The sequence below is a fragment of the Leuciscus leuciscus genome (assembly GCF_965113295.1).
Source record: "Leuciscus leuciscus genome assembly, chromosome: 8".
Classification (NCBI taxonomy): domain Eukaryota; kingdom Metazoa; phylum Chordata; class Actinopteri; order Cypriniformes; family Leuciscidae; genus Leuciscus; species Leuciscus leuciscus.
The window spans coordinates 23,769,216-24,057,573 of NC_138732.1; the positions used below are offsets into that span (position 1 = coordinate 23,769,216).

Here is a 288,358-nt window from a genome sequence, read left to right on the forward strand (position 1 = left end):
TAATTTTCTGTTTCGATATTTTGTTCACAATTTTCAAAAGCACTGAGGTGACTTTATCTACCACAAAGCAGAGTTGCATGCTATTAGAGCAATATGAAACCTGTAAGGTGTGTATTTACTTTTGAACAGGACTATTTTAACTTTGTGTAAAATTTAGAGCTCTACCTCACCCAAAACCTAAAACAAACAGACTGATATACAGAGAGAGAGAGAGAGAGAGAGAGAGAGAGAGGGAGGGAGGGTAAAAACGCCCCCAATCTGTGTGCCCGGCTGATGGTTGACGGGTGTTGGGCTGAGTTTAGGGAGAGGGGGAGGGTTTTTAGAGGGAGGGACAATGTCATCAGGATTGGGGAGGAGAAGATCAACCTGATTCCTCAGGGAGTAAGGTGTCTCAACTACTCTCATGAACAGTAAATTAGCTGGAACCGTCAACACTAGCTTTTCTGGCAGAGTCTTAGTGTTCATTATGGATGAAAAGCGATTCGTTTTATTTCCGCATTGGAATACAAAGGTGTGAGGACTTTGGGAAAAGTTTTATGTATAGCGGCAGTCGAGGACCTCAGGTGAGTTTCTGAGATGTCAGACATGCGGAGACAGTTTGCTAAACTTCTTTGCCTCATTTCTGTCAGTTGATTTTAGCACACAATCTACATATGTGAATATCCAAAAGTGTGTTAATGATGCTTTGTGGGATTTTATACATCTTGTTATTTTGCTGTGGTAAGCATTTCTTTGGGCTACAGTCAAGCTGTTAGAAGTGTTACAGTGCTGCAGATGTAACTACTTGTTACTCTATTTTTTCTATTTCTAAATACAGATATAAATATTTGTTATAGTTCCTGGTATCAAGAAAGCTGGTGCTACTAATTACTAATGTGAAGAAGACTGTGCATGTGTACTTCACAGGTCTCTGTATGTTTTTAATGACAATAGTAAGACAATTGGCAGTTTTTTAGTTGACACGAACCAATATTCTGATAACTATAATATTAATAATATAAATTATTATTATTAATTCAAATCTTTGACTTGTCAATTACAACATGACCTCTCTTCCGAACACTTTATTGCTGGGGCCTATATGTAATCTCATTCAAAATTAAATTATTTTTCTTTCTAAATACCTAGTAATTTCCCATCTCATCCATCAAGGGCTTGTAACACGGTGTGGTCATTACAGATTATATATAAAAGAAGAAAAAAATAAATAAAATATATATATATATATATATATATATATATATATATATATATATATATATATATAAATATATATATATATATATAAGAAGCTGGTGATGCATGAAGGTGGACATCTTGACGATCACAAGAAGGTGGTCACCTTAAAGGTTTAGTTTAGTTTAAATGAAAATTCTGTCATCATTTACTCACCCTCATGTCGTTCCAAACCTGTAAGACTTTCATTCATCTTCAGACACAAATTAAGATCTTTTTGATGAAATCTGAGAGCTTTCTGTTCCTCCATAGACAGCTATGCAACTACCACTTCAAACTACACTTCAAAAAGTTCATAAAAAGATCGTAAAACTAATCCATAATGAATTGAGCGATTTAGTCCAAATTTACTGAAGAGACTCGATCACTTTATATGATGAACAGATTGAATTTAGGCTTTTATTCACATATAAACACTGATCAGCGAACATAAACAGAAGCTCAACCGCACTTGCTTTAATGCACAAGAATGAACCTCATTGGTTCTTGCTGAAGCTCAAACGTGCTGCGTAACATGAAAATTAACCTAATTGGTTCTTACAGATGCTCAAAATTGCTGTGTAACATGAGAATGAACATTATTGGTTCTTGCTGAAGCTATTGTGCTCCATAACACACGAGAATGAACCTCATTGGTTCTTACTGAAGCTCAAACGTGCTACTTAACACGAGAATGAACCTCATTGGTTCTTGCAGAAGCTCAAACGTGCTGCGTAACACGAGAATGAACCTCATTGGTTCTTGCAGAAGCTCAAACGTGCTGCGTAACATGAGAAACATGAGAATGAACCTCACTGGGTCTCGCACATCAAGCGAACATGCTTGAGCTTCCATTTACCACAACTGATGTGTGAGTTGACGAATGTTTATATGTGAATAAAAGCCTAAATTAAATATGTTCATTGTATAAAGTGATCTTGATGAACTTCTTGAAGCGTCAAAGTGGTAGTTGTGTGGACTGTCAATGGAGGGACAGAAATCTCTCTGATTTAAAAAAAATTATATTTTCATTTGTGCATGTTCCCAAGATATTACGGGTTTTGAAAGACATGAGGGTGAATAAATGATGACAGAATTTGTATTTTTGGGTGAACTAACACTGTAAGTGTCCAGGGCCAAGTAAACTAGGATTAAGCCATTTGTCTAAACTATCCATTCTCTGAAGCCCCTCCAGTAATTTAGATAATAGCCTCCCTGTGGCACTAGGTGTGGACAATGGAGGGAATTTATGTGAGGTCCTCATGTCCATTTACATAGATGAGATCTACTGACACACAAAATGTTGTGCATGATGTTATAATTTAATATTTAATGTCCTATACAGTAGAAAATATACAGGTATGCACTGAATGCTTCACTTTAAACAACTGCATTTCATAATCTTATTAGCAGGCAGTTCTTGTTCAAAAATATTTTGTGAAGACGTTATATTCAACGTCATCCGTAATGCTTCAGCGCAGTTGAAATAGCAGCTCTGTTTAAAATTACGCATCCATGGGCATGTTGATGCTTGGCTCTGGCCACAACTTTTGCAAACAATAAACCTACAGCAAGAGCCAATGTAATCCTTTAGTAACCCATGCACCACAAAGCATTAAACATGTGCAGGTGAAAGTAAATCCTGTAGAGTTTTTTTTTAAAGAAAGTGAAAAATTGCAGTATGCACAATAGATGAAGAGTGCAGTTTGTTGGCTTACTAGGGGTTTACAGTAGTACGTTTTAAACATAGGTTATGCACACTTACACTTAAATCTGACTTGTTACTACACAGAAATAATACAAGAGTGATAGCATGTTAAACTGTTCAGAGTATCCTTAAATGTCATTACATCTAAAAAAACTGGCAAAGTGAGGACTGATAGTGAAATATGATCCGAGTGTGTGCTGCCCGTCTGAGCGTGTGGCGGCAGGTAGCTGTGAGAGTGTAGGCTGGAGGGCAGAACACGGCACATCCTACTGCTAACAGACTCAGCCTGAGGGATTTCACAACTTAAATTTTTAGGAGATTTCAAAAGAGTTAAATGTATTGTTCCTGAAACGTACCCACGCAGAGACACTAGGTTTCCTTATCAGTTTTAGGTTTAACCAGTATGGCACAGATTATTATTTGTTACTGCCTCTACCTCACAGTGCATTCCAGGAAATATTGCTCCATATCCTCCCCCCCCACCCCCATATTGAGAGATTTATGGCAGTTAAAACTGTTTTCATACATTTACATAATTGTCATGCAGACTGGCAGAGAGAGTAATACTTTAAATAAGCTCTACTTGCCTTTTTTTTTTATTTTATTTTTTACAAACTTCTTTACAGTTTCCTTTTTAAAAAAAATTTGTTGCCAAACACAAGTGCAGTTGTAGTTAAATCAGGGACATTTTGGGGAGTTAGTAGTGAAAGAATATTTGGCCCCTCTGAAAGTATACTTTAAATCAGTGTGATTATTTAACTAAATGAAAATATTTGTGTTATTTGAAATAAAAGTAAAATCTAATTTAACTGTAAAAAGCTGAAAATAAACAAAAATACTAAAAACTAAACTGAAGTTGAAATGACTCCAAAACTAAACTAAAATAATCATGGCAACAAATTAACTTTGCTTTTAGTTTTTAATAAAGAATATATTGTAAAGGTGAAGAATTTATTTTTTAAACTGGGCTGGGGGGTATGATTAATATTTAGTTGAATGAGAGGGTAAGGAGGGGGAGATCAGTGTCAGATGCCCCCCAAATATATTATTTTAGTGCCTGCTTTCAATAGCGTTCCAGTGTACTTCATAGCTTACATGTCCCATTTCCATATGCATATTATAGTTGACTTGGTTAAAAAAGACTGGCCTACCATGTGAAAATGTATCACCTAGTTTAAAGAGTTCTAGTGCTCTTCTCACGGTTAAACAATGTAATGTAGCTTGTCAAGACATGTCAAAACAGGAGAAAAAAAATTGCTGACTATGGTTTTTTACTAGGTGAATGGACAATGAGATGAGCGGGTGTGTGTATGTGTGCCTGTTTTGTGCTTTCAGGTTATAGTATGTGTTTATATAATGGTCATTGCAATATTACTTTGTCATATCAGCTCATTGTAAGAGCATATATTGACACAGCATGGTCTACTTGTCAGAAAAAATGTGTAAATTGTTTTGCCTTCTCTTCAGGTCTGCGGGTCCATGTTGAGACGGTGAGAATGGCTTTCACAGACACGGCCATAATTCTCACTGTCATAGCAGTCCTAGGAATGTTAACCAGATGTCAGGGGAGCCTGGTTAAAGACAACACTCTGCTGAGGTTCACCAATCATTTGTATAATGCGAGCATTTATGAGAACTCTGCCCCCAGGACCTATGTGGAGAGCCCGGTCCGAATGGGCATCATACTATCTGATACCTTCTGGGACATCAAGTACAAGGTTGTCTCTGGTGATGATGATGGCCTTTTCAAAGCCGAGGAGGAAACCGTTGGAGATTTCTGCTTTCTGAGAATCAAAACCAGAAGCAGTAACTCAGCTGTGCTGAACAGAGAGGTGCGAGACGTTTACACTCTCACCGTTGAGGCTACAGAAAGTACCTATGAGAACCGAGCTAGAACAAAGGTATTGATCCAGGTGCTTGACACAAATGATCTGAAACCACTCTTTTACCCTGCCTCTTATCATGTGCTAATCAAAGAGGACACACCGATCAAGTCAAGCCTGGTGAGAGTGACTGCAACAGATGCTGATATTGGCAGCAATGCAGACTTTTATTACTCATTCACCACTAGATCACACCCATTTGCCGTTGATCCTTTCACGGGGACCGTTACACTTGTCAAGAGACTTGACGCCAGTCAGAGAGACCGGTATGAACTTACAGTGCTGGCAGAGGACAGGACAAAGAAAATTTCTGGTGTGCAGAAGTTTGGAAATGTAGCAACGGTTGTTGTGACCATACAAAAGGTGACAGAAAACTTTACCCTCATTGCACCCACTAGTGCAGTTAGTCCGCAAACGGATGACGACATAATAAGTGTGAACATCAAGATGGAACCCAAGGAGAAAGAGAAAGTGGCGTCTTTAAGTATAGTTGAAGGGGATCCACTAAAGTGCTTTCAGATTATTCCATCAACTTTGCATGATGGTGGCTTTCAGCTTGTCTCAACAAAATGGATTGACTGGTCACAAAACCCATTAGGACTAAACATCTCCCTGCAGGCCAAAGACAGAAGTAACCGAAGTGTTGTATTGCAAACACCAATACAAACTGTGCATTTCCCTCCTCCTACTCATGTTAAACCCTTGACATTTGAACAAGAACTCTACTATGTCACCCTCAGTGAATTTTCCCCACCGAAAAGTCATGTAGTTAGAGTATCTGTAGGTTTGAGTTTCAAAAATACAACCTTCAGCATCAAAGAAAACCCAGACAGCTATAAATTCAAAATCAGTGCCAAAACTGGTGTAATTGTAACTTCGCAGTCACTTGATTTTGAAAAGCACTCTCATTATGAGTTTGATGTTACAGCAAATGATGGAGAAGCGGTTACCCGTATCGTTGTGGATATAATTGATGAAAACGATAATGCCCCTAGGTTCACATTGCCTTCATACCAGGCTTCTCTACCTGAAAATGTACCAATCGGAACAAGCATCTTAGCTGTCTCTGCTATTGATGTGGACAAAGATAACAATGGTTTTGTGACCTACGCTATAGCAAACACAGGTCCCGTTCCTTTCAGTATAGACCCACTGACTGGTGTGATTTCGACCTCTCAGGAGTTCGATTATGAGCTCATGAAGAGATGGTACCACTTGAGAATATGGGCCTCTGATAGCGGCAGCCCTTTTAACAGAGTGAGCGAATGCTCTGCAACCATCACCATGACCAACATCAACGACAACGCTCCAGTGTTTGAGCGGGTGGCGTGCAATGCCTCCATCCCCCGACACTTTGCTGTAGGGCAGAGTATTACAGAGATGTCAGCACTCGATCTGGATGAGCTGCAGCAGATCAAATACAGGATAGAATCTGGGAATGACGATGGACTGTTTGCAATTGACCCTGTTTCTGGCACCATTAAACTTTCTAGGGCAATTCCCTCAAATTATGAAGACACAGATATTAATTTATATATACTTAAAATAACAGCAACAGATGGCAAATATAGTGCCGATCCCAACACCGTGACCATACATATCACAGACAAGGGTGAAGGTGCCACCACATATTGCGAGGAGACCGGAATTACTAGGCAGTTGACAGAGAAGCTTATTGAGTCATTTAAGCCATCTCTCACGGTCAAAGAAGACGAGTCTATCTCAGATGTTCATATAATTAACCAGCACTCTCCAAAGTTTATCATGGGCACACCGAGCTCGTTTGACATCAGGGAAGACTTTGCTCTCAATAGATCTGTGTTGCAGTTTAATGCCACTGATAATGACTCTGGCTTTAACGGAAAGCTTGTCTATGCAATTTCCAGTGGAAATGAGGATGGATGTTTTAGTATCGACATGAACACAGGAGACCTCAAGGTTATCAGTGCTTTGGACAGAGAGCAAAAAGAGTTTTACATACTCAACATAACTGTGTATGACCTGGGATCTCCACAAATCTCTACGTGGAAGTTTCTTGCTGTTAATGTTCTTGATGCAAATGATAATCCTCCATTATTTTCTCAGCCAAGATATGTTGTGAACATCCCAGAAAACACAGAGGTTGACAAAAGCATCTTCAAAGTCAATGCAGTCGATTTTGACTTGGATGACAATGGAGCATTTAAATTTTCATTGTTAACCTTTACCGATTTGTTCAAAATTGATGAAGTTACAGGGGTGGTGAAGGTAACTGGGCCTTTAGACAGAGAGACCTTTAGTAGATATGACCTGACAATTGAAGCCAGAGATCAAGCCAAACTGGACACACAACTATTCTCATTTGTAGATCTGGTGGTTGTACTGGAGGACATCAATGACAATCCTCCAAAGTTTGTACCCACAATCTACAGGATCAAAGTTCCCGAGGACGTTCCTCCAGGCACAGTGCTGTTGTGGGTTGAAAGCTTTGATTTTGATCTGGAGAGCGGAGGTCTCATAAGCTACAACTTAAAAAACAGTGAATCAGGGACGTTTTTCCTGGATACATCCACAGGCTGCTTGACTCTGGAGAGTGAACTGGACTTTGAAAGGCAGCAGTCTTATAATCTAACTGTTCGAGCTGTAGACCATGGAAAGCCACGGTCTTTATCGTCTTCATGTTTCATTGAGGTTGAAGTGTTAGATGTCAACGAAAACCTGAACCGGCCTCTCTTCACTCTTTTTGTGCATAACGCAGCCGTTATGGAGGATGCTAAAATAGGAACTTCAGTCTTGACGCTAACGGCTGTAGATAACGACCTAGGACGAGATGGAGTAGTCAGATACTACATCCATGATGGTTCAGGGCTTGGCGTCTTCACGATTGATGAAGAAACAGGTATGTTTGTGATTACAATATTTCAAGTTTGTCTCACATGATTTACCTAGATAGGAAAATACCTCATGGACATGACTGACCTTCTCTTGTACAGTACATGCCTTCAGCATTTTGGGTCAATACTGCATGTTCAAACATTTACAGATCAGTCAGTAGGCATACCAAACATATGTAAAGACAATGTGATACATGGCTTTCTCCTGCATATGTTGAAATATTTTAATAATTTCAAAAGCCTCTGCCTTAACATCTGTTACATTACATGCACCTATTTTTCTTTGAATACATAATTATTGGGTTGAGATTAGCAATACTTGTGCACACTGGCTTATGAAGTGATTTCAGAATTTAAAATGAGAAAACTAATTCAAAAAATTTTGTTACTTGTTATGTATGTTCATTGTATGTTAAATGCTGCAGTGCAGTATATTGTTGTAATCGCTTGGTGATTCTGGATCATTTAATTTTGCAGGTGTTATTCGGACGGCAGGCCTTATGGATCGTGAGGCTGTGCCACACTATTGGCTGACAGTTTATGTAAAAGATCTGGGCACTGTACCACTGGTATCCTGGACTGAGGTCTACATTGAAGTTTTGGATATTAATGACAATCCCCCTGAGCTGTCCCAGCCTGTCTACTTTGGCTCAATACAAGAGAATTTGTCAAAGGACAAATCTGTGCTGAAAGTATCTGCCACAGACATGGACAAGTCCTCTGAGGGGAAGCTTGTTTTCCAGATCCTTGATTCTCAACGCATATATTTCACCATAGACACAAAAACAGGTAAACTTTATGCTTCAAATGGCCTGTCAGAAAGTACTTGTTCATCAGTTTTGACGTTGGTGATTCATGTCATGCGATAATGCAACCATTGATGGATCGATTAAACATGTCTAGGCACACGTTTTACATAAGGGTGGTATGCCTTGTGAAGGGCACAATGAATAGGACCTCTAATTACTGTGAATACTGTGATCAGTGTGTCATTTTGTGTCAAGGGTGAGGATAGTAGTTTAGCAGGCCCAAAGAGTCACACAATCACAAACCACAACACATCTGACCCTTTTGCAGCAGCTTAATCTAGCCTTTGAACAGTAACTATGAAAATTAGAACCGCATTAACCAGCGTTGCAAGCTTGCACTTGTCTTGACTAAGTCTAGTCTTTTTGTTGTTTCATCTGCCGCACCCTGAGCTAATAGACAAGGATTACAAAGAAGACAGGGGGTTGGGTTGTATTATATGAAGGATCTATCACACTGAAATACTTACTTGTAGATGTTTTATACCAGTCAATTTTTTTTTTAGATGAGCGCTCATTTCCATTGTTAAAGCGCTAATGGATTTGGCTGGAAGTTTGAGGCGAAAACTTCTGTTAGTATGAACCATTACTCTTAAAAGAGACAGTACTGTATAGTGCAGGAGGATAAAGGAGAATGCTAAATGAATATAAAAGTGTAATATAATCTAAGCTACATCTCAAGACAGCAACAAATACCACTTCAGTGCGGGTTTGCCTCTTTCTCCCAGAGCTAAAGGGACTAGTTCTCTAGAGTTTTTGTCAGGACAGGACAGCTGGAGATGACTAATCACTAGAATGAATACTGACTAAGCTAACCGCCTCAACGGCTTAACACCACAAAACCATAGAATTTATTAGATATGAACCATTTCTAATGTCAGTAAGACAAATAATTTCTGGGTGGGTTGGGAACAGAGTTTACATGATCAAATGCTCTAGGGGAGATTAAGACACAAGAATAGAGACAAAAAGGGTTGTTTTGTAATATTTGGAATGCTAACAGCACTAAAGACATTTTTAAATCCATGCATTTTTTGTCCATTGTCCCATGCACGATAGGGCAGACTTTCCACAGGTGGGCATTAATGCCAAAACCACACTTTCAGGATCACCTGCCTAAATACAGGCTGTCATAAAAGCCCAGCAGGGTTTGTTTTGAGTGCTGCACAGGTTGATAGATGCTGTGGGTCCCTGCCAGGCCTCTTCCACTGAAATGACACTCTCAAGTGTTTATTGCAGTGGTGGTAAACCACTGTCACTAGTGCATTTTGTCCACCCTTAGCCTGAATTTAGCTGTTGAGTCATGAAGCACACTTAAACAAGCCCCTATAACACTCAGTTGTAAAGAGTGTTGTGTCTGAGAACCTCTTGTACTAATTCACAACACTGCTTTTTGCACTTCTCAACTGCTTTGGTTCTTAAGCCGTGGCTCATTTTCTGTCAGTTTCTTGGCAACTGGAAAATTGGTCTTTTAATATATATCGGTGATGGCTAAATCCTCATTGACGTGGATGTGAAAAATTACCGTTGTTCCCACGGCTTGCACAGGTTGACCTAATATAAACTGTGGAACAAAACAAATAAAGCTTGAAAAACAAACCTGTGAGAAGAAGGGAGAGTAAAATGGGCAGCCTGGGGTGAACGAACAGGTGTGCCATCCATCTGAGGCTGGTGGCATTGATCAGCATGTCGTTTCTTCCTCTGTATGTTTGTTTAGGTGTGATCAGCACCCTTGCTGCTCTGGACCGGGAACAAAAAGCAGAGCATATCATTGAGGTTGGTTCACTTGCTCCTTTCTGTTTACTAGGTCACGAACCTCAGGCCTGAGCCGTTCTCTGACTGATTGCTGAGAACATGTTGCTGGTTGTATTTCCAGTGTGTGCATTAGTCTTTTTTTTTTTTCTGTTTTTTTTTTTTTTGAAAAACCTTCAAGTACGTCTTTGCCATATAACAATTCATTGTGTCCCTGAGCTAAAAAACAAAACAAAACAAAAAAACACTAAATGTGATTGACTTATTTCAAGTCTTCTGAAACCATGCAAAAGCTTTGAGTATTTGTAAAATGATTCACTCATAATGATCTCCCCTAAAGTGCTGTTAACTTGAGATCCAATGTGACCAAATCACTGAGTCGTTGTTGTATCAGTGATCCAGATCCATCCCATTTTAAAAGGAATCAGTTCTTTCGACAAACTGGTTGATCTGGTTCACAAATCAAACATGAATGATTTGAATCATGATTCATTTGATATGGCACTGTTGTAATATGGAAAAGACATTCATGAAGATTGTTCAGAGTTTGTCCTATAAAAAATAACAGTATTCAATTTTGGATGAAGTACATGATGCATATAGGCAGACAGTACAATATTTAATAATTTGAGGGGTGACTTTGAATAAACAAATAACTTTTTCTTACACTACATTCTGTGGTCATTCTAAACCTTTTTCTGCCATGGAGGTTACAAATGTTTGCTCTGGAGATCTTCCCTCAGAAAACATTCTTAGACCGATAAAAAATTCACAACACTGAGGGAAAGTAAAATGGATATGAATGCTGGTGCTGTGGATGCAATGAATGCTGCCACTATATTCTCTATATTTTAAAATACAGAATATTGCAGTTATAATATTTATATTTAGACTTTTGTATTGTGCATTATTAAATATCTTTGTTTTTAGTATTTACTTAATGTTTAGGTAAAACTGAATTAAGCTTACCTAAGAGCCAGTTTTGTGTTTGATTAATTCCTTTGTCATACACTGTTAGGGCACAGCTGATTGGTTCCTGCTGTATCAGTAGCCAATGAGCTCGCTGCTTAACCTTCAAATACTTGAAGCTTATACTTATAGCATTTGCAGCGCACTTTAAGAAACCCTCTATCTTCCCCAGCTCCACCTGTATAGATATGCTATTTGTGCAGCAGTAGTATGTCTTACTTGTTCATAGCAGAGTGTTGTGTATGTACTGACAAGTCTCAGTACTTGCTCTGCAGCAGCAGCAATAGCAGATCTATTCCACCAAGACCAATAATATCTACACTGTCATATCCATAACCATGCCTAACAGTTGACAGAGATGTGGTTTTGATTTGTGCACATGATATTAAAGATGTTTTCCACACCTGCCGTTGTTTAGGTCATGGTATCAGATGAAGGAGATCCTCCATTAAGCTCCACTGCCACCGTAGTCATCGAAGTCTTGGATGAGAATGATAATAGCCCTCAGTTCAGTGAAAAGCTTTTCCAGATAAAACTACCTGAACAGCAGAGCACGGAGGAGCCTCAGGACATCTACAGGATGGTGGCCCGTGATGACGATGTGGGGCCCAATGGCATGATCACGTACAGCCTGGAAGACCGCAGTGACGATCGGTTTGATATCCATCCTGAGACCGGGGTGGTGACAGCTAGTGGAAAGTTTGTTCGGGGCAACTACAGTATTCTGACGGTAAGGATGCAATCTAGGGCTGTGAACTTTTAGGTTGACAGTGAATCAGAGTGATTCACAATATTTTGTTTCAATTCAGAAGTGACTTTTGCAAATTCAGAGCAATTTGTGGTAACACTTTATTTTAAAGTGACATAGATACATGTTACTACATGTAATTATTATAGTAATAACAGTAAACTATGCATAATTACAAGTAACTAACCCTAAATTAAACCCTAACCCTAATCGTAACTCTATAGTAAGTACATGTAGTTAATGAATTTGACTTAGTACTTATTTGAGTAAGTACAATTTAATTTGGTATAACCCTAGTAAAACATTCTACAAACATAAACTAGTTGCCCAACAAATATTACATGATATATTCCAGTAAATCTAGTTATAAATTACAGTAAAAGGGGGGGGGGAAATTCACTTTTTCACTTTTTTTTGTCTCCTTCACTATCATAGATACAAGCAGCAGACCAAGGCAACCCTCCAAGAATGTCTAAGGCCCGACTGCATGTTCAATGGCTGCCCCAACCTGAGTCCAGCTCTGAGGTACTGGCTTTTGATGAGCCGCCCTTCAACTATGTGGTGATGGAGACAGATCCCGTCTCTGACATGGTGGGAATCATCCGAACAGAGATCTCGAAGAGCCTGCACTTTTTTGACATAACCGGTAAGCAAGGCTCTATCATTTACCACACCATTGCTCTTTACAGTAAATGAACATAAACAAGATTCACGGTCAATACGGTAAGCATAAATCTAACTACTTTTAGTGCTGTTTGTTTAAAACAAAGAGTGGAAAATGTTGCTTTAACAGTGGAGTAGGCCTATATGCAAAAGCTATGAAAAAAAAAAAAAAAGAAAAACAGCTGTCATGGGCACATGGTACAGTACAGCATGTAGGGGGTGCTATAGCTTCCCTCTCTGTGATAAGATCTGTGCCAGGAGGTAGATCTTAGCAGTGACACATTTCTTCAGATGACAAGCCAGAGCGCCAGAGGAGCTGCCATCAGTCTCTCTGTGCCTGTGCTAGCAGCACACATTCGCCTGCAGTTAAGGGCTGAACCTGACCTTCTCTCTACTCCCCACATTCTTACCTTCAGCCCTGCAGACTCACTCCGAGAGAAATGAGCTTCAGTGGAAATAAATCAGAAGCATTTGTAGTAGGGAGGGAAAATGAATCAAGGAAGAAAGTTCACCTGTGGATTCAGAACTTGTTTTATCTCAGCATGGTTCTACTGAACATGATATAATGACAGCGAGGCCTGCATTCATTAAAATGCGTTATCTTACTCTTAGATATGAACACATTATATTTTAACCAGAAAACTATGGTCAATTTGAAGAAAAAGACTTACTGTACATTTCAGATCCCTTATATGTTGCTCTGAATTTGTCATGCATAATGCTGTGATGATTATTAATGTTAGGTCATATACATGGTTTAATGTCATTCACTTTGTGCTTTGAATGATGAGTTTTAATGTAATTCTGTACCCTTGGGGATTTCTAAATTAAGTCAGACAGTTAGAAGAGATGTGATTAAATAAATGTATAAAAGTCTAGTCTGTGAACCCTACGCCTATTTAATTTGCTTGAAAACCAACGTAAAAAAACAAACAAATATTGTAACAAGTTATTGATTATTAGATTTCTGAATTAACAGTGTATAGTTGATTTTTTTACGGAAACATTAAATATTCCATCATTTAAATAAAATCAATGAATTACATAAACAGCATAATATTCACATTTGATTTGAATGTAAGATTAAAAATATGTGCAGTGAACCAGTCCAGTGTTGGAAGTTAAATAATTACATAAAACCATCTCTAGTCTGCTTAACTTTACCCCCAACTTTTTATCATTTAGTTTGAAGGCATTGTTTCACTGTAGCAGATTTTTCAGCCCTTGAGAAGCCAATTAAGTACTGATAAAAAAAAAATTAAAAAAAGCAACATCTTGCTTTTTTCCCCCCCAGAATTATCTCAAAGTCTCCATCAAGGGCAAAATTAGAGATGGTTGGCCTTCAGCAAAGAGAACGATAAAACCATTTGAAGACTGCTTTGTAAAGTTTGGAAATAAACATAGTGAAGAGCCATCTAAAATGAATGCTGTATTAAAATGGGGCCAGATAGCCTTCAATAGGTGGAATGCTTAATAAACACCATCTGTTAAAGCAGGCACGAATTTGCCCCCACTGAGTAAGACGTCTGGTCTTTTTTATACGTGTGCCAAATGTTTTCCCTTAAACAATAGTGCTGATGTCATGAAGAGTGTCTCAGGAGTGGTCTCCTGATGTGGCCTTGTTTTCTGTCATTATTGTACCTGGATGGGCATAACAAACAAAGACTCATGTGGGTGTTAGAGTACCCATACTCTCAAATGTGAAATCTACAGTATGCTTGTGCTTTTCATGAAGGCTTTATTGTTGTTGTTGTTGTTGCTAATTGTAGAGGATTGTTGTGGATTACACTTCACCTGAATCTTACTGTCATAACACTTCATGTTACTCACTGAAGTAACACATACAGGTTCACCCACAAAGGTTCACTCAGAGGTGTCGACGGTAAACCATCAGATGTGTGAAACAGTTTGTTATTCTGGCCCAGTGTTTTTTCTAACACAGCAGATTTTATATTGGACACTGAGTGGTGACCCAAAATAGAAGCAAAATAGTAAAGTAGTATTGTAAAGTAAACAACATTTCTCTTAAAAACAAACATTAAAATGCATTAAACTTAATATTATTATAATATTGAATTGATATTGATTTTAGCAGTCAGTAATGTACACTATGGCTCAAACCATATTTGTAAACATAAAGGCAACCAGAAGCGACATGTTTACAGAAATTCATAATTTAATGCACTGAATACACCCAAAACATATTTAATTTGGAGGCAAAGCAATGAAAAGACCCACAAGCAAAGATTGTAAGTCATTATTGTCATGGGTTATTTTAATTATGGAATAATGAAATGCATACATTTAAATAATATTGATATAACATTAAATTCAAACACATAAACTATTTAATCGACCAGTTAGTGAAGTAACAGATGATTACACACCGAAATATCATATAGATTGATTGGATGTAAGCCCTTTGAAGAATAAATTACATGGGAAGGGTTTTTTAAACCTTCTTTTTAAAATTCATAAGGCTTTTATTTTGCTATCCTATAGATGTAAATTTGTGTGGTTGGTTGATAACAAACCTCTGACCCATGTTGAGAACCACTGATCTAACCACTAGCTAATATTTTGTTTTAGGTGGTGACGAAGAGCAGGACTTCTACATTGAGAAGAACACAGGGAGCATTGTGAAAGCTAGACGTCTGGATGCTGGCAGAAAATCTCATTACAACTTAACAGTCAGAGTCACAGATGGATTTCAGGCTATAACCACTCAAGTATGAGCACACATGCCAAATCTATAACACATTGAGCGCAGAGTCAATAAATTCATAGCATGCACCTCTGCATATAGAATGTGAGATTAAAGATTTACCATTGTTATTAGGTCTGCATTTTAATGTGTCTCACTTTAAGCCAATGGACAACTGAGAGTTTGGTGGTTTGTCTTTGTTCTCTTAGGCCTACATTCAAGTAGTGGATATAAATGAGCATCGGCCCATGTTCTTGAAGAGCCTCTATGAAGTAAGAGTGCCAGAGGACACATCTCCATGGAAGGAGATCCTTCACATTAGTGCTCATGATGCAGATGCCAACAGTGGACTCTTTTACACCATCCACAGCAGCCTCAACACAGACAGCCTCAAGTACTTTCACTTGGACCAAAGGAGTGGTGTGCTTGTCATTAAAGAGGAGCTAGACTATGAGACCATCTCCACTCATACTCTGATTGTGATGGTAAAGTGACGCTTGACTTGATTCAACTAGACTCTCATCTCAAGGTCTTATGTAAATAGTATTAATGGCCAGAGCAATCTGTTACAATTAGAGACAAGCCAGACAAAAATTATACTTTGATTAAATGGACATGAGATCATTTTGTTATTTGTCCAGTTAAATCATCTTGAATAATTATCTTGAGTCCCTGGCATAATGAGATAGAAAGGGTCAGAGCACAGGGGAAAACCATAAATCCACATTCCTGAAAAATTCCTGACCTCATAAATGTGCCTAAAAGGGTCATCAGTGGTCAAAAGTGATCTTCCTAACTCTTGCACCCCACACACATTGACCCATGTACTTTATCTTTCCAGGTACGAGATGACAAGATACCAATAAAAAAGAACTTTGCGAAGGTTGTTGTGCATGTAGAAGACTGTAATGACCACATCCCATCTTTTCTGAATACTCATTATGAGGGCACCATAAGTAATCTGGCACTCACTGGCACTGAAGTGCTAAGAGTCAAAGCCCTGGATAAGGATACAGGGAGCAATGCAGAGATTGTTTATTCCTTTCACTCTGGTAAGACATTAGCCTGGGGCACTATATTGCCTTTGCTTTTTAACTAACTTTTCTTTAGCATTCATGCAAGCACATTTATGAATGAATGAAATCTTGCCTTAATACTCAATTTTAAGGTTGCACTTATAAATTATCTTGGGTGGCAATTAAAAATGATAATCACATTTAATGTTTTTGACATTTAACAACATTTTCTTAAAGTAAATAATCTCCTTTTTTTTATCCAGGTGGGAATGTGGATGGTGCCTTTGAAATCGACAAGGAGACGGGAAGCATTCGTGTATTTGATGCATTAGACAGAGTTCTGCATGAGAAGTATCACCTCACAATAAAAGCCACAGATCAGGGCTTTCCCCAGCGCAGTACCCTCTGCCCCGTTACCATCACTGTAAAGCTGTCTGAATTCACACCACCGAGGTTCTCCTCCGAAGAATACATCACTGAGATAAGTGAAGCCATACCTCCTGGATCCCCTGTGGTATCTGTCTCTGCCAGCTGTCCGTCCTCAGTGCTGTACAGGATCAATCAAGGCGACCCCAATGGGACATTCCACATCAACATCAACTCTGGACTGCTATCTGTCCAAAATGCACTTGATTTTGAGCAGCACCCCTCCTACCGTCTGCAAATAAGAGCTACAAATTCAGCGGGAATCTCATCTGATGCTGTAATTTACATTTATGTGATAGATGAAAATGACAATGCCCCTGTTTTCCACCAGGACACGTATTATGGGCAGATTAGTGAGTCTGCGCCCATAAACAGCATAGTGACTGGTGAGAACAACACGCCGTTAGTGATCAAGGCGTCAGATGTGGACAAAGACACAAATGCTCTTCTGGTCTTCCAAATCCTTGAGCCTGCAGCACAGAAAGTGTTTAAAATCGATCCGAGTATGGGTACCATCTTCTTAAAGACTACAGTTGACTTTGAGACATCACCTGAATTTTTCTTCAGCGTTCAGGTGTGGGATTCCGGCGAGCCATCGCTAAGTTCTTCCAAGCCATGCAGAGTAAATATTCGGGTCCTGGACTTTAATGACTGTCCCCCAAAATTTGCTTTACCTGTCTATGAAACTGCTGTCACCTTACCAGTTTTTGAAGACATGAAAGTGATCCAGGTGACAGCTCATGATGCAGATTCAGCAGTCACCTACATGATTTCGGAGAGTAGTAATAAAAATGCATTTAAAATAGACCAGTCCACTGGAATAATCTCAGTGAATGATTCATCTGAACTACAGTCCCATAATGAGTTAAAGATCACTGCCTCTGATGGGTTATATAAAGACACTACCCTAGTGAAATGCAATATCACCAATTCAACAAAGACTAGTCTGAATTTCGAGGAGAGGATACATGTAGCTAGTGTACCGGAGAACTCTGCATCTGTGAAAATTTTAGCCATTCTGAGAGCAAAAGGTAGCTACCTGAACGAGCCCTTGCAGTACACCGTTTTGAACCCACATGGGAAATTTGCAGTGGTTCCATCATCTGGAGTCCTGCAGACCACCGGAGTTCCATTTGACAGGGAGGAACAGGATGAGTACGATGTTTCCGTGGAGGTCCGAGACATGAGGCATCCCCCACGTGTGGATGTAACTCGTGTTAAGGTCTATATAGATGATATCAATGACAATGCTCCGAAAATATCAAATTTGCCTCATTCGTTGACAATATCGGAGGAAACTGAACCAGGGGATGTTCTCTTCCAAGTGCTAGCAACCGACGATGACTTCGGTGAGAATGGATCTATAATATTTTTACTGGAGGATGATTTCAATCTCTTCAGAATTGACTCTTATCTTGGGGATGTGTCATTACAGAAACCTTTAGACTTTGAGTCTATGAATAATTATGTGCTCACTGTACTGGTATCAGATGATGGTGAGCCGAGTCTTTCAGCCGCTGGGACACTCTACGTCCAAGTGCAAAATCGTTCTCATCCAATATTTCAAAGCCTGTACTACCCTTTGAAATTACCTGAGAATATTACTCCTTTAACAACGATCCTGCATGTGCAAGCAAGAAACCCAGAAGGATACGGCCTTATCTACAATCTAGAGGAAGACAATGCCTCCAGGTTTTTCAACATCGATTTCAAAACAGGGGTCTTAAGTGTCACTGATTTCCTAGACTTTGAGACTCAAACAAAGCATATTTTGACTGTTCGTGCCACAGATTTGGTGACTGGTACCTTTAGCGAAGCAAAAGTAGAGATTGATCTGGAAGATATAAACGATAATGCACCTGTCTTTCAGAATCTGCCTTATATTACAGATGTGTCTGAGGGCCTTCCAATAGGCACATCTGTTTTACAGGTCTCAGCTGTTGACAGAGATTCAGACAGAAATTCAGAGGTAACATACCAATTGATTGACAAAAGTGATTTTTTTGATATTGACCCACTAACTGGGATTTTGGTTACATTGCAAGTATTGGACTACGAAACCATGCAGCAGTTCACGCTGAAAGTTAAAGCCACAGATAAAGGTTCACCACCACTCAGTGGTGAGGCTCACATCATTGTGAACGTCATAGATGTCAATGACAACCCTCCAGATTTTAATGAGCCATCTTATCGGGCCTCTCTTGATGAAATGTCCACTTGTGGCAACATTGTTATCAAAGTTCAGGCTTCAGACCCTGATAGTAAGGATGACCTCCAATATAAGATCCTGTCTGGCAACGAGGGGAGATATTTCTCTATTAATGAATCATCTGGACTTATCTCATTCTCTAATTTGTGCAAGAGAAACCTGGATCCATTTTATAACCTCACCATTGCAGTTTCCGATGGTGTGTTTCAGAAGACTGCCCCTGTTAACATTGACATGACAAACGGCAACAAGCACAGCCCCTATTTCAACCAGAACATTTACGAGGCAGATCTGGCAGAGAACGCAGAAGTGGGAACTCGTGTGATCCGTCTGGCTGCTATTGACCCGGATGATGGGCCATACGGCAGTGTAGACTACACCATAATTAACAAGCTTGCCGATGAGAAGTTCTCCATCGATGAAGGTGGACAAATTGTGACTTCTCAGTCATTGGACAGAGAAAATCCATCGCAAAGAGTGATTGCGATTAAGGTCATGGCTAAGGATGGTGGAGGAAGAGTGGGATTTTGCACTGTAAAGATCATTCTAACAGATGAGAATGATAACGTTCCTCAATTTAAAGCCTCCGAGTATCAGGTTTCTATTCAATCAACAGTAAACAAAGGCTCACCAGTGATACAGATAATGGCTTATGATGCAGATGAAGGTAAAAATGCTGATGTCACTTACACAGTAGAAGAAGCGGAGGAAGTTACTGAAGATATTATTGAGGTCAACCCTTTTACCGGAGTGGTCAGCGTCAAAGAGAGTCTGGTTGGTTTGGAGAATAAGATTTTCACCTTCAAAGTTAAGGCTCGAGATGGAGGCATTCCTTTTTACAACTCCTCTGTGCCAGTACAGGTCAAGGTGGTCCCACCGGAGGTCATTCTGCCCCGGTTTACCGAGCCATTGTACTCTTTCTCAGCATCTGAGGACCTCCCTATCGGATATGAGATAGGCACAGTCAAGGCGGATGCTGATATGCCACTGATATACAGCTTGGTGGATGGTAACACTATAGACAGCAACAAAGAACATGCTTTTGCTGTCGACAAAGATAGCGGTACAGTTGTAGTGCAGAAGAACATTGACCATGAAAAAACCAAGATATACAAGATTGATGTGATCGCTCAAGGAAATCACAATGGTACCGATGTAGCATCTCTTGTGTCTGTTCAAATAAAGGTTCAAGATGTTAATGACAATCAGCCTATGTTTGAGGCTGACCCCTATAAGGCCTTCCTGACTGAGAATTTGCCCCCCGGCACCACGGTCATTCAAGTGACAGCTAATGATGCCGACACAAACGTCAACGGAGAAGTCTCATATACAATCGAGTCGGAGTCAGATGATATTGGCGACATGTTTACAATTGATTCGCAAACTGGCTGGATAACTGCCTTAAAGGAGGCCGATTCCGAGACCAAACAGCTTCATAGATTCTATGTGGTGGCCACTGATCATGGCGACACTGTCAAACTGACCTCTTCAGTTCTAGTTGAGGTGACTATCACCGATGAAAATGATAACCCACCTCAGTTTACAGAGGAACTGTACCAAGGGTCCATCCTAGAGAACAGCAGGCCTGGAGAAACCATTGTGACTCTGACAACTGCTGATAAAGATGTGTCTGCAGATAATAGACAGATTGTGTGTTATATAACAGGTACGCAAAGTCACTGGTTTAGTTAAATTATTATTGTCTATTAATATAATGTTAATATAACACTATTAATATAATGAAACTGAGTTATAATAGTTATTCTGTGCTGTCTGTCTTTACAATTCAGCTTTGACATTTTACTTCAACTTTAACTGTTGTATAAACATTTTTGCATGGGCAAAATGATGTATGTTGGTTTTAAACACATACTGTTGCTGTTTTCATCTCTGAAGAGGGAGACCCATTGGGCCAGTTCTCAGTCACAGTAGCAGGGGTGGAGTGGACAGTGATTTCCAAAAGTCCGCTTGACAGAGAAGACAAAGACAAATACACCCTTAAGATAACAGCCACAGATGGAAGGTTTCAAACCTCTGCCAATGTTGAGGTCCATGTTCTTGACCTCAATGACAACAGTCCTTTGTGTGAGCAAGTAAGTCAGGCGTTCTCCAGAAGATATCAATTTGTTTCTGCATGTTTATGTGTGTTTCTTCAACTATGGGCAGTTTTGTCCCTGTGGATATATAGAAAATAAAAGATAGACGGACAGACAGATAGATATATAGATGAAGACATGGTAAAATGTTTTCAAAGACTGCTTTAATGTGATATTCATTTATATATATAATAATAATAAATGTATTCCGACATGGGATATAAAAGGGCCTGTAGAAAGGCCTACATACTAGAACCTAAATTGAAGAAATTCTGAAATTTGATGTTGGTTGATGGCAACCTATTTTATTGGAAAATGTCCCACTTTTCCCAGTTACTTTATACAGAGGCAGTCGTGGAGAATTCCAAATCTGGCTTGTTCATCCTGAAGATCTCTGCTTCTGATCCCGACATTGGAACAAATGGCCAGGTGTCATTCACTCTTCATGGACCTAATGCAGACAAGTTCCATCTTGACTCCAAAACTGGTAATTTTGATCTCTCAATCCTTCTCCAGATTTCTAGTAGCATTCACTGCAGTTTGAGATTGCTTTTGCTTACTGTTCGAGGAAATCAAACCAACAAAGATGATAAGAGGCAACTTTCCCAGGACATTTGGAATTTTTGGAATTCCTTGTAAACAATGAGCGTATTTGATTTATGATACGTTTACGTGACTTAATCTCTTCCAGGACAACCTATCTAAATGTAACATCTTTTAAGACGGTTATTTTGGGTTAACAAGATACAAGATGCAGGAAATGCTTCAGGCAATGTTAGAAACAAAGGACTGTGTCCGGCTGTGTAGTGTAAAGTTCTTGAAACAACAACTTTCTTTGTTTTTGCAGCTATGGTAAAGAAATGAAACCACTAACTTCAAGTAAATAATCTGTTACACACATCTATCAAATAAATAACTAGTCAAGGCTTGTCTTAAATACCCAACAAGTTACAACACAGTGTTTAACCGTTCCCTGTTATTGTCTTTTTTTTTTTTTTATAAGGCCTAGTTTCAAGCATATGCTTTTTCTTTTTTTTTTAAGGTGAGCTATACACCCTTGCTGTCTTGGACCGGGAGCGGGAATCAGAGTATGATCTTGTTGTCAAAGCGACTGATGGTGGTGGCCGCTCTTGTCAGGCAGATGTCACACTCATGGTAAAAGACATGAACGACAACCCGCCACAATTCTCCACGAGCCATTATGACATCACTGTGTTTGACAACACCACGATTAGGACACCTATTGCTGTCATCTATGCCAAAGACCCAGACACAGGTATGGCACTGTTTCTCTTGTCACAAATGGCTGCTTTAAAGCAAAACACACAGACTATTTTCGACTTATCCACTCAGAAAGTATTAAAAGCCCCTCAGCTTTTTTCTTTGACCCTTCACATGCAGGTTGAAAAGCTAAAGGTATGCAGTGTTTGATGTAGGATTGAAGGCTCTGACAGAGAAACATGATTAGGGAGGAACAGACCACACCTGGAGATGTGTGTGAACTTGTAGAGTACCGTCACAGGGATTCATGTGAATTGGAACTACTTTGCTCTTATATAATACGTCTTTAACAAGTGATTTAATGACATTATCCTTTCTAAGCATACTGCACAAATGTGCAAAGTCATTGTGAACACTATCTTGCAATGTGAACATAAATCAAGGTTTCAGCCGGTTCAGGTCTTTTGTATGTGCTTCGTTAAGCATAGAGCTGTTTTACTCAAGATACATTCAAAGGTGCGAACAAACATGAGCATAACCAATGTCCATCACATATGCAGATTGATATCTAAAAGTTTTTTTTATTTTTCTTCTTCTCACGAACACTTTAAATCTAATGAAACGGCAACAATAAAAAAAGATTTAGCTAGGTTAGTTGATTGCCTTAATTCCATAGACATTACTCATAGACACTTTCTTCGACAAGCGGATGCAATGAGACATGTTGTTCATGTGAAGTCTTTTGAGAGCTTAAATTCTTGCTTTTAGTTATCTGTTGATCTGCTATTCCTGCACTATAATACTGAGAATATTATGTTATATAACTCTTCCAGGTATAAACTCAGAGGTGAGGTACTCTCTTCAAGGCGCCGACAGTGGCTTCTTCTCCCTAGATGAAATCTCAGGCATCTTGAGACTGGAGAGATCTCTAGCCGACGAGACCAAGTTCACCTATGAGATGAAAGTAAAAGCCACCGACCGAGGCCTCCCTCGCCTTTTCTCCTTTGCCACAATTACAGTACACGTGGTCATCCTGAGTGATTACCAGCCATTGTTCCTCAGCTCGGAGTACTTTGCACAGATCCCAGAATCGTTCCGGATCGGATCGGAGGTGATCAGCGTGTCCGCCCTCCCCAAAGATGGCACTGATAACGAGCCTGTACGATATACTATCCTCTCCGGCAATGAAGATGGCCGATTCCAGATAAACTCCATGACAGGTAAGGGCATTTTAAATGAGATTTCTTTATTAGTAAATGTTTAATATGTTTTGTAATGATGAATCATGGAATATATGGCAAGGCTTTGAACATGCCAGTATTTTTACACTTCAAAATGTTTTAATTTTAGAGGCAGTTTTGTTTTTTTGTTTTTGGTAGTTTGACATAATCATTATTATAGACCTAACATTATCATGATGTAATCAAAGTTGAAACAACAGGAAACATTACAAAAAACTGTTGGATTGTTAAATATCAACCGTAATGAATGATATAAAAGCGTAATGATATTTATGAATTAATGTTAATAATATTTCTAAATATCTAAATAAATGTAAACACTTTGTTAAATAAATACACTCACATGTATTTAAGGTGTAAGGAAACGAAGTAAAGTAAAAAATGACTTTTTACTTGACGGTTACATTACTTTTTTAAGTGATTAAATGTAATATTTTCTTATAAACGGTATGAAAATTCTAATATAGTTTTCATGAAAGTTCTTATACCTCTAACACTTTTATTTTCCATTATCCATTTCATTAAATTTACAAAAAAAATCTAGGTAACACTTTAGTTTAGGGTGCAATTCTAACTATTAACTATTTGTTTTTTAGCATGCATATTAAAGGATATTGGCTGTTTATTAGTACTTATAAAGCACATAATGCCTTATTCTGCACGACCATATTCTACGTCCCTTAATCCTACCCAGTACCTAAACTTAACAACCTAACTAATTATTAATAAGCAGTAATTAGGAGTTTCTTGAGGGAAAAGTCGTTGGTAGTTATAGTGAGAATTGGACCCTAATCTAAAGTGTGACCAAATTCTGAACTGAAAAGACTTTAACTGTAGCCTTCATAACTTGAAGTCAGTGTAAAAAAAAATTACAATGAGTTTGAGCCTGAATATGTTTGTGATCCATGTGCATTCATAGAAAGTAGATATATTAACATGCCGCCATTGATCCTCTGTGGCTTTATTGCTGTTGAGCAAAGCTGGAATGTTCTTCAGCATGAGTAAATGTTAAATTAAACAACCTGTGCTGACATGTTTTGAATCCACACAGGCACTTGTCAGCTTGTTTATTCCCATCTGTTCAGTCCTAGTCTTCCCTCTCTTTCTTGCTCTTGTCCTCTTATCTCAAATCCTCTGAGCCTTCATGCTGCAGGACTTTTATCGAGGATTGAGCCAAACTCTTTATTAGTTGTCAAACAATACAAAACTGTCAGTTCTGCCTGATAGCAAGCATTCTGCATAAATCAATTGGCTATTTAGAGGTAATTCTCTTCCAAACGCTGTAAGTCCACTGTGTAGTTTTGCATACTTTCATAGCAAATAGTCAAGCTCAGATCTGCTGAGTATGTATTATATTTGGGACTTTGCCTAGAGTTCAGTGATTCATTTAAAGATGTGTAATCTAGAAAAACCTTTATATGGTATAAGAAAGTGAATAAAATAGATTAGATGATTCATAGTTCAAAAGCAATTCTTCAGTGTTGAATCAGCAATATTTCCGTTCAGGTACAGTGAACTCTTTTGGTGAAGTTTGCATGATTTGACCGTATCCACTGCATTTCAATAGAAATCTCCCCTTCTTTGAAGAAGACCTGAGGCTTTTTAATAATAGTTGTCAAACTTTTCATCTTCGATTGTTCTTGTGTCCCCCTGTCTTACCTTTGTGTGTGTGTGTGTGTGTGTGTGTGTGTGTGTGTGTGTGTGTTTAGCATGAAGAAATTGAGCCATTTTACAACTGCACTGGCATTCTCATTTATTTATTTATTTTTTTGTGAAAATGAAACTCATCAATCATACATTAAACCACTTGCACTGTATTACACTTTCCTTTTTCTCATTTCATGCAAGGTCAAACTGAATAATTGTAGGATTAAAAATAAATAAATAAAATGTACTGTTGCCAGTTACACCTAATTAAACATAATAACCAGTAACACTGATGGAATCATGAGTAAGATGATTTTCATGATATATATTAGTATCATTGATCACCATATTAGACAATTACCTGGCCAACTTTGGTAAAAAATCATAATTTGATTAACAACTCAATACCTGTTTGGGAGGTATACAGTTACCTACCAGTTATGTTTGTCTCATTGCAAATAGCCTTAGGAAAGATTCCTTAAGTATTTAAAAAAATCTGTTTGCCTCAGCAATTTTAAAATGACTCACTATTAAAAAGAATAACTATAAAAATAAGAATATCACTGCATAACTTAAACCTGATGGGTGAACATTTGCATGTTCAAAAAGTTTAATAGATTGCTAGTGACTCATTTAGCAGGATACTGTAGGCAAATTAACTACAAAAGTACCTTAGTCAAGGTAGATGGATCGAGGTAGCATATTTATTTATTTATTTGTTTGTTTGTTTATTTTTCTGTGAATGACAATGAAGTACAGTCTGTTCAGTAGGTTGATCTGGGTGTTGATCATCAGTCAAGACATTTATTATTGCACCAATTCTGAAAATAGGTGAAGGTATTCAACACGATATTTGTCACTGACAGCTGAAAGGAAGTAATCCTTTATCAATAAAACATTCATATGTGTGACATCAACATCAGAGGATAAGAAAAGCTGTATTATAGTTTCAACACTATTTTTAGACATTATGAAGCACGCGGTTTTGTCATTCCAGGAACTCATGAATCATATAAACCTTCATGAAATAAAAATGTTCTCCCAGTTTTTGCATCTTCCAGTAGATGTCACAGTTTTACATCTTATTACCCACGGTTCAGTGTCACATTGCCTCTCTCATGACAAGATCAGTGGCCTGTGTCTTTCGAACCAAATAAAAAATTTAAATTAAGACCAGGCGTAAGCTAATGTCTGACATTGATGGTTACTGCAGTGCAGTCCATATGGACTGTTATTTTTGTGAAGGCTGAGCCATTTGTTCCCATAACAGCCTGCATCACGCTCTAATTAAATGATCTACAAATACACATTTAGCCCTAGTCAGCCATTCATGGCTAAAGGCAGAAAACATTGATGCATCTTCATCACACTTGACATTGAAAAGTGCTCCTTTTGCTTAGACGAGGATTACTATGGCTGTCCACTCTTGTATGGAACAAAAGCTCTATGTTCAACACAAGCACAAACACACCTATATTGACAGAACTTGTGCCAAGGACAAACACTGCGCTGTTTATAATATGGTGGTGGATCTCTAAGAAAGCCATTAAGTGACACAACATAGCCCTTAAATCAATGAAAAGAAACATTACACAGAGCAATTTTGCACTGAAAGCTCGATTCTTGAGCTTTAAGCAAGAATGCCTATGCTTTTGATGTTCTGCTCCATCTTGTTTTACTCTGATAATGTGAGCAGACAGATCAGCAAGAGGTCCAGTAAGTCCAATAGCAGTGTCTACCCATAATGCACAGAGCAAATCCCACCGGATTTTCAAATACTTTAGATGAATCAGCCTCTTGAAGAAATCAAGCGCTTTGCAAAAACAGAAATGCAAAATTGAATAAAAGATGTCATGCATTCAGTCCAACTCCACTGGGAAGTACATGAGAGTTATTAGTCAAGATTGAATGCAAGTGGTCAGCTTATACAGCGATAAAAGAAAATCAGCCAGTATTATATACAGTATATTGAAATGCTATAACTCCCATTCTATCCAAACTTTTCATTCAGTATATACTGAACATGGATATTAGGCACACGGTAGCAGAAATCGACACTGAACAATAAATCACATTTCACATTAGTTTACATGAGAATTGTAAATAAGCTCTTCATCAAATCCCAAGATCAGGTGTGCTTCTATCACTGGGAAACTGCACACAAACTCATCAAGATATTTTGTATTTTGCCAATATTGTTCACACCTTTATGAAGCAATGTCAAGCCTTTTTTGAATATGAAGCATTTTTAGTAAATGGTGCTAGATCTTTTTTTTTTTTTGTGATTTTTTTTTTTTTTTTTGTGATTTTTTTTCACTTTTAACCAACTGATCAGCATATCTAACTAACTAACTAACTAACTTAACTTAACTTATCTGTGCAAACTGATAAAGAGATAGATGTATGCTGGATGTTTTCTGAGAAAAGCTGAGAATGCCAGCCAGGACTGACTGGATATTTGTTGCTCTGTGCCACAGGTTTGCTGTCGCTGAAGGCTGCGCTGGATTTTGAGCTGTGCCGCGAGTATTACCTGTCAGTGGAAGGGGCGAGGGGCAAACCACTGCTCACTGACATTGCCACGGTTATCATCAATATCACAGACGTCAACGACAACCCGCCTGTCTTTAACAGCAGTAGCTACAGAACCGTGATTGCAGAGGACATTTCACCTGAGGACATGATTCTGCAGGTATCACACTTTTATTTTACAAACAGCTGGTTAAATAAATAAATAATCTAGTGTTATTTTAGTATTATTTATATACTATAATAGTATTTATCTTTTTTTTTTATAATTAAGTTTAATAATTTAATTATGAGCTTTTGTCCTTATTATATATATTTTTAAAATAGTTCTATTCAGCTCTATTTTTTTTATTTAAAAGTTTTCGTTTTAGTAATTTTAGTACTTAAAAAAACTGAAAACTGAAAAAAGGTTTAATTAGTTAACATTAGTTAACTACTTGAGTTAACGTGAACTAAGAATTAACAAGACTTCTACAGCATTTATTAATCTTAGTTAATAAACTCTCAACATTTACTAATAGATTAATAAAATCAAAAGTTGTATTTGTTAATATTAGATAATGCACTGTGAACTAACATGAACAAAAATGAACAGATGGATTTTTATTAACTAACATTAAGAAAGATTTATAAATACTGTAACTAATGTATTGCTCATTGTTAGTTCATGTTATTTAATGTATTAACTAATGTTAATAAATGAGACTATTGTAAAGTGTTACCATTTTTAAGTTTAATGTTTTCATTTAAATATTTATATTCTATTTTATTTCACCCTTTTTTAACACTGAATGTGTCTAGTTTTAAGGATGCTTTTTTTAACAGAAAACGAGAAAAGAGTATGAAAATGATTATTTATTTATTTATTTATTTGGGCTGTTATCCTGTTACAGTAGGCCTACCTTTGATTTCACAAATAATGTGTCTCAGACTTTCTCCACAATGCTTTCAATGAAGCAAAGTGAAGACAGCTGTTGTCAGTCTGGTGACGGGATTGAAACAAGCTATTGTGGCAGCTGTTGAGCGAATGATTTACTGCATATGTCATTTAAGCAATCAGAAAAACATTTTGAATGCAGCAGTCAGCTAATGGTGATTGTTTATGAGCACTCACAGCCTTTTCAGATATTCATTGGGACATTAGGCGTGTCTGATGCAGACCGCTGGATTAGAAGAATCGGCAGTAATCCAGAGCTTTAAAGCTTTGCTTAAAACCACTCAGGTGTGCTCATCTTCCTTTCATTCACTGTGCATTTTTCTCAGGTAAGTGCCATCGACCTTGATGGGCCTCCGAATAACTTCATCATATACTCCATTGTGAACGGTGATCCAAAGCAGCAGTTCAGCATCAACCCTCGCACCGGACACATAACGGTCCGCTCCATGCTGGATAGGGAAGAGGTGAGTTCCTGAATCGCAACCCAGAACACGTACTTGCTAGTTTTATCAGGGATTTAGTTATATCCTCTGATCACAGATAAACATTTTAATCACTACTGTGGATATTTGACTGTTCATATCTTCAAAATTCCACTGACACAGACCCTCGCCTTTCAGATAACACACTACTCATTAACTGTGCAAGCTGCCGATGAAGGCGATCCCCCTTTATCCTCTGCCGTCCAGGTGACAGTGACCGTGTCTGACGTCAATGACAACCCACCGACGTTCTCCCAGATCAATCACAGCCTCATTCTTCAGGTAAAAACACACACGTCCTCTAAAACCAACCTTTTTGCCTCCCTGGAAAGCTAGTCAAGGACTTGACTTTCTTCAAATAGACAGTTTTAAGTCTTCCAAGACACCGTAATATCACGGCAAACAATTTAGAACAAATTCAAATGCGCATCAGAGACAACCAAACAAATATTTAATGATTACAATGGCTATCACACATAGGACGCTATTTTAACAATCTAAGCGCATGGTCTAAAGCGCACAGCGCAAGTCCACTTTTGATAGTTTAACGACGGAAAAATTGTCTAAAAGGGTTGTCCCTATTCTCTTAATGAGTAATGGGTGTGTTTTGGGCGTAACATGCAATAAACCAATCAGAGTCTCATCTCTCATTCCCTTTAAAATCCAGTTTCGCGCCATAGCGGATTACTATTTACATGGCGGAATTTGCAAGCAGAAAGACTAAACGTGTTTCCAGAGAGGAAACGGATCCGCTTGTGCGCGAGGTTAAAGCGCGCAAGTAGACCATCTACGGGAAAAGCCGGATTCCACCAAATCTTTATGTACACAATAATAATCTTTTACTTTGTAATCCTTTTATTTTTAATATTTGGCATGTTTGTGTGCTGCTGTCTGTGTGTGTAATAAGCAGAGTGGACGCGCTTTGTGCACCCAATGGCAACAATGCGCCTGAACACACCTCATTTTCAGACCAGCACGCCCATGGGCGCACAAATGGGCGCAAATGCATTTGCTCCTTAAACAATGTGACGCAGGAGGTGAAAATGATAACTGCGTCAGGCTGAAACTAGCAAAAAACACTTGCGCCGGGTGTATGACAGGGCACATAGTGCTGTGGGACATCAAAGGTGCCAAAACCAACCAGATGCCTTCATATACTGCTTTGTTTTCAAGTTTCGGACACAGTTGTCATCTCATTTCTGCTCTAATCTGCACATGGGCATAGGGGAAGGCAAGAGTTCAGGCTAAAGAGCCAATCAGCCATGCATAATATAGCATTTTTTTCTGTGCCAGCATTCGGACCGTTTGTTTACCCCTTCAGAGTCAGCCGGATCCATTGCTTCTAATTATAGGGCCAGCTCTGCTGACTTGGAAATATTTCTCACACCCCATTTACCTCACCTAAGGTGTCTGTGTCTTTAGAGTGCAGCGGCTATTTGGCACCATGTAGGAGGTCAGTAACAATTAGGCTCAGCTCTGCCAGCCAAGCATTCTGTTTCAATTACCTGTTCCAGTTGTGCCAGCTTGAACGGAGACGAGGAGCACATGTCAATCCAATCGGTAGCACTTTGTTGACAAATGCAGACAGAGTGATAAAAATCACCATCTGTTCTGGCGGTTCTTTCATTTCGACAGAATGTCTTTTTTTGTTGGCATTAAAAATGAGTCATATGACAGAAATACGCTATTGATTTTGAAAAACAGAAAGAAACATACAAACATCGGAGCAGATTGATCATGGTTATTCTTTTCCAACAATTTTGATTTGTCTCTGGTCTCCAAGACTCATTCTGTTTCCAAAGCAAAAGAATACAATAAAACTCACTTCAGAGCAAGAATCATCCTGATCAAAATAATGTATTTATGTTATTTGTTCAAGAAAGGACAAGAAAACCACAACTTTCCTAAAAGTCAGATGTTATTTTTCCAAGCATGTGCGGCTTGATTAATGGTGTTTTTCTGGATACAGGAAGGGGCTTCTGTTGGAAGTGGGATTCTGCAGCTGCTGGTAACAGACAGGGATACGCCTCAGAACGGCCCTCCCTTCTCCTTCCATATTGTCTCGGGAAATGAGGACAAGAGTTTTCTCATTGACCAAGGAGGACTGCTGTCCGTATACTCCCCGCTGAGGAGGAGAGGCAAGCCTCAGCATCTGCTAAAAATTCAGGTGAAAGATTTCATTCATTAACTTCAGTTACGAGTACAACACATGTTTACAACACATGCTTGTTATAAGTTTAAAGGAATAGTTCAACCAAAAAATGAAAGACTGTCATAATTTACCCATCCTTATGTTGTTCTAACGGTGCAGTAACATTAGCAATATGTCAGCAAAATGTTGTGGACAAAAAAAGGTCTGTTGTCTTTTGTCAATAGCATAGCAATATATAAAGCACAGCTAAATTAAGCAGTTTTCTGTTTATCAGCATGGTGAATTCAAGTGGAACTTTATTTTACAGTGTCCTTGTAACAAATGTTACATGTACTTACCATAGTAATAACAGTAAATTATGCGTAATTACCAAGCGGCAACCTCCCCGTCTCTCTCTTGAAACCAACACGGAAGTGAGTTAAACTGCAATTCATTGACTGGCCGCTTGGGCTGGCTGCAGAAGTGAGTCAAATCTGTATCTCCCCCATGTTAAAATTACCAACTTTACAGCAGAAAAAAACATGTTTACAGCCTGGATCACTATGTGGCTTTGGTCTATACAGCTAATTTTGCCCTTCATAACAACTGTGAGGGGGGTGAATTTTTTTATAACTCATCCGTTTAGTTGATTAATATTTAAAGTTCGGCATAATTAAGGGTGTGGCCACTTGAGTGACAGATGGATTCCCGCTGATGTCATTGCTAGCCATTTGTCTGCTGTTACTAGCCGTCACTTCACCTCAGCATATGTTAGCTGCTGAACTTGCCATCTCTGCAGTGTTTTGTGCTTTTTTCCGGGATTATTTCATACAATTTAATACACCCATTACTTCGCCCACGGCTTAGGATTCCGTCGTTGTCGTCGAGTATCGTTCGAGAGAACAACCAGCGCAGTATTTCAGTTGTTTTCCTCTGTGAACATGCACTAATGGATGTCTGACAATTTCGTTGCTTTTTGGAGTTTTCAGATTTAAAAACGTCAATAAAGGCTCGTTCGTTCTGCTCTCACGGAACAGATAGATTATAATATCATATGCTTATGTACCGTCAGATGAAATCCTGCAGATGTCGGCGCTTTCTCCGTCCATGCAATAAATGCACATCCATGAATGAGCGTGGATTTTCTAGCGCATTTACTTGAACTTCATAGGCAATATATCTATGGTTTAACCCATTTGAGAGGCGGCAAAAATCAGAATTTAAAACGGACTGAATAAGCTCTCTACGAACTTGAGCGATGCCGCGCTGACGCACCATAGACTATAAAAAGAGAGTGACTGACATGTAACGTTAAGCACATAAATCACTGTCACACACACACTCTCAGAGTAATATTAAGTTACTGCATAATACATTTTTAACTAGCAGAATAGTACAGAATCATAGCAAGGCTCCTCAGCTCCACTCCCGCCCCGCCTCTTTGCCTATTTTCTGTTATCCGGGAGTGACGCAAGGCCAAGATGGCGACGGCCGGCTCCGCCTACTTTAGGCTTCAAAAATGCTCTTCAGAAACCTACGGGTGACGTCACAGACACTACGTCCATATTTTTTTACAGTCTATGGTAATTACATGCAACCAAATCCTAATCCTATAGTAAGTACATGTAGTTGCTTAATATTGCTCAGTACTTAAATATATATTTACACTGTAACAATGACACCTTAACATAAAGTGTAGCCTTTTAGGGCTATATGCATGTAATTTTGCACAAATTATATAATAATTACTATAGTGGCTACATGTAACGTGTGTGACAAGGGCACTGTAAAATAAAGTGTTACCTATATTTTTTATTCAAATTTGAATTGGAATCCCGAATCCTTTTTTGCTACCTCAATTCAAATTCAAGAATAACGTTGGAAGTTCAAAAGCATTCTTAATCAAATTCTACATGGTGCTCAACCCAGGTCCCCATTCACTGTTATTATACAGAAAAGAGTAGCATGAAAATTTTTCAAAACTTCTCCTTCCTGTCTTCCACAGAATAAAAAACAAAACAAAAGTCATATGGCTTGTAACAACATAAGAGCGAATAAACGATGAAAGAATCTTAAATTTTTTCGGTGAACCATCCCTTTAAATGAAATATGACTTATATGGTGTAGCACAAGCTGACCTATGGTTGTAAACTTGATTGTTATCTGTGGGCCAGGGTTTTTACCACACCATCTTAAATTATTTAAAGCGACTCCTCAAAGGTCAGTGTATTGTTCACACATCGCAATGTTTTTTTCACACTTCACATAAATATCATCTCCACAGGTCACTGACAGCGGCCACCCTCCGCTGTCCTCTATATGCGTGGTGAAGATCAACATCACAGAGCAGAGTCGATATCCACCCACTGTGTCTCCACTAGAGGTTTTCATCACCACCGCTGGGGGGACGTTCTCCAAACGTGTCATCGGCAAGCTGCACGCTACGGACCAAGATCCCCAAGACATCCTGTCATACAAACTAGTCTCTGATGCCCCGGACCGAGGCCTGTTCTCTGTGGACACAGTGGATGGAAAGATTGTGGTGGAAAAGGACCTGGAGCCAGGCCTGTACCACTTGAACGTGAGCGTGTCCGATGGAACGTTTAGCATTTGGGCTGGAGTGAAGGTCCACGTTTGGGCTGGCACTCAACATGCTCTGGATCAGGGCTTTACGTTGCAGTTGGCTGGACTTTCGGCTGAAGAGTTTGTGTCTGATCACTGGAGAGGCCTCCAGCGCAGCCTGGGCTTTGAGTTAAACATACCCAGACAAGAGCTCCACATCGCCAGCTTGCAACAACAGCCAAACTCCGTCAACATGGAGGTACTGCTGGTCCGTCGAGCTCAGGATGGCTCCGTCCAGCCAGTGCCTGTTCAACGCCTGACTGGGGTCCTTTCAAATGTAGAAGATACGCTGGGTTTGAATGTCTTGAGACTGAAGCATGATGGTTGTGTGGGCGCTGGTTGCCCACCTCGGGGTTGCAGGAACGCAGTAGTGATGAGGCAGGGGAGAATGAGTAACTACGCCACAGCACGGGCGAACTTCATCACCCCGCAGCACAGCTGGGAGAGCGTGTGCTCCTGCAATGGTAGGTAGACCACCAGCCTCGTATTCTGCATTCCACTGAGGATAAACCCTGAGGCCCTGAATATGATCAAGTTTCTCACTTAGTTGCACCTTTGTTTTGACTGCTCTGGGCTTACCTTAAAGGGACAGTTAACCTTAAATGAAATGCCCTTTCATGTCATTCCAAAATCATAGGATTTTCATTGTCCAGGAAACACAAAAGAAAACATTTAGCAGATATTTCAAGATTTCACCCTTTCATACAACAAAAACATATTGTGACCAGGGGCTTTCAAGCTCCAATAAGGATAAAAAGCAATATCAGTGGTTCTCAATCAGAGGGCCAGGGCCCACAAGGGAACTTCAAGATTACTTTTAAATGATTTAAAATGAGTCAAAACAAGCTTTAAATTGAAATCAAAATACTTCTTAAAATTGCCCCCTCATTAAGTTTTTGTCTTTGAAAAACTAGGATCCCTGTGTATTGGAAACATGAATGATGAAGCCTCATTTTGATTTCTAGTCCTATAAAAGACATGTAAATTATAAAATTACCCATGACATTAAGATTTTATTAATGTATTTACTTTTTTTCCAGTTATGCCAAGGTCTAAAATATTTTATCTGGTAGAAATTGTAAGAATATATATATTTTTTTATCTTTATCCTTAATCCTTATCCAGTAAATGATGAATGACTGGAAAAGTCATGGGGCATTTGAATATTTGTGTGGACAATGGGATGCCTTGGAGTCAAAGGGGTTGAGAACCAATAGGTCTATATGACTTTATTATCATTATACTTCAAGGTGTCTGAAGCTATATGACAACTTTGCACAAGCTCATTGTGTGTGACATGAGACATACAAGAACCAATTGATGTCAAGTGTTGACCACAAGAGTTGTGGCACATTATATTTAAATGTTTGAGAACTTTAATAAGATTTATTGATTACACAAACACCACGAGCAAACACATTACATTTACAGTACTTTTGTATTTACATTGATACTTTTATTTTAGATTTATTCTTTTAGATCTTGGCAGCTCCTGGGCACTATGTGCTTTCATTGATTTGTTTTTCATGTACACTACCGTTCAAAGGTTTGGTGTAAGTAAGATTTTTTTTTTATAGATTTTCTTATGCTGACATTTATTTTGATCAAAACTACAGTGAAACAGCAATATTGTGAAATACTATTACAATTTCAAATAAAATTTAGAAAATTTTGATAAAGTTTTCTATTCTGATATATTTTAAAATGTGATTTATTCCTGTGATGACAAAGCTGAATTTCAGCATCATTTCTCCGGTCTTCAGTGTCACATGATCCTTCAGAAATCATTGTAATATGCACAATTTATGCTTAAGAAACCTGCATTTTTTTAGTACAATCAACTTGGATGTTTAAGTCATTTCAACTTAAATTACATTAAACTGACTTAAATTAGTTGAATCTTGTATAACTTATTAAAAAAAAGTAGAAAATTGCTAAACTTGTTTTGATGAGTTAAAGCAATGTAAAAACATATTGTCAGAACTTATTGCTGAATACAAGTATTAATATCCTTAAAAAAAAATCTTAACCCAAACTTTTGAATGGTAGTGTCTGTAAACAGAACTTGTTTTTTTTTTTTTTTTTTGTGTAATATTAATATAAAGTGGAAATAAAAAAGATGCTTTACATTAATTTATTTAGTGAGATACTGGTAGGCCTGTTTAACTTGATGCCAGTTATTAATTTCGAGAGGAAGTGGACCTTAATATTTATGCTTTCTTCTTCATTGCAGAATCGGCTGTGAGGTTTGACGGCAAGGGTTATCTGAAATACCTCTATCAAATAGAAGAGGGCAACAATAACTTCCATCTGTCTCTTCGACTCAAAACATCTGCTGCAGAAGGCACAGTGATGTCCACCAACGCCTCTGACTGGGGAACATTAGAGGTACAACATTTCTCAAATACTCTGACAAAAGAATCTTTAACTTATTCTTTTGTCTACCACATTCTTGCACAAAAGGCTTATTTTGAATGCCCTGGTGTATGTTAAAGCCAGGTGTAAATCTAAAATGCAAAGAAAACCCAGCCATCCAGATAACAATGGAACGATCACAGGAAACTTCACTCCACCCCATGACAAATACAACATCCAAATGTGTGCAACAGAAGCTTGTTTGTTCTCACGAACTTGCGCATTAAACGCGTTAATATTCAAGAGTGCATTCTATAAGGGAAGCAAAGAACTTGTGATGTGAATTTCATCCCGCCCTTTGAGCACATCAGTGATGAATCAACCTGTGTTTCTGAAATGAGTGTTATGATGAATTCATGGCTGACTGCTCTCAGAGGCACAGTGAGGGATCTTTGAGTAATTGTTTATTTAAACCTCTTAATGCAGCTTTGAAGCTTCAGCTACAGGAAGGGACTACACAAATGAAAACCTATATATTGTGAGAAATGTAAAGAATGTGGAAAACATGACTTAAAACAGCAGCCTCTGTTCCAAAATCACATGACATAACTCTCGGAGGTCGCCTCATTTATACGCCATAATTGAATATTCAATTTAAGTGGCTTGCAACATCACAAGTGCACTCTCCTTTTTTTACAAAGCTTTACCTCTGGGTTTTGGAACTTGGCAAGATGGACTATTTCATTGTTGCAGAGGGGCTTCAAAAGGAATTGTTAAACACGGTCATCCAAGAAATCTTTAGGGCATACATCTTCACATGCTGCATAGCCATGCATGACATAATTGATGTGTCTCTCTGGAGAATTAACATTCCGGTGCATATCAGCAAATTCCTATCACTTCACGTCTTATCAATCGTTTCATTTGAGAGGAGCGACAGCTCATGCTTTTGAAACTTGCAAAATTCAAATTCAAATCTACTCCTCAGCTAACATTTTTTAAGCTTTCTTACCTTTTAGTAATTACTTTCAAATGGAAATTGAGCCTATTTGAGCAAAGCCACCTCTGACAAGAGAAAGGGAATAAAAGGTGACTTGTCAGTTAAGCAGCTGTAGCATTTATGAATACCGACAGCTCTGATCTAACATTATTAAGAGAAACAAGATCTGTTGCGGGATAGATATGGTGGAACTGATACCCTTTAATGCTGTGAGGAGTCCGAGCATGGGGGAATTGATCGCAATAATTAGGTTTTTCTTCCAACTGGACTCGCATCAGGAGGTCTGTTACGAAACCTACCTAGACAGCATTGAAAGGCATCACAGGCACGCTCCCGATGCCAAGACTCTTCCAAACAGTAGGGAGAAAAATTATGCTTCTAAGATCTGTAATGTTGGCCAGATTCTAAAGCAGCATTTTATCAAAGATGAGAGATAGAGTCAAGAGACATTTAGATTTATTTATAAATGTATACACTGATGAGCCAAAACATCATGACCAGACACAGCGGTGAAGCGGATATCATTGATCATCCCCTAACAAGGCCACATATTAAGATCCGATTAGATTAGGTGATAAGCAAACAATCAGTTCTTGTTATCAGAAGAGCTTGAGACTTTGACAAGGGCCAAATTGTTATGGCAAGGTGACTAGGTCAGAGTATCTCTGAAATGGCAAGGCTTGTGGGTTGCTCTCGGTCACCAGTGGCGAGAATGTGCCAACAGTTGTTCAAGGAAGGACAAACCACAACCCGATGCCCGAAACTCATTGATGCACAAGGGCATTGAAGGCTATCCCATCTGGTCTGAACCAACAAAAGGTTGGCACAAGTAGGACAATTTTTATTCTGGTTATAGGAGAAATGTGACAGTGCGTCAAAACAGTAAACAATCTTACTGACCCCAAACTAGTGTATATACTTTTATATAAAAGCAATTCAGTCATTCACTACTAAGGGCCAAATTTACTAACAGCTTGCGCCAGCGCAAACCCTCTTTTGCCGTTAAAAAAAGAAGTATCAGGATCTACTGAAGACACTCAGTGAAAAATAGCGCTGAAAAGACGTGGACGGTTATTTTTGCGGCTGACCTTATTGCGGATGCATTGGTAGGAGTTTTCCTTTAAGCCACAATTTATGGGAGGACAGTATTTAAATTAAAAAGGTGATTTACGTCTTAAACCAGACGTTCTTTAATTTGCACGTCGTCAGTAGATCACAGGCAGAACTTTCCACTCCCATATGATCTTTTTCAGAATTACACTAATTTGCCCTGTTTAGGAATATTCCATAGAATTGTACCATTTAATATTGTGTAATATAATATTGTGTAAAATAGTTAGTTGAACTATATCAGCAGAATTTCATGATCTTCTCCAGGTGGGAAAAGAATATCACTTCCTTTTAAGGATACTTTACACCGCTTGCTTGACCATAAATGTTTAGTTATCTGTTGTTTTGTAGCCGATTTACAAGCACAGCGAGATCATGTGCTATGAACCAAAACTCAGATCGAACATTCACCCTTGATGAGTCCTCCTGGGAAAAGTTCCTCTTCCTTTTTGGTGCTCATCTCACCACCATCATCACTGCACACTCAGCTCAACCCAGTACAGCAAAATCAAACAGCAGCTCCGTACAATGAAAGCAAATGAGCAAAACCCATGGGCTGACTGGTATCAGATCAGAGCAAAAGGCTCTGTGCTCACTTCTTACATCACAAAACTCTCTGAAGATTCTGCCGCAGCAATTAAGAGGCTGGCGTGAAGGAGATGATGCTTAATAATGCATACTTTTAGCATCAGTGTAATGCTTTCAAATGTATAGTGCACACACAAGCTATGTTTTTTTTTTATTTTTTTTTTTACACACAGCAGGAAAGTAATACATGCATATGTAAGTTATTATTTATGGTAGGAATGCTGAGGAGGCATAATGTTAGTGTGCTTTCGAATGTTCCTGATAGGACTGTTGCTTTGTATCACAAAGTCGTTGATGCGGTTTAACAAGAACTAACTGTGTTCTCCATCGAGCTCTGTCTTTCACAATTCCCTTCAATGCTCAAAGGGCTTCTTATCTCCCACAGAGCGAGCGCTGAGAGCACACGCTTCCAACTGAGCAAAAACACAAGCTATGTAACCTACCTCAGCAAGAGCATTAACACAGCCCATAAATATGTAACTTTATTTAAGCCACAGTGTAGACATCAGGCTAAAGCTAATAAGTGTGAATTGTATACTTTTTAGGTGTTGAAATATTTTCTTTCATGCCAGAATGAAAGGTATTTGGGGGTCAATGACGTGACATTGACATTTTTCTTTAATTAAAAATACCTATTCAAAATGACATTCAAAATGCAATTCATACTTACAGTGACTTGTATGTATGTATTTATGTATGTGAAAAGCTTCAAACTTCAAACAGCTTCCGATAGTCCACTTAAGAAGACATTCTACTTACTATAAATAACTTTGCAACTTCATACATGTCAACTAACTCTCTTTAACCCTTAACTACATGTCAACTAACTCTCATTAGAGTATTAGTAGATTATTGAGTTAGGGGTTCGGGTCAGTAGAATAGGTTGACATGTACTTGCAAAGTTGCTTAGTTGCTTAGAGTGTTTGTTGGAGGAGCATCACAATAAAGTTAGCATTAAGCAGACAGCCATACTCTAATGACTGCTAGTTCACATGTAGTTGCAAATTTACTTATAGTTAGTAGAATGTCTAAGGGAGACTCTAGAAATAAAGTGTTACAGAAAAGTGCTACACTCACTCTCCAAACACAGACTTGACTTTATTGCTGACTTAATCATACAAAGTCAACTCTATTTTTGTAGAATAATTGTTGAACTTCAACTAACTAACCAACCATTCAACCAACATGCAGAAACATTGCCAAAACTTGCCATAATTATGTTTGTTTGTTTTTATTCCCCCCCTGCTCTTTATCATGAACATTGTTATTTGTCATTGACTCTTTTGTGTTTGTGTTTCTAGCTGGTGGACAAGGAGCTGAGGTTCAGATATGGATGTGGTAACATGCATCCTGCCAGTATACAGGTGGCCAACCACACTGTGGCTGATGGCCACTGGCATCATGTCTCTCTGGAGGTCAATGGCACAACTCTTAGACTCACCATTGATGCCAGCCACTCCAAGTCTGTTGTTCTGCCACAACCCTGCAAGCTCACTCAGTCCGGTGGGGCGCTGGTGCTGGCCGGCTCTAATCCCAGCACAGATGCAGAGCGACTGGGCTTCACGGGCTGTTTGGAGAGCTTACGCTTCAATGGAGAAGCGGTTAGAGGAAAGGAGGGGGTGACAGGAACTGGCCCGCAGACCGTCACACTCTTTGGGATCTACCAATGCTGCTCTGATGTGAAGATCTGTGCCAGTAATCCTTGTGAGAACGGAGGCACTTGTGTCGAAGACTTCAGTGAAGGTGGGAAAGCAATGATGCTCTACTCACACACTGTCTATATTGTTTTACCTACTTCTTTATAAAATAAGATATGCAAATTGGATCACCAAATCTGTATGCCATTTTCACAATATGAAAAGGCCATTTTCCCATTTTGCTTGTCTACACCACAATTTTTGATAAACGGATGATTATAATGCTACATCATTTAATCGGCATTTGATGAATTCCTGCTGCCATGATCACTAGAAAATGTCCATAAACATCTCTGTAAAATGAAATGCATTTTATTGCCAAAATAGTAGTATAGAAATAATAAAAATGGAAAAGGTTTGAGATGATAAATCAATTCATTGGTAACACTTTAAAATAATGTTTAAATCATTAACATTAGTTAATGCATTCAGTCTCATCAACTAATGATGGACATTACTTTTTTATTATCATTAATCCACGTTAATGTTAATATAAAATACTAATTAAAAATAATAAATTTTTAACATTTCAAGTTGTATAAATTAACTAATGTATTATTAATAAACATGAATTAACAGTGAACAATAGTCTATTATTAAATTAACATATGATATTATCTCTGTAAAATTAAATGCATTTTTTTTTTACCAAAATAATAGTACAGATAAGGTTTAATAAAATACAGATTGGACTGCAATTGATTAAAATGTATTAATTGGTAACACTTTACAATAAAGTTGAATCGTTTATATTACTTAATTAACAGGAACATTAACCTAGATTCATAAATGCTGTAAAAAATTATAGTTAGTTTCTAATGCATGAACTAAACGTTATTGAAAATTGTCGCTAATTAATTTGAATACACCTGCCATAGTGCTAAACTAGCACATATGCCAGAACCTGGTCAGGTTGGATAGTTAGTGAAAGTGTGCTAAAGTGATGCAAATGTATTCACTCCTCAACATATTTCAAATTTTTTTGTTTCATGTAATAAAATTGTGAAGTAGGGAATTCATTTAAGATGTCCCTTGACTGTTAAGGGACACCAAACCAAAATGCTTGAATTGTCTTTGGAGGATCTAAGCAACACTACACAGATATGGAAATAAAGCTAGGGAGATGATCTCCATTGTATCTGCATCCAAATGTCTCTCAATACTCCAGTGTCAGTCTACTTTGATCTCAGAACAGTGAAGTTCATGACTTTGTTATCTTGGCCATTAAAAGATGCATTTTTTTTTTCCACGTCTGTCCTCCAGGTTTTCGCTGTAGCTGTCCATTGCTATACAATGGCTCTCGCTGTGAGAACAGCAAGCTGCCGGACAATCCTTGTGCATCCCAGCCATGTGCCAGTGGATTGTGTATGCCAAATAATCAAGGCTACATATGCAACTGCTCCACACAAATTGCTGGAAACAGGTGAGACTCATACAGCGGAGCTCTTGAAATCCCACATGCATATTATGTCCTTGGTGAAGGCATTGAGAAGTCTGACTAATCTGCATGAAAATTAATACTTGTGTATTCTGCCTCTTTATCTCTTTCATAAACCCGTGCCCACACAGGTTACATGTGATATGTGCATTTGGCATTCAGCCGTAACTCGCCTTGAGTTAACCATTTAAAACATTATTGATTGTCCTCATTCTTATATTACTCCAAAGCTTGAGCAAATTAGTCATGGATTGAATTTCAATCAATAGATGTCCTTCTGTGTGTCTGTCTCTGTGTGCATCAAATCATAATTACAGTTTATGTATAGCCCAAGACGGGAAACTTTACATACACTGTTTAGTTATCAAATAATGAATTTTTTTTTTTTCTGTTTGGGGGAACTATGCAATTATGTCCAGTACACTGCACATGATATCTGATATTATTGTAATGTATAGTTATTATGTAAAATGTATTATTTTCATTAGTGTTGCAAGACATAACATTATAGTAAGTAGTGAGAAATGTTGATTAAAATGTTTAATATTCATTTAACCATTTATTTTTATTTAATATTATTTATTATGCATTTTTCCTGGAGCGCTAATGCAAAATGCCATCTAAAATCCATCAAATTTTCACTCAAAATTGTTATATGAAAAAAATAAAATAAAATCTTTTTCGACTTGTCTTAACTCAAATCTCTTGCAATGTGTTACTCTCAAAACTGGTTATGTAATCAGATTACTTTAAGTAACTAGTAAAGTAATGCATTACTTTTAAATTTACAACAATATATCCGAGTTACTTTTTCATAAGTTTTTCATAATGCATTCCCATTTATTCATTGAGTTGTGCAAAACACCTATATAGCTTGATAGCATTTAAAAAGAAATGTATCTGGTACACTGGATGTTTAGAATGTGGAAGATATTAACTTCTGATAATCCATAAATGACATACAGGATGGTATGTACCATTTCCATTGATTAGTAATTCAGCTGTGGTATCTGAGTTTGAATGTATCTAGATCAGGGGTGCATTTCCCGTACAACGATGTAACTCGTTACTTAACTACCATAGTACGATGCATCGTTGAATAAATGAACTTGCTAGTCACGACTGTTTCCCGAAGCCGTATTGTCGCAAAGTGGTTGTTCAACCACGCTGGTTTATGACGTAACACACGTGGTGGAGTAATAACTTCTTTTAATGAATCTGTTTGAGATCCAATTAACGCTAGATGTTTTGCTATAAATGACAGACATGGCACCTGAGGACTATTTCTCATTTTTCTCAGTTATTTTGCTCTATTTCCAGATTCAGTCATAGGCTCGTTAAAGCACGTTCGCACATGCACACTCATCAAAAATGGTGCTTTAAATCTCTGAACAAACTAAAAGACGTAAATGACATTTGTATGTATTCTAAATAAAAGATATAGATTGTATTGAATGTCAGCTTGCTTATTTTGCTCAAGATAAGAATTTATTAAGTCCACATGTCATGCAAACTAGAAACTCTGCTTCTAACCACAGATCGAGAGCTGTCACACACTCCTACATTCAGTCAATTGTTTCTTTTCTTTGCAGATGTCAGATTGCGTGCTCTCCAAATCCCTGTCTGGATGGTTTCGCCTGTTCAATGGCGGGGAACTCCATCCACTGTGAGCGCACCTCCTCCCCTCCTTATGTGGAAATTGCAGAGATCTGCGCAGGCATATTGGGGCTTGTCATCCTCGTCGTGGCCTTTGTGTTTTTACGAAAACGCTACGTCAGCAAAACGAAGCACAGGTCCGGCTGCGTGCAAGATTCCAACGGTTACTTCCCAACTTTACCCAAAAGCATGATGAAAGAAACTGAGATCAGCTCTCCCATGGAGATCAGCACTCTGATTGGCTCTGTATGTGATCCGGACAACAGTCCTTTCCGTTCACTCAAACCTCGTGAACAGCGGGAGCTCGTCCCTCAGGTGGGACCCCGGTCTCAGAGGCCTCAGGGTCCTGTGATTTGCAGCGTGGCCCCCAATCTACCTCCTCCACCCTCCACCAGCTCAGACAACGACTCTATTAGGAAAAACAATTGGGAGCATGACTACGAAGGTGAGAACTACAGTTTTATTGATTATTTTCCCGGCTTCTACAGGCTCTTCACTTAATTTGGAATTTAGTCACATCATGAAAGATGAGAGAGGCGGAGGACAAATAGCTGCGTGTGCTTTTGCAGGTCAATGGAAAAGCATGTGCGGGTCATATTCAATTATATCTTCTGTTTTCTGCAGCACTGAGAGTTTCTCCTCGTGATGCTTTCCTTAAAAGCTATGGCTTAAAAACTGTCAATAGCACATCAAAAATTGTGATGTGCTGATATCTCAAGGACAGTTTTGCAACACTCAAACATTTCAAAAACAGTGGAGAATTAAAGTACATATGAATAGTTGTGCAAGCCCAACTTTTAATTATACACTCACCTAAAGGATTATTAGGAACACCTATTCAATTTCTCATTAATGCAATTATCTAATCAACCAATCACATGGCAGTTGCTTCAATGCATTTAGGGGTGTGGTCCTGGTCAAGACAATCTCCTGAACTCCAAACTGAATGTCAGAATGGGAAAGGGTGATTTAAGCAATTTTGAGCGTGGCATGGTTGTTGGTGCCAGACGGGCCGGTCTGAGTATTTTACAATCTGCTCAGTTACTGGGATTTTCACGCACAACCATTTCTAGGGTTTACAAAGAATGGTGTGAAAAGGGAAAAACATCCAGTATGCGGCAGTCCTGTGGGCGAAAATGCCTTGTTGATGCTAGAGGTCAGAGGAGAATGGGCCGACTGATTCAAGCTGATAGAAGAGCAACTTTGACTGAAATAACCACTCGTTACAACCGAGGTATGCAGCAAAGCATTTGTGAAGCCACAACACGCACAACCTTGAGGCGGATGGGCTACAACAGCAGAAGACCCCACCGGGTACCACTCATCTCCACTACAAATAGGAAAAAGAGGCTACAATTTGCACGAGCTCACCAGAATTGGACAGTTGAAGACTGGAAAAATGTTGCCTGGTCTGATGAGTCTCGATTTCTGTTGAGACATTCAGATGGTAGAGTCAGAATTTGGCGTAAACAGAATGAGAACATGGATCCATCATGCCTTGTTACCACTGTGCAGGCTGGTGGTGGTGGTGTAATGGTGTGGGGGATGTTTTCTTGGCACACTTTAGGCCCCTTAGTGCCAATTGGGCATCGTTTACATGCCACGGCCTACCTGAGCATTGTTTCTGACCATGTCCATCCCTTTATGACCACCATGTACCCACCCTCTGATGGCTACTTCCAGCAGGATAATGCACCATGTCACAAAGCTCGAATCATTTCAAATTGGTTTCTTGAACATGACAATGAGTTCACTGTACTAAAATGGCCCCCACAGTCACCAGATCTCAACCCAATAGAGCATCTTTGGGATGTGGTGGAACGGGAGCTTCATGCCCTGGATGTGCATCCCACAAATCTCCATCAACTGCAAGATGCTATCCTATCAATATGGGCCAACATTTCTAAAGAATGCTTTCAGCACCTTGTTGAATCAATGCCACGTAGAATTAAGGCAGTTCTGAAGGCGAAAGGGGGTCAAACACAGTATTAGTATGGTGTTCCTAATAATCCTTTAGGTGAGTGTATATATATATATATATATATATATATATATATATACTGTACAATGTGTCTCTGCAGTTTCTGCCACATCCACTACTGCGTTGATGGACAGTGTGTGAATTTAACACCGTAGATTGTCATAACTGTTATAAGCAGTGCAAAAAACTGTCACATCCCACTCGCATATAGTGGAAGACTCTGGTTTCAAATATACAGTCAAATGAATGCCACACAGAGAGGAATTTTCTGCTCTTGCCATTATAGATGCACAATATATTGGTGTATCAGCTGATAGTGGAGATTTCTTAATGTGGTCAATATTGGATTAATATTGGCTCATATTTTGTATGTTTAATTGTGCATGCTTATTTACCCTGTTTATACATTTAGATTACCATTGCCATCATCGAAATCTCACTTAAAGTGAATCTTTGAAAACATAAATAATTTAGTAACTTAACTGTAAATTGCTAACATAATCATTAGCAGATCTCATACTGTACAGTATAATGTTGTGATGCCTAAATTCACTTGTAGCATTTAATATTACTGATTTTATTTATAAGTTTTACAAAGTTACAAGTTTTATTAAACCTACCCCAAACTTTCAGACAAGGCCATTTATTGTCCATCGACCAAATCATGAAAATAATGTTTGAGACATAATTTGTATTACTAGTACACAAGTGCACCCTGCAACAGTCATGTGGTCCGACTAGTCGACATAGACCCAACTCATCTACTACTTGTAGAACTAATCATCAAATCTGTGCAAACCATAACAAAAAGAACAAATAAACAATTTATAAAAATTCTCATTCACAGTGTATCCAGCTGATCCAGACTACTACGGCCGACCCTCCGTTCAAGCGTTCCCACAGTTTGACATTGTGGAAAGCACCTACTCATCTACTTCCACCGAGTCGCGCAGGAACTCTCGTTTCGGAGGCTTCCCTTTCCCGCTGGACCGGGCCGACCGCCGTGCTCCGTTGCCCCCTTGTTACAGCAACCAGAACTTAGATGACTTCTTGGGGCCGGACGGGCAGCCTCTGCCCAGCTCTCAGTGCCCTAATGAGTACACGGCCATAAGCTACTACCCTACCCAGCACACTCGCAGCCTGGACAACGTCTCCAGCAGCCATAAGAGGCTCAGTGTGCGTTTGAGCGTGGCACAGCCTTCCTATGCGGACAGCGGCGGATCAACTAGAAGGACCGCTCGTAGTTATACAGGCTCAGACACGGTGGAGAGTGACTACGGCAGCTGTGAGGAGGTTATGTTCTAGACTACAAAAAGAGGAGTCTGCGATGGATCAAAGGTCCCGTATGATTATAGAGGGGAAGGTTGTCTCGTGCATATAGTACATGAAGCTCACTGGCTAAAAGCCACAGAAGCACTATCAGTATTAATAGTCACTTTCAGGGAAAACAAATACATCTGTGTGAAATGCGACTTTTCTCATTGTTTTCCCCTTTACGAATCTGTAGAATTAATGCATGACCTTAAAAAGTCTACAGTGTGTTATACTGTAAATGATGTCAGTAGTGTCTAGAGATAATGCGCCCTTATTTGTTTTTGCGAGTTCGATCGCACCCCGTCCGGTTTGGAAAACTATATTGGTATTAGCACATTTGTTAAATGATTGCATGTCATCATCAGATTGGAGGCCAGCTGTGGGACAGATGATTACACCTGTAAACTTACCTGAGGTGTTCTTTGAGGAAAAAAAACCAGTGTGCTATGAAATTGGAATCTTTTTTAAGCGTGCCATATGGTGTAAACGTGTTTAGTGATGCAGGGTATATAGAAGCACATTTCACTACAACAGATTGGTGGTTACATTGATTTGTACAGTCGACTGAAGCAGAGGCTGGTTCCCTGCTGGATCAAAAATGTAGTACACAATGTGAAATATTACATGTATGTTCATGAAATATCAAATATAGTTCCCCCGCAAGTTGATGTGTCACTGGTTGTTAGGAAATTTGGCTGTTCTGTTAAGATGTGTATGAATTGCTGTGTTTGGTGAATAGTAATTGTACATGTGAACTATGCGCTGGCTTAAGCTTCTCGTACTGCAGATGTTTTCAGTTTTAAGAGTTCCCAGTGATCCAAAGTATTCAAACAAGGCCATAAGAAATCCCTATGTTGCTTTGTATGGCTCAATTATGCTTCTTGACTGTCATAATGCTTACTAATCATTAAAAAGATCAAAAATACTGCCAAAGTATGAAAGAAATTGGATTGATTGAAGAAATGTGTATGTGTGTGTACATCACAAACAACAGCTGCATTTTATATTCTAAAGCGCTTCTGTCTATGATCTGTGTTCATAACAGTGATGTCATCCTTAGTGTACAATTATTATTTTTTGAGAAGTTATGAATAGGGATTCCCACCACAGCACATCTTATTGGATGCAAAGATGACCTGAATGTGAAAGGCTTTGGAGATTCGTTTATCAGACGGGTGCATGTGTCATCAAATTGTATTGCATGTGCTCAATGAAACTGCTTCCTTCCCTCACTGACTGTAGTGTTTAGTCTGTAGTGTTTCAAATGACATAGTGCAGTGTTGATGTACATATTAATGGCAGCTGTTGCAAGTATTTGTTATTCTGATCTGCCGGATGTTTGTGCAGTGGGTGTGGTATGTATGAATGGATTTTTTCTGTTTCTTTTTTTATATTTTGAAAATTCAATGTGGGGTGAAACCCATGTTTAAAATGAGTTCCTCTGTGAGAGAATCTGTGTTGTCTTTGCCATTTCCCATCTCTGTAGAAAATACTATGAACTATATTAAATAAAAATTATGTTTAATATACAGAATGCACTGTTGTATTTTAATTTACTATATGTGACCCTGGATCACAAAACCAGTCACAAGTTGCACGGGTATATTTGTGGCAATAGCCAACAATAAGGGTCAAAATTGATTTTTCTTTTATGCCAAAAATTAACTAGGATATTATGTAAAGATCATGTTCCATGAAGATATTTTGTAAGTTTCCTACCATAAATATATAAAAAAATTATTTTTGTGAGTGAATGCAGCACAATTGCAAACATAAATTGACAACTTTTTTAATGTTTCGATTTTTAAATTTAAAAAAATAAAATGTACCCTCAGATTCCAGATTTTCAAATAGTTGTATCTTGGCCAAATATTGTTCTATCCTAATAAACCATTCATTAAATGGAAAGCTATTCAGATTTCAGATGATGTATACATCACAATTTAAAAAATTTGACCCATGTGACTGGTTTTGTGGTCCCAGGGTCACATATTATTACTTAAGGATTAAAAAATTCCAAAAGTTTGGAGTCAGTTTGATTATATATATATTTTTTAACTAATATTCAGCAAGAATGCCCCGTGATTGATCAATTGATCAAAAGTAACAGTTAAGACATTTATAATGTTATAAAACATTTCTGTTGTAATTCTTTTCAACTTTCTATTTAATCACAGAATCCTGAATAAAATGTTTGACCGTTTCTACAAAACAATATTAAGCAGCACAACTATTTTGTCTATAATAATAAATGTTTCTTGACAGTTAAATCATCAAATCAGAATGATTTCTGAAGGATCATGTGACACTGAAGACTGGAGTGGATGAAAATTCAGCTTTGCCTTCACAAGAATAAATTACATTTCAAAATATCTTTAAACAGAAATCAGACTGTTCAAATTGTAATAATATTTCACATAATTACAGTTTTTACTATTTGGATCAAATAAATGCAGCCTTGGTAAGTATAAGAGACTAATTTCACAAACATTAAGGAATCTTACCAACCTCAAACCTTGGAATGGTATAGCATAAAAATTAGCTTTATTTGGTAACACCTAAATTTTAAAACTAATTAAACTGCTGTGTTTTTATAGATATTTTAGTTTTATTATACTTTTAGTGAAAGGGCATCACACTGTTGTTGTCATTCCAGACATCTCAAAATGAATTTAGCGATGGTTGAGGGAGACTCAGCTTTCACACATAGAATAAATGTGTTTAGTACAGGGGAACTGTGTTTAGTACAGTTTTGAAACACTACAGACTAAACAGACCTTTTAAAGGTCAAAGACCTTTCGCAGAGGGCCCCTGTTACTCTGTTCCACTATTACCCCCTGTCCGACGCCCCTGGTTTAGGAAGAACATATGCGATCAACACTCAGAGGAGCTGCGACTCAGCTCGCCGGGCTGTTGTGGGCTTCACAACAACTACTGTAACTCAAAAATTTCACAAGATTTATGTACGAGTGAAAGTGGAGCAGTCCCATTATGTATACTTCTGTCTTCTTGAGGCAGAGGAATCTCCTCATGGCTAAAGACCCTTTAGGGTTTCGGAAATAAGTGTCAACTAATAAAAATACTGAGTAGCCTACCATAACTCATCTTGAATGTGTTATTCAGGTGAAATGACTTCTAAAAAGACTACAAAAAAGTCTTTTTTTTCTCTGTTTCTTTATCTTGTCCCTGGGGAATTGATTGGATGGTTTTGGTTTGTTATTGGTCGATCTTATGTGAGTGACAGGTTGTCCCGCCCTCGCGCCAGTAAACACAAGAGATTGCAAGAGGGAGGGGAAGTTATTTTAATAGACTATGACAGCACATGAATTAAAAAAAGATGTGCAAGGACAAATACAGCAACATTCCATAAAATATAAGAATTGTCTAATTGGATTTCATGGTGACTTTAATGTCCACAATTAGACGCTGTGAAAAGATTATCAACAACTGTGCAGCTGTTCGCACCGTCCCCTTAATATTCAGTACAAAACTGATCAAGAGACTGCGATTCACAGCAGAAGCTCATCCAGGATGATCATTCGCATTAAAGGGTCGCCTCATACAAACCTTTTGTGAACTCGGCTGTGGCCCAAATGTCTGTAATCAGCCCTGCCATTGAGCATTATTCAGATGCCAGTCAAGATCCATAAAAAAAAACACCATTTCACTCACACACACATACTGGTACGAAGCATCAGCGAGTCATACTTTTAAAGGGATACCCTGTGTGTGCCCTGCACACTCACATAGCATGATAAACAGTCTTATGGGTAATATTCGCTGTTAAATACAGTGCCAGAGTATGAAGGTGCCAGAGACAGACCATATGTTAGGGAATTCATACTTATCTCAGATTTGGAAACTGATAGATGATGTTCAATCTGTTGTACATGGCATCATGGTGGAGCATGAAATATTGGACATATCAGTTGCCACATTAATCATGAAATTTATTTGTTGTACTTACAGTAGTTTCATAAAAAAAAAAAAAAACGTTTTATTCTGAAAAATAAAAATAAAATTTTTATCTTCAACACAGAATCATAATATGAAGTAAGTGAGAGTGTACACTCCTACATGCCTTGACACTATATGCTGTCATAAACTTATCAATAAACCAACCAAGAATGACAACCTAAAGGATAAAATATTTATGGACCGGCAGACTGACAGATGATGAAGCGGTGGAATATATCAGAAAATGTACCATTACTGACAGCTTATTATGAGCCATAAAGCCCTCTCCGAAGGTTTTTTTGTTTGTGTTTTTTTTTTACCAAAACAATACAAACAGATACACCAAAGCAAATATAGGACTGGAGAATACAAATACCAGACAAATAAGTAACACAGTAACACTTTATTTCGAATGTCCACTTTAGACACTAATAACTATTAGTAACTTTGCAACTACATGTCAACTAACTCTTATTCGAGTATTAGTAGACTGTCTGCTTAATATCTACTAACTCTTTATTATGATGCTCCTCCAACAGACACTCTACTGACTATAAGCAACTTTATGTCAACTTATTCTACTGACCCGAACCCCTAACCTAAAAGCCTGTACACACCAGGACGAATATCGGCGCGCGTTATTCGCCAGCGTTTTTCAACGCGTTTTTTGTGTTCACACCCAAGCGTTTTTCGCTGACGATGAGCCGAGTGAACATGCAAATTCATTCCCTGACATTAGATGGCGCTTAATGTAAAACAGAAATACAATACCACTCCATAAACAGTCTATACTCTGCAATACCACTCCATAACAGTCTATACTCTGCAATACCACTCCATAAGTGTTCTCTTTTAACAAGATTTTTGTCGCGTTTGTCATATAGTTCTTTATTCCGACACCAACGAGACCAGCAGCTCTACATTCATCTTGCCTTGCATCTTCCTCGTCATTTCTTCCCGGCAGTGTCTGTCTATGGGCAGTGACGCTACTTGGCGTATATCTTCTTCGCTGTTACGTATGTGTGCTCGGCAAGACCGTTTTGTGTTTGAGCGCCCCCAAGTTGTGTTTTACTGTAACTTCAGCAGCTCCAGACACGTGAGCAAAAGCGGCAATCTCATTGGTCGGATAGTTTTTGACGCGGCGCGTCAAACCAAAAAACGAACCCTAGGCGTTTAAAAAAAAAGTTACGCTTTTACGCGTTGCGTTGTGTGCAATCATTCTGCGCAATTGTTGAAAAAGAAAAACGTCACGTCGCAACATTTGAAATATTTGCGTTTTAAACTATGAAGGCGAGCACGTTCAGCGAGAGTTATGTCGGTGAAGAAGTAATCAAATCCCATTCAATTATTCACTATAGAAAGTGAAAGTAAAAACTGACCGATGAGAGCTGAATCTACTCAACATGTTCTGATAATGTATATAGGCCTAACCTTAATTTATTTTCTTAATATTTCTCTTGTGGCCCATGGTGAAAAAAATGAGAATTATTTCATATTAAACACGTTGTTTTTTAAATGAGGACTAATATAACATCTTCATCGCTGTGCGTCGGTTATGCAGTGATGCGCTATGAGATTATCACGGGGCTAATTAATTGTAATATTGATTTGATAATAAAAGTAGCCTCATAATAATAATTGTAACAGACCTTATGTTTGATTGTGTTATGATGCATTAATTCTGGATCATGGATGTGCTGGCGCTCGTTCTATGTGTGTGTGCAATGCATTTTTCCCTCTGGGCTTGCGTAGATCGGCAATTAAGGTCATGCATTGCGTACTTGGGATGTCACGGTCTTCGGGTTTTCCTCTCACAAGTGTGAGACGTTTAATAGCCTAAAGTAAAGAACAGTTCAGACAGTTCTCGTTTATTGTTATCTTATTCATAAAGTGTTTAGGCGAACCCTGCACGAACGCTCAGTCACATAATCATCATTCAGATCACCGCAAGGGGGGCTTGAGATCATCTTAGGGGGGGCTAAGCCCCCCCAAGACGCCGGGCCTGAAGTAAAGCCCTATTCGCACGGGATTAGTATTACCCCTGGACCTCTGTAATTAAGAAATTACCCCCTGACGTCTGTGTTTTTGGTGGCTCATTCACACGGGCAAATAAATGTTCGTAATTCCCTCGAGTTTACGGACTTCACAGCGTGCGCCCACCCATTCACACTTCACTAGCTGAAACGAAGATCGCGCTGCAGTATTGCAGGTGTTTTATGCCCCCAATGGCGCCTTCCAGGCAGCTAGGGGATGGGTAGGTTTAAGGTTGAGGGTAGGGTTAGCTGCCTCTAAGGAGCCATTGGGGGCTTAAAACACCATCGAGCAGTATTGCAATTCAAAAAAAGAACTTATTTAAAAACTATTTATTAGAGAAATATATTATATATATTATAGAATATGATATTATTGTATAAATATATAATATATCTTCTTTTTATTATATTCTTTGTCCATATTTACAAGCCTGCCTGAAGAAGGTATTATAAATACCGAAACGTCGCGATAGGCTTGTTTTTCTATTCATTTTATTTGGTTTATTTCATTATATATCATTTTTACTCTTTCACACTTTGATTTCTTGAGATACTTACAGGATGGACGCAGTGGTGTAGTCTAGTTTTTTGTAGTGAGTATACTCTAATAAAAAAATTTTTTTTAAAACATTATAGGCACAAATACAAATTTACTTTTAGAAATGGTATTTTTGAAAAAAAATAAGTGTTATTTTAAAATACATTTTACTGTGCAATTTCTTTCTAATTTCTTCAAGTTACACCGAACTTTTATTTTGACAGGTTGTCGTAAAGACATAACAGTTTCTGTGTGTATATGAAACGAATGAATGACGATAGTTTTATCAAATGAAATGGTGAAATTCTCGTCAAGTGACTCATAGCAGCTCTGCGATGAAATGCACATGTGTAGCTGTAGCCTACATCATTCATGTCTCAATACAGTGAAACGCTGAAAACACCACGAGCGTGAGTCACCCGTGCTTGTGTGTGTGTGTGTAGTGGAGCACACATTGAGCGCTCATTCCCAGAGACGCTTAGAACAATTGCAGTCTCTTTTAGCTTTAATATTCATAGACACTAGTCCATATCGAGATTTGATTCATTGTACAGCCCTACTTTTGATTTATTCATTCAAAAATAGCCAAAATCCGTGATGTTCTGCCCTATAGCAAGTTCCATTTGTGACTGGATTCCGCTATTCGATCCGTGTCGCTTCGCAAACACAGACGGGGTGAATTTATGAATGAAAGTTCTGACACAAAACGAAGTTGTTACGTATCCTCACGCTTTTTTAAGTGGGTATACGCAAATCCTTGGCCTTTTCTAGTGGGTATACGGCGTATACCTGCGTATCACGTAGACTACACCACTGGATGAACGTCTTTAGAGGCCGTGTGAGACAAAGAAATGCTCCACGATACAGACTACTAAATTACACTACCACAAAAAGCGTCCAAACTTTCCAAAAGAGCTTCCATGTTGCGCCAAAATACTTAATTTGACGTTTCCATGACAACGGTCCGAGTTGAGCTTCCGGATCACGTCTTTACTGTAGTTTGTTTTCTCTTTTGCAGCACTTCATAGTTTTTATTGGAGAAAAACTATAATCGGATTGGAGTAGAGCATATCGAGAGATTAGGAAACGATAGGCTCACAGAAAAACATCCCAAATCACAGACATGGGGATTCGCACGGGACTGGTATTATCAGAGGACCCCTGTGTTGGCTGAAATACGGTAGGTAATTTTCGGGGGAATTTTTACAGACATTTTTACAGACATGGCAGATTCGCACGGGATAAAAATCACAGACGACCTCTGCGATTATTACAAATTACCGGAGGTCCCTAGGTAATACTAATCCCGTGCGAATAGGGCTTAAGACGGAAGCAACAGCAAGTAAAATTAAAGCTGCAAGCAGCATTTAGCGGGGTTCAAGCAGTTAAGGCCATTAAGCACATAAGCATCAAAAGACATTAAGCTTTATTTAGCAAGCTTTTAACCACTGACATCATAGATGGAAAAGTCCATTAAAAGCCAATACAGGCAATTTACCATAGGAAATAAATGGTTTTCAAAGCTTTTTGACTGTAATACTGCCACCTATGTTCTGATCTTCATCAAATGTTGCATGCTTTTTTACTATGTTATATTACATATGCCCACTCATTTTTGCTTAGGATTTTCTATACATTTCTGCACTGGTTTGGTTCCGATCGGGCGAAAAACCTAGGACTAGTTAGTAAAAGTAGGTTGTTGACAAAATTCAATATGGTGGAAAATTTATCATGGCGGAAATTAACATTCTTCTCTAATTTTTAGCATTGATATTGAAAGAGCATAGATTGATGACAATCACGTAGGAGCAGTATTGTTAGATTTTAGCTCATCTTTTGATGTACTGGATTATAAATTGTTGCTGAATAAACAGAAATTTTACTTCTCATACTCTACTTTGGTTTAAAAGTTAACTGTCTCATGGGACAATGTGCATTTATAATGGAAGTTATTCAGATGTGAAAGAGTTGCAATGTGGTGTGCCTCAAGGAAGTAGTTTAAGACCAATGATCTTCCTCTTGTTTTAAAGTGCGTGGACAGTCATGTATGCAGATGATAAAACATATTTAACTGCAATATCAATTAAAGGTTGTATCAGCGATTTCACGTCCAAACATAAATGATTACATTAATCTAATCTTTTCTAACGATCCGCTTGCTGCCCGCCCCATAAGCAAGCCATCAAAAAAAAACGTGTCACTGTAGGCAGCCTAGGCTCTGAGATCTGCACACAAAAACAACTGCGCTCACCAACACTCAAGACCAAAATAAATAGTGTTCCAACCAATCACCGACAGGGGCGGGTGTTGAGAGGTTTTGCGCTCGTGCACGGCTGCCCATGACGGCTGCACGCGAAAACCTCACAACACTCACCCCTGTCGGTGATTGGTTTTACCACATGTTTTACCACAACACTATGTAGCATGTAGTGCGCAACTTGACTTGATGTGCTACACCCAGTTATAGTATTCGGTAGGGTCTAATTAAATCAGAAGCAAGTAACATCTACTGGAGGGAGGAAATGGTGCAACAGGAGAGCAAATAGTTGACAATTTTGTTCTGATTCAAAGAGAAAACTATATTGATCAATTAAAAAGTTCTCTTCGTAGTTTGTTTCAGAAAGATAAGTGACAAAGAACAATAGATAGTTAGTAAATGAAAACAGACATCACCGACTCGTTTCTTTTGAATGATTCAACAGCCTAAAAGCTTCGATTAAATTAGGTGAAGTTCTGCAGTTTTCATACAATGTGCAGAAAAAAAAAGTCAAAACCAATACTACGTCTGTTTCTTTCACCTTGATCCAAATAACTTACAATAATAAAACAAAATACATTCTATTAGGGCTGTCACGATAACCGCAGAGAGAGAGAGAGAGATCGACTGAGTGTGTGCGATAACCTGCGTCTGTCTTTGAGGTCAAGTCATATATATGTTTAAAAGGTTGTTGTGTCCAAGGAAAGTGAAATATTGTATCACCCTTTTAATGTTTAAGGGTATTTACCATAAATGGCATTTCACAGTGCGAGGAAGCAGCTGGAAAATAAATCGGCGAGTCATGCATTGAATCAATGCCATTGGTCTCTATTAAGCTATGAAGCTTCAGCGTTACCCATGCGACACATTGCTGGTCAGCTGAGCCTTAAAGTGGAGCTTAAAGTTAAAAATAATTAACACCTAGTTTCATTACATCCATCTTTTGAACGTGTTTGTACATTACGGTTTAATGACTCAAAGACAATCCGTTGCTGTAACAATGTGACTGCGCACTGAGTGACAGCCTTTCAATGCGCAGAGACGCCGTTTAGTTCTGGTTACATTCGTTACAGAAAATGTCCTTGATTTTTGTGCATGCTATACACATCGTAACATTTATTTATATAGCAACACATAAATATAAATAAACGACAAATATATATATGGTGATAATACTGCATGTCGCGCTATTGAGCCACTCAAAATTACCGCATGGGAAATTCCTTCACGAGACAGCCCTACATTCTATAACCCAAATGTACAAAAAGAAATGTAATCAGTAGTGTTGTTTTTGGCAGCCTGTTTTATTTTTAGTGTAGTCGTTGTGTCAAGCAGTCATTTTAGTTATTAGTTTTAGTCACGTTCATACTGTTTTAAGTCGTCAAGTTTCAGTCGACTAAAAGTCTGAGCATTTTAGTCTTAAGTCAGAATTATCCATGACTATTTTCGTCTAGTTTTAGTTGATGAAAACTGATGACATTTAGTCTAGATTTAGTCAATGAAAATTGTATTTTAGTCTAATTTTAGTAATGCAATTCTGTTTAACCCAGTTAATATAGTGAACCACCACTGTGGAAAAATAGCAAAAATAGTGAACAGAAAGGAAGAAGAAAAGGAGAAGAAAAAACAAGTTCTTTGTGACATCCAAGATTTATTGTATTAAATTTTAAATGCAAAAGAAAAGGCATGAGAGTTGGCTGTTTTTGTCAATTTTAAGTTTTAATTTAAAATGTTTGCGATTTTAATATAATTACACGGCTAAATATTTTACCACTTGCTTATAAATCTATATAGAAGTAGTGCATTGAATAATACGTTGTTTAAATTGTGCTAAAAGTGAATTACGTCTATTAAAGAGTATGTGTGTACAAAGAGAATCGCGATGCTGAAACAAAAACAAACAAAAAAAAAAGTAGCTGATAACTTCTGGATTTGAAATAAAAATAGAGAAACACTAGTATTGGTTTTGACTCAAAACACAATGTGATTCATAATTCCTTCCAAAAAAACACCTTATCTTTCTATAGTAAAAATAGAATGTTCAACAATATGAATTGGAAATGCTGGAGAGATGAATTGATTAAGTTGAACAAAATTCATGAATCAAACAACTCAGCTGATCAGAGTTTGTGAATAAAATGATTCAGAGTTGTTCAAACTTCTCTCGATCAGTTCAAGTACAAAAAAACCAGTCTCTCCATTTCAGGTACAAAAAAACAGTCTCTCCATTTCAGAAGTCCTTTGAGTCCAAAAACACAAAAGAAAATTGTAATTATCCTACCAGTTGATGGTTTCAAATTACAGTTCAAAGGGGAAACAGGTCCAAGGGCACTGGTCAGCATTTGTGCATGTAATAATTGCATCCACTAGGCAGACGATTCACCTTCACAGGATTATTTATGGCACAAAACAGGATACACTTGCCGATCACGTTCACATAGGAAAAAAACTGAGAACAAGAAAACGCAGCCTTGGAAAACACAAGGCAAACGTACAATAATTAATTACTGACTCAACATTTCAATAACAAATGACATGCGCAGCTCAAATGACACATTAATCCAGTTATTTACGACAGTTATTTAACACATCGACACTTATAAAACACTCATTGTCCCAACTCATGATACAAAGCTCATTGTTACACGCGGTAGCTTTAGCCCAAGGCTAACTAATTCAGCTCGCGCTGTGACTGCGGCCTAACGTTACACAACTCAGCTCATATCAAATAATTTCTGAAAATTAATGGACATATCTGTCATGAGATAACATATATGCTAAAAAAATAATAAAAAAAAGTCACTCACCAAAACGAGATTGCATCACATATTCAATTAAAGAAGATTATTCAATAAAGATTATCACACTGGGATCCACTAAGTTAAATCTTTACTCCGATTTCCACTTCACCTTTCTCTGATGACAACACTGTAAGTTGATGCATCCAAAGTTTCCAAGTGCACACAATCACAGTTCCCGATAGATTATGATGATCATTTAGTACAAGGAGTTTCTGGAGAAATGTTCCGTGCTGCTGTCTCATCTGATCTGTCTCATCATGCTGACAGCGGCAGCGCCAGCGCGAACAATGGGCGGGCCTTAAGAATATGCCGCTACTGTTGGCTCTCAGGCAGGGTGTCAGTCACTGCAGCACAATCAATCAGTGATTGGATGAATCGCGTGTTATTGCCCAATGGTGTGGCAACCAGTGCATCAAGTAAAGAAAAAAAAAAAATGTAATTGAAAAATTAAATTTGTCCAGAACAGAGCGACCAGGCGCGGATTTATGGGTGGGCCTGGGTGGGCACGTGCCCACCCAGATTGACCGGTGGCCCGCCCAATCAGATTAATAAAAACAATTTTAATTTTTAATTTTAATAATAATAATAATAATGAATTAATAAATAATGTCATTGTAATAGTTTCCTGAGGACATTTATGTACAATAGCTACGAAAAATAGCTACAAAAGAAAAATATTATGTCGGCATATCATGTGTCAGTCCAGTGATGCTATCACGCAACACCGCTCTCTGTGCGCGCACTGACTTAACGTTGTGATAGTCTACATGCGAGTCGCATAACAGACAGATGAACTTCAGGTTTAAAGCAGCCGGGAGGGCTGACTGACATGAGTACAAGGTAGTTAAATTCACTACCTAAGTACTGATCTGCTATAGTTGACATATTTATCAGGCGTGTTACATAGTCGTAATTTGCGGGTGGGGCGAGGGACATGTCCCCACCACTTTTTTAAACATCTCGCGGCACTAATGTACCAATTCTACAAATACATTAAACATCTCCAGTTAACCAGCAGAGCATTCATTTCGTTCGTTTGTTAAATAAGAGACGATCTAGCGCTGAACTGTGTTTTTTAAATCAAGTGATGAAAGTGCTCGTTGCCGCTGCGATCAGTGGCGCTGATACAGTGTTCTCTCGTGTGGCTCGTGCTTCAATCCGGACGCGCGCTTCAATCCGTTGCGGATACTCTATTCGTTCTGGTGAAATCACACATCATAATGCACACATGTCCCTCCTTGATATACAACCACTGATGAACATAATCAGTTTTGATGAGAAAAAAAACTAAACTGGTGCGGATTAGATCCCACAACCTCTGACACTGCTGGCGAAAGTTCTACCACTGGACCATTTAGGTGTACGTTGTTTGAATAGGCGAATCTATGTATTTTAGTCACACAAAAATTGTCAGCACTGACAAAATATATAAGGCTACATCTCATTAAACGACAAATTAAACACCATGTAGCCTACTATTTAAATCGATTGCTGGACATCGTAATGTTATTGTACAATGTACATATATCTAATTTAGCAAAGTTACGCCACTGGGCGTGTATATAAGCTTAAAAATCCGAGGCCCCCCCGTATATTCACCAGGCCCACCTATTAATGACATTCTGTATCCGCCACTGAGAGCGACAGGACTGAATTTAAACTGTTATAGAAGAGCTAATATACTAAGAATGAACTGGTGAAGGATTGTCTCTCTGCTTTATTTTATAAGAAATATTTCTGTGTCTAGAGTTCCTAATGCGCTGTACTCTCAACTTTTGTATAATAGTACCAGTCATAATTTTTACACCAGGCATGAATAAAAGGAATGTTTTTTATTTCCTGTTTCGAAAACCATTGGAAAACAACGGACTGTATGTATAGGGGAATGAAAATATAGTAGCCTATCATTTACCATTAATATCACACATTTTTACAAGAAAAATTGTTTAAAAAAAATATTTAAAGGAACATTTAATGGCAAAATATATATTAAATTGTTGATTTTGATATTTGGAATGGATGGTGGGTTAGTATGTTTCATTGACTTGACTTTTTATTGTTGTTGATTAAATGTAGTTTTGCATGATTTACTTGTTGGGACCACAGGAAGAGTAGCCACTGCCTAGGTAGTGGCTAATGGGGATCCAAATAAACAAATAAACTTAGATCATTGATGGAAAATACCATTTACAGCCAATACAAGCAATTTACTGAGGAAAGTTTTTTTTTTTTACAGTTATAGCATCACATCTTGCCTGATCTCCACCACTTTTATTAAGTGTCTTCAAAGTGTGCCCATGCATGTCTGTCAAATTTGTTGTAAATATCTCATTTTGTTTTGAAGTTTAGACACTTCTGTTTATGAGAGAATAAAAATGATCCATGGGTGACAATGATTTAAATTTTTTATTTGTTTATTTATTTTTGTCAGTTCCTATCATAATTGTGACATTTGGGCGTTATTGTTTAGCTATTGATTCAAATTTCACGAAATTTGGACTAACGGTTTCGAAGATAATTGCACGTTTTTTAAGTGCTAAATGACAATGATACACAAACTATAAGGAGAAACCTGGCATATTTGGTATTGTTGGACCCGGGAAGGATTCAGGATTTCAAAGGACTAACGGTTGGGTGCGTTTATAGCCATTTTCATGACTTTTTTCCATGTTGTAGCGCCACCAATTGGCCAATCGTCGCGATTTTTTTCAAGTAACCTCAGATTGAGCTCATGAACACGTTTCCCGAGTTTAGCGAAAATATCTCTTTCCGTTCACAAGTTATAATGGTTTTAGTAAAAGTGGCCCTGGTGCCATCAAACATTTTGGTTTCCCTTAGCGCCCGTGAATTTAAATTAAGAACTTTTTTGATGATTATTGATAGTCACTGTCCAGAGAATATTTCTGCATTGGTTTGGTTCCGATCAGGCGAAAAATCTAGGAGAAGTCCGCAAAAGTAGGTTTTTGGAAAAAACTCAATTTACTCAAAATTGGAGCCTGAAGGGCGAGCAAATCCGACGCATGCATCTTGTCCGCCTCGAGCCAAGGATTCCAGCGATATAAGACACTTGAGCCTACGCCTCACGGTTGATGAGTTATGAGCCGTTTCGTACTTAGCGCCCCCGTCAGGCCGAACGGGGCGGGCCTTGGTGGCGCTATAACTTGGTGGCGTAACTGATCGGGGTAGGTGGTGTGAGTAGGCTACTATCAGCCCCCAAAGTTTCAAGTCTCTACGACTTACGGTTTGGTCTGCCCGATCAGTTTTATGTCTGAATGTTGCATCATGGGAAAATTAACAATAACAATAGGGTTTCAGCACTTCGTGCTTGAACCCCTAATGATGATTTATTGAACAGCAGTTCACACAGGAAAACTCAGAACAGGCAGGTGATCGCTTGATGATGAAAGTCAGACCAGGAACACAGACAGCAGGAGAACGGTGACGCAGGGACTGAGACGGGCGATCCAGGGGTGAGTGAAGCAGAGAAGATAATCCAGAGGTGAGAACGGGAGTGAAGCAGCCAGTGAGACGGGAAACAGGCACGAACACAGGAAGCTTCAACAACGATCTGACAAACACAAGACGAAAGACAGGGCATAGTATAGATTGGCTGGATGGTTTGCAGCTGCTGCTGATGATGATAATCAGCGGTCACGCCCACACGAAACAATCAGTGCAAACGAGACACACACATAAACACAAACACACAAGACGAGAATGAGACAGCGGATCTACCAACCGTGACACATAGAGGAAAGACAAAGAAAAAAAAAAGAGACAATATATATATATATATATATATATATATATATATATATATATATATATATATATATATATATATTCAAAATGACACTTGTGTAATGGAACAATCGCTGGATGATTTTTGCGTTTCTGAAATGTCAAAAGTCAGTGAAATAAAGCAAGGAATGGTACTGCTTTTGCTAAAGTTGTGTCCTGTTTTGTGTCCATGCTTTGGTAAATCCTAATTATGACAGTTGAAATTATGACATAAAAAGTCAAATGACATGCTAAGGCAAAATTATGGCATAAAAAGTCAAAATTATGACCAATTATGGCATAATGTCAAAAATATGAAGTCATAGTTATGACATAAATATTCAAAATGATGGCATAATTATGATCAATTTTTCCCCATTGAAAATAATTCACTTTTTTAGATTTGTTAAAATAGAGACAAGGCCAAACATTTTTGAAGGCAGATTAGTGTCATCTGGTTGGAGTAAAAAAAAGAGGAAAAACTTATATAATGCAATGGTGCACACTAGATTAATATAATATATCTCTATAAAAAGAGGTTTGTCTATAGTTGTTTTTTGACATAAAAACTAACTTTTATTAGGTTGTGGATTTGGATATGGAAATTCTACTTCTTAATTCTTGACTACTTTTTGTCAAGGTTTAGATATTTGTTGTTTGAAATGTTGATTTGGAGTGTTAGTTTTTCCACAAATTTTACTACAGTCAAACCTGAACACAGATAAAGACATTTTGTTAAATAAAAAATAAAAAATTCAATAAAATTTTAACAAATTGAAAAGGAATTCTTTATCAGAGCTTAATCAATCTGATGTCAACCGCTTACTTGAGTCTTCTGGCTCTATTTTTCTATATTGTTACAGCCAAACCAGTTAATTTATGTGTGTATAACAGTGTGTTGTGTGTGTGTTTAAGTGAGTATGTTTTGTACTCTTGATGTTTTAGAGTGTAACCCATTCTTTGTTGTCCGTTGTTTTTCTGCATTGTGGCTGAATTATTGATTTTATTTCACACATGTGCAAAACCTTACTTTGTGTTTCAGTCACACCCGTTCATGTATGTTTGGGGGTGGGTCGAGTGTGTCTATTTTGCACTCTTGATATTTTACAGTGTCACCCTGTTAAAAGAAGGTTGCAGCAGGGATGAAACAGGATCTAAGTGCAGCAGCTTTATTCAAAGACAAACTCAAAACAGGATCTTAGATCTCACTCAGGTACAGGCACAGGAACAGAAAAACCAACTAAATGCAACATATAACTGACAAAGAACTGAAAGAAACAATAGGCTTAAATAGACAGAAAACAGAGGAACTAATGAGACTAATTAACGAGACAGTTGAACTGAAACTCAAATCAAATCAGAAACCATATAAACAAACAGACAGGGGGCAGAGAAAGACAGAAATTAACTAATTAACAGATTAACCAAACACAGACAAGAACAGAAATCAAAACAAACAGACAGACCACTTCTCTGTGATCTTTTTTCTGCATTGCATTTCCCTATAGCGGTCGTTTCTGACTGCGAACAACACAAATGTGACTTCTTCTTTTTTTCCGACCATTTAGCTTTTTCGAATCAAGCCGATTTTTTGACAGTGACTGCATGACACAGAGTTTTCAACATTTTCTGTTTTGTCTAAAATGACTGAACGACACTAGAGGGTTAAGATTTATATTTCTTATGTGGCTGAAATGGGCTTCCAAGACCCCCAACATACCTCTCGTTTCAGGGCTAGCGCAAAATGCAGCATCGGCATCTCCAGCAGTCACTTCCGGCGGCATCTCCAGCAGCCAGGGCAGGGACTTTTTCAGCCAGCTGCCACTGTTTATAACTCCTGCCGCTGACCAGTTACGTACATAATTCAGCATAATATTTTTACTGTAAAAACTACATTTGAAAAAAGAAATAGCATTATATCTAGGATCTATAGCCTATTTATATGTATGTAGCAGCCTATGCACAATTAATCATTAACAGATTGGATCGTGACAAGGACACAACCTTATTCCTAAATGATTCCGCTGTCTATTAAACCTTTTAATCATGATCACATCCGAATATTTAAACATCCTTTCGCGCGATGCCAAAGAAAACAGCGCTCATGTATATGCAAAAATGATGTGATCATCGCAGCTGGCCCACCTTTACAGGTACTCTGCCCTGCTCCATCTGTGAGCCAGTAGCATCGCTCTCTCCTCTCCTTCTCTCCTCCTTTCAAGTACCGTCCTTCTCCCTGGGCTAGCTCAAGGCTTGGCTACATCTCTCAACAATACAAGAGTTTGGTGGCTACAGCCGGTCATCAGATGGGCACCCCCCTTCCTTGGTGTTTCGTCGATTTAAGCCCATACACCTGTAACACCTCAGGAGGGCTCGACAGCAGATCCAGCGTCCTGGATCTACCCCTGCTGACCACCACCCAACTCGATGCCGTTTTTAGTCCTTCAACAGGTTTGCTCTGCCACCGCACCACCCGCTGTATCCAAATCCAATTTGATGCTGTTTCCGCCTGTTCAGTGACATTGCCTATCAGCCGTTTCCTGGCCATCCCTTCAATCCCCAACAATCCAAGGGTTCTCCAAAGCGACTGTCCAGCAAAACCTCTGCAGCCGACCTCTACTGGTAGATATCAGGCCTTCCATCCTTTTTGCTGGCTCTCGAGGATAAGGCCTTGATATTTTTAGAGCTTGCGCTCATGTGCCTCCTCCATCCTCTCTTCCCAGGGTACTGTTAACTCTATGAGCACCACCTGCTTGGTACCTCTAGACCAGCGGACAATATCTGGTCTGAAGCTAGTGAGTGCTATCTCCTCTGGGAATTTGAGTAATTTGCTGAGGCCAGGACCCCTCTGTTCCCCCGTCCTGCTGCAGTGCTCTCTCCTGTCCTGACGAAATGGATAAATTGGTGCCTGTTGGAAAGTTGTTTACCCTTCTTCCTTGCCTGTTCCACACCATCTGCCAACCGAGACAGGATCTTATCGCGATGCCACCGAATTTCCCGTCTACCAAACTTGACTGGCATGCTGAAAGGACGTGCTCAAGATTGGCTGTCTTTCCACACAGTGTGCAGCTGGGGCTCTATACCATCCTCCAAATATAGAGGTTTGATGGAGTAGGCAAGACATCGTAGACAGAACACATCAAGAACTTTATCCGACTTCCTTCCATGGTCCAGATGTCCTGCCACGTCAGGGCCCTTTCATCGTACGCCCTCCCACCTTGTCCAGCTGCCCTGTTTTTTTCATGGCAACAACCTTGACATGCCGGGTTTCCTCCTCTGCTTTACGGACCTCCCTCTGCACCATGCCGTGACATTCTTTTGGGTCAGCTTTTTTCCAGCTCGTTCTGGTGGAGCAACCCAGTCCCAGCCTGCCCAGAGCTACTGTCCTAACCATGTCAGCATGATGCAGTCGATCCTCAGCCACCGTCAGTGCTCTGCTGGCTGACCATTTATGACCTGTCCTGACCACAATACCTGCTTGGCGTACTCTTTCGTCCTTGCTGTCTCGCAGCATCATGGCCTTGCTGCCTGTGCTATACAAGCCAATGGAGCAGAAGCTTCTTGGGACGCCCAGCCACCTCCTCAAGTAGGTGTTAATCTTCCTCTCCAATCCCTCATAGAGACAGGTATCTCATAAACAAGCAGAGGCCAGAGCAGCCTAGGGAGTATCCTGTGTTGGTAACCCCAGGCCTTATACTTGCCGGGTAGGCCACTCTTCCCTAGGGATGTCATCTAGGTATCTACTTGGATAATTATCTCCCTCACACTCTGCTTATCATTGAGGTCTACCCTGTACCATTTCCTCAAGCTCTTCACCGGTCTCTCTTGGACCACTGGGATGATGGTATATTTGATCCTGAAGCGGAACCGGTCCTGAATGCGCCCCTTCCTCAATACCAGGCTTCTGGACTTTTCTGGTTTAAACTCCATCCTTGCCCAATCGGTGAGCTCAACCAGATCCTCCAAGATCCATCTCCCTTCAGGTACTGATTTTGCTGTGATGGTGAGGTCGTCCATAAATGCTCTTATAGGTACCTGCTGGATGCCACTTGCCAACACTGTGCATCAACGCAACTTCTCTGCTGATTTAACGAGAAGGTTCATCGCTGCCGAAATCAAAATCACTGAGATTGTGCAGCCAGTGACAATGCCCACCTCTAGCCTCTGCCATTCGGTGGTAAAGTTTCCACAGGTGAAGCGCATGTTGAAGTTGTCATAGTAACGCTGCAAGAGCTTCTGGAAACGCTCTGGGACATGGTAGGTCTTCAACGTCAAATCCACCAGCTTGTGGGGTATCGTCCCAAACGCATTTGTTAAATCCAGCCACAGAACTGCCAGGTCCCCACGGTTCTTCTTCGCATCTTCGATAATCTTGGTGATTATGCTGGTGTGCTCAAGACAGCCTGCTACCCCTGGAACTCCCCCCTTTTGGACGGACTTGTCCATGTATCCGTTGTCAATCATAAAGGTGGTCAGTCTCTTCGCCTGAATCACAAGAAAAATCTTGCCTTCGACATTAAGGATTGAGATGGTACGGAATTGCTTAATCCCTATAGAGTTGTCTTCCTTAGGGATGAAGCATCCCTCAGCGACCAGCAAACTATGAGCAAGGAAGTCCTTCTTCCATGCCACTCTCAGTAGCTTCCAAAGTCGCCTCTTGAGCCTTTCGCAATACTTGTACACCTTATATGGAATGCCATTCGGCCCTGGGGCTGATTTTGCTCTGGCCTTCCTGAGAAAGGTGTTCACCTCCTGCCAGCTCGGTTCCTCAGCTCTGAAGGGGGTAGCTGGTTTTGTTGGTTTTATGAGTTTCTCCATCTCCTCCAGGCTGTCCTCCCTTCTGGGGTCACTATGGACCTGACGAAGGTGCTCCTTCACCTCCTCCTTTGTTGCTTTCAACTCCCCTGATCTTACATCACCCAGAAGTTTCAATAGATATTTGAAGGGATTCTTGTTGAAATCTGTCCTCTCCTTCATTTATCGCTTCCTGTCCCTGCGGTGACATTCAGCTCTTTGCAAGATCTTAATACTCTCCCTCAAGTTGTCACGGATTTCCTTGAGTGCTGGTCTCTCATCCACTCTTGCTTCATGAAATGCTTTCCTCAGCCTCCTCAGATCCCCTCTAAGGATTGCTATTTCCTTCACACGGCTGCTTTCCTTTGGCTGGGTGTTTGTTTTGGCCTTCAGCTCTTTCTTTCCGAAGCAATCACAGCTCCAAATAATGGAAGCCATAGCCTTGAGCTTCATACCCACATCTCCTGCCAAGGCTGTTTCCAGCACCTCATCCACATCATGATCAAACCTCTCCCACTCCTTACTTGCCACTGCAGCGGGCCAGTTTACTGATTCATTTCGGGCCACTCCTACAAATATGTCCTGTCCAGGTCGTCTAATGTCCTGTGTACCCTCCATCTCTGTCATGTAAACTATAATCACAAACAGCTTCACAAACAGTGTTTTCAACCTCAATTTATTGCAATTTCTGAGTTGCAAACATCAAATAATAACAAAAGTACTGGGGTAAAAAGTTTATATGTAGCTGGATATGAACACTGATATTGCGGCATCCGCGATCAAAATGAGTAAATGACGCTTCAAATAAAGATTGTCTATTACATTGTTACACCAGTAGGTGGCGTTCAGTGAGTGTTCAAATGTATTTGATATAGGCCTATTATTGAATCATTCAGACTCAATAAGAGATTCGTTAAAAAATTCGTTAAAAAAAAAGAAAGTCTTTATTTATTCATTTCAGACGATTTTTTTACATGGGCTAATGAATTCATTTATCATTTATAACCTTTTAGACATTTATAAATAGACCAATTTATAATAAAAAAAAAATCAAGATTATCCAGATTCATGAATTAAGCTTAAAAGAGTGGCCTGTATAATATATCTGCCAGCACTGTTTCTAATATTAAAATATTCAATCTTAGCAAGGATTATATATATATATATATATATATATATATATATATATATATATATATATATATATAACACAGACAATTATGCCAAAATGCCAGTTATGTTGAGTATCAGTATCAGTGATACTGGCCTTCATTCATTAAAAAAAAAAAAAAAAAATTTTAATCACGATTAATTACACACAAAAAGTGTGATTAATTAGTAGGAAAATGTAATCGATTGACAGCACTAATATATGTGTGTGTGTGTATATATATATATATATATATATATATATAGAGAGAGAGAGAGAGAGAGAGAGAGTTATTACATTAATAATGTAATGCTTATTAGTTAATTTTTGTAGTTTCAATATTATGAGTTGCTACAATAGGCTACAGTAAGCATTAATGTAGATCCCCTATAATGATAATGCGTTAAACACTGAGAATAGCATTTCAAATCTACTATTTAATACACTGCATTTAAAAAAAAAAAAAAAAAAAAAAAATCTGGCTACATAGAATACGTGCTTTATTACTTTAATCTGCACTGAAACATAACTGTGATAATGATTCAGAAGTTGTCATCATCACACGTCACTTGATTGACTGGCAGCTGAAGATGCCTCGATCTGTACCGGCAGGTGCCAGTCCCTGGCTGCTGGAGATGCCATCAGAAGTGCCGCTGAGAGATGCCGCGATTTAGACTTTCTATCATGTCGTGGAGCATATTGATTGCGGATGCCGCATTATCAGTGCTCATTTCCAGACTATACACTTTTACCCCAGTAGGCCTACTTTTGTTATTATTTGATGTTTGCAACTCAGAAATTGCAATACATTGGTTGAAAACACTGTTTGTGAAGTTGTTTCAGATATAGTTTCCATGAGCGCTGTTTTCTTTGGCAGCTCGCGGATATGAAAATATTCGGATGTGATCGTGATTCCAGATGCCGCGGTACCGGCAGGTGCCAACAAAAGTTTTGCGCTTTCTCAACATTTTTAGGGCAGCTTTAAGGGTCAGACCGACCCCCTCCCCACATAAATCGCATTGTGGTTATAGTGTTCTCTCGTGTACACCTGCTAATTGGGACACGACAGAGCTTTAACTGCGCTCTCCAGGCTGGTGTCACCAGCTGCCCTCACATGATCAGCACGAGCATCCTCAGCAGCATCCAGCTTCACACGAAGGCAACACAAGTCAGAGCACATGCGGATATAAACGAGACAGGTCTCTGGATCTCCAACTGCGTCTGACGATGCGATAACTTTTGAAGTGTGGGAGGTATTTTTATTTATTAGCCTATTTATTTCTTGGCGGATTTCTTGGAGGCAGCATTGTGAATGAGGGACGCACGGTTAAGAAGTGAATTAATGAACACGACTTATTTCATGTGCACATGAATCAGATTTATGAATGGGCATCTTGACAAGCACAGCGTGCTTCATAAGTTCTCACGACCGAAGAGACGCTGGATTACAAATGTCCCTCCGCTTGTCAATGGGGATTGTCTAAAAACGAATCTGAATCACCGCATGTTTATTTGACACGGTACTATTTTTCTTTGATTCACGAATTTATAACTGCTTTCCATTTGATCAACTCGAAATCCTTTTATGGCAGCTGTAAGAGCGCACAACTGAACTGGAGCACTATACCCGCAGCAGCTCGGTGTCTGGATGCGCCCGTTGCGCGGAAGGTACCCGTGGCACGGAGGACTGGACCCCTCACCGCTGCCCGGTAATGATGAATTGAGGATGGTGGAGGGAACGGACGCCCCTTTGAGAAACATTTCTACAGGAAATCGGGACAGCAAGTACCTCTCTTTCCCCTGGGTGGTGACTTTACTCTCCAGTGTTCTGATCACTACGATTATAGTAGATGTTCTGGGCAACCTGTTGGTCATTGTATCAGTCTTCAGAAACAGAAAGCTCAGGAAGGCAGGTAAATGTCTTCATCTCTATAATTCATCATGCTGACAGTTTATTTTTTTGTGTTTTATTAATAAGCTTCTGAAGTAACATTAGATCGACTGATATCTCTGATTGATCAAGAACAGAACAGAATTTTAAAAATGGTTTTATTTCTGATAGAGTTGCAAATAAATAATCATTAGTCTACAAACAACAACAACAACAACAACAACATTATGAATATTTATTATTATCACCTATGCTGGTCTTTTAACCTGACCAACTAATAAAAGTGCCTAAAATCCCTCTAAAACAATACAACAGAGCAGTCTGACCAGTAAGACTAGCAAACCAAATGGCTGTTTTTTCACCCTGCAGTTATTATTTTTCATCTTTTTAATTTTCTTCTTCTTCCTAATAATAATAATGTTTTCTAGCTAAGTCAATTATTATTAATTAATCTTTTTCAACTCCTTCTTAATACTACTACTACAAATATTACTACTACTACCAACATCAACAACAATAATAGGTTAATGATAATAATAATGCAATGCTAATAATATTTATGCACAATTGTTTTGCGAGCTAAATTGTCACAACTTTTCATCATTGTTTTGGCTGTTTAACTGTCAAACTTTATTGAGAATGAACGGCTGAAAAACAATTAATTATGCAAACAACAATTTGCACAACAAACTGTGATCACCATCATTTCCCATTGTGTCAAATGGTGATATTTATTCACTGACCTAATATTAAAGTACCAATAACTGACTATCAGTTATCTCTTCTAATTTTTTTTTGTTTTTAAAGATTCAGACACAGAGTAATCGACTCTTCAGTGATTTCCAGACCATTATGATCACATGAGGCGTCAAACTGAAAAGACAAAAGCATGGTGTTATCAGCTGCTCTATGGATGCCTCCTTCTGCTTTGCTAACACTCTCAGTTTTAGTCTGTGGAGTGAGTTGCAACAATCTCAATCTACCTCCGGCCACTGGTCTTATCTCATGAACACAGCACAGCCTGACCTTTTCCTTAGGAGATTTAAACCTAAAGTTTTTCTAATGTGTCATTTTGTCTGATCAACTAATGATTGACCTTTAAAAGATACAACCAATGAGAAACTTTGGATGATCTTTTCTAATGATCTCTCTCTCATTTTTATTTTTTTTTATTTTTTTTTATGGGAAATAAAGTATCAAACAGAACTTGAAACAGAGAAACCTGCTAACCAGACACATATAGATCTTATAATTCTCTGGCTAATGGAACACGTGCAGTCTTTTAGATAACTAAATAGTTCCACACAGAAATATCATTTTATGTGATGTTTATTTCTGTTGATTAGACTCCCTGAAGCAATAATACTAAACAAACTGTGGTTTGTATTGTCAGTGTGTCCTCTATATGAAGCCATTAACACCATTTTAATGCAGGAGTTGGCAGTGAGAGGGGTTCATGAACTGCTGACACACCCCCAGTAATTAGAGCTCTAGTGTTTTGCTGCAATGTGATGTGTGTGTTTGTTTAGAGATACCATCACATTATTTGCACCTCATATAATCTATTGGTGAATCCCTCTCTCTCTCTCTCTCTCTCTCTCTCTCTCTCTCTCTCTTTTCTTTCGTAGCCTTGACATAGGTACACTGCAAAACAACATTTTCTTGTATCAGTATTTTCACCATACTTTCAGTGAAAAAACATCCTTAAAACAAGATACATTTACTTGAGAAGCAGAACTGTGTATGAGAAGAGAACACAGTTTATTTTTCTTTCTTGCACTACTGGGAAAAAAAAAAATTTCTTGTAAGAAAAACTTCTCAATATGTTGAGAATGTGAAAATGTGAAAGTGTAAAACAATATTTGTGGTATAGAAAATGTTGCAGTGTATAGCAATGAGCAGACAATACTCTCTATAAGGCACTATACTGTAGCTCTACGTAGGTCTTTAAATGTGTTTTCATTTTAAACACTTAGGTGAAACTGTACTTTTCTCGCCCACTTGATGCTCAGTGAGGGCAGATCCATTATAGATAGTGGATCTGGATCAAAGCTAATATGTGATAAATGTGTTGATTTATTCCATCACAGGTCCTGACATTTCAGACTGAGTCATGCACAAGTGACAAAATTCAATTTGTGTCCCATTTCCATTTTCATCAATAGCCGAAAATGAATTTATAGCTCACAAATTCAAAATATTCTTGACCTCAATTCTTGTGACATTGAAGTCGTCATCTTTATTTAAATAGCAGACAGGGGTGCGTTTCCCAAAAGTGTTGTTAGCCAACTATGGTCTCAAGTTCTGTCATCACCAGCATAGTTGAACGATTTGGTGTTTCCCGAAACCATAGTTCCAACGAACATTCGCGAACAGCGTCGCAAACTTACGTGGTTGGTACTACAGCTCTCGTAGCTCTCTTCAATTAATACATTTTAGCGTGTCAACAATCAGCGCTGTTTTTGAAGAGTGCGCATGTGCATAAATGCATAAGGGAATCCCGGAGTATGAAGTATGAGGGAAAAACGACAGGGAACAAAAACAATGAAGTAGCCCTCAGTTCACTACAGCAGCATGTCAGAGAAGTTATGTTGTGGAGACAGCTGCTGACTGAATGAACTATATACATAATGGAAGTATACACCCAATACTGCATGATAACATCATTTAAAAATTAACCGCCTTCTATTGTGTATGTAAATTAAATACCAAGTTATGTCATGAAACACTAGATGGCGCAGGCTGATAGATCCAGCTGATAGATCCGCGAGCTGCTATGGCTAATTTCATATGCTATTTGTGCAGCAGTAGCATGTCTTACATGCTCAGTACTTGTTCAGCAGCAGTAGCAGCAGCATAACAGATCTATTCCACCAAGACCAAATACATTAACAATGTCATAACCATTACCATGCTAAACTCTTACTAGAGTTGTCATGATAGAACTATAATATTGTTACATAAATTGGTTGGCAATTTTCGGAGCAGCCAGCAATAGCAAGTTAGCTTTGAAAGCATGAGATCCCACCCTCCCTTCAGAGTGTCTCCAAAGCCACGCCTCCTTCAAAACACATGATCGAACACAGCAGAGTCTGCAAAGCGTCACGGGATGAGAAACTGCGTTAAACTACCTCATGTCTCAAAGCACATAACAATACAATAATACTGAACATAAACAGCTTAAAGAGCACTGACCTGTACCACCTGACTGCTGCAGATTTATTTAGGCGATGATAGTGTTGCCATTGAGAGGCATACATTTAAGTAACAAACCGCTTTGAGTATAACGTCACCGGTATCCATTTCTTCCAAATTACAGTAGTTATGCAGCATAAGCTCGTTGTGTTGGTTCAGGAGGAACTGTAAAAGGCGGTTGCTGTTTCGGTTGCGGTGTTCGGTGACTGAACTGTCTAACTCACAGCATGAAACGCGCTGATGACGTGTGATGTCTGCACGAGCAGGTGCACGGAGGTATAGAAACATTTTATGGTCCTACACCTTCCACAGACGTTATACATATAAAAACTTGTGGACCACTTAACTTAGTGATTGCTATCAGAATGTGAGGAGACTTTCAACCAGCATGACAAAAACAGTTTCTGGAACGAATATGTCTACCCTGCCTTTAATTGCAATCTAGAATCGATTAATTAGCAGAAGTTATTACTCCACCACCTGAAAATGATGGCATTGACGACAGTCCTATATTGTTGAACTAACGTGGTTCAAATGACAAATGACATGTTCAAATGGTGGATAAACAGTGATTTACGTCGCTGTACGGGAAACACACCCCAGATTGTTTCACAGCAGCTTCACAGTGACAAACAGGGTAATAACAGAATCAATGATGCAAATTTTAATATAAGACAAATGCAAATACTGCTGTAAAGAAGCACTAAAAAGACAGTAGTGTCATTATTCAGCTCAATTCAGTTCAGTGTTGATTCAGTTCAGTTCAATAAAGTACAGTTCAATAAAGTAAAGTTCATAAATTTTAAAACAAGTTCAATTCAGCTACTGTAGACAAGACAACAGTATTGTTATTCAGCTCAAGTCAGTTCAGTGTTGATTCAGTTCAGTTTAATAACAGGGTCAATGTTGCAAAATTCATCAATTATGAAAAATGTTCAATCTGAGCTGTAAAGAATCTCTACAGAAGACAATAGTGTCATCATCCAGCTCAATTCAGTTCAAGTTTTTTTTTCCTCATTCGACAGTGTCAGTACAGTAAAATTGTTAATATTACTTAATATGAAGTGTCTTTTAAACCCTAACTAAGCAAGCAAAAGGCAACTGTGGCAAGGAACCCAAACTCCATCAAGTAACAGAAATGGAGAAAAAGCCAACATGGACCACAGAAAGTACCTTCACAACAGCAAAGTTCATATGAAGAACAATCCAGTCCATCAAAAATCACACACACATCCATCGGTAAAAAGTTTACTACTTTGATCACCTAACTGAACTCGCAGAACAACAACGCTGCAAGCTTGTTTCAGAATGACCAACGTATTCTCATCCTAGGGCGTCATATACTGACGCTTTTGACATTTCGTCTACATCCAACGCACATGGCACCGTTTAGCGTCAATATGAGACGCACAGAGCTTTGATCGGTTATGGGTAGGTTTAGGTCTGGGGTAGGGTTAGGGTTAGACCGCTAGGAGGCGCCTTCTGGCCCATATCTATCTGCGTCTCATATTGACGCTAAAGGGTGCCATGTGCGTTGAATGTAGACGAAATGTCAAAAGCGTCAGTATATGACGACTTGGGATGAGATCTGTTGAGCAAGACAAGCTGATCTGTGAAGTAATTGTGTTTGTGCTACCTGTGCAACACAGAAAAACTTGAACAAACCCACTAAACCAGAATTATAGTACTTCATCGTGTCTTCATATCATTTGACACCTTTGTAACTACATACACTTTTCCTCATCACTGAATCTGAATATCTGATCAATCATGCAAACCTGTCCCCAATTTCTGCACTGTGATGAGTGAGGAGAAGCACCATTAACATGTTCAGAAAACTGAGCTGAGCTCTACCTCAATACGAAACACTGTTGTGGCAAATAAAGTAACAACTACTGCTCTCATTAGTTGCTGATTCACTCTCAGAAAAAAAGGTACAAAAGCTGTCACTGTGGCGGTACCTTTTCAAAAGGTACACTTTTGTACCTAAAGAGTACATATTAGTCCCTCAAAGGTACATATATGTGCCTTTGAGGTACATATACAGTATGTACCTTTGAGGGACTAATATGTACTCTTTAGGTACAAAAGTGTACCTTTTGAAAAGGTACCGCCACAGTGACAGCTTTTGTACCTTTTTTTCTGAGAGTGTTGATTGAGTTGACAAGCAGAAGACATGGCACTCTGGTTTGAGCAATTTGGAAAACACCTGAAAGTAAACTAAAATATCAAAAATGTTACATAGGCATAGGAGGGTTAAAATCATTTGCAATACTGCGTTGTTCACGTATGAGCCCTGCCGACACGTGGGAGATTAGCGCAGATGTGAGGTGTGCTTGGTAATTCAAAGAATTCAATTCATTGCCTCCAGTCACAGACGTGGATGCAGAAGTCAATGCAGCACTTGTTTAATGGAGCATCTAGTACCTGGAGTGTTGAAAGGTGCCTTTTAAATAGATATTGAAATTCAAAATAAAGCAATTTCATTACTGAATAATTTATTATGAAAGTCAGCCACCATAAGTGATGCCACACTAGCACTAAATATAAAAAAAAAACGAATGTGTTCAAAGTGCTCTACAGGCATGGACACGTTTTAATTGTTTAATTAGATTTTATAAGCCTGTTAATGTAGTTACACAGAACTAGCAAATCCTTGCATTAAAGAAGAAAGGCCAATCATTGGTCTCATAATGTGTACCATCATTAGCTACTTGAGCTACAGTGTAATGGAGTATAAAGACATTGCTCAAACATTTCAAGATCCAATTATACCGTGTAGGTCATTGTTTTAAATCCCTGGATTTGTCCACACACAGTTTGATATTGATATTTACTGCACATAAGGTTTGTTTGTGACTCATTTCAAGCACGTCTATTTGTTTTGGGCTTATCACACAAATTGGGTTTTGAAGTTTGTGCAAAGTAAAGGATGATAATCCGCACATGAAAGGTAACATGGCTGTTAATTTCGCACAACAGAGGCCAACAAGAGATTTTACCATCCCAGTGTAAGACTGTTAATGCTAAATGAGATGATTTGTATGATTACAAGCTTTTTTCACGTGTTCAGTCAGGTGTTCTGCGGTGCCTCTATTGAATTACAGGCAGGCCTGAAGGCAAGTATATGAATGCAAATGCTTCTAAGTCATTGCATGTTGAAAATAGTCTAACACCTGGATAAAATAATCTCAATGGCATGAATACGCAATTTGAAATCTGCTATCTTTGTTCACAGATGCTTACTTCTTTTTTTTAGCTTGAGCCAATCATGCCTTGTAGCAAATTATTCTGAATATTTTTGCAATTAAAAAGTCCGAATTTAAGGCTTTTTGGGTCCAGATGGTGAAGTGCGCAAAACTCGCAAACATGCTAACATGGCTTTAAAACAACTATACAAATAAAAAACTGACAATCCTTGCATTTTTAGTGTTTCCACAATGGGCGCTATAGCGAGAAGTAGTGTACATTGTCCTCTTCTACTGTCATGGAAGTGTCACGCAAGATCCTATTGCACAGGATCCAATGAGTGAGACCATTTTGAATGCATATTTATTCAGATTAGAAAGAATATAAATCACTTTATGGTGTATTTATTCTTAATCATGAGATTGATGCTTTTAAATTCCACATCACATCACATTACACCCACAGCTCAACAAAGGACAAGTGTTTTGGAGAATGGATGGATGAACACATTAGTAAACCTAAAAATGGTCAAATTAAACATTTAACTTTTTTGAACGCTAGACTATAGCTTAACAAAGTCAAGTCAAGTCAAGTCAAGTATATTTGTATAGCGCTTTTCACAATACAGATTGTATCAAAGCAGCTTCACAGTATTAAATTAAAATAATACAACAAGGTTTGTTTCTAGTGGAATTTATTGATTGATAAAATTAAATTAAATATCCCCAAAATATCCCCAACTGAGCAAGCCAAAGGCAACAGTGGCAAGGAACCGAAAAACTCCATCAAGTGACCTAATGGTGTCCTAAAACTCCATCAGGTGACCTAATGAAGAAAAAAAAAACCTTGGGAGAACCCAGGCTCAGTCGGGGGCCAGTTCTCCTCTGGCGTTTATGAACTAGAGGCCGGATTGTAGTTTGAACTGTACGATTAAAAATATTATATGAATGCCTGGCTGAAGAGATGCGACTTTAATCTAGTTTTAAACTGGGAGAGCGAGTCTGAGCAACGAACAGTATCAGGAAGACTATTCCAGAGTTTTGGAGCTAAATGTGAAAATGCTCTCCCTCCTTTGGTGGTTCTGGATATCCTAGGTATGACCAAAAGCCTTGAATTTAGTGATCTTAAAGAGCGCGATGGATTATAGGGCGATAGAAGATCCGTTAACAAAGCACTAACCGGTTAAGAAAAGCAATTTTTTAATAGCTAAAACAAAATATCATAATTACACACTATGTTTTTGCAGGAATTGGGGATTAGGTGGAAATGAGAATATAGGATTCTGAGTGGGATATGATATTGCCAACACTCTCTCTTGGCTAATCATAATGTATTGGCGAATTGTTGGCTAATTAGCATGAATTCTCTCATTCGTTTGTTTTCACATGATCTGCTAACACCCCACTGAAATCGCAAGTTTCTGTGCAAATCACATTGTGCGAATTCATTCGAAATTGCCACCAGTTGCGTTTTCTCATGAGATCAGGTTGAACCTTGCATAACCGTGAAGCAACTGTTTATAGCTAGCTATCTGTTTTTTGAAGGCCCATTTGCAACGTGTTGTCTAGACATTTCCTTCTATGCTTGAGTTTGTTTCTTGGCCTATTTGTGATATTCTAGAAGAGAATGAAAAGAAAACTCAGCACAAAATATCTATACACCCTGTTTTCAGTGATCTTTTTCTCTTGTCCTTACAGGCAATGCATTTGTGGTGAGTTTGGCAATAGCAGACCTGGTAGTAGCCATCTACCCCTACCCACTCGTCCTAACGGCCATCTTCCACGACCGCTGGATCGCTGGCGATATTCACTGCCAAATCAGTGGCTTCCTCATGGGGCTCAGCGTGATCGGCTCTATTTTCAACATCACAGGTATCGCCATCAACCGCTACTGCTATATCTGCCACAGCCTTAAGTACGACAAGCTCTTCTCCAACAAGAATACAGTATGCTACGTGGTGCTGGTCTGGGCGCTGACTGTCCTGGCAATCGTCCCCAATTGGTTTGTGGAGTCTCTGCAGTACGACCCACGCGTCTACTCGTGCACCTTCGCCCAATCAGTGAGCTCGCTTTACACCATTACGGTGGTGGTGGTACACTTCATTCTGCCCATCGGCATCGTCACATACTGCTACCTGCGCATCTGGATCCTCGTCATACAGGTCCGCAGACGGGTCAAGCCTGACAGTCGGCCCAAGATCAAGCCTCATGACTTCCGGAACTTTCTCACCATGTTTGTGGTGTTTGTGCTGTTCGCTGTCTGCTGGGCTCCGTTGAACCTTATAGGCCTGGCGGTCGCGATCCACCCTAGACTGGGTCAGGATATACCAGAATGGCTCTTCACGGCCAGCTACTTCATGGCATACTTCAACAGCTGCCTAAATGGTGTTATATATGGTGTGCTAAACCACAACTTTCGAAAAGAGTATAAAAGGATTGTTCTTGCTATTTTCAAGTTTAATTGTTGAGTTATGCACAATGAGACAAGCACTGTGTCATTCTTAAAATTCGTAAGTTATTTAAAAGTTTTTCAAAAGTCAATGATGCATCTTTTGTCATATTGTTTGAATTTTGTTACACCAAATATGGACATTTTGAGTCGCTGTATGTACATGCTTAAATTTGCACAGTTTGAACTTGAGTTTCTTGTTTACATTATCATCTACACAATAATTTCTTATTTAAATATTTCATTGCCATCTAAATGTAAAAGATGATGCCACAAAACTAAGCAAAACCTCTGATAATGTTCATTTGAAAAACTTTTTAAATTTAAATATTGCTTGATTTGATTTAAAATCGATTAAGTAGATAATTCAAATGCCTAAAAATGTAATGTTTAAATATAATACATTTAAAAAAAAATCTGAAATGCTATTTCTTTTAAACATTTTATGTGATTTTTAATTTATTAATTTCAGCATTATTGTCCTGATCATGGTGTCTCATTTACACGTTAAATATTTAATTACATTGTAGAAAGATCTAACAAAACAATTAGTGAATATTTGAAGTGCTAATTGAGCATGTCGAACGAGTTATTAGGAGGCATGTTGAGAGGATTTTCAGGTTATATTCAAGTTTATAATAAAACTTAAATGTACATATCATTTAATCTCAATTTAATTAACTTAATTATATCAATTTTATTAGGGTGACAGAAGTCCCATATTTGGAGAGACTTGGTAATTATTTTTTTTTTATAAGAAAATATATCTATGTTATGAATGAATTAAAGTTTATTAAAGAGGCTGTAGGATATCAGAGATTTTGATAGATAACATTTGAGATCATATTGTTGCTGAAGGAATAGGGTTATGCTAAATTAAATTACTTTATTATATGATACCTCAATTACAAAAAAGGAATGTTTAATGTATTCTAAATTATTTTACACAAATATCTTTATACAAATTAACAGATAAAAATGATATAATATTATTACAAAATCATATTATTGCCTGTTTCTGGCTAAAACGAAGAAAATGGATTACAAGTGGGAAGTTATAGCAGTTTATCAGTTCACAATAGATTCATGAACTTGAACGTTGCAAAAAATGCAAAAGGAATATTACGTTTTCCTGAGTGTTGCAATGAAAATCACTTCCATGCGTCCTACAAATATTTGTGTTTTTGCGTGTTAAGGTGGTTGTTGGAAATCATAAGGTGGAATGCTGTGTTATTTGAAATCCCCAGTCTGCACATTTTTCTGATCAAATATTTATTAAACAATCATGTTTTTATATGTAGACATTCCTATGAATGCCATTGGAATCTGAGCTCTGCATTCATTCTCAGTACAACGTTTAATAGTAATACGTCCTGATAAAATCTGATCACTGTGCCTAAGAAAATATGTTCACTGCACTGTGGGCAAAGGAAGCGGTGTTTGACTTAGAAGTAAATAAACCTTTTCATGTGGTTGATTTCATATGAACACCAGAAGAACATGCTTGGCAAAACATATCTCTCAACAACCTCAAGAGTTTTACAAACAATAAATACAAGTCAATGCAATGAACACTTTCCCAGGGCAGTTTTCTTCAAAGTGTGTGCTGCCAGTCATCATTAATCATTCAAAGCAGGTTCGGCAGAAGTAAAGTATAGATCACTGACAGGGAGCTTTGTGGGTCAGCGAGGACAAATAGCATGTAGATGGTAGATTTATGCCTCAGGGTTTCAGAATAAAATAGGGAAATGTCACACAGATGCTGAAGCTCACAGAAAGCTCAAATCACAGTTATGTATTCTACAACACTGCTTAGGTTTTGCTCAAAATGAGTAAATGGTGCCAATCAGTAGCCAGATATTTCCAAATATTCATCATCGACTACGGCAATACTGATTATCAGTGCACTCATCCGGGTAACTGAAACTTGTGCTAGTCTGTCCAACTTTATATTAAGTGTCTTTAACATAAATTAATTAATTATTTGGTGTAGCCATATGTATTAGTGTTGCTTATTAAACTCGTTTGAAGCTGGTTGCAACTTTCTCATGAGTCAAGACACGCTTCCCATTTTTTTTTGGTAAAAACTAATAAAATTCATCTCTCTTGGCAGAAGCTAGCCAAATTACCTAGATGCCAGTGTGGATCAGTTGTATCATGGTCCTCAAATAACATTAAGAAAAACTACATAAGACAAATGAAAACACGACCCAGGCTATATTAAATAGAGGTTCACTTGCTGCAAGTGTAAACATGGTTTGTGCCAAACACAGTATGTTTTTGTGTGGTGAATTACTGGCTGCCGGGAGCATGAAACCTTGAAACTGCACAATAAACAAATGCTGTGTTGGGTTTCCACTTGATGTTTGTGGTGGCAAACACAATTATATCACTGAATAAGAGACACACATTTCCAATAGTCTTTGATGAGATTTATTTTCTTGCAAGAAAAGGCCAGCAGTCGTACAGTCACACAGAGTGGCTGTAGAGTGTGACAGTGAGGGGAGGGCATCCTTTCTCTTTTATAGTTTTGACTTTGGTATTTTCAACCATACGTGGAACATTCTTAGACTTGTTCATCATATTTTATCCTTGAGTGGAGGCCCTCCTGTCACGTACCAACACTCTTTACCAGTCCAATACAATTCCATGTTAGAATAAGGTTTGTCATATGATGGTCACACACATCTTAAAGATACAATTTCTTCCACATGTTCAATGTAAAAGCTCTTGAAGCTAAATCAGTTGATAATGTGACACCTCAAATAATACTCACTATTGCATGGAAGAATTTAAAAGTATGAACCCCCCTTTTTACTTTTAAACTCAGTGGAATGCCTTTTCCCATTGGCCTCCAAAGTTACTACCTATTGTAATCGACAGCATGCCACAGACAATACCCACAGAGCTTGACTCGTATTGAACAGGAAACATTTCTGTAATGATTCTTGACACAAGTCACATATTACTTGACCTTCCTCACATCCTACATCCTACAGACTGCTAGACACTGGGAGTTCTTTGTGTGTTGTCGAGCAGCTGAAGAAAAGTACAAACATTTGAGGCCCAGAACTACATAATAGAACATGGTCAACACTCGTCTTAATCCACACTGTATTTTTTCCTCATAAATAATGACAGCCTGGTACCATAGCAATTTCCTTTCGATCTGTCAAAGTACAAAACACTATTATTGCAATTTCTGACACAGTATTGCGGATGACAGCCTTTATCATCCCAACCAATCAAAGGCTTTGCCATGATGCAACTTTAATGAAAGAGTTGTGGATTAGAAATCAACATTCTCAGCTCGTTCGATTGCGCAAAAGAAGAAAAGTAATGGAATTAAAATGAATGAAGAAACAAAGCTATAATTCACACAAATCCTACATGTATGGTAATCATAGCCATGCTGATATTCAGTGATGAAATCTGCCTTTCATTACTCAGTGCAAAGACATATTTCCTCACAAAAAGCCTCATTGCCATACTGGTATACCGTACGTCACAGACAGGCACCAATGAGAATGGAGGAATGACTACATTTGTTGAATTCATCTGAGCTTTCAACAAATGCAATCCCCTTCCTGTCTTTATAAACCAGCAACCAAGCATTACCTTTATAAATGCCCCTCCTGAAGTGTTGCTCTTTCTAAATGTCTAAAACTAGTGCGACTAAAGCCACATTTGACAGCCAGAAACAACTACCAACAGTTACTCTGTAAAAAGATGGCTTGAGATATTCAACATAATTTCCCTTGGAGCATGCATACTCTCGGTTGGAAACCACTGTCCTACAACAAAAGAAGAGGCAGTACACTTATCAACATCAAGGCAGGCTATCCGTTCTTTAATTCAACCACAGAGCACATACCAGCAAGCAGATTCAACTTAACTTGTGGACCATGAAACTCTCATGTTGATAATCAACATATAAATGAACAAGTAATATGATGTCTGTCCATTTTTTTTAAATATCATTTGTACATAATTTCACCAAGTTTCAAGTTTTAAAATATGTTCATTTTCAACAAGTTGAGCATGGACAAAATACTTACAGTATACTTAAAATAAGGCAAAAATTAAACAACAAATCCAAAACAAATGGATTTCTTTTGCAATTACAACAGCTGTAAATGAGTGCAACTAAGAGTATGATACAGTAAATGATAAAAAAAACAACAATAAAAACTTTGGCACTGCCATTAACATATATACAGCAGATTGATATGAAGCAAACAAACTGGAAAACAATTCAAGTACCTCAGTATTAAGCATTTAACACAACCGTACTGGTGCTAAGTTTTCAAATTAAAGTTACTCAACATACTTGCAGTTAAAACTCTCCTGTTGGTTTGCCTGAACTTTAAGTCATTTGGGTGCTAAACATCATGAGATCTAGAGCTTGTTTTAAAACTATTATATACTCCACAACTTGATTGAGATCAGGTCATATGTAGTTATTGAAAAAATTACATCTGGATTATTCTCTTTGAATAATAATGCTGCAATCAGGAAAAACAGTTGGGGAAAAAAAATCAAATGTTATATCAACAGATTTCTCTTCTAGACTAAACACAGATGGCATCTGTTGAATATATATATATATATTTTAACAAGACTGTTGATAAGGCTGAATGAGTAAACAGTAACCATCAAATAAATCAAAAATGAATGTGACAAAAAAGAAAAAAAAAGACTTACTGAGAATCGGTTTATTTCAACACTGTAAACAACACAGGTAAACAATATAGAGATAACTTTCCACTTTAAATATGGCTATGTTTGACCCAAAAGATTTTAAAACAGTGACTTTAAAACCAATGTAACTTGGGAAACTCGATACGATGAGACTTCAGTGCTGCAAACACTGAAAGACAAAACCACATAAAAAATCCATGAGTCATCTACGGACATTCAGTAAGAGGAATCCCAAGCGGAATTCAGCAGAAATCAAAGGAGTCTGTAGTGAGTAAATGATTCAGTGGGTCTGTACGGCCTCCATTTAATCTGTCACTCTGTCAACATTCACAGGAGCTGAAGGTGCGTGTTGTTGTGTCTGCTGCCGTTCCGTGCCACAATCTCCTGGATGGAGATGTACGTCCCCGCCACAAAGCCCACAAGGCCAATGAGGCTGATGCCGATGTCCTTGACCATCACCCAGAGCTTCATGTCTTCATTATGGAAGGTGATGATCTGAAGCAGGGGAGGAATGATGAGGGCCAGAGCGCTGCTACTCACGGAGCCCACCAGAGAGATGACGAGGTCAAGCTCCGGGATCAATACGGCGAGAACACCTGTGGTGAAACAGCAAAGGGAACATCAGGTTAAACCGCGCCACCACTTCCGAGAGAGAGAGAGAGAGAGAGAGAGAGAGAGAGAGAGAGAGAGAGAGAGAGAGAGAGAGAGAGAGAGAGTAGAGGCTCCGGCGTAGGTCCGACGCAGATGTATAAATCAGCCTTAACACGGGAATGAACCCCATTGGTTCTTGTGCATCAAGCAAACATTCTTGAGCTTCCTTGACCAAATCTGAATGCTTTTTGTACATTTACTGATCAACATGTGAATAGAATCCTAAAAGGAAATCTGTTCATCATACAAAGTGATCATGTCTATGCAGAAGACTTGGATTAAACTGATTCATATGGATTTCTTTTACAATCTCTTTATGAACGATTCAAAGCTTCAGATTTTTGGGTGAATACACTTTCAATGGAGGGACAGAAATCTCATCGTCATTTGTGTTCCAAAGATTAACGAAAGTGTTACGGGTTTGGAATGACATGAAGGTGAGTAATTGGTGACCGGATTTAAATTTTTGGGTGAACTAAACCTTTAATGCCGATGAGTGTGTTTCATGTTTGGGTGAGGACAGTGGCCATGCCGTGTGGTGCTTTGGGAATGAGTTATCTTGATCTGTTGCTAAGGGGATTGAAGTGGGCATGGAAAGGCTCTGTTCTCAACCAAACAAGCCACCTCTGATGTCTGTCCCTCCCCTCCAAATGTTCCTGTGTTTTTCACACTATGCACGGCGGGAATACACCGCAGATTTTAAATCTTCAAATGCTCACATTGCAAATTCCTGTCTGTCACACATGAACACACACATTCAAGCGCACGGCGCACTTCCTGTCACTTATTATTATTTTGTAGGGATGGTCGGCATAAGATTCTTTCAACCAGGGAATCCGGCAAATCAGCATTGGAAGGTTGTTCTTTTCGAAGGACGTGCCTTTGTTTGAGAGATGTTGTGGCCAAATTAAAGTCCAAAGAAGACAAAGAGTCCAAATGGGTTGAGATGTAGGTCACTTTGAAGATTTGAGAAGCGCACACCAAGCAGCTTACAAAGCAGGCACAGGTGACAGATCCCCCTATGGGACCGAGAGGAGAACAAGGCTTTAAAAGCTGCAAAGTAAATTCACATTAAGGAAATGTGTTGGATCAATTGATGGACCTACTAAGCTCGGCGCTTCTAACAAACTATATTGTACAGGCGTTTTCGGCCCGTTACTTAACTGTTCTGGACTATGATGATAGAGACATGAATTTGCAGAAAGATTATTGTATGGGTCAATGACCTGATGCTATTCATTTGTTCACAAACACAAATTTATGCATACACGCATACAATGATATGAATAAACATCTTCTATGATGAGCATGTTTTTAATTTCTTAATTATATTTTGAGGGAATAAAGTCAAACATTTCAGAGTGATTTAACTGATTTCATAAAGACAAAAGCATTCATTATAATAATGAACATTTTGAAAAGAAAACTGACGTAGTTTGGCGTGATTATAATTATTTAAAAAAAGTAATGTGATGCAAAATTTGATCATTTTTATACCAAGGCCAGGTTAGTTCAGGTTGGAAAATGAAAAACATGTAAAAACACGTTTTTAAAAAGAATGATTAAGATGCGTACGCTCACATGAATTCAAGGTGTAAGGAAACTGTTCTAACTTTTTACTTGATGGTTACACCACCACATGACATTTTCAGAGACATTAAATTGGAAAACTTTTCTTGAAGATGGTATAAAAGTGTTCAAAAACCATATGAAACAATCAGAAATGTATTTCCAATTAATGTAAAGGACATTTCCAAAAAACTAGTTTTACACTAGATTATTTTTTTTAAATCATGAACACTCATATTTGTTATTAATTAAAGCCATTCTGCTTTATTACTATGAAAAAAATATATCTGAAGAGGTTTGAGATACTCTTTAGTGAACATTTTGCTAAATTTTAGTTTACAGATGGCACAGTGCCCTACATCTAACATTCAAATATCATTCAATAAGGAAGATTTCACAGAGCCTGTTTTAGACAACAGCTGGAGCTCTACCGCCACATGCTCACGTCCCAGCTCAGTGTTTTGTAATTCATGTCCTTTTCCAAATTTTAGAGATCGAGGCCAGCTCTGTATCGAGGACAGCTGCCATATGGTTTCCCTATACTCAGCCGGCCACGTCCCCAGTCCTGTATCATTGGATCCACATCCTACAATCGAACCATCCACAGTAATACCACTAAAAGATGGTGTTAAATCAGACAGGGCCCATCCCTCTGCCATTATGTACGTCAGGCACATCCCAGGTTCGAGCGAGTTCCCATTTCTGAACTCATCTTGGGCTCACCTTGACATGTCAATGAAACCCCGACTGGAGTCAGCACATTTCTCCTCTTGGAAAGGGAAAGGGCTATGCTTTGTCAATTGAAGGGCTTCTAGATTAAGGAGGTCTGCCACTTTATTACATCTATTTTTATAAAGGCAGTTCTCGCACAGCAAGCATTTGATTTGCACGCACAGCAAGTTTGACAACTGTGCTTTGAAGCAAACTGATTTATGTTTGGAAGAGTATGAGAAGCCCACTTTCAGACCTTCATAGAAACTCAAAATTCATCTAGCGAAAAAGGTGTAGAGCAACAGAGGATATAAGAGCTGTTGGCAATGGACCATTAATCATATTTAATCCCAGAGCACAGTTTTATAGGGTCAGCAGCACAGTATGAAATTCATTATCACATCCAGTGCATATCAAGCACATTTACTAGTGTAAAATGCCAAAAGCAGACTAGACTTTTACTCTTTCTAAAGAAAATGTGAATGCCTATGTGTATTGACATAATGCTATGGTTCATGTCCTTTTTTCAACGCAATCTTGTTTTAGGAGTTCATCAAGGTGCATTATTTGAGCTGCAATTCAACGTTTAATAATAATATTTACACATTATTATTCAAATAAAATAAATTATAATATTTAAATAATATCTGTTCATCTGTTTATGTTATTATTTGTCATCAAATAATCAAGGCCAGAATCACTGAAACAAATTCAGATAATTCTATTAAGTCACTTATGCTCTCATTCTGCATTTTTTAAAATTTATTATATTATTACAATTTAAAATAACACTACTATTTTGCTTTTTTTTTAAATGGTTATTTATCCATTTCATGGTAAAGCTGAATTTACAGCATCATTACTCCAGTCCTCTGTCACATTATCCTTCTTATAATTTGATGCTCAAGAAACGTTTCTGATTATTATCAATGTTGATGCGTCTAAACCATGATACATTTTTTAGGACCGTTTGATGAAAAGAAAGTTCAAAAGAACTACCTTTTTTTTAGCACTTTAAATATCTTTACTGTCAATCCAATAACTTTTAATATAAATACATTTATAACAATCATCACATCAATGAATAGATAATAATATAATGTCTCATGTAGATTTGTCTAAATAACTCTAGTATTTGATGCAGTAGTTAAAATCAGTATTGATTCCATTGAAACAACATCAGTATCGAAATTATGGCTGCTTCAGGATGTATCCACCCATCCAAATGTTCTTGTGCTTGTACTTGTGACCACATTCAGAGGAGGTAATAAACAACCAACAGCCTGTTTGGTGATTATTAGTCTTGGTGGTGACATTATGAGATCCTTGGCTTTTTGTTGCAAATTAAAACGCAAACAACACAACAGGACCAGCAATGAGCTAAAACGAGTCTCAAGGTAACAATATCCGAGGCTAAATATAAATATATATAAAACATATCCTCAGTCTCCCAATTACCAAATGCAGAAGACCTCAGGGACACATTTCACAGCTGTAAACAAACAAGACATATGGGCATATCTGCACTTTCAGGCACTCAGAGACAACAGAGCATGGCAATGTCAGCTCTGGGTCAGAGCAAGGGAGTCCACATAAAGTGTCTCGCCTTTGACAACACATCACTTCAAAATATTCCCGGCTCTGATGACCAGAAAATTGGTTGGTTGACGTTGGAGCATGGCCAGGCTAATTTGTTTATTTCAGGCATTGAAAGTTCCAGAGTTATCAGACCACACAAGTGAGAATTTAATAAGAATCCAATTTACATTCACGCACAACGTGAATCCCCCTTTGCCATGTGATGATTTCTAGGGGCGTACTGTGACAAAACTACAGAGGGGAGCGCAAACACTGCAACAAATAACCCATTATCCCCTTCTGAACAACTCCTGACTGTCAGACAATGACTGTTTGAAAAATAAATAGAGGCTCATCACGGGTTCATTGTCAGGAGTAATGAATGTTCGCGTCAAGTATCTTGAAAACACTTGAAAAGCACTAAGAATCCATCTGATATTCTGAAAAAATAAAATAAAAATGAGCTCTATTTATAAATATCTCTCTTCAGAAGATCACATAGCACGACAACACACACGGTAGGCAGCTGTTGGACACAACACAGGCCTGCATCACTTTAATGAAAGTTTGCTGCTGGCGATCATATGACTCACTGCAAACGCACCACATCGAATCTCAGACTAATGTTTTGACATGTGCTCCTTGGAAAGTGAGCCAGCATTCATATAAATCATATAACGCACCAAAATCTGAAACTGCTTGTCTATTACGTTATTCAGGAGCTGCACAGAGAGAACATTCTAGTGTGTGGAGTTCTTGTAAAACTTAATAGAGAAATGAATACATATATATTGTCAATAAGTCCATTGAGATGTTCTCAATGGATCCTTTCAGTCCATTAAGAAGGCCTGTTGTCAGTGGCCATTATGTAAAATTAATATGTTCATCTCAGACATATCAGTCATGAAGAAGCTATTTATTTCTCAGCAGCATTTTAGAATGAGCAACTATTAAACTGTCAGAGGGACAGAAAGGCACAAGGAATATGTTATGTGGAATAAAAGAGCCTTCAAATACAGGAGGAAACTCAACACAACACCTCATTACAATGTCAGGGACAGTCGGCGTCATTGTAGACTTGGAATTAAGCCTTTTTCCCCGTTATTATTTGATTAATGGAACCGGACACCAGTTATCTTGCCAAGAAAAATCTTTATTCTTCAGCATAGGAGAGAAACTTGAGAAGATGTTGTATTTGTGCCAGGTCTATGTGTTCCCGATGTTTATCTGCCGTAGTACAGTAAGATTGAGCTTATATACACCACTGAGCAACTTTCAACTTCCTTGTAAGGTAGAAAAACATGTTGCTTATGTTTAAAAATGGAACGTATACCTCATGCTTACACATGGTACGATCTACTTTCCATTTTAAGAAACTTTCTCAGTGTATACATTTGTGGTACATTTGCATCATTGAAAAACATTCCTTTCCTTATAAAGAACATGCCAATTGTACACATTTAATGTATCATCATCACTGGAACATCTCTACTCAGTGAACGTTGCATTGCACACATACCTCTAAGCAAAATATATAACTCTCCCAGCTTCCCTCATGTCTAAAATATGATCCTTATACACATGTGTCTATGCAATCTATAGTCTAACTCATGCATTTTAAATTTCATAAGATAATACAACTGATTATGAATACTAATAAAGAATAATAATATAGATACATAATATTAAATAATGAAATTATATTAAAAGATGAAATTTTAGTCTTCAGTCATGAAAGCTGTGGTATTAGCCATGAAAAATAGTGTGTTTCAGGAAAGACTTTAGAATAACACAAGACGCGTCACTCGTATTGTTTCAAATGGGGAAAAGTGCAGTGCTCAATATGGCAAAATAAGTCCCGCCTTCTAAATAAGAGTCATTCGCCAATTGTTAAGGTCATTGCGTCACTGCAGCTGCCGTTAGAAGCTCCGGTTCCTATAGAAACAGATATGAATTTAAATATGAAATTTTATTGTAAGCTTGGCGAACAGTTTCGGAGAATTTGATGTTTCCCCATTCAAAGAGATAGGAGCAGCACTTGCATGCCACAGTGTTTCAAAGATGGCCGCCGAGTGAAATTACTTGTCTTAAAGGGACTTTGGTTTCCGTCTCTCTTATGGCAGAGAAGAAAATTCCTATGGTCAGAATGAGGAGAGATACTGAAGCTGAGACTATAATGTCATTATAAATGGAAATATTAGTCAAGTCTCAGTTACAACAATACTCCAGAAACACACTGACAGGTCTGAATGCACCATCTCATTATTGGATATGTGAAAGAGCTGGGAAAATGTCTTATATCTGCTTATACTTATGTGTGCGTTCAGGGAATCTGAGTATTTATCATCATGGTCAAAATGAGCATCATATACTGATGATATATCATTCCTGAGGACTAAAATCGACGTGTTTGTGTATGTCATTTCATTTGGACATGTTTCTATGGAACCTCTCTAAATTGCTATGTAAAAACATCTACTTGTACTTATCTTGAGGAAAATTGGTAAACAGCTACCTAACAGCACAATTGCTTAAATTACTCAAATCACTTAGCAGAGGAATATTAGGTTTCCTTTCACTAATAATTCAATACTGAACCATTAAGATTTCTTTAGATTCCTTTTGCTATTTTTAATGATGAAGTCAGCAAAAGGACATATGGGAAAAAGAGGGGGGAATTAGATTAGGAGATGACAAAAGAGGGGGAAATTGGATTATGATATGACAAACTAGATTCAACTAGATCCAATAACTAGTTATTAATTAATTGATCTATCTGCCAGTGCAGATATATATAGTGCTATCTATATCTCTATATAGAATCTATATCTCATTGACCACTAGCAGTGAGCAACTCTAAAGTACTCTTTAGCAACTGAATTGTCCCAGCTAATGGATGTCCAATAGCTGTTTTAGTTTAATATCACTCTTTGATAGGAGTCTTTCTTCTCTCTAATAATAATAATAATAATAATAAACTGTATTTCATGTGCAATTTTTATTCCTTTGACATAGGGCTGCATGATTAATAAAAATTAACATCAATTGTTATATAGGGCTATGGTTTCATTTAAAGGACAATTCCGGTATTTAACACTTTAAGTCTATTTTGTAGTTTGTTTTGGATGAACAAGAGTGGTGGACAAAGAAATTTTGACAATGGTTCCTGTCGCGACTTTTTGACTATTTTAGAATTGCCCATGACCGCTTTAGAATGGGAGTCAATGGCCATGCACAAACATGTCCTTAAAACAACCCTTAACGTTCGTTTTCAAAACTGTGCAACTCACCGAGTGGTTAGTGGTGTTCATTGATGATTAAAAACAAATATATCGGCGCAATATATGATTTCAATCCGTTTATTTTTCTATAGTGGAACAATTTTTTCAGATACCTCACAACCGCGTATAAACTTCCGCTCTTCCGAAACTTCCATTGCTCTGCTCACGCTAGCCTTCTGAGAGACAGAGAACCGAGCGAAAAGACCTAAAAGACTACAATCAAATGTAAACAGCATCCTTTCCATCTCCGGTAGCGCAGTAATATCAACGAGCAATGAGTCCTTCAACGGAAATCAATGGGATTTTACAAAATGCCAAATAAAACACGACAGAAACTGTATTTCGCTACGCTACTTGTTTTGGAACATCAACGAACACCACTAACCACTCGGTGAGTTGCACAGTTTTGAAAACGAACGTTAAGGGTTGTTTTAAGGTCATGTTTGTGCATGGCCATAGACTCCCATTCTAAAGCGGTCATGGGCAATTCTAAAATAGTCAAAAAGTCGCGACAGGAACCATTGTCAAAATTTCTTTATCCACCACTCTTGTTCTTCCAAAACGAACTACAAAATAGACTCAAAGTGTTAAATAGCGGAATTGTCCTTTAAATAAATGTGTAGTGTGTTTCAGAGTGAAGCGCAGCAGTGTTTTTACATGCGAGCAGCTAATGATCCGCCAGTGTTTTTAGTGTCTCAGAGCGGCTCCGTTCACAGTAAATGCTGCTCCACACACTTTCTGCATCTTCTCTGAGTTTATATTTTATATAGAATATCGTATAATTTTATATAGTTATAATATTTTTTATTTATTTTAAAGCCAAATTGTGCAGCCCTTAAAACAAGCACAGCAAACCTTTTTTAAAAACACATCTTAAATTGCAATTTTTAACAAAACATCGTAGCCCTAATCTGGCAAGTAGCTGTGCTTCATATCTGACTGTACATTATCCCTCACGTAACAGATGAAAAATGTTTACATACAGTAAAAGGTCAGATGTAAGCAATGATAAGGAGGTCTCTATAAACGATTAAAGGTCAGATCGTCACATGAACGGTGAGCCGGGTATCACGCGAGTCACATAAGTAGCTTCTAAGACCTTCACTCTTTACTGAATGGCATTTTCAGAGACCTTTGGAGCTGCATGGTTCAGGTGTCTCCTTTTGTTTCAGCAGGACTGAAGGAAGCAGGTTTGGAGCCTCCCCGGGGCTACGGGAGGTCAGTTTCAGCAGCTCCTGAGGTAAAGTAGAGGAACACGGCACAGTCAGAATGCCCTAGTGCTCATGTGTCAGCGTGCTGTCAGCGGTAGCAGTGCATTCCCAGAAAAAGTGCAGGACCAGAGGGGGCTCACGCACTGTCCATTCCACTTTCCATTAAGAGCGCGCACGGGCACGCTTGCACCCTTGGAAACCCAGTAATACCACTCTCATCTTTTCTGAGCTAGCTTTGATGTGCTCTTCTGTGAAGTCGATTTCGAGCTGGCACTCCACTGTGAGAACTGAGCCTTTATAAGAAGTACAAATGGTTTGATTGAGCGTTAATTTCTTGTTTCTACATGTCACACACCCACCAAATTCACACGAATTTCTTCAATGCATTCTAAATTAACTTCTGGGGAGCAAGGCAAACAGAGGAACTCTCTGCTCTTATTTAATCCAAACAAGAACCAGACAGAGAGGATTCTTAAAGTCTTGAACAAATGAAAGAAAGACAGTTTTCTCACCTCGATAAATCAAAGCAGAGACACAATATTGTGACACTTACAGAATTAAACAACTCAGAACGTTAAGCTCTAACCGTAATCCAGCGATGTAGTTTGAATGTAAAATGCCTTTGAACAGCATTAGGAAGCTTGCTAAAAAAACTGAAAGAATTTTTAACTCTGAAGAGCTGTTTTTGCTGTGAATTAGTCATTAAAAGACTGTGTATCATTATTTGCACAGGATGCTTTTGTTCTGAGTAATGTAGATGCGATGAGTGCTAGTAGGAGGAAATGTGTGTCACTGTTGTTTTAACAGCAAAGTATGAATGGAGCATGCATTTTATACAGCGTATCTTGTGTGTGCCTGCCACATGCATATCAAGTGCATGTAAGAACTAGATGGGAACGATAATGCCACATCTTACAAGTTGCATGTGCATGCATGCGGTCATTTAAGTTCTGTCAGACCACTATTGCGAGACAAACGGAAACAGGGAGACGAGGTCTTATCTTATAAATGCTCAGCTATGCATGTCCATGTTCTATTTTTTATTATTCATCTCTTATTTTTATGGTCCATTTCACTGGCCCACTTGGCTGCCGCAGGAAAATCTTAAATTTCTTGGATATTTTAAACATTGGATGTCCCCTAAGACAGATTTGGGGCAAAAGGAGACAATCACAAAGAAAACAATCCCAGAATGCACTGCAATGTTCTAAATGAAAGGAAAGCATCCATGGTTAATTTGAGAGAAATGTTTATAAATAAACATTTAATTTAATCTTGAAAAGTAAAACAAATAAATAAATAAATATATTAATAATAATAATAATAAAAAATGTATTTTACAAAATATTTGCTAGGGATGCACCGATCATGATTTTTCATGACCGATTCCGATTGCCTTTTTTTTTTTTTTTTTTTTTAAAGCAAATGGGCCAATTCCAATACTGGTTGCTGATTTTTTTTCTCAATGTTTAAGCAAATGTATTTATTTATTTGTTTGCTCTATTACAGGCCAAACTTTTTCAACTTTAGTTAGTTTGTAATGTTGCTGTTTGAGCATAAACAAGATCTGCAAAGTTACAACACTCAAAGTCCACTCCAAAGAGTTTATTTAACAGAATCCAAGAACTACAACAATTGAATCGTTTGGACTACAATGCTTTTTTTCACAAAATTACTCATTTAAATAATCCCGCCCACAAAATACGCAAAAAATGGTTGAGCTCCATTAGAGAAGACAGTGTTGTCGCTATATTGACGAGACGCTGTTTTGTCCCCATTTCCAAAACCCATTTGTTTGACCTTCCTAAGGCTGATGAAGTGATTAAAATTGATTTCAAACACTGTTTCTGAACATAATAACCCCAACGTTTATCTGTGTGCAGCACATTTTACGGAGAACAGCATCCAGAACCACAATGCAGGCTAGGCACAAAAACTTCTCCTGAAATGGAGCAGTCCCCACTTTGTCGGGACTAGGGCTGTCACTTTTGTGAAAAAATCCTGTTCGATTTTTGAGACATAAGTGTTCATTGAATCGATTGTAAAATCGATTTTCCATGTCTAAAGACGTTTCCATTTTAAACGCCAAATATGGGCAAATCCACGGACAACTAACAGGCATTAGGACGAATGTAAAGAGGGCGACGTAGGCGACTGTAGCCCGTAGCCCGAATCTGTATCTGTATGCATGAGACTGTTAGCCTGGGAAAACCCAGACAACTTTCGGCAAATTTAGATTTGCTCTGCAAGTAGTCTGGCAAAGAGCTCATTCAAGCCCACTTCTAATCCCTCGAAATCGAGGCACCAATCAGAAACGTTGGGGCGGGCTTTACACGATGACGATCGCTCTGATTGGTTTTAGGTCTATCCAACTGCGCCCAGAGGCATTTGAGCGACGTCCGTTGGTGAAGCGCAGCAACTTTTAAATGCATATTAAAATTGCAAACTCATGAGGACAGTCTCCATGGAAGACCCACTGGCAGATGAACGTGCTACTACATTTCTCTCTGAAACGGTAGAAAATGAAATTAGATTTAATAGAGGATTTTAACTGTGACAAGATGATTGACAGGGCAGTTTATGTGACAGGATGCACGCGACAGATCCGTCCGATAAAGATGACGAAGTAGTATGTCCCAAAGCTTGCCTACTTTTGTGCTACACCAATCGCTGCAAAAGATGCTTTCCAACAGGTTTTATCGTAGTTTTTGTCCAACTCCATTGACTTGTATTGGATGAAAAACTACGATAAAACCTGTTGGAAAGCATCTTTTGCAGCGATTTTTGTGTGAGCATATCAGTGAACACCCCTGACCACTCGGTGAGTTTCACGTCTTTGTAAACGAAAGTTTAATGCGTTTTAGGAAGGATTATTCCAGTGCACCTATGCAACCATTGTGGAGGTGGGGGGGGGTGCTACCACAGAAACCGAAAATTCTCGGGCCAGCAGCATGTGTCCAAATTTCAAACTTAACCATTGTATTTCATCAGAAACGATCTGAAAACAGGGCTTTAAGTGTAAAATACCGAACTTGTCCTTTAACCAGGCTATGAGACTGTCTGAATACCAGCAGAATTTCAAATTTTTGTAGTAAAAAGAGACACATTATGCAGAAGTATAATTTGCTGTTATGCGTGTTTGTCAGAGCCTGCAGTTGCTGTGTGACGTGCGTTCGCAGCGGGCGTATCGTGACGAGCTGGATGCGCTCCGAGAAAAGACCGTTAAAATCGATTCCCTATTTTCGTTTGCGAAACTTGTGTTGGTTGGTCCGATCGATTGTGCAATAGATTTTCGAACGCAAAGTGCCAGCCCTAGTCGGGACAATCTTTTGTTTATGGATCTCAATTTGTAAGTAAGTCTTATTATTTGTAGATGTGTTTTCTATTAACAGTTCCCATTATAAGCTTTATGTAGTTGCTATGATGTAAGCAAAGGGCAAAGCTTTGCCTCCACTAGCCTGCTAACTAACATTACAGTATTGATGTTGTGTTGTCCTGTAGCTTTTAAAACATCTCGCTTTTGTAAGGCTGTTCACCGACCCTTAGGTAAAGTAACCATGGTTTTGTGATTGATTACTGTTTGTATAAGGGAATAATAGGAGCATTGTGTATCCTTCATAATAGCTTAGTTGCATGATCTACGCAATGCTCTCCTTTCTTCAACCTAAATAAAGCAAAAACACAAGGCGGACAACAGGTGAACAGGACAACAACTTTCATAAGACCTCATTAATCTGAAAGCAAACAACATGAAAAACACTTAATATAACTAGGTCAGTGATTATGAGACAAATGCCAAAAGTTTTTTTTAACACCCTTTCAGGGCAAATGGTAGATTAATCTAATGTTCGAGACATACTCTTGTTGCCTTACATATAGCAGGAGCTCATTTCTTAGAGACCTTTAGAGGATGAATGATAATGTTATTTACGAAGCACATGTCTTTTTTGCAGAGTGACTGATGTTCTTAAAAGGTTTTGAGATTCCAAGAACCACCACTTAACCACTGCATGTTTTATAACAGCAGTCGAATCAAGCATCCTTCAGTCGAGACGTGTAAACGGATGGAAGGCATCATGACTGTGTTCTCTTCTCAATCTGATAGCTTTAAACTGGACTTCTAAGCAGTGACGTGTTGCCTTTTTGCCCATCTCCTGTGTGCATTTCCACAGCCTTTGTGGTTCATGTCCTGTATACAGCTGGGGGGATGGAGGAGTGTGGAAAGATGTAGAGATCCATTTCCTCATTCATCTGGAGAGACACAACTACGTAATCCCTGCTGACACACCAATTACAGCTCAGAGGATCCATGCTCACAGTGCCCAACATCAAAAAAACGTGATAAAATCTCATTAGTTTCTGAAGGGAACAAGATGATCGACAGCTTTAATCTTTCAAAAAAGACCATGTGAGAAAAGTATTCGTTTCTTTGGTCTGTTTGTTGGACAATACAGGAGAGGACATACACTATATTGCCAAAAGTATTGGGACACCTCTCCAAATCAATGAATTCAGGTGTTACAATCACTTCCATTGCCACAGTTGTGTAAATCAAGCACCTAGGCATGCACAAACATTTGTGAAAGAATGGGTCGCTCTCAGGAGCTCAGTGAATTCAAGCGTGGTACCGTGATATAGGTTACTACCTGTGCATTAAGTCCATTTGTGGCTCACTACTACTAAACTCCTCACTACAAAATATTCCAGAGTCAACTGTTAGTGGTATTATAACAAAGTGAAAGCAATTGGGAACAACAACAACTCAGTCACGAAGTGGTAGGCCACGTAAAATCACAGCGCGAGGTCAGCGCATGCTGAGGCGACAGTGTGCAGAATTCTATAGCTACAGACCTCCAAACTTCATGTGGCCTTCAGATTAACTCAAGAACGTAGAGAGCTTCATGTAATGGGTTTCCATGGCCGAGCAGCTGCATCCAAGCCTTACATTATACGTTCACGAAAGTGAACCAAAAGGATGATGCCAAACAAGATATACATTAGGGATGTCCCGATCAGGTTTTTTTGCCCTCGAGTCCGAGTCCGAGTCATTTGATTTTGAGTATCTACCGATACCGAGTCCCGATCCGATACTTCTATAATACATAAAAAAAGAATAAAGAAGAGCGAAAAAACAGATCCAGGATGTTCCTTATTTTTTATTTAATTCACCTTATTTTAACATTCAACAACTCTGTTAACAAACAGAGCACTTCTGTGAGGTAGCTTGAACAATCAAGTAATAAATAACAAATTCTTCACTTTTGGACTTTAGTGCAACAGTAAATATATAAAAAAGTCTAATATATAAACAAATAGCACCTCAAATTAAAATACCCGGCAGGCATGTAAACAAATAAAATATAAAAGTGCCACAGTGTTTGCAAAGCCAGTAATGTGCTTTTAGGAACTGCACTCCTAACTCTTACGCCGGTTTCACACTGCACGCGTTAGCAGAGCGTGCAGCGCGTATTCTTTTCGCCGCCCATGTTAACAGATTAGTATGGCAAGCCAAGAGGCTCAGAAATACGCCATAGATGAATCGCGTTTAAAGCCAAACGCCGTAAAATACGGCGTTTTAAACCGTATTGGACGCCGTAAAATACGCCGTTGTAATTACAAACGCCGTAAAAGACGCGCGAAATACGTCAATGACGCCGTATTTGACGGCGTTTTAGTGTGCATGGAAAGCGCCGCTTTTTACGCCGTTCATCTCGCCATATGACGCCGTAAAAAACGCCGTTTTGGTTGCACAGAGCGCGCGCTATTTTACGGCATTTTGCTTATAGTATAATGAGACACGCCCACTGATTTCCACAGCCAGTAAGTTTGAACTGTTCTCTCCCAATCAATGATGAACTGAGTCAGACCAGACGAATTCAGCACGGATCATTTGTGGTAATCCAATTCGAATTCTATGCTCGTATATGAGGAGTTATTAAACAAGGAAAAGAATCCAGGTCGTATTGGCTTAACTCGGCACATTTCCATCTAAGTGCTGAATAACAACATATTGATATAACCCATAGAATGCCCTATGAATTTGTGTGTTTTAAATAGGCCTATTTGAAAAAAAAATAAGACGAATGTATTTTTTGCTATTTCTAAAAAATGTGGCAGATTTGTTGGTAGGTATATAAGCTTCTCCTTCCAGAATTAAATAGTGTTCCGATTTTTGTAGGCTAATTAAATTCGTGTTTTATTCATATTATATTCATTAATAAAAATAACATAGCCTAGTTATTTCTTTCCCACATATGAGTCATTATTCTTAAAAGAAATGTAAATTATGCTTGCAACAATAGCTGTAGGTTAATTGGCCTGGATGAGTGTGATTGGCCTAATATTGTGTCCCAGACCGGCATTAAATAATTCGTGAATATTTGTAAAAATTCGTGGCTTGAAAGAGTTGTAAAATTGACAGTTCTGTCGATGTTTTGCCCAGGCAGGGTTAGTTAAGTAAAACTAAAACTATTAAAAACATTGAAATGCTAATCGAAATAAACCTGAAATAAAGGAAAATATAACTATTAGTTGAAAAACTTAAACTAAACGGAAATGAGAAATGTTTTTTTTTTTTTTTTATCAACAAACTGAATTCATTTCGGGTTTTTTTTTGCTTCCACCTTCAACCGACGCGATCTTCCATTCATTAACCGACAAGATTATGTTAAATTAAAATTAAATTAAATTAGAATGAACAAGTGACTGTGACCCATTAAAAATAGGCCTACCAAAAATATTTTTTTTGTTTTAGCCTGCATGTAAAATAGCAGCAACAGAATAGGGGGATTCATCATCGTATTCACCTAGTGCTTCTGTGAACGGAGAAAAAACAGGATAACATCCATAACTCTATACTCTATCCATAATTCTGATACAATGTCTGAACAATCCGGCGACTCAAAACGGGGGTTGGAGGTAACGAAAAAAAATAAATAAAATTTACACTGCCTACGTAGCTTCTCTGCAGGGGCGGTTGAGGGGGTGCTAGATCATTGACAAGGGGAGCTGCGCAAAACTTGGCCACTAAATATTTAATATTCAGTTATTTTAATGATCACAATTAAAGTTTTATTAAATTGAACAAGCGCAACATTCAGCACAATCAAATAAAGATGTAGGCTATTATTAATAATAATGTTATATCAACATAATATCTCGTTATTTCGACATAATATGTGAAATATCTCGAAATAACGAGATATTATGTCGATACTACTGCTGTGTCCACCATGGTCTCCACATTCTTGATCAGCGGAAACGATTTTTGCTTGTTTGGGATCTGACTGGCCAGCGTATTTAAAAAATTTAAGCAAACTTTGCTGTTTTTTTGACTTTTTTTCCCTGAAACGATCGAGGCAAACAGCAATCTCAACTAGCACAACAAGCGGGCAAGTCATGTCACCCATGTTCACATGTTCCGGCTCAAATTTTAAAATGTGAAAATCCTATTCATTTTGCTTTATTGATTTGAATGATCTTTAATATTTTCTTTAATTTCAGTTTATTATTTAGCTTGGATTAATATTAATAATTAACATAAAATTAATAATTCCTTGGAAGCATACGAATTGGATTACCACAAATGATCCGTGCTGAATTCGTCTGGTCTGACTCAGTTCATCATTGATTGGGAGAGAACAGTTCAAACTTACTGGCTGTGGAAATCAGTGGGCGTGTCTCATTATACTATAAGCAAAACGCCGTAAATAGCGCGCGCTCTGTGCAACCAAAACGGCGTTTTTTACGGCGTCATATGGCGAGATGAACGGCGTAAAAAGCGGTGCTTTCCATGCACACTAAAACGCCGTCAAATACGGCGTCATTGACGTATTTCGCGCGTCTTTTACGGCGTTTGTAATTACAACGGCGTATTTTACGGCGTCCAATACGGTTTAAAACGCCGTATTTTACGGCGTTTGGCTTTAAACGCGATTCATCTATGGCGTATTTCTGAGCCTCTTGGCTTGCCATAGATTAGAGCATTCACACCGCACGCAGAGGCGGCGTTTCGGCGCCGAGTCTATTTTTGCTGCGCCGCTTACGCTGAATTAAAGTGACAATGCATTGATCATGGCCAAAATACACCGCAGTTTTATCCAAAAAGTGCATTGATGATATCTATTGTGTTTTAAACAGTCAATCAAATGACCAACAGCAATTTAAAAAGAAAACAAATGTCCAAAAACAAACTTGTTGCCAGAACAATAAAAACAAAGATGAACCAAAAGTTATATAAATGAAATTATTAATAAAATAAGCTTCTTGACAAGTCTTTTCTCTTAAATGTATTTGAAAACGAAAGAAAGCAATGCCAACTTATCCATTAGAGTACTCTGTCTGTACACAACCCGCGGTTCAGCCGCGCGTGACAAACGCTGCCAGTGTGAAAGCAAAACGCGCGTGTCCTGCTCCTGCTCACCATACTCACTGCTCCTGCGCTGCTTACGCTCTGCTCGCGTGCAGTGTGAAACCGGCGTAACTCTGTGGCACCGCATAACTATAGATGTGTTAAAAAATAATGAGAATATATATACATATATCCGAGTCCTGATCGGGAGGTGACGTCCGATTCCGATCAGTCTGAAAACACGTGATCGGGCCCGATTTCCGATCACGTGATCGGATCGGGACATCCCTAATATACATAACCATTAAAATAGTTTTTTTTTTAAAGAAAAAAAAAGGAAATCAATACTTTCATTCAGCAAGAAAGAATTGATCAAAAGTGCAAGATAATTATAATGTTACAAAAGATTTTCAAATAAATGCTGTTCTTTTGAACTTCAAAGAATCCTGAACAAAAGGTATCACAGTTTCCACATATTGAGCAGCACAACTGTTTTCAACTTTGATAATTATAAGAAAGGTTTCTTGCGCCGCAAATCAGCATGTTAGAATGATTGACTGGAGTAATGATGCTGAAAATTCAGCTTTGCCATCACAGGAATAAATTATATTTTCCAATAGCCTATATTAAAACAGTAAACCACAATATTGGTGTTTTACTGTATTTTTGATCAGATAAATGAGCAAAACAGACTTGTGTTCAAAAACTAATGTTAAAAAAAAGGTTAGAGAAACTAACAGCATCAGAATTCATCAGATCCATTTCTTCTAGTACAAGTTTGTGTTGTTGCTTTCCCACTGCAAATGATGCAATTAAAGAACTGGCTTCTGTTAGTTACAGGGTTATTACAAACGCCTTACAAGACGGACATATAAACCGATTACTAATTAAAACTTTTTTCTTTAAATATTTAAGTTAGAAAAAGGCAAAAAAACTAAAACAAATAAATCTGGAATATTCCTTAACAAATAATGTTCAAAATGGGAATATGGCAAAATTGGCACCATTCACTCAAACTAAAGTAATACAATAATTAAAAATCCATCCCCATGTTAACTTAATTGAGATATTATAAAAGTTTTTTAAAACTATTAAAAAATACATATTATCTATTAACTACTAAATTATTCCTAATTTTTTTTTCACAAGTTTACCTTACCTTATGGACAGAGTTTCATCATAATATAGCCTAGGCATTGTTTCGTTTCCAAGTCGAAGCACCATGCATTTGCATAAAAAAGATTAACAATTTGAACTCAAAAACAACCAAAGATATAAAGCAAGTCATTTGCATCTCAAATATATGCTTCAATACAACAAAACAAGCCCTAAGATGTTAATTGGCTATTAGAGAGCATCAATCATGATATGTCAATTAGCCTTTGAAAAGAGCACATCAGTCCCAGCTGAAATACACACAGCCAGAACCAAACTATTCACCAATAAGAGAGATAAGCGGACAATACAAATGCTTCTTGATGACCTTAACATCCACGCTTCAGCAATCGCTCGACATTCAGGTGGAAAGTGGAGGAGATAACTTCCTTTAAGCTATTGTCTCAGAGTATCAGTCTTGATGTGACTTACTCTCAATGAAATGGAAAACACACAATGTTCCTCTCAATTTGCACGTCAAATTATAAAGAATGATAGAGACTGAATTAGTAAAAAGAAAAAAAAAAAAAGAGGAAAACATCATTTGCAAAGTATTATGCATTGGTAAACTGGTCTGCATTCTTTTGAAGCCTGGTTTAAAATCAAACCACTACATGAGAGCCTGCAAAATGGCAAACAAGCACTGAATAGAGTCTTTAATCCGGTTTCATGTTTCTGTACACCAAGATCTGAAAGCTGAACAGCAAGAACTAAGCACAAAGAGGAAAATAAATCAGTTTTATGACAGTACAAAATGAGTCTGAGGAGATGATCAGAAATACAGAAGCAAATTAACTTTTAAAGAGTAATGCAACACAGACAAACTCTGCAACTGCTCATGAATTAAGAGCGGATACAGCGTGCAACATTAAATAAGCTTTATCAGTGTGTCTCGGATGATTTTTGTAGTGAATTGGGATTTTCCAGTCTATATTATCCCTTTAAGGCGTTTAATCTTTAAAATGTTTGATAGAAGAAATGAGCAAAGTCCTAAGACTGAACAAACTAAGGCAGTTTTCAAAGCAGCTGAAGAAAAATCTCTCATTTGAACAAAGACTATCATTCTTTTGTATTATTAAAGGGATAGTTCACAGAAAAATGACAATTCTCTGATCATTTATTCACTCGCATGTTGTTCCAAACCTGCATGACTGACTTTCTTCTACAAATATCTCAGCGTTCTTTGTCTATACAATGAAACTGTCCAGTGTTGTTTTAGACCCCGCTGACTAACATTAAACATGCAAAACATTCTTCAAAAGAAAACCACCTTTTGCAGAAGAATGAATGTAATGGACGTGATATATGTAAGCACAGTATATATTGGTGCAACATTCACAATGTGTTACACTGTAAGAGAACTGTTCATTCATTTTTCAAATTAAAATGAGCAACAAAAAACAAGCAGGGGATGTGAAATGATATGATTTACAGATGCTAAACTGGTTATTGTTAACATTAGCCTGAAGTATTAGATAAATGTTACAGGCTAGATAGCCTAGAGAGGGCAGAAACCGGTTCAGATTTTTATTTTATTTTTTTTATTGTATTTCGTGTTGCAGAAATAACACAATCTAGTATAAGTGACATGTAAAGGTAACCCATACTCAGAATTTGTCCTCTGCATCCAAGTTAGTGCACACCGTTTAGGATTAGTGAGTAGTGAAACGCACACTGCAAGCCGTTGGTTAGGGTTAGGGTTTCAGGTTATAAATTGTCATCTCATGCCATCTATTTTACATTTTGGGAAATTGGTGGCTAATTCATATGAATTTGTACGACTGCATTCATTTGTTTTCATAAAATCTGCTTATGCCCGACTGACGGTTGTGTTTAGGGTGCATTTTCTTATGAAAGCCAATTTCAGTACAGACACTGATTTCCAGCGTTACTGTCCAGGAAAACCTAATTGCATGAACCATGTCCCACTATATGGAGTAAGTTGTCACATTGGAGCCTGCCATTAAAGAGCCTATTAAGGGCTTTTTAGTTAAATTTTAGCAGTAAAACAAATAATAAAATCTATAATAATATAAATGTAAAAAATAACATCGAAAAATATCAAACATTAATATACTCACTGGCCACTTTATTAGGTACACCTGTTCAACTGCTCATTAACGCAAATATGTAATCAGCCAATCAACTCAATGCACTAAGGCATGTAGACATGAGCTGCGTCTCAATTCGCCTACTTATACTACGCCCTAAAAGTATGCACTCTTTTTGTGAAGAAAAAGTAGATTTTGAATGTGTAGCAAAAGAGCACACAAGCTTTGGGACATACTATCACATCATACAATACAACTACCTTTAACGGTAGCTCTTTGTCGCATCCTGTCACAGTAAACTAGCCTGTCAATCATCTGGTCACAGTTCAAATCCTCCACATTTAATTTAATTTAATTTCCTATCATTTCGGAGAGAAATACAGTTGCACGTTGATCTGCAGTCGCGGGTCTTTCATGCGAAGATTCTCCTCATATTAATGCATAATGAAGCATTTAAAAGTTAATGGTCAATCGGATCTTTATAAGAGTCCACATTGTTATTGCAGATGAAATATAACACAGTTAAACTTTGCTTAGTCAAACCTCTCACCGTCGGTCGCGCATATCCGCCATGTTTTGTAGTTTTTTAACACTTTTTACTTGTGTTTGTAGTTCCTCCTCCAAAGCGCACTGGGTTGTGGGCAATATTAGCCTTTAGAGTGTGCACGGATCCACACTTCGAAAATCGACAGGAAACAGTAGACCATCCGGGGACTTCTGTTCTGGCATACTCTTTTCAACATACCATGCTTTAGGACACACTTATTTTAATCTCACATACGGTTTAGGATGGATAGTATGGACATTGAGACGCAGGGCAGGTCAAGATGATCAGCTAAAGTTCAAAGTGAGCATCAGATTGGGGAACAAATGTGATTTATGTGACTTTGAACGTGGCACGGTTGGTGCCAGACGGGCTGGTCTGAGTATTTCTGATCTACTGGGATTTTCATGCACAACCATCTTTGCGGTTTACAACGAATAGTCCGAAAAATGGAAAATAACCAATGAGCGGCAGTTCCGTGGGCGAAAATGCCTTGTTGATCCCAGAGGTCAGAGGAGAATGACCAGACTGATTCCAGCTGATAGAAAGGCAACAGTGACTCAAAATAACTACTCGTTACAACCGAGGTCTACAGAAGAGCATTTCTGAACGAACAACACGTCAAGCTTGAAGCAGATGAGCTACAGCAGCAGAAAGACAAACCAGTGCCACACCTGTCAGCTGAGAACAGGAAACTGAGGCTACAATTTGAACAGGCTCCCCAAATTTGGGCAATAGAAGACTGTAAAAATGTTGCCTGGTCTGATGAGTCTCTATTTCTGCAGTGACATTCAGATGGTAGGGTCAGAATTTGACATAAACAACATTAAAGCATGGATTCATCCTGCCTTGTACACTGAAAAAAATTTATTATGGCCCCAATTAAATTAAGGATAATAAAATTTTGCTCATTTAAATCATTTAAATTTAGTTGTTGACTTCAATAAAAATGGTTTTATGGGAATTACGTGCGTTTTGAACCAAGTTATGTGAATTAATTAAAGTCAGTAAAAAAAATTAATAAAATTGGTTCTCTGCACATGCGCGTAAATGCACGGATTCTTTGCCGTTTCCAGACAGCTTCATGCAGTGCGAGTGAGTTGAAGAATTTTATCATCCATCGATTTGCACTGTAAGTAATATTTCATATTATGTATCACTATTTATTACAATAAACTGTTTGTTGACTGTACAAAGAAGAATATAAATTGCTCAGGTTCAGAACATGTCTTCCACAGACACAAACCGTCACATAGGCCTAACTGTTACGTCGCATGCGCACATCATTTTGCACATAATTCTACACATAATTCCCAATTTTGTGTCACGGAATGTACTTTTAGGTAAAAATGTTGCTTTATAAACTTAAAATATGCTGTTTGTTTGTAAAGACAGCTCCTATTTAAAAATTGCTTAAATGTTTTCTGAGCTCCAGGCCATCATCGGCCGTACCCGCCGAGAACAGCGGCTTCTAATGTGTCTTTGGTGGTTACACATGAGATAGTTTTGGAAGGGTAATATTTTCTTTTAATAATCTATTATTTGTTCTAGAGCAATTTGTTTTGGCAGATGGCAGTGCTAGAAAAAAAAACGAAAAAAAAAAAAAGCGCCTGCAGCTGGGCGTCTTTAGCTGAGCACCTGACGCTTTTCAGTGGCTGAAAAACACTTCGGTGAACACACGGCCTAAAACATGTCAATTTAGCGTGTGTATACATAGAAAAACAATGGAATGGAAAACATGTTCTGTGTGAAAGGCCTCTAAACGTTACAGTTTGCATGTTGCCAAAAAACCCCCAAAAAACTCCAGTTGCAATAATGTGTTAGATTGTGCTTCCTTGAACTTTGTCAGTCAACAACTGTGTTTGTGTGTTTTTCCGCTGTCGTTTTTTATAATATGCAGAGAATTTCCACAGTTCTTCCTATCGGTAAAGTTCACAATATAGCTGAATATAGTGAATATATATTATATATTCTGAATCTTTTAGTGAAGTTAACAATTGGGATCCTGTAAATATGTACCTGAAATTATGATCAATATGATTAATGCAATTATATTTATAACTGAAACATCAGTTCTTTAGAAATAAAAGGCATTTTTCCAACCATGATCAAACGATCTATAACAAAGCAATAGTGAAACATAGTGCACCCTTTTAATAGTTGTGTATGAGTCCATCAGTTGTCTGTTGTGTAAAAAGTTAATTTAAAAAATAGCGTTGATTGTATAGATTTGAAAAACTTTTTAGTTTCTTTTTATTTAAATATAGGACAGTCAAAGGGATGACTTCTTGGCTGACCTGACAAACATCACCATGGGCATATGCGTGATTAAAAAGGAAGGAGAAGTTCTTGGAGACTATGACGATATTGGAGTTGTTGTTGACGGAGTAATGATTCTTGAGGAGATCAAATCTGTTGCACAAGCCTGTGCATTGATGTTGGGTGTAATCTATGTGCTTAAAGGGATGGTCCGGAGTAAATTCAACCTAGGGTCCTTTGCACCATGACCTCGAGCCAAAGACCCCCACAGAAGCCTTTTTTCCCTTGGTCGAACATTATTAAAGTTAGAGCTTATTTAGCGATATCAGCCGGATGGCTTAGTGCAGGCGCTAATGGACCCAAGGTTGTATCTCGTAAATTACCCCACTAATAATGCCCAGAATGGTACCAAACTACTACAGTAGTACAAATAGGTTCTGTACTCATAAAACAAGGCATTGGAAAGTTTGTAAGTACATCAGGAGTTTATTTAAATAACACTTGCCTGGCGGCTCATGCGACTGCTAACCCGGACGTCGAGGTCACTTCAGTGGTTTGGGAAAAGCCTGTAAAAGTCCTGGCAGAAAACGATGCATAAGGGCATAGCCAAAAGAACTAAAATACTACTATGAATTTCTTCAGAAAGTCCTTATGCAGATGGTTTCTGAAAGACGCACAGTTTTAACACAATTTTTTTAATGATTCACAAACTGTACTGGTGCCTGTTACTACAGTTTTTTATTTATTTTATTCTTTTTTTTACGTGCAATGTTATTTAAGTGAGTTTTAGCACTGCTGTATTAGGGATTCACAAACAAATATATTGTGGCCTATTGCCACATAAGGGCAATGTTGATATGCTGGATATTTATGTGGCCAATTGTACAATATGAGTTTTAACATGACTACAGAAAAGGTGTTGTACCCACAAAGAAACTGACTGTTATTAAACATGTTCACTATTTTTTTATGGCAGTCATTAAAGAGAAGATTAAAACAGTCATTTCTGTGTGTATTTGCAAGACGTTTAACAACCTCATACTGTCAATTGAATACTGCGGTAAATGTTTAACTAGTGGATTAAGCTGGATAATTTTGAACACTCAAAATAAATAAATAAGAAATAAATAATTTAAGTAGAAGTAACAATTAAATGGGGTGGAATTGTAAAACGTTTTATACTAATGTAACTAAATAAAATTGGTTAAGTTCAACTAAATGTGTGAAGTAGAAGTAACAAATAAATAGGGGTGGAATTAAAAAAATATATATACTAAGGTAACTGAATAAAATTGATTAAGTTCAACTTAATGCATTTGTTTAAATGTAGATAAAATCAATTAATTGCAACCACTTACGATACAAATTTGATTAATTTCAACGAATCATTTTTTTCAGTGTATGAACGGTTCAGGCTGCTGTTGATGGTGTAATGGTGTAGGGGATATTTTATTGGCACACTTTGGGCCCCTTAGTACCATTTGAGCATTGTTTAAATGCAGATTAAGTGAATATTGTTGTTGACGATGTTCATTCATTTATGACCACCGTGCCCATCCTCTGATGGCTACTTCCAGCAGGAAAACGCACCATGTCACAAAGCTAAAATCATCTCCAACTGGTTTCTTGAACATGACAATGAGTTCCCTACTCAAATGGCCTCCACAGTCACCATATCTCAATCAAATAGAGCACCTCTGATGGCACCGGGAGATTCACATCTTGGATGTGCGGCCAAAAAATCTGCAGCAACTGCATGATGCTATCATGTCAATATGGACCACATCTCTAAGGAATGTTTCCAGGACCTTGTTGAATCTATGCCAAGAAGAATTAAGGCAGTTCTGAACGTAAAAGAGTCCAACCCAATACTAGCAAGGTGTAGCTAATAAAGTTGCCAGTGATATATTATAGTTAATAAATTATATAAAATCACTTAAAGGGGTGGTTGAATATGATTTCACTTTTCTCACTCTAGTTAGTGTGTAATGTTGCTGTTTGAGCATAAACAACATCTGCAAAGTTACAGCGCTCAAAGTTCAAAGCAAAGGGAGATATTTGCTTTTAAAGAAATAGTTTAAGGACTACAACAAACTGCTGGTACGGACTACACGACATTCCTCCTGGGTTAGTGACATCACCAACCCTGGTGTTGCCTAACATTTACATAAATCCCGCCCCCGGGAACGCAATTTATAGATTATCAAGACAGAATATGCTAAATCAATGCCTAGAAGATAACTACACATAAGCTACATAAATTCACCAACTAACCATTCAGAAATGTTGTCTACATGTTGTCACTTCTTGCGTCTCTCCATCATTCTGACTTTGGTTTGAACATAAAAGGCTAAAGGTTTGTGAAATTTTCAGTGTGAGGTAAAAGTACGAGCTCTTGAAGCTCCACCCTATGTGGTGGGAGCATCAGCTCATTTGCATTTAAAGGAACAGACACAAAAACGGTGCGTTTTTGCTCACCCTCAAAAAGTGACAACTTTAACATGCTATATAAAAATATCTACGGGGTATTTTGAACTAAAACTTCACATACACACTCTGGGGAAATCAAAGACTTATTTTACATATTGTGAAAACGGCATTATACCACCCCTTTAAAACACACTTTAGATACAGCCCTTATGACAACTTTCCGATGGAACAACTATTACCGCTCTCTATACATATTTGGATTTTGTATGCTGATGTTTGTGTATAAATGTGCATGTTTAGTAACCGATCACATTCTTATGAAGTTATGTTATTCATTTGCACAAGCAGCTCTATAAACATGTTGAATATGCCACCTATATGTCAGTCGGCACAGCAGTGAAGCCCCTTAAGGGTAAAGGATTAGTCTTCTTGTCAAACACAGTGTTCTTGTCTTCTAACGTTATTCTCTGCAACGCATGCTTATTGAATCCACACTATCAGCACAGTACAGCCGCTGTTGGCCTTTGATGGATTCTGCATGCACTTGTGATCACACGAGGTGGAAGAAGAGCCTCAGCTCTGTGTTCTAGATGAAGCCCACTAGCTTCTCTCTAGAGATCTACAAATGAGACGTCACAGTCTTGGTCTTCAAGACAAAGGCACTCTCAACTACGTCCTGTCTGCCCTCAATACAGAGAGTCTCCAGTGTTTGAATTTGGTTTCAGAATAAAAAATGTAAAAAAAAAGAACAAAGTTAAGATGCAAATGCTACCGAGTGAATATTGATGCAGAATATTGAAACTGCTGAGCAGACAGAAGAACGCTTTGCTTTATTCTGTGCTTACACTGAGATCATCCAAATGGACTGAAAACTTCAGGCGAAGCTTCAAACCAGGACAAACAAGGAGGCATTGAGAGGTTGTCGCAACGAGGAAGTTCAAGATATGGCAATTTCACGTTTTAAAAACGTGGAAAAATTGCATATTAATACTTGTATCAGCAAATATATCTTGAATAAAAAAAAATTCCCTTCAAAAGAACAGCATTTATTTGAAAAAGAAATCTTTTGTCACATTAGTTTTAATCAATTTAATGCATCCATGCTGAATAAAAGTATTAATTTCTTTCACAAAAAAAGAAAGAAATCTCACTGACCCCAAACTTTTGAAAGGTAGTATATTTTTTAATCATTTATCAATTTTATGGCGTTTTTCTCCTTAAGTACCTTTATCTTGTTTTAAGGAAACAAGACAAAAATACGGATTATGATATTTCTTTTTTGCAGTGATAAAATAAATCAGGCAGATGTACACATTATGACAGCTGTGAGAGGAAGGACTGTCAACTTAACCATGTAAAGCACAAATGTATTTGCTGGCTACATAATCTTGACCCGAAGTCAGTGACTTTCAAATGGAGGGCGTGATGAACAGCTAAAAATGTCTGGAAGCTGAAGACCATCTGAAAATGTATCATCATTCTGAGAAAATGACAACAGATTGCGGTCAGCACAAGCTTTGATTAGGTACTCCTGGACATGCCCATTTGTAACTGCCCGGCGCAAAGCATGATGAACTGTGAAGGTGCTTTGACGACATCTTCACCTCATACTCGCAAATCCTGTGTGATTAATATTCAGAAAGCGGAACAACCCATAATCACAGGCCTTACACCCTACAATTGACCTGCTAGAATACAACCCTGATTTTAACAAGAGAAACACTCTTTGGCTGCTAGTTTATTCAGCTTTTGGTTGATTTGATTTGACGAATATTTGAAAACTGCATTAATATGTAGTCTACATGTTTGGTTCCCATGTGACACTTGAGACTAAGTAAAGTATATTAAGATTAACAGGCTGCTCATGTAAGTGGAAGCGGTGTTCAAGACTGCCTCCTAGTGAAGAAAACACTGTCAGAGCAGAACGGCCACCTCACGTGTCAAACAGGAATTAACATCCTCGGGTTTCAAGGGAAATCAATACAACTGCTAAAAAAACACAACTAAAAAAACACTACCGGATATTTCTAAAAATACATTTAAAGGTCTGGGATGTAGCTGTTGTGCTGAAAGTAGAGTGGTTTGATCAAGCATGTGCCATTCACGGATATTTAAAAAAAAAGGAGCTAAACCTTCATCTACAGCAAAAGAGGCACGCTTTCATGTCCACTACATTACCTGACCACCTTCTTCAGCCCACCTACACTGTCCAAACAAAACACAGAGCTCATTTACTTTCAGCACTCCATCCGAATATCTATCACAGGGCTGAGTCACATGCCGAAAACATTCTCTGTTCTGCCCTACAAAGGCAAAAGAGAGTAAACAACAGTTCATTTTTGGTCGAAAATTAGTTATTGATATTTCTGGGACATTTAAGATCTCCTTTATCATGTGAATAAGTATCTTGAGTCAATTACATTGTTTTTTTTGAGAAAATAATGGGTTGTCTTAACAGTAACTTCCAAACGCACAGGAGAAACCAAGGCAGAACACACCAGTTACTGTTCTCTGCCTTTGTTTGGAATGCTCAAATTGAGTTAGGGTACTCTGCTATTGTTTAGCCGTTGTTTAGAAGTTACTGTGCCGTCCTGGAGTTACTGCATTCTGCCTTTATTTTACCGTCCATTGAAAGTTTTGCCGCGTTTAAATTACGGTGTAGCCTGTGTCATACATCTGTCACTGAAGCACTTCTGACACACACGATACCTGAATAAAAGTGTAGGTGAAACAAATAGTTGAGAAGCAATTGTAACATATCCAAAATAAATTCCATGATCCCTAGATTTTATACAGGTGTTACTATAATGATTTTGTAAATGGTGATCAGCAACCAAATATTGATAATGTGGAAGTTACTGGAATTTGCCTTGGTGTGACTTCTCGCTTTTTGCAGACAATACAACGGCAGAGTACAGTAAAGTCAAAATAGTGGTCAAAAGTCAAGTCTGAGCTCAAGATTTTTTTGTATGTAGATAATATTCATTACTAAAACATCTAATTGCCAAATTTCCAGTGTCTTACCTATAATTAATTTGTCTGGACAACTAAAAATCTTTAAAGTCCTTTTTCTCAGTTCCCCACTCTAGCGAGTTAAGGTCTTCTGCCTTTGTAGGGCAGTGTTGTGTTCAAGGTTTGGCTTATTGCAGAAAAAGTGACAAAAGGTAAAAATAGACTTCATCTAACAATGACAAATGCCATGCGAAGTGCCTGAACAACCTCGAGTCGCGGTGAAAAGGAGACGTTTGACACTCGCATGGACGTGTGCCCAAGCAAATGAGCCGTTGAAAACGCTCCTGACTTTTGACGCTTTCAATGGCTGATGGATTTGGCTGAAAGACTGCTGGAGTGAAGAGGTGTGTCAAGGTGTTTCTGTTGCAGCACGACTCACATGTGAGGCCTACGAGTCCCACGCGGATGCTGAGGTCCACCATCACCGCCCACCTGGGACCGCAGCGCGCCACCGCCGGCGGGATCATGATTTCTGCTGACACATAGAACTGCAGCGCGTAGGTGATGTAGATCCCGAAAGAGTAAAGCAGCTTCACGACCTGATATAACCTACAGAACAGACACACATTACATGCATTTCTTATTTCTGCAATCATTTATGTCAAACTACCTTTCAAAAGTTTAGGGTCAGTATGATTTTTTTTTTAAGTATCATGCTCACCAAGGCTGCATTTATTTTATCAAAAATACAGCAATGTTTTGAATATTATTACAATTTGTATATATTTTAAAATGTATTTTATTCCTGTGATGACAAAGCTGCATTTTCAGCATCATTACTCCAGTCTTCAGTGTCACATGATTCTTCAGAAATCATTCTAATATGATGATTTGCTTGCAGCTCAAGAAACGTTACGCTGTTTAATATTTTTGTGGAAACTGACATTTTTTTCAGGATTCTTTGATGAATAGAAAGTTCAAAAGAACAGAATTGACTTAAAATAAAAAATTTAATGCATCCTTGCTGAATAAAGATATTAATTTCTTAAAAAAAAAAAAAGTCTTTACTATCACTTTTGATCCATTTAATGTGTCCTTGCTGAATAAAAGCATAAAATCTATTTTACCTCAAACTTTTGAACAAGCAACACTTCCACGAATAATTAAAAAATAATAATAATTGTTGATCCATTTTTAATCTGCTTTGTGAATATGGGTAATGGATATGAGCATGATAGTAATGCATAAATAAAAAGATTAGACTAACTAATGCTCAACCTAGAAACCCTGAAGTCTCGTATAATTTCAGTTTATATGATTCTTTTTCATCATCATCAACAAAATCTAAATAAAAAAGTGGGACAAGAAGACAATACACATTACAGATTCCCTGGCACTCACCAGCACAACGGTAAGTTTAATGTGATGCTGCCCCGAATTTGCTCTCCAAAGCCAATGTAGCCGATGGTGCCCAGGGAGATGTAGAGGCTGGTGACGATGCCCATGCCAAGATACAGAACCATGGGGAACTTTCTGGGATTCTGCATCTTATTCTCAAGTGGTAGCACCTGTAAATGATGAAGATCGAGAGCGACATCTTTTTTCACCTGAATAATACTTCTTTGGTGACAAACAAAATAACAGAGCAAAATAAAAACTTACAACTCCGATTCCCTCAAAGGCGAATATTGCCGTTCCAAAAAAGAGAGGATAGTCAACTGCCCGTCCCGCCAGCGGGAGGTTGATGGGGTATGGGATATTCTGACGATGCAAAACAAGAATAGAAGAACATGTCAGGCAGTCTGTGACATTGAGAATATTTCAAAAAAAAAAAGTTTACATGAATATATAGTGAGGTCCAAAAGCCTGAGACCAAGAAAAAGCTGCTGCTTTGCATTCTCCGATTTATTGAAATTTCTTTACAATTATATTTAAGTATACTTATATACACTATAATACAAAGTTATTTTTTTAAGTCTCTTATGCTCACCAAAGCTACATTTATTAGATCAAAAATATAGTAACATTGTGAAATTTCCACTTCTAATTTCAACTAACTCTTCTTTATTTAAATATATTTTAAAAATGTAATTTCTTCCTGTGATGGCAAAGCTGAATTTTCACCATCATTACTCCAGTCTTCATTTCTTATTACTATCAATGTTGAAAACAGTTGTGCTGCTTCATTTATTTGTGATACTTTTTTTTCAGGATTCTTTAATATATAGAAAGTTAAAAATAACAGAATTTACAGTTCTATTTAAAATCTAAATCTTTTGCAACATTATAAATGTCTTTACCGTCACTTTGATGATTTAATGCATCCTTGCTGAATCAAAGTTTTTTTTTTTTTTTTTTACAATTTAATTGAACAAATACATAGTTAAATGGTTATAGTTAAATAGTTATATACACTATCTTAAATATTTCTTATTAATTATTCATTATAACTCAAATTTGGGTTTAAAACTTAAAATCTCTTACTACAGTATATGATGATCTGATTTAGATTTACAAAGTCTCATACTTTTGGGACACTATAAAATCAGACTGATTTAAAATAATGTTTTAGAGCATAAATGTTATGCAAATAAAATCATGATGGTAAACCACTGAATTTACATTGATCTTATGATGTTCGGGTTCGAGATGCTTTTGGAGGAACATTTTGTGTCCTTTTTTCAGCTCTGTAAGCGTTCTTGAAATCCCTGACTGTTCACAAAAAATGATTTTGCGAACAACAAACCAATTTGCAATCTTCAGCCATGCAACTTCCTTTTGCTGTTTCCACCATGACAAACTTTGTTCCCTTACTGAGAAATTGTGTTACCCACTTGCTCGTTTCTCAGTAGCTGCTCTGCCAATTTCAGGCGGAGGGTCTGATTTAAAGCTGTTCAATAGAAAATGGGCTCTGAAAAACAACCCTGAACCCTGTCATTTAACTCTACATCCATAACACTTGAGACTGAATCAGCAGCCCAGGGGAGAAGGCTGGGAGAAGAGGATCTATTGTATTATTTCAAGTGTTTTTAACTACTATGTAGTAACATTTAAATGAATCATTTGATACAATGCACTTATAGTGTACATACATGGTTTCAGTGTTAGGGGTGACATTACCAGTAATAAGAGCTACGAAATCCGATATTCATGTAACTAGTAACACGTAATGTAACACATTACTTTTAAATTACAAACAAAACATCTGAGTTACTTTTTCAAATAAGTAACGCAAGTTACTTTTCTTCTAATTTATTGTATCTACTGTACAGGCGTGCATTTGCATTTCCTTCAGTCTGAGGATTATTCATTTCACTTTTGGTGTGAAAAGGCCTTTACATTTGCCTGTTGTAATTAAAAAACAAACAAGGAAGTCTAGCCCAGGTGAGAAAAAGTAACACAAAATTAAAGTAACATTACTTTCTATAAAAAGTAACTAAGTAATGCAATTAGTTACTTTTCTTAGGGGGTAACACAATATTGTTACACACTTCATTTAAAAGTAACTTTACTGTAAATACTGCATGTTTTTTTATGTTAAACTTATATTTAAAAAAAATACCTGCATTTATTTACAGCTGTTATTAATTTCTGTTATTACTGTTGATCCTTCCCTTAGTCCTTAACCCACCCTTAAACCTAACCAGACCACTAAAACTGTGCCTAACCTTACCCGTATCCCACCTCAATAGCAGTGTTTTGTATACTTTATTTTATATTGTCCTTGTTACACGTTACATGTAAGTTACTGTAGTAATAACTATTATGCATAATTACATGCAACTAACCATAAACCAAACCCCTATCCTAAACCAATAGTAGGAATATGTAGTTAATTATTACTTCACAGTACTTAAATGCGTAGTTACACTGTAACACAGACACCATAAAATAAAGTGTAGCAGTGTTTTGCCATACAATAAGTACATTGAACCTAAAAAAAAAAAATGTATGATGCAAGTACATAGTGTGACCAAAACAACTAACATAAAGTGTGACAAAAAAAAAAAAAAAAAAATGGTTTGCCTGAAAAGTGTGTCTGTGCTATAAATGTGTCTTAAATAAATACCAATTGGATTAATACTTTGTTATGTAATGCAATTACATTCATACATAGTGTGGCTTAAGTTTCTTGAAATATTTTTTGGACTGCTCAATTGTATTGTGGGCTAAAGTATGTATCATATACGACACTATTTACAATAAATAAGGAAGCAATGTATGCAACAATGATACACTTTCAACATATTTTGTGCACTCTGAGTGTGTGTTGCGTGTTTAATGTGTCTTACCGTCAGACAGTAGTAGTATATGAGGACCAGGCTGACACACATGGAAATGTTTGCTACAAACGACAGAGGAGCCAAGTACTTGAGATTGCGTATAAACACCAACACGATGATAAAGGGAAGGAAGAAGAGCATGTAGAGGCGAGAGTCGTAGCTGGGGACAATCACCGCGGTCTCGTTGTTGTGACAGTTCACTCTTGTCGCATTGGCGGTCTCAACCACCTACAATGGAAAGATTCCTTTATGGCAATAACAATATGACAGATTCTACTGAAAGAATTTTTCATTTGTAGGTCCAAAATTAAAGAAAGGAAGAACATCTTTTTGTTGTGGAGAAGCAAACCCAGGTGGTTTATCCAAATGAAGTGAAAGGCAATGCTGCCCTCTTGTGGTACATTTTATACACAAGCTTTTGTCCAAAGAGACAATGCATTTAGGGCAAATGTTTTTAGCAATTTATACATTCTACGCAAATAAAACAATTGACTTTGGCATCTTACATCACGTTCAACCAATTGGCCTACAGACACTACTGTTTTCACTGGATACTCATTTAATAATATGATAGTAAAGGAAATTATGCTATTTGATTTTAAAGTTTATTATTTTAATGCGGACAAAAAACCTTTATTCAAATCTTCTGTATTTAAAGATCTCTCACCTGTTTGACATTGTCACTGAGGAACACAAAGTACACGCAGCAGAAGCCCAGCTGGGTTATGTTGAGGAATACATTTACCACACGCCTGAAAGCCGAAAAACAAAACAAATCAATATGATCAGGAACAGGTCTAACTATTTTTAGTCGTTTTTAGTCATCTAAATGTCACAAGTTTAGTTAGACAAGCTGCCCAGTGAGCACACTATACTACTGTTCAAATGTTTTTTATTACTTTTTTTATTTAACAGACTCCAACCATTTGAACAGTAGTTTAAGATTACTATATAGGCTATCATGTGCAAGATGTGAAACAGTGAAAGAGTCACAAGTGACAAGTGGTCAAAGATTATGGTGAGAACAGCACAAACTACACGTCAACTTTAACAGACTTTGAATCAAAACAGAAAACTGCCTTGTAAGCACTGAAACAAAGCCGTTCAGTTACCTTCCCCACACAGAGTGTCTGCTCAGCCATGGCACGTTCTCCATCCCATGCTCCACTGCATCTCCATAGGAAAGAAAGGGCTTGCCCATTCTAAATAGAATAAAAAAAGTGTGTCATTTAAGTCAATTGCATGACAGAAACACAAAAATGTAATTTATATATTCTACTAAAAATGTTCCTGAACAAACACCAAAATGTAATTATTAAACCATGGATTAATTAAATAACTAATTTGGTCCATGAATTGAAGCGACAGTCATATATATATATAGATAGGTAGATTCGTGTTTAAAGGGATAGTTCACCCCAAAATGAAAATTCTATCATATTTACTGAAGCTTCTTTCTTCTTTTGAACACAGAGGAAGATATTTTGGAGAATGTTGGTAACCAGAGAGTGACGGTAGCAATTGACTTCCATAGTAGGAAAAAATATATACTATGGAAGTCAATGGCTACCGTCAACTGTCAGGATTTAAATTTTTGGGTGAACTATCCCTTTAACACTGACTAAATGAAGCTTTGAAACTTTTATAAAAAAATATCTGGCCAGATACAAATGATAAAGCAAACAAAACTAAACTCAAATTCACCATGGCAGAATAACAAAAGGGTGTTGTGTGTCAAAAAAAACCTGTCAAGAACATGAGGGGTAGCATATCTACAATTATTCAAGCTATTAATTCTTACTTTACGCTTAGATGATGTGCACATTTCACAAGGAGGTTCATGCAATGTATAGCCACTATTCCCATGGCCAGAAGACTTAAAGGCCCCACCTGCAACATAAGAAGAGACGGAGAACATCAACCCAATGATAAAGCTCGTTTAACTTGCAAACTGTCACCCTGCTTTTTGAACATAAATGCCCTATACAAACTTAACTGGATGAAAATCAAAGCCACATTGTAAAATATTATTACAATTTAAATTAAATTAATTAATTTTAATTATTTACTTTTTTTAATCTATTTTAAAATGTAATTTATTCCTGTGATGGCAAATCTGAATTTTCAGCATCATTACTCCAGTCTTCAGTGTCACATGATCTTTCAGAAATCATTCTGATATTCTGATTTGCTGCTCAAGAAACATTTCTTATTATTATCAGTGTTGAACACAAAATGTACACTCTTTTGTTTCTGCATATTTACAACACTTCTTAACATTTTACTGGTTAGGTTTGTGCATCACCACTATGCAGTCTAGAGAACAATCTGGGAGGAAGGGTTTTGTATGATAAGGAATAGTAATGTTGTGGTGCAACTACACAAAGTATCCCTAAAAAAATACAACTGACAAAAAGGTCAAATGGTGCTATGGAGATGATAGAGGCACTCAATTACGCAGATTGTTGAGGGTGTGCTATTTTTTTTTTTTTAAAGTCATGAATGACTGGTGCATAAAATTAAATCGAAAAAATAATATATTAAAAAAATAAATAAAATTGACATATTACTCTTCAAAATTTGTTGACAAGTAAAACATTGATAACATCAAGAAATTTTTCTTGTGCATCAAATTTCTGATGGATCATGTGACACTGAAGACTGGAGTAATGATGCTGAAAATTTAGCTTTGACATCACATGAATAAATTACATTTTAAAATATATTAAAATAGAAAACAGTCATGATAGCACATTAATACATTAAATAACACTAAATTGTAATAATTGTAAAAAAAAAAAAATACAATAACTAATTGTAAATATTGTACTAATATTTCACAATGTTACTGTTTTACTGTATTTTTGAACAAAGAGCATAAAATACTTCAAATTCTCTAATAAAAACATCAGAAATCTTACTCACACAATTTTTTTGAATGGTAGTGTACATTGAGGTAGGAAAACAAAAATCTTGAAACCAGAATATGAATGATTAAAGTATTAAAAATGTAAAAATGTAAAATAAATGTTATAAATCTAGTATTTTGTTTCCTTAAACTCTGTAAAAAGCCAGCATTTTTATTTTTATTATTTTCATGCCAGTGACACTATAGTTTCTTAGAAGTCGCACTGATCACCAATATTTGCCATGGATTTGCTGAGTAGTAACACTAACTGTAACCATGGTATTTTGTCAGAAATGTGGTATATTCATATTAAATGTAAATATATTCAAATAGTAATGTATAATGTATTAAATGTATTAGAGGAGTGATGAATATATATGGCATTTTTATTTTTTGCATTTATATTTATACTAAATGTGCTTAGGTTTCTGTTCCTCATTACAAATACCATAGTTTATAAAACAATAGTTTTTTTTTGCTACACACCCTATACTAACACATGACCAGATCTCAGTCAGTGGGAACAAAATCACAACCCACAGAAATCCTGTTCTCTAACCAGAAGGATGTACACACATGAACAAACACGGTTTGTGTTGCCTGTTCAAAAACCAAAAGCTGTGGAAGTTCTTAATATACTCTCATAACAAGATAAACCAGAACACAAGACCAGAACAGTTAAAAATAAAACCGCAACATCATAATGCATTAATCTCCTAATTAAATGTTCTGTCCTACCACGAGTCCTGCATTCTTGACAGCCAGAGGCAATCCGAGCAGTCCCGTCCCAATATTTCCTTTTAGTAAATGAATTATGGTCTGAAAAAAACTGAACAAAATAAAACAATTAAAATAGGTCAATGAACATAAAAGTTTTAATAGGCGAAGATCACAGTGCTTACGAGGATCCTGTTCTTCCTCCGATCCGTTCATATTCTGTCTGCCGTGGGGACCCAGGTGAGCGGATGGGCTCATCTTCAGTGGGGCTCTCGTTTCTTCCAGAAAAATCTGGGCCTAGGACCAACACACAGATATAGCTTTCATATGATATTAAACAGTGAATAGAAAAAAACACATACACCACTGTTCAAAAGTTTGGCGTTGGCAAGATTTTTTTTAAAGTCTCTTATGACTGCCTATTTATTTGATAAAAAAAACATTAAAAGCAGTAATAATTTGTGAAATATTATTACCATTTAAAATAACCGTTTTCAGTTTTAATACATTTTGAAATGTAATTTATTCCTTTGATGGCAAAGCTGTATTTTCAGCATCATTACTCCAGTCTTCAATGTCACATGATCCTTCAGAAATCATTCGACTATGATTATTTGACATTTCTTATTATCATCAATATTGAAAGCAGATGTAGGCTACTGCTTAATCTTTTTGTGGAAACCGCGACACACTGTTTTTGAGGAACCTTTAATGAATAGAAAGCTCAAAACTTTTGTAACATTATAAATGTCTTTACAGTCACTTTTGATCAATTTATTGCATCCTTACAAAATAAAAGTATTCATTTCTTTACAAAAACAGTCTTACTGACTTCAAACTTTTTGAACAGTAGTGTATGTTTGTTCATTCATTTATAACATCATCTTTCACTATAAGCTTAGCCAAGAAAAACAGTCACAAACAGTGTTCCATATCGCAAAGGAAATTGGTTTACCATTTTGATAGTTGATATCAGAGGCCATGTTTGCTTTGGTAGGGTGTAATTTGCCACTGATAGCTTCACTGATCAAAAGCTTCCCTGCGGAGACGCTGCATCTACAGGCACTGTGATCGCAGACAAATGAACAGAGTTAAAAGCCCTCCTAGAACACACGCATGACGCACACAGTGCCCTTTCTGTGTCATCTCTTGGGGCTGAAAACAATATGAGGATTTTAAACATGCAAAATGACTATGCAATTAACATTAGTCATATCTGACACTTTAATGTAGCGGTGAGAATTTCACACAGAAGCTCAAATGAACTACTGCATCATTCCCAGCCACAATCTATATTATTATGCATGTCGAGAAAATGATGAGGAAAGAATTATTAATGCGTTGTCTAATTGTCAGATATCAAAATGATTCAACCTCCACTGCAAATCGGGTTCATTGGCAAAATGTACAGACTTTCAGCTGTTTGCAATGAACCAATCAAACAAAAGTAATTGAAATGGCTCAACACAACAGATGTGTTTTTGGTGCATGGTTTTCCAAATTCATCTGAAAAGGCAACTTTTAATGTTTCAACCCCTTCATTTCAAGCATATTTAGTACTTAGTAGAACAACCTTTTGTTGTTATGACCTGCTGCAAACGAGATTTATAACCAGACACCAGCTTCTGGCAGTGTTTCTGAGGAATCTTAGCCCATTCTTCATGAGCAATGGCCTCCGGTTCAGTAATATTCTTGGGTTTACGTGCTGCAACTGCTTTCTTTAAATCCCACCAGAGATCTTCTATGGGGTTCATGTCAGGTGACTGTGATGTCACGTGTAGAATCTTCCAGGACTTCTTCTGCAACCAAGTCTTGGTGGAATTTGAGGTATGCTTGGGATCATTGTCCTGTTGGAAGGGCCAATGACGCGCAAGCTTCAGCTTCCTCACTGATGGAATGATGTTTTCTCTCCTAGGATTTCCTGATACTTCAATGAATCCATCTTGCCTTCCACACGCTGCAGGTTTCCAGTGCCAGAGGATGCAAAGCAGCCCCAGAGCATCACCGAGCCACTACCATGCTTAACTGTAGACAGTGTTCTTTTCAGCATATGCTTCATTCTTCTTCCTCCAGACATACCTCTGATCTATAGGGCGGAAAAGTTTCAGTTTTGTTTCATCGCTCCACAGAACAGAATCCCAAAAATGTCAGTGGCTTATTTATATGATTTTGGGCAAATTGGAGCAGACTTTTCTTGTTCTTTTGGGTCCGTAGTTAGAAACCGCATGTGTTTAGTATGTGCTTTACTGTGCAAGCTGAAACCTCAGTGTCTGTTGCCACCAAGTCTTGCTTCAGGTCTTTTGCAGCCACTCAAGGGTTTTTCTGAACCTGCCTTCTCAGAAATCTGGTTGCAGCCGTTGATAGCTTCCTTTTCTGTCCTGTCCAGATAGTGTAACCACTGTTCCTTTAACTTTGAACTTGCAAAGTATGCTTCCAACGGTGTCTCTAGGAACATTTAGTGCCTTTGCTATCTTTTTGTATCCTGTTCCTTGTTTATGAAGGGCGATGATATCTTCTCTTAACTTTTTGGACCATTCTTTTGACTTTTGCCATATTTCTAACATGCAGTCAAACGTGATACTCAACAAACCTATAGCCAGTTCAGAGATTTTGTGTGTTCTAGCTCAAACACACCTGGTGCAACTAATGAAGCCCTTGATTAGTTGCATCAGGTGTGCTTGAGACAACACCCGTTTAGCACATTTGTGCTGTTGTGAGGGATTCCATTCAGGGGGTTGAATAATTTTGAGACTGCAGAAGACATTAAAAGTTGCATTTTCAGGTAACACTTGAAACATTTGTTGTGTTGAGCTATGTCAATTACTTTTGTTTGATTTGTTCATTGCAAACAGCTGAAAGTCTGTAAATTTAGCAAATAAGCCTGATTTGCAATGGGGGTTGAATAATTTTGATTACAACTGTAGCACATAAAAGTGCTCTCTCTCCATTTTAAATAGGCTCTATATATTTTTCTTCTTCTCCCTCTCTATATAGAGCCTACTTAAATATCAGAAGAAATATCTTCTGACCCCATCAAAAGACCATGTAATGAAGATATTAATATCATGAGTGTGAAATACACCAGTTGTTTATGTCAGAAAGATGTCACAACTATTTGAAACGGTTCCAAACCACATATGTGAAAATATCTGAGACAAATTCAGCAAACTCATTCAGTCACGCAGTAAAACCTGTAACTGAAATGATTAAACCACAAATGATAGACTCATAAAGCTCTTTTGCTACAGCTAACAGAGCATGAAAACCACACATATGATAATGCAAAGCAGCTCTGTTCAGTGCTAACACACATCTAAAGTCAATGTTTGACTTTGGAGTGGCCATGCTTTGCCTTAATTAAACACAGTTCCCATTGACCCGGTCTCGGTATGTAAAAGTCAAATCAATATAAAAACAGATCAATGGAACAATAAAAGACTTTAATGGCCATGAATTTCACTTGTTATTGAAGTAAATTTAATAGACAGGTTACATAAAAAAGATGCTCTAAATACAAGTCTTAATCAACAAAGTAAATCTAAGGGAACAACTTATAGCCACAGTTTTAGGATGTGAAAAGCAATACAAACATCAAGAAACCAAGTTCCTCTTATTCTGTACTCCTGTAACAACTGACAGTCCAAAATTTCTGAATTTTTCTGTCAAAGACATTGACATAGACTTGCAAAGTTGTATTAGTAATTATGGTAATACTTTACAACGCCGTCCCATTAGTAAAATGCATTAGCTAATAGCCACCATGAACTAAGAATGAGTAATATATTTTTCAAAGCATTTATTAATCTTTGTCAATGTTAGTTAGTAAAATTTAATTGTTCATTGTTAGTTCACAATACATTACCTAATATTACAAATAAATATTTTGATCATAAAAATTTGTATTAGTAAATGTTATGATTAAAATGGACTAATATGAATAATAAAATGTTGTAGAAGTATTGTTAATTCATGTTAACTAACATAGTTAACTAATGACACCCTAATTGCAAAATGTCATATAACTAGGTCAATGTAATATAGCATAACGGTAACACTTTACAATAAGGTTCATTAACATTAGTTAACTACCTTAGTTAACATTATCTAAGAATGAACAAGACTTCTACAGCATTTATTGATCTTAGTTTATATTAATTTCAACATTTATTAATACATTATTAAAATCAAAGGTTGTATTTGTTAATATTAGTTAATGCACTGTGAACTAACATGAACAAACAATGAACAGCTGTATTTATTAACATTAACAAAGGTTAATAAATACTGTAACAAAATTGCTCATTATAAGTTAATGTTAGTTAATACATTAACTAAATGTCAACAAATGAAGCTTATTGTAAAGTGTTACCAGCATATCAGTATTATATTCTACTAGGAAATAGCACTAGGAAATACTAGGAAGCACTCAATCTTGAAGAGTATTTTCATTTAATGTCTCCCTTTGAGCGTTCACGACAGTAATCTGTAGTAATAAAGTGTAATGCTTTCAAAAATAGCCAGTAATGTCCTGAAGTTCCCGACAGCCTTCAGCTATCAATGCTGTCAACAACTGAAGGTCTTGTCTCCTGTTTATGCTAATGTATAGCTAACATTACATACATGAGATGACAGACATGGACTTACCGTAAGCACAGCTGAATGATATACACCTACTATATGAAGCTCATAAAGTCCATATCTGAACCCGGATATGCTATCAGCACAGACGCGAACAGATGAGCAGACATGATCTGATCCGAATCTGCTGTCCGAATTGTGATGCTATCCGCTGAGATCTGATTCTGCGGCGACGCGACGCCCGCGTCCTCCCACTGATGCTGCTGTCACATGACCATCAACACGTGTCAGTCAGCTGATTTCACTTCTGTCTTTACAGTCCAAAACCAAAAAACATAACTAATGTTTCTGTTTTGAAAATTAAAGAGTTTAACTAATTGTATCCACATCCCATGTTGCGCCTTTGGCGAAATTAAAACGAACGTAAATTATGTTGAAACAATCACATTCGGTATATTTAGCAATCTTTTTTCTTCTTTTTTTTTCTTCTTTATTTTCTTCTTTTATTTATTTATGTATTTGTTTGCTTGATTGTTTTATTATTATTATTATTATTATCCCTGCAGAGGGAGTGTCGAGAAAAAGGGATCATGTAAAATTATTTATTCTACGTTTTTAAAACGCTTGCACATTATATGAAAAGTAACTCGTTTCCTCGTAACCGTAACACAAACGTGATATCTATTATAGAAGAGTCTCTCGCAACATGCGCACTTTGAGTGGATATATGTACGTTTAGTTGGTGTTTCAAATGAACGCTTTTGGTCAAAAATATTAGTAATTTACTGATAAGCCCTAAACTAAACAGCACGTCATCATCTGTGCAGCAACAGTCCCAGCAAAAGCGAGACTTTTGAGCTGGTAGAGAGACAATCGGATCGATCATGACGGTAATTTCACATTTAATCAGAAAATTGAACTCACAAAGATCAGTTTATTTTGCTGCCAGATATCTGCATATCGTAAATCACTTCTTTTTTTTTTAAGATAACTTCGCAGACACTTAGCTTTGTAGCTAGCTTGTGATCCTATCTTAGAATTTAATCAAATATGTTTTCTTCTATCACGGACAGACTCACGAGTTTTTTGTTGACATGACATGTGAGGGATGCTCTGGTGCAGTAACTCGAGTGCTTAAAAAACTGGGTAGGCATTTACATATTTCATATTTCAAACAGTCTCCTGCTGTAAGTCATTTTAACCGTGTGTATTAATCTATCAAAGCTATTTAAACTAGCCTAGATGTTTGTGAAAGTGAAACTACATTGTTTAAAAACATCCTAAATGTAGCTTAATTTCATTTTTTTCTTCTTCTTTTTTTAATTTGATGTGCCTTTTCATGTGGGGACATTGTCCCTTTAAGTCTTTGTCATAGTTCATAGTTCAGTTGTGTTTTTTAGCAGATGTCAAGTTTGACATTGATCTCCCCAATAAGAAGGTCTTCATTGAGTCAGACAAAGACACAGATGTTCTTCTGGAAACACTGAAAAAGACTGGGAAAACGGTTACCTACATCGGTCCAAAATGAAATATTATACATTAAAAAAAAAACTACAAGGTGAGAAGCAGCTGTCATTAATTGCAAAGTAATACTGATTGTAGTACTTTCTCATGATGGTGATTTTGCAACACAGAAATATTGCAGTTGAGATTACCTAAAGTGGATGTGTGTTCAACTCTATTTTGATTCGTTGAACCATGTTTTAATAGGTCAGAATCATGCGGCTTTGAAGATTATAAAGTGGGACCGTTCATCAAATCCTCGCGTATCTTCGGGACCACTGAAGGAAATCTGTTCAGCAGAGCATCATGAAGTGCAGATATAAGGCAGATTTTCTTTTTGTCAATTATAATAATGTTGAAATCTAACCGTTTACAGTGTGATTGTTTTCATGCCACACTTGTCTGCTTGGAATTAATGTAGGTCTCCAGATGATAATTCAAATAAAGATTCCTGTATTTACCTGGAGGAAAACAAAACTTTGTGAATGTTTGGTGTTTGTTTAAAGCTAGTATAATTGAGAAGGAGATTCCCCCTTCTATGTAAAGCGCTTTGAGAAAGCGCTATATAAATGTACCAAATTATTATTCATTATTTTACTTTTATAGTTCTTATTAATATTTCGAATTAGTTTTGAATTTTATATTTTCATTTTAACCCTAAAACTGGCAACGTGTACCACAGGATACATATTATTTAGTCTCTTGTAAGAGGCACGAGAAATCATTTTTCATCCAGTGCTGTTGTCGATATCATAGTTGAGTCTGTTTGGAGTATGTGGGTCACATGACTTGGTTCAAATTTTCTGTGCTCAGTTTGACAAGCCAACATAGTGCTGGACATTCTGACTTTGTATAAAGTAGGCATATATTAATCTGACTTAAACAAAATATATATACACCTGCTAATATTAATTGTGAACATTGTCTTAAAATGTTGAAATAGAAAAAAATAAGTATTATGTTGATCATGCTGTTATTTACCGCATTTTGAAAAACACACCTGAAAAGTCTAACTTAAGTCTTTATGGTTACTTAGAAAATGATCATACAAAAGTCGTATCATAAATCCCATTATATGATTGATTAAGGATGGAGCTAATGCTTGCAGGACAGCGGACATCAAGGGCTAGAGTTTCCCACATCTGAGGTTGAAGACGAAACAGCAGTGAACAAATATAAGAAATGTATATGCCTCAATTTTAGGACACTTAGACATGTCATACATGCAGCATATTACATATTTTTTTGCATCAAACAAATCACAGAAACATTGATGACTCTGGCCTTTTTTAAATACCCTTATAGGGCAACGTATCCTTGGAGATTCAACTCATAAAATCTAAACTATATCAAATATTTTAAAAATTCTATTGGATATGTTTTACTGAAGTCCAGATGATATTAAAAGTGACACAACTCCTTAAAGAGATCGTTCACCCAAAAAACATTGTCATCATTTACTCACCCTAATGTTGTTCCAAACATGTATGGGTTTCTTATGTTGAGCACAGAAGAAAATGCTTTAAAGAATGTTGGTAATCAAACAGTTATTGGAACCCATTGACTTCCACAGTATTTTTTTCCCATTATGGAAGTCAATGGCTACCGTCAACTGGTTACCAACATTTTTCAAAATATCTTATTTTGTGTCCAACAGAAGAGAGAAACTCATACAGGTTTGGAACCACCTAAGGTAAGTGGTGAGTAAGTAATGACAACATTTTGGGGTGAACTATCCCTTTAAGGCACCTAATGAAGTAATATATATATATATATTGGTTACAGTACAAAATCACATCTTTATATTTGTGAAGCAAATGGACTTCTGTCAGTATGCTTACATTTTTAACTGGCCTCGGCACCAGTAGGGGGCAATGTTACCCTTTCAATAAAACAAATCCATTTGCAGGCAGCATTTTTTAAATTGAGTGTCTGAATGTTTTTTCACCTCAATAACCCCCTTGGTGGACTGAGAGATGTATACATTAATGTATTTACATTATTTATTATGAATGGTTTGTCAGGTTAGTTTACATAATACATGTTATTGTGAAGAGAAATTTAAACTTTGAATTCTTGCTTTTCTTGAGGATTGGTTGAAGTTACAAAAATTTGTTTAAGATTCGTTGCAGACCCCCTGTTAAAGATCTCTGTTAAATGTAAACTGAATCTACATCACATAAGTTAAACATTTACTATATTCTGTTGGATTGCAGTTTTGTTCTCATTCTCATGATACATTAGAGCTCTATACTGCCCTATTGATGAAGGCAAAAGCCCACGAACAAGGAAAATGTTTATGCCATTTTTGAATGCAAAAAGACCCAAAGCCATTCGTTTTAGTTGATGTTGGCAAGTCATACATGTCCTACCATCACTGAAAAGGTGGTACAACTAATTTGAAATAAATACAGCTTGCGTTTTAGGGACACTGTTTAAGATGTTCCCAGGAAACCAAAACTCCTAAGGATGGCTCCATAGGGAGGTATTCTACAGAAGTACAAGGGTCACAATCTCAAGAGAGTAACAAAGAAATGCCATACAAGCTGTTTCACAAAATGCAGTTAAACAGAGTCATCAAGCTCCGGCTGTAGGAATGTATTACAATCAGCAGCTCAAGGGACAAAGTCTCATTTTAATACAAATGACTGTGCACACTGCATGTAGGCTACTTTAGAAATGGGTGTTTGCTGAATACCAATAAGTCTATAGCACATTTTTGTACTTTAGAAATAGGTGTTTGCTGGATACCAATGTCTATAGCACATTTTTGTGTATTATCAGCTGTGTCAGGTGTGTGGAATACAGATCCACAAAATATAAGTGAGTGTAGCATTGTTCTCATTGATGTAGAACATGTTCTTGCCCGAAAAGAATCTGAAAGAGTGAATCAGCGACTTGCTTTTTTCCATTGTTCAAGCTGGTTTATAAGGGTGTAGCCTATGAAAGCAGAGGAGATGTTGACAGGCATTGCAGCTGTACTAAACCAGGGCTGTCAGCAGGGGCAAACAACTGTATACTGTATATCTATGAATATATATTTATTTACTGATGAAACAATACCATGTAACTCCAGAAATAGATCCCAGTCTGGACAGAATACAGCAGTGTTGTAAGCCTATTCACACTCAACAACTAACCAAAAGACAAGAGTAAGACTGTCTTCAGCCATAAGCTTCCCTGGTTTTACGTGAATAGAGATGGAAACTCGCTCACACTACTGTGCTGTCCACACAATTGATCTTTTGTTTTGTGGAATGGCAGGATTGAAAAGAGAAAATGCAAGGAATGCTCAACCATCCAGGCCAGAAGCTTTCTTCACAACTGTAACGTGCCAAAAAGATCTGCATGTTTCCCGCCGGCTGGATAAAGCAGAGAATGGCAAAGAAACCCATAGGTATACAACAAGGATACAAGTAGCTTATGCATTAATGACTTTATTCCTTCACTTTTTTTTTTTCTTTGCATGACAAATGAAGTGACAGTTCTCAGACAGCCTTAAATGATGGATGAAAGTCAGCTGTACCTTAGAAGTTTCTTTTTGCCATCAAACGTTTTTTTCCAAATAAAAATCACCAGACACAATATAAGGGCTTCATGCTCACTAGAAGTAAACAGTCCCAGCCTCCTCCTTTTCATTTCTCTTCCCTTTTTTCCATTTCCTCGCCAACTTTGTGAACAACACTTCTCTCACTGCAGCTCATTTGTAATCAATTCATTTTATAATTACATTCCTACAGTCGCTTATTCCGTTATAATCCCCACAAGGAGCATTCGATACCAAAGACATTTAAAACATTTGACAGCGCCGATGACAAGAACATTAAGAGTAGAAATATGATCTCATAAAAATGTCCTTTTGTTGCCACATCAGCAGCTTTCTTCTGAAATCTGAATCATATCAATAATCCATAGAGTCTATGCAGAATGGGCAGCTGCAAACCTGTCCTAATTTACACGTGGACTATATCAATGAAGTTAATCGGGGTTTTTTTGCACACAGCAAAGAATCCTATTGTTTTGTTTTTCTGTAAAAATACCAAACAGCCTTACAAGATAATATTCACTGAAACTCTTGCCTCCACCAGCTCTTAAATTATTTGGAATGATAAATAAATAATTAATGAATTAATATAATTAAATCAATCAATTGATAATAATAAAAATAATAACTTGACAGGCTCACTATGGGAACAACATGAGGGTGAATAAATATTTTTTCATTTTATTATGGAAGATTGTTTCCGCCATGGAATAATAATTAAAAAAGGTAATAGTGACTTTTTCTTACAAGTGTGAGTTGATATCTCTCAATTCTGACTTTATAACTCGCAATTGCGAGATTCCAAAATATAGAAACCCACAGTTCCCAAAAAAAAGGCAGAATTGCAAGTTTATATCTCGTAATTCGTTTTTACGAGAAATAAAAACGTTTTTGTCAGAATAGTGAGCTATAAACTGCACGAAAATAGTCCGAATTGTGACCAATTAAAACAAGCTTCCCTATTTTCAAGTAGGCTACTAGCGCTTTAAGAAATCTTACAATGATCATTTTGTCATGTTTCATTGAGATATTTTTTTCTGCCGGCTTATGCATAAACCTAAGTACATTATTATTTCATTTCTTATTTTCTGTCTTCTTTTATCTTTCTTTTTTTTTTTCTTGAAAAGCTGTATTTCTTCTATTATATATGTTTGCAGTAAGTTTGTTAAGATGGAGAAGTCTGCACACTGATTGAGGGTGTGCTTTTGTTACCTCGATCAGAGTACATGATTACACTTGTCCCATCCTGCATGGCATCTCACTCTAGTCATATCCTGTAGGCTCAATATTTTGAAAAAAGGAAGGATTTATTTTCAATGTCGTGACATTTATCAGTAGATTTTATCCTTTGCACATATTTGACTGTTTCCAAAAGTACCAAAGGGAAAAAATTTAAATATTCTAGATTGTAGTTATTTGACACTGGATTTGACCAGGACTCAGTCAGTCCTGAACTGCATCTTGTGATACAGTAGTTGTTCATTTTTGTTAACTGTTAATGAGTTGTTAACAGGAAAGCCCTGTTTGAGCCTGTAACCAAGCAGCTGTGTCTGACACTTGATTTGTGTGTGTGTGTGTGTGTGTGTGTGTGTGTGTGTGTGTGTGTGTGTGTGTGTGTGTGTTTTATATTTAAGTGAACCAAATCACATTATTAATTTCATTAATCATAAAAAAAAAAAAAAATCCTCTTGCAAAAGATGTAGGAATAGGTTTAAGCACTGTACTTAAAATAGGGTAGGTAATAAAAAGTGTCTGAGAGGCTAGCAGAAATTAGCTAGATTTAAAGCATAAGATTCCACCCTTCCTTCAGAGCGTATCCAAAGCCATGCCTCCTTCAAAACACATGAACACACGCGAACAGCAGGAAGCAAACAAAAGCGTCACGAGTTAAACTACCTCATGTCTCAAATATATGGAACTCAATAATGAACATAAAAAACTTAAAGAGCACTGACCACCTTACTGCTGCGGGTTCATTTTGGTGTTGTAGCTATTGAAAGGTATAAATTTGAGTCACAAACCGCTTCGAGCATAACGTGGATTCGTATGGTTCAGGAGGAGCTGTAAAAGGCGGTTGCTGTTTCGGTTGCGGTGCTCGGTGACTGGCGTCTGTCTAACTCATAGCATGAAACACACTGATGATGTGTGATGTCTGCGCGAGCAGGTGCGCGGAGGTATGGAAATACATACGCTGACAGGCAGGAAGGACATTGTATCATTGCAATCGGACTGAATGCAATGATTTGACGAATATGTTATGGTCCTACACCTTCCACAGATGATATATAAATACATTTAGACCACTTAACTTAGTGATTGCAATCAGGATCTGAAGAGACTTTCAACCAGCTTAACAAAAACTGTTTCTGGAACAAATCACCTATCCTGCCTTTAATACAAGCTATTTCTCACTTCATTTGTTTTGTGCACTAAACTGAGCCTTGATAAGCATTGCAGTTTAAACTGGTGTCTGATACTGTATCACCACACTATGAAAATATTGAAGATGTGGTGCTGTTGTGTAGATGAGCATTTGAACTGACTGAAAATATAGGCTATGTTAGTTTATTTTCTATAGGCTAGTCTGTCTAAAGAATCTAACAGAAATGATGAATCTGGTCACCTGAGGACATTCAGGCATTAGCAGTGGCCTTAGATGTTGCATTTAACTCAACTTTCAAAGGCTAAAATCTTTCCAGTGAGTTATTGATTTTGAATTACAATAAATGTGACTTGGCTAGCAGTTTTGTAAAAGTACATGTTTTACTCATAATTTAGCAGTTCTCCTGAAGGTGTTAAATGGGTTATGACATGAGAAATCAAATTTGCCTTTATGTTTTGACATATAAGAGGTTTCTGTACCAATAAATCATCCTGCAAGTTTCATAGCTTAAATCACCCTCCTCATTATAAACAAAGCATTTAATAATCAAGCTCGAAAAACAGCTTGTTTTGATATTCAGTGACCTGTGACGTCACACGGGCAAATACATTTGCATATGACTGCCTCCAGATCAAGACATTGACCAATAGTTATACGTCATCACACCATAGGCCCCGCCCACTGGCATTCAGTCGCTTAATGTCTGACATTTGCTTGCACTGCATGTGAGCATCGCGTCAAAAGCACATAGAACCCATTTTAATCACTGACGCTGCTACACTGGATACAGTAGATGTGTGTTCAGTTTCTGACATACTCCACACTCTTAAGTCTGTCGACAACAGGACAAATGGAAGAGTGAAAGAACGTTCGCTTTGACGCATCCATAATCACCCCGTTTGTGTCTCTGTACAGACTTCAGAAGGATTCCAGCATCAGAAACAAGAGGATGGTTTATTTTAGTGGCGTCCTGATTCCTGAATCGTTTTGGAGGATTAACCCTTTCGCGCGTCGGCTGGTGCTGAGCCAGAGACAGGCGTGCTCAGCGCTGTCATATATCACAACTTTTCAGTGTTTTCAACCACATAATGTTTATTTTAGGTTTCAGACATATAAATTCACATAAGTACTAAAAAAACAATACATTTAGATTTTGTAAAATACACACTGATGTCTATGGAAGAGGAAATAATAATCCTTTCCATTATAATTAGACACGTTTTATTCATATCAGATACACATTGTGTAAGTAACTTTAAAGTTTACTCTATTCTTCTCCCAGTTCACCAGCCACTTACTTTAATGTATTTCGGGAGAAGTGGATGAATTCACGTGTTGTAAATCCAACAGATCCGATTCTCTGAACTGCGTCTGCGGCACAATCTAACATGGCGGCGCCCATCGCGCATATAGCTCAACTAATGCGATCGTTATAAAGGTGTTTAAACAACAAAACACCTCCACTTGCATATATTTGACAATCGGAATATCAGATATTTCATGCTATAGCTAACAAATTTGTGAATCTTTTTAATAAAAAAGGAAATAATAGCAGATCATCATTCATTCAGCGCTGTTGTTGCTGCGGTGTGTCACGTGACAAGCAATGATGCGTCACCATGGAAACCATAAAGTGACACGTTCTAAATAATGGTCGCCTTGAAAAACTCATGCTGGGGGCTCAGCCAGAATATTTTACATTTACGTGTGAAAGGGTTAAATGTTTGTTCGGAGCATTTTGTTTTGTAAATGAGGCACAATGTAATGGAAAGTTGGTAAAGAAACTTTTGGTGACAGATGAAGTAGCCAAGTGTATCTGACAGCAGCTGCATCACAAACCGCAAGTAAATGGTTTCATAATGCTTTGTCTGTAAGGTTTTTTTTATATGGATAATTTTTTCAAAACACTTACTCAAGTGCAATAGTGGGTGGACGTTGATACTGTTTCCTATGCAGTGACGTTAGCCAATCATAACAATGGCCATTTACTGACAAGCCTTAAAGGAGCCGCCCCTTAAAAACTGATCATTTCAGACAGAGGGTTACAAATTATTGTTTTTCTGCATATATATATTTGTTTTGTTGAGCAAACTTTATTAACGTTATAAGTGAACCTCAAGGAACAAATTCAAATAATAAAAATAAAATAAAATCCATGTCATGACCCTTTGATCTAAATCAAACAGTGTAAGTAGTATTTAATTTCTATTTTAAATATACTGTGGGGTTCAAAATGTTTGAGTTTTACATATTTTATGTTTTTAAAATTTCCAAAAGGTTCAAACAACTTTTTTCTTTCAAGTTTAAAATAGAATCCTAGATTTGGACCCTGTAGAGCTAAACTTGCTTGACATTTCTCTTTGAGTCTCATATTATGAAAAATGACATCTGCATATAAAAATCACCCAAACTCAGTTTAAGTACAACCTGAACATAATCACTGGGCTTCATCTAGTCTTGACTGTACACGTCACCAGGTCACCTCCAGCAGCGGATCAGGATTCAGGAACAATCCCACAACGCTGCATTCTGATCTAGTCAGACACTCTAGGGAATCATAACATTCTAACTATTCTGTCCATTTGCTCCATCTGTCAGTTTACCATTATTGTCTTCCTGAATCGACAGCCAGATGTTTTCTCTCCATGTCTATCTGTCCAAGTCATCTTTGTAATAAAGGAAATAAGGAATACAGAGGAAGCTCCATTGTATTTTGTCTAGTGCATTGCTCCCATCTGTTTCTCCACGCTTTCAGAGTTCTCACCATAACACGGTTTTCTTTAATACCTCAGCATCTTTTTACTGTCAGATGAGATGGCCACTTTATGGCCACAGATTACATCTAATCCTACACTGCAAAGGATTTGCAGCATCATTGACAGTGTTGTTAGATCCATGGCTTAATCTGCATCTAGCATACCTTACAGTTTATGGAGATTAATACTGTCTGTTCACTGCAGATGCAGCACAAAGAAATTAGAATTGCCGCAATAATTTTATTAATGTTTTAAATTAAATGTTATAAAAAACATGACAATAAATAAAAATGATTAAAAAAATAAATACTTGATTTCACAATATTAACCAATAATGTTTTAAATTAAATGTTATAAAAACATGACAATAAATAAAAATGATTAAAAAAATAAATACTTGATTTCACAATATTGACCAATAATGTTTTAAATTAAATAATAAAAGAACATGATATTAAATAAATTAATTAATAAATACTTGATTTCCCCAAATTTATGTTTAAAAACAAAACAAAAACATGACAATAAATAAATGAATTCACAATATTGATCGTTGCCCACTGATGTTCTAAAATAAATAATAAAACACATTAAATAAATAAATACTTTATATTGCAGTATTGACCGTCATCCATTAATATTTTAAAGGGGTCATGACATGTTTTTTTTTGTTGTTGTTTTTTATTATTTTAATATTTTCCTTGAGGGGTTTTCGACCTTTAATTATTTCAACAATAATTTTCAACCTTCATTCTGACCCTCTATCTGAAATGATCAGTTTTTAAGGGGCAGCTTCTTTAAGGCTTGTCCGTAAACATCACTGCATAGGAAACTATGTGTGCTTCTTTCCTGTAGCTCAGTGGTAAGAGCATTGCGTTAACAACGCAAGGTTGTGGGTTCGATCCTAGGGGATTACACATACCTATGTATAAATGTACAACGTATTCTCATCCTTGGGCGTCATAATACTGACGCTTTTGACATTTCGTCTATCGCACCCTTTAGCGTCAATATGAGACGCACAGAGCTTTGTTCGGTTATGGGTAGGTTTAGGTCTAGTGTAGGGATAGGGTTAGACCGCTAGGAGGCGCCTTCTGGCCCATTTCTATCTGCGTCTCATATTGACGCTAAAGGGTGCCATGTGCGTTCGATGTAGACGAAATGTCAAAAGCGTCAATATATGACGCCTTGGGATGAGAACGGGCTGAAATGTATAGGATAACGCAATGTAAGTCGCTTTGGATAAAAGCGTCTGCCAAAATGCATAAATGTCAGCCATTAAGCTACTGAACTCCAGTGGGCGGGGCCTATGGTGCGATGATGTGTAACTATTGGTCGATGTCTTGCTATGGAGGCAGACATATGCAAATGTGTTTGCCCATGTGACGTCACAGATCCCGCAATATCAAAACGAGCTGCATATGTCAAAAGATCAAGGCAAATTTGATTTCTCACGTCATGACAATTTTAAACAAACAAACAAACAAATAAGCTTAGCAATAAATGAGCAATTCCCATTGTGTCCTTGAGCACTGGGCCTGTACTCAAAGTCTACAACTGTTCAAGCTGGATTCAGAGCCTGCACTATGATATTATGCACCTGGATCACATAAATAAAAGAGTGTGTGGCATGTGGTAGTAGTTTGCACAGTAGCCACACTACCAAATTACAGAGCAGCTCTTGAGACAATGAGATGGTTCACTGTGAAAAGACACGTTCGATTTGTGTGGGCTCCTTTCAGTTGACGTAATGACAAGGAGAGATTTCTCTCGCCAAACACATTCTGTCATTGTATTTCCCATCGCAACTTTTTTTGGAGGATGAAAATGAATTGCTTTACTGACATTATAAGTTATACAATATGTCGATCTCTAAATAGTATTTCAGATTTATCAGCAATGCCACCTGAACCTGCTCTATAAATCATGATTTATTCACACATCCTGTTATATGTACAGTAAACTAATTTGTTATGATATACTCCCGTCCAGTGTTGATATTATTCGCTGGTCCCGTTGGCCAGAGTTTACCTAAAGTCTAAACAGGAACTAGGATGAAAAGGGACCTTATTCCTTAAAGGATGGGAATCTTTGAAGAGCCTGTGGAACTTTATTGAGGAAATGGTGGTCGAAATCCCACCGTCTGGTGTGTAATTCAGAATCGAGCTATTTTCAGTCCGGCCCCAAGAGAGGTATTTCCCGTAAATGATCCAAAAGACGGGCTCTTTCCAAATAAATCAAGGGCCAGCATTTGTGATGCAACATTTTGACAACACATTATTGCTTGGTAGTACATTATAATTTTATATATATATATGTGTGTGTGTGTGGGTTTTATTTTTACTGACCCCCCACCCCCACCCCCACCTCCCTCTTTATAATAGAAATGTGTCAGTTGCTGTTCTAAATCTCAGGGAGTCTGTGACCCTTTGCGATCTTGTTAGATCATCTCACAGACAGCGCCACGTCTGCAGTGGATAGAATAATTACACCTCCTCCGTGGCCTGCTTTCAGTGTCTGCAGAGGCCAGAATGGAAAATGCCACGTTGCAGAGAAACTATTTTTTTCCAGCGTTGTCTCATCCAGATGTTTCTCTCCTAACTGCTCTGTACACTCAGAAAGTACAGACATTAGCAATCTATAGCAGAGTGAACCTCTTTGACTGTGAATTTACGGCGGATGTCTGATGGGTGGAATGAAACGGTAGGCGTGATTAGTTTAGTCTGGTGGTCAGGACACACAGAACTAAGAGACAGTACAGTGGGATGGGCCCCTGGAATTTCAGACTGGATTTTTTTTTTTTTTTGATTCAAACATTTGACACTCTCTCTAAAAAAAAAATCTGTGATGCCAATCTGAAATACTGTCTGGCAATCTGGCTACAGTCAGCCACTAAAGATGATCTGCGCACCATTATATGGGATGTGTATGTAAAAATCACTTCTGAGAGAAGTTTCTATAGACCAGGTCTCTCTGGGCGGATGAAGCATTTTTACATAAGAATCTTACATCAAATATTGTGTCAAAGAATCAACAGATTTAAAAAATGATTAATTTGATCATTCCATCACATAAAACAGATAAAATGTTCTATAGGACTATTTACAGTATCCTGGGTCATTTTAAAGTATAGCTTACGTTGTTGATAGAAATTATATTGGTTCATTATATATTATAGGCATTTTATGTTATGTTTAAAAAAATAAATAAAAATTAATGCATGCATTTTTATTATGGAAATGTACATGGGTGGTCCAAAGTTTGTAAGCTAATATGATTTTTTATGTTTTTGAAAGAAGTCTCTTATGCTCAACAAGGCTGCATTTAAATTTGATTGAAAAATACAGTAAAAATGTAAAAATATTATGACAATTGAAAATTACTTTTTTCTATTTTAATATATTTTATAATGTAATTTATCCCTGTGATGCAAAGCTGAATTTTCAGCATCATTACTCCAGTCTTCAGTGTCTCATGATCCTTCAGAAATCATTCTAATAATAGAATGGGGGGTATCTTTTTAGTTTTAACAAAAGAATAAAAGGTACATCCAAGCAGACAATCCCAAAGAGTTTGCACTGTTATTCAGTTTCTGTTGCTCATTCTCTGCACGAGTCTTTCTTTGCTTCAACATTGACCTGCATGATCTGACATCAAGCTTAATTAAACAGTTCTTAGCTGGAAGTGAGAATCTTTGTATATCAGACACACATTATGAGCTGGCTTGTTGGTCTATGTTCCCTCAAACTGGCAGTTAAGTTTACTAAAAATGTTCTTAAAAAAATTTAAATAATAAGTTACAGACTGTAATACACACCTGTTAGTTTTCTAAAACTATTGAGCCAAGTAAGTTACACTTTATTTCGATGGTCCACTTTAGACACTCAACTAACTTTACAACTACATGTCAACTAAATCTCATTATAATATTAGTGGACTGTACTAGATTGTTAGGTTAGGGGTTCGGGTCAGTAGAGTAAGTCGACATGTACTTGCAAAGTCACTTAGTTAGAATGTTTAAAGTTAAGCATCAAAATATATTGTTAGCAGATATTAAGCAGACAGTCTACTAATACTCTAAAGACTAGTTGATATGAAGTTGCAAAGTGGAATGTCTAAAGTGGACAATAAAAATAAAGTATTTAACACTTTGAAATGATAAAGTTAATGGTCACATATCAGTAAAGTTCAAACATGAACTTTACTGTTTTTAAAGTTCAAACATGAGCTTTAAAGTATACATTGAGTATATAGGTCCACGTGAGTTGGATACAGAGAGTTAACTGTGGGACGTCCCACCCTAACTGAGTGAAAGGGGTTGACCGGACCTGCCCACAGCAAATGTCTTCTGTGTGAACTTGTATTGCTGTTAGATAGTTTCAGACCCTTCCAGCAGCTGACTTCTCCTCAGGCTTCTCTGTTAGACGGACAGAAGGTAAGAGCATTCATTTGGGTCCTCTTCCATTCTTACGTCCTGCATAAAGAAAACATACAGTCTATGGTCAAGTGTTGATTTACTAATACTTTCAAACCCATTGCCAAAACAACTCTTAATAATAGTAGCTTGGTTTTTGTTTTCATCTTACTTGCATGCTAAAAAGATTGTGAGGGTTTTAAACATTACTTGCCCGGTCTGAAAGCACAGATTTACTGACCTCTCTGTAAACCTTCCACTGGAAACAGGTGTCTTGTTTTATTTAAACTTTGAGTTGCTTATTTATTAATTTTGAAATCTTTGTAAAATGAACATGAGCAGATTATTTACCAAGCTTATATTCTTACTGTGCTGTTTACTCAAAGTGTGAGCCTAAAACGTGCACATATTGAGGTATTGTGTGCCACATATGCAGCAGGAGGGGTGAAGACAGAGTCAGGGATGGAGGGGGAGGGGAGAGAGATTCGGCCCAATAGACCCCTCCCCTTACAATTACTCCCATCAAAAGGAATGCGTGTTTCCATGGTGATTTTTCACCAGCTGTTTGAGACCATGTCAAACGAGGCAGATGTCGCTGCTGTAGAAAAACAAGAATCGTGTGAAGACAAACTGTCAGCCTGCCGGAGGGCCCGAGTTTTCCTTAAAAAAGTTTGAAAACCGTTTTTTTCAAGCATTATTATTATAATATTTTTCATAAAAATGTGCATACCAATTGATTATGGTAAAGGTTCCAAAAGTGGGTTTTTGCAGCGATGCCATTTTTGGTTCCCCAAAGAACCTTTAGGTAAACAGTTCTTAAATGAACCTTCTATGCAATTAAAAGGTTCCATGGATGATAAAGGTTCTTCATGGAACCATAGATGCCAATAAAGAACCTTTATTTTTAAGTGTATTTTGCAAGATTTCACGAGAAATGTGTGGTATGGAGTGAATAATATTTCCCCCGTGGTGCAGCAAAGATTTTCATGAGAGATTGGTGGAAAAAAATATCATGTGCCTTTGGGTGAAACAGAAAAGGTTAAATGCATTTTTATTTTTTTTTTATTTTTCTAAAATTGCTTAACTTATTTTAATGAGTTAAAGCAATGTAATATGTTGTCATAACTTATTGATCATAGAATGTTTTTACAATGTTGGTGAATCCCCCCGAAAAACTGAAGACTTATGCTTTCTAAAATGAAAATAAAATTAAGTTGTAGAAATTGAAAAGGGCAACAAATCAGGTTAAGAATGAGGATTAGCACAAATCAGGTTTTGACCGCATTTTTAACCCAATGGTTCGTGGCTTGCGATCATCTTGAGGATCAGATAGGAATATAAATGAATAAGTCATATTTCATGGCCACAGATAAGGTCTTTTCAAGGTGATATGCTTTAATTTAGAGTGAAATTAATTTCCTTTCCCACAGACAGTTGCTCTGTTCTTTGCACTGGATAAAGGAGACCGCTAGGCAGTAATAACAGTGCGGTTTAACTTACAAACAGCGGTGGGGGATGGGCTGATGACTTAAAAAGGTCAGGTGATTGTTAACTCAGGTTACACGGATCTTATTTGCTCAGTCACTCTCTTTTAACTGTCTTTTGTCTAACTCAGAGCTCCCTGTACTCCTTTTCAGCAGAGGATGAAATTTCCTCTTCCCCCACCTTGTTTTTCTGCACAAGGTTTAGCTTTGTAGGAGCTATTCGTTGGCACAGAAATCAAGATAATGTTACAAAGAGATGAGTTTTCATTTCCCGGGAAACAAAACCCCAGGAGTAAAACAAACGTGTTGATTTGGTGCTGTAGCACATTTCAAAGTTGTCAATGCTGATTTGGTTGAAACCCCACTTTTTTTTATGCGACTGGCAGGTTCAGTTTGTTTCAAGGGAGCTTTCAGTAAGAAGGAGTCTGTTTTTCTGCTTAGCGCTAAACGTCGCACAGATGCAAGCAAGTAATTGTGCCGTAATGGACAGGTGGCTTGTGCAGAGGTTTACTGTTCATGCCAAGTGACTTCCTGCTCTATAAATCAAGCATGCCCACCATGCCAAACTCTATCCCAGTGCTGGGCATTGATGATGATATTTGTGTTTAATATTCTAAAACTACCTTGGATGATATTAGTGTAAGCATAACAAACATATTTTCTCAGATATTGTTTAGTATTTAAATTTGCCAGAGATGCGTTGGCAGCGAGTCAAATATAGTGGATACAGTTTTGCAGCTTATTTGTTTATCTAGAGATTGAACCACCTGTTTTTCCGCTTCGGAGAGGAAGAGCACTCCGTCTGCGGAGCTTCTGGAAAATGACTCTTTGGGGAAAAAAAAACGCAGAGTACTGAGCCGCTGTTTTCCTCACGGTTTACACCCAACAACCTGCTGCTTACCTTACTTAACTCTAAATTAAATATTGGGTAAAAATGGCATCCTTTATACCGCTGACTTTCCTTCAGTTCAGGCATGTTTGATTTTCAATGCGACCTTCCAAACAAAATAAGTTGTTTTGCTCTAAAGTGACTCCATTAGAGTGGTGGACTTTTACTTAAGCCAAAAAAGTGAATTACATAAATGTGCCAAGTCGTCTCCTGAAAGGAACAGAGCAGACATCCAAATTAAATACAGGACATGATGTCGGGTCATTTCCTTCGTCCTATGACTCACACAACCTGTTAAAATAGAACGTTTTTGTTGACGGGAAGCGAAAAGATTCCTTGTCTGCCATGTTTTAAGACTCAGTATTTGAGGAGGGTGACAGAGTCTCTGTAGTTTTCCATGTCTAAGTCTATTAGAGATGTGGGGTGTCTGACCTTGATTCGAGCAACCACCTTCTTTTCCTTTGCCAAAGAAAACAGGGCCATTGAAAGGTTCACAAAACTCCTTACACGGCTTTCATGTGCTGAAATCAAGAGATCATGCGTCATGCACTCAACTACAAGAGTTCTTAGGTGAACTGACCGAAAATACTCAAAAATCAAATCTAATGGAGGATCCATGGATTTCCATGACATATCCGAAGGCTATTTGAAATCTAAAACCACATGTTTGATTACATATTTGACAACACAACCAACTGGTCAATCAGGGTCAGAATGAGCCTCCAAGGATTTAAAGTCGCATGAATCAGAAGTTGTGATAATCTTCTCTTCCCTATTGTGGCGTATATCCGAGTGAAACGGCTTGTCAAACAAGAACATATGGTCTTGAATTTGCCAATGGAAATTGATCGGATGTTTGTGGTTTGCTATAGCTGTGATCCCATGTGATTGACAAGTTGCCCCGCCCTCGTGCCAATAAACACATCATCAGAGAAGAGATGACGCTGCAAGACGGAGGGGAAGTTATTTTGTTTAAAAATTATGAAGGCACATGAAAAAAATAAATAAATAATGATGTGCACAGATAAATAACATGCAATATTCCATAAAAACAGGAATTTTCAATATTGATTTCATTGTGACTTTTAGTTGAAAGTACGCACTAAGTACGCATATGACGTTTTGATTAAAAATAAGGGCTCAAAAGTAAAAAAAAAAAAAAATTATAATAATAATGAAACATGCACGTATGAATCTTTCACAATGAGATCAATAGGATGCAATTAGAAAATAGATAGAGTGAATTTCAACTTCATGCCGATTTTAACTAACCTCGTGCAGTTTTTCATGAATAAACTAGGAATTTTTCAACCTTGAGCAACAAGCCAAGGAGATTCTCAGCAGTTGCTGGGCAAATTATTCTCAGGTCAGTGCTTTCAAGAAGACTCCTTAATTCCCACAAGAATTTTATAACTCGGCCAATTACTGCACAGATTTTATGCACTAATCCCACCCATTATCCACTCATGCACAAACAGGCCCATCACAGCTTGAGGGGTGAGAAATTAGCTTTGTAAGTCAAAAACCAAATATGTCGGGACACATTTTCATCATGCTCGTTATATGAACTTGGCTGATGGATCCTCCCTCAATAACCAATAACTTTCATAATCAAACACAGTCAACGTTAGCATCGAGCCTTTCATGTTCAGAAATGGCAGGGTTTCTTTTGTTTCGTAGCTAGTTTCATTACTGTGTCTGTGTTTTTATAGAAAAACAATAGTGTCTGGCTTTGATCTGTGATCTTAAGTGCACCAAAAATGCTGTTGGTAGAATCTCCCCAGTGATGGTCTACCGATGTCTGCTTTGAACTTTCCAGCCATAAACAAAGTATATATCTATATTGATTCAGAGAGACAAGGGGAAAGCAAGAGAGATCTTTGGTACAAAGAAAATGGACGTGAGAGTGAGTGCTTTCAGACAAACAGCCCCTATCTTCCTGCAGGAAAGTGTCGTTTCTCAAGAAGAACATATCGCATCAGTCCGTCTTCCAGGGGCTCTTTGAGCGAGAGGAAAGCGGTCGAGCTAGCAGAACAAATACAGACAGAGCTCTTATCTCAATCAGCTTCTGTGTCTGGAGAGACTGACTTCTGTAGGCTACTTATCCGTCGCCGAGCATACAGAGCAGGTCTGGTGGCCCGAACGCGTGTGGTTCAGCATCTGAGGTGTATTGATCTCGAGTTACGGGTGGATTTATATAAAAGGAATATATAGGGCCAACTGGAATGTTACTGTGTGATTTTGTTGTCTCATACTCCTACAAAACATGCATAATACTAACATGATAATGTGATGCTCTGTAAATACTCAGGTTTTGGGTGTTTTTGCTTAGGCTGAAACTCAAGATGAGGGTTTGGATCTTCTTCCTGTTCTGCCTCGCTGGCAAGACTCTGGCTGCTCCAGTAAGTAAATCTGAAATAGAAATATTAAATAAATATATCATTTTTATTGAGTATTATATTATAGAAACAGATAAATAATATAAAACAAGCTTCGTTTTAAAAACCAAAGAGCATTTTTTTAATGTCCGTAGCTCCCTCAATAATGTTGCTTTGTGACTAAACTTTGACTAAACTCCATACAACAATTTAATTTACAGACCGAAGAGGAGCCAGTTGTTGAAGAGGTATGTTATATTTATTTAAACTGATATTTAAATCTTTTCAAAAAATCTCTGCTTTTTTTTAATAAGGCCGAACAGCATTTTTAAGAAGCCTTGTCAAGCCAGTCATTGGCCAAAAATAGACACCTCAACCCCATTATGGGACCAGATGTGTTTATATATGCACATGTTCAACTTCCTGTTAAATTCCCCGGGGGGACTGAAATCCATAAAAGTTTGAAAATATATCTAAAATGGACTAATTACAATTCATCGCTTCGCCACATGTGCACACAGATGCCAGTTGTGTTGGACACAAAAGCAAAACTCTTGTTGTGGCTGTGCAGTAATGTGGGTCATTCGCTCCCAGTGCAGTTTTACATATTTTCCTCACATAAAAGAGGAAAGCTGTGTTTAAAACTGGGCTTGGTTCTACAGGCCATACCCATAATACTTTTTTTCTGTCTGATAATTCAGGAGCTGGAAGTGGGAGCTAACCCAGTCCAGGTGGAGACCGGAGAATTTGATGAGGCCATTGAAGATTTGGAGGATGTTATTGCTGAGAGTGAGTTTGATGTCTTTTCCACACCACCACCACCAAAGTTTTGTACAGTACAGAGATGTTTCTGATGTTTGCATCATGTCTTCTGTCCCTGCATATGAGTGAAGTTGTGATAACGTGTGTAGATGTACATAAGACCATGGGTAATAACAGGCTACAGATAAGTCAGATGTAGACAGCTATAATTATGTTTTCAGACAGACTAAGTTATACAGGACAACGTTGATGCCAGTGCCAGTCATCTAGCCACATGATGTTTTTGCCAACCACAAAATATTTGGAAAGGGGAAAGAAATGTAAATCCATTGGAGAAGAATTTTTTTTAATATATGCCCTTTAAAGGAATAAAATAAAAGAATATAAAAAATAAAAATAAATTATATATATATATATATATTAAAAATGACAAAAAATTTAAGGGTAAGTTCATCCAAAAACGTTATATTCTGTCATTAATGACTCACCCTCATGTTGTTCCAAACCCGTAAGACTTTAATTCGTCTTCGGAACACAAATGAAGATCTTTTTTGAGAAATCTGAGAACTTTCTGTCCCTCCATTAACAGCCTACGCAACTACCACTTTCAAGCCCCAGAAAGGTAAAGACATCATTAAAGTAATCCATCCAACTCCAGTGCCTCAGTTTTCTGAAGCTTCGTTTGTGCAACAAACATAACTGACCATTTTATTTACAAAATATTAATCTCCAAAGCGCCTTCACGAGAGCAACACAATGTATGTGTTGTGACGTTGTTGCGTGAACATGCATTCAAAATTATTATTTTGTAAATAAAGTAGTACATTTTATTTTTTAAATTCACAAACAAAGCCCTCTCGTCGCTTCATAAAACTGAGGTTAAACCACAGGAGACACATGGACTACTTAAATTATGTCTTTACTACATTTCAGGGGCTTGAAAGTGCTAGTTGCGTAGACTGTTATTGGAGGGACAGAAAGTTCTCAGATTTCGAAAATATCTTCATTTTTGGGCCGAAGATAAATTAATGTAAAATAAATTAATCATCAATGATTTTTCCTTACAGACCCCTGCCTAAACCATCACTGCAAGAAAGGCAAGGTGTGCGAGGTTGATGACAGCAACCAGCCCATGTGTGTGTGCCAGGACCCCTTGACCTGCCCCGCCCCAGTTGGAGATTTCGAGCATGTGCGTGTCTTTAGTCATTTCCTTCATTTCACATCTGTCTCAAGTCTCCACACGTGCAGTGACAGCAATGCCTAGAAACACATGCACACCATTTTAGCAGTTTGATTGAAATGCTACTTTATGTATTTAGGCATGTCAGTAAACATTAGTAGGATACCTTGGGGAAATCCAAACCTGTCAAGTTGACAACCGTGGCATTTATGATTGTTCATATTTCTGTCACAGGTCTGTGGCACTGACAACAAGACCTACGAGTCCTCCTGCCACTTCTTTGCCACCAAATGCGCCCTGGAGGGCACAAAGAAGGGCCACAAGCTGCACCTGGACTACATCGGACCCTGCAAATGTGAGCGCACAACTGTGAAGGAAAACAAGGCACAAACATTCAAACAGACTTTGAGTGTAAAATTTAGACCACTCACAAACTCAGCCATGAACGCAAGTGGAAGTGAGTGCTTTGAAGTGATTGATGGCTTGTAGCTTTGAGGCGTCCCTGTTGCCCCCTCCAAACACTGAGAACAGGGCGAGCCTGAGCTTGCCAGTGCTGCTCCACAAAGCAGGCCGAATCCCCCCAAATCTGCCTCATCCACTGTCGTTGTACGCCTGATGGGATGAGTCGGGACTGAAGGGCTCAGATGGAGCTCCTGCTGCGGCATAGTCTCATTGCTAAGCAGGGTGTCTCAGTAAGAGACTCAGAAAAAGTGTTTTTGGCATTAACGAATTAGATCCTAACATCTTTAACATTAATATTAGCCAGAGGGCTGTAATTTGCCTCCTTTTACACTATCATGCTGCATTATGTGCTAAGAGGCGTGTTAGCATGCTGTTTGTGTTTATTATTTATTACAAATCGCTTGTTTTAATGTTTGGATTTCCCCTCAGTCATCGCCCCCTGCATGGACAACGAGCTGAGTGAGTTTCCCCTGCGCATGAGGGACTGGCTGAAGAACGTGCTGGTGACCCTGTACGAGCGCGATGAAGACAATAACCTGCTCACCGAGAAGCAGAAACTCCGAGTCAGTTCAACTGTTTGCCTTTAAAATACTGAGATTTCCATTATCCTCTACATAGCAATGTAAAAAGAATTGTAACTAAAGATTAGTTCAGTAACAGGGAAAGACAAAGAAAAAGAAACACAAACATTCCAAAAAATATTTAGGCCATTTCATATAAAATTTCCATCCATTTGAACATAAACTAATGTGATGCATATTTTATCAGTCATAGATCATTGATAAAAAAAAAACAGGTAAGAATTCTGTAACTAATAAATTGAATGTATTTTAAATACGCAATAACCAGGTTTATATGTTTCTCATCAATAAATCCCAAATCTCTTTAACCAACTTAATATTGCTTGTTCCACAGCTAGCCATACTGTATTTCAACCATGTTCATTTTAATTGAATAAATGTAGTTAATTTAATAAAGGATTTATGCTGATACTAAGCTATTTGATACTAAAAACATGAGGTCGCACTTTAGTTTAGGGTCCATTTCTCTCTATTAACTAACTATTAACTATGACTTAATAAACTCCTAATTATTACTGCTTATTAATCGTAAGGCAGTTGTTAAGTTTAGGTATTGGGTAGGATTAAGGGATGTAGAATATGGTCATGCAGAATAAGGCATTAATGTAAAATCAAATAGATGCAAATAGATAAAAATAAAGATTTTTTTTTTTGGGAGTAAATAAATCTTACCGGTTTCTACCCGTTTTATTTATGTGTGACTGCAAATATGCATCCCCTTAGGTTTATTAGTTCATGTTAAAACTGTATCATCCAAATGGATAGAAATGTTGTATACAATTCAAATGCATGAATCTTAAATGTAAGCCTAAAGATTTTTTGAGTGCATAATTTAACAATAGTCAAAGCCAGTTGGCGAAACTACTGAAATGCCAAACCTTATGCTGTGTTTTTAGGTGAAGAAGATTTATGAGAATGAGAAGAGGCTGCAGGCCGGTGAGCATTCTCTGGACCTTCTGGCCCTGGACTTTGAGAAGAACTACAACATGTACATCTTCCCCGTTCACTGGCAGTTTGGCCAGCTTGACCAGCACCCTATTGACGGGTATGTTTAACTCATTTTCACAGCCATTCCAGCTAGACCCAAACCTAACATACTTCAGAGAAAATGACGCTAAAAAATTTATATTTTTTATAATAACTATTACCTTGATGGTTCAGCTAAGTGTTTTGGTAGCAGAAGCTAACAGTAGCCTTCAGTAGCCAAAAATAAATAAAAATATTGTTTCAACTTAAAACTTTTAAGTTTAGTCAACTTGAAATGTGAAATTCGACTAAGTGACAACTTGGATATTTGAGTTGACAAAACGTACAATTTTAATCCAGAACAAACGCTTACTTTTTTAAGTTGAAACAACAATTATTTTTACTGTGTAATATGTCAGTAAAAAAATGTATTCATCTAAAAGCACGTGCTATTTTGTGTTATATAAGGTTCCTGTCCCACACCGAGCTGTCCCCTCTGCGTGCTCCTCTCGTCCCAATGGAGCACTGCACCACCAGCTTCTTTGAGCAGTGCGATGCTGACAAAGACAAGTACATCGCTCTAGAGGAGTGGGCCAACTGCTTTGGAATCAAAGAGCGTGAGTTTTTGACAATGCAATTCATACTGTATTTCTTTAATGTTCAGTTCATTTTATTTGCTAACTTTGGCTGTTTTCTGCTTTCAGAGGACGTCGACACTGATCTTGTCATCTGAGCACGTCTCCCATTGACGCTTCCTAGATACTATTGGGGCGAGGTGCTAACCCTTAAGTTAAAATCAAATTAAAGGTGCTAATTGCGATTTCTAACAACCTGCATATACCACTAAACATTCATAATGTTTAAAAGAAAGTGCACAATCCACACGGTAACTATCACAATAAGTGATTGAACACTGCCCATTTTTTAAAGTTAGTTGAAGTTGGTAAGACAATGTTGGACAGGCTGTATTAAAAAAAGAGTTAAATATGATAAACTATGTATGTTGGAAAAACACTTTTTTTTTTCGCTTTGGAAATGGATCCACAAATGTTTGTTTTTTTAAACTCAGAATCAGGGCTTGAATTGTAAGTTTGGAGTTTGGATGGTGGAAATGTACAAATCAAAATAAAGTTTCCAAATAAATGTTATTTCTGCTTGCTTTATAAACTTTTAGTTTAATTTGTTGCACTCTTTGCGGTGGTGGATTATTTGTTTTGATTTCTTTATTAAATCTGAAAACGTCTTTTAATTTGAGCCCTGAATATCTACAGGCGGATGTTGTTATTTGCATATTGTTTCCTGTCAGACATCAGGGCCAAATGTTGAGTGTTTTAAAAGTTGAATAATAAAAGGAAATATTAATTGAATTCAAGAGGACAGAATCTCGCCGGATGAGATTTTTTTTTTCTCCCTCTAGCATGTTCACATACATTTGCAGTATTTGCCACAATGTGAGCACTATGAATCTCTTTACAGAAATAAAAGCTACTGAAATTTTCAAACCCAATCTTTGCATGCATTTATCCATTTGTCTTGATCTGTTTCCCCCAGGTTCATAACTGCATAACCCATTTATACTTTAATGTTTGCTATGGAAAGAATGAAAAACTTTGTCAAACATGATGTTTACAGATCATTTGTTTTATTCCACTATACCAAAGATCATTTTAGCGTTGAAGTAAATATGATTATGACTACATAAACACTGTAAATGTGCAAAGAAAACAATGGTGCATGGTCAGCGGGATCTCTGTATACTGTGGGGCTACAAATCTGGAACACATATGTTAGTAGTTTCTTCGAGGGTGGAGTGGATGTTTACGTAATTTCCTTCATGCCTTTGCATTTTAAAATATATATTTTAGGAGCCTGTATTTACAGGATTATTTTTAAGCCTCCGAGGCGATGTGGCTACCTCAGTGTTTAACTGGTTGCACTGGACAGTTAAATACTGAAAAACATCCACAGCCCTCTCAACAAGCACGTATTTATAGATTTGTTTTATAATAATTTAGGCTAAGAAGATATCAGAGGATTCATGTGGAAATAATTTTCTTAAACATCTTGGATTATTCCAGAAGGCAATTCTTATAGTTTGTTTTTGCTTAAAGTCGTAATCTGTAGTTTTTCACACTATTTAAACATGAGGTATGTTCATATTTCTAAACAACCAATAATTTAGGCTCGATAGTTCAAAATCAAACAGAACCATGTTTCAAGCATGTTGCATATTTTGCACGAAGCAGTGGGAAAAAGAGTTGATGGTCTCAGTGGGGATCAAGCAGAGCTAGAGAGAAAGAGCTGGATTTACCCAGTCACCAGGCTCACCCTTCCAGCCAGACACTCACGTCAGGAATCTCAAACAATGGCAGAGCTCCAGCCAGAACACTGTGCTGCTCAGTCCAGCCCACTTCTGCACCGGGGAGGGGTAAAACACTCTTCTCCACTCCTTCTTAACCCTAAAAACAGAATGCTGCAGATCACAAAATCACAACATTACTAACACAAGCCTTAAAGTCCCAACATGAATCACTAAATAGCATACACACTGCCTTTCAAAAGTTTTAGATTGGTATGATTTTTAAAGGTTTTTTTTTTTTTTTGTCTCTTCTTCCTGCTATTTTCAAGTGTATTCAAACAGAAAACAGTTATTTTAAATTGTAATAATATTTCACAATAGTACTGTTTTTGCTGTATTGTGGATCATATAAATGCAGCTTTGGTGAGCAGAAGAGACTTCTTGTAAAAACATTTTAAAAATATCATACAGATCTAAAACTTTTAAACGGTACACTATCACTCTCTGTTTTATGTTTTAGTGCTAATTTTAGAGTTTGCATAAAAATAAAAAACAGACAGACAGACAGACGAACAATAAGAATAGCTGTAAATACAGAATTCTGACAGCTAATGCCAAAGACCAGGAATAAGGGATAATCCACGGCTAGCTGTGCATTAAATGAGCAATATCACACTTGTAGCCGTGCGATATCACACCACAAGATGAGGCATGTTACACCTAGGAACATTCTCTTGCCATTTACTGTCACTGTCAGGAATTATGTTTAGCGGAAGCATAGCATTTTAATGAATTTACTTCAAAGTACCATATTAACATAGCCTACACATTTTTTATTTAATAATGTGGTACGTTTTTTTTTTGTTTTTGTTTTTGTAATAAGGTAGGCCTACTTGAGGCGTGCTGTATTCACAATACAACACGGCCTCTCGTACCTCATGTTTACATTTCAGCATGGCTGTGATTCGGCCGTAGGCAATTATATAGAGCCATATTGCACGGTTACGAGTGTGATATTGCGTTTATACAACAGTTCGACGACACAAGTGTGTAAATAAGAAACAACAACAGATTGTCTTTTAAAACACTCTTTTGAGAGGAACTACTTCCTTCCGCCACGCTTCCAAATCTCAAGTTGACAGTGTTGAGCCTAAGCATCCTTTACTAAAACGTCACTTTAGAACAGATGGCAACGCAGGAACACTGAGTTGCTCCATTAAAGCTTATTGTATTATGTAGAGTAGAGAATGAGAGAGAGATCGACAACGCGAGTGCATTACCTGCATCTAGCTGATATTCTTCAGGTCAATCGTAGCCTATTCATAATCACAAAATAAGTTTGAATGTCCACTGTTATCTTTGTCTATGCCCTTTTAACAGTTAAGGGGTGCTATAGTCAATGTATTTGTAAGTTGTGTCTTATAGGGTGTTGTTTAAAGTAAAAACCACGTCCTTGTTTACAACCTTGTTTTCCCTTTCAATAAAAAAGTCTTTGCTACTACTGACTCAGTCATATAAAGACAGTCTTTGCTGCCACCTAATGGTGTAATAATGTAACTTTCACTGGAGTCGAAATCACTCTTTCTCAATACCAAATACTAAGTTATTTATATAATATGATGTGTTTAAAAATAATATTTAAATAAACAATATTAGCCATTATAAAACTGTAAGAAATTTGTACAGTAGTAGGACACAATAAAAGGCAAACAGTTCAGTCAAAAGAACAAAAGCAGAGATTGCCAGTTTGATATACCCAAAATGAATTGAGGTTTAAACATTATCTGCATAAACAGCGATGTTACGACCTCGTTGCTGAGAAATATAATGTGGCAATTCAGTAGCTAAGCTATTGTTAATAGCAGTATTGACTATTTTCTGTGCTCCTGAATAAATGTGTGTGTGTGTGTGTGTGTGTGTGTGTGTGTGTGTGTGTGTGCGTGTGTGTGTGTGTGTGTGTGAGTGAGTGCAGCGTGATCTCCGAATGCGAGTTATGTATGTATGTATGTATATGTGTGTGTGCTTCAATATAAGCAGCGCATTTATATAGACTGGTGATTAAACTGACTGGAACTACCTGTGCATTCAGTTTAATGAAAAATTCGATACCTTCCAGCCAATCGGAATCGAATATTCAGACAGACGTCACAGACCATGGTATAAAGTTTTATAAACAATTTCGAACGTTATATAGGCCTCTCAGTTAAAAAACAAAACAAAAACAAAAACAAACATACGATTTGAATATGGTGTACTATTTTGATCATCATTTTCAATATCAGGTTTATCTAGGCCTATACTCCTAAAAACAACCTGTCCTCAGACCAATACATTATGACATATATCATTGATGTAAACTTTAAATATAAGCATGTCTTTTAAAGGAATTCTACTAACAGAATGAAGAGGGTTGTTTAATAAAAAAAATATGAAATACGATTTCACAGCTGTGTTCACATGGCCTATTTCTGAATGTATTTTTACACCTAGATTTGTCAAGTTTACTATAAATATTTAATACATTATTCTATCTGTCAGTGTTGATGCATACTGAAAGAAGCATTCAACATTGGTGAATACTTCTGAACATGTTGAACAGATGAATACATCATTTATTTATTTGCATCAACTTTTTTAATCCCAGTTGATTGTAAAAAACAATTTGTTTGAGAGATTAATTCAGTCCAATCTAGATCCAATACAAACAGTCAGTGAGGTTAATCTCTTAACCATCTTGAATTGAGAAATGTTTAGTTAAACACTAAAATAATGAAAGCTGTTGATTGATGGAATTTATTAGTCATGATTGTTGTCAGATAGCCAATATGCGTGTCAAGCATCGTGAGCCCAAGCTAATAGTTCTCCACGATCCTCTTAGCTCACGGTGCTTTCGGTAAACGGAGCCCAATATCGTTTTCAAACGCACATTGTTGCATGCATGGGAAGCGTGTCGCCCCCTAATGGACAATATACGCTCTCAATATATTCATATTTATAAATCATAATTTATATGAAACTCTAATGCAGTTCTGCCAGATTTGTAAATATAAAAATAACACCAGAAAAATCCGTGCTAAAGATTTTCTCCACACTGATACCAAATAGGCTCAACCACTGTGACCGCATCCAAATGGGTTAATCTCAAAAAAATATTTTGCATTTTGAGTGACAATACTTTCACGAGATGAATTACCCCACAAATGTCATTACAGTAGGCTAGCTACTTAGCCTGGACATCTCACTATTTTCTACGATAACTATCACAGTAGGCTATAGCAATTATCATACTGTGATTTTTAATTAGCTAAATTAATATAGCATAGCATTTGTAAAACAAATATATGATGTATAAACACCCATATAGGCATATACTTAAACAAATATATTTTAATTACCACAAATTATTTTTTAATATATTTATTTGTTTATGTTGATATTCTGATAACATAAATTGGGTTAATATGTTTAAATTTAATAAAATAAATATCATAATGAAAATATTTTAATTGCATGTAAAATATTTCTTATTTATGTATTTTGGTTTCTGAAGTGAAATGAGATCTGTACTGTACATTTTCTTCTTTTCGTAAATCACAGCCTTAGTCTTTTCTCACTTGAATGTTTATAGTTTACACTTTACAGTATCTAATGTGCATAACATTACCTGGCAACTCGTTAGTTTCGCAAACAATATGCGCAAAGCATCAACACGTTCAGCTGCTGCGTAACTCATGTCCGTGCGGGCCTAACAACCTTGCTCTGATCCTCCGTTTCACTCTCGTTTTCAATAGGTTGCAAACAGTCTGTATAGTTTATGTTAATTGGGTGAATATGGGGGCTTTGCGAGAGGACGAATTCTGATTGGACGCGCAAACCCACTGCGTCAATCTGATTGGCTGTTGGGTTCTGTGATCAGAAGGGCCGTTGATTTAGTAGGAGCTCGTGTGAAACCGGCACTTCGCCACACGCGCTGCTGCCAGTGTGTCTGAGCTAAAAGCTTCACAGCTATCGGCGCTTCACTCAAATCACTTCAGACTCAACCCAAACACACATTACTGATTCCCTCTTGGTAAGTGTTTTTGGAATTAAATGGCTGAATTAAAAAAAGAGAGAAAAAAGCATTTATTTTGTGCATTTTTTTGTAGTCTGGTTAGCGTACTGAATCCGATAACTCGTGCGCAGCTAATAGACATGTGCTGGATTTATTTGGTAAAAATCTACAATTCCAACATTTTTCATATTAAAACGTATCGGGTGTTAAAATATGACTCTTTAATCGAGAACTTAAGCGGTAAGTCTCACGGTTAGGCCGCTGGGTGGGTTTTTGTAGCTCGACGCTGTGAGGATTAGCTTTAGCTAGTTCACCTCACCACCAGCCGACATTTCCTTCAAAGAGCGATCCCGCGTTTGAGTTGTTACTCTATTATACAAGTTTTTACGATGTTTACATTAAATGTTCTTCAAACTTATTTTCCACACATGTATGATTTTATCGTTTGCTGCTGATATAATCATCATCTGGTCCAAGCTTATGCGACAAAGTACTGGGCACGTGCCTGATTCATCGTCGATTTAAGAAAATTATTATTTTGGCTTATATTGTGTAACTTATCTGACTGGATAAATATTTTTTCTTATACTATCAAATGTCATAATGGGATCACAAAGGAACCGGGCTCAAGATGGCAACGCGGTGTGTCTTGTTCGGGCCTAACGTACTTAAGTCCATTTCACAATGGATTAATCTAATTAAGAAGTAACGTTAATAATGTTCCACCCTACATGATGAGCAGCTAAACCAAGTAATGTTCATATAGGGTGTGGCTGTTTCCATTTGAAATCTACAGAAACGATCGACATGAAACGGCCTTATTGCTTCTCGATGGGCTTAACAAAGGGATTTGTTTCGGTTTCCCCTCAGTGTCTGTCCTAGTTTTCAATCAACCGTGTAGTTTACCTCTATAGCAGGTAAAGTTTTTCAACAAGAAATAGTGATTCTCAGTCACCCATCATGTACTTTGACTTTCTCTGGAGGAACAAGATGCTACTGACAGCTCTTTTGTGTTCACCAGGAGAAAGTCATGGGTTTGGAACAACATGTGGATGAAAAATATTGTAACGAGTCATTTTGTTTTTTAGTTGAATCCAGTTGACCAAAGAAATGGTGATGGAGAAGCCAAGTGCCCAGCTGGTCGGGCGAGAGTTTGTCCGACAGTACTACACCCTGCTGAACCAGGCTCCTGACTACCTGCACAGGTGAGGATTTGCTGCCTTCATAATCAGATTTTCTTTGCAAATGAGGTGTGCAGAAATTTGATCATTGACATATTGCAATAGCTAAACATGTTGCTTTTATCCTTCCCAGGTTTTATGGCAAGAACTCCTCTTATGTTCATGGTGGTCTGGATAATAATGGAAAACCGGCTGAAGCGGTCTATGGGCAGTCTGTGAGTTAATGCAAGTGTTATGGATTTTTAATACTAGTTATGGTTCAGTGTAGTAGCTCAATGTCACTTTCTTTTTGAACAGGAAATCCATAAGAAGGTGATGGCTCTCAGCTTCCGTGATTGTCACACTAAGATCAGGCACGTCGATGCCCATGCCACCCTGAATGAGGGAGTGGTGGTGCAAGTTTTGGGGGAGCTCTCCAATAACATGCAGCCCATGAGGAAGTTCATGCAGACATTTGTTCTGGCACCTGAGGTATGAAGGTTTCTTCACAAATGTGTTATCAGATGAAATTGTTAACAAAGACCTTGGGTGAATAAGCTATTGTTTTTTTTGAACATCTGCCAATGCAGATGTAAGCCATTTGAAATGTGAGGTTGTGTGGAGTAAAGACTGAATTCGAATGACCTGCGAAATGGAAAAAGTGAATATGTAAATCGATTGCTGAAATTGGCGCGAAAATATCAGGAATTTGATGGTTCACTCTGAAACTCGAGGTGCATTTATTAATTTATTTGAAACGCAGCATTTGTGACTTCAGATTAGCTCCGCTATGTTACATTTTTTTTATGGTTTTAATATATTGTGAATGTTCATTTTTTTTTCTTTTTTCCTAACTGACAACTGAAGCTTGTTAACCAACAAGATTGTTAAATTAGAATGGACAAGTGTCTGTGACCCATTTAAAATAACAAAATTAGTTTTTCGAGGGTTTAGTTTTAAGGTAGGGACACACCAAAACGGACGCCAAAGAACTAGCCCTGATGAAAATCGACTGTTGTCACCTGTGTCAGGGCAAAAAAGCTGATAAACAAAGCAGCATGTGGTTACCGTTTGGATTATCAATCATGCTCATCACTTTCTTTATTCCACTTGGCTCATGTTAATATTAAAATATTCACCCTGGAACACTCAGGTAAGATGATGTCTGAACCGTCTTGATGACTTTGCTCGCTGTTTTGCTATTATTCTCGTGTACTGACTCAATTCACTAAACTACAGCCAATAAGAGTTCTCTCTCTCACCGACGGCCCGACTCAGTTTCTACATGCTGATTCTCCAAGTCGACCGACCCTCAAAAACGGTCCGACATTGGCTTTACATGTGTAATAAAAGCATTAGCAACAGAACATGAGGCTTCACACATGATGCAACTGTAGCACTTCTGTGAACGGAGAAAAACAAAGTTATAGACTTCTCATTTCTAACATTAACCTGACATCACAGCCTACTCGTTGTCAAAACATAAAAAGCTACACTGCTCAATTTAAATAGTCTGTATTACAATCTATGGCATTTGGCGAGACCACCTTCCCGCTGTGGTGTTATGCCAAGCATATTTGAGCACGTGAAGGATTTTTTAAATATCAATATAATGTAAACTAGGCTTTGTACTTCTCACCTTCCAATAAGTAATAGTTTAGCATCCAAATACATTGCAAATATAGAAACATTTGGGTTTGTGCCTAACTACTTTTGTGAACTAGTCCCTGGTTTTTCGCTCGATCGGAACCAAACCAGTCTAAGGCCCCGTCCACACTACTGCATTTTCGTTTAGAAATGGAGAATTAAAACGAATACGATCTCCGTCCACACCAGCGTTTTAGCTGCGTATTAGAATTGATCTCCGTCCACCTTAAAACGACTGAAAACGCGGATCACGTGACCATTCACCAACACTGGGCATGCGTGTGCCGGTGTAAACACAACTTCATTGATAAAATTATCCCACCTTGCGCTGGTTCTTCCCGGGTTAACCCAAAACCAACGCTCCATGTACGGTCGATACCGCCGCTGCACACGGGAATTGTCACAGATTGCTCGATTGATAGCTTGCCTCCGGCGCATGTATGCAGAATTTACTTGCACAGAAGCTGCTAGCAAAGATATACGCCATGACTGATGACACCCAATCATAGAGCCGAGCGTGAGCCTCTACTACGTCATCGTTTCTAAAGTCCTCCGTTTTGACCCGTCCAGACTAAAACGCCCTCCGGAGATTCAAAACGAAAAACGGGTCGGCAGCGTTTCTAAACTTCTCCGTTTTGAGTCTCCGTTTTTGCCGTTTTAGTGTGGACGGGAGGTGCAAACGTAGCAAAAGGTCTGTTTTTAAAAGAAAACGCAGTTGTGTGGACGGGGCCTAAGACAATTCTCTGGACTCTCTAGATCAATAAATATAAAAAAAAAGTTGAACTTCTGCATTTGGCTGGCTGTAACAGGGTCATTTAGAAAAGGGGCGTGGCAAAATACACTCAAAAGCCTATAAATCCTAAAGGAAAAAGAGCGGCAGGCTACGTGAACTCAACGCCAGTTTCAGTTTCGCTTTAAATAGATTTGTTTTTGTCTTGATGCTTGTATAGCTACTCTTATTTTTCATTTGTGTTCTGTTCTGAATATTTTTTTTTAAATGAAAGGATTTGCTGCGGAGTCAATGAAACTAAAAAAGCCTACAGCCATGTTTGCAAACATTTGGCTTTATTTACTGGTATTTTACATTATTTCAGAATGTAATAGCCTAATCAAATCTGACTTATACGTGACTTGCCTGTTTTCTCTCAAAAACGCACTTTTGTATTTGTAGCATGTTTCACCATGCAGCAAACATCTGAAAATATCTTGTAAAAATGAAACCGTTTAACTGGTTGTATTAATCGGTAAAAATTCGTAATGTTGGTTAATGGTTAACCAGTTAATTATGAGCATCCCTAGTGCAGCCTTAGAAAATGGTCTAATAATGCGGATCACGTCAATTGAATGCGCCACTTTTGGTGTTTTGCTGATTAATTTAATCGAGGCCTTCAATTTAATCGAGAAATTGTGACAGCCCTAAACTAAACATCTTGTAATGAATGTCACTTCAGTTCTAAATTCGGAGAATGAATTATCATATTCAGTAAAAGACAATATAATGTGAGCCCTTTAAAAGGTTTTGCCACAAGCTCAACTCAGTCATTCTGATATCGTGAAACTGCTTTTCACCAAGACGAGAAATGTCACATTTTAATATCGCAAGATCATGTGGCACAATATCTTGTCATACCCCTAACTTTAAGAAATAATTGGCTAGATATTTCATGTGTGTGGAGTAAAGTTTAATATGCAGGCATACTTCATTTTCTGCATTCTGCTCCAGTCTGTGCCCTCCCCATTTCACATTTAGTCTCCTCTATTCATTGATTCATTAGCATCTGTTCGAATCAAAATAATTATTTGTTCAGTAATCACAGATGATTAAATAGAAATGTACCCGCTGAAAAGTGTCAACATTAGACTTGGTGTCTTGGAAGCATCAACATGTTCTGATCTTCAGTGTTTGATTAGTAATAGTGTTCTTAGTAATAAAATGGCTTTAGGCAGATTTGGCCTTTTTGCCAACAAATTTACTTTTTTTTTCTCTCTTTTAGATTTAATTTAATTTATTTTATTGTTGTAATCTTTTAGGGAACCGTTGCAAATAAGTTCTATGTACACAACGATATCTTCCGGTACCAGGATGAAGTGTTCGGGGACTCCGACTCAGAACCTCCTGAGGGTGAGCAGCTGATATTGTTGGTGTTTTTCAGGCATCTTTAGAGTAATCTGTCTCCCCATTGCTCTAGCTGTGAGCAGATGACTTCATTCATCTCCTGTTGTTCACAGAGTCTGAGGAGGACGTGGAGGAGCTGGAGCGAGTACACTCACCTGAGGTGGTCCAGGATGAGTCTGCTGGATACTACGATCAGACACCTTGGTAACTTGTATTCAATTTTCGGCTCATTTAATATAGTTCAGTTTGGTAATCACTTGAGTAAGGCAGGATGCAAATCATGTGGGTGTGTTGTAAGTCAAAGCACACTACACACACACTTCAATTTTGATTAGTTACATAAGGAATACTTAAGTAACCTTAAGTTAATACAAGACTCTATTTGGTATGATGCCCTCCAAAAAGTGTTGCTGTTCAAAAGAGTTGTGGTTTCATGCAAGTCTGTCCATTTACAGCGTGGAGCCCGAGGGGCCGCAAGAAGAGGTGTCTATAACTCCAGAGCCCCAGCCTGAGCCAGAAGCTGAGGTGGAGCCTGAGCCAGCAGCTGTAGAGCTGAAACCAGAGCCCGTCAGCCAGCCTGAGGTTCATGTTGAGGAAAAGACTCAGAGATCTTCCCCTTCGCCCACACCTGCTGACTCCGCACCCACCATGCCAGAGGAGAACCGGGTAAGACCACCCTCGTTCATCACTGTCTGTTGAGTCTCTCTCGTGTCAACTGACCTATATTTGTGAAGCTGTTCATTCATCCCAAACTGGATAGGTGAGATTAAATGCTTTCTTGTTTTCAGCAATTTTCATGGGCTTCAGTCACTAGCAAGAATCTCCCACCAGGAGGAGTGGTCCCTGCCACAGGAGTCCCTCCACATGTTGTCCGAGTCCCATCTGCGCAGGTAGATGTCATAACACTCTTTTACTCCATTTAAAGAATATTTGATATTGGTCTAGGAAATCTTATCTCTATCCTAATTAATGCTTTTACATTTTAATTTCAAAGTCAGTAAAACCTTTTTACAGTGTCCTTGTTATATGTACTTTAGTAATTACTATAAAAAGTGCATAATCACATGCAAGTAACCCTATAGTAAAAACATGTTAATTCTTATTGCTCAGTAGTTAAAAATGTACTTGCACTATTTTAGTGTAAGGTTTCTGTGTTAGTGCAACTCTAAAGTCCAACAATGTGACTTACTGTAGATCCTAATCAAGGAAGTTTTGTAATAGTTCAGGGAATTTTGCATTAAATGATTTCATATACAGCTTTATTGCCATGCTTGATTAATTGTGATTTGTGCTCCATAGCCTCGTGTAGAGGTGAAAGCAGAAACACAGACCACAGCACAGAGACCCCAGAGAGACCAGAGACCACGTGACCAGAGACCAGGACCCTCTCCTGCTCACAGAACATCGAGACCAGGAGGTGTGCAAAAGTCTACTGAATCTAGTATGGGTCCATTATAACTGTTTTTCAAATATTTACAAAAGAGTTGATTTGATGAATTTGCAGTTTCTTAATCTAATTGGCTCTGGCAAAACTGCTTTGTAATGAACTTCATGTCTGCATATAAATGGCATATACTCCAGTGAAATTGAAAGTTAAATTAAAAGTGTGGCTAGTCCACTAAAAACCTGAAAGGAGATGAATCATCTGTTTAATCTCTGGTTTAGTGGTCCGGGAGGGTGAGAGCGGGGAGTCAGAGGTGCGGCGGACGATCCGGTATCCCGACAGCCACCAACTCTTTGTTGGAAACGTACCTCACGATGTGGATAAGAACGAGCTCAAGGAATTCTTTGAACGTAAGTGTAAATGCACTTCTCAATTCAAACTTTTTAAAATGTAGATCAGATCCTCATCCTGCATGAGCTTACCTGCTTATTTCTTTTCAGAGTATGGCACTGTCCTTGAGCTGAGAATCAATAGCGGTGGAAAGCTGCCTAACTTTGGATTTGTGGTATTTGATGATTCTGAACCCGTGCAGAAGATCCTCAGCAATCGGGTACGTGTGACTCTCAGATGTTGTGTGATACGGGATATTTTGACGAATGCAAGATCATCAGAATGACCTTTTTTTTAATGTGTTGTAGCCCATTAAACTGCGAGGAGATGTTCGACTGAACGTAGAGGAAAAGAAGACCCGCTCGGCCCGTGAAGGTGACAGGCGGGACATCCGCCCTAGAGGCCCGGGGGGACCGCGTGACAGGATTGGCGGGTCAAGGGGACCGCCCGCCCGTGGAGGCATGGCTCAGAAACCCAGTTTCGGAGCCGGTCGAGCCACAGGACCCAGCGAGGGCCGCTACGCAGGACCACGTCAGTGAGGCAGCTCCCACGTCATTCACTGCTGATGCAAGTCACCCTGGTTAACACAGATGGCTTTTCTGTTCCCTGTCTCCATCCCTCACTCCAGGACCCAGGAGTGAGATTTATTTTTGTTTCTTTATCTGGACTTCCTTTTAATTCTGAGATTGAACTTGAATTTGTTGTAGAAAAACAAAACTACTTGAATTGGGGAAAGGAGAAACCTAGCATTTGGTTTTAGAGTTCTCTCCCTGTTTCTTAAAGGAACGTGTTTTTACTGCTTGGGCAATCCTGTGTATTGCTAACACCCGCTTTCAGGTCAAGTGCAAGTATGGTTTTATTTGGAATTGTTGCCATGTCAAATCATGGTTGTGTGTGAGTGACTATCTAGCATGTAAAGAATCCTGTTTGCCTTCTACTGTTGCACTTCATCAAGAATGACAACATATTTTAACAACTCCACTGATGAGAGAACAAAATAAACTCTATGTGCTATTTTGAAGCATGGGTGTGTCTTGTCTAGGTTAAGAATTGTCGACAGGGATCATGCGGTAATGGAAAATATAAATAAGGTAACATTTTAATTGACCTCTAGGCCTGGAACTACAACAAAAATTTTCATAATTAAGGAAAGTGGCAATTATGTAGAAAAATAAAGGATTTACTATTTGACAAGGGAAAACATGTAAAAATGTATTTGACTTGTGTAAAAAAAATTGAATTTATTGAACCTTTTAGACAAAGTTTGCATATGTGATCATATAATACAACTGAGAGCATAGAAATGTGCATGTCAAATTCACGGTAGGAAAAAAAGCAATAATATATATATATATATATAGATACTGCTCACATCCAAAATAATTCTTAGGTTTAAATAATTCTTAGGTTTAAATGGCTCTTTGGAAGTAGTTTTAAAGTTGCCTCTAAAACACCTGGTAGTAATAAGTGACGGGTAAAATCATGGATGTTAGTCATCATGAAATCAAAATTGACTTATGGAGATCTGCACTCATTATTATAAATGATTCATCCATGCACATTTTTTGTTGTTGTAAAAGTCAGGTGCCCTTGTAATCTTTATTCTAACTGCCCTATTTTTCAGCGCTGTGTTTTCTGGCACTGTCATTCACATGAGATCACCGATCAAACCACAGCCATCCAAACAATTCCCCAAGTTTTTCCTGTTTGAGAAGCTGTTTCACACAGATGTGTTACAATACGGAAGAAAAGGAAATTGCTATTTCCGTTTCATGTCAACTTAAATTACACCTGGTACAGGTTGTCCCCTTCCAATGTATTTCGCCATGTTAAAATGACATCACAGAGAATCCTCACGTTCGTTGGCTGCCGCATCTGAAGATTCGTTAGCGTGTTGATTTTATATATATATATATATATATATATGCAAATCTAATTTCTAAAGGCTGCAGCACCTGAAGATCTTCATGCATCGGCTCAATCTTTTTTCCATTACTGCCGGGGTAGAACTGGTCATAACAGAAAAGTCAATTTTGCACTTATAGACATCCATCACCCAGCCACCAAAATGATGAGATTTTGCAATATTGTGCTGCCACTCTCAACAAATATCAATATGTTATATTGCCATAGCAGCGTTCTTTACCGATACCTTATCCTGAGGCACACGCCGGCCAATCATCTTCCCATTTTCTCAGTCTGATTGAGTTACTGAGATTACTGGGCCTAATTATGAATTCATGTGCTTGCATCATACTGAAAGAAAAAAAACACAATCACAACTGTAGCTCATTATAAACAGTGAATGTGATTAGCTGTAGCAGTGATGTAGGGGGGTGTTGACCAGCAGGTGGCCCAGCATTAGTATTCATGAGAGGGAAAGTGCAGCTTCTCTCCACTACTTTATTTTGAAGCCCCACACCCTCATGACCCACATGAGTTCAAGATGTCCTCATACAGCTGGCCACAACCCACCAAACATACGGACCCCCAGCTGGACACTCTGCAACACCACAGTCACCGGCACAGCTATTTAAAGGGTTAGTTCAGCCACAGATCAACATTCTATCATTACTTACCCTCATTTTGTTCCAAAATTGGAATTGGTTGCTTTTGTCCTTGCAATTAGTCACCATGGCCATTGAGGCTTTTATGCCTTAACCCCTCCAAAAAAAGCACCATAAAAGTGGTCAGAATGACTTTTCTCTGTTTGAGATTCTGTGTGAGGAACAGACCGAAATTAAAGTCATTATTCAATGGAAATCTTCCCCTCTAGTAAGCTGTGAACCACTGCAACCAAATCATTCAGAGTCAGTGAATTATTCAGACTGCTCATCAGTGAATCAATCATTCTATTCAAAACATGAACAACTTAAATGTTCTCTCTAGTCACACAAAACTATCGTATATGGTACTTTCAAGATGCCTTTGCAACCTTCTTGAAGCTTAATTCATTGTATTTGCATTAGGGATGTGGGCAACGACTAATTTAATTATCGTTTAAATGGGAATTCTGCAACAGACCAGTCTAGACTGTCTGTATAAGCTAGTGACTCATTTGAATATTAGCTAATATGGACTTGGACAACCTTAAAAAAACTCGTTCCCATTTCTAATCTTCCCTTTTTTTGCTAAAATTCTATTTAATTGTTGCTTCTTAAATACACTCTATCTTACTTTAAACAATATTTTTGAACCCCTTCAATCTGCCTTCAGCAAACTCCACAGCACTGAAACATCATTAGTTAAGGTCACCAATGACTTGTTAATAGCTTCGGACTCTGGCTGTCTTTCAATTCTGATCCTTCTTGATCTTAGTACAGCTTTTTACACTGTCATTCTTTTTTGCTAATCCTGAATTAAACTGGTTCAAGTCTTATCTCTCAGACCGTAGGCAGTTTGTCTCCTTTGGGTGGATGCAAGTTCAAAGTTGGTTCAGTTCAATTAGGTGTTCCCCAGGGATCAATTTTGAGCCCCTTACTTTTTAGCATTTACATTTTCCACTTGATCAGCTACTAAGATCTCTTGGTCTTAATTTTCATTTTTACACAGATGAGAACCAGGTTTACAGGTAAAACCTGGTGATAATGCAGCTGTCACCTTTATTTAACCGTTTCTGAGATAAAAAATATGGATGTCTCTAAAATTTGTCTAAACAATGACTAGCCTGAGGTTATGCTCTTTGGTTCTCCCCACAACTACTTAAAGCTGGTTCTTTAACTTTTAATTTGGATGGCTCTGCTCTGGAGTTTCAAACAAAATGTAATGAGGGTGATTTTTGGTGCAAATTTTACATTTGATCCTCATTTTAAAATTAGATTTTTTTTTTTTTTTATTATCTCAGAAACATTGCAAGACTGTTCTCCACGTTTATCTTTCTCTGTGGCTGAAAACTGATCAATACACTAGTATTTTCCCACATTGATTATTGAAATGCTCTACTTGCTGGGGTCTCTAAATCTACATCTAAATTGCAGTTATGCTGTATGTTCAAAACTCAGCTGCTATAATCCTGACAAGTGAGCACATCACTCCTAGTCAGGTTTCATATAGATTTCAAAATTCTACAAGGCTTTGCATGGTTTGGCGCCACAATATTTGTCTGATCTTTTAACCCTCTACACTAGTTGTGGTCTCCTCTCCTTCAAATCTTTTTTTTTTTTACTCTTCCTTTGACTCAGAAGAAGATATTTTGAACAATGTCGGCAACCAAATAGTAGATGGGCTCCATTGACTTCCAAAGAATCCCCCCTCCCTTTTATTTCAATGAACTTGAAGATATTTATATGGTTCAGATAACATAAACATTTTAAGCTGATTTGACAAAAGAAAAACTGTTGTGATAACAAACCGGGCCCCCCGTGATTTCAGCAACAACCCACACTGAGGCCCCGGATCCCCTAGCTAATTCCCTGGCGGCAGTATCATATAATCGATTAGTCTCGCACATCCCTAACGGCTAAAAGAGTGGCTTGCACATTTTTCAAAACGTATCCATTCATGTTCCATGGATGAACCACCCCTTTAAAAAAAAAAATCATCTCCAGAGTTTTTTATTGCTAAGTTGTTAATAAAACAAAATGAACAGTTCTTTTTCTCAGCTAAGACTGAAAATATTTCTCATATATTGAAGGAAAAAACATTCTGTCAGAGCCTTCATGTTTCACTGGCTTCGGGCCCCGCGGCGGTTTTCAGTGTCATCCGTAATGTAATTCCAGTCCCACTGTAAAGCGCAGGGCAGTCAGAGGGGCGGGGGCTCCTCCAGACTACTCAAGCGAGGGGACAAATTGACTGAGCCTTTGTGCTTCATAATCCACTTGCATAATTTAAAAGCCTGAGCAAGGATGGCCATAAGGCCGAGTATGGATGTATTCAAATGCAGCCATACAGGGCCTCTGGGAAATTCTTGCAAAGTGTATACTTTCCAGTGCCTGAATCTGCTTAATTGACTTTCCTCAAAAAATTGGCTGGGGTATATAAAACACCAAAAAAAAACAAATGCTTTGAAATAATATTAAAACAATGTCAATATCCAATGTGACTTTGACTTTTACATTTTAAATAAGGACAACAACACCATCTTAAAAAATGTCATTCCCCTAAAATGGTTGAAACTGCATGAAGGGACAAACAATTTATCTCCTGCATTAATCAAATATTTTTTTTTATGGATAATTTTAGTTTACTGGTTAGGCTACTATTCTATCTATCTATCTATCTATCTATCTATCTATCTATCTATCTATCTATCTATCTATCTATCTATCTATCTATCTATCTATCTATCTATCTATCTATCTATCTATCTATCTATCTATCTATCTATCTATCTATCTATCTATCTATCTATCTGACTTCCTCAGAGTCCACACTTTGGTGACGTCATGTAGTGCAGACCTATAGGGCCCTTGGCTGGAGTCCACGAGGGCGCATTGAGAGGTATTTTTGGGACAGACTCGATCGTCACGCCGGAAATAACGGTCTGGTTGTTGTTGGACAGGAGAAATCACATGTTTGCGCTCCGACGTCTTATCTCCATGTCAACTACACAGCCTGCTTTTACAGTTCTTTATTTTGATATTATGCATGCCACCTAGATGGGCATTAGACAATACATCATGCTTATTTAAATGATGTATACAGTTGTACATAATAATACATAATGTTCCATTTGAACTAAGATTACAATTTTAACACATAATGAAAATGTGCATGAGTTTCAGATGAATTTACAGGTTTCAATATTCATACTATGTTTACATAGGTCTCAGTAAAGCCCTGACATTCGGTTATATTTAGGCTACTTAATGAATCATAATACGATCGTATTATTCAACGCGCTATTATTATTATGTTTGAGACATCAACCACTGGTCGATGACCATAATGTTTGTATAAACTGATAACAACTGGTAAAATGTACATCTAGGTCATAAAAACGTAATATTTTCTTCTCAGCCACGTTAACAATTGTCCGTGAGTGAAATCTCCTCCCATCTGTCGTCTGATTGGCCTTTCGCAAGGATTCCTGGGTAGTTAAAGTGTGTGGAGCCTGCATCTATGCGTGCTTCGCGGAAGACCACTTCAAGGGTACAAAGGGGGCGCTGCTGAGCACACTTCAGAGCGCTAAAATGCTGAATGGGACGGCCTACGGACTCGTAGACTCAGCGAGCACGCGCAATTTAAGTCCACGAGACCGAAAGTCCGTATGAAGTGCGCCATTTGGGACAGGGCCTATATGGTATACGTTTTACATATATAAAGGGATATATTTTTTTTAATATATTTTATATATCATTTTTTTTTTATATATATATATAAAATTGCAACAACCAATAAACAAAACAGACCTTCTATCTTTGATATTTTCCTTCGTATATTTTTTGGGGTTTCGTTATGACTATGAAATGGCTTCCTGCATTTAAGATATGTATCATTTCATTTGACTTGACACATTTTTGTCATAGCAGTAACATAACTACTTTACTTGCTGCTTTTATAGAAATTATAACAAAATATTGTTAATACAAAAAAATATATATAAAACCTTGTAAGGATGTCAGCCCTTTAATAAGATTTTGAGGCATCCTGTATTTTCTTTAAATATATGCGCCACAAAAGTATAAAAAAAAGAAAAAAGAATTGAAGTTCAGAAATTGAATATATGCTCAACATAGATGTCAAGATGTCATTGTCAGAGTGGAATGCATTTTCTTTTGGAATAAACAGATAGATTCAAACTCTCTCTCTCTCTCACACACACACACACACACACACACACACGGTTTCCATATTATATGGGAACATTCCAAAGACATAATGATTTTTATACTGAACAACATGTATATTATCTCCCCTAACACTAACCCTAAACCTACCCATCACAGAAAACATTGTTACATTTTCACATCACAACATTTTTAAAAAACAGAATCTAGTATGATTTATAATCTTTTCCTCATAGTTACCAAAAAATTTCCCCACAAGGACAAGGATTTCAGATATTGCCGTCTTTGCATGGACGAAGAACATAATGTGTTTAAAATGCACATATACAGTTCATTTGAATGATAACATTTTCCCTTTTTAATGCTGTTAAACTGAATGTACGGAGCAAACTGTTTGCTGAAAATATCCACAACAACAATGAAATAGGAGCGCAGTTTATTTGTCAATCAATTGTGCCTGAAAGTTGTTTCATATATATATATATATATATATATATATATATATATATATATATATATATATATATATAAATAAAAGGTATGTATATGCTCATACCCAACGTGATTCTTAGTTTAGCTCACACAAATTTCACAATTCTCACAAACTGTTCAGATGTTTTAGTTCAGAAAACCTTTAATAGAATTAGATTTAGCATTATGACATATTTCAATAAATATTGTGTTATATACAGATATAGCAGAAATGGTACATTCCGTTTTTCTTCAAATTGCTCACATTTCTGTACAAGCCAAAAATATCTGCCATTTAATTCTATTCATGCAAAAAATTCCATGTTTTAGTATTGGAACATAAAAAATAAGAATTTGCTGTTCTTTTCACTGCTTGGAAGTGCACTCGGAGTATGACAAGAAGCAAATGAAGAGATGCACTTGGTGCCAATCCACAATAGAAGCAAATAAACCCCAAAATTAAGGCCATACCAACTTGTGCAAAAATAAAATTTTACCCACAGTTTTGCGTACATAAGTTACATATGATGGCCATGCCAATCATCACTCAGAGATCACCACTTCCTGGGCAGTTGCGATCGAATCCAAGGTGGCATTAAATCAAAACAGGACAAATAAATAAATAAATAAATGATAAAACACACACAAAAGAAACATGCCTCAAAATAAGAGTCAGAAATCATCAGGACATTAAATTGATATTTTCATGATAATTAAGCCAAATAACAAATCGTATTTGCATATAGCACATATTTCACATCACATTGTCCTTGGGTTCCCGAGCCAGTATTATTTGTTATAACTCGTCGTGTATATTGCGTGTGTGAGGGCCCGGGGCGTCACTGCTGTCATTTACACACGGGACAGTCCAGCAACATCGTCAATAGCCTTAAGCAGGGTTCATCAAGAAAGAAATCGGTCATTAACAGCAACATGAAGCTGAACGTATTTCTACAAATGTTCTCTAAATGTGTTTTTGACTACATATTTGCGTTTCCCATTTCAAGAATGAGCACATCAAGTGTATAAAGCAACTTTATGACTTTCCACACTGTACACTGTGATGTATATCATACATCGTGTGCCTCTATCAGTCTCGCACAGGACCTGCCGGAAGAATGACTATTTGAAACAACAATGATTTGTATTGTTTGTAATGTTACAGATCCAGTCGTGAACACTCCTTTCAGCACAATTCATCATGTGTGAACATTCAAATGATGTGTGAAATGTGTTCTTGCTACATTGTGCTGCATGTGGATAGCGTTTCACATTACAATGTTCTCGAGTAGAACTCAGCTTCTGCTCCACGTATCATACAGCGAGGTCTAATATATAGTGTAACCCAGTGTCTTCACCGGTGAGGTATAAACCAGTTTTCAGATCACACATTTGAGCACTTTATCACAAGCCGATTCATTTGAGGGAGAAGATTTGATGTTTAGAATCAAAAATAGCCCTTCAAATTTACCATGATGCCTGGTCATTTAAAGAAATGAAACCAATAAATTATTTATTAAATAAGTGGAATAAAAAAATAATAAATTAAAATGTGCCATCAATTACCTATGAACTTATTTAGCTTCACTCTCAACCAAAAATATATAGGTACATCAAAACATCATGATACCATTTGGACCAAGATGCAAGTTTGGATTTCTTGGTAATATTTTTCTGTCACAAAATGTCTGACTAGTCGCAGTGTATAAAGATATATGCTTGTAGGTTTTCTTGAATAAATGTTTGAAAAACTGAATAAATTACAAATGTTACAGGTCTTACAAAATTGGTCAATGTCAAACAGGACGAAATGGAGACGACAAAAATTGGTCAAACTTCAGTTTGAAAACCGGAAAGGCAAATTGACTACAGAGTAACAAAACTGCTCTTTGGTTTTAAACAAAAAAATTAAATAAAAAAATATGTCACGCATGGCAAAATCTTGCATATCCTACACAGAGCATCTATCACACAGTCTGGACACATGCTCGCTTTGTATAATGGTGTTTCTCTTCAGTTCGGCAGTCAAACAAAACGTTACAAAAGTGAAAAATGACATCTATATCATCTGCACCACACACAAAAAAAGCCTTGCCATGCATAGACAGCAAATGAGCATGACTGGAAGAGAAAATTTAACACGTACGAAATAGCATCTTTTGGGGCCTTCGGAATAAAACGGCCATATTCGACATGATGAACACTAAAAATAATTGCATATACTGTAGGATTATTGCATAGAGAAGCCAGATGAAAATGCATCCTAAATTTCACAAACTAAACCTTTGTGCACTTTTTTTATTCTGTTGCACAATGCAGTGTTTATACATATAGTTTGAAAAAAGAAATTCACTGTAATATACATTTGGTTGGAAATATAGATCTAGTATCATGGCACTGGCTGTACTGCTAAGCCAAGCTTATAAAAATAACACTGTTGAAGTATGAGATATGAAAGATCCCTTTGCTTTTCTTTCTGTCCGTTTCTGACATACTCCGAGATGATGAAAACGATGGCAAAGCAAAAGAATGCAAAGAGAGAAAAAAAATGCTTAAAGGTATATTTTATTTATTTTACATGTATCTAGATATATCTAATGGTAACTTTCCAATAAGGTTAATTAGTTAACATTAGTTAACTAACATTAGTTAGCATGAACTAATAATGAACTGCACTTATACACCATTTATTAATCTTTGTTAATTTCAACATTTACTAATACTTTATTAAAATCTTGTTAACATTAGTTAATGCACTGTGAACTAACATGAACAAACAATGAACAGCTGTATTTTTATTAACTAACAAAGATTAATAAATACAGTAACAAATATATTGTTCATGGTTACTTCATGTTAATAAATACATAAACTAATGTTAACTAATTAACCTTATTGTAAAGTGTTACCAATAAATGATTTGTATTTCCCCCCTCTCAACCCTTAGCAGGGTTGTTTTGGCTTTTAATATATCAAACGGTGAACACATAAATAAATAAATGAAATTGTATATATTTTTGTTGGTCAACCTAAAAGATGACTTTTGGCACATGAACAGAACATAACCTGATGTTTAAAAACAAACAAACAAACAAACAAACCAAAAATTTAAATGAGCACAGATAGAGGAACACATTGATCACAGCTCGAATAAATATATATATTTTTTCACTGGCACTCATCAAGATCCATTAATAATCGACATCAGAATGAAACATCCAGGACACGTACTGTACCAAAACAAATCTCGGTCTCTGCAACGTTTTCATCGTATAATCATGGAAGCCCCAAACTGCCTCGAGACACCAAAAAAAGTTGAATTTTCAATCACTTTCTTATGGAAGTATTATCATTTAAATATATGATATATTACAGCAGTAATGTTTCTCCATATTCTCGCAATGCAGTGCGTCTTCAAGTTGCAAAAAAAGTTGTACAAGTTTTCCTCTTGGATTCCCAGTCATCAGTTCAGAAGTTCTTAAGTTGAATATTTACTTTTAGTCATTTTCATTTTTTTTAGTAAATATATTGCCACATTCATATATCATGCATTTTACTGCATTGCTATTGCACAGGTCCGGATTATTCAGAAGGACAGGAGAGAAAGAGACAAAAAAAAAAGAGGAATAAATACCTCTGCCGGGGACTCGTCATCACCGAAAGCGAGTGAGAGCACTGCAGTGAGAGAAAGGCGGGCACGGTGGGATGTGGGGAGGGGTGTAGAGACGGGTGTATTCAGATCTCTTTACTGCATTATTTACTTCATATTGTGAACATCCTCGCTGCGGATGATCTTGTAAATGATCCAGTAGAAAATGTTAAAAATGAGGAAGACCAGCGGAAAGGCCACACGCGACACCGTGTCGATCCGTTTGGCGCGGCTAATGAAGAGCTTGCGCATCTCCTCTACGGTCTTCTCAGGGGGGTTGGTGGAGGTGGGTGCGTTGTTGTTGTTGCCCTTGATGGCCATGCCGTCTTTGCCCTGGAGACACGCCGGACCCATGCCGTAGGCGGAGAAGCTGAATCTCCCGTCTCCCGCCTCGTCCTCCTGCAATACAGCACAGGTGTTGATCGGTCAAGAAACACATTATTCACACGCTTCACCTTAAACAATGCGCTTTTATTGAACTCCTTTCACACAGAGATTCCGGAAAATACACTGATAATGTGTCCCGGGATCGTTTGATTTTGATTCCTTCACACTGCCAGTGATTTTCTGGAATCTGGAATCTGTCACACATGACATCAGGATGATGAATTCAAACTTTCTTCTTTGTTACTGTACAATGAGAATATTGATCTACATTTAAAACCCCTGGTCAAAGAGTCGCACGATAACTACGCCATTGTGACGACACGTGCGTCATCAATATGACACACCCCTTGCGGCCTTGGTCCTGCCTTTTGTTCACTTTTCTTGGGACTGATCCCAGCAATAGGGGCTTTTGAACCGGGTAGTTCTAGGAACTTAGTTCTAGGAACTAGCCACCAGGGTGGTTCCCCGAGAACTAATAGTTCCCCATGGAACATTTTCCTGGTTGCCTTCGCACCGCCAGTAGGAACTCTGAAGTAACGTAAGCCGTGCTTGTTGTTGTAACTTTTATTTTGATTGTACGGCAGACGGTGCTGAGAACGCCAGAGCCTGATCACACAGCGCTCCCATTCTCTGTCTTCATTAGTTTACGACCTGTTTAACAGTCCTGTCTAATACGTTATTAGATAGAACTGTTATACAGAGAAAGTAGACAGTAACATTTATTAGCGTTTGAGGTGTGGTTGATGCCCAATGTCGCTAGCTGAGCAGAAATACATCATCATGCTTAGCTTGGTCCACTCAAAGTTGCATTGTATTTTCTCTTTAGCGTAAGGGTTAAGAGGCCCATCCATCACTGTTTTCCATATTCGTAGAGTTCGTTTCTGGAGTTACATTGCTTTTTTAAAAATGGCGGGTGCTGGTGTTTCGCGTGCGTCTAGCCAATCAGCGTACACTAACGTCACTGGTAGTTCCTATAGAGCTGGTTTAGACCCTACTCTGAAGTAGGAGCTAAATTAGTTCCTCCAAAAGGAGTTCCTAGAACTAAAATCGTTCCTAGTTCCTGCGGTGCAAACACGTCCATTCAAGGAAAATCTTGATTGCACAGTCAGCACTGTATAATATGAGTATGCTCAATGCTAGAGACTGCGTCCTATCAATGACACTGACAAGGCAAATATGCAAATAAGAACGTTAGCCTAGGGTTCAGGAATGTACTGTATGAAATTTATGAATACCCTGGATTAATTGTTAACCTTAATCAGCAGAGTGAAATGTGAAGGAAGATGGATTCTGTTTACCAAGGTTTACAATGACCCAGTGTTAACTAGTTCAAGTGTGAAAAGTCCTCATATAATGCCAGTGGACAGAAACCCAAAGAGTTAACGTTTAAAAAAAACACAATCGTGATGGTAATCCATACGACCCCAGTTGACAAATCAATATTTAGTCAAGCAAAACGATAGGTGTAAGAAAAATACTAATATTCAGACAAATTTAAACTATAAACCATCGCTTTCGGACAACTGTTATACGTGGGTTAATGAGAACATCGTGAATTGCTACGTTGTGAAGCGTGACATAAGTGTTTACATCATGCTTCTTAACATGCTCATGTTTACATCGAGCATGAAGTCATAAACGCACATATGACAGTTCGAAGGAAGTGATGGTTTATATTAGAAGTTGCTATAATTGCTTCGTTTCGCTTCATCCACTGGGGTCGCATGTATTGATTACCTTCATGTTTGTTTTGTTTGGTTTTTGAGGCATCAACTTTTGGGTTAATGTCCACTTGCATTATGTGGACTCGCATAGATGATTATTTTTCTAAAAATATTTGTAGTCATCTGCAGAAAGAAAATCATATACATAAATGAGAGAATTTGAATTTTTTGGTGGAAGTCCTCCAGTCCTGTGAGGTGGATTACACGTTTTTATGAGTATTAACTATTGACGTGTCAGCTATATTCCACAGGGCGCTGCTGTGAGAGGTCACAATATTTCACATATCAGTTAATGGACTGACCTTGCCTTGCTCCCCACCTCCACATGCTCTTATTTGAGATTCAGCAGATGGACTTGATCTTACACGTTAATGAAAACAGTCCCCAAAATAACCACCTCGGTTAATTACATTTCAGCGCGGGTAGATATTTCACCGTGATTGTGCCTGCTTAAACACAAACCGCAGAAGCGAAATGGGATCATTATGTTCGTAATGCATGTTTTCAATTTGCAGGTGGCAAACATCTAGCGCTGGGAAATATCCCGCTCGCTTTTAGTGAAAGATCAGCCATTTTCTACACAGGACTCCATTTTTAGACACTTTGTCCTCCTTCTGTCCTTGTCTTTCAGCCATCCCATTTATAACTGTTAATGTGTGCAGGGGTAAATGGAAGATCACACTAGGATGCGAGTGTGTGTGAGGGGGTGATGTTATTCCACTGCCCCTTTGTTTTTGTATACGACACTGTCTTTGATGCCAGGGTGCTACGACCTTTCCTTGTCCTTCAGTTGTACTGGCCCGCCATTTGTAAGTATTACGGATGCTCGGCTTTATTTCTGCTGCCATATGATTAATGTGGTGGCTCCGAGACGTGACGTGGAGCTGTAAAGAGGAGTCGGGCTGCAGCACCGCTGCGTCCTGCGTCACTTTCCCTCCCGGCCCGGCCCCTGCCAGATTCATTACCCTCCCTTCCTAATTAAACCTCCGCCATTACTGCATTAGGCGTGCCAGCTGCGTTCCCAGTCCAACTGTTAGAGGGGAGGGAAAAAACAATAAGCAGAACCCAAGCCTCCGCTTTAAACCTCCAAGTGCAATATTACCACCGAACGTCAGAATGCTGCTCACGGCAGCGTTTGCAAATCAGGGGTGTGGTGTCCGCCACTATATACAGGACCTCTCAGCTCCTTCATCAATCAAAGCTCGTAGATGTGACTGATGATTTGGATGTCTTTTATTGGGACGTTGTGATAAACGACAGAAACCGAAACGGCTGTAAAATAGCAGCCTCATGCTTTTATCGTATATATCTATATACATTTAAAATGTTTTGCATCAGATGTCCGGGATGGGGATGGTTTTATATAAAAGCATATATTAAAGTGAAAGTCACCTCTATCATACACGTTGAGACCGGGATGATGTCCTACATTTATCTGTGTAGGCCATTACAATGCATTGCATTTACATGCGTCTGTTGTTTTATCACCTATGGGTGACTTGGAATGAATATTTTACGAGCTGCATATGAAACAGATTCAGGCATTATGCTGATGTGCCCAATGCTTATGAGTCTTGAATGAATACATGTTTACAAAAATATGATTTTTCTCCAATAAACATCTGCGCCCATGTAAATGCTGGGAATTCAAATGAGAAGCCGACAAACAGCATTTGTTTGGTGTATTTCATGCAAGCATATTATGCCTTTCAGGTTTCCCTAATGGCCCAAATATTTTTCAACCCTGTATCGGTCCAACCACATCTAAAAACTGATCTATTCCTGTCGTGTGCAGTGACCTCCAGAGTACAATGAGAATGGATGGCTCAATAGCGACATTTCAGGCGAACCATTGATTCTAAATATGCTTACTAATTAAACGAAACGCTTGCCTTTTGTACTACGTCTCTAGCCTTGTGCATTTTCTTATAACAAAGCATTTGCCAAAAAAAAAATTTCTGGTGAAAATGCAAACACTTGCCCTAGTTGTGGCCACAAAAGAGGTTTCTTTTGATGCACTATGCACCCTAATAATATATATATATATATATATTAATTTTTTTTGCTGAGAGTTGAAAACTGTTCATCTTTGGGTAAAACGCAGCGCTCGTCACTGTCAGTTAATATTGCTCGTTACTGCATTTTTATATTCTGTAATATTCTTCAAAATGAGATCATAAGACGTTACTGCTGAGGATATTCCAAATCATAGCAACCAAAGCAACTCTGCTGCGCCTCCAAAGCGCTCTTAAGCACCACCAGTTGGTCGTTTTTTGAAATAATAATTTTTTTTCAGCTGGCTTAAAAGCTGGGTTTGGTGGACACGTCAATTGATTATTTATTGTGAGGTATAATGGCCTATTAGTCTCTTTTGCATTTACGCAATATACTGGAGCTAATCCTGATTCCACAGCATTCCTGGACACGTAATTTACGTAGTTGTAATTCATAGGTGGGGATTATGCAAATTGTGAATGAGCGTGCATGAATGATTGGAAATCAAATCTGATGTTTACGAAGCGTTTGTGAATTTTGTGAATTGAGAGTTTTCAGAAAGGTCCGTTATACGTGCAAATTACTCAAAATGTTCTCATATATTTACGAAAGTTTCATGAATGAGTTTTTATCAAGTGTTTACGTGTTTTCTAAAAAATATTTGCTAATTGGCTAAGTGGGATTACAGATGCTGTCAGGGACATGAAGCATTATGTCACGCAGGAAAACTCCATCTCAAATGTTCTTGTAGATTTTTAATGAAGATTGATTTGTCGGAAGCTTAATGGTGGTGACGTTTAAGTTGTGCACTTCATTTATAGTCTACCTTCAGTTTTTTTCTTCAAAATTCATTAAAGTTGCATTCATTTGTAAAGATTATTTTGATGAACAAAACGTGTAAGAATTTTTGGTTGGTCCTAGAGCTTATTTTATGCAATAATCCAAATGCCAATGTAAAAATCTTATTGGGTTTTTGTTGAGGGAACCAGAGGGATACCAACTTCCAGATTGGCCAACAAAAGTATGTCATCACTGCAGTTCTCAGCCCAGAATTCTCAGCACGGTTGGCTAACTGTGCTGGTAGAATGTGTGTAGTGACATCGCCACTCAGGATTGGTCACTTGTCTGTTGCCTGGCTACTAGTTTCTCTGTAGCTGACCAGGCACATTATTTGAACAAAGTAAACAAGTTAATAATAAAAATATCTGATCATCTTTCATAACATGGCTGCTATTTATCTCTCATATCGCCTGTAAACTCTTGCATTACAAAGGCAACAACTAACATATGTATTACATTCCAAAGAGCACTGTTTGGGACGGATCGGCATGGAATGGAACAGTTAAGCAATGAGAACGGTTGGGAAAATGGCTTATGTAAAGGTGTTCTGAGTGGTTTTTAGCATGTTGTTATAAGGTTCCTAGGGTCTTATGGGTGGTTGCTTACTGACTCAAGTCAAAGGAAATCATCCAAATGTCATATTTTGGTCCCTACATGTGTCTCAGGTCTCTCCTTCAATGTAACTTAATTATTTATATAAATTAGAAATGCAATCATCTCCTGAACAACTCACATGATTTGAGTTATCATTCATGTCTGCAGAACAAGCGGTACAAGACATGCCACATGCTGAAGTTCAATACTTGTGGTTAGAGGTTTGTTACACCAAGAATCCCTATTACTAGATGAACACCACTAATAAACCCTGACAAAGTGATCAGGACCCCGACGCAAGCTTGTGTCCTGCTATAGGGGTTTATTTGGTAATACTGACCATCTGCATTATTCCACTTTTACATGACTTCTTAATATAAGCCAATCAATATTTAATGTTTATTCATTTATTATTTTATTCGTAGGAAGCTGGATGTGCGGTCAGTTGTACAAAGTTGCCCTTGTCAGCGGACATTATTCAAAAATATTTGACTGCTGATTGAAACTGACTGACAAATAAGAATCAAGTATTCAAGAGAGTTGCGTAATAAGCAACAACAAAAGACTGCAGTACTTTGCAGCACACTAACAGTCCAGTGCCAAGTCCACTCAACACCTCTGGCTCTATTAAACACTGCACTATAATTCAGGCTGCACCAAACCAAATAAAATGACACGAATCAGCCTCACTATGCACCTTTGCCACCCTAACTCAAGATGGCCAGGAAGAGCGTGACACTGACTTGCTTATCTTCTCATGCTTATTTGTATAGACAATCCCCACTCGTACGAACGGCATCTGCAGCGTTCAGAGTTCCCTATGAGCGACCCGCCTTGCATCACAATCAGCCCTAACAAGGTGATTACTCTCCATCAATAGGCTACTCACTAATATACACTTGTCATTGTTAGGAAAAGCAAATACATCTGCAGTCCAGAGGTCGCACTGCTTCACCCAGTTATTAATACAGCACTGTCAGGCCGTGCAGTCTGGCAGTCTGTTGTACTCTGTTATACCCACGTTGTGTAGCAATAAACTGGACTGGTTCCAGTAAATAATCTAGCTATTAGTAAAAATGCATTAAAATACATTGTATTAAAGGATGAGAGCTAGAGTCGTATTTATGCAAATGAACTTGCATCTTCATTTTAAATATTAAGAATCTGTATGCATTATTCAATTATATTAACATTTTTAATTTAGTTTTGTCTCTGTTTATTGACTGTCTGATGCATAATGCACACACAACTCAAACATTGGCTGAATTCTTAGTAACATACTTGCAATACTACTATTTCAGTCATATGTTTATATGCAAGAAATAGTAAGAGTAGAATAGTAGTATTTCTATTACGTCACACAAAGTGCTTCATGGGAGTGGGTGGGTACTAAAGTGTTCTTTTGGTGCAATTTACTCGTTGCAATTCTCTGATTGGTGGAAATTTCACTGTAGTATCATGAGTAATGTAGTTTTTCACCAGGAATTCCTCTGTTGAAAATGAGTATTTAAACTTTTTTTTGGGAAATAATTTGAACATATACCATCAATTAATAACCTTTTAACTCACAGTGGGCCTGTCTTTAATGGTTTATTGTTAAGTGATCGTTAAAATCAATCGGGGTTATGCGGAGCGCCCAGCGTTTGAACCGGACAAAAGGTCTAATCATTTCCGCTTTTTACTTCCGTACACATCTGCAGCGGTAGGTGATCTCTGAGGTAACTGTTCATTTTCGCTTACTATAATAAAATTCTTATTTCTGATCAAACTTTAGTGTATTTGTTTTAATAAAAATGTCACGAATGTTGAAATATCAGAAACGGGAACATTCGAACAGCAGTTTTTGTTGTGTGCCGATCTGCTCTGTGTCGGGGAAAATGAACTCTGGGGTAAGTTTCCACCAGTTCCCAAAGGATGAGTCAGTCAGGGCGATATGGGTCCGAAACATTAGGCGTGATAATTTCGTTATAAGGAGACACACCACTGTCTGCAGTCAGCATTTTATGCCTGAAGATATAACTGAAGGGGGACGACGCCGTATGAAACCCGGTGCGATTCCGGTGTTGTTCGCCTGGAACATCTTCAGCCTGCCGGTCGCTCGGTCAAGCGTGTGGCAGAGGACACAGAGTACTCGGGGCTCTGGATGTCCGTTTGGCAATACGGTGTACATCGGAAATTGATATTAGGGGTAGCTCCTGTAAACACCGGCTATAGAAGGTCGCCATTACTACGCTGTGTTTACCTCAGTAGCTGACGGCCGGAAGTAGTTAAACCTGTTTTGTAGAACCCGGAAGAATGATGCGCATAACCCCTATAGAGAAAATGAATGGGATTTTTACTTCCGGAACCTGACTGGTGCACTCTATAGACACTTTACTATCCCATGAGACCAGGGAAGAGGATTTGTGAAGGGCAGTTAAGCAAAACAACTGAATGCAGTACGTCCAGATTTCATTCATACTACACCTATTCATACTACACACTGCCCAGCCAAATAAAAGTTGTTGTTTGGATTTTAAAAGGCAAATGCTTAAGAGTCTTTGATTGGTGCATACATTTTGGGTCAAAATCTTGTATTGACAATGCAAGAGTCAATCACTCTGTAAAGTCTCCTCCAGCACATCCCAAAGAATTTCACTGAATTTAAGGTCTGGACTCAGAGGTGCCAATTCATGTGTGAAAATGATTCGTCATGCTCCCTCCAACCATTCTTTCACAATTTGAGCCTGATGAATCTTGACATTGTCATCCTGGAATATGGCCATGATGTGTCTTCCTACATGGTTGTTTAAGAAATGAAAAACTACACACTCCATCAATTAGAGTTAAAAGAACTGTTGCCAAACATATAACATGCTAGCATTTGCTTATTTAAATCCGAAGAGTGACTCTTATTTTTGTTTGGCCGGGCAGAACATTCTTTTTTAACAATTGCAAAGTACTCATTCAAAATAAGTACCTACTAATGTGATTTTAGAGTTTTTTTATTTTTGTTTTTTGAGCCACTCAGTAGTTACCATATGTTAGCTAAGTAAGACTTAAGTCAGATTGTGAGTGACAAGTAAGATTCAGGTTGCCCACTTTTTTAAAACAGTGTCATGATTTATATATCAATAAATATTCAAGTGTTTACAGGACAGCAGTCTCTGAGACAAGTTTGTTCTTGTGTCATTTCCACCACTGCTGAGCACATATCTCAGCGCTGTCCAGCAGGGGGAATCCTCTTTCTACACCCGACGCCTCTCCGAGACATATGCAGGAGGAGGAGGAGGTCGATAAGCGCCCATGGTAATGCCGGGGAGTTGTTTTATTGTGTAGTGCAGGGAGGTGACAGCTCCGGGCTGCAGTGCAGAGAGCAGGCACTGACTGATAGCTCCAGTGAGGCAGAATGAAGGGCTGAACCCCAGCCGTGGATCACTGTGGCTGGGGAGTTTCATTAACCAGGGGGTGATAATGATAATGCAGCAAACCTACTGCTGTGCTGCACCTCCTGAAATGAAAAACACTCCATATACACACAAACATTTAATCATACAGCCATGGTCACGTGCCATTACATGGAGTCTCATGCTTGGAGAGCTATCTGAGAGCGTTCAAGTTAATGGCTATTCAAAGCCGTGACGGCCAAAACAGACTGAAAAATATTTTCCATTTCATGCTTTTGAGAACAAAAATGATGACTGGCAAACATACTATACCAATGAAATATTTCGATATACACTTCAGTTCAAATGTTTGTTTTATGGTTTAAAAAAAAAGAAGAAATTAATACTTTTATTCAGCAAGGATGCATTAAATTGATCAAAAAAGACAGTCAATACTTTTACATTGCTGTCTTTTTCAAATAAATGCTGTTCTTTCGAACTTTCTATTCATAAAAAAAGAAAAAAAGAAACTGTATCACGGTTTTCACAAAAATATTTTGGCACAACTGTTTTTAACATTGATAATAATAGAAAATGTTTCTTGAGCAGCAAATCAGCATATTAGCATGATCTTTGAAGGATCATGTGACACGGAAGACTAGTGAACGTACACGGGAACGAACGCGTCACTATATTTCTCATTTAAATAATTCCCGCCCAAGGCATACCCCCCCCAAAAAAAAAAGAGAGAAAAAAAGGGGTGTGGCCTGGTTGAGTTGCGTTAGTAGTGCGTTTAAACTAGCAGTTATGTTAAGAAGAGTGACATTTCCAAAAAACACTCGAAGAGGTTGACCAATCACAACCCACTGTTCCAGGCGACCAATCAGAGCACATTGCGCTTTTTGGAAGGAGGGGTTTAATAGAGACTGGAACTAAACAGAGCGTTACTTACAGACTAGGAAGAGAGGTGCTTCAACAGTGTACAGAAAAAAAGGAAGAAAAAAAAAAGGAAAAAAACCTTTTTTTAAACATTCAACCACGAAAACCTATTCTAGTAACAAAATCAAGACTTTGAAAAAGGGCATAATAGGTCCCCTTTAAAATATATTTATACTGAAAAGTTATTCACAATATTACTATTTTTACTGTAAAATTAATCAAGTACATGCAGCATTGCTGAGCATAAGAGACTTCTTTCAAAAACATAAAAAAGTCTAACCAACTTTTGAATGACAGTTTTATCAAAATGTATTTGTTCAAATAAAGAGCTATTTTTCGATTAAGTCAATGGACAAAGATGATTTCCCTCCCCAGACTGGTGTAGCATTGGCTTACTGGTCCATGCTAAACCAGCCAAACCCTTACTGCTTGGGTTGTGAACTTATTAGATGGAAATCTGTAGCATTTATACCAAACAGTTGGATTTGCAGTTTGCATCATTTGCCCTTGGCGCCTGAATGGTGGAAGGACTGCTATCAGCGAGGGCTGTGTAGTCTGTCTCTGTGGATTTACCTGTATAGGGCTAAGGGAACCAGAGACTAATCTCACTGCACCCATTACATGCAGCCCAGAGGCAAACTGAGGATTACAACGGAGGGATTCAGGATTTATTCGGAGCTTTCTGAGCTACTTGAAAGATTTCACCATGCCAACTCACATTACTCTATGAATGGAAGGAGCATTAATGTTTCAACTTCAACTCACATTATGTTGGTTTCAGTCTCAGCATGCTAAAATCAGGAGAAAACATCAATCCGGTCCCCCCAAATATGACGACTCCCTTCTGAAAGACCCACTTTTTTATTTATTTTTATAATGTTACAAAAGATTTCCATTTAAAATAAATGCTAAAAGAATCCTGAAAAGATCATGGTTCCCACAAAAATATTAAGCAGGACAACTGTTTTCAACATTGATGATAATAATAAGAAATGTTTCTTGAGCAAATCAGCATATAAGAATGATTTCTGAAGGATCATGTGACACAAAAGACTGGAGTAATGATGCTGAAAATTCAGCTTTGCATCACAGGAATAAATTACAATATAAAATGTATTCAAATTTTGATCAAATAAATGTGCATTAATGCATCTGCAGGGCTTATACAGTAGATAGTGTGTGCTTGTACTGTAGGGTTTACCTTAAGATGCCTTCTCCTCCTATGAAAGCGCAGCAGCTCCTTGTGTTGGCGTGCAATGAAGTTGACGGCCGCATACTCCAGCAGAGCAGAGAACACAAAGAGAAGGCACACTGCCATCCAAATGTCAATGGCTTTCACATACGAGACCTGCAGCAAGACAGAAATCAACAGGATTTGCGACGAGCAACGAAGAACAACTCTGAGTCACCGCCTGGCTCAAAGTTCACTCACTGAGTCACTCTTGGCTCAAGTGCTCAGAACTTTCTAGTTGAGAAAGCCGTAAAATATGCCCATTATTAGGTAAGAATACCTTTCATCTGAAATCTGGAGAGCTAAAAGGACTGTTCTACCAAGCCTGAGATAGGGGATCAAAGTGTTAATGAATAAAATATGTCAATTTTAAGAATTTAGGCTTAGCAGTGAGTCTTTATGCATTTCTTTTTTTTATTTTTCTCACAGCATGATGGCTGTTAGACAGTGGCCCGGTCTCTACGCATAGAGACGACTGAAGTGCGCTTTGGGAGACGCGCAGAGAGCTGCTTCTTTGGCCTGGAAAAGAGCTGGGCTGCCGGCCCGACCGCTTGGCTGAGACTCACTTTATTTGACAAGCCAGTGACCAAAGTGGTTGTGGAGTTTAGGTGGCATTACAGAGTGCACGGTTCACAAAGCATTGTTGAAATGACGGGAGCGCGCTGGGGTGAGACAGCGCTGATGAAAAACTCCGCTCTGATCTTCACCGCTAATCTCATATGGCTTTATTGGAACGGTTCTCTTTCGTTAATTGAAACCTTTACAATTACTTCCATCAGTAACACCTACTACTATCAAAACCGAATAGTCTTTAGAGCTTAAGCCAAGAGACAAAGCTGTGTTTTTTAGATAAACCCAGCTGGACACAGGGGAGGTACAGCCATCCAAGGACATGGCATGAGCACTGACATTAAAAAAACATGGCGTTTTTCAACACCTGCATGATCAGTATTGCGGTGAGAAGACTCAAAATCATCTGCCAAATGTCAAAACTAGGAATAATCTCAGTAAACTGGATTTATTCATTTCATAAATCCAGCTAGAGGTTTTCATGTCAAGCATGGCAACCTATTTAAACCTGAACGGTGTCTGTGCCAAGTCATGGTGCATGTAAATGATGATCAGCATCTCAAACTACAGCAATATCCTGTCTCATCTTGACGCTGCATGTATGATCTGAAAATCTATGAAGTACTACAGTAAGCTGAGTAAGTAAAACAGGTACAGAGAAATGATGGGTACAATTTCTGTCCTGTTCTAAAGTAATTATGTCAACAATCCCCAAAAACCACACACAGAAAAAAGGACATCAGAATTACAACTGAAATAGGATATTTCAGTTTTTATATAGAAATTAGTAATAATAGCAGTTCATTGAAAAATCATTACCACAAATGCCTATCAATGCAAAGCATTAATAAATATTGAATCACATGTACAGCTGGCCGTACCAATGCAATAAGCTAAATAGGTTGCTAAACTTGATTATTCTTCATGAATAGCCTGGATGTGTTATTTTGGTATGACTCGGTATGTCTATGTGGGATGTTTCTGACAAACAGCACTTTGGCAATAAACATCTTGTACTAAACATTCATTTCAAGAAATTCACTCCTGCAGTTGAAATTTTGCCTTGTAAAAATATTACAAACATATACGTTTATAAATTGTAAAATGAACTTAGCCATGTATGTCTTGTCTACACTTTGTATGTGTCTCAAAACCAAGTCAACCTAGATATAATATTTGGGAATCAAAGAAATGCTCCTGATGTCAAGCTTGTCTCAGACTTTCTTATAGAGCAGCAATATTTGGGGAAAAATCTAATTGCAAAGTATTCTGATAAAAAATTGTGATTACAAATAATTCAACAATTTGGCCGAGATTTTGAGATGATAAACCAATAAGGCTACAAAATTAAAATAATAATAATTATTATTATTATTATTACAAAAATAAAATTACTATTGTAATATTTCACTGTATTTAATAATAATAATAATAATAATCAAAATAATAATAATACATTTACTTTGCAAAAGTAAAACTACAATACTAATAACAATACTAATATTTATGGCTGTCTTAATTTCTTCATTTTCAAATTATAACATAAAACTTTTATTTTGACTTGCCTTCTTTTTGCTTCTCATTACCAGTATGGGAAGATGGTTGGCACATGTGTTCCCAAATGCACATTAAGGCGATCCAAACACAGAGCAGATGCAGAGATGGAGCTTGTGTGGAGTAGACTTTGCAAACTGCGAACTGACCCGCTTTGAGCCACTGCAGACTGTTTTTATTTATATAATTAAAAACCGCAGCCTTGTTTTGGTCGTGCAGCCTTACTTTCTTATTTATCGCAGTGTGGCCAGATACAAAGATACATGTGACAGTAGGCGCGTTTTCATTACAGATTTGCGCAAAACTCTTGCGATTTTTTGTAAATGTCGACAAAAAACTATTGTGAAATGACAGCGTTTCCATTAACCGATGTTATGGTTTCCTCTCGCGACAAGTAATTCCAAAAATCATAGCAACGGACGTTGGTAGGTTTATGTATCTCAGCCACCGCACTGGCCATTATTATTATCAAAGGAGACGTATATGTGTGTTATCCAATCATTAATGGCAATGAAAGACCCTTAGCCTATACTTGAGAGTAGCACACATGAGGTGTTTCTGGGCGTTTCTCACTCATTTCTGCTTCGAGGTCTTGATTGTGGCAGTATTCCTGTAATTCTTCTGTCTTTTATGAATTTAATAAAGAACTCTGTCTCGTATTCTGTCCAAACACACCACGTCATTACGTCAGGTGACCTGTAAATGCGCAAAAACTGTTTCCATTGCAGTTTTGCGAAATATTTCTTTTTCGAATTGCCTGAAAAACCACCTCATGCGAGCGTAAAAACTTGTTTGCGATAAATGCGATAAATATATATATATTTTTTGCAATAAACATGAGGCATGTTTATAAAAGCTACTTAAATATCCTAATTGAACTAAAGCCTAATCCTGGCTTTATCTAAGACCGGTCTGTGGGACCAGGCCTTTAAGTCTTAAAATAATTTTCTATGAGCTTTGAGTTTGATCAGGATGATGTTTATGTAGACATGCAGTGGACAGGGATTCAGCATACTACAGCTCATGACATATTGCAGTGGTATAAATTAAATAGATTAATATATGTTTGTGAACAGAGTATACTCTACACCGTCAGGGCATTGTATTGTTGAGATGATTATGCTGGAGAAGACCCAACTGACCTTGGGAAGAGAAGCTCTAGATCCTGAGCTCTGGGTGGTCATGGTCAGCACAGTTGTGATGCCCAAGCCTACACGGGCAGGAGCAGCGTCCATGTTGATCCAGAAGGACACCCAAGACAAAATGACAATCAGGAGACTGGGAATGTACATCTGGATCAGATAATAGCCCATCTGTCTCTCCAGGTGGAAACGAGCCTCTATGCAGGTAAACTTCCCTGAAACACAAATAGTATGTGGCTTTCATTGTCTTCATGTTCTGTGTGATTCTCCAGTGTTTTGTCTTTGCAGGTTTAAGACAGCCCTTTTAAATAGGGTTGCGAAGGAATAACTGGTTCTTATTTAGAAATCGTTCCATAATTTTTTTTTTTAAATACTAGAACCAAATGATGTTTGATTCAATTAACAGTTTACCAAACTAAAATACAGACACTGAATCAGAACATGAGTGCATGACAAGTATAGTCCAATTACAGAATGAATGAATCTGATTCCCGAACAAATGACTCTGACGAGTTGGTTCTTTTTAGCAAATGAAACGTATGCAGCTTACAGACTTCAATCAGTGTATATACTGACTGCTTTTTCCCATATGACAGATACACAATATACATTTTGTCAATAGTACTTAAAAAAAAAAAAAAAAAAAAATGAAATATGTTATAACATTTTGGTTTGTTTAGTAGTTTGTTTGGCCCTAAAATCCACATTTTATTCAGAAGACATTTTGGAAGAATTATTTTAAATGATCAAATTTAATTGTAATAGTTATTCAATTATTATTATTAAAATGATTAATCATTGAACAATAGCATTGCATTTTTTTTTCCAATTTTTTTTTCCAAATATCATTAAGTATCCGTAACTGCTAAAAGGAATCTGGGAACCAGAATAGTAAAATCCCATTCCTAGTTTATAGCCCCATAACAATTCCATGCCTGTTCCCACACTATAACTAGACAGCAGAGCTGAAAATGTCAGGGTCAAGGTTCATTTAACTTCCACCATTTACTCAGCTGAACTGGAATAGCCAAGCTTTTGTAGTTGTTGCAGCATAAACCTAGTTTATTCCCTTACTCTTGGGAATATTATGTATTGACTATCTATATTCATAAATGCAACAGTGTAAAGACATAAAGAGAAAGTCTAGTGCGAAAAGCAAACAGAGGTATTGACTCAAACAGAAGCTCAAACAGAGAGAGCAAACACTTTCTTTGGACTGCAATCTTTGTTGATCGTAAACAGCCAAGCGAAAAACAGTAGGGATGCAACTGACCAGCACTAAAATTAAAACTATACAAGTGCCTATTTTTCCCAAGGGACTTGGAGGATGCGTTTGGATGAGGAAGACAGGCTGGACTGCAGAGCTTAGGCCTGCTCTGCAAATCAAAGTAGATTGCCACTAATAAATCTGAGAAAAACGACACTTTAATTTTCGGTTAATGCTTGACTGGGGAGCAGCAGAGCTCATGTACTGAATGTCCAGTGCTCGCGCTGGAGGAACACGACTATGCAGAGAGAGAGAGAGAGAGAGAGAGAGAGAGAGAGAGAGAGAGAGAGAGAGAGAGAGAGAGAGAGAGAGAGAGAGAGAGAGAGAGAGAGAGAGAGAGAGAGAGAGAGAGAGAGAGAGAGAGAGAGAGAAACTCTTGTACACACACATATGCAAACACACACACACACACACACACCACTGAAAGTACATACACTTTTGTTTTCTTTTTTTCCTTGTTTTTCCACACTTCTTCAATACAAAATTTGTTCAACTTTGTTCATTTTTTTTTAATGATTTTCTATGCTCATAGAAATGCTTTGGCAATACAATGTACAATTTGTCATGCCAATAAAGCTCATTTGAATTTGAATTAGAGAGAGAGAGAGAGAGAGAGAGAGAGAGAGAGAGAGAGAGAGAGAGAGAGAGACTAAGAGTGAGAGCTGAGACGGTGAGTGATGATTAGAGCATTAGGGCATCTTCAGGGTATTTGATCCGCACAAACACAGAGGTGATAGGTGAAGTGCAAAGTAAGCACACTCATGAATTATGAGAGAGAGAGAGAGAGAGAGAGAGAGAGAGAGAGAGAGGGAGGGAGAGGATTAAGTTCACCTTTATTATTACAATTGACTCGCTATTATTACAAAAGATTTACAAAAACATATACACAAGAATAAAAAAGTAAAAAAATAATTACTTTCTTTCCCCCTTTTTTTAAAAACCTCAAAACCAATTCATTATCATACAGTGTACATAATACTTAATTTATTCCCCATAATTCTATAAACTTTTGGTAGAGATTCCACCAACTTGTATGCATACTCCACCCTAATTCGAGAAGCAACCAAACCTAAAAACAGGCACAACGCTTATTGATCTTTGCCCCAACAGTCTGTTTTTCCTTGTCTTCCAAATAGCCAATTTTGCAGTGCCAGATCATTTTTTTTATTAAAACAGTCACAAAACAGAGAGAGAGAGAGAGAGAGAGAGAGAGAATATTGAGCAAATATTGAACCTTTTTAAAGTCTTTAAATCTGACTGATTTTAGTTCTGGATTACCTCATGGTAAAATATGCAAACACAGACAAGATAATTATCTAGATGAATTATACTTAATACAAAATCAATATGATAGGCTTGCATGCGCAAAATTGTCTGTGTAAACTTTTGTATATAAATGGATTTTAAATTTCATTTTTAAACTCAATTTTGTAGACCCCATTTTAATATTTTCACATAAATAAATACAAAACATACACAAAAAAAGGAAAATACATATTTTCAAAGAAACAAAACTCTAAAAGAATGCATAAATTAAAAGCTCTCTATATATTTATATATAATTTTCCCCACCATTTTGAAATCTCTTTCATGACATGAAAATTCTTGCAGAATTGATATCTCAGGCTGTGTAGAGTCTATAATGGCTTGTTATACACAATGTAAATTAAGTAATTGTCTTGTTCTTTAATAAATTAAATTTAAAGCAATAAATTGTGTTTGAATAGCTTTATAACATTTTACACTTTCCGCTTGTGTTTCATGAATGAGGCTCAATGCTACAAGTATTTGGCCAGTGTTTTATAACAGAACGGAATATGTAATATAATAATGGAAATGTGCTCTAGTTGAGATCAGCATGAGGTGCTCGGAAGCCTCGGAAAACCGTGTGGAAAAAAGTTAACATTTATTTTGAAATAAAATGTAATGTTAATCTAATAACATTTAAAGGGGTCAGGAATTGAGAAAACAAAATTTTCCATGATTTTTTTACATAAAGGCCCGTACACACCGGGACGAATTTCGCGCGCGATATTCGCCGACGTTTAACGCCTCGTGACTAAACAAAGGGCACCAATGTGAGTGTGCACACCGACGCGAAAAACAGCACGCGTAAAAGCGTAATTTTTTTTTAAACGCCTCGGGTTCGTTTTTTTGGTTTGACGCGCCGCGTCAAAAACTATCCGACCAATGAGATTGCCGCTTTTGCTCACGTGTCTAGAGCTTCTGAAGTTACAGTAAAACACAACTTGGGGGCGCTCAAACACACATGCCGAGCACACATACGTAACAGCGAAGACGATATACGGCAAGTAGCGTCACTGCCCATAGACAGACACTGCCGGGAAGAAATGACGAGGAAGATGCAAGGCAAGATGAATGTAGAGCTGCTGGTCTCGTTGGTGTCCGAATAAAGAACTATATGACAAACGCGACAGCGACTACAAAAATCTTGTTAAAAGAGAACTGTTATGGAGTGGTATTGCAGAGTATAGACTGTTATGGAGTGGTATTGCAGAGTATAGACTGTTATGGAGTGGTATTGTATTTCTGTTTTACATTAAGCGCCATCTAATGTCAGGGACTGAATTTGCATGTTCACTCGGCTCATCGTCAGCGAAAAACGCTTGGGAGTGAACACAAAAAACGCGTTGAAAAACGCTGGCGAATAACGCGCACCGATATTCGTCCCGGTGTGTACGGGCCTTAAGAGGTCATTGTACTATAAACATATCCCATAAGTTTCAGAACTCAAGACTTCCTCGTTAATCCAGTTTATTGAAACCAAGCTGCCCAAACAAGCCGTTTTGGATTTTGTCACATTATAACGTCATAGTGCAATGAAAGACCGCCTTTCAGAAGATCAAAGCATACTTCTACATCATTGCCTATTTAACCCCGCCTACCAATCCACGTGTTTCACATAGTAGTAAATGCGAGAGACGCAAACACAGGATCACTGCAGCAACAAAACCATAGAGATGCTCTGAGGATTACAAGATGTTTTACAGTGCCAAGTTGTGGAAAAACAGTCTTTGCATTGCCATCCTTGTGAGCCTAAGATTAAGAAAACGTGGATGAACTTTATTTTTTACTAAGTTCCAATCAGATCGTGTCAGTAAGACACTCGTTTATTTCGCTTCATTTTACTGTGGATTCGTTTTTACACAAGACACCGTTCGACGCAAGCTTTTCAGAGACTGAAAATAAAAGATGATGCAGTGACGACTATATTGATTCCAACAGTAATGTCGCAACACAAGTGTGAGTAACAGTGTTTTTACAATGTGTAACTATTGCTTTGTCAGTTACAGAGTATTTATACTGTGGTGCCGCAGTCAAACCGAATAGTTGTGATTTGCTGTTCTTTCCTTTGTTTCAGCATTTATGGGGTTATAGCGCTGGATTATCAGATCACACAGAGAACGCTGCTTTTGCTATTGTTTTGGGATGGGTTTCCCGAAACCTCCTTAACGCTACGTCGTTCTTAAGTTACACCTTAATCTGTACCTTATCGTTAATACGTGTTTCCCGAAACATTCTTAGTTAAGTATACCTTCTGTAAGTCATACGTTCGGAAGGTTGGTCTGGACCACTCTTAGCTTTACCTTATCACTGTTGCAGGTCTATATGAATATAATTCTGAAGTTTTAATACACCCAGACAGTGTTCAATTAGGCTAATTCAAGGGTTTTCATGCAAAGAATAAAATTGTCATTACACTGATTGTTGTTAGATTTTTAATTATATTATTATACAATATTATTAATTTAATTAAAGAGCGCTTTTAAAGGCCAGTGAAAGCATAGGCTACTGTCAGTTAAGTCCTATTCAGACGCTAATATGGTTTCTCATGGGCTCATACGGTATTTTAAACATTTACAGGGGTAAGTCTGTGATTTTAGTGCCGTCCGAATCCATAATGTCAGTGTTTTTTCTCACCCAACCCGCGTAAAAATCCCTGGCCAAATGAGTACCTACTGTTTTTTGACAAACAGGTCGTGTGGGAATTTAATTGCCGTCTGAATCCACATCTCTTGAGTTTACAAGAAGAGATTCAAAATCCACTGTTTAAATCCTTTTTGATCACTGCCGAGCACCGTACGTAAGATGTACACATTTATTACTGAAATGCTGGAAAGTATTTCCAAGAACAATATTTCATAGCAGCTCCACCTCAGCGAACAAAAATGGGAAAGCACATACAAATTTGAAATGGTTATTATGGCAGCAATATATTATACAATTTAAAAATATGTAGGCTAGGCTATTATAGTTTGGATAATTTTTTATAATATCCCATGAGTCCTAATAAATGCAATTTCAACTATTTCTGAAGTGCTTCTTTTATAAAGAACACCGCTTTCTCACATAAACAGCCCCTGCAAGAGAGAATAATTGATTCTCGAGCCATCGATATCAACCAATTCAGCACCATCGCCACGTATATCTTAAGCAGCTTCCTAAGGTATGGTTCGGGGAACATGCCTAGAAATGGTATATCTTCAGTTAAGTTATACCTTAAGAGTCTTCGTAGCGCGCTAAGAGACAACGTTATCGGGAAACCCAGCCCTGATCACAAACACATTCACTGTAATGCTAAATAAAAGCTTCAGTTAGAAACATCTGTTTTATCATTAGTAAGACATCACAACACGTTTCATTTTATTTAAAACGCGACTGCAAATGACAATGCATAGCCTATATTTTTCACTTTATCGAAAATGATGAACGATAAATAGTCTATAAGAACGACTGTGTGACAAATGACGGTACATTCATTCATAATTCGTTTACATGAAACACTGTTATCCTGGATGCATTCGGATGATCCACCGTTATCGTTATCCTGTCAACTATAACTGGTAACTTCCAGTCCTTAAACTTTATTTTGTATAAACATTATAAAAAAAAATATAAAAAATGCAGTTCATGACCCCTTTAACGTAACTGTAACAATATATAATAACCTTTTTAAAGTTCTCTTAGTCCTCAAACCTATTATGATATCAGATAAATGTGACCTTTAATAAAACCTAATGCTAAAGAAAAAATAAAGAAATGATATCCAATAAGACTGTTTCGAACAAAACAAAAACACAAACTCTCATTAGCTCAATGATAATAATTCAAGAAAAAGGCAGACAATCTGCTCTGACTGTCCCTGCTGTTTTGGCTTGCCTTTATTTTCGATCTGAACTAGTCTGGCCTTCAGCAATTTTCCAGTTTATCTGGAGTGTAACAAATCCTGACCGTCAACGTTGACTGAACAGATGGTATTTAACCCAATCAAAAGTTCATGAAGAAGATTCAAAGCATGTGTTCCAAGCTGTGGTCCACAACCTTTCACTGAACCCATTTTGGTGCAAAGTGCTTCATAACAGCGGATCCAATAATAGTAGGCGATTGTGTCCGGTCATATTCAGACCAGTGTCAGCTTTGAACAAACACTACAGCTTCACATGCAGATGAATATCACACGATGAATGACACTTACCTGTATTATAGTGCTTGGTGCAGTAGCGCAGATCCTTCTCTTCCTTCAGTATAAACTGAGGTAACGTCAGTCCGTCTGCTACCTGCACGGCTCCTTTCTCGTCCCACTCAAATATAAGATCATTCATCGTGTAGCCAACTAGTGGAGGACAGATGAAACAATAGTGTTGTCCGTGACAGCGAAAAAAAAGAGCTTCATTTGGTCTGAAATTGGCACCTATTTTAGCGAATCGCCCACCTCACACCTCTAAAAGAAACGATCTAAACATGCATTTCTTGAAAAAACAATAATATATAGTATATAATACGGGTGTAACGATACCCTCATGTCACAATTCGATATATATGACGATACTGGACTCACGATAAGATATTATTGCGATACTCCCAGTCATATGATAAAAGGTTAACAAAAAATGGACTGTTGCTTTAAATGCTAAATTTGGTATTACATTGAATACCAATATTGTAAATGAATTGGCTTGGACTTGGTGCTGGTAACCCAATGCAACAGACAATGGTGACACCTGAATAAAAATATTGAATATTCAAGCTTAAAATACAGAATTATTTTTGAAAAATATGCGTGCACTCTGTCACTGACTAGATATATTTAAAATAACGTAGGCCACTTTTTACTGGTAACATAAGAATTTGGAATTATCAGAACTCACAAATATTCCCCCATTGCATTATTATACATTATATTCAACATTATAGAAGTTTAATGTAGTACTGACACTAAAACTCTGAAAACTTAAAGAAAACACGATGTATTGTTACACCCCTAGTATATAACGTCAAAATGTGAAACAAAAAAGCACCCACTAAAATCAAAGCAAGTGCAATCGTCTGCATTGATTTTAACGGGAGGAGATATGTTAAAATGTTACATAACCACCAAACCTGCGTCACCATCCGTCACCCACAAATAATTTGCTCATAATTTTCAAAATGCTTCAGTCAAACAAAGTTTCCCCTGCAGAAATGCGCTATAATTTGGCAAATCTGAGAATCAATAGTAAATAACAGAAATGTGTAATGGCAGGAAGGGCCGGAGTTGGCTTGTGCTTGAAGCGTCTCTCTGCTGACTGCTGAATCTACTTGAAGGCGGCCTTAAATCACTACGCTCTTCATCTGCTGGTGCCAGCCAGTACAACATCCATCTCTGCACCACTGAATAAATCCTCGCCATCTGGCTGAAAGGATCAGGGCATACTTACAGCTCTCCAGCTGCATTATACAGGTCTGCACATCCATAGGGAAATTCTTCAGGTCCATGGGGCAGGCCAGAATCAGTGTTATTCTGAGAACAACAACACCCGCGATCAGCAACAAACTCCACAACAGATCCAATTAGACAACTCTTATTTTCTTCCTTTTCCACTGGTCAAACCGGTCAAATTTAAAGGAACAGTTTTAAAGGAATACATTTACAAATTTTATTTATAGAGCTGTACACACAATGCACAAATCTGTACATAAGTCTTCTGTTTCAGATGTATACTAGAACTATTATTATTGTTTATTCTATTTATTTATGTTCTCATTTAAATGCCTGTTCTAATGTCATACATGTATGTATGTACCAAGAGCTCCTGTAAAAACCACAAAAAAATTCCTTGTGTGTTTGTGCACACTTGGCGAATAAAGCTCATTCTGATTCTGATTCTGATATCAGTATTATTATATATTTTTATTGCATTTATTAATACTCTGAATTAGCTTAGATTTTTTGGATTTTCCGTTTTCATTTTAATTGTTTTAGTAGTTTTTATTTATTTAGTTTTAGTCATTTTAGCATTTAAACTTATTTCAGTTAGGTGTCAAGGCAACATTTCTAATTTTCATTGTTCTAATTTTCGTTGTTGATGGGCTCCATTGACCTCCATAGTATTTTGTTCCATTCTATGGAAGTGAATGGGGTCCATCAACTGTTCGTTTGCCGACATTCTTCAAAATATCTTCTTTTGTGTACAGCAGAAGAAAGAAATCCATACAGGTTTCGAACAACTTTGTGAGAGTGAGCAAAAAAAAGAGACAATTTTCAAGTTTTTGATTTTACATCTAACATTTATATTTTATTGGATTTAAATGATGCAAACTAATTTAAAGGGTTTTTTTTCAGCTAACAATAACACAGCACCCAATAATTACAACTCCGTCATTATTCGCTCACTGTCATCAGTTGTTTTTCACCAATAATGTCCACCGCAGCTCTCAAATGAAATATGTCGCAGTTCGTTTTGGTTTTACGAGACGCCTGGTTATGAGACACTGGAGAACCAATAACGTTTGATGTTATTGATGTCCAACCTGAAGCACAGGTGCCAAAATTTGATTTGAGAGCTGCATCAGGGGTGACGATTATCAGTGAATAACTTAAACTTCATTCTGTTCCTCACTTCAGACGACTTAAAATATAGTGCAGGGGTTGTATTACAGACCATTTCTAGTGCCTTTTAAAGCTTGTGGTCAATATGAAGTGTTATTGTATGAAAATAACAGCATACAGAATTGGAATGACATAAGGATGAGGGGAAAAAAAGAGAGATTTTTCATTTTTAGGTGGCTATCCCTTTAAGATATGCAACCAAACTCTATTAAATCTATGATTATTAACTCTGCCTCATATGATCCTAAAGCTAGATAAAGAAGCAGCCCAGTGCAGAGCTCTGATTCGAGGCCGTTTTTACGTCACTATCAAAAGATAGTGGTTATTTACCCGAAATGTTCAATTTAACTGTGCACTGTGGTTGGTGCAATTTAGAGAGGGTTCACAGCTAAGACTGAACTGATCTGAAAGGTTCATTTGATGGTGTCAAGTTAAGAGACGAGGCTTCCCAATCCACACAGCAATTCTCACCACAACCCCAGTCCTCTTTAATGCTACAATGATAAGACATAAAGTGAATTTGGAAACTGGAAATGTGCCAAGAAGGATATATTATATTTGTTTCGCTTTAAGCTATTTCATTTTTTTTAATAATAAAGTACCACACACAATTAAGCAAACATGCTGTGCATTCTAAACAGTGTATAATTTCATCAAGATACACTAGCGTTCAAAGGTTTGGGGGCTGTTTTTTTTTTTTTTTTTTTTTTTTATGTGTCTCTTTATGCACACCAAATCTGCATTTATTTGTTCAAAAATACAGTAGAAACAATACAATTATGAAATATTATTACAATTTAAAGTAGCTGTTCTCTATTTTAATATATCTTATAATGTAATTTATTCCTGTAATGCAAAGCTTAGTTTTCAGCATCATTACTCCAGTCTTCAGTGTCTCATGATCCCTCAGAAATCATTCTAATATGATTATTTGATGCTCAAGAAACATTTTTTATTATTATCAATGTTATAAACATTGTTTGTTATAGACTCTTTGATGAACAAAGTTCAAAAGAACAGCATTATTTAAAAAATTGAAATCTTTTGTAACATTATAAATGTTTTTATTGTCAATTTGTTGCATTCTTATGTTGCATATGTTTTATAACACTTACTAACTACAATATTTGTAGGCCAAAATATATTTATTGATAATTTTTTGTTACCCATTACATTTTTTCTAAATAATATTCTTTTTATTTTTATTCATTTTTACATTTTGCTGACAGTTCTATTAAATGCTGTTTAATGACAGGTTCCATTGCAACAACTTACCCCATATAGTGTGACAACATGACCCACTACTGAGCCATGTTATCACAAAAGGTCAAAGTGTGTTTAATGAACTGTATGTCTTTTTTTAAAGGGCGCAAAGAAATCAATCAACCCTGAGAAACACGGACGGCAATAAAGCTGGTGTGACAACTAGCCCCGGTTAAGTGTACAAACACACCGTATAATGTATTATTGGCAGCATTAGATTATATATTGCACTCTCACCTTATACTGTACAAAACATTCCCATTTTTGGAGATCCGCAAAAGCTTGTTGTCAGTGGTAACCTCGTGGAAATTAGCTCCCTTTTCATTGGCAAAGAACAGATCAGGTTTCCAAATGGAGTCCAACATGGAGGGATCAAGGTCAAGGGAGTCATCGGGATATTCGCTGTAGGCCAGCCGAGGGTCATTCCACTGCTGTCTCAGGAAAATGTTCACTCTGTAATCCTGTGGCACACAAAGACAGCCATGCCAACAGATCAGAGGTGAGCAAGAGACGCCAGCACATTTTATAAGCTAACATCAGGTTCAGGCACCAGTGAAATTTCACAAGGACATGCTTTTCTTTTTTTTTTTTTTTGCTAGTATGTCTAAACTTAGTCCAGGTAAATTTGGCATCGTCTCACTATATATTTAGGTTGAGATAATTGTTATTCGTGAAGGCAGACCGCCCGGTGACATGGCCGATGCGTAAAAGCAGACACCGTAAAGCAGTGGCATTTCGCCCCAACACACTGCCATAATTGTCAATTCTTCTCCAAAACGGGCATGCAGTTATATCATTTCAGGGAGACCATTAAACTGTCTGGGCAGTAATGTACCTTGGGATGACTTGGGATGATCCGCATGGCACGAAATAAAGTGGATGACCTTTGCAATGGCAATCAGCTACAACATGCAAGGACATTTCAGGGCAATTATCCTAATGTATGGTGACCGGTTCATCCCAAGGATTTCGAAATATTTTGATGGAGGAGAATCATCTGTCCCAGGTTATTAGATTTGCCTCTCGGAGAGCACAGGAAAAGAACTAGTCCCATCGATTTTACTTTGTCAATATTTCTCCTTTATGATAAACAGCCCACGGTCATTGTAGACACAAAATGAACCCTGCGAAAACAACAGAGCGATGCATAGCGGCTTCATTACCAGTAGCATTATCTCCCAATTACTCAGGCGTTATGTAAACACATCTGTTCTTTTCGGCAAACGCCTATTACACACATTTAACGTCACAGAAACCACGCATATATACGGCAAAATTAGCAAAACTTTTTTCTCTTGTCTACAGTGATTTTCAGACATCCATTGCTACAACAAAACAGGGCGCCTGCAGTCAAACGCTCCCCTTCAAACGTACAGCTAGTTTCCGACAGAATGATTTTGCAAACAAGCGAGGAGTGGGCGCACATTCATCAGCGCACACACAACTTTTTTTTCCCCTTTCTGATTTGATTTCTCTAGGCTAAGGAGAGTGATTTATGGCAACAACCCACTCATAATGCGATTCAAGCCCAAGGCCAGATCCTATCCTGACGGTGACATATTAGAAAAAGTTTGCATGACTCTCGCGCGCCCAACTCTGCTAACAAATGACGGACGTTGAAATTTACACATTCGCTCTCACTTGCTTCCTCAAGAAAATGAAAGAGCTGCCGAGATAATTAAATAGCCACTCGCCTCTCCCGTGGGCCCCTTGCCTTATAAAAAGGGTAAACAATTAGGACGGCGAAAGGCCGGGGGGAACGACAGTCTCAGTAGTGGCCGGAGTCGGTCAGATCATTACTGGCTGAAACATTGTTCTTGACTGCCCTATAAGCAATAAAGATTTATCGATATCGCTCGCGTTACCTGCTCCTGCCCCTCCACCTCGCCGCCGCTTGCTCAGTGTGAACACGAGCATGAGCAACTCGGATCAATTCCGCTGGTTATGGAAGAAAGAAAGAGTGGAAAGCACTGCATTTGTTCTGCTTGAGGGGGTTTTGCAAGCTGTTGAAGTTTTGGACCTGCTCAGCTGGTGCCAAACAGGAAATCTTGGCATTAAAAGATATTATTTAGAAAAAAGAAAAAGAAAAAAGAAGTGTAACCTTCACCTGGTCTACAGTTGAAAATGTCTTTCGATTGCATTTGCCTCCATGTATCAATACATTGAAAACACATTAAAAACTATATTGCCCTAGAGGTATTTGGCATCTGATCAATACAACTATATAAATGTGAAAGTCTGGCTTTGGGTGTACATATTAAATTCACTGTCTTTCACTATCATAAAAAGAGTGACCATTAAGTCCCATTGACCCCAAGAATGATAACTATAACAATAAATATTTTAGCATTTACACCAATGACAGTAAAATTCTGAGGTCTTTCAAGTCGGATGGATGCTGATTGGCTGTCAGTGTTTTTATCGCAAAAAAAATATTCTGAAAGTGTTTTCTGAACCGTTTTTGTTATAGTTGTGCTGTTGTGGTGTGGACTTTACTATTCGGTAACACTTTATTTTAATGGTCCACTTTAGACATTCTAAGTAATGATTAGAAGTAACTTTGCAACTATATGTAAACTACTAGTCATCGGATTATTGGTAGACTTTCTGCTTAATATCTGCTAACACTTTATTTTGATGGTCCACAACAGACACTCTACTGACTATAAGTAACAGACTACTAACAGTATACTTAAAATCTAATGACTGACAGTTGTAAAGTTACTTATGGTTAGCAGAATGTCTAAAGTAAACCATTGAAATAAAAGTGTGACCCACTATTCTTACAGAATTAGAAAGATTATTATTATTATTATTATTATATACTTTATAGTTATCGTGATCATCCTTGGTGTGAATGGGCCTTTGCAGCGGGGTCCAAAAGTCTTAGACCACATCCAAACTCTGGATTTTAATTAAAACCTTGAAATAAACAGAAAAAAACTAAGCTAAAGAAGCATATTTAAATTTATGTTAATTTTTCAGTTCAGCTTCTCTTTCACTTTTTTTTTTATGTTAATCATAAGTACTAACAAAAATGTATTCAATTAGAAAAATGCAAAGTTTTGGAGCCCGTTCATCTGAATTTTTTCTTCACCAAACCGTTATAGGGTTACATATGTTCATAAGTTTTATCAATATACTCACCATTGTTGTTTCAGCAATAGATCCAAAACTGTTAATAAAAATGTTGCATGTTACGTTCACAGGTGGACCTGTGGAAAAAAAGAAAAGAGAAAAACAACAAAACAACAACAACAAATAAGTCAAATGATACTGATAAAAAAAACAGGTTATCCTCCAAATTTTTATCTTACCAAAATTTAAACCTATTCCTTATTAAGAATCAACTACAAAAACTAAAACTTACCTGCTGACTGCTAAATTAGCACATTTTAATTGACTTAAGATACATACATTGCCTTAGCTTACAAAACAAAGATGCTCTTAAAATAAGGAGTGATATGGTTTATTAGACTGATCATCCCAAAGAGAAAGCATTCTGAGGTGAGTCTTCTGTGAAGACAAGGGCCAACAGTATTATTATTAGGACAGAACAAACCCTCAAAGGGAAGCCATTGTTCCTCCCATTTCTGTTTTAGAAATATTGGAAGTAAATATCTTATGCTGGTGCACAACTGAAAACCTGCAGTCAAAGAGACCGATGTATACGACTGAACAGAAACCATACTTCTGCTGTTAAAAAACGAACAAAAAACAAGCGATCCATCACATATGGCTCTGTAAACACAGAGAGGGGGATATTTGGAGTGACACGGCGCTCATGGCCTCGTAAAGACCCTGTCAGGCGGCTCCAGACTTCTGATTCGGTTAGATACAGAGCTGCTGAACAGAATGGAGAAACCCTGAACCCAATTTCTCTGCCTGCTGACGAGCCACACGCAGCATCCTAAGGTGCTGAATGAGTAGATTACTGGAAAGAAACATATTGCAATCTGCAAAGTCTTGCACAATTTATTAGGCATTCTATAAGGCTGCGAAGTGCAATCCCCAAGAAAACTATTACCTGGAAATAAATTTACCTCATGTATGATTTGACAAAATTTTACGCACGATTGTATAGCGCTGCGCCATCAGAAATGTCTTAATTGACGAACAGATCTTAGATGGTCAGGGTAGTGCCATATTTAATTTTAGACAGAAATTAATACGAAGCTGTGAGGAATAGAAATACAGTGCGTTTATTGTACTGTTTAACAACAAAACTCTTTATGTAGACAAAAAGACAAGGCGTTTTGAAAATTCCTGGATCTAGTATCTTTTCAATACTGTATGTGCCATTGTAGAGAAGACTAAGTCACAGCCTCATTTTCATCCGTGTTACATGTGATATGGCGTCAAACCTGACTACGGCCTATATTAGGGCAGGAACAACATGTCAATGTAATCGATTATGTTCATTACGCACTGTTTATGCTCATCCCTAATCCCCTGTCACGCTTCACACAAAACTCATTCTAACTAGCCATTAGCATCTGCTCTAGAGTTTTATTTTGTGTGAAACATGACAGGGGATTAGGGATGAACACGTTGTTCCAGCCCTAGTCTATATCTTAAATCTGCACAACACCTGTGTTTCAAAACCTAGTGAGCAGCCTCACTGCCTGCCTACAAAGGCAGCATCCTAACCATAATCAAACGGATCTGTAACATTCCAGACGCAATACAATAAGCATTCTGCATGAAAGACTCAACTCACAATTGATTTCAATAGTTTTACATTAGCATGTTGCTAAGCTAACAGCACAATTCTCTAACAAGCATAACAATAAGTAGTTGAGCGTAATTCATTTTTGTGTGCGCAACGTAATATTTAATTTCAATCGAAAGCATTATGTATAAGTCAACATAGCTTTGTCCGCCATCTTGTTTTTCATTCGTTGTAGTACATTATCGTTCTGTGTGAAGGCCACGCGATGTTGCCTCAGAATTTGGCTTAAACAAAGTATCTTAGCAGAATTCACTTGCCAACCTTTTGAACCAGACTTTGCCTTCGTACGCGGTTCACTAGTTTTGGAACTGGCTCAAATTGTATCATATTATCCAGGCAGTTCCTGTTTGAGTCTCTATACAGTGTCAAGCCCCATAGTTGCTCTTGGCTTATTCCTTCCACTGGGTATTATACTGGCTGTAATCATTTGTCTGTTCTTGGCTTTCCTTGCCGTATGTGACGCAGCGCAGAGGAAATCTAATGTCCTCAACCCCCACTGCAGTTCATTTGTGAGCCCAGCCTCCAATAAGGAGAGGAGAAAGAGAAAGACAGAGCTCATTAACTGTCAGGAAAGGGTGAGTCATCGCCAAGAATGATTTGCTTTGCCATGTTTTTGCCCAAACAATCTGCGCCCTGCTCTCCTTAGAGAAGCTCACTGCAGAGGGAAGCAACCACCAGCGAAGGGACGTTCAGGTTATTTATACATTTTTCACTCAGCTGTCCTTCCCGGCAAATCAGACCTTAATTTCTGAGCCGTGCCTCCACTCTCATCTCGTAGAGGTGACGGTAGTTTAGAAGCCTCACACGTTTCACTGCGCTTCTCTTTATTACACAGACACAAACAGGACAAGCGAGTCGCAAAGATCAGCCTCGTCTTTCCTAGAGATGAGCTCATCAGAGACAGAGAAGGAGAAAGCGAAGGAAGAGCGTTTTCCCGTACTGTATTGACGTTGCACAGTTAAGTATTTACGAAGAAAAATCAAGACATTCAGAGAGTAATTACTGTGATTAATTTCATGCATAAACAGAACAATCATTAATCAAATGTCCCTTGGGAAAGTATAACCTCCTTAGAAAGCCCATAAATTACGTGCTTGCCACCGAACAGAAGAAGAAGAAAAAAATCAGTTATCCAAGGGACCAATTACTTCTTCATAAACCAACAACCACTACTCATCTTTACAGTTAGCAGTTTATAGTCATTCATTAACAAGGTTCATGTCTAAACTGATCAATATCAGAGTGAGTCCATCTCTTTACCTAGCAGCAACCGGAGAATGATACAGCCTCAAAAGCCATTATTCTGTCTTACACTGGTCAGCTGGAGGGAAAATGGCGCACAAGATGTTATCCCCCAGAGGACACTCTCAATAAGGGAGCAAAACAGATTTATTACAAACAACGGGCACTTAAGATGCCTCCCAGGTAAGTAGACCACCACAAATGAAAGTGTCTGATATAAATAAAGAAAGCTTAATGATATTGCTCATGTTAAAAATCGAGCTGCTCTCAGCAGAAATACAATGGCACAGAGACATTAAATATTTATATGGCTATGGCTATACCGATAAGGTTTTGGCAAGGCAGTTTTCAACTGAAGTGAGATCCACTGGTAACAAAGGGACAGCAATGTGCCCTACCAGCCTTTCCATGTTAGCACACCTCACTGAATCAACACCGGGGCAAATGTCAAGGGCTTCCTCTTACTCCTCGTACACTGACATATGGGCTGATGCTGAGAAAATCTATTGGCATGGGGCAATTTTCAATTTGCGATGCTCTAGTTACGGTGATAGTGTAAAAAAAAAAAGGTGTTAAGCGCCAGCGAAGGAGCTGAGCTTCTTTATGAAGAGTGAAATGGGGGAAAAAAAACAAATAAATCATGTAGCTTCATAATCCAAAATCCATTTCTGTTGAGATTTTGGTGTTTAATGTGATTTCTTCTGATATGAAGAGATTTAGAGTACAACAAAATCAAAATAATACAAAAAATATATAGTATAGAAACATGTAAAATAAAGTATAGAATACTATAAAAAAAGAATATAGTACAGATGACAACAAAAATGACAGAATATAATATAGAATACCTCAAATAGAAGTTTTTGAATATCAAAAATAGAATGCTGTATTTCCATACTACAGAATATAGTAGAAAATGGTACAAAAACCATACTATACTATACTATGGACCACTACTAATAGAATACTACAAAAAGAACAGTATAGAATAGTACGAAAAAATTATACTATCAATCAATCAATCACATTTATTTATATAGCACATTTAAAAACAACACACGTTGGCCAAAGTGCTTTACATACAGCCCAACATACAATATAAGATTATAAAACAATTACAAAAATGATTTTACACTATAATTATTATATACACTAGAATATTACATAAAAACACAATGCAGTACAGAATAGTACAAAAATAGACTACAAAAAGAATATGATACAGAATAATACACAAACAGAAAACTATATTAGGCTACTTAAAAATCAATATTTTGAGTACAGTTTTTTTAATTCTGTCATCTGGGATCGCAGACTCGCTCTCTCGTTTCATACAAACGCAGCTGCTGCCATTTTGCGACAAATGTTTTGTATACTGTAATGGATTATTAGATAAACAGGTACCATTTTAAAATGGTTTCATCTCAGATCAATATCACGTATCCCCATAATTATTAATGTGGCGAAATGCTGTGTAATAAGTGGTATGACTTTACCGTATCCCTTAAATGTCCATCTAGTTGGAACTTGTCGCTTGCTAGTCCCGTCCTTCGGATGAGACGTTAAACCGAGGTCCTGACTCTCTGTGGTCATTAAAAATCCCAGGATGTCCTTCGGAAAAAGAGTAGGGGTGTAACCCCGGCATCCTGGCCAAATTTGCCTCTGTCCATCATGGCCTACTAATCACCCCCATATATACTGATTGACTTCATAATGTTGTCTCCTCTCCACCAATAAGATGGTGTGTGGTGGGCGTTCTGGTGCAATATGGCTGCCGTCGCATCATCCAGGTGGATGCTGCACATAGGTGGTGGTTGAGGAGATTCCCCCTTCCATATGTAAAGCACTTTGAGTACCAAGAAAAGCGCTATATAAATGTAACGAATAATTATTACTATTAGCAACTGCTCTGTCCGTGGATCACGGTGTCTGATTCAAAGATTGCTAGATCTAACGAGCCGTAAATGACGATAACAGCTTGAAGTTGTCAATGCTGGCAAATGACCATGGTATAAGCGTGATAATCCATGGCTAGCTGTGCATTAAGTAAGGGATAATGTAGAGCGAGGCGGTTGTTATAGCGAGTACAACCCCGACAGGCTGATCAGGACCCCGACGCGAAGCAGAGGGGTCTTGAATCAGCCTGAAGGGGTTGTATTCGCTAACAACCGCCTCGCGCTACATTATCCCGCTTATTACATGGCTACCTACCAAATAAATCAATAATTTAACACAAAATATTGATTTAAAAAGGAGTTTATTGATTTAAAAACTATTGTATTGCTTCCGCTAAAGAAAATAATCCGTTCCGTCTCTATGGTTAGAATCCTGCGTCCATAGCAACGCTCTGTTTTTCATGGCAACGGTGTGTTATCAAGAAATAACAGACCACATTCTACATTAGAATTCAATCAAGCCATGTAATAAACTATTTTAATGCACCTCTGCTTCGCGTCGGGTGGTTATTTGCCTCCACGTCGCGCTTAATGCACAGCTAGCCGTAGATTATCCCATACATATAGAAAATTACAAAAAAACAAAATACTCTTTTAGAGTACTACAAACACAGAGCATAATATAGAATAAAAAAAGAATACATAAACAGAATATAGTATAGTACAAAATATAGTATAGAATAGTACAGAAAAAAACAACAAAATATTATACTAGAATAGCAAAAAAAAAAAAAAACTTTTTAGAGTTCCACAAAAAACTGAATATAGAGTAGTAAAAAAACCAAAATACTATACTAGAATACTACTACAACATAATAGCATAAAATAGTACAAAAATAAAAGAATTTTTCTTTGAATTCTACAAAAAAACAGAATATAGAGTGGTTAAAAAAGAGAACATTATATACTAGATTAGCACAAAAACAAACAAAACATTTTAAGCATTAAAAATACAATTTAGCACAACATGCCCTGCAATGTCTTAGCAAATTACTACGACAAAACGTTTAACAATTAACAACCTGTTTTATGCACATAAAGAGCAGCTATGTGGATCCCTGACTCAAACATCATTTTGCATTCTATGCATTTTCTACTTGAAACAACCCACTCCAACAAAACCAAATCCAGATTGGGCAGAAGTCACAGCCATCCATCACTCCAGGTTCGGTTCAGCTAGAGGCGACCCTAACCATTAAGGGGATTGTATTAAAATTCATAAGAGACGGACAGCGACGGCTCGGACGGGGAAAGATGCCTGTGCAGTGACAGCTAGTTTCAGAGAGAGTGTCTGAGTTAGCATTGTCACATGCCTATAAGTAATGACACACTGCTAAATTACCAGGATCTCTTCCTGCCCCTGAGGCTAGCATCACTGATAGGGGAAACATGACAGCCTTGGAGGAGGGAGGCTGGAGAGAGACATAAATCAATAGGAGGGCTGTGGCACTGAGTCCGGAATGGAGAATGAGTCGACTACAGTTTGATTACACTGGATTGCAAGGGTAGCTTCAGCTACAGAACTCATGAGATAAAATGGTCAATATTACAGCGAAATTGATTCACACCGAGGTTAACTGATGGTTTTAATGATATGAGAGACTGAGTTTCCTTACACTCTGTGGCTATGCGTATGAAATAATTAGATTAGAGAATAGAGATAAGAAGGAAATTAGATTAATATGATGAATCTCTATTAAACTGGCCGACCTCTCGGCTGGACTAGCGATGGCACTGAGCTTCCATACCGTCCAATCAAGATTTCACTGGCCATTATATTGAAATGCTGTTAGAGTTATTTACATATTTCAGTAACATATACAGTCCTACCAGTGTTGGGGAGAAACTAGGTAAAAGTATTAAGTTAACGCTACTAAAAAAATTGTTTAATAGTGTGAAAATAATTCAGTTGCTTTTACATTAACAAGCATTTTTTAAACTGTGTTTAAAATTCTACATAATATCTCTGTTGAGCAAATCAAAGGTAATAATCAAAGATGCTCTACTAGAATGTCTTTTGCTTTCAAATAGAGTTAAAACATTTTAACGAATCTGTCTGTTTGGATGATTAATTTTAATTAACCCGTGATAAAAAATTCCCCTATTTATTTGAATCATCATTCAGTTTTCAGGTATTTTATGTCCTTTTTTCTTTAGCAAATTAAATATTTATCTAAATACTGGTTTAAATACTGAATACATTTTTAACTGTTTTCAGTTATATGTTGCTAATATAATTAGTTTATATTATATACTTTTATTGTTATTATTATTATTATTATATAGTTTGAAGCTGTCAGGCCATTTGCTAATATTGCTCCTTTTAACTTATATATATATATATATAGCTTTTTTGTTAGCAACTTCTGGTGTATCGAAGTATAGCAAGAATAGCTAGAATAGAGTAAGAGTTTAACTACTGCCAATTTTGATTAGCTTGTAGAAAAACTATTTTAAAATAACTTCTCCAACAGAGTTATTACCTAAAAATGAGTAATGGAAATATTGTATGGAAACGAAATTTCCTCGTGACTTCCTAATGAACTCGTTCTTCACTACATTGAGCTGTATATTGGATGTGTTAAGGACTCTTAGAAATAAAATGTGTGCAATATAAAAACAAACACTCTGAATATTCATCATCTGAAAAAAAAAAAAAAAAAAATTCAATGTAATTTTCAAACACATCTACAACCTGCTACTTCAAGTAGAAACCTTACATGGTCATGATTAATTTCGTTTAAAGTACCAAGGCATGAAAAACTCACAAACAACATGACTAATAACTAACTATAACTATAAATTAACATACAAACAACCATTATAGTTCTTAACACACTGCTAATATATGCATACGATACACATTAAACATACTGCAGACATATTTTAGAGCACACACCAATAGCTAGCAGTAATCTCAGCTGGGATAAATGATGATTAAACGTTGTGCGATAAATGCAGAATAATACTCTAATGTGATTTGTGGATACTCCTCCTATGATCATTCATTCGAGAACACTGGAGCTGTGACAAACATCCAGAAGGCTTCGCATTAGTCTACATAAAGGGAGTGAGCTGTGTATATAATGCCCGTAATAAAGCTAAATAACAGGGCTCTAATAAGAATCTACCGGCAGCGTTCGGCCCACAGGACTAGAGCTGTATCTCTGCAACCTCAATAGTCACAAAAACAATATTACATGCACCACCGGGACAACCGTACATCAGAATCAAATATATTATTTGAATACAATATCTGAAACCATGGCTTGTTACCTAAAGCAAAAAAATTTGATTAGATGAATAACCGAGCGTCAACAGTTGTTGTTTGTTATGTTCAGTCATATTTAGAAATTCATTTGTTATCCCAATTTAATTATAATTTAAGCCAAGATCAGAGGGAAAATCAGTGGTGCACAGATTAAAATCGTGCCCGGCAACACAGAGCTTATCTTAGGGGTAAACCGGTACTAAATAGTGGCAGTCACAAAGTTCCAATGCTAAACCAACAACTGGAGGCAACACACAGAATTAAATAAGTAGTCATTTCCACAGCATGAGTAAAAGGAAGCTAATTAATAAATAAACGTAAGCTATTTTCAAATGTCTTGCCTGAAGCCCAATTACTCTGATCCTCCTACCAGTGAATAAAGGTCAATAAATGATATCCAATTATACCAGAAAATATAAACTAATATCTCCATGTGTCATTTGGTGTTATCAGTAAGCAAGCCATTTATAAAAAGATCAGACGCCCGTCTGATGTCAGTTGCATTGCGGGCAAATGCTTTAGTTATGTTACTCTCAACCATTAACAAAACACACAGATATCTTGAACTCATTATATCATTTAGCTGTTTCTCAGATGAGATATATCGCCTGCTCATTGCATGAATCAATAAGCTTGTATAATCCTGGATAAATAAAAAGGAAGTACCTTTTTTGTGAGTACCATCCGATTTGGAGCCTTGTGGGTCTAATGAAAAAAAGATCAGGATTAATAACATGATATTCTAACAGCAAGATTGTTTTCTTTTTTTTTTCTTTGCGGAACCAACAATAGAAAAAAAAACAAAAAAACATAAGCAGCATGGCTCACGTATTCTACTTTACACTCGCCAACACTTTGAGCGTTGAAGTGTGTGGCAGGGAATATTGGGTGCTAAGGGCATACTAAAGGCAAGAGCAGGTAAGGAGGGATGCACTTATTCGTCCAAAACTTCAGAGCGGGCAGGACAAGAGGCAAAGCACTGAAATGAAAGAAAGGATGGGGGTTGCAATGCATATCTGGTCACGGGAGGCAGAGGTTAGCAAAATGCACGAATAGATGCAATACACTAGGAGGGAAAATGCAAAGACTACATGTCAAACTGGCTTCACTTTGAGTTTTACACAAACTGTAAAAAGGATAATTGTTTTCAAGATTTTGTCTTAACCAGTAGATCAAATTGATTTGCCTGGCATTGGGTTGCAGGGCTGTGCAATACAAAAGGAATGGGAACTTACTTTGGGACCACAAAACAGCTCCCCCTTTTTTGTTGTTTTACAAAGAGAACCATTTTGGGGCATTTTCCCTACATTTTTAACCTAGAAAACATAGGTCAGGTCACAGTGCACTATATTCCAGTCAGTTTCCTCAAAACCATACAGAAACTACTACAATCGTGTTTTTCTTGTACAGTTCTGTATGGTAATCACAAGGATAAAGATGCTCCTTATAAAACACTACCATGCACATTTGTGACCACAGTTATCGTGTACAGTAATGCGCCACAGCGAATGCAGTTCAATCTGTTCAGTTGAGGCAACAGCACCGTGGGTGGTCGTCATTTGTGTGTTACCCTAAACACAAATCACTCATCCACTGGATCCTAATTAACATACGCAAACATGAAATGTAGACGGGTGATTTAAAGACTTCAAAAGTCCTTCCTTACTTCTTCAGCCCAACAGCATGTTCACCAATAACGCAGACGCCGGCATAATCCAGGACTTCCCAAGAGGCTTATCCTTTGTGAAAGAGCTACGTTAACCATTCAATTCCCAGTCCCCATGACCCAGCATTGATTATCCCATCTAAAGCTCTTAGATAAATGATATCAGCGACAAATATTTTAGAGACGCCCACTTCTTTATCGGGTAGAGAACAGCTGATCCCTGTGCATTTCCATCACCAATCGTACAGAGCTAATATTAAAGGGTTAGTTCACCCAAAAATGAAAATTCTGTCAGTAATTACTCACCCTCATGTTGTTCCAACCCCGTAAGACCTTCGTTCATCTTCGGAACACAAATTAAGATATTTTTGATTAAATCTGAGTACTGGATCACTCCTCCATATGCTTCTAAGACACTATAACTTGCTGGCCCAGAAAATGCATTAAAGACATGGTTAATATAGTCCGAGTGACTACAGTGGCTTTATTAAGCGACGAGAATACTTTTTGTGCGCAAAAAAAATTAAATAAATAACGACTTTACTCCACTATTCATTTCCTTCTCTCTGGGCCTCGAGTTAGTTCACGTAGTGTTTTAGCGCAGCGCGTCTGTGTTGCACGTCACCACGTAGGCTCACTATTGGCCGACGCTGGTCATGTGTGTGATGCGTGTGACGTACAACACAGAAGCGCTGCGCTATTACACTACGTGAAAAAACTCGAGGCCCAGAGAGAAGGAAATGAATAGTGGAATAAAGTCGTTATTTTGGGGGGGTTTTGCGCACAAAAAATATTCTCGTCGCTTTATAAACTTAAGATTGAGCCACTGTAGTCACTTGAACTATATTAACGATCTTTTTAATGCATTTTCTGGGCCAGCAAGTTATAGTGTCTTAGAAGCCTATGGAGGAGTGATCCAGCTCTCAGATTTAATCAAAAATATCTTAATTTGTGTTCCGAAGATGAAAGAAGGTCTTACGGGGTTGGAACAACATGAGGGTGAGTAATTACTGACAGAATTTTCATTTTTGGGTGAACTAACCCTTTAAAGAGGTCAGAGAAGACAAAAGTATATTAAAAGAAGAAATGTTCTATTCATACTTTTAATTGAAAACAGTTCTGAAAATGAAACCAGCGACGATTAACCTACTATTAGGGCATGAATTTGATGCAAAACAATCGACATAATAATACACCCAAACGGTCTTTTGCAAAGGCTAATCTCAATCTAACCATCTTGCACAGTAAAAATTATTTTTATTGATATTGAGTATGTTCTTAAAAATTTCTGAATGTCAATGTTACTTGCCGTTTCTATGCAATTATTTGTGAAAAGTACTAGCAATTTCTGAGTGAAAATTGTTTCAACGTAAACCCTACACCATTTTTTTTTTTTTTTCAGTCTGCAGACAGTGATAAATCGCTCTGGAGTTGCACGATCAAGTTCAAATGCGAGTAACAGAAGTTTTAAAATTACATTTCCATGGATGATTGTCTCTGCAGCCCTGTGAGAACTGGAACAATTTGTAGGCGATGAGCTAAAACGTGTATGAAAAATTAAAATCACATCTAACCTTGCTCTGTCTCGGTGTCATTTGATTGTTCTGTTGTGTTGTTTCTTGAGGCCCGCAGCCCCCCCTCACAGACGCATTGCCTTCTCTCTCTACCCGCGAAATAAAAACGCAATTATCTAGCGCGATCCTGGGACGCTTCGTTACCCCCATGGTGGAAATACAGTTCATAGCATCTCTGAAAGCTTGCTTGATGTTACAAAATCATTTATAGCCACCTCTTAAAGCAGATACACACATTCTGCTGGGGATGCTGCTGCTCTCTGCAGATAACTTATCCGGTAGCTTCAAACATCACATAAGAAACAGTCTTGATCAGGATTTCACTCATTTATCATCATTTAAACCGAGTGAAAAGCATCTGTAGGTTCACCATTGCCGTTTGTATGTGAACGCTGCACCCCGGCTCATTAGAGAATTCCCATTAATCCTATTAAAGTCCCATTAAGCATGTGCTGATAGCACCAAATTAACATCAAGCTCCACCAGCTACTAAACTCAGTTCTGCACTTTACATGAATGAGGAGGAGATGCAAAGAGGTAACAGACACAATACAGGACATCCAAAAAGAAAAACAAAAAAGCAATCAGTAAATATACCGCAGCAGACTGTATATTTACAAAATGTACACTTGTCTCATCGAACCCATTCAGAAGCAAAGCGAAATAGTAATCAGAAGGTATTGCACTGATCATGACTATAATGCATCGTGGCAGCTGGTCTGAAACGGGACGGGAGGGAGACTGTTGGTGTACGGCATGGCGCAAGCAGCCGATGATTGTGCTATTTGGGCGGAATCTGTAGCACCTCGTGGCTGTCGGCCTCGTAGCTCCTCGCTGTGACTGATGAGAAGGGACAAGGTTAACGTGGGTACGGGAGGCGCAGCTGCATTCCAAAGCATTCATCACTAGCGGCCGCAGATTACAGCTCAAGCTAGCGGACCAACTGTCCCCGCTCCTCTCAGGTTCACACGTCCCCAATTTGTTTAACGCAGCACTTTGATCTGTCAGCGAGCGCTAAGATATGGTCTATTCCAGAAAAACTGAGGCTAAAGTGTGTAATATCTGTGGTACCAAACGGAATACATTTTTTTTTCTTTTCTTTTTTTGGTTTCACCCCTGTTCACTCTTGGTCAGCTAGACAGATAGTACCGCCTCAAGGTTGAGTCAATGCCGCTGTGCTGAGCTGGTCAGGATGCTCTTTTTGATACACATTTTGGTGAAATGCATATGAAAATGGCATAGGCAATGGCAATGGCAAAGAAACACTTACCAATAAGGTAAACTAGTTAACATCAGTTAATACATTAGGTATATAGGCTATATATATATGAAGAGTTCAGATGCAAAAGCCTCTAAGTGCCATCTGAAATTTTCTTCTAGAATGATCATTTTTATAAAGCTTGTATATTTAAGTTAAGTAATTTCACTGAAATGACAATTAATAGGTAATTTGCATTGCCATTTAAGTGAAATTATTGAACTTAAATATACGAGCTTGATAAAAATTATCATTCTAGAAGAAAATTTCAGATGGCACTTAGAGGCTTTTGCATCTGAACTCTTCATATATATACTGTATATATATATATATATATACTGTATGTATATATATATATATATATATATATATATATATATATGTATATATATGTATGTATGTATGTATATGTATATATGAAAAAAATAGGCCAAACTAATAATTATTGTACAATACCCAACCGTTCAAAAGTTTGGTTCAGTAAGATTTTTTTTTCAAAGTAAGTAATGCATTAAATTGAGTGACAGTAAAAACATTTATAATGTTACAAAAGCTTTCTATTTCAAATAAATGCAGTTCTTTTGAATGTTCTATTAATCAAAGAATCCTAAAAAATGTTTCATGGTTTCCACCAAATTTTGTTTAAATTATAATAATAAAAATAATAAGCAGCACAACTGTTTTCAAGATAATAAGAAACGATTTCTGAAGGATCATGTGACACTGAAGACTGGAATAATGATGCTGAAAATTCAGCTTTTTCCATCGCAGGAACAAAATACATTTTAAAATGCATTAACATAGTAGACAGTTACTTTATGTTGTAATAAAATACAAAATATATAAAACAGTAATATTGTGAAATATTGATAATGCAGTGTTAATGTCTCAATGTTAATGTCACTTTTATTTGTATAGCACTATTAAAACAACACATGTTGACCAATGTGCTTTACATTATCTCAGTAAGATAGACAAAATAGTACAATAGTAATAGAATAAAAAGAAAAAAAATCATCATCAAAAGGATGAATAGGCCATGGCAAACAAATGTGTCTTAAGTTGTACTTTAAAAACATGTACAGAGTCAGCGTCCCTAACATGTAATGGTAAGCTATTCCAAAGTCTTGGCGCTACTACCCCAAATGCACAATCCCCTTTCTGGCTTAACTTGGTCCTTGGAATTTTCAGCAAATTTTGAGTTGATGATATCAAAGTTCTTCCTGTCTGATACTGCATTAACAGATCTGATAAATAAGTCGGTGCAAGGCCATGAAGAGATTGATACACCAATAAAAGAAATTCAAAATCAATCCTTTTTACAGGGAGCCAAGAGACCAAGGATGGATGGATGTGTTGACGTTTTTTAATTTTTGTAAAAAATCTGCAGCGTTTTGAACCTTTTGCAACAGTAGAATAGATGCTTGACAAATACCCTTATATATAAAGAATTACAATAATCAAGTCTTGATGATATAAGAGCATGGTTTGCCATTTCAAGGCTCTTATACGTCAGACATGATTTCATCTTAGCCAGATTTCTCAGATGAAAACCACTTTACCACAAGATTTATCTGTGCATTCAACTTCAGGGAGCTATCAATATAAACACCCAAGTTTTTAACACGTTCTTTAACATATAATGACAGTGGGCAGAAATTTAACTCTGCTGCGCCCCTTGTTCCTCTGGGGCCAAACACTACAACCTCCGTCTTATTTTCATTGAGATATAAAAAGTTAGAAGCCAGCCATGATTTAAGATCAGACAGGCAGGACATCAGAGGTTCCAAGCTATTTCCACTTATTAACGGTAAATATATTTGCAAGTCATCTGTATAGCAATGAAATGCGATGTCATACCTCTTGAAAATGTCTTCCAACGGGAGCATATAAAGCGAAAAGAGCGTTGGGGCCAGGATAGAGCCTTGTGGCACACCACATATTAGTGACGTTGATCTTGATGTATAACAAGTCAAATCTTACAGCCATGCTTCTAGCAGTCAGGTATGACTTAAACCAATTTAGGGCCTTTCTTCCCCTGAATCCCTACTCTTCTAGCCGCGAAAGCATTACCGTGTGATCTATTGTATCAAAAGCTGCAGTTAGGTCTAATAAAACTAACACTACTGAATCACCAGCATCCACTGTCATCAGTAAATCATTGAACACTTTTACAAGGGCAGTCTCTGTGGAATGATGCTTCTTAAAACCAGACTGGTAAACTTCACCAATATTATTCTGTTCTAAGTAAACATGTAGTTGATTAAACACCACTTTTTCTAAATTTTGACATAAATGAGAGATGAGAGTCTGAAATGAGTCAAGTCAGTTGGATCAAATTTGGGGTTTTTTTTAGTACAGGTTGCACAAAGGCCTGTTTCAGCATGCTAGGAAATATACCTGTGTCTAAGCTTTTATTCACAATTTGAAGAATACTAGGTCCAATAACCTCAATGTTTTCTTTTAAAAACCATGGAGGAACCAGATCTATAACTGACCCGGTAGGTTTCAGCCTGCTTACAATTTCCCGCAGCCGCTGAAATGTAATGAGTTCAAACTGATTAAAAACTGCAGTCTGTGTAACAAGGCCTAAAAAGTCACTGCTCATTTGTGGGATAATTCCTTGAAGATTCTCAATCTTAGTTTTAAATGAATTAATTAAGTTCTCGCATATCAATGGGGTCGGATCTAGATTTAATATAGGAGGGTTTATAACTGTATTTATAATATTAAATAACGACCTAGGATTGTTAGCGTTTTTTTTTCTTCTATTAGCTCAACGAAATACTTCGATTTGGCTGATATTACAGTCTATTTTTTAAACAGTTTAATACATGTAAATTTTTTTGCGCTTCCTTAAAGATGGCATAATAAATTTGTAACTTATTTTTCGTCCCCTTTCTCTGTTTTTTGAACAGTAATGTAAATGGACTCATTCATTGTAAATTCGTATTCAGTCGTAATATGTTAATTTTAAGTTATAAATGTAATAAAAAAATTACAAAAAATACAAATGTAAAAATGAACATGAACCTGAATTAATAAATGCATTGATAGTTAATGACATTTAATGCATAAACAATGAACTGAACCTTGTTGGAAAGGGTTACCAAAAATTACACACTTCAGCCTTATTAAAATAAAATCTTACATTATTCATTGACTGAAAATTTACATGTGAAAGATTATGATCTGAAAATATATAAATCCTGGTCCTAGCTGCATGGGGTGCCCCAAATGTGCCAGACTATGATCTTTCCATTTCAAATGGTCCCGGCTAAATCAGTTGGAAGGATTTCCCACTGTGAGTCCCAGTCATGATCAGTGTAATTTCTTCTCATGCCAGCACATTCGTTGCTTCAGGCAATTCTTATCTTTTTCACTCCCTTTTTCACTATTGCTGTACGACCAAATTTGCAGGAGAGGCAGTAATCAGAGGAGGTGAACTCCTCCTCCTCACCATGAGCTGGAAAAAATGTCTTCACACATCAGATGCTGTTTACGTAGGAGCCTAGGACCCTTGAAATGTTCTCTCTCGGCTTTTCCTTCAGAAATGTATCAAGATATGCTGTCAGGCTTCCTGCTACATGAATTTTAGGGAATGCGTTCTACAGTGGAGCACAGAAAACTGTCTGAGGACGCGCGAGCTTCCGGCTCAGAGTGTAGTTACATGCTTGACCTGACAGCTGTGACGAACCTTTGTATTTCATAATGTCTGGTCTGGTCATGTGACCATGGGACCCATGTGCCCTTATAAAATGAAGTGAATGAATTACATAATGAAATCACGAATGAGGGCCAGTGTTTATTCATACAGCGGATATCAACTGCCATTGTAACTTTTGTTATATTTATATATATTATATATAATTTCTGACAATTAGGGTTTAAATTACACATTGAAACCATAAAGGCAATGCGGAGTTTATGATGTTGAGAATATTTGCTTCTTCTGGGTAAATTTAAGTGAGAAAACAATCAACCGACGCCATTCAGGTTGCAGCAAAACTCAGCAAACAGCAAAAATTGAAGACGTCAGACTTCATTCACCATATCACAGCACTGACTGTCAACAAAAATAAATAAATAAATAAATAAATAAATAAATAAAAGAGAGAAATTCGTTGCCACAAGCAAGGTTAAGATGCAAGGCCACTCAAAATCAGATGGTAACCCTCTGCCATTTAAGCGTTCAAGCAGGTTTAACAGTCTGGACAAAGTCCCAGCATACATTATTGTAATGTTCCTATCATTCAGTAATGGTTTTACCTACCTATATTTTCAAAGGAAGAGTGAGATTGTACATATACAGATTTTTTACTCTTTAAAATATAATTTAGCATTACATTAAACATATTATCTTGGTCAAAAGAGAACACTTTATAATATCTTTCATTAATCAATAATTAAACATTACATAAAGCTTAACAGATCAGCAGATCATATTTCACTGTACAATAATGATTTGTTAAGCATTATATCATTTAATAGTTTGCTAAATTTATTATAAAGTGTTACTGGTCAAACAACTGATACATTTGGCTCTATAAACAATATGCATTCAAACAGATCATTATTCGAATTGAATTGAATATATACAAAATTATATGCACACAAACACAATACATAAGAAGTGAATATATACACTTTCTTTAATCAACTGCTGCACATTATATACACTACGTAATAGTGCAGTAGTCACTATAAATGCAGAAAAAAACTGTAAGGGAAAGAAATACATAGCTTTTAATCTTGCATCTGTGTTTATGTGTACACAACATTGTCACAAATATTTCTAATATATTATTTAGTTTGTATTTTGTAATTAATATATGTATTAAAAGACAAGGTATTGCTTTTAACACAGCTAAAAAAAAAATTTTTTTTTTAAGTATATTTCCAAGAATAGCTAAGAAACAGGCAGACTGTAATTTGCAGGGATTGACATTAATATATTGTTGAATATAAGGAAACCTCTGACATGTATCTTGCAGTGGCTATTACTAACATTGCCAGCACACGTCACAATATAATATAGAGGATACCGAGTCCCACCACAGACATTCACTCAGGATAATGATTCGAGATCATGGAAAAGGAACAGCAATGTAGCCAAAAGCTTTCTTAATATAACTACTGTACAGGTAATTCAGAAAGTATCCACTCTATATAATCTATCCTAAACAGTATCTGTCATGCACTGAGGTATATAGCAGGCTGCTATTCTATTATTATTAAAAAATCTTAAGAGAATAATTTAAATTTTGGGTATCAGGTTTGGATGCAATATCCTTTGAAATCAGAATCTGAAAATCCTTTGTACAGGAAAACTATGCGTGTTTGTGGAATTTTTTTGGGATTATTATAACAATACATCCCTTGTTTCCATTTACTGACAAATAGTCCATATACATTTATCGTATATTCTTGCATTACATTTCCAACTATTTAAACATTTTAAAGTACCGCTTGGCTACATTCCTGTGATATCCAACAGTGTCTTGGTAGATACACCTACCTTTGAAATTAGGTCTGATTCTTGCATCATAACCGGACACTTTTCCCATAAGCTTGTCCAGGAATTCTGACGGGGGCATGGGGGAGGCAGCTTTCCGAGCCGCTGCTTGTTGGGACGCTGCCAAGCTGTGGAATGGGAGAAAGACATGTGCGTTAAAGAACAGAGGAGGACAGGCACTGCATTATGATATATATATATTCAATTACAATTACACTTTTTACCCTTTGGTAAACCAATAGACCTTATTCGGAGAAGCGCCATGACATGAAAGCGAGGCTGTGAGGGATAGACTTGCCCGTTTTTTCAATGGCATCTGCTGTAAAAAGCAGTATAAAACTCCTAGATCACATAATTTTCCACAGCTCACATTGCCCAGAGTTTTGGTCAACTGAAATTTCTTGGAAAGATATGTTTGCAGTGTTTTTTATCAGCAGAACAATCCAAAAACGCATTAAATATCAGTACAACCCACTGAGGAGATGCACGTGTATCCCTCACAGCCTCGCTTTCATTCATTCATTAAATGCTGTCGTTTTCAAAAAGTGATATTAAACAATAGACAAGCTTTGGATTTAAATCTCCAGAGCTGAAGCTAATTCACTTTAGACCAAAAGAGAATCCATGAAAAAGCTAAATGAACATGGAAATGAATCAAGACCTCGTCATACAGGAGTATATCTGTGTCTTCATTAGCATTGAAAGCCATTAGAGCTTAATAAGTGATAACAGGGTGCATGTCCATCCCTTTGAAACCTCAGTGTAACCCGCCCACTGAATTCACACTAAAAGTCAGGTCACTAACTGGCCTGCGAGTCACATGATAACTTATCCCATGGGATTTTTAGCCTAAGACCACTTTTAGTGCTGATTAGTCACATTTTAACTGCTTCCATAGGGCTCTTTATCTGCCCTACATTTAATTGCCAAGTCTCTGTGCAACATGATGGACTTTAATATCTATTGACTTATGTTAGTCCTCTCACATACCTGATTACTGAAAACTCACAGGAACAATGGACTTTTTTTTTTTTTCATATACAGCACCAGTGTGTCTGACAAAAATGGAGGATAATAATCATAAAAGAGCCTGTGGTATATTGATTTCACCTAAGTCCTTGAGACATGGTCCTGTTCTTGCCAATTTCATGGGTCTTTCTTTGAAGGGAATTGCTCTATTTTCTTAACCAGCCACTGAATCCTGTCTAACTGTTTCGGCAGCATATCCATTATTCTTTCATGTCCATTGACTTTCTGCGTCACCACTTATCCTTTTTATTTTCGAAATAAGCAACAGTCAGGCTTTTTCCATTCCGCACATCATTATTCTTTCTGCTCATTAACATTTACTGGTGTTGGGCAACTATTAAATTGGAGAAGTGTATGGCATTTAAATGTGAATGCGTCATAGAGAATATTCTGGGAAATGCAGCTCAACATATCTCTTTTAAATCTAAACATAATGCGTGATCGGTCTTAACACCTTAACAAAAGATTGTTAATCAATTTTAATTAAACTCTTTCATTTTAACACACGCTGAATGGTTCAAAATGAACAGCATGAGAAAAAAAAGCTCAACTCTGTAGATACAGGTGTAGAAAATAAATTAATAAATTCAGATATAAAAGAAATTGATAGTAAAGACTTTTACATTGTTACAAAAGATTTCTAATTTAAATAAGTGCTGTTCTTTTGAACTTTCTTTTCTTTAGAGAAAAAAATCCTTAAAAAAGGTATAATAGTATAATGGCTAGTACAACTGTTTTCAACGTTGATAAAAATAATAAATGTTTCTTGAGCGTCAAATAATCATATTAGAATGATTTCTGAAGGATAATGTGACACTGAAGACTGGAGTAATGATGCTGAAAATTAGGCTTTACCATCACAGGAATAAATGATAAAACCAGAAAACAAAATTGTAAGTTGTAACATTTCACAATATTACTATATTTATGATCAAATAAATGCAGCGTGTGTGTGTGTGGCCTGGTAAACACTATATTATGGGGACATAATATCCCCACAAAGACGGCAATATCCAAAATCATTGTCCTTGTGGGGACATTTTTTGGTCGCCATGGGAAAACAGCTTAGAAATCATTCTAACTGATGTTTTTTGAAAACGTACAAACACAGAACGTTTTCTGTGATGTGTAGGTTTAGTGTACGGGGAGAGAAGAGACAGTTTGTACAGTATAGAAATCATTATGTCAATGGAAAGTCCCCATAGAACATGAAAACATAACACGCGTGTGTGTATCAAGGACACAGAATTGAGCAGGGACGCTAGGGACATGTCCCCATCAATATTCAGCGACACTGAATTGTCCCTAACAATAATGTTGATCCAAAAATTTAAAGTAGACCATACATGGCAGCAATGAAATAAGTACATTGCATTTACTTATGTCATTAAATAAAATTGAGAAATAATAATTCTCCATCTTAATTTTATGTGATGGGGTTGAGTTGTTAAGCTTGACAGTACCCTCCCTGACTATAATACGCCTCGAAAATATGAATAAAAATGCTGAAACTACTTACCATCTTCTGCACCACTGTTAAAGAGACCTGAATGATGTCATTTCAATGATGAGTGGTGGAGAATGGTTGGCATGACGGGGTTGAGTTCAGACTGAGGGACATGACTATAATCGTTTTTCTTATAAAATAGCTTTTTTTCCACAAGAAAATAATATAGACACTATGCACATTTTGTCAAATATTTAGGGAAATATTTGTTAAATAAGTACAAATTCAGTGAAGTGCCTTAGGGACATGACAAAATGCTTAGAGTAAGATAGAAATAAGATATTAAGATAAAAATTATTTAAATGCAATCATTATTTTTATTCATTATAATGGACATACAAAATATTGTGAATTTTTATTTTATTTTGGTGAACACCACATTAAAAAGTCTAAATCTGAAATATTACAGAATCCCAGGAATTAATTATATATAGTGTGTGTGTGTGTGTGTGTGTATCATCCCATTGTGAGAAACACATTCATTTGTGTTTAATGTAAAATTTTGCAATGCAAGCATAATGAGATTAGTCATGGCATGCCAGATTATTGAGTCTCTTCCAGAGCTATTCTCTGTGACTATAGGCTCTTTACATGAACACACCATCGAAAAAATCTTGGTGACAGTGTGAAATCTGAGGATACAGTCGCTATTAGTTTTGGTTCCCTGCATATCCATCTCATTGTAACCAGTAGCTGACAAAAGATGGAGTAAGCTGGAAACATAATGTGGGTTTTAAAAGTAGGGTAGGCAATTTTCTTTTTGTTATACTGGTTGAAATTCTCTTCACATCCTGATAGCAATCAATAATAGAAGTGGTCTAAATATTTAAAAAACATGTACCTGCATATATCTTCTGTGGAAGTCTCAAGACAGAAAAATATTCGTCCAATCATTGCACTCGGTCCGAATGCAATAATAGGATGTCCTAACTGGCTATCAGTGTGTGTATTTCCATACCTCCGCACACCCTGCTCACACAAACATCACACGTCATTAGTGTTTCATGAGGCTATGCAGAGTCACCGAGCGGCAAAAACAAACAGCAGTCGCCTTTTACAGTTCCTCCTGAACCAAAACAAAGAGCTTATGCTGCGGTCACGCCATGTCATAACTGTAATTACAAGATGGCAACCCGTGACGTTCCACTCAGAGCGGTTCACGTCCTCAGACTCAAATGTATGCGTTTCTCTGACATCACTATCAACGCTGAAATAAATCTGCAGCAGTCAGGTGGTACAAATAAGAGCTCTGTAAGTTGATTACATTGATTATTATTGTAATGCAGGGCTTGATCCTTCGGACAAGTAAATTTATGTTTCACTTGTCCATGCTCAAAAGTCACTTGTCCGGGTAAAGATTTATAATTTTATAATTTATTTTTTGGTGTTTTGCTAATGCAGAATTCGAACAAACCATTGAAAGCATCCAAACACTATCAATATTAATACAATTGAGTTGAAACAGTAGAAAGGAACGTGTCCCAAGAATAGAGTTCCCCTTCAACAAGAAATAAGGATCTCCAGACTCCATAATACAAAGTAATACTTCGCACGCTGGTGTGCAGTGTATCACCAGAGGCAGTAGAGGCTGATTTACCAAGGGATACTTTAAAACGTGTAGCTACTTTACATCTGAACATTAGCTAATATTTAACTATGTACATTTAACCAATACAAATGCTGTTAATGCTTGTTTACAGTACACGGCTGCCGACGCTAGCTAGCTAACGTCACTTACTTGTCAGCCAGGTTGGGTTGCCCCCGACAGACGCCACAGAACATTACTCCGTCTTTATAAATAACCCAGTCAAATTCATCTTTCCATTTGGTTACAAATTTTCATTCCCGTTTTAATTCGTATGGTGCTGTTGGTGTAAGGTGACTTGTTTTTGGAGCTTTTCCTGGCCACACTCTCCACCACTGTTCTTTGAGGCAAGTAAAAAATGTTTAAACTTGGACCGACTCCTGATTGGCCAATCAAAGCATGCTGAGTTGGACGCTGGTTTGACGGATTGTGGGGAAAAAAATGTGTTTGTTTCAAATTGGTAAAATTAAATCTGTAAAATAGACGTAATGAGTGGCACATAACGTGAAGTAACATGGCATTTTATTTTGTTTGAAATTTAACTTGTCCAGTGGGACAACTAATTTTCTCTTCCACTTGTCCTTCAAAAAAATCCACTTGTCCCGGACAAGCGGACAAGCCTTAATGTCGAGCCCTGTAATGTTATGTGCTTTGACACATGAGGTAATTTAACGCCGTCTCTCATGACGCTTTGCATACTTTGCTGTTGCTGTGTTCGTTCCTATGTTTTGAAGGAGGTTTGAAGGGAAGCTAGCTTGCTATTACTAGCCTCTCCGAAATTGCCTACCCTACCTTTAAACTGCATCTTTAGCAATTAATGGTTTCACTGATCAAGACAGCACTGAACAAATGAACCTTGATGCTGGTCATGGCAGTGGAGAGGGCCTGATCCTTCTGCTGATGCAGCAGGAACCAAACCAGAGCCTCCTGCCAGAAAATATATGCAAACAACCCAGAGACCTGCATACTTTAATGTGAGGATCCAATCATTAGCCCTAAGTGTAGCTCATTATGTTCTTAGGACCACTGATGAACACAATCCTTATTGATCTTGTAACACTCAAGAAATCAAAGGCCTCTCTGGCACCAAGATGGCATTTCTTCAAGCTGCTCTCAATTTGTCAATGCGGTTACTGAAGGACAGAAGAGAACATGTCAGAATAAACCCCAAATTACTTGATCTTCAAATCTTCATTTTAGCACAGACCTCAATAAATAATAACCTCTCAGATAGAAAGAAAGGTGGTGGATCCAAAATCAAAATGAGTATTGCTAGTGATGGGTCAGTGCTATTTGTGGTACAATCCTGTCTTTGATTATTAATGATGCATTAGGAGTTAGGAATGATCCTTCCTAAAAATAATGGTTACAATGAATACTATTTATAGCTTTTTTTTTTCTTTAGATGATGAACAAGCCATCCTTCCCCTCATTTCCCTCCACTTTGAGTGGAAAAATTAGATTTGAAAAGCTCTACAGAAGAGCACAAAATTGAGATCATATATGTATCCGGCGCTGCAGTCACTACCTGTGCATATACAATTACCAGAGAGACCGAAACTAAATCTCTATTAGTAGATATTAACCCTTGAGGCATTGAGGCAAGTGCAATTTTTTTCATAGTTTTCATCATTGAGCCAAGCAGCAATTTAACAGAAATAGGGATATGCATTAATATCAAACAGCAATGCAACTTTCAAAGAGGATCTTCATGCAAACCAGCACAGATATTACATTGTTTAAAATAAATAAATAATTTTTTTTTTTTAAAAGGGCTGATGGAACAGAGGGACACTGACACAGCACTACAAAAATAAGTCCTTGCTTTGTTTCATTTTATTTTGTCTGACTCTTCTTGAACAAATCCTATAAACAAAGTGTTTATTTTGAATTTTAATGGGTTTTGATGACATGCAGGACAACATTTGATGAGTAACAACACAGAAAAGTAATGCAAAAATAAAGTTAATCAAAAAAAAAAAGTTTATTTTGTCAATTGTTTCTTAAGTCATTTTAGAATATTGTTTATATTTTAGTCATATTATTAGAATGTTTGTTTCCTCAAATATTCGATAGTTATGTCACACGGTCCAATATCTTGTCAAATTTAATTTTGTAATATGTTGCTTTCGTTGGGCTAAACTACTGTTTATTCAGTCGTAATAAATAATGTTTCTGTTCATTTAGATGTTACCATATCTTTTACAGTGTAGAGACACTACATGCACACAGCTGCAATAATTGGATTGGCTTAACACAGCATTACCTGCATATTTTATTGTGATGGTGTGATGACATAACATCATAACTGCTTTACACATGTATTTTAATAGCTATGCCTCTGCTTCTCCAGTGACATGCACACAGCAGTCTCTCACGTGACAATCCTTGCATGGAAAATGTGCAAGCTAATATGGAAATCAATTAGAGAGATGCAATTCATAGAGCAAATTATGTTTGTGTACAATTTGTATTCGTCAGTGGCATTAGCGTCGATAGAGCGATCAATGTTTAGTAATAAGTCTGCATGTGAAACGAGGTTGGAGTGTAGGCTGAAACTAGGAGAAAGATATCAATTAACAGCCTCTGCAAAAGTTCAGCAGCAAGAGCTGAGACTGCAATATCCTGATTCTAGTTCATTAACTAAACACTGCCCATAGAATGCAAAATAATTACTGCAAACCACCAGCCAGATAAGGTGAATATGTTCATGATATTGTAATAGAGGATTCTTACGTTTGAGATAATCAGTGTTATGATATAAATGAAATATGATTATGATTGAAATAGATTGCATCTGTAAAATTAAATATTCATTTTGTAATTCAAATAAATGTGCATAAACATGGCAGCATAAGGGTGGTGTAAGTTTTTACAGGCCTATAATTTGTCATAGAACTGCACAGTATAACAACAGACCCGATGGATGGATGGACAATGTAATTACATTGTCAATCACAACACATCTGCCATGATATATCCCTAGTTTGGGAATTATTAGGTTTAGGGATCATGACACTGCTAATATATAGCCTATTTGTGTGTGTGTGTGTGTGTGTGTGTGTGTGTGTGTGTGTGTGTGTGTGTGTGTGTGTGTGTGTGTGTGTAATATACATATATAAACTCTCCAGAAAGTTATTAAATAAATCTCACACACACACTCTGAATGATTTTAGGTAGTTTGTTGCCTTCATATGTGCCTGTTGATAACTTTCTATTCATCGAATGACCACTAGTGTTCGCTATTTAGCCTCGTTTAAAATGAATCCTTGCCATTTCTGACTTGGATGACTGAATGACACGGAATTATTACTTAGTTTATTTATTTTTAAAATTAGCAGACATAACATTACAACAGACGAACTAACAGGCCAACGACTCAATCACTGATACGACGATTTTGTATTTTTTTGTATTTTTATAGGGTACACAATTCTCAGCAAAAGTAAAGAAACCACCTCGATAGAAAACAAGAAAATAGCCTGTTTGAGCAAAAAGCACTCTCGCATCAAAACAGCGCGATACGTACCTGAAAAATACAATAGTTTCCCACAAATAAATCCCGAGTGCGAACATTGTGTCAGGTTGGAGATGAGTAGATGTAGTTACAGCTCAGAGCACCATACAATTCCTTCTTCTCTCACTTCTGAGGTGCACGATTCGTCCTTTGCTTGTTTCAGATTCCCAGAAAGGCCAAACAAATCTCAAGAGCATACAGACGAGCTGGTCATTTTCCCGACAGCGGCTGTGTAGGTGAAGCGGAGCTCCTGTTTCATACGGGTTGCGGAATTTCAGGTGGAAGCAGCGCTGTGGAAAAAACTCGATGAGATAAATTCAGATGTTCATTCCGGACGATCCATAGCAGCATTAGATGCGTAGTCGCCGAGGATATCTAAAGACGCTCCATCGCAAACATTTAAAACAAAATAAACTACACACTAAATCTCCTCACAGTGCTGGAATGCCACCAAAGTCATTGGGAAAATATACATACGCGTCTGCTCTTTTCCTCCACGCTTCTTTTTGCATGCATCCCAGTGAGGAAATGTGTCGCTTTCGAGCCACACACGTTAGTTTCTGCTACCTCTGGCTGAGGTAGTCTGATTTAGTACGTACTTGTTTCCCTTGGGTGAATTGTTAGTGCTGCATGAAGCTACTTCCATTGTCTGGTCCAGTTAGGAGACGCTGCTCATTTTTTTTGTTTCAGTGTTTTTCTTCAATCCTCGTCAGAAAAGCCCAAACGCTGATATTTCAGCACACAGGGTCTGTTCCATCGCTCAGAAGCCCCCCAGCCCCACAGTATTTCTTGCTGCAGTCATTTACTAAACTCAAAAAGCACCTCACACACTCTCAACACACGCCCACATGCTGCTGTCATTGGTCTGAATGGCACTACAGACAAATGCCTCCTCCACGGATTGGAGATGGGAATTTATTGCCATATGTTGGACTTCGAGGGCTACGCTGTTTTGGGCCATTTTTTTTTTCTTCATTTTTTTTATTTTATTTTATGTATGGCACAGTTTTCAGAAACATGCAACAAAAAGGCATTGTATGGCAGAGAGCTGCAGTGCCTATAACTCCGTTCAAGCCACTGGGGTATTTCGACCAACCAGCTTTGATTCTGTGTTTATTAGATTGTCGAGGAGATAGCCTACTGTACCCCACTTTTTTTTTTTTTTTACACAATTGCTACTTTGTCCTAAAAGGTAACACTTTGCAATAGGTTTTCATTTGTTAACATTGACTCTAGTTAAAGGGATAGCTCACCCATAAATGTGATTCTGTCATCATTTACTCACCCTCAAGTTGTTCCAAACCTGTACAGTATAGGTTTTTTCTTTTTCTTTTTTCTTCTGCAGAACACAAAAGAAGATATTTTGAAGAATGTTTGTAACCAAACAGTGGGGCACCACTGACATCCATAATATAGAGAAGAAAAAAAAAAAAAAAAAGGAAGTCAATGGTGCCCCACAACTGTTTGGTTACAAACACTCTTTAAAATATCTTCTTTTGTGTTCAGCAGAAAAAAACGAAGAAAAAAAAACATATATACTGTACAGGTTTGGAACAACTTGAGAGTGAGTAAATGATGACATCATTTTATGAACCATCCTTTTAACATGAACAAGCAATACTTTGAAAGCATTATTAACATCATTATTCATTCCTTAAAGCTGCAGTCCGTACTTTTTTGGGTTAAAAATTATTCAAAATAAATTTTTGAGCAAGTATAACCAGCCAGTGTTCAAAACTATCTGCTTGCCTTAGCTCGATTCAAAACGGTAAGCTTGTAATAATGTTTTTCATTCCAGTGGTACTGGTGGATTTCCGCGGGAAATTTGAGCATGTCGAGCATTACGTCACATCTGTACACATAAAGAAGGAGTCTCGGCTAGTAGGCTATGTTGCGTGTGAGGATGTTGGAGGTGGAGATTTATAGCCTTTTCTCACAGCACTTGATATAATTAAACTTATCAATTCGATGGCGGATCCAGAAAGGTTCAAACGACAATCAACAGTGGAACATTCTATGGAACATTAATTTGTTGGTATGACAATTCGAAATTAGACTGCACAGAAATGGAAACTAAACTACAGGTAGCCCTAATACACATTAAATGTAGTCACGCAATGCTGATGTTGTTAACATTAATTTGAGAAAGAATCATTTGCACGGTTTGACATGATATGATAAGCGATCATTAGATTTAATCAGCGCTAAAAATCAGTATGATGTTATTATAAGTTTAGTTTATAAGACAGATTTTAGTCTAATTTCAAATTGTTTTCGAACTTGGTAATTGTAAATAAATCACAAACCCTTTGCTAGAGAAAACACACATTGGTGTAATTTGACTTATGAGTCAAAACCGTATAGTTACTGAGAAATATCCCATGTGACAACTAGCCCCGGCCGCCCCTTCGTCATTCTTGAAACACACATCAGGAGTGAAGTTTACTGCAGTTGGGTTTCATAGTCTGTCCTGCTCAATGTCACTTCACTGCAGGCATAATAACAAGCAAAATGTTCGCCAGTGCAAAGCCGCAAGTGTAAAAAAAAACAAAAAAACATGACGTAATCATAACAAACATATGTTTCGAATAAACAATGTCACAGTGCAATACAGTCAGCATCCATGTAGTTCAAGTCTTTCTACCATTGGATGAGATACGTACATGAGAATGGAATAGCCTCTTGTTTTTATAAAAAGATCATTAAATATTAAATATTTATTAAATAATCCGTTGTTATATCTCAAATCTATTATATTATTGTATTTATCGATGCGTTCACTTAATCAGTTTGAATCTGTGATATCACTTGTATTTGTTTTTACAGAACTGTGACACAGATGCTCTGTATATCTCTGTCAAACTCTATTACACCTTGACAGCTCTAATATTTCATGATGAATAAAGAGCCTAGAAATTCAGTTCAATTTTGTTATCCATGACACAAACAGAACAGAAAGAAGTGATTAAAGCTATCAACAACTCGGCAGCTGAGACTGGGGGTAGATTCGCCCGTTCTGCATTGTTCCCCTGCACTGCCGTTGTTGTAAGTGGGCCAAAACACTGACAGAATTGAATAATGTCACTTCTGACTGCTTTGAATATAGTATATTAAGTATATAAATATAGTTTAAGATTAAAAAGTTATTTACCATTAAAAAACTGCTAGCACAAGCATTACGCTGAACAAGCTGACGGAACGGCACGACTAATCGAAGAAAACGCAACTATAAAACATTTATTTCCATTCACATGTCTGTGTTGTACGTAACGGAGAGCCAGATCACTTTATTTATGATAAAATAACAGATTCTTGCACTTTTGTTTTCCACTCTGACTTTCAGTGAAAAGTGCTTGACCTTTATCTATCCATAAAAGACCAATCATATAGCACAATAGGCGTATATCAGTGAAGAAGAAAAAAAGCTAATGTATTGTCTAAAATCTATCTAAACTAAATTAACATATCTGATTCTTCTCTAATAAGACAATGCTCCTAATTTAATCCAGTTGGTTTCAGTGTGACGGATGTCAATTTTCAATGGTGCTATGCAACAAAGCACCGTCATTTATTGTTCAGGCACAGAAACATCTCACATCTCCATCAGTGGGAGGTGAATGAGCTGACTGAATCATCTCAGTATTTCCCAATCCACGGGCCACGGAGTACCCCAACACCACACATTTATTTTCAATGTCTCTCTTATGTAATGTAACTCGGCAGGCACACAGTATGAAATTATTTTATGTACATTAGAAATGAAATTTCTGTATGCACTATACTGTATCTTCTGATTAACCTCTATTATCTTTGAAAGTTGCAGCATATTATGGTTTTATTGTTAGAAAAAAAAAACTTTTAAATTTTTTTAAAAGTACACCATGGTCTGTCTGAATACTCGATTCTGATTGGCTTTTGCAATAAAACCGTTTAGTCAGTTTAATAACCGTTCTACAGACCTTATGCGCCAGAGAAACAAGTGTGCAGCCATCTTTAGAAATTTTGTGTTTGAACTTCTGTTTTTGCGGTAACTCTGTATATTTCTATGGCACTATCGGGGAGTAATTAGCTGGTGAAGTGGGTTTACTTATAGAGTTAATGAAAGTTATGCGGGTGTCATAACAAATATCACTTGCAAGATTTTAAAACGATTTCGCTAACTAGCAAATAGCGAAACGCTTCGCTACTGAATCGCTATACATTATATTTGTCATCAACGAGGGGGGTAACATCGCTGGTTTTGATGTGATTAAACTTACAGCTTCGCTGTAAATAGACAATGAGACGCTGAACAAACGCAGATAATTCGCACACGCATCTCTCTCGCTCTCTCTCTCTCTCTCAGACGATAATGAATTCAAATGAATGATATAATTCATTCATTCAAATAAGTGTAATCTTACACACTATACTATATCTTTGTGTCTGATTTAAAGTGGACAGAATGATCTAACATCATTTTTACCAGTTAAAGGTGATCTAAGTGATGTCACGCGTTTTTTAGGCCAAAACATTTTTTGTCACATACAGCAAACATCTCCTCACTATCCGCTAGCTGCCTGTCCCCTGAACACACTGTAAAAAAACGCGGTCTCTGTAGACACCACAGGCTCCACAAACGGCAACAAAAACAAACTGGGCTCACCCGTACCACGAAACACAACAAACAGTGCTCCAGCCAATCACCGACAAGAAGTATTTGAGGGGTGTGGTTTGGGGGTTAGTGCGCGTGGACATGAAGGGGGTGTGGAGGAGAGACGAGAGAGAAGCATGAAGAGGGAAGTTTGAATTATGGCCGACACACGACTAAAGAGACGACGTTCCGATGAACAAATTGTAAAGAAGAGGGACAAGGATAAGGAACGCGCGAAGTCCCGAATTTACATTGGAAAAACCCTCGAAATGTGGCGAGAACTCCGCCGGCAGAAGGGCTTCCAATCCGACATTCAGTTGCTCTGTTTTTGCAGAACAGGTAAATCCATTTTTCTTTCTAAATTGACGTTCATGTTCGCCAAACCAACACAAGGATGTAATTAGCTAGAACTATGCAGTCAGCGTTAGCTTTGGTGAATACAAGATAATGTATATGTTTCAGCTAGCGATCAATCTCTATTGTAAATGGTCAAGCAAATTCACAGTAGGGCGACAATTTGTGTGAATTTTTGTTTTCACCCACTGTTTGTTACGGATTTGAATGTTCATTTATAGGCTGTTGACAACTTTGACTAAATTTGTTTACGACGCCGCCGTTGTTTATGCTCACTGGGAAACGCGAAGCTAACGTTATCTTGCTATTATTGCGTCCTATGGGAGCTATAGTTATAGTTATAACCTCAGGTGGCGAAACGATTTTAAGACAATGTTTCTCTTTTTCTGCATTCTGTTCTGCAATATATAAAAGCATTTATCTAACTTGGTGACATTACACATTGAATGAAGTATCAGTAAAACATAACTTTGTTTTTAGTGACTACTTTCACTTTCCTTTATGCCGGAAGGGAGGGGAGGAGGGAGGAGACGGGATGAGGAGGAGGGAGGGTCTAGCTAGCCTCCGTTTTGTTTGACAACAATTCGAATGTCAACACTCCCGGCATCACTTAGTGCACCTTTAAATATTGCTCTGCAAACATCAATAGCTTTAAGTTGTCAATGCTGGCAAATGACAATGGTATAAGCGCGATAATCCACTCTTAGCTGTGCATTAAACGACCTGAATGCCCCTTCACATCGCGTGTTTTATTTGCCTACACGTCGTGCATTAAAATTGTTTAATGCACAGCTAGCCGTGGATTATCCCTTTCTTATTTTTTAGCTAGGATGCAATAAATTGACCAAAAGTGACAGTAAAGTACAAAAGTAAAAAATAATAAGTCCATGTGTGCTTTTTCTCTCCAAAAAACTGCACCTCTTTGGACAAGACATAGTAAACAGTTACAAAATCACTACTGCCACGTCCGTATCGTAGCTATATTCAGGTCCAGATGCTCACATGGGCTCACATGCTTACCCTTCCTCATCACCCCCAATTTTGGCAAGTGCTGCATACATGACATACCCAAAATAAAAAGGTTACTGCTCATAAGTAATTCTGAATAGAAACATAACACACATACATTTATAAAGCCAACCCTTGAGAGTTTATAGTTCAAGACTCAAAATTAACCAGACTGTTATTAATATTGAGATATATAAGCTCAAACATATTTTGAACTACAATAATCTGGGATCACCAGTGATCCCTGACAGGTAAGGGGTTAAGTCAGTAAACATTAAACTGATATTAGTCAAATCTCAACTATTCATTGTCATAAATTGTATAGTTTTAGTAGGCTATAAACTTGTTCTAAACATCTTGTTTAGTTAAAAAAATCTCTTCAAACAGGATAAAAACTTGCAGCTCGTTAACTGAAAGCTGGCTCATATCACGCCATTATTCATATTGAAATCATATTATTTGATTCGCGTTGATTCGCTTCTGATAGGTTCTGTGAACTTAGAGGCTTTTGCTGGCAAAGGAAAGCGGTGTTTAGAGGTTTCTGCCAACGAACCGGTATTTAGCTGCAGTAAATATATGAAGTCTTTATATATTTAAAGGGTTAAACCTAAACTCCACCATTGTTGAACTAGTCAGGATGCGGTGTTGTGATTATTGTTCAGGCATTTCCATAAGCTCCCAGTCCACCCCTCTACCTAAATGAAAAGTGGGCTTTGTAGCGGCTGGCGTATCACTAACTTAATCAAAATGACTTATGATGGTCCATAGCCTACACGGCCCAATTTAGTTTTATGAAGCAGACATGGAGGATATTCTTAGTGTAATCAAGGATGTGTTTCCCCAGGAAAGGCCATGAATTGAAAATGTGTTGTATGCTTCATCATAAACGAGGAGCTTTTTCAGTGGGAAACACAAAGGCAGCACAAACTCATAAGTTCAATGTAGCGTGCTCATATTATCTCTCTCTTGATGAAACAGCTTGCTGGTAATCATCTCTATACATGTGGTTCAGCAGCAATAGAAATGCACAATAAAACATCTTCTGCATGCATTTACAGCCGATAAATTAACTGGTAAATAATGTGAGGAGAGTTATATGACCTTTGGAGGTGCGCTATTCTTTACAGCTGGCATCAGACTGACCTACCTATTTATATCCGTTAAAAAAATTTATCTAAAAAAAGCTACTCATTGGGGAAACGGAGATGTAATTTTGCTCAAGCGTGACTGAGGTTCCCTCGCTTTCCATCCTGGTCATATTAAAACACAGACCCATTTTAGCAACTGGGAAACACACTCCATCTCTGTATACAGCAGGATGGCACATAACATTGATCATTCATGCTGAATGGGCACACCTGTGTCCGAGATCGTGCATCCAGGAGCAAGGACACACAGCAGAGGAGAGCCAATGCTAACAGGTCACACATGCCAATTCAGGGAACTGTCAGCGATTTTTTTTCTGCCCTCTCTGCAACGTCGTTGCCGACTTCCCTTTAAAAGGAACACCCTGCAGCCGAGACGATTTGCTAGTTATGAATCCTCCCTCCATCTGGCTTCAGTTTTAGGGGAAAGATGTGTCTAGCATTTGTTATGGGGATGATAAATCCACCTGTCACTGGAGTGAAAGAGCACATCCTCTGGTTCTCATCCAGGCTCAAAATGATCAGAGGGAGCGCGTGTCGCTGATGCCGTGTGACAAATCGGCAGAAGCCGATGCGAGATTATTTGTCTGTTCTGACAAATTCGTTTATGTGTTAACCGAGTGTCTTATGAATGACTCCACCAACTTGCCAGAGTAAATTACCACATTTTGTTTTGGACGCGAGAGCGTGCGTCTTGTAATCCGATGCATCATGTCTTCAGTAGTATCTCATGCATATAAAGGGAGGAGAGCTGGCTCATTAATTTTAACAGGTGCTTTTTCAAAGCATCCACATGTACTGTTGTTGCACACTTAAGATGGCTATGAAACCAGTCCCTGACCGCAACAAGCCTTAACCTTGACTGATGGCACAACCGCCTCCGGCAATCACATTAAAAGCCACATTTGTTCATATTCACACAGGGAACCACATTTTGCAATCTCCTTAATTTAGCCAGACTGATAAATCGCAGGGTTGGTGCTTTACTGCCACAGCCTGTTATGTCCCCAGCATTGACTGCCCTTGAAATGAGCACTGTCCTATTTCAAAAATAATACAAGAGATGCCTGTTTTGAGGTTGCAAAGACCTCTGAATACGACTGCTTGGGGTGATCACTGGGAATCTAAAAATCTGAGGCAGGGGCCCACTACCTATGGGGGCCCATCTGATGTCATTAGGAGTCAGTGATATTATATTTGTCTTTCAAGGAATAGAGCTACATTAATTGTTTTCCTGTCAGTTACATCATTGTCGAAAGTTTACTGATTGGTACAACACTTCAATCTCCAGCCTTCAGGTTAGTCCACCATATTTAAACTTTTCAAGGGATCCCCTTCTTTAAAAAATAAATAAAAATAATTATTATTATTATTAAAAACACTACCGTTCAAGTACCATTCGTATTATTATTATTATTATTATTAATAACTACACTACCATTTTTCTTTGAAAGAAATGAATACATTCATTCAGAAAGGATGCATTAAAATGAGAGTAAAATGACAGAAAAGACATGACAAAAGAATGAATGTTGTACTTTTGAAAAGATTCCTGAAAAAAAAAAAAATCATGGTTTCCACAAACATATTAAGCAGCACATCTGTTTTCAACATTGATATGAATAGAATAGAATGAATAGAACAAATTCTGAAGGATCATGTGACACTGAAGACTGGAGTAATGATGCTGAAAATTCAGCTTAGCATCACAAATTACATTTTAAAATATATTAACATGGAAAAAAAGTTAGCTTAAATCGTAATATTATTGTATTTTTTATCAAATAAATGCAGCCATTATGAGCATTAGAGACACCAAAACCTTTCAAAAAATCTTACAGACCCTACATTTTTTAACAGTAGTGTTTTATTAATATTTCAGGTGTACACATTAACCTAAAAATATGTTTCTTTCTCAAATTTTGCATCAATTTTTCTTTCTCTTGCATCATGTGTGGCCCAGAAGCTTAAATACCAAGGTAAATTCCTTGTGTGCGCAAGCACACTTGGTAATAAAGCTCTTTCGGATTCTGATCTCCGTACAGCCGCAGAGTTTGAAATCCCCTGCTCTAAATGATAGATCAGCAAAGCCCAGAAAAGAGACGATTCTGTCTTAGGGTTTATTAGAGCCCAAAGGTTTGTAATACACCACTGTCTGTTTGTACTGATAATATCCGTGCCTCCACTACCCAACGTATGAATGTCAATGATCAATTTCATTCCAGAGAAGAGAAATGAGAGTGTCTCTGTTGTTAATTGCACTCTTAAAGGGTTAGGGTGAGCGTGCTGAGTTGAGTTCTCTACTGCTTCAGCAGAATCAATGAGAAGTGAGAGTACCTGCAGTGTGTCAAAGTGGAGAGATTATGACAGGTTAGCGAGAGAGAGAGAGACCTTGAAACATACCTAAACCACATGGTGGTACTTGTAAATACAATGAAAGTTGTATGGTTCTTCTTCCCACCAAGGTACGAGTTTATTTCCAGTGGGCTGGGCAAGTGTAATATCACCTCATCCACTGCTAGACGATGACCTCTAATTTGAACTACAGCAAAGGGAATGCAGATGAATAATGCATAAGTCTTGTCTGCTTGTACTGCTGGCCTGAGACGAATGCAATTACACGTCCCTCCGGAACTAAACTAAAGTTACTGTATATGGAGGATTCATGTGTGAGGAGTGAAAGGCTCTTAGTGAAAAAGAGACTTCCTGTAACTGTTCAGCTGAGATCAAATAATTGTTTTAGTGCAGAAATCCAAAGTGACATATATTTCAATTCACGCATTTCCTAGGCATCAAACCCATGGCATCGAAGAACGACTATGGTCAAAAACCCTTTACTAGTCACTATCCTGAGCTATGACATCAAAGGCAACAGACAGGGGGGAAAATATCAAGTCCATTTCACACTTGGGATTAATATGAATAATTCATTGGAATACAGAGCTACTTTTAAATGGCTGTCAATGGAGAAAAATATTTTGTGCGCTCAGATGTTGTAGTTGCAGCATCTACCAACAGGAGCTAACAGGGCCATGCTAAAGCCCAGAGTATTAGTTTTGATGCAAACGCTTAGCGTATGCATACAGCGAAACGCGTAGCCATTCAAAGTATACTCCTTTTGATAGCTTGTGTGACAAGTGCATTTCAAGTAAAAATGTTTTTGAACTCACTGAAACTAGAGTTGTGTGCTTCTCTGAAGCTCCTCACAAAATTTCCGAGGATGCATTCTAAGGTAGGAAGGCATCAAGGCATGTCCGAATCTAATGTTAGCTTCACTTCATGTCTCCTGAGATAGGCTACCTTAAACTGGTATTTTTGAAGGCATCATAGATGTACAGTATCCTTCTCTGCCTTTGATATCCTGCAATCCTGTGCTTTCCATTCTGTGACAGCTGAGCTAAAAAATCTAAATGGCATCTGAAAGTTTCGGTTTGGGGTCAGTTTGGGTGTAAATGTACGTTTTTGACCAACATTTTCCATTTTTGATGTCATTTCTAGAGAGAAATTACTATTGTAGTCATTAAATATTTTTCTATCTATTATGTTGTAGATCATTAGACCGTTACACTGCTTTAGAAGTCTGTCCGAAATCAATTTTGTGAGGTACCTTCATGCGCTAATGCTGCCTGCAAAGTCATTGCCTGATAAGGCAGCGAAGCAACAAATCATCTGCCTGAGCTCTCGGACGCATCCCTATAGTCAACCTGGGCGTCTATTGTTGTGTCTCTGTAACGGGGAAAATAAATTAATTATGAATTGTGCCAAAATGTTTGTTATTGTGGAGGGGATATGGAGACACCTACAGGTGATAAGAGTAAACAAATAAGTGAAGTCAGCCATTTTCTTCTTCAGTTTCATCTAAGCTGTTGAGGTGAATGGCAGTTTTGACCAGATGAACAGCATTTCATGTCTGTTTGTTGTTTTTTCTTTATCTTTACTGCAAGAGAACCCCTGTTTAATCTAGTTTGGGCTGTATTTTCTTTTGTGTTTTTAGCTTTGTTCATAGTCTTAGAGGATAAAGGCAGTCATGCAAAATGTCCTTCATATGCCTCATTTGGCTGCTTCTAAATGACAGAGAATTTGCACAACAGAGTTTGATTGAAAGCCCAGCATTTGATGAAGAGTGTTTTCTACTCTCTTTAAAAAGTTGATAAGCCTGTTTAATTATATCCTAAGTATGTACAGCTGAGTTGTTTAATAATCTGCATATATTATTGATTCTCCCAGTTGTTTCCCAATTTTTTGTATCATAATATTTGGCTCATGACCGAACAGTCGAGAGCCCTGCACTAGCATACAGGGTGAAAGAGATACATTGATCCTGGAACAACATTCCAATCAACCAATCTGATTGATAGGTTTACAGTTAAAGGACAAGTTCGGTATTTTACACTTAAAGCCCTGTTTTCAGATCGTTTCTGATGAAATAGAACGGTTAAGATTGAAATTTGGACACATGCTGCTGGCCCGAGAATTTTCGGTTTCTGTGGTAGCACCCCCCCCACCTCCACAATGGTTGCATAGGTGCACTGGAACAATCCTTCCTAAAACGCATTAAACTTTCGTTTACAAAGACGTGAAACGTGTGGTCAGGGGTGTTCACTGATATGCTCACACAAAAATCGCTGCAAAAGATGCTTTCCAACAGGTTTTATCGTAGTTTTTAACTCCATTGACTTGTATTGGATGTGCTGTGAGGTACGGTATTACTTCGCCGCCGGGTTGGAGTGTCTATTATTCAAGCTCTCAACGGAAGAATGTACGGGTGTGAGGCGTTTGGAAAAATAGGTCCACAGTTTTACAACGAATGGTAAAACACCTGTTGGAAAGCATCTTTTGCAGCGATTTTTGTGTGAGCATATCAGTGAACACCCCTGACCACACGTTTCACGTCTTTGTAAACGAAAGTTTAATGCGTTTTAGGAAGGATTGTTCCAGTGCACCTATGCAACCATTGTGGAGGTGGAGGGGTGCTACCACAGAAACCGAAAATTCTCGGGCCAGCAGCATGTGTCCAAATTTCAATCTTAACCGTTCTATTTCATCAGAAACGATCTGAAAACAGGGCTTTAAGTGTAAAATACCGAACTTGTCCTTTAATTTAATTCAATTCACATTTATTTGTATAGCGCTTTTCACAATACACATCATTTCAAAGCAACTTTACAGAAAATGCATGAGTCCACATTACAATTTAGACTGATCTATTATCAGAGGTAACTAAGTTATGTATTTCAGAAATGTACATAAACATAATCACAGTTAGCAAAAAAGGTATTATTTTAAACAATGTAATAATTGAATGCAGAAACAATGAGCTCATTGAAGTAATGAATGCTTGTTTGTTAACAAATGATTATGACATTTAGAAAAATGTAGCACTGACAGTTAATGTCAAGTTCAGGCTTACAACAAGGGTTAAGGGCTTCTACGCCATTTTTATTCATTTCCCTATGATTTTAGGGATAGCACGGGTGGGGTTAGGTTTAGGGGTAGGGAAAAACAAAAGATGTTGATCCAGAAACGTCATACTTGGCAAAATCACAGTGACCATACAGATAATCTCAAAGCTGACATGGACTAAAAGCCAGAAAAGTCCAGTTTTGATTTCATGGTCTCTTAATAGCTCTCTCTACGCTGAGAGATTCAGTGATTCAGGACACCGAGCATGTGAGCGATCTCCCGATCAATGAACCTGGTCGTCTGCTGAGATCGAGCATTCTGCATCTTCTGCATTAACATCATTGATCAGCAAACGCCCCTGTGCTGACCAATGCCAAAGAGGCTGTTGAAACCAGTCTCCCTAGATGCTTCAAAGAAAGACAGTTTGCATAATCAAGCTGTCAGTCTGAAAACCCCGGCTGAAACCGAGTCATACGTGTAATGAATACGGCCTCCTTTTATCAGGTTTTCAGACATTAGAATACATGCACATTTCTGCATAGATTAAAGGAACATAATGGCAGCTTTCAGGCTCCCCAGCAGGAGTGAATAGATATGCTGTCATTAGCTTTCTGTTGGGGTAATAATTGGCAAGGTCAGCAGCAGTTGACATCTGCTTGTCCTGCTAAATGCTATCAAACAGATCTGACTTGCCCGAGAGAGGAGCGTCAGCCAGCCAAGGGATCCGGGGGAGCTGAGACAACTCCACTGAATCATCGACTGTCTTGTCCACATCTTCCTGTGGAGAAAGAATTTGCAGCTCCCCAACGAGCCACGACTGTGTTCGATATCCCAGGTGTCTCGTACACAAGAAACAAATGCGTGAAGGTGCTGATTGCTTAGACGAAGAGCCCCTCATTTACCTACCAAGTGCTGTTTATGAAAACACACCGATTACACGTTGTGCATGATTGATGCTTATGCAATTAGTATAAATAGAACGGAAATAAACACAAAATTGGCTCCAAAAACGAAGAAGAATGCAACTAGCCAGACGTTTATAATATTTTCTTGCTGCTCTTCATGCTATTGTTCCATGTAGGCCACAGCCCAGCTGTATTCCCAGAGGGCATTACAAGCAGATGCAGCAAGCAGGAAGTCAAAATGAGCAAAAGCCGAGCCGTGCGCCGCAAAATCAAGTCGGAATCATCACACAACACTTGATGAGTCATATGGCAGGATACATGTAGAGTCGTCTGTGCAAACACAGTCCAAGACTCATTACTTGAGCTGGTAATTAAATGCATATATGAGAAAGTGATTATAGCGGCGAATTTCGTATGAGAGTACAGAATTTCTGTTTGACTTGTTTGAAGCTGCTTAAATAAAAAAAGGAGTGATTTGCATGACAGTCCAATTATAAAACTCTCACTTTCCCTTGACTTTATTCAGGAGATAATCATTTTAAAAAGCTTATTTTGCTTGGCCGCAGTGTAAAGGACAATAAATGGTAGCAGGGTACATAAAATGACGACTTTAAAAGCGAAGCAGAAGACTTTGCCAACCGTTTGCTTTGACAGTTGGCTGATTAAAAGCACAAGTGATAAAAGGCTTAGCGCTTGTACCTACATTCACCTTTCAGGAAATCAGTTCAGGTGAATGTCACATGACATAAATAATATTTTTGAACTGAGCTGCACCTGGAACAGTTTGCTCTGAGCCACTGACTTCATATTGCCTTACTTTGTTCATATAGTTTCTACACCCCTGTGTAACAGAATACTTCAATGACATAATAGTCTAATTTTGATTATTTTTTATGTTTATTTTTAATTTGCAGTGGTAAATATTAGTACTATTAGTGATCATTTTAGTAATTTAGTAATAATTCTGCAGCCAATACCTCATAGTATGGAATTGATGAATGCCAACCCTTCAGACTGATAGTAGCTGAGTTTCCATCACAGCTAGGATTACATCACAAACTGATGAGTTGCAAAGTTTGGTTTATAAGTCTTACCAGTGGTATACATTTTGATTTAGTGGTGCTGTACATCATTCTATGGAAGCCTTTCTGAATCAAGAGTAAAAATGATATCTGATAATAGATAAAATTATATCTGACAATTGCAGCATTATATTTTGCAGTTGCCAGCAATGTGATATCATTTCTCATTTTAACCTTTATCTCACAATTAGGTTTTTTTCATGGCTCATGGTTTCATGGCTTTTTTTCATGGGTCGTAAAGCCTGATATGAAATAATAGTAAAAAAAAAAAAAACAGTTTATTGAACGTTTAGACAAAAGGAAGACATTGGACTTGTGTATTTGAAAATGAAAATCAGGTTGACGTCTAAATCCAATGTGTTTTTTTTACATCAAGCTCCAATGTTGTGCAGACGTCAAATTTTTTTTGAAAATGAAAACCGTGTTGACGTCTAAACCAGGCGTTTGTCTGACCACAAACTCCAAACATTGTAAAAAATGTAAACCCAACGTTTATTTGACGTCAAGCTCTGACGTTGTGCAGATGTCAAAAACTAATATTGATTTGATATCAAAACCTAATGTTGTCTTTACATCAAACCCCATCGTTGGGCACTTGAGTAAAGCATTCAATGAAAGTGACAAATCTATAACTTAAGCCGATTCCCCTACCAAAGGCAGTGCACCCACCACTTTGACGGAGCAACCAGCCATTTATTCTGGGCATAAAATTATTTAAACTAAAATTACTTTAACAAAATGTTCACATATGAAAATGTATCACTGATTAATTAGTAAATTAATATTTTAGCATAAATCAAAACTAAAAAGCAAGGTTAAATGCTGCCTCTCTGTAAATTACACTGATGGTGAGGCAATGGCATGTTCACTTGGGTTTTTAACTCAGTTTTATATTTGTAGACAAAACCCTAAATCATACTTATGTTAGTCTTGCGATGCAGCCAAGTGAAACTTAAAGCACTTTAAGCTAGGTGGAAAATGGTGCCAACTCTACAATCGGTAACACTTTCTATGAAGACCATGCTTATAATGAATTATAGCCCCATTTATACTTACATACAAGTAAGTATTACTATTCTATAAATATATTTATAAAGACTCATTAAGACCTATTTTGCATTATAAAGTCCTATTCGGACGGGACTAGTTTAACATGGAGAGGTGGGGTAAAGTAATAATTACCAGAGCTTCTCTGTGATTTTAGTCCCGTCCGAATGTGCCATCTCAGTAATCTTTCCGGACAATGTCAGTAAAGATTACGGCGACTTTTACCTTCAGTAAAAAGGTCCGGAAAAATTACCTCAGGACAGGTAATACTAATCCCGTGCGAACAGACCCGCTGTAAATATGTACGTAAATATTTTGTCATTTCCAGTGGTGTGCCGTCAGAGCCAGCAGGGCCTTCTCTGCTGGCCCTGTCAAAATAAAAAAAATAAAAAAATTCTATAATTAAATTAATGTGTGTCTGAACATGTCTAAATTCAATTAATGTCTATCAGTACGTTACGATTATATTTCCAGAAAGAATATGGTTATTTTTTTGTGAGTCTGAGCTGGATTTTCCATATGTCATCTAAACGCAGCTCCGTGGACCAGCACTAGTTGTATAGCTAGCCTTCCGTTGAAGCTGCCATTTTCCATTTGATCATAACTTTGACTGACGTGTTTTATCAGCCAATCAAATTGTGAAGCGTATGACAGAACGCCCCAGAGGCCCAGCGATGTGTCGACGGCTAGCCAGCGCTGATGTCATCGAGTGGGTGGGCTGATACAATACATGTTTGTGTACAATAACAATTTTCAGGAAAAAGGCCCTGACTGAAGGCCCTGACTGAAACCCCACGGTACGCTACTGGTCATTTCCTGTTTAAAAGTAGTTTTCCGTGGTTTTTCAAGTATGGAGACGCTTGAAAAAAACATTCAGTTGCATTCTAGACGCTGGGACAAGTCTGTGGCAAAACTCAAGTGTTTTCCACATAGCATTCAGATCAGAAAGAAGATCGAAGCACTTGTTAGAGGCATGAAACATCTTTTAGCGTTAGGTAAGTGCCTATTACCAACACAATCCAATCTACCGGACATAACTGTTTTATATAAATAGTTGTTTGCGATATCAGGAAGCAACGTAATACGCACATGACGACAGGAGGGTGACCGCAATGCGCAAATCGAGTTACCCCTCCCACTTCTGCTAGTTTTACTGAGATATCTTATCCCGTGCGAATTGGCCATTACTATTACATACGTGCTGTGGTAAAATTACATTACTCCATCTACCCTTGTAAAGTTAATATCCTTGTCAATCTATATTTATATTACATTACATTTATATTATTTTTTATAATTACTTATAAGTCATGCATTTGCTTTTTCAATGTGCATGCTCATAATCAATTATACACTGATTTATAAACGATCAAATATAAAATAGTTCCAGAGACACTTGTTTGCTGTATCAATTAGTTATCAATTATGCCTTTAATGGCTAATGTTTGCATTAGAGGTCGTTAATGGTAATTTTGATTATTTAAAATCTATATCTCCTCAGCTATTACATGGTATTGCTTATAGCAGTTTGGAATTATACTTTAAAAGGTATTGTTGCAGTGTTTTGCTGTAACATAAAAAAAAAAAAAAAAATGTCCAACTGTTTGTATTAATGATTTATGTTTTTCTTTTCATTATTTTATTACATGAATTATTTTTCATTAATTACATTTACAAATAAACAACTTAAAATGTATGATGAGCACATCTTCAAGGTTTCTTCATATAAAGTGTTACCCAAGAATCCATTGCTGACAATGCTAGCTTGCTATGTCCCACAAAAAATAAAATTAATAAACAAATGTTATCATGACCAAAGTTAAGTTATATTTTCCTTACCTATGCTCTGGTCAACGTGCACAACATACATCTTCTTCTTTGGGTGTCATGGCGGATTAGTGTTGAAACCACATACGGCCACCTGTACATTGTGTATCCATCATGAAAATACTACAAATATCACTAGATAATATAATGGCAGGATTATCAGCAATAGATTTTAACCTAAATAAAATCAGTTTGAAATTTCAATAATTTTTTGTTCTGTGGACATTAACATTAAAGCCACAATATGTAACTTTTTTGCTTTAAAAATAGCAAAAATCACTATATCTATGTTATATATATTTTTTTAGTTGTGTACTTACATTATCCCGACTGTTTCCAACAACTTTCAAACCAGGAGAAATTTGTAATTTAATTCGAGAAACGTCCCGTTTCTTTATTTCCGTTTTGTCGCCGTCAATGGCGTCATATCCGCGTTGTCCCTGGTTTCCGCTCGTACTGCCATGGCAACCAGAGCCCTCTGATAGTAACCAAAGCGACTGACGGTAGTTCGCAATGTCTATTTGCACGCTGTTGTTTTTTCGTTCAAACAGTATGGACCATGGCAAGCAGACTTTGGATACAAGAGGAGAACTAAAACGAGAATCAATATCAGCGCGGTGTTTTCGAGATGCCTAGAGCTTCCATAGACAGTATATAAACGAGAGCTCCACGTCCGAGACTTCAACCGCTTCTACATGTACTTTATTAAACAGGTGAGCACATTTACATAAAACTAATCAATGTTATATAGCTCAACATGATGAAATGTTAGAATATGATCTGTATGTTATTCTAATGTTGATCTAGCTTACTGCTAGTCTCATACAGACAAACTAACACATACATTTCAACACATTCAAATGCAGTTTAGTGTGATAGTGTAATGTTAGACCAAGTGAAACAACGCTGCGTTACCTCACAAGTTTAATTTGTCTAATAAACTGACCTGTGTCTGTGAGTAGTAATTCTGCACTCGCATGTAACGTTAGTTCAGTAGAATGAAATGTCCATATTCCTTATATGATAGCTGATAGCTGTCTCTTAGCAATCCCGAACTGCTTCATACCACAGTCATGATAAAAGCATCGATGTATTCAGTCTAGTGTTGTCATGATACTAGAATTTCTAAATTCGATACGATACCTTGAAAAATATCGATATTCAATACCATTTTCGATACCACGGAGAAAAAAACTGCCACAATATTAAGTTTTTTTTTTGTATTATTTAAAAAGCTAAATATAACAAGTCTAGAACATGACAATGAGGGATATTTTACATGAACAAAAATGTCCTGAAGTAGTGCACTTGTTCAAAAGCATTAATGCTGGTTAATACATTAACGTTATTTGATGAACAGATTTAAACACAAACGTGTGTGCATTATACGCGGAAACAATGCTATTAGTGCTTTTAACAATACAGATTGTGTCAAAGCACTTAACAGTATCAAATTGGAGGATATTATTATGTATAATAATAAGATAAAACATAAAATTTTCAGTTAAAGGCATTTCATTATTGAATTCAAAGATGTCATTCAATAGCTCAGTTTAGTTTAATTAGTATCTGTGTAATCAAATTGATGATAAGATATGAAGGCAAATTGCAGAATACAAATTTTTGAATAAAGTTAAATAAGCACAAGTTAATTTACATTTGACCACAGTTAAAATATTTAACGTTACTTGTCTAAGATTTCTCAGTCAGATTATATTAACTTTAAGAATTACGGTGAAAAAACGAGACAACACACACTCATATCAACAACAATACTAGGCCATCTTGGTTAATGTTTCAGAAATGTTAAAATGAGAAGAGTTACCAACCTCTCGAAATTATTTATATAGATCCCGGTGTCGGTCTTTCAGGTGCTTCCTATATTAGGCCCCGATCACACTAACGCGTTTTTCAGGTTCGAAAACGCGAGGCACACTGCACTCATCACACAGAACGAGCAGTGCGCTGCGTTTGTTATGTTGCTCGGCAACCACTGAAACAGCAGTCCTGTCAGTCAAGTAAACGTCAAATCAGCCTTTTATTAACTTTATTTACTTTCTGTTAACATTGTGGTAGTTACGGTTCGTGAAGTCGTTAAGCTCCTGGTAACCCGCGAGAGCACCACAAGTTTATCCTCCATCATCGCACTCTCCGGGCGTTCAAGCAACTAGCTTTCATCATTAAAACGGAAGGCCCGCGAGGCGCAGCAGCGCATAAACAGCGCGCAGAACGCTCGCTGGAAACCAATTGAAAATAGGCGCCTCTCACTGCAAAAAAACGCGTCAGGTGTGATCGGCCCCATTCACTTCACTTTTGCTATTTAACCAGAGCGAATGAGACGAGTGCGCGTGTGGTGTTTGTCAACGCGCCTTTGGAGAGAAGTGAAAGTGACAGCTCGGCTAGTATCGATACTTCAGGAAATTAGTATTGGTACCGTTCAGATATTTCAGTATCGATATTTACCGAAATATCGATATTTTTGACAACACTAATTCAGTCATCCATAAACATTATTAGATCCATAGATTAGATCGGTCGGCTTGACGTTGACGACAAGATCCATAATTCTTAGCAAATGTTGCGTCATCAAACTACGCCTTTGTTATTGTAAATAGGTTAGCGACTCCTAGTGGCGAAAAATTCCATACTGTACGTTTAACATTATGACGATCAGCAGACGTTGGATTTAGGTTACTTGATACCATAACTTAAAACCAACAAAATACCAATGTCTACTAATGCTATAATTGGACATTGTGTGGAGGTTAATATCACAACGTTCAGCAGACGTTGGCTTTTGGTTACTAGATACCATAACTTCAAACCAACAAAATATCAATATCTGATGATGCTACAATTGGACATTGTGTGGACATTCATATTGTGACATTTAGCAAATGTTGGCTTCTGGTTACTAGATACCATGACTTAAAACCAACAAAATATCAACGTCTAATGATGCTACAATTTGACGTTGTTTGGACGTTAATCAGACGTTGGGTTTTGGTTCCTTAAAACCCTGACTTAAAATCAACACAATATCAACATCAGCTGTCGTCATATTCTACATCAACTTGACGTTGACAATAGACGTTTTCCTGACATTGAATTTCGGTCACCTGACGTCAGAACCATCATTCAACCAAATTGCAATGTCTTATGACGTTGTGTGCCTGCTGAGATATTTGATACTCACATTTTAACAACATTTTTCCAAAAAATTATGTATCAATAATAAAGTAAACCTAAGTTGCTTCAGTCCATTAAGTGAAATAATACTAACAATATAAATGTTAATTACTCATTTAAAAATCAGTAAAGATTTCACAGAAAAAAAGGACACATGCACCACATCCTGAAAGAGGCAATTTTTTGAATCACACTAAAAGGACTTTTACTAAAGTAAAACCTATCAATCAGGTGACAGAAGGCATGTAGTAGATTGTGTACAACTGATTTATCAGCAAAGTTTTGATCATTTAGAGGCTTTAGACATTTGCATATCAAATATGACACTGCAGGCTTTATAGAGTTAAATATGCCACAACAATACAACCTGTTGAACATATTGTTTTCATTCATATAAAATTACAAATGGCATTTACTCTGACTAAGATCTATTTCTCTGTGTATAAAGAACAACGAAATTAATGAACTTCAGAGAAAAACAAAACAAAAAAACAGCCTAAGCGGTCAAACAGTAAAGATTTCAAAGAAGTTCCCTTGTTGAGATTGTAACACCGCTTGTGTTTGATCAGATTTCGGCCTGCATTACAACAATACAATAAAGCGAATTGCAGTTCTGTCGTGATCAGTTTTCGGCCTGCATTACAACATTACAATAAAGCGAATTGCAGCTCTGTCGTGCTTCAGATTCACTGCACTGTCACTCCTGGTTTCATCAGTGTGATTTCATAGGATGGAGGCAAGGGCCCCGCTGCTAATTACACTGAGTGCTTTGTTGTGCGATCTGCAGTTCTGCCCTGTGTGATGGTCTCTCACTGGTCTTGACGTTCACATCAATAGCAGTTTGAGAATGATAGATTTTCACTGCCTGCAACACAAGCTGCCTCTTGATTAAAAATTCTGCATGTCTTGTGGTCACGAGGTGCATGTGGAAGGTCAGAAGTAGGAAGATTAATGAAGGCGAATCTGGGATTCAAAGTCAGTTTGTGACTCTGTGTTACTCATTCAGATGAAATCAACGGTATCCTTCGACTGAGCTATAATCCTCAAGGGCATTTAGTCATGATGACTAATCCTGCATTAGTAAGATGATGTTCTAGTTAGTTTAGTGGAGGATTCCCTTTGAGACATTTCTCATGACTAACTTAGTGGCAAATCAAATTTTTACTGAGAATTTCACCAAAACATATGGGGTGAAACATTGCACAACATGATCAACCTAGATACAGTAAAGCACACAAAAATTGTATCTGGGCATCAAACGAACAAGATGCTCTCTTCTGTTTTAATAAATCACAAACACCACCATGCAAAAGTTTGAGGTTGGTCAGTGTTTTTTATTATTATTTTTTTTAGGTTTTTGAAAAGAAGTATCTGCTTACCAAGGCATATATTTATATGTTTTAAAATGTAATTTATTTCTGTGATGGCAAAGCTGAGTTTTCAGCATCATTACTTCAGTCTTCAGTGTCACATGATCCTTCAGAAATTTGAATATGCTGATTTACTTTTTAAGAAACATTTCTAATTATTATCAATGTTGAAAACATTAGTACTGCTTAATATTTTTGGGAAAGTCATAAAAAAAAAAAAACTGAATTCTTTGATGAATAGAAGTTTCAAAAGAAGATTTTATTTGAAATATAAACAATATATTCAGAATGTTAAGCACAATAGTGTTAATGTACAGTTTTAAATATTACACCGTGTCCTAACTACACGCGCCGCGCCGACACACGATAAAAGGTATTTTCCTTGGAAAATGGAAAAACTTTTCCATGTTAATCAGAGTTTTTGTCCTAACCAGCCGCGACGGCGACACGCGACAATTCTATTTTAGAAACTGTTCCTATTTTTCTGCAACCTCGCGCTGGAACAACAAACACAAAGTTTGGCAATGATAATCTCAGGTACTGTTTATGTGCTTTATTTAATGTTAAAAGCGTGTAATGTGACTTTGAATATGATTTAGTGCTCCCAGTAGCCTGTCAAGCCAGACCTACATCATCAAGATGTTAGGTCTGGCAACTCTCCATAGACACGGCTCAGTCCGAGGGGCGGGATAAACGGCTGTCTTTCAAATTCCCTCTGCACGCAATAGGACAGCGCTTCAACCAACCAGAGCGTTTTGCCAACAGCGGAGCTAACGTTAGTTGAAAGATTCAACTTTTGAATCTGGCCAGCAAAACTACGAACACATCTTCCTTTTTTAAGAATGACTTAAGTGCCGTTCTTTGCTCTTTTCTCAAAGAAAAACTCCAAGTCCTCCAGAGTCGCGGCCAAAGCCGATTCGAAAGACTGTTCGCCAGCAGCAGCCATTCTTTGTTTTCAAGTAGCAGGGAACCGTCGCAACTCTGTCGTCATTATGTTAAGCCCGCCCCGTCTACTCTAAACACGATGTGATTGGCCTGACCCAATTTAGGTTTTTACAGCTCCGAAAGTCAACGGAGAGTTGCTAGACTACCCTAGCCTGGCTAACGTCAGACCTCTTTCTCATTGAGACGTGGTCTGGGAACCACATGTTAATTTTCTCGTATTTGAAGCGTGGTTTACGAATGCCCAGAGCCGTTTATTGGGCACTACGAATGTCTATCAAATGCGCCTGTACGTAGCCCATAGCCAATCGTTTCAATTATACCAGATGACGTATGTAGAGCGACAGAAATTTGACGAGGAAGAAGACGAAATAAACTTGCGTTCTAAACTACTTAGAACACTATCTAAGACTGCATCGAAAGGTAACTTCGCGTCTGCTGCCATGTTAGATCCATAGATATAAACAGACTGCTTCGGTGTGTTGCATAGACGTCGTCATCGTCTTGCTGCTCCTTCCCCGTTCTGTGATTGGTCCCCTCGCTGAGGCGAAAATCTGGTCCATGGAATCCAGGCTGCCTAGCAGCGTGAATAAAATCGCGCTACGCACAAGGCAGCATGGGGGAACCCAGGCTAAGACTACCCTGGCTGCAAAATACATTTTGCTGCCGCTAGGGTGCGTCTAGATTTCTAGGCTATGCTCCCAGCTTTGTAGCTGCAGAAGCAACAATGGATAATTCACCAGATCTTGAAATTAAACAAATGGAAACAAGAACGTTCAAACTGTGAACAAACACGTGTATTATTTGACAAAGATTGTTTTAGTAACTCAGTAGCCTATGCATTTGAATAATGTTTAAATGGTGTAATATTTGTGAATGTGATTATGTAGCCTACTTATCCATTTTCTTGCGATTGCCGTCAAGATTATTCTCTGGTGCTGTGTGTGTGCACTTGCCGCGAGAGCCCGCCCACACGCTGTTCTGATTGGCTATGGGTTTTGATTGATTTTTATGCATCTCGCAGTCGCGTCGCATCTAGTGTGGACAGACAAATTATTTGCTGCTGGAATTAATCTTATCACATCGCGTCTGGATGGACACAGTGTTATGTACTTTGCATCAATCCAAGTGACATTAGCACTAAGATTCTCAGTGCTCCTAGCAACACAGACATTTGCGAATGAATTAGTATTTTTGAAGAAAAAAATAACACAAGATTGAACAAATGATTCATGACTCTCTCAAAATGTCACTTGAGTGCTTCTCGATTGGAAGGCTGCATCATAGTGAGGTTGCATCCTTCTCATCCTTCTTGTATATTGAATAGATTCCTAGTCTACACGAAAATGCACCCACTTGTTTCATTTCAGAATGAATCTGTGTTTTTGAACTAATTATTTGATTCAATGATTCACTTATAAAAGACAAAATAGTTGTGTCCCAATGATGCACTATACACTATGCACTTACTGTAGGATTGAAAATAATCCAAGATATTTAAAATGAACCAAGACATTTGCTTTACTGTTTTCCACCCCCTCTTTCTACCACAAGGACCATTTGGCATTCCTAAAGGCACAGAGGTGCTGATAGGGCTCATGGCCTGTAGGCCAAACTGGGTGGACAACGGGGGTTGATGAATTGTCACACCTTTAGTACATTGGGGGAAGTTGTAATTATCTGATTGGTCAGTTTGAACGTCTCACATCTGGGTTTTAGTCACATGGTCAGGAAAGGATAAAAGAAGACTGTAACTGGCTCTGTCTCTTTGGTGCTCTGGCTCTCTTATTCTCTAGGTCCCTTTCTTGGTGCTCTCTCTCTTTACCTCCTCTTTCCTCTTACTCTCTCTCTCTCTCTCTCTCTCTCAGGTAACATTTTACATGCTATAGGTAAGATTAATGGTATAAGTTATCATCATCATCATCTCATACATCTATTTGTAACTATTTTAAGTGTAACCATAACCATATTTTCTCAATCAATTACAAATAATGTGCTAAATAGTTTTGATTTGGTAGTGAATTTGAAGTGCTACCTATTGCAATACAATATTGTCACTCTCTATAGCAACAATCTCCCACATATTAAGATATTGTAACTGTGCTTATTTCCGTCGTTGGTATAAGTAGCAGTGGGTGGTAATAGACAAGAAATGTACAGTTTTCTACCATCTTGCTGACAGCGTTTCTTTAGTCATTCGGGCAGTCTTGCAGCTTGAACCCCTGCAAATCCACCCTTACAACACTACAGTATATATGCACTATGTACTCAATCATGTAGTGTATGATTTTATAAGGTTATTTTGCAGTCCAACATTGGAGTCTGAAAGCCCCTCCCCCTCCACTACGTAATTTATTTATTTATTTTATTTATTTATTAACATCTTTATTGCGAGGATTAACCCCTTGAGATGAAATATCTCGTTTTCAAGGGGGTCCTCCAGTATTTCAAAGCAAAAAAGAACCAAAACAGCAGAGTAAATATCACGATCAAAGACAGCATAACAAAACACAACAACACACACACACACCAGCTCACAAAGCTCAACCCCACCCCACCCAACACGAACCCCATAAGTGGCATGACAGAAAAACACAAAACTAACATAGCTAGCATTGCACAAGGTCAAGGACTAAGAAGAACACAAACAAGAACATTGATGATGATAATAACAAGATTAATAATAAATAAATAAATAAAAGTGAGGACATAAAAAAAAAAAATAGTAAACGCATGACCAATGAAGGCCAAGGTCAAAGCAAAACTAGAAACAAAGACAAATGTTCCGAAGATGTTCCCCGATAGCCCTTCTAAACGCTGAAAGTGAAGTTAAAGAACGGATAGAAAATGGAAGATTATTCCAATCATATGGAGCCTTAAAACAAAATGCATATTTCCCTACCTGTCTTTTAACTCTAGGAACAAAAAAAAAAGATCTGATCATTGTGTCGCAGGCTGTATATCGAATTATAAAGCACTAAGTGTTGCTTGAGATAAACTGGATAATTAAAGTAAAAACTTTTAAAAATAAACTGTAACCAGTGAGACTGTCTCCTGGCAGAAGGGTTTAACCATGACAACTGTCTGTACAACACACAGCGGTGTGTCCTAAAGGGACAGCGGAGAACAAAACGGCAAAGACTGTTATAGACCACATCAATGCAATGCAAACAAGAAGCAGTAGTGTTCTGATAAATAATATCGGCATAGTCCAAAATAGGCAGGAGCAGCTGTAAGACTATTCTTTTCCTGACCAAAAAATTTCAACAGTTAACAGATTGATAAAGTATTTTAAGACGAGAGTTGAGTTTGTTTGTCATTGCTTGTACATGAGTTTTAAATGATAAATCAGTTTCCAGCCAAACACCAAGATATTTAAAGGTCTCGGTTGACTCTAATGGAGAGGAGTCGAGAAAACAAAGATTAAGGTTGTTTTCACCTATATCCAAGGCTTTTCTATGGAACAATAAAGAGAAGGACTTTGATTTATTAAGGAGAAGTTTATTAGCCAATAGCCACTGCTGTACAGAATTGAAGTCGTACTGTAAAGAGAGATTTATCCCAGAGATGGTAGGTTTACTACAGTAAATGACTGTATCATCGGCATAAAGATGAATATTACAGTCTGTACAGCATAAGGGCATATCATTAACAAAGATAGAAAATAATAAAGGTCCCAGAGAAGAACCTTGAGGGATGCCTTTCACTATTCCTGTATAATCAGACTGACAACCCCTGTAGGACACACCCTGCCGACGATGATGAAAATAACAATTAAACCAGAGTAAAGATGATCTCGAGAGGCCAATAGCATGCAATTTATCCAATAGAAGATAGTGATCTACTAAATCGAATGCTTTGGAGAGATCTAAGAAAATGGCACCGGTACACAAATTGTCATCAAAACTAGAAAATATGTCATTAGAGAGTTTTAAAAGAGCAGTGGCAGTGGAGAAGTGTTTTCTGAAACCTGATTGGCATTGAGTAAGTAAATTATTATCAGATAGATAATCAGATAATTGATTAAAAATTATTTTCTCAAAGACTTTAACCACACTATTAATGATTGATAGGCCTATAATTGTTCAGAATTTGTAAGTCTCCACCTTTGTGCAAAGGAATGACTTTAGTACATTTCCAAGCGAGGGGCACTTCACAAGTATCAAATGACATGTTAGAAAGCACAGCCAGTGGGGGTGCTAGTACATGCGAGGCAAGTTTAATAAACTTACCCTCAAGGCCATCAGGGCCAGGACCACTGCTATTGGAAAGCTTATTAATAGCCTGTTGAACATCCGTTGATCTGACCTGTCTAAATTTGAAAGAGCTCCTGCAGGACACGGGTCTGCGTGAAAAACAGAAGGTTGAACAAGCGGTGTTTGTGATTAAAGCTGCAACAGTTGAGTGCATGAAGTGTCCAACATCCCACGCTTCGTTTAAGTGCATCATCTGGTTATTTAAAGTGCATTTTTCCTTTTTGTAACTTTCAGTGTGAACACACTACTCACTATTTATAGGTACTACAAAACAGCATAGTGCATAAGTACGCGAGTTGGGATGCAAGTAATCAGTTGTCTCCACCTACTGGCGCAACAATGTAACAGGGAAATCTCAATATCTGATCAGAATGATCAGTTCACTTAAAAGAAATTCATCAAATGATAGAGAAAAGCGCAGCAACTGACATACATACAGATGCAGTGTGTATTCACATGCACATTTGGCATTTCAAACAGCTGATTCAGGTGTCTGGATTGCACTGGAGGAGTGATGCTGAGCAGTCCTAAAGTAAGGGAGATCATTTTAGTCTTCTGCATTCTTCACCTCCTACAGTAGCACTCAGAACATACCCAAAAGATGGAGAATTACACTGTTAAAATTACATTCAGGACTAATTTTGCGTGTGTGTTTTGCCTGATTTGCATAATTCCTTTTGCGAATTGGGGGTTAAAACAACACAAACTTACACAAAAACACAAAAACGCTAGTCGTTTCTAGTGAATTCTCCCATGTATCTTTTATGAAGTTACATTTCTAGATGTATGACCACATCATGAACTCATAAAAAGCATGCTGATTAGTCTCGACGTGCTCTATTAAGAACGGAGGGAGAAAGAATGGGGGAGGAAAAAACTCGTTTCCTCACAAGACACTTCCAGGAAAAAAAAAAGAAAAGGAGGGCGCTTCCTCAACACCAAGGTGTGTATTTTATGACTTCATTTGGTCTGGGACAGGCTTCAGTTGCAAGCCATATCCTGCCTCACGTACATCATGATGAATTGTGGTGTACGGCAGGCCAAGATTAATGCAATTCACTGAACAGCTTTTCTAGTGACCCTGTTATCGATACCAAGGACTCACTCCAAATTATTCAACATCTTCGCTCACATTAGTTTTGTGGCCAAGGCTGTCGTAGTGAGAGACTGCAAATTCTCAGCGCTAACTACAGAGATGTTGTAAATAAAGGTCTGAGGACATATTGAAGTGGGCGCTGCCCCCCCTCTCCCATCCCCGCTCCCATCCCCCGCCCGCCCCGATCGCTGCACTGCTGCATTCAATCTATGTAGGTCTGTACTGCAGCTAAATTTACATTATATGTGCTGTGACTGTCACGGGCTCCTGCCTCCATTCAGGTTTATTGCCATCAGATTCTCTGCTGAACATGCTGCTGCACGAATATACTTCATTTTGGAACTTTTTTACTTGATATCAATCTGTCAGCGTGTTCCCTATTCCCCAAATGCACATTCTGCCTGAGTCGGCCACATTCAGCTCACCCATTCTTCCTACAAGACTGTAAGGGTGAATTTAACTATAGTTGTGCTCCGTTTGCCCAGGACTAATAAGACTAAGGGGACATAGCCTAACAATGTTTCTGCAACATTGTGAAAATACATATTTATGATGTTAAAATAAACTATAATGTCTTTTGTATTAGGAAACTGTAGGGCAACAACAGTATCGCAAGCTTTTCACAGCATGCTAATTATTTTACAATGTGAATTTTTTTTTTAAATGTCTTAAACAGATTTTAAACCTAGATTAAACATCCTACAAATATTGCAGGTTGGTCTAGTTTTATTGCTGTAGTAAAACATGATGTTTTTATATTAATGTTTTGAGTCTACTTAAAGAGAAGGTAACACTTTGTTTTGATGGTCCCTTTTGAACATTCTGTTGACTATAAGTAACTTTGCAACTACATGTCAACTAACTGTCATTAGAGTATTCTGTCTGCTTAATACCTGCTAACTCTTTATAGTGATGCTCCTCCAACAGACACTGACTATTAAGCAACTTCGCAACTACATGTAAACTTATTCTAACCCTAACCCTATACCAGTCTACTAATACTCTACTCTAATGAGAGTTAGTAGACATGTAGGTGCAATGTTACTTATAGTCTATAGAATGTGTTAAAGGGACCATCAAAATAAAGGGAAACCAAAGAGAACCTACACTGAAAAATAAAAAAGACTGAAATCAATTTTCACTTGCTAGTAAATTTCTATAAAGTTCACAATTAACAAAGAAACAGCAATTGAATCAAACTTGAAATTCTGAAGTAGAAAGAATGTACTCCAATAATGTATTAAACAACATTTACAAAATTGTTGTATCAACACATACGTGTGACTAAAATGCATCAAAGTAGTTTAGAACTGCATTTGGCCATTCTAATTAGGAAACTGCATATCATCATGGTTTGGTTATATTACTTTTTTAATCACAGGATTGGTTTCTTGCACATTTTTTAAATGTAACCTAACTGCAACCAGAATCCGGTGAACGTGATTTCACCAAGTACATGTTCCTGGATCATTCTGGAACAACATTCCAATCAACAAATTATATTTGAGGAACAAGTTTACGGAATATGTCAAGTTTAGGCTTACAACCAGGGTTAGGTGCTTCTACGTCATTCACAGGCTCAGTAGAAAAAAGTAGGCTACCTGTGGCAACATTGGCCCTGTCTCAAATGGCACCCTATGCACTAGCAGTATTCCTACTTTCATGATGTAACGCCACTTTGACTGCCGGGAAGAAGTCTGCAGCAGAGCTCACATCAGTGCAGGCTCTGCAAAAGTGCGCATCGAGGGCAACCACAACCTATCAACCACAAAATGGGGCGCTTGCGAGCACCCTTCTGAATCCCAAAATGACAACCCTACGATCTCATGGACTTAACGGACATGCGCACGCGGCAGCCATTGCAAGTGCATATTAAATGTGCCATTTGGGAAAACACAAAATACATTGAGTCGTGCACGTTTTGCGACAGTTTCAAAGTAAAATGTCCAGTGAGTGGCGCTAAAAGTGCGTTTAGTTTTTTCTGAAACAGATGGACGTGAATATGGCAACGTTTTATTAAGTTGGAGTTTGTACATTTCACCGCGGTTCTGAATTGAAATGTCCGGTGAGTGGCGCTAAAAGCTGCTCATAAAAAAAATTATGTAGGCCTACACATCAAACCTTAAAACTACCCGATAGTGTTAACAAAAGCAAGTGTGACATAAAAACACAATCATAACCCTGGCATTTTAGCTTGTTTTTGAACTCTTGTCTTTGAGCACTTTTATCGTGACTCGTCTTTCACGGGATTCATACCCGAGCTCTCTGCATCACAAGTACAATTCTGTACCAGCTGACATATCGAGCAAGCTTTGAACGTCAGTAAAACCGAACATATGGAGCTGCTTAAGTGATGCAAACTACAAAATGTATCTGTTTGCAAATCATGCACTATGGTAAAAAGTGTTTTGAGGTCATAACATTATTGTGCAAGGAGCTGAGTGAAAATAAGTCTTTATTAATCCATAATCTGCCCCTGTAGCCTAATCGTAATTGTGTGTGAAAACGATTAAAAGTGCTTGCTGTTTTACTGGCTCTGTTCATATCTGTTGGAAACTGCATTGATATGTATGTTACTACATATTTTGCATTTTCCAAAATTTTTGCCACAAGTACTGTAGGCCTACGTTTTTCCAATGAGCCTGTGTTGGTCATTCACCTATCATTTCCCTCTGATTTTAAGGATAAGTTTATGGGTAGGGTTAGATTTAAGGCTGGTTCACACGGCAGGATAATTAGGCCGATTTTAGCCCAGATTCACCCCTTCCGACAATCTTAAGGATGCTCCGATTATCGTAAAATAATCTGATCAGATATTCCTGCCGTGTGTGGTGTGTTAAGGCTGCTCTCGTCTGCTCGGAAGGACGTCGGGACCGCTCCGATCTCAAATCGGGGATATCCAACATGTTGGATTTATTTGGCCCGATTTCTTCTCGTGTGTGGTGTCCCCCGAGCACGCAGCCTGTGGACTGTGGAGTGTAGCCAATCAGAAAGCGAGGTGACGAGGCGGCGAGGAAACACCGGGAAATATAATCAAAACAGCTGGCGGCATGGCGCACCAGAAAGTCCGGTGGACGTCAGAGATCATCGCCTTATCTTTTGATAACGTATTTTTTTTGGTTAAAAACAAACTACAAACTATTGCCACTGCATCCTCTTCGTCCGCCATGATTGTTTACTCTGAAGTCATGTTTGATCTCGAGGTATTTTGAGCGATTTCCCGTCTGATCTGGGAATGCTTGGGAGTCAAATCGGTTTGTGTGTGATGTGTTGATTTTGCCGTGTGGCTGCGCACCACACACTGTACGACCAAAACTGTTAGACCCGTGATTTTTTTATCCCCGTGTGTGGGGTCTCTCAGGTTTGGAAAATCGGCCGACAATTTGGGCGCTTTCACACTGGCAGTTTAGTGCGGACCGGGGCACGGTTCACATGAAAAATCGCTAATGTGAACGCTGTCATCGGACCCGGGTGCGCACTAGAGTACCGAACCCGAGACTACCTGGAGGAGGTGGTCTGAGCTCGGTTGCTCCCGAACCGTGGCGCGGTTCGCGTTAATGTGCAAGCAACACGGACTCGGGTGCGTGCTTGTTCAGGAAGTATAGTATCCCGCGCATGCGTATCACTGTCGCATCAGTGAAAAATCTTCTGCGAGCAGCAGAAACACGGCGTCCCCTGGATATGTGTGCTGAATTACACCATGTAATGAACATAAACGTAGTTGTCTCTCACTATGTTGTGCATAATAGCACCAAAAAAACTGACAAATTACAGCTATGCTCAGTCGAGTTGTATTCTCCATGCGTTTTCCATGTGCGTTTGCGATGACGTAAGATCATTGCAAACGCACCTGGGTTCGATACAACTAATTGAGTGTGAAACCAGACCAACGCTGCGGGGGGCGCCGGGAACTAGCTTTTTTGATTGGGGCACTAACTTTTTTGATTGGGGCATATTTGCACTGTTACATTATTGCATAATTCCTTTAGTGAATCGGGTGCTCAAACAAATAAGTGACAACTCATTTTTAGTTCATCTTCTAAATTATTGAAAATACTGTGAGGCTAGTTTGTTTTGCAAAGACATGAGTGATATTTATTTATTATTAAGGCAAAGCAAGCAAGAACTTTAGGGCTGTCCTTCTTTTCTACCTGTTTTTGGTAAGAATAGAACAAGCGTATACAAAGTTCTTAAAAAAAGAGAATCAAAAATTGCTTTCACATTTTCTATTTGGATCTTGTTTGGGAACAAAGAACAGCCCCAGGAAAAGTGAACCTTTGTAAGAGCTGCTTGTTTCTGCTTTGAAACCTGTAGATACCAATGAATATGCTTCTTGAATGCTGATCAAGCAAGCCTTTCAGAAACAAGAGACCATGGGCTATATTTATGAAGACTGTTTGCTCAATTCAGGACTTTTTCAAGAATTTTTTGTACACAACATGAGCGTATACCAGCTTCAGTAGTCTTTGGTCACGCTTTGAACATTACATTGCCAGTTTAAGGCTGTCTGAACATAATACAGCAGATGTTCATGGACAGTCTGTTTGCTGAAGTGAGGGAGTGCATGAAAACATATGATGGATGTCTGTCAGGGGTTTTGCAGGTACTGCTTGGCCTTTACTCTCGGCTCGTTTGTTGTTTTTCAAACTTTCTCCGGCATCTTCCCACAGGTAAAGCTGGGATTTCCAAAATAATAGAGTAGAACTTGGCACATGTGTTCATGGAGAGAAGCCCAATTAAAAATTCACAAAGCGGACAGTCCATGGACACTAGTTAGGTTAACAACCAATCAATATTGTTCAATGTTTATATTAAAACAAATAGGTGTCAATAAAGTTGTTAACATGTCACTTTGGTTTATAATTCATGTTAGAAATTTAATCTAATTTACCTGGAGATTGTAAATCTGAATTTCACACTGTAAAAAATGATTTTGATTTTAACGGTCAAAGACTGTAAAAATGCTACAGTGAAAAACTGTTAATTGGTTAAGAGAAAGTTTCCTTACTATATACGGTAAACAACTGTGATAGATCTAATGGTACATTTAATGTACTGTAAAATACTGTTAAATTTACAGTTTTTGGAAGTGAAAAAGAACAAGTCTTTGTATAATTTACAGTGAAAAAACATAAATTGACATTCCCACAATTCCCTGCGTGACACTTCACATTTGATGTATTTTTGTTGAAATAACTATGTTTCGTCATAGTTTTCTTAGTTTTTTCTTATCAGTTATGTACATTAGGGTTTTATGTTACATTTAATGTTTTTAAAATTAATGCTTATTGCATTTCTAAAATTTCATGTGTGTTACCATGATGGTGTTTAGTGTTTGTATGAATGACACTCTGCAGCTTCTATATAATATTAACACTCTTGTGAAAGAGCTGCTTGTGATGATCTTTAATTCATCATGTGACTCTCATCTCCACTGTGATTGGTGGTTGTCAGTGTATTACTATGGTACAAAACAAATATAAATACTTAAATAGGATAGTAAATTAACATTATATCAGATAATTAAATACGATTTATTACTGTAAATTTAAGTCTGTAAAATCAAAAATTTTGCTACCATATTTTTTACAGTAAATTTCTGGCAAACACAGCTGCCGGTATTTTACCGTAAATGTAACAGATTTTTTGTATTATGGTGTATTATGAGGCTGAATATGAAGACTTCAGATACAAGTGCCATCTGAAATTTTCTTCAGTAATTTCACTTTAATGACAATTAATAGGTAATTTTCATTGCCATTAAAGTGAAATAACTGAACATAAACATACAAGCTTGAGAAAAATGATCATTCTAGAAGAAAATTTCAGATGGCACTTTGCATCTGAAGTCTTCATATATGAAAACATCATGATTGATTGTTACCAAACTATTCAAAAGCAGCCAATCACAAACATGCATTAACTAACATCATATGTCTGCTTCTTCACATTCAATGCCGAGCTGTTTCATTAATGTAAAAAAACAACAACAACACATCTCTGCTTTAATAATTTTTAAATGCATACAATACAGTCGATAATGCCATTGAGTTTTCATCACAAGCTGACTGGCAATCTGTTTAGGTCCAAGAAAGCAACAAACAGTCGTCATTTGGACTAGATGCATCTGTTGGCTCGGAACCAGACCACATGCCCTAAAGGTGCCTGATAACTTAATTAGACTGCCACCTGGGAGTGTGTAACTCACTTTGTTTTTCAGTTAGATGTGGCATAATCAAATTCATCATGTGTATTTGTCATAAGAGTGGACCTCGTTCAAGCTAACAGCTCTCTTCAATGTGTAAATAGTGAGTAAATGCACAGCAATTTATTGGCAGTTAGAAACCTGAGGGTGCAAAAAATGATCAGCATTGAGAATTCTCCATCTTTTCCAAAATGTCTGATTAAGGACTTTAATTAGTATGCAAATGAACCAGCTTTAGTGCTGACTTCAGATGGGTGGCTAAAACCTTTTTAAATCAATGAAGTAAATTGGGACTGGGCTGCCATTAGATCTTGGTAATATCTAAATAGGATCGGCATCTGCGTAATGAAAGGTGGAAAACATTTAAATGGCATGGAAAAGTAATAATCAAAATATTCATAATTCAAGCTTAGCTTTTCTTTTAAAACAGCGAGAGATAAGACTTTTCGATTAATATTGTTCAGGTGTTTATACTTGCTCTCCATAAAATTCTATGAGAATTTTCAGTTGTTATTAGTGAGAATAATATTGAGAGAAAATATTGCATATCTGCCAGTTTCTCTCATTTTGGGATTTAGTAAAAACAAACAAATATGTTAAAGCCCAAACTATTCTTCGGTTTTTATGCATATGCAAATTCACACGCGCCTTGATTTTGTATTATTTTTTTGCCCTAATTTTGTGCCCCAGTCTTTTACTTCACAGTCTAAAAATAAAAAGATGAGGTGGAATAACAACAACAAACTAATGGAAACAGCAACAGCAATAGATTATCAATGTTGATGAGTGCTTGTGTGAGGGGGTTAAGAGATACCTGCAACTTTGCATGAGTAAACACACTAAAAAAAAAGGTTCTTCAGGGGTTCTTTGCGGTGGTTAAGGTGCTATATAGCACCACTACCATTTAAAGAACCTGTTAAGCCCAGTTTGGTTCTTCAGCGGTTCTTTGGGGTGGTTAAGGTGCTATGTGGCACCTCTTATGGTTCTACATAGCACCATTTGACAAAGGTAGGTGCTATATGGCACTTAAAGTGGTTCCCCTATGATTACAAGCCAATGAACCACTTTTAGTGCTATTTAGCACCATTTTTGTTTAGAGTGAAGAGACATTTTTATTACTCATAACTTCTGGAGAGAAATAGACACTGAACAGGGATGAAACTTTCTAGAGTGCATGTGTCTAGCGTCTGTGTTTGCGAATGCTATCAAATGGAGTATACTTTGAAAGGTTACGCATTTGTCTGTGTGCATATACCAAGTGTTTGCGTCAAAACTGAAGTGTACTTTGGGCTTAAAGAATATTATCCAGTGATATGAGTGCAAGAGAGCAATTGAGTTAAAAAAAAATTTTTTTTTTATCCCATTCCACTCTCTCCTTTTCATTCTCTGCTTCTACTTTCCTATCATAACAAAGGCATAAATGGCAAAAAAATATAACTTAAAAAATCGAAGGTGATATCTTTATTAGGCCTAAATTACAGTGGGGCCCTTCATAAAGCAATTCAGCTCATTTTTGTTCGGATCAACCCAAAGAGTAGCGTCCCCTTCTGGCAAAGCCCTTCAAGGACGCAGAAATAAAACATGTGGAATTTGCCCATAAAAACACACAGGTGATAGCAAAAACCCCACCATTAATCCTGCACGTTGATCCAGCTTTAAAGTCTGCATGGTGGTGTTCCATAAGAAGAGCTTTTACACCAGGTCTTTTTCTGAACTCTCTGTGGTCTCATTTAGCACTCTCTTCCCACCACAATCCTCCAAAACACAATCATGCTCTGCTCCCTGTACACACATGCACCTTTGCTCTCTCTCTCTCTCTCTCCGTCCATCACTCACATAAACACCCCACACACCATCATAAACCCCAAACACAGCTACACTCAAAACAGGAAGAAGCATATTTAGCGTCAAGACTGAGCCTCTAAATTCATACATTTCCGCCAGATTCAGAACGCAACTGCTTATTAATCATTCTATCGATGGCAAGATTTTGCAGCACCTTTGCAGGTAATTAATCATTCTGTCAAAAGCCAGGCTTGTTATTCACTGCATGTGCATTTTAAAGGCATATCTACAGCAGGGATTGCTGGCTCAGACACAGCACAGCACTGGCCACGCACAATAGATACTGGCCAGAGCTCAGCGCTGGGTGTAATTATATACATTCAGAGACGTCTCAAGGGGAAATAGGCTTTGGATTTCATGTGTCATATATGTGCTCCATACTCTGGCTGTGCATGAGGAATTACCCTCTCCACCCAGCATGGCAGCCACAGATTCTGGTAGCGATGGAGGTCATGTCCTCATGCAGCAGTTTTGACAATGCGCCTGGAGTAAGTTGCTAATTCAGTCGCTGTGCTGCCCCATCTCTCTCCCTCCCTCACTGTCCCATCTCTTTTTCTTCCCCTCTCTATTCGTCATTTTTTTTATATATATATACACGCACTTTAGGTTATGAAACCTTCAGCTGCACAATGCTTATGCGTAATGCTTGTGTATAGGCTCCAGGAAAAGAGCTAAGCCGGCACACATTTTTAATTTGTCCTGACATAAGTGTGAGGTTTCAGTGGCAGCTTCATTCGGTAGCTGTCATTCCAGTGTATAGGACATCTAGACCACGGTGTTGTCACTTTGTAGGTCGTATTTGACTTGAAGAATGTCTCTCATTATGACTCTGGGCAACTGAGGCGATTCCTCGGTGTGAATTTAACTGAAAACATTTGAAATTGAAAGAAATCCTATTTTTTACTCCACGTTTTAAGAGCATTTGCCAGATACACACTTATGCAGCGTTCTTAAGATTTCCAGCACATTTTTTCTTACATAAAAAATTGAGGATTATATATGACAACTTAGTGTATGTCCCAGAGTGAATGAGGATTAAACTTTTTTTTTTATTACTACCATTGAGCAACACAATTATCCCCCAAAATATTAAGCAGCACAAAAATTTTTTCAATATTGATAATAATAAGAAATGTTACTGAGCAGCAAATCAGCAAAATGGATGGAGTAATAATGCTGAAAATGCAGCTTTGACATCACAGGAATAAATTACATTTTAAAATATATTCGAATAGAAAATGGTTATTTTAATTATTTACAGTATTCTTGTAATCAAATACTGTAAATGCAGCCTTTGTGGGTGGGTTAGCCTAAATAAAGGGGGCTTTTACCTAAAAAGAAAAAAAAAACTTTAGCTGTTACTGAAATTGTTTATTTAAATACCTTTAACAAAAAAGAAAATCATAAACAAGTTTTAGATGACGCAAAATTTTAAAAATGATTAAATGTTTAATCAAATGACCTAAAAATTTTATATTCTATTTTTGAAGGCAATGACCCAAATGGACAAATACAATGCACTGCAGTGACACACAGGTATTTGGGAAAGTAAAAAAAACCCAGCTGTTTTTGCACAGATAGGGGTCAAATTAAGTGAAGGTTAAGTACTCCCAGAATACCTGGGCTGCGTTTCCCAAAAGCATTGTAAGCCTAAGTAGAATGTAGAAACATTGCCACCAATGGCCACTACGATCAATTTAGCTCACGAACAATGCTTTTGGGAAACGCATCCCAGAACCATTTGCTCTAGTTTCCATTGCTTTATTTTTCCATCCACTATAGCACTGCTCGGCTTATCCTGCACTCACTTTCTTTCCTGCAGTCATCGTCCAATCGGCACGCTTCACTGGAACGCTCACAAGTCAAAAGGTCAGTGCAGATCTGACATAAAGAGAAGATCTCTGCTGTAGACACCTTAGTGCAGCTCCATTTACTGGAGTAAGCAGCCTTGTTTAACCTTGCATACTGGCAATCGGGTGAGAAACAACGGGAACGGAGCACAGCTTTATTCTCCGAGTGCTACAATCAAACAAGCTCAGTACAAGGTGCTAAATGTAGTACCTCTAATCCAGATGAAATTACTGTTTCTCTCTTAAGCTCGGGCCAGGATAACGCATATCAGAATGTGATAGCGGCACAATCCCTCTATCAGAGTTGTACAAAAGTGCTGATTTTTCTGCTCTGTGCCAGAATGGGAATTGCTTGAGATTTGAAGTTCACAGACCTTTGGATTTGTGGGATTTACACCTTGCTTTACATGTACAAATATGTGGGAATACAATGCTGAATGGGAGATTTAGGCCTCAAATGGAGATAAATAAAGAAAAGGGAAAGTCTCTATAGGCATTCAGTCCAAAAAGAGGCAGCATAGCGAACTCAGCACACTAGATAAGGAAGAGAACCATCACAGGTACATTCAGTGCTGTGAGAAGGATTACAGGTTGAGCTGTGCTTCCATTCATTTGTATATTCAAATCTTCAATTTGGGATCTATTTGAGACAGTTTTGATGCCATTTACACAGTTATGGTCTACTTTAAATCTTTCTGTTCCTCATCTGACTTTACTAACCAGCCTTGATTTGAGGTTGCAAATTAAATATGAAATAGAATTTTTTACTAACAGGTTACAGCACTCCATTATTTTCATTTTACAGTGAGCCGTTCAAGCATTACTAATGGTGCCGCTAATGGCTGTGCAGTGATTTGGTACAAAGTAGGTCTCACTTGATAATAGCTAGAGAAGTCTGGTCAAACGGTTGACATTTAACTGACATTTATTAGGGCGAATTTCCCGCCATCTCTGGAGATACACCACACATGTCCTAACCAACGGTTCTGCTTGTCTTCTTGACTTAATGCACGAATGAATGTAGGCCTGAGTTTGCTTTTAAATGTTAAGAGGGGGTGATTTGTACACTTTTGTAGCTTTCTTTCTTTCTATTTATTGATGGATTGTTTGCAGAAGAAACATCATGAAAAAAGTAATTTTTTACATGACAATTTTTATCCTCTCTCTGATTCTTAAAATTAAAGGGATATTACCAATCCGTATTTCACAATAGAAGTAATTTTATTTCACAATAACGATATATCATGTAGGCTGCTGTAACTTTTTGACATCATGTACGCACCCAATATATTGATACATCTTAAATTTCATTTCAACAGTTTACATTAAACGGCATTTTCAACGTAATTTTGTGTCTATCTGACCGTTCAAGTGCAACAAGTTGCGAAAAAGACCTGAATTCATAATCACATGTTGTCTGAGAGCTTTCTGTGTGTGGTTCGTGTGTGTCCTCAGTCAGTGCAAGTTATTTTTCATGGCTTATGCACTTAACTCTTTGTACCATCATCACATCCTGCACATTATTTTCTCTTTCATGCATGTTTCTTTATTGCGCTAACATGTCAAAAACTTTTAGCAGTCAAGCACTGCACAGATATATTTACAATAATATACACAAATAAATAATATACACAATATAGCAAAATCTCTATCGATGCACAGCACTTTATATAAAGTGCCATAATATATATGATATATTATATACCGCCCATCTTAATGACAGAATGTTCAATTTTGGATTAATTCATCCTTTATCAGGATAAATAAGTACTGTTCCTTTAAGGCTATATGTAAATACCTCTCTTTTGATTGTCTAATCCTCACAGATTTTCCACGGTCTGTGCCAATTTTGATTTGTTTAACATGTTTTTGGTCACTACATTTCTTCTGAAATTGCAATGGTTGTAATATGATGTCACACTCTGCAGCGTCTTTAAAAAAACAAACATAAATTCAACATATAACAAACAGTAAACAGAAACTTTGGACACAGCGAAATGCAAAACTTCATTGCATGAGCTTGCGTTTCCGGACTCTAGCATTTGCATGTGTATGAAAAGAAGTAAATGGAACTTAAAGTGGAGTTTATTTTACTAATAAGTAAAATAAAACACTAAATTGAAAGGAATCAGTAAAACCATATGGCTATTATGTCTACCTTGCTCATGAAGGTTTTGTATCCCAAAAGACCAATAAAACCCCTGTTTTCTAACACATATCTACAATAATATTAAAATAAGAAAAGTGAAGTTGACAAAAGCCTGTCTGGTGTGTTTGGGAGTGTGTCTGGGTTTCCCATGTGCCGGCCCAGAAGCAGATTACTGTGCTCTCATATGAATGAGCTAATGAAGAAAATGGAGGAAAGAGGAGCATTCAGATACATCAGGTTTCCCTGATACGTTGTTGCTAGTCTCCTTAGCATTGCTGTTATAGAAGCAAAACAACAACCTCCAAACCATCACGGCACCGGGGTCTCAACTGCGGCAGGCTTCCCTTTCTGTCCTGCTCAATGACAAACCATCTGGCAGCAGCCAAGCATTTTTAATGGCTTCATTATAGGATGGGAATGTTTCAGCTGCAGAAGCTCTAGCAACAGAGTTGCTTCACTTGCCATAAAACAAACAGGCCGATGCCAGCGATAACTCACATCATGTTGTATGCTAATCGTAAAGGCCAGGTAAATCCGGAAAAGACCACCATATATATGACCAATGGATGTGACTTTGTGCATTATAATTCTGAACGGACTGTCATCCCAGCCTTAAAGAGAGAAAGTCTGTGTGCTATTCAGGGCTGCACGATATATTTAAATACAATTCACGTCACAATATGGCTTATAGTGCAATTGTGAAAATGTGCAGACTGTGATTTAATCAACCTTTTCCCGCCATTGATAGCCTGGCTAACGTCAGACCTCTTTCTCATTGAGACGTGGTCTGGGAACCACATGTTCATTTTCTCGTATTTGAGGCGTGGTTTACGAATGCCCAGAGCCGTTGATTGGACGCTACAAATGTCTATCAAATGCGCCTGTACGTAGCTCATAGCCAATCGTTTCAATTATACCAGATGACGTATGTAGAGCGACAGAAATTCGACGAGGAAGAAGACGAAATAAACTTGCGTTCTAAACTACTTAGAACACTATCTAAGACTGCATCGAAAGGTAACTTCGCGTCTGCTGCCATGTTAGATCCATAGATATAAACAAACTGCTTCGGTGTGTTGCATAGACGTCATCATCGTGTTGCTGCTCTCTCCCCGTTCTGTGATTGGTCCCCTCGCTGAGGCGAAAATCTAGTCCATGGAATCCAGGCTGCCTAGCAGCGTGAATAAAATCGCGCTACGCACAAGGCAGCATGGGGGAACCCAGGCTACGCCATTGATGGAATTTTCCGGCTTTCCATTTTCTGCTATTAAGCAATCTCAGGATCAAAACACAGGCAAAAAAGGAACAGAGAAAAGCGATAAAAGCATTGCTTATGCACATTTTAGTCTTTGACAAAAACTTGATTTTCTCAGAATTTTGTTAAAAATTTTGCTTTTTTTAATGAAACTTACCACTTTCAAGTGTTGATAAAAAAAGAAAGCATGAAGCTAGAATAAAACATTAAAGAGTTAAATAAATGTTATTGCTGTGATGTCATGTGAGTGACAGGTTGTCCCGTCCTCACGCCAGTAAAACATGTCATCAGAGAAGAGAAGAAATGTCACTGCAAGAAGGATGGAAAGGTATTTTGATTAAAGATTACAGTTTAAAAATGTAAAAAAAAAATTATAATGATCATCATTATATCATCATATCATTATATCATGAATAATCATCATAATGATGTGCATGGACAAATAATTTAGAAATCATGAAGAAATTAAGACATAAATATTAGAATTGTAATCTTATAGTTATAAAATAAATTAATAATTATTAAATGATGATTAATTATTTTAAAACTTTGTTTCTTATTTTACAGTACAATATTTACAGTATTACAATATATTTATTTTTAATATATTATTTCACAATTTAAGTATTACATTTTTTTCTATCATTACTGAATTGGTCAGGAATGTCCCCTCTGAAATGGAGAGATATCATTTTTTAAAACTCTGTTGACTTTATGGTTACTGAAAGAGGTCTGCAGTTCTTGTATGAGTAAACCCAAGACTGAATATGCAAAAAATGCAAAATCACCCTGCTCGTTATAGAATGATTATTTTTTTCTAAATATATTCAAGTCATCTGGTAAATGTTCCTGTATTTCTTAATATTGCAATATAATTATTATAAAAAATTTTCTTCTAGTCCCTATAACCCCATTTAGTGTGGATCTGACACTGTCCCGTTTCCAGGCTTTACATATCCAATGGAGATTTTGTGTTATGAAGTGCAGTCTACCAAAAGGCAAATGTTTATCCGGCATGTCATGTGTGCAGTCTCTGGTGCCAGGCCATGGAAAAAAGCTTCAAGCAAAGACTGAAAATACAAATACGGACGCAAATACGATGCACCATCTGGCCAGGGCACTGATATCCCTGATTCATTTGTTTCAGAGTGACTGGATATACATTTAGATGCAACAACCCAGTCGTTAACATTGGTGATTTTTACTCCGAATCTGTCGGAGACAGCACAGGAATACATTACTCTTGCTGAAACTCTCCTGGAGGCGAGCTTGGTACAGTGTGACAGCATGCTCACGCTCCCACTCTTAGACACACGGAGATAGAAAGAGAGAGAGAGACATAGAGAGAGAGGAGTGTGCAACATAGAGAGGGGATCGAGCGATACAGCTATTCCCAGCATTAAGCCAAGGGCTTTTAATTGGAATGTGCCCTGGAAAGCCCTGAGGGTGAGTGATGAATGAATGAGATGGCTCAGGTCCCCCCCAATATGGGTTGAGTCAGCACTACTTTAGCTGCATGAAAACACTTAATGGCTCATAAACTTGCAGGCCAGCTGAATTTCCCATTGGCTTTGTTCTACGGTGCTGAAGACCGATATCTCGTCCTGCCAGCATTCGGCCAAACCTCTTGTTGTGCCGGAACGCCAGGATTGTTTTATTTTATCACTTTAATTTTCTTGTTTTTATATGCTTCTCTCTCTGAGGACAGTTATTTATCATGGGCCCTGCTGAGAGGGAAAAGCACAACAAAGCACAAACTCAGAGATGGGGAATGATTTATTGCCTCCAGCATTGCTCCACTTTTCCTCGCCGGAGCCGAACACAGAAAAATTCACCCCTCCTTTGCTGTCGTGTAAGATTCAGGCCCCCTGAAGGACCCAAAAACGACCCCATTGGCTGAAAGAACTCGTTTTGGGCATTCTAATGGTGCCTGATCGGAATGCTGCCAACATCACATGATGATTAATGTAGTCCTAAGCATGAAGATGAATCAATTAAGGTGTTTTATATCATGTAGAGACATGACATGATATTGAAACTGAAGCAACAAATGGTCAAATATTAATTTCTCTCTTACGTTTTCAGTTATCATGCTAACTATACATTCCATTATTCAATCCCTAAGGTTAGCATGCTAATCATTTAGCCTGCTAAGCTAAAATGCATGTTAGGCTACTTCATTTAATCATATCAAAAGCACTACATTTTGTGCTATATGGTTAAATGGATTTGGTAATACCAAGTATTTTTTTCTTCTTCAAAATTCAGTCAATTTTGATAATAAATGTTTACATTTTGACAACTGGACAACATTAGGGTACAACAGGGGCTTAAGGCGCACCGGGGTAAAAGGGGCATTTGACCATTCTCTTTTAAACCACTAAATGGTAAAAAAAAAAGATTGTTCTGCACTTTTCTTAACAAATGCTTTTGATAATGCACGTGGAAATTTGGCTGATCCTTGACGTGATCACGGACAGCAACGCAAAGAAGATTCTGAGCTGCACTAATAGGATCTAATATTTGATGTTTTAAAATTTTTGTAGATGTCGATATGAGAATCGATAAAACTATTGTTTATCTTTTGAGACAAAGGTCTTCTTAATGATTTTCAAGAAATTAAAGCAACAGTATTTCAAAAACTTAAGAATATGTTTAAGTATGGTATTTGGGGTAAAAGGCGGCCCTCCGGTTGGGGTGAAAGGCACAGTAATTAACATGATAATAAACAGCTGCTTGACTTTTCCATTTGTTGACATGACATGATTAGATTAAGAGGGTAAATATCATAATATAAAGTTGGGTGTCCACCTTAAAGTTAATCACCATATTTATAATGAAACCATCATATTAATCATTTCATATAATAAAATATCATTGCTTTTTACAGTAAAGCTATTAAATTACTATGGGATCTCATTCAATGCTTTCAGAATTTTATTTTCTGAATTTTTAAAATGATCATATTTTAATGACAGTATATTGACAAAAATTTACTCTTTTATTTATCAAAATAAACCGAAAATACAAACTTTGCTAAAGAGATTATTTTTAACAAGTATAAACTAAATGATAATACTTTGTGCCTTTTGCTCCATGCTGGTGAGCCTTTTACCCATGGAAACAGGAAGTATGATAAAAGTCCATAGACAAAGACAGAGAACATATGACAATAATGTAGTCAATTAAATATCCACACAAAATATGTGGTGTAAAATAAATATACTAATCCTGCTATAATAAAAACAATAACAACAAGAAAAAATTATCATTTCCGGTTAAAAATTGGACAAGAATGCCCTCTCAAGTCACATTTACCACTGGGAAGCTCTGGGATCATTTTGATACAGTTCCCGTGTTGGGCGGGCCAAGCTTTAAACGTGGCGGAATTGAGAACGATTGCTGTTGTGACTGCTATTATTTATAGTGTTTTCCACAACAGCTACATTCCTTGTCTTGTCGTTACAGCAGTGCATATTTACATATATGAATAATCATTTGAAGCATATTGTAACGCGTATGAGATACACAGCGAAAATAGTCTGTATTTGACCAAAATTTCAGAATAGCCAGCAAGCTGACTGTGTAGGTAATTAGTGCGGTGATTGTTTATATGGTTGTCGATGAATGGGACACTAAATATAATTTTGGAAACATCGTGTCCTCCATGATTCCTGTATCCCACAACAAATTTGAATGCAACAAGCTCGCAAATTTCAGGTTTTGCTTGAAGGCAGCAGTCTCCTGGGCTGGTCTAGTTTGCTGTGTTTAGAGGGGTTTGGGGGTTTGTTAGTTGAGAGACTAGCTGAAGGACCAACTTAACCAACTACACCCTAGTTTGGCCAGTCTGGGAGACCAGCAAATCAAGACATTTAAGCTGTTTATTTTTATTTATTTTTATTACCATTTAATATTGTTCAGCGGTTTAATTAAAGCTGCCGTCGGCAACATTTTTTTGATCACATTCAGTGAAATTGACACTATAATCCGACAGAACAACATAAATAAGATGGTTTTAGAAAAAAACCCGAGCTTCTAAGTTCTAACTCCACCTGGAGCGTGTTATTTGTTTTGCAAAAATCCAGCGCTCCCGGATCATCGGGTCCAATCAGCGCAGGGGGGTGTGAGATCTGACTGTCAATCACAGGTCATGCACACGCCACAGATCCCCCCTCACTCGCGCACGTTAATATCACATGCACACGCCACGCCTGAAGTTCGCCTGGAGATTGCATGAAGCGTGATGGCGGAGAGAAAATCTACTAACAAGCTTCCAATTCCTCGGTTATTGCTATCTATGGATAGATTAGCCAGGGCAGCCTACCTCCGAGTCCATGGTGTTGATAGATGCTGAAGAGACGGACGCGTTCACAGAAAATCAGGTACACGCACAGTGACGCACTGACGAGCACGACCTCGATGGGAGGGTGCTCGCTGGTAGTGGGGAGGGGCATGAGAGTTGTAAACATTCAAAATTTTGGCTAATCGACCCAATCTGCCAGACTTGCCAACTGCAGCTTTAATTAACCGTTTTTACATTTATTTATTTCTGATTAGGCATTACAAACAGCTACCCTTTGGGGTTCAAGCGACTTCTTCAGGAAGACTGAGGCTGAATCCGAAATCACATACTCTCTTGAGTAGGTACTTATGTTGAATAAGTAATTACTTCGCAACCGGTAAAAAAGTATGATCTATATAGTATGAACGTATAATTAATGTTATGGACAAACTACATACGCTGTTGCCCATATCATGTGACCTACCAGTGTCAGTTGTGTCTCTTCACTGCCATTCATAAATCCTCTTCAGTGGCCTCATGGGATCGTGCACACTTCAGAATCTTGCCGGAAGTAGTAGGTCATCCGAGTACTTTTTGCCTACTCTCTTATGAGTACTGTGAATTATGACATACTTCTTTTGTGACATACTGTTTTTCACCTACTATATAGTAGTGTTGTCAAAAGTACCGACTTCGGTACTGACATTTAAAAAATGTGACGATACCAGAATTTCCCTCTAGCATTGAGGGCTGTTGAACGCCTCTGATTGGCCATTGTGTTCACGCGCTCAAAATTTGTCTCTGGTTAGCCATTGTGTTGACGCGCTCAACATGTATGTCTTCAAAAACATGTTGTCTTCACCAAGCTCTTACACAGATACACACGGGAGCGTTTGAAAGCAGACGTCTATCAGCGGATCCGTCTATCGGTGGATATATTAGGGATCCGCTTATAAACGCCTGCTTTTAAACGCTCCCGTGTGTATCTGTGTAAGCGCTCGGTGAAGACAACATGTGTTTGAAGCGTTGATCATTGTAGCCAATCACAGACATATATGTTGAGCACGTCAACACAATGGCCAATCAGAGGTGAATCCGTTTAACAGCGCTCAAAATGCTAGAGGGAAATGCTGGTATCGTCACATTTTTTTAATTTTAGTAGCGACTTGGTACCAAAGTCATACTTTTGACAACACTACTATATGCGATTTCGGATGCAGCCTGAATCTTGGGCCCTGTCTCAAATGGAAACCTAATCCCTCACTATCTTCCTCAGCAAAAGTGCACATTGAAGGTGCATATCGACCGCAGAGCACCCTTCTGAAACCTAAAATGACAAATAGAACACTCAACTTAAGGACACACGCACGTGGCGGCCATTGTACATCCATACGTGCACATGAAGTGTGCCATTTGGGACAGGTCCTTGCACTACACCAGCATTTGCTCCCTCCCTAGTAGCATTACTTGTCGATTCCAGGATTCATCTAATGATAAACAAATGAGAGTGGAGGGTGTCTGTGCATACAGCTGCTGCTGTGCATGTGCCAGGGAGGAGCCCAGCTAATTACTCCACTAATAAACAGGCCACAGATTGTCTTATATGTCGCCTGCCATGAGAGCAGACTGGGTAATTTGTGCCATCTCTTACAGTAGTGCATCTGTCAGTTGGCCACCCATGTGACCAGTTGCAGTCTTGCACATCCAGAACTGCCCCATGGAGAACTAGGACTGTCCTAAGGTAAAAAAGAGTAAATTCAGTGTCATCACGGCAGTGGGATACGCAGCGGAGATGACTCCAGTAAATGACTAGCTTTGCACCTCATGGCAAAGCAACTGGAATCCCTCGGCACACTGTACATTCAAAGGATGACATTCTGCATGATTCAACTGTTTGCACAATGTTGCCTGTAGATATTGCCATTGTGCTCTTTGGATGCTTCAACAGCCACAGAGTGTTAGGAGGAATAAGAAAGGGAAATGGATTGGAAGGCCAGAAGGCTAGATGTTGCTTTTTATCATTTTAAAAACTGTATTCAGGAACTACAGTATTATTCTATTTCTATTTATTATTAGTGTTTGGGTGCAGCCGACTAAATTAATCCTTTTGATTTTTTTTTTAAAAAGCAGTCCCTTACACATGTCTAAAGTTGGAGTTTAGTGAGTTCTCGCTGTCTACTGCCTACATAGACAGTTGCCTTCTATGGCAGCATCCGGACTGAAATGGAACCCCATACAGTAAGTGACTGATTTGATGTTTACAAAGGCAAGACGATGTGTCAAACAAACAGCGCTTGGCACATAAAGCACACAGGAGACCTGACTCATACCAAAGAGGAATAACGCGAATTCTTCAAGCATAAATATACATAGAACACACAAATGTGGGTAAAATAGCATGTTTTTAATTAGATTATTAGTATTGAATACTTTCAGTTTTTAATGGAATATTAAATCTAATAATAGAGATTCATTTAATACAACTTTAACACAAATACTAACTTAACTTTTTGGCTTTTAATGAACACCATGCTTCAGATTCTTAAAATAGTACTTAACCTGAAATATTCCTTGCTGGTTTTCTAAACAAACAAAAACAAGCTGGCTCTTTTCAACAGGGTACTGAGACTCAAAACAGCTGGGACCACTGTGAAGTTCCACATTACACCAGTTTGCCACTGTGTATATGTCATGTGTGAAATGCAGAGGGTCTGCTGTTATTTTTAATCTTTGCATACAGCACCATGGGGTGGCTGAACCATGCAGCCGCAGAAGCCATTGGCTGAGAAATCCTCTTCTTCTCGCAATGATAAAATATCATGATTGTGAAAAGAACTCGTGCCAAACCCGCTCCCCTGCTCTTTTATCTCTCAGATTCCCATTTTTCTATCTTCCCTTTTCCGTACGAGGCCAACTCTCACTTAGCTCTTTCCTACCTATTATTCTGTAACATAATGAATTTAGATAATAACCTTCACAACAGGAAGAGGGCATGATAAATTAATTTGAATGCTAAAATAAATTCAGATCTCCATGTTATATAAATATAAATATATTGTGTCCTGTGTAAGTGTTGCTCATGAGGACAAGAGTTAGTGTGGAAAGAGTGAACAAGAATGTAGGCTGGTGAGATTATTCATGCTAATTGAGTTCTGAGAAATTACAAAATAAAGAGAGAGTTACATTCTACATACCTTGTGATTTTATTTACCTCACTTAAATTACACTTTTATTTTTTTAAATGACCTCACTTATCATTTTCACAATTAAAGTGTCCCTATTATGCTTTTTCGGATATTGTCTTTCATGTAGTATGTAATATACTGTAGCTGTTTGTGAATGTAAAAAGTCTGCAAAATTTCATTGATCAAAATGCAGATAAATGGAGTTATTAGCTCCTTTTACACATACAGTCCTTACTGGAAAATTACGGGTATTACCGATAAAACCGTTCACGTATTAACAGGACCTTTTCAAATGTGCTGGTAAATTGGTTCCAGCAATTTGCCAGTTAGGGAAGTTGTAATACCAGTAAATTACCGGTATATACGCTGTGTGAACGCGGAATGAAGATTACGGTATTTTGCACGTACGAGTACAGAACGCACTGACGTAAGAAGTGATTTGGGCCAATCAGAAGCCGTTGAAAGAGCAGCGGCTCTGAGCCATTCATAAAACTATGACGCAGATGAAGTGTTTACTCAGCACTGTTTACAAATGTCTTCAAATTGGAGTGATGCCGAAACTAAAGCGATTCTCCTCATCCGGGCGGATGAAGAGATTTGTCAACAACAGTTAGAAACACTGTCACGTATGATAAAATAACTAGCCTTCTTCAGGAACAAGGCATAAACTTCCGGTTAATGACATCATCACAGGGTTTACCGGTATTTTGGAACTGATGTGTGAATTGTCTGTTACCGGTAAAAAGCCAGAACGCTGCTTGTGTGAACAGCACATTTTTTTATTTACCGGAAAAGTCGTTCTGGCAATTTACCGGGATTGCTGTGTGAAAGGGGCTTTTGTCTCCCAAAACAAAGAACTGATTCTGAACTGCCTAAAATGAGTCGTCAGTAATTCCAGTCTTACTTCCTGCACAAACATACATAGGTTTGTACAATTTTGCATAATGCCAGCCTATGGTCTTCTTTAGCTATCCACGAAAAATGTCTACTTTGACCCTCAAACACTGTAGTTGTAGCTGAGACCTGAAAGAGTTTGGTTCATGTTGTCGACATGTCGAGAAGACGCTGTTTTCTGCGCTGCGATACAAATTCACTTTGCATGGATGAGGACTCAGGCTCGAATTGATACGGTAAAACCAACGTCATTGTTACTGTTTATATCAATGTGTATACAATACAAGTGCTGAGGAAGCCTCCAGAGATGAAATTCAGATGTACTGTGTGTGTAATGTACATTTCGTTTCCGATGCACTGTAATTGGTAGACCAATCACAACAGACTTGGCCATCTGACCAATCAGGGAAGCATTTCCCAAAAGCAACTATGGTTGCAAGTTCCGTCGTTACCAATAGATTGAACTTGTGACCATAGTTGGCTGATAAATGTTTTTGGGAAACGCTCCCCAGAGCAGAGTAGGCTCCTTGAAGGTTTAGAGAGACTGAATCCTTTATCGAACCGTTTCAGAGACTGTGAGAAATGAGGTGATGCTGCAATGTATATTATAAGAAAAATTAAGTGTTTTTTGACCTTGAGTGCATTCAAACCTATTGTAGGAGACCTCCAAAACTAAATAGGAACTTTTAAAATAGCATAATGGAGGCACTTTAAGATGTAAGGCTTACTGACTTACTACAAGCATAACACAATAGTTTCAAGTTCACCAATCCACACTATATTACAAACACAACAGCTATGCAATACAAAAGTCTTCTTGTAAATGTTTTTATTATTTTGATTTGCATTAAACATAAAGTCTCCACGGCTGCCCAGTCTGTTGTTTCCCAACATTTAATTCTACTTGTAGGCGACTCACATTTTGCCCTTGAAAAAAAGCTCATCATCATTAGTGTAGAGCTGCATTTGCTCAACACACGCTTGCTCATTTGGTTCACTCAGAGCTAATGGTGCCTTTAGTGTCACGCCACTCAATCAAAGTCCTGGTCTCTAGGCCTCTCTTTCAACGTGGCATCACACATTTGTGCGAATGACACTGAGCTGTAATTCAAATTGATTCTCTGAATGGTCGTTTAGAAGCTCAGCTAAGATCATTGTGACTGTAATATTTCTTAGAGCACATCAAAGCACAGTTTTAATAGAGATGAATCTAATGGAGATCTAAAAGAAAAATATCCACTGCAGACCTCAAATATAAACTCCCATGGGCACAAACATATACAGAGCCAGTGTTGGCCTACTACTGAGACAGCTAATAGGAATAAACCCAACTGACATTTAATGGGTGTTTATTTTGGAGGGAATCTCTGTTCTAAAGGCTGCGAAGCCACTTGTGAAGGTGGCTGGGATGCTTTGTGTATGCAAAATGACGTCTAAGTCTTATGTGGTTGCAGTTAAATCCACTAAAGAGTTGTCAGATATGTTTTGCATTCTGCTTCAGAAGTTTTAAAACGCTAAAAACACTGGAGCCAAAGCAACCAGCTACCTTGGACCTTTTTCCAGTCGCTCTATAATTTGCTGTAAAGGATCGTCTGATCCCAGACTCTTCTGCACAAACACAAAAAATCTGACTCTCTACCACAAATTTTCTCAAATGGTGGTCTGTGACATTTTTTTTGACTGTCAACTGTAATTCAATTAAAAGCTTTTATGTGTTTTAGCAGGCTACTTAGATTCACTTTGGTGGGTGAAAAGAGCAGCATGGCTACTATAATTTAGGAGGTAGTGGAATGGGATGAGAATTTCTGTGGTTCTCCAAATTAAACAAAACAGAAGTGACCGCAGAATGTCCCTATTTATGTTAAGAGAATACTGAAAACTAATAAACTGCACTTATGTGTTCTACTGTTTATATTTTAGAGCTTCAAGATGTTGACTTTCATAGCTTTCAAATCCCAAAAACTTTTTTAAATCAAATTGTGCTTCTTTTTTTTTTTTTTGAGGGTTTTTAAATAAAACCATCATACTCCAGTCCGGTGTATTATTTATAGATTTTAACATCATCTATAACAGACAGTTTCACTGTGCATGTTGCATAAACATGGTGCATCTGTATACTTTGACTTTAAAATGTCCCTTACCAATGTAAAAATTTAAACCAATGCCCTTGGGTCAGAGCATGTAAAAACACTTTCTTACCATACTGGACAGGACATGCATTTTCAAACACTAATGAATAATACAAGGCTGCTAAATCAAATTTTGCAGGAACATTTGGAAAGAATTTGGTTAAGAAAATAACAATTAGTTATTTGCTCGGCTATCCAGCAAAGGTCGATTATTTAAGTAATTATTTTACCAATCAAATATTTGCGGTACATCCAGTCCAGTGGATCCGATTCCTCTTTGATCAAAGAACAATTTCAGCCTTGTTCAATTCCCTAACTCAATTCCCCATTCAATCAAGAAAAGAAACAAGTATTTCAAAGTGTTCTGCACTGAAACTTTTTCTTCTTCCTGGATATTAAACTTGAATCACAAAAACTTTTATTGGGCAAAGTGAGTCAGTTTTATGAGCAAGTGCAAATGTGACCTCGAAGCATTTCTTTCCTGAGGAATTCAAGACAAAATAAAACATTCCCACTAAAGCTGTCTAGATTTATTAGAGATTTTAAACATTTACCCTTTAGCCAACATAGACTTTCATGCACATTTTACATCACATACTTTATATACTCAAGCACACTGTCACGCACACAATGTATATTAAGTAGGTCCAGAGTATCCATTCATTGGAGAATATGTAGGTATTCATTTGGTAACACTTTATTTTAAGGTGACGTAATTAAATTACTCAAATAAGTACTAAGTAAAATTAATGAACTACATGTACCTACTTACTATAGAGTTACGGTTAGGGTTAGGATTTGGTTTAGGGCTAGTTACCTGTAATTATGCATAGAAGTATGTAGTAACGTGTAACTATGTCTTCACCTTAAAATAAAGTGTTACCCTTCATTTGAACAAATCTTAGTGATTCTGGCATAGTGAGCATGAGTTATGCAATACTTTTTCTCCTCATATATATATTTTTTTCATATCTTATGGCTGTTGGGATATATAAAATGTCATGTATTATATTGTATGTCTGCACATCATGTAAATTACGTTTTGATATTCTATGCTCTGCACCACAGACATTTCATTTGACGCCTCTGAATTATTTATTTATGGGTTTATTTGCATAATCTGCAAGCTTATTATAATATACACTCATATATGTAAACACAGACCCTATATCAAGATAATGATTCCCTATCAAGATACATTGTGGATAAATGGGATTACCATTTTATTTATTTTTTAATACTGTGGGACAAATGAAATAGATTACAATGGCTCTGTAGAAACTCATTTATCTGGGCGAATGCGATACTATACAATCTCACTGAACAATTACTAGCAATGCTGTTTTGTTGTTTCATTATATTATTATGGATCACACTTAATTATTATGATAATATTCCACACAACAAACAGCAGAGGAACGCAGTCTCTAATTTAAAATTAACTCCAATAACTCATTATGAAGAACTTGATGACTTTAGTTAATGAACAGTTTGGCTTCTAAAACAAAACAAATATTTTATTTATGGTTTTATTTTTAGCTTTACCTTTCAGTTGTTGGTTTATTTCACAAGGACATTTTTATGTCTCCCTTTTCAATATTTTATGTTCACTTTGTTTACAATGGCCTGAAGTCAAACATATATATGCCTCCGCTCACTTGGCAACAAAACATTGTTTGTAACCCACCTTGCTTTCATTGTAAAATGGTTTCTGTATTGCTTTGAGGATATTTGTAGTTCAGAGGCACAAACTGCTAATGAAGAGGCAGGAGATAAAACCTGCAAACAGCACGGCTCATTGATTATGACACCGTCACGTGATCTCTCCTTCATGAATGAGAGGCACTGTTCACTCACCGGGAGCGTGACTGATTAACACATGGACATTTATGCTGGAGGCTGACGTTACATCTTTATTTTCACATATTAGAGAAGATGCTGCAGTGCACATCGACGGCGGTTGAGATCTAAGCGATGCATAAGCACTCGACTGCCTCCTCAGTATTTTCTAATTAAAGGCAGTGCAGGCTTTAGCAGAATGGAGCAATAAATCACCCGTTCTCAGGTGCATTGCCCGTAAGGGTGGCATTTTACTGTCAGTTAAAATGACTGTGCCTCCCCTCAATATTTCTGTGCAGAAATACCTCACCTCAAAGAAAGAGAGAGAGAGAGAGAGAACAAAGCTCACTTCAAATACGCAAATTAAGCTGTAATTGTCTTTTCATATACAACCTTTTGTCAGTATCAGGGCACAGGACTCCTCTTGACCCCTTCAAGTACAAAACTGTGCCAAACCACACCAAACAGCACCAAAGTTTAAATAATATTTACTTGATAACACTTTAGAATACTGTTCCGTCATTAATGAATAACTAAACAGGAACAAATGTGTAATGCATTATTAAATCTCTAGAAACTACTATTAACTAACAAGGAACTCTAATTAACGAGTTAGTTATTAATAGCGCTTAGTCGAATGTGTTTGTTCATTATTAGCAAATCGATAACTACTATTTTTCATATCTCCCAGAAGACTAAGAACTACTATATACAGGTTCATAATTAATGTGAATAATGCATAATGTATAATTCATTCTAAAAGTGAAGATCATTGTAACCCACTAATGACTCAAGTATTATCAAATTCTTTAGAAGGATATTATTTGGGTCAGAATTCTAAAGGGAAAAACATGATAACTCTCTAGTAATGCACTGTAAGGTTTTGGATAGTAATTCCTTCCGATGGATTTGGTAAAACTTGAGTCAGATCGGATGCTACAGAATATTTTTTTCTATTATTTACTAGCTTTCAGAGGATTTTTCATTTTGGGGAACATTTAGTACAATAACAGCATCCTTTTACTTAACTACATTTCAGAAAGAAAGAAAGAAAAAAAAACATGTAGTTTCAAGTTATTGCGAAGTTTAGAATAGTGACGTATGTTTCATGAATGAATCATTCTTTTGAGAAAGATTGACCCTTTTTTTCACGAATCATAATCGCAGCGGTTCCTGAAAGTTGCCGGTGCTGTCTTGTCCTTGAGAACTATCTGGAAGAAATGCCATCAGAGCTCGATTGTGCGGAGGATTTGACTGAATCCAATCAAGAAGTTACAAAAATAGCCGAATACATGTATCCTACTGTGTGCATATGGATTTGTTAATGCTTCAGTGATTGCAGTCGTCTTGGACACAAAGCAGCGTACACGGCTAATAAAATTAAAAGTATTTGACTGGTCAGGAGTCTTACTCATGTTAATGAGATGATTTTAAACACATAAACTTAAGTCCCTGGCTGTGCAGCATGAGAACAGAAGCATTCTCCTACATGTTTAAAAGAGAACTGTGCTGTGCGACCATTAAACACGATTGAAAAATAAAGATTGATGCTTTCAAACAGGTATCACTGTACACTTTGCTCATCTACCATGGTCTTTCAAACAGATAGTCTCGCCCCAAACTCAATGATTCAGCCAATGTGTACCACTCAAAGGCAGCAACAGTGTTACAGACTACTGCAAAATTAGCCTACAAATTGCACGTTTATAGTTTTCTCAGCACATTAAGCTGGAAGAGAAGGTGTTCTAATACTGAAAAATTACACACTTCCCCTTTATGCAAGCTTAAAAACAATAAAGATGCAATCAGGTAGAACAAAAATACAGCATAATGCACCTGAAGAATGAGGTGAAGACAGAACCCTGCAAAACTGATTGACAGTAAAGTGGTTTTTACGGTCACATAAATGAACTGTAATGGAAAGTTAACGAGATGCACAAGCAGAATGCATTAATAAAATCAATCTCTTTGTAATATAACAAAGGTCCCAGGTAAGGTGAAGGCATAAAACTGTTGCATCAGCCATGCTGTTGTGCTAAAATCAAGGTTCTTAGATATTGATTTAGTTTAATGTCTTATGAGATCATTAATGAACCACAACAAAACATTTGGTTGATCTTGAGTCAACAAGATGCACAGTGTTAGCAACATTATTCGGAATCATGTTTTCTTATAACAGTGCCTTGTTGGCATTATTTGAACTTCTTCTTGAGTCAGTACTTAAGAATATGAGTCAAAATGGATTCTTGTTTTGATGCCTGACACCCACTATTGAAATAGTTATGTATTTGCTCTTTATAAGAATGAAAACTGATGTGCAATGTTCCCTATGTACAAATTTATATTCAACATAACAAATTCAGCTTTGTTGCTTTATTAATCTACGGTAATCATATTTCTGAGTGAAACAGAAACAAAAATTTTTTGAATGAGAAAAAAAAATGGGGTGGGAAAAATCTGTATTATTTTCTTGTTTTCCAGTAAAAAAATATCTAAACATGCATAGAACAAGATATATTATAATTTCATAAATTTCTTGATTTATAAATTATTAAAGTCTCCCTGTAGTGAAATCAAGCTTTTAATGTTGTTTATATGTCCATGTGGTGTTTTTAATATGCTTTAAGACAAACCATGTGCAAATTCATAAGTCAACACCATTATTGAGTTTTTTCTCTTTAAAACTGCAGTGAACTCTTCGAAATCGCTGGTGTTTCTTATGTCACAAACCTTGTAACCAATCGTCAAGGAGTGGATCTCTGAGCTGGTGCGAGTGAGTGGGGGCGGGGCTTATTTGCATATTCATAGAACCGCGTATAGTAAATGAGGCAAGGGTGTAGAGTTATATTCAAACTTTATTCAAACTTTAAGGCATGAAGAATTTTTTTTTAAATATGTAATTTTGGTGATCAAAGATGAGTTTTAAGGGATAAAATTGTTGACTACAGGAGGACTTAAATTAATCTTATTTTTCATACCTCATTAGCATTGTTTTTTGTTTTTTTGTTTTTCTCTAAAATGGAAGCATACATGTCACTAAATTGTAATGTTACATTTGATTAGATTTATGAATATTCAGAGGTGACTTTGTTTTGTCCATTGGGAACTGATTGGAACAAACTTTTTTTCTTTTCTTTTCGGAATTACATGAACTTATGAATTGTTCATAAGAACCGAAACATGCAGTAAGAAAGTGTAAAATGAATTTTAATTTAATGTTGACTTAAAGGTCACAAGTTCTTTAAGAAACTGAAATGCCAGTTTATTAATAGTTTGGAGGATGACTGTCATGTAATACAATAGTATCTCAGCAGAATTGAAAAATGACACTTTCTTAAAAATCTAATTTGCTCACAGTCACAGAACATACAATGTAATTTTATTGATAAGCGAGGATGGGGACAGGAGACTCTTCTTTATCTCTATTGTGCCCATGGGAATGTTCTTATCTGCTCAGGGCTCTACACAGATGGATATAAGGTGACTGGCATGAATACTAATAACGTACTACTTTTCATAATGCATAATGAGTAGGCTTGAGTGAAGTGTCTAAAGCTGATGTGAATCCGGTTGTTTTGTTCTCAAAGAAGTGAACTTTTTGCAAAGAGGCTTTTATGTTCCATTTGCAGAATGTCAGCTGATCTTCTAATTCTCTTTACTTCTCTCACTGCATCCTCACAGTCTTGACATTTGTCAGGATCAATAGAAGTGCCACACAGACTGGATCATATTACGCCACTACTCAATTGCAACCAAATGACATATAGACATTATAGAGTATATACATATATAATCAGACCGTATTTTTGTCTTGTTTTCTAGTAAAAATTTCTCATCTCAAAATGTACTCAACAAGATACGTTTATTTGATAAGCAAAATTTCTTGTTTTCGAGAATATCAAATTTATTTCCGCAAACTCTACTAAATTTTGTATGCTAAATTTAGTTAAAATTACACTTTCAAAAATAAAAAGACTTTTTAGCGGGACAATTCAGAATCATGCATAATGAATAAAGACATATTCTTTGAAAATAAGTCTTATTAATATTAGCCGATGCTTATAGGCCTTTATATCATTATAAATAGCTATCATTTATAAAAGTATCAAATAAAACGTTTTCTTATTTCTTATTTTCCTTCAATATCTTTTTTAATTATTATCTTTCCATCAATATTTTCCATTTGACCTTGAAAAAGACTGAAGCCTGAAACTGTGAACACCCTTTCAGTAAGCAGTAACTATGACGGACACTAATTTACAGAATTTCACTTAAGGCTAATTGTATGGATGCTTCTGTCCTTCCAAAGTGTTGCATTTCACTCAGGAACTAACTCCTCATTAGATCAGGAGAGGGAGGCAGTGGCTTAAAAAAGCCACGACACTTAATAGACAAATGAAAGAGAGAAATACAATTTGATTTATTTAAAGCTGAGATGTGTCCCTCCCCACACTCCCTCTGAACACAAGCACACTAGGCACACATTTAAATGCAATGTAAATCCTGTACATTAGACCAGAACGCTCTCATAACCCATTATGGAGCCATAAGCAAACCTAGATCAAAGCATGGATTTCACTCTCTGCATAATATCAGTGCTCAAAAATGCTGATTACGATCAGAATCTGAAGCACACGTCATTACAACGAAAGTTTACTTTAATGTCAATTACGTGAAAAAAAGATATGGATATTCGCAGGACATTGATATTCAGAATTAGTAAATATGTGCATGCATCTCTGACTATTTTAGACTAACTCAATATACTCAGCACAAAGACAATCCCAGAGGGAGATTATTATAAGTATCACAATCTTTCATAGCACTTTCATAGCAGACTTAATGGAGGTCTCAGTTATGTTCAAAGTTTCTCCCTAGGATAAGCAAGAGAGTTGAAAACGTTGACTTAAGGACAATGACCGTGGCTGTTCTTGTATTTTAAGTTTTACCCAACATTATAATGTCTGAAAGGCAACAGCAACAACATCAAGCTGACAGAATAAAACACGAAACAGTAAGAGATTCATTTTGTATGCTGTAAAGCACAGATCCCTTTGACTGCTTTAACATTGCGGGACCAGTGGTCACTTGTTCTCAGTTCCTGAGCCAAAACAGATGTACAGTAATTGGGCAGGAATTGTTTAAATGTCCAGTAATTAAATGTGAAGTGTGTAACCAGCTGGGACATTTGCTGACCTCTGTCGCTTTGACTCTGGCTAGTGTTCACCATCCTGAATGTGCTTTGAATTTAGGATTTGCACCTGCTCGAGTAAGTAATGGAGCAGATAGAAATCATTTTGTTGAACCCATGGTCAAGTTATACCAGAAAATATCATTATGTAAATTAAAGGCCTTGTGAGTGCATAACTCGTAATACATCTCAAATGCAAAGCATTTTTATTTTATTTTTTTATCCATGACATGTCAGCTTTATACAGAGGAAACACATAATGTGAAGTTAAATGCAGGTAGAAAACACCCAGCAGTGAGTAGTGGGATTCATTTGAGACAACCTATCTTTTCCCTTGCCTGTCTAATCTGAAGTGAATATCCTGGAAGGCGAGGAACCAGCATTTTTCCCCTGGGTTGCTGTCATAATCTTACACTATCCAGTGGCCAATGGTCATACAAGCACAAAATTACATCTCCAAGACTGCATAAAAAGGCTAGAGTCCCTTTTTTGATAGCAATGGCTTGCTGTAGGGGAAAATAACTCGATTACAAAGTGGAAGTATTTGCTGTGAATCTCCACAGTGCATTCAACACTCTTTCTGATGAGATTATTGTGGTAATCTTGATGGGTGGAAGCCAGAAACTACTTGAGAGAATCTAAACATGGAGCGGTGTGAAGTATATGCTCAACTGCTGAGAAGTGTGGGATGTTTCTTCTCTCCTGACTATCTAATAACCCTAAAGCACATTTGTCAAATTCCACTCCTGGAGGGCCACTGTCCTGCAAAGAGAAGGCTGAATCTGAAATCGCCCCCTATACCCTCAAAAAGGGCGCTATTTGTGGTGACAGCCATTTGTAGAGGAGTCTGAACCCATAGTGAACTTTATTGAGTGCACTCATTCAATCCCACATTGCAGTGCAATAACGAATGTTGACTCAGACTGAGATGCCTTTGTACCTTTTGTCCTTGATGTACATAAATTGTAGACATCTCTAAGGTGGCCAAGAGAGCTCAAAGTGCTGCAACTGAAGAAAACACATGCAAATAGAAAGAAAAAGAAAACACACACCAGCAAATTAAGAAAATATCTTCATCAGTTTGACAACACAATGCTGCAAATACTCACAACGCAACCAAATACAGAAATGCGCTGCAAATACTCACAATGCAACCAAAAACAGAAATACGTGTTTAGCACGTTTAGTCATGTAACACATACTGAAAATGTTCAGACCGGTATGTGCCTGCTATGTACTATTCACTTTCACAGTGTTGCTAAAGATAAATGTTACTTTGTACAGTCTTCATATTACATCCCTGCAAAGATGACAGAATATTTGTTTTACGCTTGCACAGTATGATGATTTTAGCATTTTCCGACATTTCAGTGTTGACGAGTACTAGTGTATTAACTTATTGTGTATTGTATCATTTTTAATTGTATGTGCCTATTTTTTATTTTAGTTTTTATTTATGTTTAGTAGCTTTAGTACTTAATTTATCATTTTAAATTTAAGTTGAAGTTTTTTCATAATATGTATATCTTATTTTATAATATTATGCTATATAGGCCTACTGTATATTACCAAAAAATATTTGTAATAGTTAGTTTATAGTTAACAGTAACAACACTGTTAAATCTATCAGAGGTATCTTCATAACCAAACACTGTCTAGGTCATTGAATAACTAGACAGCGAGGCAGCTGTCTTTGGTTTCGAACACAGTGCTGACAGGTGCACTGCTCTCAGTCAGTTTGAATTTACTTTTCATGTGATGGTTTAACACACAGACCTGTTATTCAGTTGATACACAGACACTGATCATTGTTTTCCACACACACACAAAAAACAATGTCACTATAATATGGTAAATGGCACAACCACAGAATCCTGGATCAACTCTATAGAGTTTTTGACTTGTTTATGAAATGTATTACAAGGCCATTGCCGCCAATGGCGTGCAACTATGTGTCAGAGTTAATGCATGACATTGTGATTGTTTTGGCATTGACTCACTAGGGAACATCCTGCAGCTCACCCTAGAGCCCACCTCATCACCGTCAGCCTTTTTAGTTGCCATAACCACAGGGGCAGAACAATGCCTTATTATTTACAGTCATATCTAATCCACACTCCCTGCCACAGTAAATTTTGCCTGATTTTGCCCATGGGTGGTGGATTTTACTAAATTTTTTTGATTCAATCAGTTTTGACACTACATTTGAATCCCTTTAAGCAGGCTTAATTTTTATCTATAATGGATGTGTGCATGCATGCATAATGTATGCCTGTTGAAAGGACAGCGTATGTCCCCTGCTCATTTCAATATATCTCACAGTTTGCGCTACATTATTTGCACAGCATCTGATGCTAGGTATAATGTCATGAATTTTACATCAATGCCATACGTGATTGCCCCGATACTGTAGATCAAACAACGTGCTTGTTTTTCTGTTACTCTGTCAGTAAATTTGCAATGAAATTTCTGAATATTTGATCAAGTCTGCAGACAATTCAGTTCATCAGACATGGTTAAGTCAGAAATTATTCACAGTTCACTTTCGAGGGAACTCACGCTGTGTCAAAAACGACACTATAAGGAATGCCTCTGGGTGATAGTGTCTGAAGCATGTGTGAAACTAAACCAATGCTGATTACTATGTCGTGACGTAGCGTGTGACGGCATTCACAGGAGCTTACAAAGGGATGTCGGAAGACAACAGCGGAGCTGTTCTTCAGTAAGTTCTCTGGGTGTGAACTTTCTGTCTTATTTATTGTTGTCTGTCCTGGTTCTTTATATATATATTAAAGATAATGACGAATGAAAGGCAATTCCAGCAGTGTTTGCCTCCCTGCCCAAGATACATCATGGGTGGAGACACACACAAGCTTTGTGTGCATTGCCTGGGAGCGGATCATGCATGGGCAACTCTCGAGGGGGCTCCTTGTGGTTCAGGTCCCACGTCTCAGATCGTGGGGGTTACAGATGGAGCTGTCAGAGGAGCTCGAGCTGCTTTGGGTCTTTCTTGTCTCTCGCTGGCAGGCTCAAGCGCTTCCATTCGGGATATGGAAGCCCACTCTGCGGCTTCTTCCACCCTGAGCGAGAGCCCGATGTTGTGATCGTCTTCCTCCGAGGAGGTTGATGTTCTCAGCATCGAATCGGGGGAATCTGAGAATTCGCCAGATTCAAGATGTTAACAATCCCGCTCATCGTGAGTCAGATGAGGTCCGAGGACTGGTTTGTCATGATAGATCTTAAGGACACTTACTTCCATATTTCCATCCTTTAACAACACAAGAAGTTCCTGCGGTTTGTTTTTGGGGGCAAAGCGTTCCAATGTCGGGTTCTTCCATTAGGCCTAGCACTATCCCCTCGCACCTTAACGAAATGCATGGATGCAGCAATGGCTCCCTTGAGACATTCGTGTTCTCAATTATATAGACGACTGGTTAATTCTAGCCCATTCGCAGGAGATGGCAGTTTGGCATCGAAATGTCGGCCTTGGC

The 288,358-nt window shown here is 37.6% G+C and overlaps 7 protein-coding genes across 11 annotated transcripts; 5 read left to right on the forward strand and 2 right to left on the reverse strand.

Annotated features, from left to right (window-relative positions):
- Positions 1–354: 354 nt before the first annotated feature.
- On the forward strand, positions 355–48,548 carry fat2 (FAT atypical cadherin 2). The gene is made up of 24 exons (XM_082177231.1): positions 355–563; positions 4,391–7,684; positions 8,157–8,468; positions 10,203–10,261; positions 11,625–11,936; positions 12,390–12,600; positions 15,207–15,346; positions 15,531–15,806; positions 16,163–16,373; positions 16,601–20,638; positions 20,869–21,065; positions 21,402–21,555; positions 22,111–22,344; positions 23,123–23,509; positions 27,655–27,866; positions 28,967–29,104; positions 29,261–29,404; positions 31,092–31,289; positions 33,538–34,339; positions 36,109–36,263; positions 40,230–40,671; positions 41,889–42,048; positions 43,656–44,164; positions 46,548–48,548. The coding sequence occupies exons 2-24, from the start codon at positions 4,420–4,422 to the stop codon at positions 47,003–47,005; spliced, it is 13,014 nt and encodes a 4,337-aa protein (XP_082033357.1). The 5' UTR covers positions 355–563; positions 4,391–4,419; the 3' UTR covers positions 47,006–48,548.
- A 20,914-nt stretch (positions 48,549–69,462) lies between these two features.
- On the forward strand, positions 69,463–83,185 carry mtnr1al (melatonin receptor type 1A like). The gene is made up of 2 exons (XM_082177303.1): positions 69,463–70,237; positions 78,297–83,185. Exons 1-2 carry the CDS (start codon positions 69,973–69,975, stop codon positions 79,064–79,066), a joined length of 1,035 nt encoding a protein of 344 aa, XP_082033429.1. The 5' UTR covers positions 69,463–69,972; the 3' UTR covers positions 79,067–83,185.
- On the reverse strand, positions 82,868–125,231 carry slc36a1 (solute carrier family 36 member 1). The gene is made up of 12 exons (XM_082177289.1): positions 125,043–125,231; positions 121,354–121,463; positions 120,584–120,695; positions 120,420–120,510; positions 118,575–118,663; positions 117,886–117,975; positions 117,441–117,525; positions 116,783–117,001; positions 114,153–114,251; positions 113,892–114,058; positions 112,930–113,099; positions 82,868–84,344 (listed from the first exon to the last, which is right to left on the reverse strand). Exons 2-12 carry the CDS (start codon positions 121,379–121,381, stop codon positions 84,076–84,078), a joined length of 1,419 nt encoding a protein of 472 aa, XP_082033415.1. The 5' UTR covers positions 121,382–121,463; positions 125,043–125,231; the 3' UTR covers positions 82,868–84,075.
- Positions 125,232–125,707: 476 nt separating this feature from the next.
- atox1 (antioxidant 1 copper chaperone) lies at positions 125,708–126,956 on the forward strand. The gene is made up of 4 exons (XM_082177320.1): positions 125,708–125,866; positions 126,050–126,122; positions 126,380–126,534; positions 126,687–126,956. Exons 1-3 carry the CDS (start codon positions 125,861–125,863, stop codon positions 126,502–126,504), a joined length of 204 nt encoding a protein of 67 aa, XP_082033446.1. The 5' UTR covers positions 125,708–125,860; the 3' UTR covers positions 126,505–126,534; positions 126,687–126,956.
- A 12,507-nt stretch (positions 126,957–139,463) lies between these two features.
- Positions 139,464–149,426, forward strand: sparc (secreted protein, acidic, cysteine-rich (osteonectin)). Of its 2 annotated transcripts, none has more exons than XM_082177813.1 (10): positions 139,464–139,597; positions 144,282–144,351; positions 144,549–144,575; positions 145,029–145,116; positions 146,157–146,278; positions 146,504–146,624; positions 147,161–147,294; positions 148,209–148,357; positions 148,747–148,895; positions 148,983–149,426. In XM_082177813.1, exons 2-10 carry the CDS (start codon positions 144,295–144,297, stop codon positions 149,009–149,011), a joined length of 876 nt encoding a protein of 291 aa, XP_082033939.1. In that variant the 5' UTR covers positions 139,464–139,597; positions 144,282–144,294; the 3' UTR covers positions 149,012–149,426. The 2 variants fall into 2 exon arrangements, with proteins under 2 accessions (XP_082033939.1, XP_082033940.1); XM_082177814.1 differs by having other exon boundaries at positions 139,483–139,597; positions 144,261–144,351.
- Positions 149,427–154,495: 5,069 nt separating this feature from the next.
- Positions 154,496–162,346, forward strand: g3bp1 (GTPase activating protein (SH3 domain) binding protein 1). Of its 2 annotated transcripts, none has more exons than XM_082177287.1 (12): positions 154,496–154,646; positions 155,717–155,833; positions 155,943–156,024; positions 156,107–156,280; positions 159,467–159,557; positions 159,665–159,755; positions 160,007–160,217; positions 160,340–160,441; positions 160,851–160,992; positions 161,217–161,345; positions 161,436–161,545; positions 161,634–162,346. In XM_082177287.1, exons 2-12 carry the CDS (start codon positions 155,739–155,741, stop codon positions 161,862–161,864), a joined length of 1,458 nt encoding a protein of 485 aa, XP_082033413.1. In that variant the 5' UTR covers positions 154,496–154,646; positions 155,717–155,738; the 3' UTR covers positions 161,865–162,346. The 2 variants fall into 2 exon arrangements, with proteins under 2 accessions (XP_082033413.1, XP_082033414.1); XM_082177288.1 differs by having other exon boundaries at positions 160,851–160,968.
- Positions 162,347–171,538: 9,192 nt separating this feature from the next.
- Positions 171,539–226,601, reverse strand: glra1 (glycine receptor, alpha 1). Of its 3 annotated transcripts, XM_082177292.1 has the most exons (10): positions 225,799–226,601; positions 218,152–218,276; positions 208,802–208,840; positions 200,083–200,150; positions 197,173–197,396; positions 194,501–194,583; positions 193,279–193,416; positions 186,515–186,729; positions 183,219–183,365; positions 171,539–172,572 (listed from the first exon to the last, which is right to left on the reverse strand). In XM_082177292.1, exons 1-10 carry the CDS (start codon positions 225,843–225,845, stop codon positions 172,282–172,284), a joined length of 1,377 nt encoding a protein of 458 aa, XP_082033418.1. In that variant the 5' UTR covers positions 225,846–226,601; the 3' UTR covers positions 171,539–172,281. The 3 variants fall into 3 exon arrangements, with proteins under 3 accessions (XP_082033418.1, XP_082033419.1, XP_082033420.1); XM_082177293.1 differs by lacking the exon at positions 208,802–208,840; XM_082177294.1 differs by lacking the exons at positions 208,802–208,840; positions 218,152–218,276; positions 225,799–226,601 and adding an exon at positions 201,929–205,055.
- Positions 226,602–288,358: the final 61,757 nt, after the last annotated feature.

Excerpts from the sequence above, each read along its gene's own strand:
- fat2 (XM_082177231.1), top strand. The coding sequence starts at position 4,420 with ATGGCTTTCACAGACACGGCCATAATTCTCACTGTCATAGCAGTCCTA. Across the intron at positions 22,345-23,122 it reads TGCCAAAGACCCAGACACAG|GTATAAACTCAGAGGTGAGG; the intron begins GTATGGCACTGT and ends TAACTCTTCCAG. Across the intron at positions 29,105-29,260 it reads CCATGCTGGATAGGGAAGAG|ATAACACACTACTCATTAAC; the intron begins GTGAGTTCCTGA and ends CTCGCCTTTCAG.
- mtnr1al (XM_082177303.1), top strand. The coding sequence starts at position 69,973 with ATGCGCCCGTTGCGCGGAAGGTACCCGTGGCACGGAGGACTGGACCCC. Across the intron at positions 70,238-78,296 it reads CAGAAAGCTCAGGAAGGCAG|GCAATGCATTTGTGGTGAGT; the intron begins GTAAATGTCTTC and ends TTGTCCTTACAG.
- slc36a1 (XM_082177289.1), bottom strand. The coding sequence starts at position 121,381 with ATGGCCTCTGATATCAACTATCAAAATG. Across the intron at positions 120,511-120,583 it reads GGAGGAAGAACAGGATCCTC|TTTTTTTCAGACCATAATTC; the intron begins GTAAGCACTGTG and ends TATTTTGTTCAG. Across the intron at positions 117,526-117,885 it reads AGACACTCTGTGTGGGGAAG|GCGTGTGGTAAATGTATTCC; the intron begins GTAACTGAACGG and ends TTCGGCTTTCAG.
- atox1 (XM_082177320.1), top strand. Across the intron at positions 126,123-126,379 it reads TCGAGTGCTTAAAAAACTGG|ATGTCAAGTTTGACATTGAT; the intron begins GTAGGCATTTAC and ends GTTTTTTAGCAG.
- sparc (XM_082177813.1), top strand. The coding sequence starts at position 144,295 with ATGAGGGTTTGGATCTTCTTCCTGTTCTGCCTCGCTGGCAAGACTCTG. Across the intron at positions 144,576-145,028 it reads AGGAGCCAGTTGTTGAAGAG|GAGCTGGAAGTGGGAGCTAA; the intron begins GTATGTTATATT and ends CTGATAATTCAG. Across the intron at positions 148,896-148,982 it reads CTGCTTTGGAATCAAAGAGC|AGGACGTCGACACTGATCTT; the intron begins GTGAGTTTTTGA and ends TTCTGCTTTCAG.
- g3bp1 (XM_082177287.1), top strand. The coding sequence starts at position 155,739 with ATGGTGATGGAGAAGCCAAGTGCCCAGCTGGTCGGGCGAGAGTTTGTC. Across the intron at positions 156,025-156,106 it reads AAGCGGTCTATGGGCAGTCT|GAAATCCATAAGAAGGTGAT; the intron begins GTGAGTTAATGC and ends CTTTTTGAACAG. Across the intron at positions 159,756-160,006 it reads TACTACGATCAGACACCTTG|CGTGGAGCCCGAGGGGCCGC; the intron begins GTAACTTGTATT and ends GTCCATTTACAG.
- glra1 (XM_082177292.1), bottom strand. The coding sequence starts at position 225,845 with ATGTTCGCACTCGGGATTTATTTGTGGGAAACTATTGTATTTTTCAG. Across the intron at positions 208,841-218,151 it reads AATCAGACCTAATTTCAAAG|ACCCACAAGGCTCCAAATCG; the intron begins GTAGGTGTATCT and ends TTTTTTCATTAG. Across the intron at positions 197,397-200,082 it reads CTATTGCTGAAACAACAATG|GATTACAGAGTGAACATTTT; the intron begins GTGAGTATATTG and ends TGTGTGCCACAG.